Source organism: Girardinichthys multiradiatus, chromosome 8 (genome assembly GCF_021462225.1).
Source record: "Girardinichthys multiradiatus isolate DD_20200921_A chromosome 8, DD_fGirMul_XY1, whole genome shotgun sequence".
Classification (NCBI taxonomy): domain Eukaryota; kingdom Metazoa; phylum Chordata; class Actinopteri; order Cyprinodontiformes; family Goodeidae; genus Girardinichthys; species Girardinichthys multiradiatus.
The window spans coordinates 28043811-28281244 of NC_061801.1; the positions used below are offsets into that span (position 1 = coordinate 28043811).

At 39.3% G+C, this 237434-nt stretch overlaps 7 protein-coding genes across 13 annotated transcripts; 3 read left to right on the forward strand and 4 right to left on the reverse strand.

Moving 5' to 3' along the window:
* Positions 1-4227: 4227 nt before the first annotated feature.
* On the reverse strand, positions 4228-11057 carry LOC124872736 (alpha-(1,3)-fucosyltransferase 7-like). The gene is made up of 2 exons (XM_047373037.1): positions 10750-11057; positions 4228-5420 (listed from the first exon to the last, which is right to left on the reverse strand). The coding sequence occupies exon 2, from the start codon at positions 5397-5399 to the stop codon at positions 4359-4361; it is 1041 nt and encodes a 346-aa protein (XP_047228993.1). The 5' UTR covers positions 5400-5420; positions 10750-11057; the 3' UTR covers positions 4228-4358.
* An 8623-nt stretch (positions 11058-19680) lies between these two features.
* On the forward strand, positions 19681-24338 carry clic3 (chloride intracellular channel 3). Its single transcript, XM_047373078.1, has 7 exons — positions 19681-19744; positions 19931-20030; positions 20570-20679; positions 22814-22939; positions 23027-23133; positions 23235-23410; positions 23531-24338. Exons 2-7 carry the CDS (start codon positions 19995-19997, stop codon positions 23693-23695), a joined length of 720 nt encoding a protein of 239 aa, XP_047229034.1. The 5' UTR covers positions 19681-19744; positions 19931-19994; the 3' UTR covers positions 23696-24338.
* A 2916-nt stretch (positions 24339-27254) lies between these two features.
* Positions 27255-64376, forward strand: pnpla7a (patatin-like phospholipase domain containing 7a). Of its 3 annotated transcripts, none has more exons than XM_047373017.1 (36): positions 27255-27375; positions 27738-27818; positions 27949-28023; positions 28273-28360; positions 28484-28566; positions 30024-30124; positions 30222-30362; positions 30452-30611; positions 30925-31005; positions 32399-32527; positions 32641-32721; positions 33181-33310; positions 33405-33476; positions 33556-33632; positions 33793-33948; positions 35263-35340; positions 37234-37439; positions 37552-37683; positions 37843-37966; positions 45227-45340; positions 45467-45533; positions 45678-45827; positions 46787-46850; positions 47059-47227; positions 51160-51342; positions 51503-51621; positions 51704-51860; positions 55033-55149; positions 55284-55353; positions 56046-56162; positions 56314-56462; positions 56602-56754; positions 56844-56963; positions 59678-59762; positions 60296-60399; positions 61744-64376. In XM_047373017.1, the coding sequence occupies exons 2-36, from the start codon at positions 27771-27773 to the stop codon at positions 61843-61845; spliced, it is 4002 nt and encodes a 1333-aa protein (XP_047228973.1). In that variant the 5' UTR covers positions 27255-27375; positions 27738-27770; the 3' UTR covers positions 61846-64376. The 3 variants fall into 3 exon arrangements, with proteins under 3 accessions (XP_047228973.1, XP_047228975.1, XP_047228974.1); XM_047373018.1 differs by having other exon boundaries at positions 27272-27375; positions 27770-27818; XM_047373019.1 differs by lacking the exon at positions 60296-60399.
* A 38876-nt stretch (positions 64377-103252) lies between these two features.
* Positions 103253-181933, forward strand: nsmfa (NMDA receptor synaptonuclear signaling and neuronal migration factor a). Of its 4 annotated transcripts, none has more exons than XM_047373425.1 (15): positions 103253-103690; positions 135114-135175; positions 135476-136357; positions 137616-137682; positions 139185-139190; positions 150893-150945; positions 154636-154725; positions 159345-159475; positions 162295-162378; positions 162521-162554; positions 163415-163485; positions 163589-163668; positions 164117-164219; positions 173733-173808; positions 178032-181933. In XM_047373425.1, the coding sequence occupies exons 1-15, from the start codon at positions 103620-103622 to the stop codon at positions 178127-178129; spliced, it is 1908 nt and encodes a 635-aa protein (XP_047229381.1). In that variant the 5' UTR covers positions 103253-103619; the 3' UTR covers positions 178130-181933. The 4 variants fall into 4 exon arrangements, with proteins under 4 accessions (XP_047229381.1, XP_047229382.1, XP_047229384.1 ...); XM_047373426.1 differs by having other exon boundaries at positions 135476-136294; XM_047373428.1 differs by lacking the exon at positions 135114-135175.
* An 11088-nt stretch (positions 181934-193021) lies between these two features.
* Positions 193022-215022, reverse strand: LOC124872922 (calcium/calmodulin-dependent protein kinase kinase 2). Its single transcript, XM_047373357.1, has 17 exons — positions 214725-215022; positions 205739-206028; positions 205300-205641; positions 204065-204112; positions 203141-203194; positions 201901-201952; positions 201645-201778; positions 199440-199476; positions 199229-199250; positions 199031-199119; positions 198215-198414; positions 198019-198072; positions 197827-197900; positions 197649-197736; positions 195990-196121; positions 195701-195804; positions 193022-194181 (listed from the first exon to the last, which is right to left on the reverse strand). The coding sequence occupies exons 2-17, from the start codon at positions 205961-205963 to the stop codon at positions 194109-194111; spliced, it is 1728 nt and encodes a 575-aa protein (XP_047229313.1). The 5' UTR covers positions 205964-206028; positions 214725-215022; the 3' UTR covers positions 193022-194108.
* A 1010-nt stretch (positions 215023-216032) lies between these two features.
* snrpd3l (small nuclear ribonucleoprotein D3 polypeptide, like) lies at positions 216033-220172 on the reverse strand. 2 transcript variants are annotated; one of them, XM_047373086.1, is made up of 4 exons: positions 220017-220172; positions 218167-218307; positions 216569-216761; positions 216033-216236 (listed from the first exon to the last, which is right to left on the reverse strand). In XM_047373086.1, exons 2-4 carry the CDS (start codon positions 218290-218292, stop codon positions 216172-216174), a joined length of 384 nt encoding a protein of 127 aa, XP_047229042.1. In that variant the 5' UTR covers positions 218293-218307; positions 220017-220172; the 3' UTR covers positions 216033-216171. The 2 variants fall into 2 exon arrangements, with proteins under 2 accessions (XP_047229042.1, XP_047229043.1); XM_047373087.1 differs by having other exon boundaries at positions 218167-218303; positions 220017-220164.
* A 1774-nt stretch (positions 220173-221946) lies between these two features.
* On the reverse strand, positions 221947-236758 carry adora2ab (adenosine A2a receptor b). Its single transcript, XM_047373096.1, has 5 exons — positions 236286-236758; positions 231954-232443; positions 231663-231794; positions 229318-229421; positions 221947-224965 (listed from the first exon to the last, which is right to left on the reverse strand). The coding sequence occupies exons 2-5, from the start codon at positions 232151-232153 to the stop codon at positions 223992-223994; spliced, it is 1410 nt and encodes a 469-aa protein (XP_047229052.1). The 5' UTR covers positions 232154-232443; positions 236286-236758; the 3' UTR covers positions 221947-223991.
* Between the last annotated feature and the right edge of the window lie 676 nt (positions 236759-237434).

The window sequence follows — 237434 nt, forward strand, 5'->3', positions numbered from 1 at the left end:
GTACATTGAAACAGGAGTGAAATTCATTTACTTTGTTTGAAAAGTTTCCTATCTTTGAGCACTTTGGTGATGTGATGCTGACAGAATTGTCAAACTTTGCTGCACTTAGTTTAAGCAGCTTTTTTTGATATCAACTTAAATTACAAGTAGCTAGCTCCCTACTGAGCACCAACTGTGAACTTTGGTAATGAGTTGCACATCAGTCATTGGGGAATTATTTGGAATTTAAGGTTGTGACGGCTTTAGTGCTCGATATTCTAATGTGATTTGTAAAATTATAAAATATTAGTAAGTTTCGTGAATTTCTTTGCTGTTGATTGTAAATTGTTTTCAGTAAATTGTTGACAGTAAAGAGGGAGAGAAGGGTTTATACAGGTTGGCGAGGCAGAGAGACAGAGATGGGAAGGATGTTCAGCAGGTTAGGGTGATTAAGGATCGAGATGGAAATATACTGACAGGTGCATAGAAGATGGAGGATTTTAGGATAAACAGGAGCAATGGTGAGTGTGAAAAAGATGTGAAGAAGCAAGCTAGTTGGGACAGGTAGAGAAAAGTGGAAGGTGTGTCATGTGATAAAAGAGTATCAGTGAGAATGAAAGGAAAGGTGTACAAGATGGTGGTGAGACTAGCGATGAATGGTTTAGAGACAGTGGTTATGGGGAAGAGACAGGAGGCAGAGCTGAAGAAAGGATAAATGAATATGTTTAGGTTCTCTTTTGTAGTGACGAGGATGGATAGGATCAGGAGTGAGTACGTCAGAAGGACAGCTCATGTTAGATGCGTTAGAGATAAACCAAGAGAGGGCAGACTGAAATGGTTTGGACATGTAAAGGGGAGGGATTTTGAGTTCATCGGTAGAAGGTAAGGTAAGGTAAGTTTATTTACATAGTGCTTTTCAGCAACGAGACACTCAAAGCGCTGTACATACAATTATAATACAATCACAAAGCAAATAGACACAGATACAGACACAGAAAAACAAATCAAATGATAAAATCAAACAACAGAGGTAATTTAAAAAAGGAAAATAAAATAAAGAGAATAGAAGGATGGACAAGAAAATGAAAGGAAAATTGGACTGAAAACGCAACTAATCATGCCTAGATGGCACAGTCAAATGCCACTCTAAACAAATAAGTTTTTAATCTTGATTTAAAGCAACTTAGGGTTTTGGCTCTTTTACAGTTTTCTTGGAGTTTATTCCTGATTAGTGGAGCATAAGAACTAAAAGCTGCTTCTCCATGTTTGGTTCTGGTTCTGGGTATGCAGAGTAGATTTGAGCGAGATGACCTGAGAGGTCTGGCTGGTTGATACACTGACAACAAGTCTGTAATGTATTTTGGTGCTAAGCCATTCAGTGATTTATAGACTAACAGAAGTATTTTAAAGTCTATTCTCTCAGCTACAGGGAGCCAGTGTAGGGACTTTAGAACCGGGGTGATGTGCTCCACTTTCTTAGTTCTAGTGAGGACGCAGGCAGCAGCGTTCTGGATCAACTGCAGCTGTCTGAGCGACTTTTTAGGCAGACCTGTGAAGACACTGTTGCAGTAATCAATTCTACTAAAGATGAACGCATGAATTAGTTTTTTAAGGTCCTGCTGAGACGTTAGTCCTTTAATCCTGGAGATGTTCTTTAGTTGATAGAAGACCGACCTTGTTACTACCTTTATGTGCCTCTGGAGGTTCAGGTCTGAGTCCATCACTACACCCAGGTTTCGAGCCTGATTGGTGGTTTCTAGCTGTATTTACTGAAGCTGTGTGCTAAGTTTTAAATGCTCTTCCTTTGGTCCAAAGATTATTACTTCAGTTTTGTTTTGATTCAGCTGAAGAAAATTTAGGCCCATCCTTGCATTGATTTCTTCTAAGCCTTTACCCAGCGTTGAATGGGTTCATGGTCACCTGGTGACATCGTAACGTATAGCTGTGTGTCGTCTGCATAGTAATGATAACTTACGTTGTTATTTATTAAAATCTGAGTTAGGGGGAGCATGTAGATGTTGAATAGGAGGGGCCCTAAGATGGACCCTTGGGGAACGCCACATGTGATTTTTGTGGTCTCTGATTTAAAGTTACCTACTGACACAAAAAAGTCCCTGTCCTTCAAGTAGGATTTAAACCAGTTGAGTGCTGTACCAGAAAGGCTGACCCATTTTTCCAGGCGCTCTAATAAAATGAGTGATCAACAGTGTCTAATGCTGCACTAAGGTCCAATAATACCAGCACTGTGGTTCTTCCACAGTCTGCATTTATACGGATGTCATTGAACACCTTGACAAAAGGATGTTTAGGCTGGAACTGCTAGACAGGAGGTCTAGAAGAAGACCCAAGAGAAGATTTATGGATGAAGTGAAAGATGACATGAAGGTAGTGGGTTTGAGAGAAGAAGATGCAGTAGGGTTAGATGGAGATAGAATACTCGCTGTGGTGAGCCCTGAAAGGGAAAAGCCGTAAAAAAAGAAAGAAAAGAACAGGTGCTTCCCTTAGACCACAGGACATGCCTCAAAAATCTAATGTCTTTGTCCCTGAATGTATTGTTCAAACTGTAATCTGGCTTGAAAGTTGTTTTTCGAACTGTCTTCTTCCTTGCTGAGTGGGCTATTTCTCACTTTTTTGACTGTGGACAAAACACTCAGGCTCTTCAGCCAACAGACTATAACAAGCTCTATTGCTTTTGTTCTGGGTTTGATAATCACATTCTGAACCAAAACTTGTTAATCTTCGGGACAGAGATCCTGCCTATAAAAAGATGCATAACATTTTTTGTCTTAGTGTAGAACATTAAATCAGACTAAACGTTTTCTATATTAGATCAGTTAAGATTATCAAAATCATTCTATTTGTTAAATACCAAAATAATGAGAAAAATAATTAGATAAGATTGTTTTTTTTACCACATCCTCGCTGAAACTAAGTAAATAGAGCACATCATCCCAGTTTTAAAGTCCTTACACTGGCTCCCTGTACCCAACTAGCCTGCTGATGGTGGTCAGAGGGCTTGGGGGTGCCTGGGTATGGCAGCCTCACTTTTGTCAGTGTGCTTGTAGTGTAAAGCACTTTGGGGTCTCTGGGGACTTGATAAAGCGCTATACAGGTTCAGGCCATTTTCCATTTCCCATAAGGTTCATCAAACATCTTATTTTGAAGAAGTAAGAAACTCAAATATATACACAAATACATAAACTCAAAATATGTTCTTACTCATTATTCTGGCATTTGGAAATAATTAAAGTAACTTAACTCACTGAAAGCAGGATATTTTAGCCTGAGTTAATGTCAGACAGTTATAAAATGATGATCACTGAACCAAGAGGAAATATTTTACATTGTTGTATTTGTGTTGCTTATCTTTTACATCCATAAATAAAAAAGTGAGTGGCCATAGCAGCTTCTGCTTCAAGGATGAGGAAGTTACACAAGGAGGATATTGAGGGCATTAAAAAAAAGTCACTATTACTACTTAGGTTTTTAAATGTCTTTACTTAGGGTGCCACTAAATGTGTACACCATCGAAGATTCAGGTCATGGGTAACAGATCAAAACTTTTAGAATTGAGTTAGGAGATCTTTGCAAAGGAAAACTGAACAGATAAAATAAATAAATGAATGAATTACTTAATTTTATTTTAAAACAATCCTTTCATCACAATGCTGCTGTGTGAGTGTAAGTTTGTGTGAAGGGCTTGACATCTTTATTTAACAGAGGGCACGGCTGCTGGTGTTACTGCCAAGGAACAAACCCATCTCTGACGAACACCCTCAACCAGATAACCATCCTCCCTCAAACAGTAAGCAATTCTCTTCTCTCAGTGTTTCAGAAGAATCTTTATCATCCACCTCAAATCCGCCTCAGTCTAATTGTCTCTCTTCCTCCTGAAGCCGCTGACACCAGATTGCTGAAACCAGTATAATAACTGGATTCATTATTTTTGTAAATCCTTTTTCTTGTAAGACATTGAGTCTTGGTCTGATTCTCTATGTGGGTCAGGGAATTTCACGGCAACATGACACCTCTTTTATATAAGATCACTGAACAAAAAATCCACAGGTAACTCTCCATCTGTGTTGATTCAAAGATGAATTGGTTTTGTTCAATGATTCAGAGTTTATGTTAGTGCTTTTAATCCTAATCTTTAGACAATGAGCTGGTTTCCTGCTAATTTGTTTAATAAATATTTATCCTGAGAAAATACAGAAATATCTTTGCATTACTTGTAAACAATAATGGCAATCAAAGTTTTCAAATATACACTTTTTCAGTTTTTAGAGGTAAACGTTTCTCATATTTCAATTAACCTTACCGATGAAGTGTAAACTTGAGAGCAATAATTGCTGTAAACAAAAGACATAAAGCTGTAGTTTTTAAATGCTATGAGCTTTGTTCCAGGCTTCTAGATCTGAATAAACTTTGTGCGGAGATAAATTGTTGTACCGTAAACAAATCTTACACAGCCTTTCCCTCCAGTCTCCATTAACTTTCACTTTCCAGTATTTTTTCCAGTGAAAATACTCCTCGTATCGCTTCCTGTCCTCTGCAAGTCTTTGAAGGTGCTTTCCCAGTTCTTGTACAGATGCGAACTCATCCACATGTATAAAAGAATGATCTGGAGCCACAGCTTTGTAGTCACTTATCGGGGGGCCCAGTACAACGGGTACAGCCCCTCCTTGGTAAGCATTTTTCCACAGCTTCTCTGTGATATAATCCTTTGCCAGTGAGTTCTCAAAAGCCAAATAAAAGTAGCAGCGAGAGATTGTTGGTAAGAGGTCAGCAGAGGAGAGTGGCTTTTTATTCCATTGTCCATAAATCTTCACAGGAACTGTGGCAATGAGCTCTTTGTACACTTGGGTCCTTTTGTGGTGGTTCATGTAGTTGCTGACCACCCAACACACCAAAGAGGTCTTATTTATGTGGCTGTCCTCCATCAGGTTACCTTCAGGCTCCACAGGTAGTAGCTCACCATAAGGTAAGGTCACATCAGCATCCCTCCTGTAGGACATGGTCATGTTGAAGATATTTGCAAATTTCTGCAAGTTTCCATTGTGAGAAGGAGATTCCAGGGACATCCAGGCCCACCTTTGGCCCTGTGGCCGTGGGAGGTCGGTGGGCAGCTTCTGGCGTCCCTGTATCAGTTCTCTGTTGTGGAACACCACCACATGAGCCAAGGGGAACAAGGAGCGCTGGTCCACCAGTTTACAGTTTGGTATTTTGTACAGATCCCAGCACACATCACCCTTCAGACTGTAAGAGCGTCCAAAAGGCCAGTTCCACAGGAGGACAGTCATGTTTTTTGTGCTTCTCTGGGAATTGTAAATGCTTGCTTCCTGCCATCCATTGTGAAGACACAGCAGAAAAACACTCAGAATGCAGAAAAGAAGTCCTATCTTCATGGAATAGCAGTCCATCTTTTTAGTTAAAAATTACCCCTGTTGATAAAAAAGAAAAAAAGTTTACCACTGGTTTAACAATGTTCTCATTTACTTGAGATTTGTGCTTGCAGATTGAAATCTTGTGAACAACACATACTTCTATCAATCCTGGTTCCTTTGATGAAAAATAACTGTATAAAGACAAGATACTGTATGTAAATAGAATTAAATAAGGATTAAATATGTCCATAATTAGTGTCTAGGATAAACTAGAGACATGCATGGAGAGTTTGCCTCGTCCTGCAATTTTGACTGAAGACAGGCACCAGCTCCCTATGACCTTGACATGGAATAAGCTAGAGGCCTAAGTAACTAAGCAAGTAAAACTTTAAAAGGAAACATAAAAAAATCAGTAAAACATCAATACATCCAAACAGGTAATCAAAAACAACATAAAGAAGATACATTTTTAGTTGCTTTATAAAAGCTCAACAGACCTCAAAATAACTGGAGGTGAGTTCCAAAGTTTGCATGCTACTGCTGAGGAGGCTCTGTAACCTTTAGCTTTTTAGCCTCAAACGTCTAACAGAAATAAGTTTTAAGTCTGGCTCAAAACTTAAATAGCATCCATTGAACAAATGACGGACGCTTTTCAGAGCTACTTTTTATATATTACATAAGCGATATTATAGGGGACCTTGAATAAATACTCAACAGTTCATTCATGCTTGTAGAGATATGATATCCTTGCTATAGTGTAAAATTTCACTAAAGGTTTCCTTCCTTTAAACCATGAGATAACAATCTTTAGAAGCAGTGCAGTTCAGGTGTGTAGACATCAAAGCTTTCTGTCTAAATATATGGCAGAAAGTGTTGGGTCACCCTTTCAGATAATTGTATTCAGGTGTTACTATCACTTCCATGGTCACAGGTGCATAAAATCCAGCATCTAGGTATGCAGAATGCTTCTGCAAGCATTTGTAAATGAATGGTCAGCCTGTGGATCTCAGTGAATTTCAGAATAGTACCATGAAAGGATGCCACTTGTGTAAGAAGCCTTTTCTACTAAATATTCCATTGTCAGCTGTTATAGTGGTATAATAACAAAGTGGAAGCATTTGGGAACAACAGCAACTCAGCCCTGAATTGGTAGGCTCAAATCTCACGTGAAATCTTCCAATTAGCTTAAGAACAGTGCATAGAAAGTTTCATGGAATGGGTTTTCATAGCCAAGCAGCTGCATCCAAGCCTTTCTTAAGCAAGTCCAATGTAAAGCGTCAGATGGAGTGATGTCCCTGATGTACAGTGGGAAGACTAAATATTTGATACGCTGCCGATTTGGCAGGTTTTCCCATTTGCAAAGCATGTAGAAGTCTTTAATTTTTTTTATCATAGGTACTCTTCAACTCTGAGTGATGGAATCTAAAACAAATCCAGAAAATCACAGTATGTTATTTTTAAGTATTTACTTTGCACTTTATTGCATGACATAAGTATTTGATCACTTAACAACCGGCAAGAATCCCAGCTGTCACAGACCTGTTCTTTAAGAAGTCCTCCTGTTCTCCACTCATTACCTGTTTGAACTCGTTATCTGTAGAAAAGACACCTGTCCAAACGGTCAATCAAGCAAACTCCAACTTCTCCACAATGACCAAGACCAGAGAGCTGTGTAAGGACATCAGGGATAAAATAGTAGACCTGCGCAAGCCTGGGATGGGCTACAGGAAAATAGACAAGGAGCTTGGTGAAAAGGCAACAACTGTTGACGTAATTATAAGAAAATGGAAGAAGTTCAAGATGACGGTCTATCTCCCTTGGTCTGGGGCTCCATGCAAGATCTCACTTCGTGGGGCATCAACAATCATTGTGATGAATTAAAGACTGCGAGCCAGACCTTCTCGTACAGCATCAGTGTCTGACCTCACAAATGTGCTTCTGGAAGAATTGTCACAGATTCCCATAAAAACACTCCTAAACCTTGCGTGAATCCTTCCCAGACGAGTTAAAGCTATAGTTCCAAAGAAAGGCCCAACATCATAATAAACTCTATGGAATGGGAAAAGGATATCACTCAATTTTAAATGTGTGTAAAGGCAAGTGACCTAATACTTTTACTGATGAGATTCTTCTCAGATCCCTGTTCACAAAAGATAAACACCAAGGCCACTTTGGAATAGTAAAGGAGAAGCAACAAAACACATTAGAAGTTATAAGTAAAAAAAAAAAAAAAAAAGAAAAAAAAAAAAAATATATATATATATATATATATATATATTCGAAAGGTCTGATCAGGCTGTAAAAACCAGTAACGTGCAAACCCAGGAATCAGAGGTGTCAAACTCCTCCTTCATTATGGCTTCCTGCCATGTGTGGTGAAACAGGATGCTGAGGCTGAGGTGCCGGACCAGGCTGCATGTTCACAGCTCCACCTTTCACTTACTATGAGTTGTCTTAGTGATCCTAGGTCCAAGAAGGATCTTTTATCAATACCCAATTTAACTCTCACTCTAAAAGCTGACCTTATTTGGCATTTATGTTCAAAAGTGAAACTGTAAAGTTTTCTGAATCATCTTAAATGGTGATATATTTTCATGTTGTAATTAATCCTTGTATGGTATTCCCTTTTGGGACCCTCTGGTAACCCTCTGGTCAAATTGACCCAGGACATATTTGGGGTTTTAAAAACAATTCTAATATAAAAATTTACTCTATTTTACCTCTACTAGAGCACAATTAACAATGGAAGCGTAAATACTCTTTTTGTCATAATGTTATAATTGATGTTAAAAATCCACTATAGTCAAGCATTGGATGTAATAAATCACGCTTATCTTGGGAAAAAAAAGTGAGACAATGTTTTCATTAACATTTATTATTTTGAATGCAAACTCTCAATATATCAACTGGAACTTCAACAATCAATCACTTTTATCTTATGAAATGCAAATGAACAACTGGGGCATTGTTCTTGAAACAGGGAGTGGCGCTTGATAAGAAAGACACATGCATCACAAAATTTGGCAATATGTGTACCACAGATGTACTTTTTGCAGTTTCGGCATGTGGTTTGTGTCTTTGGGTCTTTGCTCCATCCCTGTGAAGAGTGCTTGTGAGTACCACATTTTTCCCTTTTTTTGGTATGTAAGATACCAGGGCAGTGTTGGCCGTGAATATAAAGTTGTAGGAATGGATTGGCCTTTTCTTCACAGTTAGAACCCCAGGTGGAAGCTCCATCCTATTTTTTCAGATTTTTTCCAACCATTGTCAGCTTTCTTTTGAGAAGCTCCTGTCTCAGGTTGTACAAGGTGAAGAAATTGTCACAGGTAATGTTGTCGCCACTGAGGTCTTGTGACCTAGCTCCTAGGTTTTGAGGGGATATACGACCTCTAAACCACACAAGCTGTTCGTCCACAGTTACATTGGGCCCAAGTTTACTTAACATTGAACCTATTTAAATGCATACATGTTCTTTTCTTGTCTTTCCTAATTTATCAGCTTGCATTTAAGCTTTAATTTTTTTGTTTCTTTACTAACAGCTAAATAATTAACTTGTTTCATTTGTACTCGTCGTCTTCCGCTTCATCCGGGACTGGGTCGCGGGGAGAGCAGACTCAGTAGAGACACCCAGACCTTTCCTCTCCCCAGACACCTCCTCCAGCTCCTCTGGGGGGAGCCCAAGGCGTTCCCAGGCCAGCCGAGAGACATAGTCTCTCCAGCGTGTCCTGGGCCTGTAACACCTCCCGAGGAAGGTGTTCAGGAGGCATCCGGTATAGTTGCCCGAGCCACCTCAAGTGGCTCCTCTCAATGTGGAGGAGCAGCAGAAGTTTGAAGGGTGTGTGAATGCTTTCTGAAGGCACTGTGTAAGGTTTCGGACACAGTGTGAAAGTTAAACATAGTTAGTACTAGCTAACGACTTAGCAGATAAAAGGCTAATGTAATGGAAGAAATATACGAATAAAAACTAAAAACTAAAGACCAGATCTGACTTCACTGAACCTATTTCACAGGATGACATAAGACATGGCTGTGGATGATAAAACCATGCTGTACAATGATATCAAGATGAATAAGTGGAGTGCTGACTTTTATTCACCCGTACAAGTTTGTTCGGTAAACTCGTGACTCATCATTCTGGTTTTACCATCAAATACCCTTTCTCATTTCATCCTGTGGAATGGGTTCATGGAAGTCTGATCTGGTCTTCCTATAGTTTTTATTTGAAAAAAAAGAATAATAAAAACCATGCTACATTTTCCTCCCACTTCACCAGTTTACAACAGTTTGTCTTGGTCTATCACGTAAATCCCCAAAAAATACACTACAACCTGTGGAAGTAACGTGACAAAATGTGAAAAGGTTTAAGAGGTAAATACTTTGAAGGCCATTGTAAATCAATATACAGGCTAAAAACCTATGTTTTTCTATTTAATAAAGTTTTTTGCCATCTTTTTAAAATGTTATTTTGGAGTTTCAACCAAAAAAGCATTGATAAGAGCAGAGATATGACTACACAGTGTTATGTACTAAATATGAATTCTGTCATCTTCATTCAATAGTTTGTCAAAAATGTCTTATAAGACATTTTGAGGTTGATCTCTTCACTTTAATACGATAAACGTTAATGCAGAATTAATTTAAAACCCAAAAAAATAAGGACTAGATTAGCATAATAATCCAAACTGTGGTGTGTGAGCAGTTTCTAAAGTGTATCCTCTTTGTCCACATTTGCCACATGTAGTAATAAGACATACTACACTGTGCTATTGTGATGCTATTTCTACAAAGACTTACAGTATAAAACAAAGCATGTAAAATAGACCAAGCAGAACCAGGCTACGCAAGGTTTCACTTGTTTTTAGATAAAAGAAATCGGTCTAAAAAGCAAATGGGACACATTTTCCTCCCCCCTTAGGATAATTAAAAAACCAGTAAAGAAAGAGAAGAGATCAAACTTTAGTCAGATCATCCAGCTGACCAATGACTAAACAAAACAAAACAGACAAAATACAAAGCAAAAACATAAATTCTAAGTGAATATTGTTAATGTCTTTTCTTTTTTTTCAGTAAATATCTAGTGTGTTTTTTCTGGCCTTAATATTTCCTCTGTGATGTAAACTGTAAAACCAACTCAGAACAGGATGTGGTGAAAGACTTGATTTCTGCAGGCTAATAGCTTCCATTTTGACACTTTGCATTTACATTAAAAAAAACATGTCACAAACACTTTTTGTCCTACGTTCAATCAGGCTCACTTGACTTATTCTACCAGTCCCATTCTCTTACAGAAAAATAGAAAGCATAAAAAATGACGAATATGTGCGAGCAACAAATTTCAGCAGTTATACCCCACTGACCAAAAACACACATAAAACAACATACTAACCTGAATATAAGCAGACTGGTGCAATCTCTATCATCACCAACACCAGTTTTTTCTTCCTGTTGGTAGTAAAATGCCACGGAGCTTCAGCTGCATTAATATCCCGACCCTTTTAGGTAAACTGAAGAGCTGTGGTGACTGAATAGGTTTTGGTCTCTTCTTCCCATCACATGTGCCATCCCAATAAGTCAGCATTCTTCTCGGCTCCTGCTTTCTAATAAAAGCTATTTCTATGTAAATGTTTTCTCCTCATTATTGCCGACAGCAGCAGCCTTCCTTGTGAGAACATACGTAAGCGTTGTCAGCATGTGAGGGTGGTGATGGAGAAAGAGGAAGTGTAAAAAGTGATCTACAGAAGACAATGGCTCACATAAGGGGCATGACATACTATGACTCACATGAATCACAGGCAAACATGTGAGGTTTTGCTCTACAAATGACTAACATGGTGCATGTTTGACTCCTTCATAATTTAGTAAACTGATAGGAAGAATAGCATGGTAAATGAGTGCATCTGTTAACATTAAATGCCTATTTCTCGAATAGAGTTGGTGTTTTTTCCAGTAAATTGTGATAAGAACTTTGCCACCATTTTATCGAAGTTGTCCTTGACTGTATTTTGTGATCCCCTTTCTACTGCAGCATCTTTTTGTTTAAGTAGACTTTGCAATTATTTAGTTCAGTTCAATTTTATTTATATAGCGCCAATTCACAACACATGTTGTCTCAAGGCACTTCACAACAGTCAGGTACATACATTCCAATTAATCCTAACCATTGGACAGTGCAGTCAAAGTTAGTTATTTATTCAAATTGGATAAAACGTTTTTCTGTCTAAGGAAACCCAGCAGATTGCATCTAGTCAGTGACTTGCAGCATTCCCTCCTCCCAGATGAGCATGTAGAGACAGTGGAGAGGAAAAACTCCTTTTTAACAGGAAGAAACCTCCAGCAGAACCAGGCTCAGTGTGAGCGGCCATCTGCCACGACCGACTGGGGGTTAGAGAGAACAGAGCAGAGACACAAAGAGAACAAAGAAGCACTGATCCAGGAGTACTTTCTATGGGAAGGAAAAGTAAATGTTAATGGATGTAGCTCCTTTAGTCGTTTCACCTGGAAAGAAAGAACAGATCAACTCTGAGCCAGTTTTCAAGGTTAGAGTCTGAAAGACAGCACATAGAGTTAGTTACAGTTAAGCTCAGTCAATCGCCATGTCTAGGAGAGAGAAAGGGTTAAACACTAAAAGACAGGGCCATGTGGATCATCGGTAGAGGGTGAGCATTAAGTGGTTGCCCGCAGAAGCTCGGACGATTCCCCTCTCCAGAAAGGTGTCACAGGTAGACACAGATCCAGGCCAGGTGTAGCTTCTAGGAAGAGAAAAGAGAGAACAAGGTTAAAAGCTTGAATAACAGCAAATAATGCAAAATTGGAGAGTAGCGTGAGAATGTAGCAGAGAGGGTGAAAGTGGTCATTATGTCCTCCAGCAGCCTAAGCCTATAGCAGCATAACTACACAGATAGTTTCAGTTCAGATTATTTAGTTAAACGGCGCTTATTTACAACAATGTTGTCTCAAGGAACCCCACAAAGGGTCCCTCTGATGGTCATTGTTATACTAAAAACCCCAAGGATTGGGATACCCCCCTCTGTCAGACTGATTATAACCATTGGAAAAGAGAAGGAATTTAGGGAATAAGATGTTAATTTCTGCAGCTTTGAAAGAGAGATTTTCTGCTAAAAATAGGTTTTTAGAAGCTCAGCAGTCAGTGGTCTTCAGTGAGAAGCGAATGTAAAACCTTGCAGAGAGATTTTGCCTGTCGGAAGTTCACATGGACCTGTCATAGACATGAATGTCATTGATTGAACACTTTTTCTATCTAAATGGTGGGGTTCATATAAATCGGCTTGTTTCATGGCATGGACCCCGATTTTGAAGATAGTCCATGTATTTTCAATAGGTTTGGGCAGGGCACCAGTGCCACTCGCTTTGAATGCTTGATAGTTGGTACAGTGTTCTTAGGTATGAAGGCCTTATCTTGACTCCGCAAAACATCTTGTCATTTTTCCCAAATAGCTCAGTCTTTGCGTCATTTGACTACAAAAGCTTTGTCCATTTGTAGCTGCAAATTTTAGTCACACCTGAAGGTGTAGACAGAAACACTGTTGTTCCAGAATCTTTAATTGAATGGAATTGAATTGTATGACTTAAATTAAATTGTTCTCCATGTGCATTTGAGTGATCTCTCTGGATACTCCGGCTTCCTCCCAAAGTCCAAAAACATTACTTTTAGGTTAATTACCCTTAAGTGTGAATGTTGTGTGCATGGTTGTTTGTCCTGTGCGTCTCTGTGTTGCCCTGTGATGGACTGGCGACCTGTTCAGGGTGTACCCCGCCTCTCGCCCATAGACTGCTGGAGATACACACCAGCTCCTCTGTGACCCTGTATGGAAGAAGCGTGTATAGAAATCAGATAGACTTGAATTGAATTATTCCTATGATAGGCATGAACCTTGGCAATTCTATGTATCAGTTCATCCATTTCTGGTCTTATTAAGATCAGGTTGTAGGGGTAATAGGCCCTGGAGGGAAATGAGGCTGACAGTTCAGGTAAAAAGGTTGAAACTTACAGAACTGGGTGTTCCAACTGGATAATGATCCCAAACCCAAATGAAACCTGGTTTTGGGAAGGATAACTCAGTGTTAAATTAGGCTTCTGTAATTGCCCTGACCACATTGAAAATGTATGTAATGTGCTTTAAAGTTGATTGAGTGATGATGGTGGAATGCTAAGGACTCTAGACATAGGAGGGGTGAGGTGATTTATGGAGGGGATGCAGTGGTCTTGCAAAATACTTTGTAAGACGCTGCATGTGGAAACATTATTTACCCCTCAATCACTTTTGGTTCAAGTTTCATAATTTCATATCCATCAAAACTCCATGTTCCAAAGGGTCATTTTAACCTACCTGACAGTCTGACCAAACAATACAACATTATTTAGAAAACAACAAAATGAACTTGGGCAAAATATGTACAGAGAGGTGTGAAAAATAGGTAAGCGGGTGTGAGAAAAGGAGCAGGAGTTAAACTTACTGAAGTGACAAAAAAAATAGGCTCTGCCAACTGAAACAGGATGTAAAATAACCACAAAAATGAACAAAGAAGCACGTCAAAAATAAACCTATACAGCTGAACAAGGGTGAGTCAAAGAAGCATGAACATAGTTATCCCTCCATACTTCCTCTCTGTTAGAGGCTTCGGTCATATAAAACTAAAACCTTTCCAATAAAAAACACAAAAGTAAAAGGGTTATTCTGCCATTGAGGCAATTACAGCAGTACGGATTCCAGCTGGTGATGCTGGTGCAGAGATAAGGCTGCATCTGGATTTAAAAACTGCAATATTGCCCTGTTATTGTTAAGGCAACTGTGCCATTATTCCTATTAATATTTGCCAACACATAATGTATACGAATGACTGTTGGTTAGATAAAACTCAAAGGTTTGTGCAATATGACACACTTAACAATGAGGGCAGATAATGGAGCCAACAAAGCTTTCCCTAAAGCTAACTTAATTTATTTATTTGTTATTATTTCTTTCTTTCTTTCTTTCTTTCTTTCTTTCTTTCTTTCTTTCTTTCTTTCTTTCTTTTAGTCTATAATGCTGACATTTTTTGAGCTGTAAATAAAACCATCTGCACTAAACTGCTGGTGTAAGAAGAAAAGACAACAATCGCTGGAAAATTTAAAAAGATTAAGTAACCTGCTTAATATTTTAAACCCATTTTTCCGTCTACCAGTACAAAGATGCTCCCCTGGTACCAGTGTATTGCTTTTTTAGTTGTCCTAATCAGAAGCAACCACCAGGGGAAGACATTTTCCTTCAGGGCTTTCTGCACACAAAAATACAGGAAATGAGCTGAAACACAACCTGGAGGAGGAAGTCATTGTTCATCTATGAGCCAAACTTAAAATTTTCTCTTAGGAGCTTCAGGGTTGTGTCCAATATAAAACAAAACTAAGTAGTCATTTTTAATTTCTATTTCTTTTTGTCTTTTTAATGAGCTCCAGTTTTCAGTTGTTACCAAATAACTTATAGGGGAAAATGCAGAAATGACTGCAGAACTGGCCACTTCCAGAAATGTGCACAAAGCTTGGAATTTTTTTTAAGAACTTGTCTAATATCAACTCTGACCTGTATGCCTGTTCCTGCTTCAGTTCCTGTGTCTTGTTTCTTGTCCCCCTATTGTCACTCACTGCTGATGTTTCCCACATTCCTCAGCATGGGTTACTTATTTACCTGTTTAAAATTATGACCTGTTTTACTCTTCCTTGTCTGAGTTAAGTTATCAAATCATATGGCTCTTGTTGCTTGGGGTGAATCATCCTGAAAATATTTTGAGTTGCGATATATGCAACGAATCCTTTTCTTTCCAGAAACACTGAAACATTTCCTGGACTGCTACAAAAGCCTAAATCTGTAAACTGATACTACAGCTCAAAAAACATTTTTCGTATTTTTTTAAACAAAATGTATATAACAACAAAATAAAATCTATATTTTAATATCAGTATTAAAAATAACACTAACAAATAACAGCATTTAGGAAGATTCTACAATCAGTCGATCCAAAAGTGACAAATGAGTTTGCTTACAGAAAGGAGTATCAGTTAAAGTGCTATAGTCTATATGACACTATGAACACTTACCAGTCAGTTTGGACTCAATGCATCCCTAGATGCTTATAATGCTGAAAGTACATCACAAGTTGCTTTAAAAAGTATTAGTGAAACAACATGCTCACCAGTGACACCAGATGTTTCCAATTATTAAATTTTTTCCCCCAACAAATTTGTTTGGTTTTCATTTGAACTGTACACAATATGTCTCAAAGCAAAGTTGGACAAAGGATTTAAAAAAAATTATTATGGTCATCTTTTTTTACATCACAAATTGCCATTTTATGTAGGGTGTGTACATGTTTGAGAGCCACTCAAACAATGTGTTCCTTTGTATAAATTAATATCACTTTTTAGTTTTTCAAATCCTAAAAACCTTTTCTGTCTGGTTTAAAATATTTAGTTTTAGTATGGATGTAGGGAGTCCTTTGGATCCTAACTTAGAGTCATGGTCAGAAATTATTCTTAGACCACATGAGGTCATCAGCAAGGCTTAGTGAGAAACAAATACCACAGAACTGAATATTTTATAGTTATTCTCTCTAGTAGAAATGATAATGTTGCAATGAAAAGTACTCAGCAAAAGAGATCATATTTCCCTATGTCACTATGAAGACATTGTGGTGTTGTGTCTGTAACATGTGATCATGATGTCAAATGTTGCATTAGTGGAAATGTGACTTCTCAAAGGTAGGCAACATTCACCAAAACAGTGAAAGAGCTCACTGCCTGGGGTGCAGGGACATTCTTTCTTAGTTAAATATCAAGGATTGCACCATCTGTTGTTGCAAGAACCACAACCCTTCCACTGTTACTTTTGCAACTCCAGCAGCCAGCGTTTGAGGTTTTTTCCTAAAGCCATATTTTGGTCCTAATCTCTGGTTTAATCTCGTCAGTTTTATGTGTCAGGGATCACATTTCTTTTATGAAATTCAAAGGAAAAAAGTACTTGAATGACTTCCTCCTCAGGGGCGTATCTATATTTTTTTTCTTGTCGGGGCCAGGTGAAGGCACAGATTGTGGAAGGGTGGCACCCTGAAACTGTAGTCTATGATCTAAAGTGTAAGCTATTATATTTTCATTCTGTTATGTTTCTGTTTTTTAATAAAGGTTAAAAAAATGACTGTCCTAAAGCTGATAAAGAAAGCTTCAACCCTACAGCACCAACTTAATTTTGACTCAGTAGTTGTTTTTGTTTATTGCATTAAAACATTTGTCTTTTCTGTGCAGCTTATTGGCAACTCTAAACAAACTGATTGACAGCTCTGGTTGGGATGCCCAGGTGGGGTGGCCAATCAGATTCCAGGGGTGCCACACCCAGCCACACCTGTGCCCATGCCCCTGTTTCTCCTTGCACTTCAGTTTGTCTATTTTTTTACACCCTTTTTATTTTATATTTTATATTTTACTGTATATTCTGTCCTACTAGACAGTGAACCTCTGTCCAAGTCTAATGTTTTTTGCAGTCTTTAACACGTTTTCTTCCTGTGTTGCGCTTTATTTAGTCCAATCCACCTTTCCATCAACTCTGACCAGCTTCCCCTTCCCTGCTGTAGAAAAGCATCCCACAGCATGATGCTCCCACTGCCATGGTATTGAATGTTCAGGGTGATCTACAATGTTAATTTTCCTTTCACACATAGCCTTTGGCAAGTAGGCTAAAATGTTCAACTTTGGTCCCATTTGACTAGAGCATCTTCTTCATTTGTAGTGTCTCATACATGGCCGGTTGTAAATTTAAACTAGATTTCTAATCATTTTCTTCTAATATAGCTTTCTTTTTGTCACTCTTAGATAAAAACCTAATTTGTGGAATGCATGACAAATAGTCTTGTAGACAGATTGGCTCATCTGAGCTGTGTATCTGTGCAGCTCGTCAAGACACACCATGAGCCTCTTGGCTGCGTCTCTTTTTAATCCTCTTCTTGCTCAGCTAATTTTGGTGGAGGGCTGTGCCTTGGTAGGTTTGCAGAGGATGGATTGATGTGCAAAGTTCCCAAAATTGTTTTATAATAATTATATTGTTTTATATTATTCTTGGTCTTCAAGATGGTGTTTCTCTAACACACCCCTAAGGTCTTTATAGAGCTGAGATAATATTATCAAGATGAAATTGCATATTTGGACTACAGTAATAAGGCAGGTGTATTTTGAGAGTAGTTGGTTGCACTGGATTTTATTCAGGGGCATCAAATTAAGGGTGGCTAAATAAAGACCCATACCAAACCTTCATATTTGCATTTTTTTTTTACTTTGAAAACCATGTATCCTCTTCTTTCCACCTCACAAATATGTACTACTTTGTGTAGGTTGATAACATTAAATCGAAGAATATACATTGAAGTTTGTGGTTACAAATACAAATACTTTAGCAAGGTGCTTTATTAAAACATACCAAGACTAGAAACAGCTTAAGTGCCTTAACTCTTTCGTTATTTGCCTGCTGGGCAAATAAACTGAAACATTTAAAATTTTTTGGTGAGTCAGAATATTTCTGTATCTTAATGTGCAGGATCTGCGTGTTATGCTTTATGTATATCACACAAAAAGCAAAATTGAAAGAAATGATAATGTTATTTGAACCCGTATCAGTAAAATTATCTTCAACATAATGAGACATACTAAAAATATAATCTCCCTTTAGACCATCATGCTTTCAAAAACACTCAAGTTGCGGTTGGTTTCTCCCCTTTGAGGTAATTTGGGCTTTCTCATTATGAAAAACAAAAGCGGGAACTTTTTTTTGCTGTGCTTCATTCGGGGGCAACACCTTTCAGGCAGATCTGAAACAAAAAAAAGGTTTTATCTAAGCCTGCAGAGACTGCTGCTCCAACATGCAGATGCCTAAGCACAGAGTCACTGATGAGTGACAACCTCACACACACACACACACACACACACACACACACACACACACTCTTTACTGATGACAATTGTCTGCATGGCCTCAGTTATATCTTCTGTGAAATGTCTGATTTTGGATTGCCCTAAACTCTATCGTCTTAGCTTGCATCCATGTGTCGCTCTTTGGCTTTTTCCTCTTCCTATCCCATCTCCATGAAACTCTGCCTCAAGTGAATGCCTACAACACAACACCACACTTTCAGACAGTTTTAAAAGGTGACTAAAGCTGAAAGATGACAAGTGGGCTAAAGACAATTTAAAGAAATCAAACGAAGAATAATGAGATGAAGCCACAGGACCACAACAAATAATAACAAGACACAGAGAGATGGAGAGAGTTGCCAAAACACAGTTTCAGTTTTAATTTCTTAATTGCTAAATTTGTTAAAATAAGTAGAGAAAAGGTTTTGTTTTGTTGTGGGGCAGAGCTGTTCTCAATGCCTTGCAAACGTTTTCATACATTTTGCCGCTTTCCCATTTTGTCACATCATGCCACAACCACAACTAACTTTCACTTTGTAACAATGCTGCTTGGCAATAAATCTTTAACTCGTTTTTTTTCCTTAAGTCGTGCCACAATTGTAAGACAAAGAGTTGACTGTGTGGGCTGCTCCCTTGAAAAACCTGCCAGACCAAATGCATATTTCTTGCACTTTTTCAAGAAATCCATTCACTTTGCTTTGCTCAGATTAGACCAAGATTCAACTTTTTGGACTACATCTGAAACAATATGTGTGGCTGTTGCCACACCCTGCAGCGTGGTGGCAACATCTAACTGTGAGAGTACTTCTCTTCAGCAGGAGCAGAAAAACCTGGTCAGAGTTGATGGGAAGATGGATAGATGGAGCTTAAAACAGGGCAATCTTACATGCCATCTTTTTAAAAAGAAATTAAAATTTTGAAAAATATGCATTCTTTTACTTCCACTTCACAATTATAATAATGCACAACATTATGTTGGTGTATCATAAGAAAACAAGTAAGCACAAGAAAAGGGTGCTGGCATCAATGAGTATAATTATGATCACATGGAAAAATAAGCATCACTATGAATGCAGCCATCAGGAGTTTCACCGAGAGACTCAGATTACCTGTTAGTGAATTTACCATTGCGGGGGACTGATTCACTTACGTTATACGTAAATAATGTACATACATCTGTACATACATCTGAAAAGAAAAAGACACAGGGTAGTGTTTCAAGACTAAAAAGGCCCGATTTCCTCCAGTGAATATGCTGGACGGCAAAGTCAATAGATCCAGATCTGCTGGTCCAACTTGTTAAGCCAGTGGGGGTGTAGACTGCCACTTCAAGTTTGAGAGGTGTGGAGAGAGAAGAACAAAAAATAATAATAACAGCTACAGGTGCAGTGAACACTGGAAGGACGAGGAGAAGAGGAATAAAATAATTCAGGTAGAGTGAGTTTAAAGTAATGTTTTTTTTTTCCCTTTACAGGCTCTAATTAGCTGTGTAGGAACAACTTGCAGCACCTTACTACCAGTTTGTCAAGAACCATGCAAGTATGCGAGAGCGCATGTGTCAGCTGAAGGATTACTACATCTTTACAATAGCAGTTTTGCCTTATCTTCGCATGAACAGAAACAAGCCATCGTGAGAAAGCAACAGGGATAGGTGGACAACTACCAGACAAAGAAAAACAAAAATGGCTGAGGCTCCAAAGATTGAGCTCTTCGTTAAGGTAAGATCAAAAATTATATATGAGCCTATTGTTAACTAACACATATAAAGTCATATAAAGTTTTTCGATTTTTTTCCTTGAAATAGTTGCAAACCTTTTATACACTTAACAAGCCTCCAGGTATTATCAATAAATAAATAAATAAATCAGTTTTAGTCATAGCAGTCAATGTTTTCTTTGAAGGCAGATCTCAGAGAGGTTTTCTGCTAAGAATTTACCAAGTTCCTGGTGATTAGTTAGTTGTCTGGATTCAGAATAATTGCGATATGATACAGCGCAGAAGTGTGACTTAAATAATTAACTGTTTGATGAAGGGAATCAGAAGCTCTAATCCTCCATTTCAAATTTGCATTCAGAGCTGTTTTAAACTGTCAAAGCAGATGAGGCTTGACGAGGATACCTGTGCTGGTATCTACAGTTCATTCAGCCACATTACCGATCTAGCTTCACTATCAATGTTGCAGCCTGTCAAAGAAAATCAGTCATCCTGTCTTCAAATCTTTAAGAGACCTGTTTATGATGTGTTATCTGTCCTTCAGGCCAGCGATGATGCTGAAAGTGTTGGAAACTGCCCTTTCTGTCAGAGGCTCTTCATGATACTTTGGCTGAAGGGGGTCAATTTCAAACTTACAACTGTTGACATGAGGAGGTAAGAGCAGATTTTTCACATGAGCTCATTCTTTGCTTGGGGTGTACCAAAGTCACCAATTGACAGACATTATGCAAAAGTACTTTACAGTGAAGTAAATAAAAACAGAGAAGGTGGCTAGAAATGTAGTTATTAGTACTAGAGAATGTGTTTCTCTGGTGCGTTTTCAAGAAATACTTCTGACTCTTATCAATCAAAAGTCAATCAAGATTTTAAAATAGATGTTTAATTAGATTAGAACTGTACTCCTGGAGTTTTATAACAACTGACAACATAATTTATGTCACATTAAAAGAAACACATGAGTCCTACCTTCTCCGATAAGAAATTTTAATGGGACAGTTTATTTGTCAAGGTGTGGTTGATTCCACAAGTCAATGTCACATATATCCAGATACATATAAATATGTATAAGGATATATAGTGGGTCTCCATATTGTTTGAACATGTATTCATTTCTAGCTCCTCATCTGTCTTGTTTTACTTGGGCTCTTTATTATGTTACCATTCAAACATGTCTTGAAGAAATAATGACTGAGATGAAATTGTAAAGTGGGTCTTAAAACCCCACAAACCCCACTGAAATTTTAGCCTAACGCTGCTTTGATTTTGGAAACAGAGGGAAATAACATATTGTAGATTAACCAATGGCAGCACAGCTAGCTGCTACAAAGGGCAGAAAAGTAGTAAAAACAGACAATTCTCACAAGCCATTTCTGAAAAACATCCATGTCAGATATATGTTGATTAAATTTTGCCACCTTGGAACCATTTAGGCCAAGAGTCTCAAATCTCAGTCCTCGAGGATGTTGCCCTGCAGCTTTTAGGCGTGTCTCTGCTTAAACACACCTGAATTAGGTCATTAGATGGATCCTGTAGAACTTGACTGCATTTTGAGTAGGCAATTTAGCCATTTGATTTAAGTGTGTTGGACCTGGAACACATCTAAACATTGTAGGAACCCTGGCCCTTGTTGACATCAGTTTGAGGCCTCTAATTTAAGCAGATAAATATTGTAGAATGTGTACTTTTATTGTATTCCATTGTATCTATGTTGCTAAGGATGTCATTTCAATATTGGCAATTGAAAACCACAAACATAATGATAAAACTTCATCAACCAATGAGTCATATGCTCAGAGTGTTAGTAGGATGGCAATGTTGTGAAAAGCTATACAAACAGCACTCTTTCAGAGATGTATACAAAGGAAGTCAGGGATGCTTAACGGGTAAGTTCAGATTTTTTGAAGTGAGGTTATTATTTGTAATAGTTGAAAAGAAAAGAAATCCCCAGACTGGTAAAAGCTAACAAACTCTAACAAAAAGACCACACCACGAGCCACTCCTGCGAGCCAAGAATAGGAAACTGAGACAACAATTCACACAACTCACCAAAATGGGCATTAGCAGACTGGCAAACTTTTAGGCCCTCATTTGCAACTGAGCATCATTTAAATGCCACACTCTACCTGAGTAAAATATGTTGACCAAATTGACCCCAATCCCTTAATTTAAACCCAATTAAGTTAAAATTTACAAAAAATTAAATCCTACATGTTGCAGACTTTGCATAATTGCCTATTTTCTGTCCAAAAACAAAGTTTTAGCTGTCAAAAAAATGTTTTAGCTCACCACCTAATGATTCACTCAGCCCCTGCAGAAAATTCTACTTCTTTAGTCTGAGCTCTTGAATAGGTTTGTATCATGTTATTCTTCATCCCCAGCATATATTGTAAAAACATATTTAATCAGATTTGCTACATTTAAATATTTCCGTTTCAGATGTTGTTTTCAAAAGTTGTTTTGATCAAATCTATACAGTATGACATTTCTGTTTTAGTTGTTCAACCTTCATTTGGACTTTATAGGCAATGTTGGTTGAGGATAGATTGGATGTTTTTTATATGCCTAGAGGTGTTTTGCAACTATAACTGTTTAGGCTTCCAGCAAAGGGCTCAGTTCTTGTTGATCATAATGTAACTGTACTTTGACTTTTGATTTAATCATCAAACATAAAATGTTTGATGATTAAATATAAAGGTTTTTTTTTCAGGTAACTATCTTAGTTAGATTTAAGTGCATTTCAGTTTCTAGCACTATAGCTAAATCCTTCCTTGTTCGTGTTGTATTGCAGGGCACCTGATGTGCTGAAAGATTTGGCTCCTGGATCTCAGCCTCCTTTCCTCCTCTACAATGATGAAGTCAAAACAGACACTAACAAGATTGAGGAGTTCCTGGAGGATAAACTAGCCCCACCAACGTAAGCTGAGTGATTTTTAAAGGATTTTAATTTTATCCTACTCAGTACCAATCTAAATTCGTAACATATTATTTCTAAAAATCACAGATATCCAAAACTCTGCTGCCGGTACAAAGAATCTATTACCACTGGACAAGACATCTTCCGAAGATTTTCAGCATACATTAAAAATCCCAATTCCGGGCTAAATACCAGTAAGAAAACGTTCTAAATGTTCTCACATGTGCTGAACAAATGGCATTATGATGGCAAAGCTTGTCGGAAACTTTACAAAAGTCTGTTGTTTGTCTTCCAGTGCTAGAGAAACAGTTTCTGTCAACTCTAGTCAAGCTGAGCATGTATCTTGACTCTCCACTCCCTCACGAACTGGATAAGAACCCAAATGTCACTGAGTCTACACGCCTCTACCTGGATGGTGACACCTTCACCTTGGCAGACTGCAACTTGCTTCCCAAACTCAACATCATAAAGGTAAAGAGAATCCACAATAGGTTTGTTTGTAAAAACTTTACCTTCATAACAAACCTGTCTTTTCTCATGGTAGCAAACATTTTTTTTTGCCTTAAAGTAAAATTATTTCTCTCCCATTAGGTGGTGTGTAAGGAGTACCGTAACTTTGACATGCCAAGGGAGCTGAAAGGTTTGACACGTTATCTGGATAACGCCTACAAACAAGATGAGTTTCGTTACACCTGCCCAAAGGACTCAGAGACCCTCATTGCCTACAAATCTGTGGCCAAGTACCTGACTAAATAGGTCAAGAGGAAATGACAAACTAATATGGCTGTTCTTTTTTTTTTTTTATATTTATCTGCTTTAATTGACCCTCTGATTTATCTTTTGTGCTGATAGGTTCATCTGAATTTAACTGCTTGAAATGTATCTCTCTTGCACTTGGGGCCAGCATGATTCTATAAAGTGACCTGCATTTTAAGTAAAGATGAAGTAAAAATATGTCACAACAGATATCCATATACACATAAAAACAGATGTTTTCTTCAAAAGGTTTTCACTCACATATTTAATAGGTTACTCAAATTGCCAACTGTTCTGTACATAGCAATGCTGCTGTGCCATTCGGTCTGCTGATGTAGAATAAATTTTCAGCCTTTATAAGATGCAGGACAGCTTTATATATATCTTTCAATATATATATATGTATGTATTATGCCACAGCGTGATGGTTTACAGTAACATCGTTGCTTTGTTTGCATAAATCAGTACTTTGCATTCAGTTAAACAGTCCTAAGCAAGACAAAAAAAATATGAGTCAATGGTGTATTTCAATGGTCTCTAAGCTATGTTTACCTTTGCCATAAACTATAATTGAATTAAGTGTGGTAAAAGAAAATAAATATCTTGTTATGTTTAATATTAAAGGCTGAGTTATGCAAAGAAATCATGTTGTTGATGAATTTCATTTGTTGAGTTTTGTGTGACACAAAAAAAATTTAAGAATACTATTTTGCAGTACACTGAGTGGGCATAAAGTTAATTTTTGATTGACAAACTCATAATCTTATCTCATGATAGCAGCTGCTATTAGCGTAGATGATAATGTTACCCACTACTGGCTAACATGTAACGTTTGCATTTTAGTTAATGGTAACATATGTGCCGTTGTTAACTAACAACGTGCCATTGTTAACTAAGTAATGTCTTAGCAAACATGCTTATATTTGCATATTACCATAGTATTTTGGGAAATGAAAGCATATAGACTGTTCTTAGCAAAGTAGACAGTATTGTTTATGGTAAGATACCACGCTTTAATTAGTCAACCTGCTAATGATAGCATATAGATGTGACGTGAGCGTAATAGATACTGTGAGCTACGGTTACTTAACATACTATTAGTAGTATTTTAGCTCAAACTAGCATATTATCTCACTTTGTCATAGAAGATAGCATTGCTATTGATAGCTAACATGCTCATGTTAGCCTATGTTAGCAAAGCAGATAGTGTTAGCTACTATTAGCTGACATCTTACAAGTAACTTGTTAGCTAGTATTAGCTAATGTGAATATAATATCACACTTTTTTTATTATTCATTTAGTGGTCAGAGCAAACATGTGGAAGAAGGTGCTCTAAGCAGATGAGACTAAAATAGAATTTTTTGGCCTAGATAAAAAAACTTTTTGTGTGGTGGAAAACATAAAATGCACATCACTCGAAACATATTATCAGTGTTAAACATGGTGGTGGCAGCATCAGGCTGTGAGAATGCAATTTTTCTGCAGGTCCATGAAAGCTGGTCAGAGTTGATGTGAAGATGAATGGAGATAAATACAATCCTTAAAAAAACTCTCTGAGAATGCACCTGGGATGGAGGTTCACCTTCCGGCAGAACAATAACTTTAAATATACAGGTCCTTCTCAAAAAATTAGCATATTGTGATAAAGTTCATTATTTTCCATAATGTCATGATAAAAATTTAACATTAATATATTTTAGATTCATTGCACACTAACTGAAATATTTCAGGTCTTTTATTGTCTTAATACAGATGATTTTGGCATACAGCTCATGAAAACCCAAAATTCCTATCTCACAAAATTAGCATATCATTAAAAGGGTCTCTAAACGAGCTATGAACCTAATCATCTGAATCAACGAGTTAACTCTAAACACCTGCAAAAGATTCCTGAGGCCTTTAAAACTCCCAGCCTGGTTCATCACTCAAAACCCCAATCATGGGTAAGACTGCCGACCTGACTGCTGTCCAGAAGGCCACTATTGATACCCTCAAGCAAGATGGTAAGACACAGAAAGAAATTTCTGAACGAATAGGCTGTTCCCAGAGTGCTGTATCAAGGCACCTCAGTGGGAAGTCTGTGGGAAGGAAAAAGTGTAGCAGAAAACGCTGTACAACGAGAAGAGGTGACCGGACCCTGAGGAAGATTGTGGAGAAGGGCCGATTCCAGACTTTGGGGGACCTGCGGAAGCAGTGGACTGAGTCTGGAGTAGAAACATCCAGAGCCACCGTGCACAGGCGTGTGCAGGAAATGGGCTACAGGTGCCGCATTCCCCAGACCTGTGCTACAGAGAAGCAGCACTGGACTGTTGCTCAGTGGTTCAAAGTACTTTTTTCAGATGAAAGCAAATTCTGCATGTCATTCGGAAATCAAGGTGCCAGAGTCTGGAGGAAGACTGGGGAGAAGGAAATGCCAAAATGCCAGAAGTCCAGTGTCAAGTACCCACAGTCAGTGATGGTCTGGGGTACCGTGTCAGCTGCTGGTGTTGGTCCACTGTGTTTTATCAAGGGCAGGGTCAATGCAGCTAGCTATCAGGAGATTTTGGAGCACTTCATGCTTCCATCTGCTGAAAAGCTTTATGGAGATGAAGATTTCATTTTTCAGCACGACCTGGCACCTGCTCACAGTGCCAAAACCACTGGTAAATGGTTTACTGACCATGGTATCACTGTGCTCAATTGGCCTGCCAACTCTCCTGACCTGAACCCCATAGAGAATCTGTGGGATATTGTGAAGAGAACGTTGAGAGACTCAAGACCCAACACTCTGGATGAGCTAAAGGCCGCTATCGAAGCATCCTGGGCCTCCATAAGACCTCAGCAGTGCCACAGGCTGATTGCCTCCATGCCACGCCGCATTGAAGCAATCATTTCTGCCAAAGGATTCCCGACCAAGTATTGAGTGCATAACTGTACATGATTATTTGAAGGTTGACGGTTTTTGTATTAAAAACACTTTTCTTTTATTGGTCGGATGAAATATGCTAATTTTGTGAGATAGGAAATTTGGGTTTTCATGAGCTGTATGCCAAAATCATCCGTATTAAGACAATAAAAGACCTGAAATATTTCGGTTAGTGTGCAATGAATCTAAAATATATGAATGTTAAATTTTCATCATGACATTATGGAAAATAATGAACTTTATCACAATATGCTAATATTTTGAGAAGGACCTGTACAGCCACAGCTAAAATAAATGGCTTAGATCAAAGCGTGTATTCGTGTTAGCACATCCGAATCAAAATCGAGACCCAAATCCAACTGAGAATCTGTAGAAAGACCGCAACTGTTTTTCACATTAGCTCTTTATGCTCTCCAATCTGACCGAGCTTGCGGCACATCGAATTTTTCAGATTTGTATTTGTAAAAAATGTTTGTGATTTTTATAAAAGCCTAAGAATGAAATACTATTATAAAATACAGACAGAGAAAATGTTTCAAACGCTATAAAACACATAGCACATGGTCAGAAGCCTAACTTCTACCCTAAAATAAGAATGACTAGCAATTTCAATTCTGATTGGAGACCTGCTTCAATCGAAACCAAGGCAACAGCAGATAGGGGCGGGGCAAAGCAGCTGACAGCATAAAGAAAACTTTGTTAGCGTGTTGCTAACACATTTGCTTGTTCAGCGATGTAAATAATGGGAAGTAGCACATCGGAAATTCGCTAATAGTAAGCATTATTACCCCTGTTTTGTTCTGAAAGTCGTAATGGTTTTATTAGATGTTTAATTTGGTTATTTTGTTTCACTAGCAAGACGGTTAGGCAGCTGCTAGCTAATAATAACCAGAGCTAATAGTGTTTTTTTCTTACTGCGTCAAATAACCTTCAGTTTTCAGTCGCTTTATTTGGCTAACTACTCGAGCATATCATTTACTTGTTTCATGAAGCTGGGAGGTACCGAAAGCAGCTAACATTCAGATCCAGGTTACTCTATGGTTTCTCTCTATTCCTCCAGCATACAGAGAAACCTCCACGACATGGGACTTCTTCTGTTAAAACAATGATATCTTTTCTTTGTGTGGATCACGTAGGTTAATCGTTAACAGGAATTGTCATTACACAGAATGGATTGTGCTGGAGAGGAGAAAGATCTGTGTCAATGGTCCAGTTCGGTATGCATGCAGCGCAACTTCTTCTGATACCTACATGACAAAAACAGTCATTTGAATTTGAATTCTGTGATCAGTTTTGTATTTCTATTAATTGGACGTGCAAACTAGTGCTAATATAAAATCTGTTTAGATGCTGATGACCAGCAGGAGTGCTTTGAAGGCACGAGTGCAACAGTTTGTGGAAGAGAGGATGCAAACCACGATGGTATGAATGAATAAATTCTAATTGAATGACTACACTGTTCATTGCAGTTTGCTTCCTATTGCTACTGTTTTGTGCATGAGAGAACCATTGTGCATTAACAAATCAGCTTATTGCTTAATTTTCTGCAGTTTTGATGCTTATACTGGTAAAAAGAAATTTGACTGTGTTTAATCTAAACTCACTGCAGCCTCTAAATCTTCTTAGAATGAACGTTTATTATTTATCACACCATTCCTCGTGTCTGTCCAGCTTACAGGTGTGCTGATCGGAGCAGCAGTCGCGGTCTCACTGATTGGGATTGTGGTGCTCTTCTTTTACAGAAAATTCAAACTTTCTCGTGAGTCTTCCAAGCTCATCCTGAATTTCATATTGTCCTAATGTATATTTAATTTTACATTCCCTACTAAAGCAACCTTTTAATAAATGTATCTGCATTTTATATTTTGATTCTCTGACAAAGGTGAGCAGCAGCCTGGTGTGCCCCAGTATCGTTTCCGAAAACGAGATAAAGTGCTTTTCTATGGACGAAAGATAATGCGAAAGGTTTTTCTATTTCCATTTTTTTATGCCACATCTGAAAACAAATATTTACATTCTGTTAGATTATTCTAGTTTTCCAATTTACTGTTGCTTTTTGCATTTGTAGATTTTGCTTTAAATTTTGTTTGTGTAAAAAGTGTTCAAACTTGTTAACCTTTTGAGAATTTTGTCATGGTACATCCATGAATTTTAATGTTTTTTTATTTGAATTCTATGTAATAGACCAACACAGGATACATTATTTTTAATTTTTTATATAAATGAAAAACTAGAAAACGAGTGCTTGCGTATTCAGCCCCTTTTAAACCGCTACCCCCAAATGATTTCCAGTGAAACCAAAAGCTTTCACTTGTCATCTAATTAATACGTGGAGGCCACCTGTGTGTCATTTAATCTCAATATAAATCAAGCTGCACTGTGAAGGCCTTAGAGGTTTGTAATAGAGACCTAGTGAAGAAATGGCTTCATGAAGACCAAGGTACACACCATACAGGCTAAAGTTGTAGAGAAATGTAAAGCAGGGTTGGGTAAAACTGTTGAATCTATCTTCTAAAAATGGAAAGGGGCATATCTGTAAACCTACCTAGACATGGTTGACCATCTCAACTGACAGGAAGGACAAGGAGGGCAATAATCAGCGAAGCAGCTGAGAAGCCCATCTCTTCGGGCGCTCCACAAATATAGCCTTTATGGGAGCGTGGCAAGAAGAAAGCTGTTGATGAAAGAAAGCAAGTTGCAAAATGTATTTTTATTTTTTTACATATCCCTGCTTTGACACGTAATGGTGGCTGCATCATGCTTTGGGATGCTCTTTTCAAAAGAGCCAGGAAAACTGGTCATAATTACTGGGGATTGTTGAGCTGGGCAGTCCTGGAAGGAAATCTGTTGAAGGCTGAGGCATTGGTTCTCCTTCCAGCAGGACAACAACCATAAACATACAGCCAGAGCTGCAATGAAATGGTTTAGGCCATATTTATGTGCCAGAATGGCCCTGTCACAGTCCAAACCCAAATCCACTAGAGAACCTGGAAATTAATCTTCACAGATGCTCTCCATCCAATCCGACTGATTGCAAAGAGTAATGGGCAAAGCTGCTGGAAACATATGCCAAGACTTTGCCTTGCGACATATTCAGATTTCTATATAAAAAAAAAAAAGCAAAAACATGTCTTATTTTCCTATTACTACACAATTATGCTCTTGTGTTAATCTCTCACATAAAATTCCAATACAAAACATTTGAAGTTTGTGGGTGTAACATGACAAAATATGTCTTTAACGGGTATGGATACTTTTGAAAGTCACTCTAAAAACTATTGCACTATTTTAATGTAAGACAAAAGGTTACTGAACCTTGATCTTTATATTTCAATTCATTTTTTAAGCTTCTCAGTAATTTGGTGTACGCCTTTTAAAGAATAACAAACTTGATTGTGCTCTCTTTTCCTTCTGTTTCCAAGGTTCAAACACTGTCCTCTACTCCTCTGCCCTCCTCTTCCTCGGTGTCAAAGCAACCGCAGCGCGTACGCAAAAGAACCAAAGTTCTGAGCATAGCTCGCAAGTTCGTAGCATTTATACATTTTATTCAATGTAGGGAAATTATGTTTAGATTTTGCTTTGTAATTATGGCTTTTAAATACATTTCTCTGTTCCAAAAGAATCTTGAGGATTCGTAAAGACCCCCCGACTCTGCAGCATAAGGAGCCTCCTCCATCTTTGCTTGAGGCAGATCTAACAGAATTTGATGTGCAGAGCTCAAACCTTCCCTCAGAGGTTCTCTATATGCTAAAAAATGTTAGGTAAAAAGTTTTACAGTATATTTGTGTTGTATACTGCAATGCCCCTCATAGATGGTATTATAATGCTTTTGTTCTCAACCTTTTTGTAGAGTCCTGGGTCATTTTGAGAAGCCTCTGTTCCTGGAGTTGTGTCGCCACATGGTGTTTGTTGAGCTGCAAGAGGGGGAAGTGCTTTTCAGACCAGGGGATGACGATGACAGTATATACGTGGTCCAGGATGGTCGAGTTGAGCTCTGTGTTCAAGAGAATGTATGTGACTGGATAAAGTGGTTTCAAGTTGGGTTTTATTACTACAGTCGCTTGTTTTGGAACTGGAATCATTTTACACAATCTTTGATGTGTTGTGTTTAAAATATGGCTTAAAAATAACCGAGAACTCTTTAAATTTGAGACATTTTGACACGAAAAATATGAACAGCAGAGGGCACTAAAGTAACATTTAACATATGGATTCTATGCAATTTTGAAATGCAGTTATATATATTTATGACTTTTGTTGGCATATTCAAGTAAACACTGAACAAATACTCTGTTGTATGTCTGCTTTCTTTTTTGTTTAAAGGATGGCACGGAGCCAGTGGTGAAGGATGTGCACCCAGGAGACAGCGTCCACAGCCTGCTCAGCATTCTGGACATCATCACCGTGAGCTCTTATTTATTCTCTCATTTTTCATCAGACTAGATTCTGTCCTCATTTGTACTCTGAAATAATGACCTATGTTCCTTTTGAGTGAACTAATAAGTGTAAGTATTTCGTTTTGTATGACACTGTTTTATTTCCATTCAGATATCAGAGGTGACATGTTTACTTAACACCTCGTAATGTGATGAATTTTTTTGAAAAGGATAATAGTGTTATAATAGTTTCATTGGGGAGATTTTGCAATCCTGATTATCTATTTGAAAACTGGAGATTTCAGAAGCATAAAACTCATCGCAGGGGGATTAATTAAAGTGGAAGATAAAGAGGCTTATGAAAAAAATAAGAGTACTCAGTTTGATAACGAAACAATATCTTCCCTGTTACGAATACAGACTATCCTGACTAGATATACTGTATGTACAGTGCCTGCCAACAGTATACCTCCATCTTGAACTTATCCACATTTTGTCACGGGACAACGAAAAAATTCAGCGTATTTCTTTTGGATTTTATGTGACAGGCAAACCTTACGTAGTGCATAATTGTGAAGTGGAAGGAAATTATACATGGCTGTCAAAAACATCTAGAGACAGATGATTTTTGCCTATTGTTCTTTGCAAAATTGTTCAAGCACTGTCAGTTTGGGCTGAGAACATCTGTGAACATCAACTTCCAAGTCTTGCCACAGAGTTTTAACTCAATCTTAGTCTAAATATTGACTGAGCTATTATATACAGTTTCACATGTTGGCCAAAAAGTTCAGTTTTAATTTTATCTGACTGGAGCAGCTTCCTTCTCATTTTTTATGTCCCCTCGATGTGCTTTCATCCAATGGCAAACAGAACTTCTTATTGAGATGTAGGTATTAATTACACATAGCTAGACTACCTTAGCTGATTTCAACCAGTTGCATTAGATGTTAATAAGTTTAAAGAGGGCTAAAAACAAATGCACAGCACAGTTTTCAGATTTTTATTTGTAAAAAGTTTTCAAAGTCATTTATCCTTCTTTCATTTGAAAAGTACGCTGTATTTTATGTCTGTCAGTAACCAATAAAATTCAGTAACCAATAAAATAGAGGGAAGTTTGAGGTTGTAAAATGACAAAATTTAGAGAGGTTGAAAGGGAATGAATATATTGCACAAACTGCATAAATTAATAGTTTTTATGCAGTTATCTACTCCATATGCAGTTCTTCTATAGTTATTAAAGTTAAACGTGTAGATTAATGGGCTACAATAGAATAATCATTTATTAGACCCTCTTAGGGAAATTCAAGTGTATCAGCAGAAAAGTTACTGGCAAATAAAAAATAATTTCTTTGGTAATTGTTATTTCTGCAATTTTTCGGAGGTTTTGTTGCAGTTGAATCTGTTTTCTCTCTTATTTTCAGGGTTATCCAGCTCCGTATAAGACCGTATCAGCACGAGCTGCAACTCGCTCTACCATCTTACGTTTATCTGCTTCAGCCTTTGAGTCAGTTTTTCAGAAATACCCCGAGACACTTGTGCGCGTCATTCAGGTATAGAATAAATATGGAAAGTAAATGAATTTCCATAAATTAGATGTAATTACGAACTTGTATAGAACTTTTCCTGCTCAGTGTATCGATTCTTGACTTTGTTGGATTTGCAGATAATTATGGTGCGACTCCAGAGGGTGACCTTTCTGGCATTGCATAACTATCTGGGCCTAACAACCGAGCTCTTCAATCCGGTAGGAGGGAAATTAATTGGTGCACGCATATTTGTGTGTTTACGCAGAGTCATGCTGAGAGGCTCACGCTGAATACCTAAGCTTGGCGTTTGATCAAATTACACATAACAAACATTTGAAAAGCATTTGCGCACATGATCACACACAGGCAAGATACTTTTACAGATCATTAAGCACAGCATCATAACTTGATCCTTCTTTCTAATCAGGAAAATGTAAATAGAAATGAATGTGATCACTAAACTTTACCCTGGCTGTCTACTGACTTTAATATTATACAATAAAAATAATCTTTGTCTCATGATGCCAAAACTCTTGCCAATCATGTTCTTTAAAATCAGTTTTGGGAAATATTTGGTGCACTCATTTGCAAATGCATACTACTGTTCTCGTTTGCAAAGATCTGTGCTGCAAAGATGGAAAACCTGACTTTATTTTTTTATGTCTCTTCTTTGGCAGGAGAGTCAGGCTGTGCCGTTGTCCAGTATAAACAGTGTGATGATTGAAGTAAATTCTGGAAAGCTGGCTCGTCGTCTCTACTTCCAGGATGAATTTCCAGCTGGGACCAGTGAGTCCACTTCAGAACCAGGTATAACAATCTTGCACATATACTTGCAAACATGCACAGGTTTAAAATAAAGCTTTTCATTTTTCACGCTTATGCGTTTTTCAATTTTTAAAAGATGCCATTAAGGATAGTCCCCTAAACAGCAACAGGAGGCTGCGGTCCGTCTCTGCACCCACCGATTGTGCAGGTGGGTCATTGTATTACTTTTTTTTTTCTTTTTAGGATAAATTATGCTTGTAAGCTGACTTTTATTTGTTGCATGACAGGAAATGACCTTAATATGGCTCGTGAACGGGCGCGTGTCACTATAGAGGAGCCTCCATCCAGTCCTCTCACTCAGAAAGTAAGACTTCCCCGTTTTACTTCTCATATGTAATTTTTCTGAGCTTCTCTGAGAAGCTCCGTTTGTAACTGTGTGATATTCACCAGAAAGCTGCTGCACCTCCCAATGCTACAGGACTTTTCATCTGATATAAACAATTTTCTTGTGTCTGTCTTTGTAGCCCACTCTGAGGAAGAATGTGACAATGCAGCAAACACCATCTGAAGTGTTTCACTATACAGACGGAGGAGGGCAGTCTGATGCTATCAACGTTGGTAAAGGCAGCACTGTCCTCCAGGCTGCTAAGAAGGACTTGTTGGGAGTCATCCAGCTGCAGGTTACTGTTTCAGTACAAAATGCAAATGCATCTCAATAAATTAAAATATCATCAGTAATTCACTTCAAAGAGTAAAATTCATGTAAGATCGAAAGCATTTTAAAGACAAAAATGTTATCTTATGGTCTAGACAATCATAGGAAAGACTGCTGACTAGGCAGCTGACCAGCTGTCCGTCAAGGACACTATCCTTTTATGCCACGAAAGATAATCTCTAAAAAAGCTGACTTATGAATGGAAAGTTAAGTGGAAGGAAAAAGTGTGGTAGAAAAACTGTACACAAGTAACAGAGATAACCACAGCTTTGAGATGGCTGTGAAGCAAAGCCCTTTCAGCAGTTTTGGGGGAAATTCACAATCTGTGAACTGCAGCTTGGGTCGGTGCTTCAAGAGCCACCACACTCATGCCATGGACCGCAAGTGCCACTATCTGTGTATTATGCCACTCCTAAACTCGAGACAACTTTGGAATCGTCTTACCTGGCCTAAGGAGAAAAAAAGACTTCATTGTTGCTTATTGTTCCAATGTCCTCTTTTCCGATGAAAGTACATTTTTCATTTCATTTGGAAATTAAGATCTCCCGAGTCCTAAGAAAGAGTGGACTTGCATAGGATCCATGCTGCTTGAGGTCCAGAGAAAGGTTGTCACCGTCAGTGATGATTTGGGGAGCCATGTCAATATATATAATTGTTTTATGCAGAAAAATAACAATAGTCATGGTGTGGAAACTAAAGGAGCACCACCCATCAAAATGACTAGACTTAGGATGTGTGTTTTCAATTCAATTCAGTTTTTTTTATATAGCGCCAATTCACTACACGTCGTCTCAAGACACATCACAAAGGCTTTGGAATTGTGCGGGGTTGTTGGGGAGGTTAGAATAAACGTCTGAGTGTTAGAGTTTGGCCATTTTATGGGTACTAAGTAAAATAATAAACTGATTTTATAGTCAAACAAAACAAAAATGGATCTATTTGGGGACAATAACAGGAAGAATGTGTGGAGGAGTCCAGGTGAGACTTTCAAATCTCAAACCACTCTACCAACTGTGAAGCACAGTGATGGTAGCATCATGCTGAGGGTCTGTTGTGTTGCCTTTGTGGGCATGTCTTTGTGTAATCAGAAATCAATTGTTGCTTTTCTGATTTTAAATATAAACAATTACATCATATTATGCATTTCTGCCAAAAAAACTTTGTTTGCCACCTGTGGCACTGTGAAATGTTTACCAGGTGGATCATATACCAGCCTATGCCAAGAAGAGCAATCTTTTTTATGCTGTTGAAGATTAATATATTATGTTTTTCTTTGTAGGACCCCAGTTTACTGGATGGCAGAGTGACCCTTCACCATGTGAAGGCTGGTTCTGTTGTGGCTCGCCAGGGAGACCAGGTTAGAGCAAGCCCTTTACAATACAGATGACGTATCCTTGTGTAAAGACTCATCGATTTCTGTTCTCATTTTAACTCTCACCATTGATATCCCAAGTCGTTCCCAGGCCAGCTGAGAGACATAGTCCCTCCAGTGTGTCCTGGGTCGTCCCCTGGGCCTCCTCCCGGTGGGACGTGCCTGGAACACCTCCCGAGGAAGGCGTCCAGGAGGCATCCGATATAGATGCCCGAGCCACCTCAACTGGAGGAGCAGCGGCTCTACTCCGAGCCCCTCCCGGATGGCCGAGCTCCTCACCCTATCTCTAAGGGAGTGCCCAGCCACCCTACGGAGGAAGCTCATTTCAGCCGCTTGTATCCGGGATCTCGTTCTTTCGGTCATGACCCAAAGTTCATGGCCATAGGTGAGGGTAGGAACGTAGACCCACCTGTAAATCGAGAGCTTCGCTTTTCGGCTCAGCTCTCTCTCACCACAACGGACCGGCACAGTGCCCCCATTACTGTAGCAGCTCCACCCATCCGTCTGTTGATCTCCCGCTCCATTCTTCCCTCACTCGTGAACAAGACCCCGAGATACTTGAACTCCTCCACTTGAGGCAGGAACTCCCCTCCAACCTGAAGAAGACAAGCCACCCATTTCCGGTCTAGAACCATGGCGTCGGACTTGGAGGAGCTGATCTTAATCCCAGCCGCTTCACACTCGGCTGCAAACCGCCCCAGTACAAGCTGTAGGTCTTGGCTAGCGGGGGCCAGCAGGACCACGTCATCTGCAAAAAGAAGAGACAAAATCCTCCGGTCCCCAAACCAGACCCCCTCCGGCCTTTGGATGCGCCTAGAAATCCTGTCCATAAAAGTTATGAACAGGACCGGTGACAAAGGGACGTCCTGCCGGAGTCCAACATCCACCGGGAACAGGTCCGACTTAGTGCCGGCAATGCGGACCAAACTCCTCCTTCGCTTGTACAGAGATCGGATGGCCCCTAATAAAGGGCCCTGATTCCATACTCCTGGAGCAAACCCCCACAGGGCATCATGAGGGACACAGTCCGAATGCTTTCTCCAGGTCCACAAAACACATGTGGACCGGTTGGGCAAACTCCCATGAAACCTCGAGTACCCTGTAGAGGGTAGAGAGCTGGTCCAGTGTTCCACGGCCGGAACGAAAACCACACTGCTCCTCCTGAAGCCGAGGTTCGACTATCGGCCGGACTCTCCTCTCCAATACCCTGGCGTAGGCCTTACCAGGGAGGCTGAGGAGTGTGATCGCCCTGTAGTTGGCCCCTGTTTGTTGAGTTATTAAATTGCTCATTTGTTTAAATTTCAATCAACAAACCCAACAAAACATCACCAATAAAAGTAAATAGCACAATAAGATGTTTGGCATTGCTGCTCAAACCACAAATGCATTTTTCTTACAAGTTTGGCACCATTTTAAGCAAATCAACAGGCTCTCCAATAGTATAAAATTTTGTTCCAAGGAGCATTGTTACAGCAAATAATCACCCAAACAAAACTTTTCTTACTTTTTCTGTCAAGTTTATGTAACATACCCATGTTTTTTGCAAGGATTATTGTGAGACAACTTAATTTGAACATTTGTAATTATTTTTGAACTTGTGCAGCCACTTGGCCTTGATGAAATTATTGGCTCTTCGGGTTAAAGTGCAGAAATCAACTGCTTAAATCAAACAAGCATCAGTTTTACCAGGATAAACCTTTCTTTAAAGAGTTTAATAAGAACATTTAAAAACAATTCAGATCCGTTTTAAGACGGTTGATTAATAAACAATTTTTTGGATTGTTTGGATTTTTTTTTTTTTCAATCAACTAAAAATCCATCATCAAACTGTCAAATTCGTACTTTTCCCTCGGGTGTCTTGTCTCTTGTGTTTTTCAGGAAGTGAGCATCCAGTTTGTGATCTCCGGCCTCCTCCATGTTTATCAGCGAATGATTGATCGTGAAGAAGATACACGTCTGTTTGTGACGCATCCTGGGGAGCTTGTTGGTCAGCTCGCTGTCTTAACCGGAGAGCCCCTCACTTTTACGGTCCGGGCCCAGCGAGACTGCAGCTTCCTCTCCATTTCCAAAACCCACTTCTACGAGTGAGTCACGTGTTTGTAATAATTCGTAGAACATGTTCTCAATTTGTTCTGAAATCTGCACTTTAATAAAATGCTTTAATTTGACCATTTCTTTCTTTCTTTAATTCTTTAGGATAATGCGTGTGGAGCCAAAAGTAGTCCTAAATGTTGCTCACACCGTGTCGAGGCGGATGTCCTCTTTTATCAGACAGATAGACTTTGCACTCGATTGGATGGCCGTGGAGGCTGGCAGGGCTGTTTACAGGTATTCAAATATTTGCCATTTACATTAACATTGTCTACATTAATGAGTAGACCAAGTTGAAATTCACAAATAGAAGTTAATGATTGAGCTAATTAAACAAAATTAGATTAGATTACTAAACTAAACTAAATTAAAGCTATCCTTTTTTTCTTTTTCTAGGCAGGGGGAAAAATCAGACAGCACCTTTATAGTGCTGAGTGGTCGACTGCGCTCTGTGATCATGAAGAAGGATGGCAAAAAGGAGCTGATAGGAGAGTATGGCCGTGGTGACCTGATTGGAGTGGTAAGAAATTATGCGGAAATAAACGTTCATATGGAAAATTAGGGTAAATGTTTTTCTTCATAAAGACGACAAACATTCAGATTTCCCACCATGCACAGGAGAATCGATGATGCAATGGGCCATACAACTGTCTGTACTTTATTTATTTAATTTTTAACCATGTCCTGTCTGGCATAGTACCGCTCAGAATTGTTGTCTGAGTGCCAAGAAGAAGTCCAACAGATTTACTTTCACAAGTGGAGCATTACAGCTAATGCTTTAAAGCTCTGCTTGATATTTATAAAAGAAACTGTATTAGAAACTGCTTTGGGATTATTTAAGTTGTTACGGACACAGAGACAGAAACGAAAAGGTTAAAATAAGAAGCACAAAAGAGAGAGAGGTGGAGCAAAAAGGAAAAAGGGAGAGAAGGAGAACAAAATGGAGGAAAGAAAAAAGGATGAAGAGATTACAAGATAACACCCTGCTTGCTTCTACACTTGCAGAAACATACATATTAACTGCTTTTTTACCGAAAAGTGCACGGTACTTATGAATGCAAGATGTACAGGTCCTTCTCAAAATATTAGCATATTGTGATAAAGTTCATTATTTTCCATAATGTCATGATGAAAATTTAACATTCATATATTTTAGATTCATTGCACACTAACTGAAATATTTCAGGTCTTTTATTGTCTTAATACAGATGATTTTGGCATACAGCTCATGAAAACCCAAAATTCCTATCTCACAAAATTAGCATATTTCATCCGACCAATAAAAGAAAAGTGTTTTTAATACAAAAAACGTCAACCTTCAAATAATCATGTACAGTTATGCACTCAATACTTGGTCGGGAATCCTTTGGCAGAAATGACTGCTTCAATGCGGCGTGGCATGGAGGCAATCAGCCTGTGGCACTGCTAAGGTCTTATGGAGGCCCAGGATGCTTCGATAGCGGCCTTTAGCTCATCCAGAGTGTTGGGTCTTGAGTCTCTCAACGTTCTCTTCACAATATCCCACAGATTCTCTATGGGGTTCAGGTCAGGAGAGTTGTCAGGCCAATTGAGCACAGTGATACCATGGTCAGTAAACCATTTACCAGTGGTTTTGGCACTGTGAGCAGGTGCCAGGTCGTGCTGAAAAATGAAATCTTCATCTCCATAAAGCTTTTCAGCAGATGGAAGCATGAAGTGCTCCAAAATCTCCTGATAGCTACCTGCATTGACCCTGCCCTTGATAAAACACAGTGGACCAACACCAGCAGCTGACACGGCACCCCAGACCATCACTGACTGTGGGTACTTGACACTGGACTTCTGGCATTTTGGCATTTCCTTCTCCCCAGTCTTCCTCCAGACTCTGGCACCTTGATTTCCGAATGACATGCAGAATTTGCTTTCATCCGAAAAAAGTACTTTGGACCACTGAGCAACAGTCCAGTGCTGCTTCTCTGTAGCCCAGGTCAGGCGCTTCTGCCGCTGTTTCTGGTTCAAAAGTGGCTTGACCTGGGGAATGCGGCACCTGTAGCCCATTTCCTGCACACGCCTGTGCACGGTGGCTCTGGATGTTTCTACTCCAGACTCAGTCCACTGCTTCCGCAGGTCCCCCAAGGTCTGGAATCGGCCCTTCTCCACAATCTTCCTCAGGGTCCGGTCACCTCTTCTCGTTGTGCAGCGTTTTCTGCCACACTTTTTCCTTCCCACAGACTTCCCACTGAGGTGCCTTGATACAGCAATCTGGGAACAGCCTATTTGTTCAGAAATTTCTTTCTGTGTCTTACCCTCTTGTTTGAGGGTGTCAATAGTGGCCTTCTGGACAGCAGTCAGGTCGGCAGTCTTACCATGATTGGGGTTTTGAGTGATGAACCAGGCTGGGAGTTTTAAAGGCCTCAGGAATCTTTTGCAGGTGTTTAGAGTTAACACGTTGATTCAGATGATTAGGTTCATAGCTCGTTTAGAGACCCTTTTAAGGACATGCTAATTTTGTGAGATAGGAATTTCGGGTTTTCATGAGCTGTATGCCAAAATAATCTGTATTAAGACAATAAAAGACCTGAAATATTTCAGTTAGTGTGCAATGAATCTAAAATATATGAATGTTAAATTTTCATCATTACATTATGGAAAATAATGAACTTTATCACAATATGCTAATATTTTGAGAAGGACCTGTATCTAGTGGTAAATGCGGCTCAATATATAACATTTGTGTATCTGTTAACACCTGAATCTAAACACCTGTGGGTCTGAGTGTGAGCGTGCTTGTATATACAAGGTTTCTCCATTAAAAATATGCAATAGCAAGTGTGAGGAGCCACAGACCTGCCCCCCTGGACCCGGGTACGGAGCAGATCTGAGCCATAGACATCCAAAGACCCCCAAAGCACAGGAACCTCAGGAGAACCATCGCTGGGATTACCATAGCACTCAAAGAGAAGAGCAGGGGAGAATCCCAGGGGAAACAACACCCAGCAGCCATGGTGCAGAAGCCCCAGGGAGTTGCAGCAACGAGCCCACAGGCCCCGCCGGCAGCCGTCCACGCCAGAGCAGATCCAGCCATGGAGTCAGAGACCCGAGACACCAGGACATATCACTCAAGCAGAGGCCCGACGGACCCCAGGGGTCCAGGCCCCGGCAAGCAGCCACCATGAGTAAGCCGACACACACCAAAGCTCCCAGCCCCGGACACCGAGAACCACAAGTACACCAGCGGGCAGAGATACCAACCACCGGCAGGTAGTGTGGCGGGGAGGAAATAGGCCCCACATTTGATGGGAGGCCTAAACTGATCCAGGAGAAGGAGCAGTCCAAGACCCAGCCTTACACAAAAAAAAAGTCACTTACAGTCATGATCACACATTCCCACCCCCATGCGTACACATAAAAACACTCACACCCTCGCACCCAATGTAAGGACAAACAACAAAGGACGTCCTACACTCACTCACAGTCCCCATTCATACTCTCTACTCCCAGGTCCAGGTGCTGATACCCCATAGGGGCAACCGGGCCCCAGACCTAGGAGGTGGTCCCCTTTCCTCTGGGGGTGGAGACAGGTAGACCGCCCCCACACCAGCCCAGACTAGTGCCAGCACTGCCTGAACCCGAGCTTAACCCCCCGCCCCAACCCCAGTCCCCAACGAACCCCATCCTCATCCGGAGAAGGGGCCATGAACAAAAGAGGGGTCTACCCGGTCCAAACGGGCCTGTCAATCAGAGCCGCCACATGATGAAATAGTCCCAACCCCCTAATGAATTCCAATCTCAACCCCATGAGCCCCCCACTCCCCATGAACCCCAAAATGAATTTCCCCAGAGGGTCACCCCCAGCCAGGACACAGATATTGAACACATGCCCCTGAACCCAAACACCATGAATCCCTTCCCCACAGAGGCACACCCCCATAAAATTTTTCCATAACACTGAAAATTGGGTCTTTCAGCCTGAAACTGATGTTTAATAAGTCTATACCCTCCAGCCTTGTGAAATGTTATTGGAAGTGTTGACCTGTTTGCAAAAGAGGAGTGAAGTATTAATAGTAGGTGTGCCTGTAAATGTGGCATCTGAGATTCTGTAGAATAACAATTATTTCTTAATGTGGGATTTTCTTCCACTAAATAAATATGCTAAAGTAAAAAGTTAGATTTTTTTTTGTTATGAGATTACTAGATCTTTTTACTTGACATATTTTAGCAGAGATGCCAATGGGCGCTGTGCAATTGATCAAAAAGAATGCCGCAAAGGCATGACCTTTTAGAAGAAAAAAAGATATATATGAATTTAAAAATACCTGTAAAACATTCAAGACTGCTAGATTTATTTAAAAAATAATTAAAATCAACTTATTTTACTCACTTTTCTAAAACTCAGGTTCTACACACTTTAAGTCAGTGTTGCTTGCCAAACTGTTAGATGAATGTGGGAAGTTATCCTTAAAACAAGGTTTACATTTATTTTTATAAAAAATTTGACAGGCATCTCTGAAAAGTAAAAAAAATATTTATACCCTTTTCAATAATCAATGGAAATGGTTTTATTTTCATTACAGCAATGAAACCTTTTTATAATGTCTGATCAGCTTATTAAAGCTTTACAATCCACAGATTCAAGTTGTGTTCTTTATGGCTAAATATCTAGATTGTATGTTAATACCAGTGCTGTATATAGTTTAACACCTGGACTACTTTTCTAAAGTTAAGCCCCTTAGTTACCATCACCTGCCCCCTTACTTGCTGCTGTGACGGGTCTCTGCCACAGTGCTTCTAATAATACATGGGTGGATGGATGCTATGGTTACTGCTACTTGGAGGTGGAAAGCTGTCATTGCAGCTGTTGTGGTAAGTCAAAATAAGGATGCCATGGAAGTGTCTAACGCTGGAAGACATATTTAGCCTCACTGTATTGACGTCAGCTCTTGATAAAATCATGACTACTCATTTATAGCTCCTTTTTTCACCTCTGATCTTTGAAATTTCACACTGCGCTATCACAATGCTCATTAACAGCCATAGGATGTTTAAAAGGTGGAACTGATTCATATCTTAAAGGAGATTAATAGTGTTTTATTCTTTCTGTGGTATCTATAAAACTTTGTTTAAAATACCATAGGCACCTCTCTAACTTTGTTATTGTGTAGGCCAGTTGTAGACCATTGCCCAAATAGGTGACCTGTCCAAGCGTCTTGTACATGATGAGATGGTATCAACACTGGATAACCAGGAAAACTTAAGCACATCTAGATATTCTATTAGCTGTGGCATTTCTGTAAATATGAAATAGTTGTTTAAAGGGGTTTCTTTGAGGTCATTGTTGCAGCAACAAACAAATAGTGAAGTTTATATTGATCACCGCAAGCAGTGCCGGGTTGACTGGGTTAGATACAGACTCATACAAGCAAGGTAGCCTATGATGTACAGAGCGTTCCACAGTTTTTGGTAAAGATGTTCACAAAGCCTTCAAATGCATTTATCTTTAATTGCTATGCAGTTTACTATTGTTCTCTAACAGTGAGTTTTACCATCCAGGTTTATTTTTCATGTGTCTTTAAAGTAATGTACTTTTTTGTTTTTGCATGAAATGAAGTGCACTGTACCATAGTAGCTCTTGTAGACTTTTTAGATATTAGGGTCTAATTTTATTGCTGTTTGGTTTCTACAAAATGACCTTAGGTGTTAGTTTTGGCTAGGCTAGTAGTTAGAAAGCTGCATGTACAGAGAAGTTCTTGCAGTGTGAGCTTAGAGGAAAAAACCCTTCCTTAAAGAGAAAACCTTCATAAAATTAACTCTTTATTTGCCAGACATGCCTGCTTTTATTCACTGTTGCTTATTAATATGGAGCTGGAAGAGATTAAACATTTATGTTGAGCTTAGTTGCTTTTTGAAAGGTTTATTTTTTTTGGCAGAGTTTAATGTTTAAAGACAGAGTGAATCCTTTTTTGTTTATTTTGAGCACTAACAAACTGGATTTAAAAAAAGATTTTTTTACAGTAATCAAGAGAACATGTCCTGTTTCTGGGTAGCTTCTAATTTCACAGTGCATTCAGATTGGCTGTAAAGCTTTACTCAACAAGACATCAGGATCGATCTTTTAAGTACAAGACTAAACTTTCATTAGGCCTCCATGCTGTTAAAAAGGGAACACAATACTGTTGCTGAAAATTAACCTACATTTTCCAGACTCTTCTCTTTGTTTACTATTACACAGTTTCCCTATCAGGGGATATTTTTAACACCTCAGCTGTTAGACATATACAGGGGTTGGACAATGAAACTGAAACACCTGGTTTTAGACCACAATAATTTATTAGTATGGTGTAGGACCTCCTTTTGCGGCCAATACAGCGTCAATTCGTCTTGGGAATGACATATACAAGTCCTGCACAGTGGTCAGAGCGATTTTAAGCCATTCTTCTTGCAGGATAGTGGCCAGGTCACTACGTGATACTGGTGGAGGAAAACGTTTCCTGACTCGCTCCTCCAAAACACCCCAAAGTGGCTCAATAATATTTAGATCTGGTGACTGTGCAGGCCATGGGAGATGTTCAACTTCACTTTTATGTTCATCAAACCAATCTTTCACCAGTGTTGCTGTGTGTATTGGTGCATTGTCATCCTGATACACGGCACCGCCTTCAGGATACAATGTTTGAACCATTGGATGCACATGGTCCTCAAGAATGGTTCGGTAGTCCTTGGCAGTGACGCGCCCATCTAGCACAAGTATTGGGCCAAGGGAATGCCATGATATGGCAGCCCAAACCATCACTGATCCACCCCCATGCTTCACTCTGGGCATGCAACAGTCTGGGTGGTACGCTTCTTTGGGGCTTCTCCACACCGTAACTCTCCCGAATGTGGGGAAAACAGTAAAGGTGGACTCATCAGAGAACAATACATGTTTCACATTGTCCATAGCCCAAGATTTGCGCTCCTTGCCCCATTGAAACTGATGTTTGGCATTGGCATGAGTGACCAAAGGTTTGGCTATAGCAGCCCGGCCGTGTAGCTGACCCTGTGGAGCTCCTGACGGACAGCTCTGGTGGAAACAGGAGAGTTGAGGTGCACATTTAATTCTGCCGTGATTTGGGCAGCCGTGGTTTTATGTTATTTGGATACAATCCGGGTTAGCACCCGAACATCCCTTTCAGACAGCTTCCTCTTGCGTCCACAGTTAATCCTGTTGGATGTGGTTCGTCCTTCTTGGTGGTATGCTGACATTACCCTGGATACCGTGGCTCTTGATACATCACAAAGACTTGCTGTCTTGGTCACACATGCGGCAGCAAGACGTGCACCAACAATTTGTCCTCTTTTGAGCTCTGGTATGTCACCCATAATGTTGTGTGCATTTCAATATTTTGAGCAAAACTGTGCTCTTACCCTGCTAATTGAACCTTCACTCTCTGCTCTTACTGGTGCAATGTGCAATCAATGAAGACTGGCTACCAGGCTGGTCCAATTTAGCCATGAAACCTCCCACACTAAAATGACAGGTGTTTCAGTTTCATTGTCCAACCCCTGTACATCAGGTTGGTTAGAGTGCCTCCTACTGGCCAACTGCATTATACTTATTTATGCATGAATGCATGACACTATAATATCTTACCAAATATTCAGTCCAAGCAAATTTTTGTGATTGCACTGTTGTACACACTGATACTAGGATGCCAGTTTTTGCTGATGAAAAATCTTGTAATGCATAATACACATATAACTCGAAGAATAATTTTTTTTCTAACTGAGTAGCTCATTTAATGAGCAACACATGTCTTTGCAGGTGGAGGCCTTGACCCGCCAGAACAGAGCCACAACTGTGCACGCTGTTCGAGATTCAGAACTGGCCAAGTTACCGGAGGGGGCGCTCAACTCCATCAAGAGGAGGTTCCCACAGGTACTCTTGATCTAAACTGTAGTTTAGGTCCAAATTCTGTTAGAAAATATAGATAGATAGACATAGAAGTATATTTCTGGACTTTCTTAAAAAAAAAACTGATTATAAAATGTTTGAATCTCATAGGTTGTCACTAGGCTGATCCATTTGCTCGGTCAGAAGATTCTTCAGCAGGTTAATGTTCCTCTTTCAGGTGTGTGCTTTGTCTGTAATGTTCCTTTCTTATTACAGTACATCAGTGGGCATGCTGGCTGTTTTTTGTGCTTGGATACTGTTGAGTTGTGTCCGTGCTTTTGCTTATATCAAATAACCTTTATCAATCCTGTGATGTGTTCAGGTCGTAGCTTGGCACTTCACACTCCAGGAAGCAAGTGGGATGCAGGGAATCAAGCCTCGAACCTCTCCACTGTGACCGTTCTGCCTGTATCAGAAGAAGTGCCTTTGACCACCTTCACCTTGGAGCTGCAGCATGCCCTCCTTGCTATAGGTAAACAAGAGGTCACATTAACATGATGTTTACATTTTACTCCTACGTCTTTCCATGTAAGGATCCTTCTGAAGTATTTCTTAAAAATGCCTATGCCGTCTATCACTTTTACAAACAGATTAGAATGAATACTGGTTGATAAATGAAAACAAAGCCTAAAAGAGGAAGACACAGAGTCAGTCAGCCTGGAAAGATCATCCATGTCAGCAGCTTTATGTTGATGATTCACTTGAAGCGGAAGACCGTGGTTGTTCTTGTGATCAGTAGTGCTAAAAGGTTGCTATGTGAAAAATTAGCACATAAATAACAAGGAACCACTTAGTTAAAGAGATTTCAAAAATACATAGCCAAGGCATTGAAACATGGTTAGGTAGGATTACAGTAAATATGCTGTTATAATGTAATGGTTCAACTTTTCTCTGTTAGTGACATTTACCTGCTTATACTGTTTTTCAGCTGCAACCGAGCATGTCAGGACAGGTCTGATCTGCTCAGTCCGATGCTCTGTATGTGACATAAGACTGGCTAATTTCCTTTAAAGGATTTTGTTTTACTACAATTAGCTTTTAAGCCTTTAAAGAATTGAAATCAAAAGGGCAACGCTCTGGGTGATGTGTAAGAGTGTACATAAATAGCCGAGGGTTTTATCTGCTGACCTGAATTTCCCCGCTGAGGGACAATTATGTCTAGTCTAGTCTAGTCTAGTGCATTATATTCTATTTTATTCTATTCTGTTCTGTTCTATTTAGTGTTTTGAATAAAAACAGTCTTTAAAAGTAATTGGCAAACCATTGATCTGAAGGGTTTTAAGAAAACGATCGTAGGTATTTGAGCAACACGAACAGATTTACAGTAGATCTCAAAATTGTTTTAGCAGGGGTCCGTAGACTTTTGGTCTCCACTGTAAAAGTTATTTTGAGAAGAGATCAATTGAGTAAATGTAATTTGATCTCATGCAGGACCAACTCTTCTTCTGACGAGTGACATTATCAAACAGAGGCTTGGAGCTGCAGCTCTGGATAGGTATGTTTTTTTTGTAAAAACTAAAGTTTATGTGAGAGGTTCAAGTTTACATTTATTATGTTTTATGCTGTCCCAGAGTATACCTTTAGATATAAAAACATAAAACATTTCCTTTCGTACCCCCGTTTCTCTTTCAGTTATGTTTAAGCTTGTTTTATCGGTACAAGAGAAAAATGGATCTGCTCTAATAGACTCTCTTTGTCTTTAGTGTTCACGAGTACCGCCTCTCCAGCTGGCTGGGCCAACAAGAAGACCTCCATCGCATCGTTCTTTATCAGACTGACTACACGTTAACCCCGTGGACTCAGCGGTGCATCCGTCAGGCTGACTGCATCATTATTGTGGGACTTGGGGAGCAGGACCCTGCTGTTGGGGAGGTGAGATGGAAAGAGTGGGCTGTTAATGGAGAGAAGATGGAGGTGAAGTTTTTAAATAGTTGTTTTTATCAGTAGTTATGTATCCAAACTAAATGATATGTTAGTTCTGTCATTTATAGGTAATTTATTTTACATTTTTGCAACAAGAACTACTTCAAAATAGCAGTTAGTAATCCGATATTAACTGAAAGCATAAGAGCTAATAGATATTTTTCAGGGTTTTGAGAGAACCACTTCAAAGGCAGTAATATTGTATAGTCTACATTGATAGCTAGGCAGACCTCCAGAATCAAATTCATCCCTCTCATAAAGTGGAAAGCGTCTGATCTACAATGATGCAGGACATCGTGCGGAAATTGTAACCAATTTTGTCAACTTGATCTGAACCTAGGCAGAATGATTACTATAATCTTACTTCATTTTTCTGCAAGCTGTGCACCACATAATCAAAGCTGTTTTAAGTGCAAAGGTTGGTTATGACAATTTTTTTATTTCTACAAAATTGCTCTTTTTGTAGAAGCTAGACTCAAGGATTATTAGTTTTTTTTTTTTTTTTAGCTGTGATTGAATGTTTTGAAGTAGCAGTGACACATTTTGTAAAAGTACATAGACTGCAGTTCAATGCATTGGACGCTTCTTGATCCTCCTCTGTTTGTTCGGCAACCTCATGGTGTCAGCTTTTTGAAATTGCTGCACATTACTTAAAAAAAATCTAAATAGAATTATCAGTTCTACCATGGATGACTGTCTAATGTGACACGAAGGCCACTTATAAATATTATTCAGTCGAATCAGATTGTGGCCCCCATGTTTAACCATTTAATGCCTGAATCGGCTCAGGGTGACTTGTGTTTGACCCTTTAGCATACTTGACAAATGAGCAAATGATAGATCGATGCTGTGAAAGAGAGTCTAGGTCTTGAGGTGCATGCATGGCTGATGAAATAGAGGTAGTCTCCTCTTCAGGGGAGCAGAAAAGGAATGTGCCCTTGTTAACCTGGAAGTGGAAGAAGAAACTAAAGGATGGATCAATATTTACCCAAACTCAGAATAGGTCACATCCTTGGCTTTATTTGGAAACACATTCTCTACAAAAAATCACATCCTGCTTCTAACTGTCTTCAACAGAGGCAGAAAGGGGTTATTTACTAATAATCTGACCTGACCCTTGTCTTATTTTCTTTAATCAGAATGCTCATTAAGGGGTTAATTACATAAAAAATCGTGCTCCAACGAAACCTTTCATTTTGTTCTTACTGCTCAGCCATCCAAGTTCTGGACTGCAATACTGCAGTCTTACAAAAGTATTCACACCCTTTGAACATTTTTGCATTTTACAATGAAAAGCTTCTCTGTATTGTGTTGTAATTGTATGTAAAAGACCAACACAAATTGGCCCATAGTCATGAAAGAGAAAAAAAAAAAGTTGCATGGTTTTTGTTAACATTTTGTAGAAATAAAAATCAGAAGATGTGGCATGCATGTGTGTTTTAGAGAGCTACCTTTTGCTGCAATTAAAGCTGCAAGTCTTTTGGGCAATGTCTCTACCAGCTCTTCATGAGTAATTTTTATAAAATAGCCTAAGCCAGTCAGACTGGATGGAGAAACCTCTATAAAGTCTTGCACACATTCTCAATTGGATTTAGGTCTGGACTTTGACTAAGCCCTTCTAACTGAATGAATATGCCTTGATCTAAACTGTCCCACTGTAGCTTTAGCCGTATGCTTAGGATCATCGTCCTGCTGTCAAGTCTCAGTTCTTCTGGAACCTCTAAAAGCTTTTTCTTCTATGATTACTTGCATTTAGTTCCATCCATTATCTCATCAACTCTGACCAGCTTCCCTTTTTCTGGTAAAGAAAAGCATCCCCACAGCAGGATGCTGCCACCTCCACTTTGAATGGTAAAGATGGCACGTTCAGGGTGACAAGAAATGTCAGTTTTCCGCCACACACCATGTTGTCTAGGTGGGCCACAAAGTAAAATTTTGGTCTCATCTGAAAGTGACCAGTGGCTGTTTTTATGATTAATACACTCCATTCCCCACTCCTCAATTCAGTTTGAAGTACATATATTGGTATGTTTGCACTTTCACCATACTTTGTTTTTGCAGATGAAAAGAGTATAGTGCAACCTTGATGAAGGATAAGCAGGTTGATTGATAACCAACCTCTGATGCTGTCACATAACAGATGTTCTTACACTCCTTAGATTAAGGTAGATCTATTTATTAATTGGTTGCACTGAAATTTATTGAGGAGTTTTTAAAGAAAAAGGACTTAAAATAAGTACAGAACCACACTTTTTCTTGTAAAAAACATGGGAGGCCATATGCAGTGCTGGTCTGTTAAATAAGATCCCAATAAAATACACTGGAGTTTTAGGTTTTAACATGGTAAAATGTGAAAACGTTTATATTTTTTGCAAGCTGCTATGTTCCTATTTGGCCTAAAAAGCTATTGGAAATTAGTTGTGCACTTCTTATGTTCATTCTGGGTCCATTTTACTTTGTGGAGGATTGCAAAGACCAGGGCCCGTATTCACAAAGAATCCTAAGGCTAAAAGTAGCTTCCAGTGACGTCAAAATTAGTCTAGAGGAAATGTTAAGAGAAGTGAGGAGGACTTTTAGTGAGCCTAAGAGTGTCTTAAGCAGAGATGGTGGAAAGACAGAGAGAACGAAGATATTCTCCAAACAATGAATAACAGCGAATTAATAAAACACTACCGGCTGGACCGCTCAGGGATCCACCCCCTTAACAGTCAAATAAATGAGCACATAAACTTCGATAACAATCATACAATTATTAATACAGAGATAAGATAAACTTTATCATCCCCCTAGGATGAAATTAAATAGTTTCAGTGGCAGGACAGATTAAATGTGCACCTTTTTGTAAGGTAATAAATAATAGAAACAATCATGAAAAACCATGAATAAAAAGTGAAAACAATTACAAACAATATCGTACAGAATTATTTTAATATTTACAGACTGTAAAATACTTTCAAAAAATTGGAAAAACTCAAAAAAAGATATATAAAGTCTAGACAAGATGCTGTACAATGATCTAAGCACTATATACATAGAAGGAAGATGTAAATGAGGTGAATAAGTATTTGCTGTATTGTACATGATGATGTCAGCAGCCTAAGCCTAAATGGACGCTCCCCGTCTGTGGAGAAGTTCTCTGGTGTGCCGCTATCTCCTCTGCACCTTCTTATCGCAGCAGGAACCAGAGCTGCTCACATTCCAAGCTGGTGCTGAAAGCAGAGGGAACGATGTATTCATCTGCTCAGGAATGCCTGTTTGTTCGCACCGTGATCCCAGGACCAAATCTGCCAATGGGGTCAACCACACCTCCGCACTAAGATAGGAAGTTCTGTCATCTCTATGCTTGGAGTCGCTCTCAGCAGCTAGGAGTCCTTGCCAAGACTTTTTAGGCTAAGGTAGGAGCTCTCTGAGAGGACTCTGAGAATCTTTGTGAATACGGGCCCTGGAGTTTATCACAGTATGAGAGGCAGGCCACACCCTGGACACCCCAGTCGAACTCTGAGGGTGAAAGCAGCAAAACATCAAGCCTAAGTCAGTTTAGAAGATCAGAAAAGTCTGTCAACTGAAACACGTGTGGCTTTGGCCTGAGGAGAGAAACTACAGCATCCAGGGATTATCTCTGCAGGCAAAGTGATCCTTTGAATTCATTCTTTATTAATTCCTTATTACCTTTTATTATTTCTAACAATTTACAAGTAGAAACGCTACTATTTGTGCCTATTTAAATCTGACGCCGCTCCCTATTCTGTACAGGTTTTCAGAACTTTTTTTCACCAAGTGCTCGAAGTATTCATAATTCCATCTGTGCCAGCATCAAGCAGGAACACGTGTCAAATGTAAAATGTTCTGAAACATCTGTGCTCGATGCCTCTCTTCCCCAGCTGGAGCGTATGTTAGAAGGAAGTGCAGTGCGGGCCCAGAAGCAGCTGGTGTTGTTGCACCGAGAAGATGGCCCTCCTCCCCAAGGGACCGTGAACTGGCTGAACATGCGAAGCTGGATCTCCAGGCACCTCCACCTCTCTTGTCCTAGAAGAGTCTTCTCTAAAAGGAGCCTTCCCAAGCTGGTTGGAATACTTCATCTATCAAAGCACATTACGTAGTCCAATATTGGCTCAACCGCATTTAGATTGAACTTTTCATGTTTTCTGCCGTATCATACGCTATCCATTCCCTTTTTCAACTTTCACTCATTCTCTTAACTTTCATTACTTTGCATTTGTTCAGTTGGAGCTGTACCAACGAGTGTTTGAGAAGCCTGCAGACCGCCACTCTGACTTCTCCCGTCTGGCTCGGATTCTCACGGGTAATGCCATCGCTCTTGTCCTCGGAGGAGGAGGGGCCAGGTAAACTTATTTCATAACGGGTCTTGTTACACAAACAAATAGCAATCTATGTCATGTTTTGTTTTCTCCCTCTCCAAATCAGGGGTTGCTCCCAGGTGGGGATTATGAGAGCGCTCTGTGAGGCCGGTATCCCGGTGGACCTGATTGGTGGGACTTCGATTGGATCCCTAATGGGGGCCCTGTATGCTGAGGACCGCAGCCTGAGCCGCATGAGGATTAGAGCTAGAGAATGGGCAATGGTGAGACTAATCTACATGCTGTCGATGAGCCAAGCTTCATCAGTCACGCAATACAATCTAAAGGATTTCAGACAGTTACAACTGTCTGAGTTGTCTGTCCTACAGACAAGTAAGACTGTCAGTGTGGAAAGTGAATGTATGTAAATATTTCTGTCGTTTGATAAAATAATCTCTTTCACTGTTACAGTACTGGCCACATTTTGTTTCACCTCCGGGCAAGATTTGTCGGAGTCCAACTTTTAACTTGAATACATTTATTTAGTGGAAAAAATAATCCTAAACTAATACAATTATTTTTAAAATAGACTCTATGATGGCCCAGTCATTGGCACACCTGCTCCTGATACTTTGAACAACCATTTTCTGCCATTAGGACAGAACATAGTCTCCTCCTATTACATGTCATCTGTTGGTAGCAAACAGAAAACAGAATCTTTGATTTTTCCTCTTTACACAGTCTCTCCACATGCAACCTTTAGATGTGTCCCTGGTCCAAGGCTTTTAAATCAAATGGTTGACTTATCTTCTTGGTGTGCAGACAGGTCCTTCAGAGTCCTGCTAATGACTCATTTATTTGATTTTGGTGGAATGAAGCAGATATAAATCTTAAAGTTGCCGAAATCCAACCCTTGAGGACTGGAGTTTGACACCTGTGCTCTAGATCACCCAGAGTCCTGGATCATCTCTGTTTTCTTTAGCTCTATAGGATTTAGGTCTTGGGACTAAGATAGCCATGGAAGAAGAGTGAACCATGTCTTTGTTGGTTTGCCACCAAATGCCCACAGTATCACAGATCCTCCTCCATACCTACCAGGGGGCATGAGGCTCTTTTGCACACATTCATCCTTTGTTTAAAACCTGTCCCACCTAAAGCTTAAAGCTGAATTTTAGTCTCATCTGACCAAAACATGCACATCTAGTCAAAGTCCCAGTAGAGTTTAGCAAAAGGCTTTTTTTCTGGCATCGCTTCCAAACAACCAGTTGGGAGTGCATGGTGTTTAATGGTTGTTATGGACACTTAGTGAATCTAAGATACAAACATTTTTACCTTCCTTTCCATCCTGCTTACTCTGCATGGTGGGAACAAAAACATGTCCTCATATAGCCATGAAGCTAAGGGCTAAAAACAAAAGGGTCTCTGTGTTTTGTAATATTTATCCACACATGAAACAGAAAATTAAGTGATTGCTTGGCATATTTTCACCAGCGATTTTGGTTATCAAAATACAGGGGTTGGACAGTGAAACTGAAACACTTGGTTTTAGATCACAATAATTTATTAGTATGGTGTAGGGCCTCCTTTTGTGGCCAATACAGCGTCAATTCGTCTTGGGAATGACATATATAAGTCCTGCACAGTGGTCAGAGGGATTTTAAGCCATTCTTCTTGCAGGATAGTGGCCAGGTCACTACGTGATACTGGTGGAGGAAAACGTTTCCTGACTCGCTCCTCCAAAACACCCCAAAGTGGCTCAATAATATTTAGATCTGGTGACTGTGCAGGCCATGGGAGATGTTCAACTTCACTTTCATGTTCATCAAACCAATCTTTCACCAGTCTTGCTGTGTGTATTGGTGCATTGTCATCCTGATACACGGCACCGCCTCCAGGATACAATGTTTGAACCATTGGATGCACATGGTCCTCAAGAATGGTTCGGTAGTCCTTGGCAGTGACGCGCCCATCTAGCACAAGTATTGGGCCAAGGGAATGCCATGATATGGCAGCCCAAACCATCACTGATCCACCCCCATGCTTCACTCTGGGCATGCAACAGTCTGGGTGGTACGCTTCTTTGGGTCTTCTCCACACCGTAACTCTCCCGGATGTGGGGAAAACAGTAAAGGTGGACTCATCAGAGAACAATACATGTTTCACATTGTCCACAGCCCAAGATTTGCGCTCCTTGCCCCATTGAAACCGACGTTTGGCATTGGCATGAGTGACCAAAGGTTTGGCTATAGACCCTGTGGAGCTCCCGACGGACAGTTCTGGTGGAAACAGGAGAGTTGAGGTGCACATTTAATTCTGCCTTGATTTGGGCAGCCGTGGTTTTATGTTTTTTGGATACAATCCGGGTTAGCACCCAAACATCCCTTTCAGACAGATTCCTCTTGCGTCCACAGTTAATCCTGTTGGATGTGGTTCGTCCTTCTTGGTGGTATGCTGACATTACCCTGGATACCGTGGCTCTTGATACATCACAAAGACTTGCTGTCTTGGTCACAGATGCGCCAGCAAGACGTGCACCAACAATTTGTCCTCTTTTGAACTCTGGTATGTCACCCATAATGTTGTGTGCATTTCAATATTTTGAGCAAAACTGTGCTCTTACCCTGCTAGTTGAACTTTCACACTATGCTCTTACTGGTGCAATGTGCAATCAATGAAGACTGGCTACCAGGCTGGTCCAATTTAGCCATGAAACCTCCCACACTAAAATGACAAGTGTTTCAGTTTCATTGTCCAACCCCTGTATATGCACTCAAATTAAAGTTTGGGTTTTTTGAAAATCATCAGTATGCTTTTTCAATAAGATGGATTTACACAATGTGTATTTTTTACACATCAGGGGTCCAACAAACCAGCATTAAATAGCATTTTTGACTTTATTACCTACGTCCTGCTCACTGTTTATGACATATTACAAATTTTAAGCAAGTCAGCTGAGGCACAGCAGTCGAGCGTTCTTTGTACTGCCTTAAAGAAACAGGCATATATTTAAGCTATTTTGAGTTTTTTCTTTTTTTTTAACCAGAATGACATCAAAAACCTAAATGGTTTGAATGTTTTAGGAACTTTTATCTGATTACCAGTTTAAGACCTTATTTAAGCCTCTTAAACATTTTAAATCATCTTTGCTGCAGGCCGCTGACTAATAATCTTCAAACCTCTTGTTCAGATAAGAACTGAAGTCTTTAAAGACCTGAGTTGTAGAAATCCTCCTCCACAGTTCTGTTTTGACGTCATAAACCTTGCTGTGCAGATTAATTGATGTAAAATCGGTTGTTTGTACATATAGCTGAATATAGTTCTCACTCCTTGCAACTATTCAATTGTTGCAAAGGTCCCATTTGTATCTTTTACCGCTTAACTGTTAATTATGCTTTAAATTTAGGAAAGCAGATACTGTCATTACTTAATGGAAAATATGTCTTTTACTGCCAAAAGGAAATGACCTCAACCTTGAAGAAGGCTTTGGATTTCACGTATCCTGTCTCCTCCATGTTCTCTGGTGCTGGGTTTAACTCGAGCATTAGCAATGTGTTTCAAAGCAAACAGATTGAGGTGAGCTAAATAAGAGCAACAGTCAATAAAAAGGGAAGCATTGGAGTGGCGGCTTCAGAAGATGAATATTCTCGCCTCTCATGTTGACTTTTACCTTTCTGATTATCTTTTTATCTAACATTTTACAAATACAGGACCTTTGGATCCCATACTTTAACATTACAACTGACATCAGTGCTTCAGCCATGAGAGTACACACTGATGGTAAGTGTTGAGTTTGTGTGCTCGAGTTTCTCTTTCTCCTATTTTCTTGTGTTTCATTTTTAGGAATTAGTTAGGTCTACTCTGCTTGAAGAGTTGGGTAAATCAAAAATCCAGAAAATGTTTTTTTGTATATGTCTTTTTTTGTATAAATTATTATTTCTTCATAAAACCATAAAGAAAATGACTGCTATCTTACCCAACATGCCATTTTAACCTAAGATTGGGATGTTCTTTACATCTCTTACTGTCCTCGCTGTGCACAGTGACAAGATAAACCTGGATCCTTGGCCAGTCTTGTATGTCACAGTTTTAGTTATTTTTTCTAAAACAATTTCAATTATTTCTCTAATTGTAGATGCGGGCAGGTGCAAGCAAGTAGCTGCTTACTTTAAGCACTCTAAATTTAAAAAAATGCTTGTTTTGTTTTTTTGCTAAAAGATTGTAGCACTGGTAATTTTGTGCAAAAATATTTTTCCTCTACTTTGAATAGTTTATTGCTTGAATAAATGTACTCAGAATAAAATATATGTGTGTTTACTAACTTTCCGATTTTTTTTCAGTGTAAAATTATGTTATTTGAATCAGTGATTATTTAATGTTGATGCTTGTTACACATGTCCACCAGGAGAGTCAATAAATGTAGAGGGCCCTGTATGTAGTTATTAATATAAATTTCCTGTTTGCTGTTTTAGGTTCTCTGTGGCGCTACGTTCGAGCCAGCATGTCTCTATCAGGATATCTGCCTCCTCTCTGTGACCCCAAAGATGGACATTTACTGATGGATGGAGGCTACATCAACAACCTGCCTGGTCTGTTAACCTCACTGTTTCAGTTATAATTGTATTACAGATGTTCTTTCTGTACCTCAATATGTGCAGCTGTGGGGATTTATAAATATTTTATAATCCTGTAATTGTTTTTTTTTTTTCTTTTGGGTTATTTTCATTTTTTTCTTTTCAGCCGATGTGGCGCGCTCCATGGGGGCCAAGGTGGTGATCGCTATTGACGTGGGCAGCCGGGATGAAACCAACCTCACTAATTATGGCGATTCGCTCTCCGGCTGGTGGGTGCTATGGAAACGCCTCAACCCCTTGGCAGAGAAAGTGAAGGTGATGAACTGATTAATGAATAAAAACCCAACAAACTGTTGGAGGAGGTTTAAAAAATTAATAATAAAGCAAGTCTCTGAATAACAATGAGGATTTTGCGGAGGTGTTTTCTGTTTGATCCTTAAGTTGATTTCAACAGGTGCTGAACATGGCGGAGATCCAGACCCGGCTGGCTTACGTATGCTGCGTGAGGCACCTGGAGTCTGTTAAAAACAGCGACTACTGCGAGTATATCAGGCCCCCAATCGACAGATATCGGACTCTGGAGTTTGGCAAGTTTGATGAGATAGCTGTAAGTTTGAGACACTTAATCTTAATCTTAAAATTGTCTGGCTTTCTATGATACATTCTTTCAGATCAGTGAATATTTGTGTGTTGTAGGAAGTGGGCTACCAGCATGGCAAGACCGTGTTTGATGTGTGGAGGCGGAGTGGCGTAGTGGAGAAAATGATGAAAGACAGGCACCAAGAAGAGACCCATAACACCCAATGCAAGAGCAATGTGAGCATGGAGAAGTGATAAATATAGGTGACACACATTAAATGTGTGAAAAATTAGTTCTTACTTGGAGCAGTGAAGGTTAAGGTTCTAGACCACAACAAGGCAGCAACATCTGTCACATTTTCACATATAGTTTCTGTAATTATGTTAACTCTGCTTAAGTGATAACAAAATAATGAAAGGCATTCAATAGATAACTTTTTTGCAGCAGCTTAGAAATGTGAAACCATAACCCCCATATCAAACTCTTTTAACATGGTAGAACTTGACATGTTTTTCCCTACAACACTTTAAAAATATTTCAAATCTACTGCCTTCAATTAATATATAATATTTTTAGTTCTAACATATTTATACATATAAATCTATTTGCAAAAACACTTTGGTCTAGACACTTCAGAGTCACGTCCATTTAGCATAATTGAGACCAAGCTAGCAAAGAGCTGAAGGAACTAGAAAGCATCTTAGTAAAGACTGTGTGAGTCCTCAGAATAACCTTATGATACATACTTTTATTTTGTTCATAGAAAAGCAGCCAGAAAAAACATTTGAAAAAAGAAACGGTCAAAAATTTTCATCTGGAAAACAAATTAATGTTCAAACAAGACGTAATATTTTGACTATTAACAAAAAACGGTGCGTGTAGTTCAAGCCAAAGGTCTTTGTTTTCCGATGAAACACTATACCCACAGTGAAGCATGGTGGCGGCAGCATGATCCTTTGTTATTTCTTTGTTTAGTCTGCTAAAAACAATCACAATTAAAGAAATAACTAAAATTGTTTAATTTAAGACAGAAATCATTCATAAAAGGGGGGCGCGGTGGTTGGGGCAGGGGTCAAGGGCGCGACCCATGCACAGACGCAGCCGTCACAGCTTCGACTTTCATCTTGTTGAATTTTGTTGCATGTCTTCCCCTCTCTCTATCCACCATATTTCCTGTCAGTCAACGTACAAAATAAAGGCCACCATTGCCACAAAATTAACAAAAAATAAATAGATAATACTGGAACATCAGTTTGCCTTACTGCGTTATATTCACCTATTTTTCACACTGTAGAGGCATTCATGGGTTTAAAAGGGGCCTTTTAAGTAGATTGGACTGACTACACTGAGTCTAGACATGATGAGGCCCTAGACCTTAGCATGTTCAGGTTTTTAGCTTAAATTAAGTAATTTCAGATGTTTCACTATTTAAAAATGTATTGCTAAAGCAGGAGGTTAACAACCCTCACCAGAAGTTCATTTTAAGACCTTCTCTTATTTAAGGTTTGAACTTTAATAAAGTTACTCTAATGCCTCAAAATTAAGGATTATCTTTACAAGTAGAGTAAATCCTTTTCTAGATTTGACTTTTAACAATATTTAGGAAAGGAGAATGATGAAGAAATGTGAAAAATTAACTTCAAATGTATTGGTAATGTGTAGAATGAAAGGAATGAAAGCAGAATTGATCATGTAAAAATCCATATGCATCTTATTTATAAATGGAGGCAAGAATGAAGCTATTGTTTGGGTTTCAGATTTGAACAGTGACGCTGTCTTTTGACCAACTCCCATTTTTGTTCTTTAAAACAACAGTCTTCCTACACAGACATTTAATGATATCTTGCTAATTTCAGATACCCTTGTAGGATGAATCTCAAGAGAAAAATGCATGTCTTCCCCTTAAAAAGCGCGTTGCTCAACAAAATTAAAGACAAACAAAAAAATTATTTGTCTGAGAAACAAAACATGGAGGTTTGAATGAAAAAAGAATAGAAAGGTCTGGCTTTACAAGATCAGATTTTAAATGCTAAGTGTGAAAAAGTATAACCACTATTATAACGTTTAGTTCTATGTTTTAGCAACTTTTAAACGAATACAGTTTAGGTCATGCATTCAGGAAATTTCTTATGTGTCATTGACATGCTTTCTTTTTGTTGTTGAGGAATAGCACCGCTCTAGTGGCACCAAGATCTTGTCATTTACTCTTATTCTCTCTGTTCTTTCTCACAAAAGGTTTGGTAAGAAATCAGTGGCACCCTAAATCCCAATGAGTTACCGATGAGCTACATGTAGCAAATCTAGCAAACATATTTAAGCTGCATTTGTTTTTCTCTCTCTTGTCACCACGACATGATTGCAGGAACGTATTGGCTCCATTGGCTTTATGCACCACTTTCAGGTTGCACAGACAGATGAAGCCTGCAGACAGAGGGATTACAGCTCTTGTTAACAACAGATGCAGTAATCCTATGCGTGTTATCTTAAATTAGCTTCTCTGCACTCAAGTCATTAAATTCATAGCTGTGAGTTTCTGTGCATTTTATCTACAGAGAGCTGACTAGTTTTATCTGCCAGTTCTGCATGTGAGATCCTTATTTCTGCTGTTTCCTTTTTAGATATTCGTGCCTTTTAAGCATTTCCCACTAGATCACCTCAGTATGGTGGAAAATGTATTTTAAAATGAACTCCTTTGGACTGAGTTAATACGTAAAGTCATGCATTATTGTAGTCAGGATGGCTTTGAGTGACAGGTGAGAGCCCTGAGCACAATACGAAACGGATATGCATTGTCTCATCGGGTTGTCGGTCCCATTTATCCCAGGCATGTCATATTAGACTGCCAAAAAAAATGTGCTGACATTAGGGCTTAAAAAGTCAGGTCCAATAAAAAAAAAAAAATAAAAATAAAAGATTCCTGCTGTTTATGAGCTGAATTTGTGTCTTTCAGGTGGTGACATGTCCCAATGCTTCCTTCACTGACCTTGCAGAAATCGTGTCACGCATCGAGCCCGTCAAGCCTGCGGTGGTGGACGGTAAAACTCCTGATATTTCAATGCTGCCACTTTTCAGCAACACATCATGGTTCTTCTAAAAATGTGTTGACATGCTGTCGGCAAGATGGATTTTGAACATCTCTGCACTGCACTTCACTTCTGTTTTTTTTATTGGTCAGCTGAGATGTTTTGCGTAAAAGAACAAATTAACTGCTACACCTTCATTACATGTGGACACAGCAAAGTTATATTTGTGGCATATTAATGAGAACTTATACACAGAGAAGAAATCAAGAATTTCTGTCAAAATAATACTGACAAACATCATCTACAGCAGCTTCAAAGTTCTCTTGAGTATGCCGTGCTTACTATGTTTATTTTCTTCTATTACCAGATTTATCCTCAATCTGTCTTTAGCCTTTCTATTGGTTCTCATGGTTTCATGAGTTCTCTTGGTTTCCAGCATTTTCATTCAGTTGCATTTATTATCTCTTCCTCACTTAACATATTCCATCTTTTTCTCCCAAAAGCTGCTTCATTTCACCCTGTCCTCCTCTGTTTCCCATCCTTAGAAGAGTCAGACTATCAGACTGACTATGAAGAGGAGGCATTGGAGAGTGCCCTTTCTGACAGTCACTACGGGGAGCACACTGAAGGGGAGGAGACAGCTGACACGGTGTGAATTTCTAGTAATATCACTGGAGGGTCTCTTTTTCTTATCACAGTATTATAACGATGTTTAAAACATTCTTCAGATGTTAAACTGTATTCTTTTAAATTAGAATGTCACTTTTTATGACCCCGCATACTCATTGTTTCTGTTGAAGGCAATTTTATTTTGTCATGTTCGTAAATCTGTTTCTTTTAAAACCTCCGGAAGGGATTGAGATATTTAATCTATTTTTTAAATCTATGTCTACATCAAAAGTAAAATTATCTATTGTTATAACTGAGATGTGTCAGCTTTGGTGGCCAAATATAAGAGATTAATGCTTTTTATATCAAGTGCACATTAAAATTAAATTAGATTCTTCAGAATTTCATTTAAAAATCATGTCTTGTAGGGCTGTAAGTGTTAATTTAGCTTTCAAAGAAATGTGGCGTCTTAGAAATTTCTGAGGAGCTAAAAGGGAGTGGTGGAGAGTGATTGACTGGTTCACTGGCCATGATCAGATCCATTTTTCTGTTTACAAAGAGTTAGCTTATTATGCCCAAGCAAATAGGATTTACTTTCGCTTGAAACACTCGCATGAATAACTGGAGGGATATGAGTTTAAACTGTAAGGAGGTAGTTTGAGTATTTGAACGGCCAATATAAAATATTTTACAATTTTTCTTTTCATTTGACAATTGTCCAAAATCAAGAAAAATGTAAAAGAAAAAACAAAACAAAAAATGTTATGTCTAATACGGCAAACTCAGGCCTCAACACATTGCCCCCACCCGCACCCCCCGAAGAAAGCTAGTTTAGGCAAAATCTTCAGAACAAAGGTGAGTGAAAAAGGGTGTGAAAAAAAGATAAATAATTAAACAGATAATAAGTTGTAACATTCTGGCAGAATGTACTTAGACATTATAATGCCTGCCCCTGTTCTGACCAGAATTGTTGGGTGTTTTACCAGGATACGTTATATTATGGAGCAGTTGTTGTGTGAAACTTGTAGTAGTGAATGGAAGCAGCTAAAAGTCACACTTTGCTCCACTCAATTACTCATAAAGGTTTACATATACTATAGTTATTCTCTTATGCCACTCAAAATCTGTTGTGTTTCTGGCTCCAAATATGATGGTGATACCTTTTCATCTTTTACAACTAGCAATTGTATAAAAATCTGAAGATTTTGATGTTTTAAAAATATTTTGGAAAACTCTTTAGGGGCACATAAAACAGAACAAAATGTCTTATTAAAAATGAACAGCATGGACTGAGAAAGTTGTCAGGTTATTTAAACAATCATTTTTATTCTGTACTATTTTAACCTGCTTTAACCCTGCTTTTTACCTCGCCTCTGATTTTTAGGATGAGGATCAGGAGGAGAGGAGAATTTTCACCAGCGGGCAGCCTCCAGTTGTCTCCTCGGGGCCACAGGAGCAGCTGATTAAAAACCAAACAAGCCATTAAGTAAGCAACAGTCTGATGAACAATACCCAAACAGGTCAGCACAATTAATCCTGCCCTTCCTTGCCACAGTTAACTCAATCTGTCCCTCATGACTCCAACATGTAAACCTGTTCTTGAGAGCACTCACTGCTCTGACCTCTCCAGCCGGGCCTCGTTAGCTGTGTGGCTGGGACTCATCATGTTTTTCTGGTGTACCGGGCAGCTGCAAACCTAATCTCTCATATTGAGATAGTTGATGTGAACTTCTTTAAAGCTTTTTGTGAATCACAGCTGTTCAGTGGAAGATGAACAGACTAGTGAAGAGACTATTTCCATGAAATACTCATCACTAAGACCAAGTTGAAAAAAAATGATTCTGTCATGATTGACTTTATGGGTTTAGCACATTTGAGAAGATTTAAGTAGTCAGAGATCATTTAGTTACGTTTTTTTCCTCTCCATTACTGATGTTTGCATGAATATTACAGAAAGTGTCCCTATCTGCTGTATTTCACAGAAACATAACAAGTAAGACATTTTAAATAAAAAACATAAGAAATAAAGGCATAACGGGAAAATTTTGACAAAGTACATTTTTGCCTGATTTCCCTAAAATCTTTGGAAGTATAACCGTTTTCAGGCCAGTAAGTGATTTAGAAATAAAACATGATGAGGCATCTGTTTTAAGGGGTCTAAAACATAAAAAAAACTGTGCTTGAAGGAACCAAAACATGGGAGCTCTACAAGTTTTTAGTGTATTTGATGCAAGTGATGTTACCATAGTTCCCTATATACGCTGTAGGTTTCATTGTATTCCCTCAGTTATATTTTGATCGGCACAGTTTATTGTAGCATATATATTCAAACTTAACCAAATTGCAACAAACTATTTACATGGATGGATCAAAGGTGAGGTGACCAAGAAATGTAATACATGTTGAGATAGTAAAACACAGCAATGGAGGAGAGTTATTTATATTTATTTTGTTCCTCTGTGTCTGTTAAGTTATTATCTATAATGTTCATTACTACGTTCACGCTTGACTCTGAAAATTGTATAAAAATGTTAAGGAATTGAAATACTCTTTTTAAAAATAATTTCTTTTTAAGACAGAGTTGCTGTTGTTCGAAAAAGAAAATAAGTGGCTTCTGTGAGTCGTGCTTTTATTTTCTTCTTCACATTTATATCCCTTCACCATGAAGGGAAACAGAGCAGAGACACATCATCTGGGTCTTGCCTGACTTATTACAGATAACATTGATTTATGCATGTAAGCGTTGATTGGGCCACATGCATAACTAACAGAGCACAAACTTTTGTTAATCTAAACTAATGCATTTACACAGATGTGTGCTAACTTTAGCAAATTACCAAAAAAAAAATCCACGAACAAATTATCTTCTATTTTTTTATTCAATTAAGTTGAATAAGAAAAAGCAGTTTATCATGAAATTATAAAAAATTTCAAAATTGTTGCCAATATGCATATTAAACAGATCTATGGACACAAGCTGATGGTGCAAAATGTTATCAAAATAAAAAAAAGAACCTCTGCCTTAATGTATTTTTTTTTTCCTGACATATGTGCAACGAAGGTGACACAAATTGCTTGGCAAGTAGCACCAAGTTAAAAATACAGCACAGAACAAGCAGCAGATTGTTTTTCGGTGACGGCTATCGGCACAGTTTTGTTGTAGCGGGCGTGCCCGGGAAATGCAGAGAATAAATGATTGTTGTCCACTTCAAAGCACGAGTTTCCGTGTTGGCTGCTGAGACGGCCTCCCCCCTGTTTGTTTTCTGGCTTGAATCCATCAGCCACAGACTGAGCAGCAGACAATGTGACTTTGAAGCTCATCTTGTCTCTTATAATGCTCTGTTCTTACACCAATTATTCGGCTTGTCACATTTGCTACGTTCCTTCTTTACAATACTTTGGATATGTTTAAATATTTATTTAAATACAAAGATAATCCAATATCGCGGCACTAAGCTAATATCGGACAACCAGTCAACCTATAAGACGTGTGCATTCCAAGTATTAGGATTTTATTTTACCCCCTGATAATGTACACACCACACTGTAACACCCCTAACGCTGGTGCTACAAGTGCCTGCAGCTTTACATGTGTGGTAAGCTGGAGAAAACCTGCTATAAACACTATGGATGTTTTGTGAATATGTGAACACAGTGGGAAGAGGGAGAAAACATTTTGCTGTTTACCAATGAGCTGATGGGGTTTGCAATTTTTCCTCTTTTTCTTTTGAAGCCTCGTACAATACCTGGATGTAGTTTGGCAGGATGGATGTTTCACTTCTTTATTAAATGGGTCATTGTGGTGAATCAAGAGCTGCTGTAAGGTTTGGAGCCCTGCCATGAAGTTGATATAAAATGTCTAAGATGACGTGAGAAATATTATGTATTGTGCACTTGCCTTACATTCATGGTAAAAATTATGTTATATGAAAATGTTTACTAATAGGCCTACAGCATAATGTCAAAATATTGTTTTTGTCTGATCAGTTGTTACTAATAAACCAGTTTCTCTCTCAAGTCTCAGTTTACTTCTTTTATTTCAGTATAACATGTTTTAACGGCTTTAGCTGACCATAATTATCTGTAGTATGCTGGCAGGACAACTTTTGGTCATTTAGTTATAACATTATATAAAATACAGATGTATAATTTTTCCAGGGTTCCAAGCTTATTTCTTCAGGGGTTCAAATTGGTCATCTTTCAGCTAAAACCGATTTGATGAGATGATTAGTTATTTTCTGCATAAGATTAATTGTTAGCCATTGAAATAAATGTGTTTAGCTCAGTGATTGTTATAATGCATGTCATATGGCAACAGTAACCTCTTTAGCTCACTAAAACCTGCCCAAATGCAGGGAAGGGTTCCTCCTTTTTTTGTCAAATTCTGCAGTTTAAATCCAAATGTATACTCATGATTTATATTTCACATTTGCCCTGCATAGACAAACAGTTGGCAGGATGAATGGATGGGCCAAATTATTGGGATGATGAATGGATTGAAGGATAGGTAGAAGAATAGATTAATAGATCAAAGGAAGGATGAATGGATAGATAAATGGTACTGACTAAGATAGACAGACTGAACAACAGAAGAACAAATAGACAAACAGAACAATAAATGGATTAATGGGTGAATTGTTTATGGGTGGATGTGTGGATTCATGTCTAAAGTAATTGCATGAAAGATGGCAGGATGAAAGGATGGATTGAAAAATGAATGGGTGGACGGACAGACAGATGGAATGGGTGGACTGGGATGGATGGACTTAAGAATGGATCACTGGATAGAAGGATGGATAGATGACGACTGAAAAATAAATGAATAGGTAGATGGACGTAGAACTGCATGAATAGATGGGATGCGTGGATGGACAGAGGGATGGGTGAGAAAATAATGGATAGATGAATGGACTGAAAAATACATGGATTGATGAATGGATGATGGAAGAACGGATAGGTGAGTGCACATACGCATGAATGGATCGATGAACTGAAGAAGGTTTAAACAATGGGACAGGAAAATAGGCCGGAAATCCCTAAAATTTTCTAAAATCCAAGTTTCTTTTTCCCTATTTTTCCAATCCTGGAAAACACTTGAACTCCTTTTTCCAATTGCTTAGGAAACCTGATAGTGGCTGAAGGGTTTGCTGGCGAATTATAATAATTATAACAATAATCAACCAAGTATTCAAGGAGAAAATGTCTGGGCCCAAATTAATAATAATAATAATAATACTATTATAAGAATAAACCAGTCTTTGCTGCTGATTTGTATTACTGTAAGCATATTTAAATTATGGAAGATGAGTTTTTTTGTGATTTGCATCTCTGAGTCTTAGTGAAACACCCTGAGGACATGTTGTAGGTGGAAACATAAGCTTTGTTACATGCTGGGCTGTTTACTGCACTTCTAGAAAGAAAAATGAATCCCACATTCCTTTGTTTGATTAATCCCCCCTTACTGATGGGTCCTTTAACGACCTATTTCATACTCCTACTCTCCCTCGGGAAGGCAGACTTGCAACAGCTAATTAATGACTGGAAAGGGAGGAATTTAGGTCACAATAGGGTCTGGAAGAGGAGAGTGGAGTAAGTGCCATTCATCTGGATCAATATATCACTGGGAAAGAAAATGGAGGGTATAAAATGGGGTGAATGAGTACAGGCTTCTTGGAAATTAGAGCCCTGACAGAAAAGTCAAGGTTGACCAGGAACAAGAGGAGCCGCAGAGCTGGCAGACAATGACCCCATCTGGACTAAATAAGTGTGACAAGCAACAAGACATGAGGAGCATTTATGGAAAAAAAACTATTTTTGACCTTCAGCAAATTGACTCTTTTATTTATAGATGGTCAGAGGTTCACATACAGTACTTTATATCATACATGAAACTCTTCTATTCTCCCCTCTTCCCTCTGGGTCCTTTTCATCTCTCCTTTGCTGTCTGTAGTTTATTGGGAAAATTGGGACAACAAGGAATTTACCAGGCAAGTGGGTCATAGTGTGTTACTGTGGTAAAAGTGTCTCTGTGATGTACAAATAAATTGTACTTGCAGGGTAGTTCTTCTCATAAAGCAAATCATTGAAGAGCTTCAGTACAGTCTAAATTAAATTAGTGATTTTACATAAAACACTAAAGTCCTACCATGAAGGACAGAGCCAAACTATATCCACTACATCCACTCAAACGAGTGTCTGCCCACCCTATGTGAGCAGTACTTATTTATCTGTAGGACAGACCTGCAGTTGCAGCTAAAACCATGTACCGGTATTTAAAACTTTTTATAGCATTTCTGAGTCATGCAGTATTAAAAACAGTCCCTAGAGTAAACACATACCTCTCAACAGTGTCCTTCACACTCATTGACACCCCTGGTGAGTATGTGTAGAAAGCCTAAAAATAATATCTTGTATTATCTTTTATGAAAAACTAGCCTTTAATTTTATTTTTCAGTGGTGTCACAATTAGTAATGTTCCTTAAAAGGCCTATAAAATAAATGTTTTATTTATGCCTTACTTCTTCAGCTTGATCAGAATTTCTAGGGACTCTTAAAAGGTAATCCATGACATTCTGTTTTCCTGGAGTATAAAAATAAGATGACATTGAGGCCAGTCATCACAATTTGAAAGACAAGTGAACATGCAGTGGCGGTTGCAGAACAGCTGAATAACAGGCGTCACACTGGGGATCAGGATCTGCACATTTTTCCTCCAGACGCTAGAACACAGTAGCACAGGGCACAGTTAAAGTACAGACAGTACTGACTCCCGGTGGCTGCATGCTGGGGCCTGGACCCCTGAGCTCTGTCGGGCCTAAGCTAACTAAAACTGATGTCTTTTGTACAACCTGCTCTCAGGTTAAAAGCGTTGCATAATAACATCAATGCAAAGGATGTCCTGACTGCAGCCTTTTCTCTTACATAGTCCCACAAATATTACATTGTATGTCGCATTTTGATATTGTCTGCAACTTCATAGGAGAGCAGACCCATATTAATTTTGTTTGCTTTACTGACTCACATTAGACTTCCAGTACACACATTTGAAACTGAACCATACACATGTACCAAATCTCACTTTATTAAAATGCTTATCCCTGCGGCAGACTGTTGGAAGACCCTATATAAAAAAAGAAACAAGTGAGAAAGTCGTTACAATAAAAAAAAACCTGTACTGCTATTGCTTTTGTGATTGATTTTCTGTCATACTGTATTCAACAAAATAGAAAGTTGCCAACGTTTATAGGCACCCGGCAAAAAGAGGATTCATATGTTGTGACTATGAATCTGAAAATATTATTTAATATTTAATATTAATAATTTAATATTTTATCAAATAATATTTTGGTCTGTTAAGGGTTGTCCTGTGAACTCCAGCCTAGTAAGGCGGTGGTATTGGGACAAAATCGAAAGAGTGAGCCAAGCTCTGAACAGCACAACTCTGCACACACATGGAATGGATTCACACAATTTATTAAAATACAAGAATTTATTAACAAAAATAAGTACACTCAAAGTCAAACATATTTCAATCAACAAACTCTTTACTATGCTAAAACAATCCAACTAAAGTACCAAGCAGAATTAAAGAATAACGAAGACTAATGGACTATGTACAATATAAACAAGTTGATCAAAGATGGTTGAAACCATGACCAAAAGAGTGATGCAACATTACCATGCAATGTTTATGTTTGAGAACCAAAGATTATCTTGAAGAATCTGGAAGTGAAGTTAAGTTAGTCTTGGAACCAACTTAGGCAATAATCAGGATACCTTTAGACAACCATTCACAATGCAAGATCAGATAAAATATTATTTTAATAAAATGTTTTAAAGAATGATCTGCTGAATAAAACCAACCTTCTGGATGACCACTTCTCAAAGGTGTCTCATTAGCTGCCTTTATTTATTAAAATAATATTTAAAGAAATATTATTAAGGAAATGGTAAAATATTTAAGGAAATATTTTGGAAAAGAGTCGAATCTTTCTGGAGAAATGGGGCTTAATGGTGTCCTTACCTGTTAGCAGTCAAAGCTAACAAAAGAAGCTGATAGCTTAGCACCAGAATCAAACATACACCTTTAAAAATACCGTCAATAAAAGGGTTAAAATGCATAAGCGCGGATGGCGCGTTATGATCAATCTTCTGTGTTTAAAATCACCCTTTAAATAAAGTTTGTATTAACTTTAAAAACACACAAATACAGAACACAAAACTGAGCACATGCTGAGCAGATAGCCTGCTAGCACCAAGATAGCTGAGTTCAACACAAATATAATTAAATTTCAATTCAGTTTATTTATATAGCGCCAATTCACAACACATGTTGTCTAAAGGCACTTCACAAAAGTCAGGTACATATATTCCAATTAATCCTAATCATTGAACAGTGCAGTCAGATTCAGTTATTTATTCAAATTGGATAAAAAGTTTTTCTGTCTAAGGAAACCCAGCAGATTGCATCCAGTCAGTGACTTGCAGCATTCCCCCCTACCGGATGAGCATGTAGAGACAGTGGACAGTCACTGGCGTTGACTTTGCAGCAATCCCTCATACTGAGCATGCATGTAGCGACAGTGGAGAGGAAAAACTCCCTTTTAACAGGAAGAAACCTCCAGCAGAACCAGGCTCAGTGTGAGCGGCCATCTGCCACGACCGACTGGGGGTTAGAAAGAGCAGAGACACAAAGAGAACAAAGAAACACTGATCCATGAGTCCTTTCTATGGGAAGGAAAAGTAAATGTTAATGGATGTAGCTCCTTTAGTTGTTTCACCTAGAAAGAAAGAACAGTTCAACTCTGAGCCAGTTTTCAAGGTTAGAGTCTGAAAGACAGCACAGAGTTTGTTACAGTAAAAGCTCAGTCAATTGTCATGTCTAGGAGAGAGAAAGCGTTAAACACTAAAAGACAAGGCCATGTGGGTCATCAGTAGAGGGTGAGCATTAAGTTGTTGCCAGCAGAAGCTTGGACGATGCCCCTCTCCAGAAAGGTGTCACAGGTAGTGTTGGAATTATGATTATTGATTAATTAATCTTTATCAATAATTACAATTAAAAATCATAATTTGACAAAATTAATTTCTTAACCAAAATCCTCATTGATGAATTGAGACCAGAGATGTCTTCTGGTGTTGTAATTGTGGCTCAACGCCTTTGATAATTACAACCGTTAAATACTCAGTAATAATTAATAACTATTACCAGAGATGTCACTGTTTAATCGACCGTTTCTGCCGAAACATGTGGAACTTCAACCTTATCTTGACTGACGAATCACTCTTGCACAAAATAAACACAAAACGCCATCTGTTTATCTATGTGAACATTTATTAAATCACAGCCCTGATACAATCCGATCTTCCGATTTAATAATCTTCACCTACTCAAACATGCAAAGTTCTACACAAAAGGGGTAAAATATCTAACTAAACTAAATATAGCAAAACAGCAGTGTGGGATCAAACCAGCAGTTATGGCAAAAATGTTAATATGACAAAGGGATCTGGTGGTGAGTGGAGGCAGGGAGTGTAGCTCAAACTGCAATTCAGTCACAGAACATCCCCCAACTCTGCGCGGGGTGAGCACACAAAGCATTATAAAACTTTTGGCGGCAAGCTAGTAAGCAGTAATGTTGAAGACAAAGAAAATGGTGAATTTCACCATGAGGTTATTATAACAGTCCAGTCTCACAGCGCACCTGCGCTTGCTCTCAGGTGGTAAATCACCCCGCAAAGCACACACAAAGCTGGGTAGCACAGTGGCTTCCAGACATCCAACACGGAACATCAAAGTTTCAATAAAAGGTTGCATGCACATATAATTCAGAACACATTAGATTAAATGGCAAATCTAATCGCACTAAAACCTCCTCTACCCTGCCCAGACTTTTCTAAGAAATAAATAAAAATAAAGGATAGGTTTTACTTGTCGTTGTCTTCCTTCCGAGCAGAGTTGAAGAGAGGAAAAAAAGTTGGAAGTTACTGTGCGTCCACAGTTAACTTCAGGAAAAGTGGTCAATCTTCGTCCTCTGGCCTCCTTGGCGAAAGGGGAAAATATGATCTGACCGTCAGAAGTCAACTGGACAAAACAAGGTGGCGATCCGTCTCCTTGAAACTCCGTGGTTTTTTATTTACGTGTTATACTCATGTCTTCGATCGGCAAAGTGAAATTTCTGATCTTCTCATTCCAGAAACCTCAGTTATGAATTTTTCGTTGGCCAATGAAGGAGAATAAATGAAATCCACTCGGGACTCTTCTCCAGATGATGCTTCAGTTGCCTTCCTATATAGTGTCTTGTGACGTCGGACTTGGGATGCCCCGTCATATCAGCCCTGGTGCCCGCCGGGATTTGTAGGAACAGGCTATCCTGCGATACAAAATGGCTGATGACGTTGAAAAGGGCATAGTGGCGTCCAGCAGCGTGCAAATGGTCCAATATTCAGCAAACAAATGGTCCAACAGTAGACACAGAGTCAGGCCAGGTGTAGCTTCTAGGAAGAGAAAAGAGAGAGAACAAAGTTAAAAGCTGAAATAACAGCAAATAATGCAAAATTGGAGAGTACTGTGAGAATGTAGCGAAAAGGATGAAAGTGGTCGGATGAAAGTGGTCATTATGTCCTCCAGCAGCCTAAGCCTATAGCAGCATAACTACAGAGATAGCTCAGGATAACCTAAGCCACTCTAACTATAAGCTTTATTAAAAAGGAAAGTTTTAAGCCTAACCTTAAAAGTAGACAGTTTGTACATCTAGAGCCCACTGATGGCCATTGTTATACTAAAAACCACAATGATTGGGATACCTCTCTCTGTCAAATTGACCATAACCATTGGAAAAGAGAGGGGGTCATACAGGTAGCAGAAATGGAGGGTGTGTTTGCACCTCAAGCATAACTGAGCCGGTTTAGGCTAAACCTGACTCCCCCTTACACCATCCAACAGGGAGGGAAGATGACGTTGGTAAAAAAATAAGGAAGATAGCTCAGGATAACCTAAGCCACTCTAACTATAAGCTTTATCAAAAAGGAAAGTTTTAAGCCTAGCCTGAAAAGTAGACAGGGTGTCTGCCTCACGGACTAAAACTGGGAGCTGGTTCCACAGGAGAGGAGCCTGATAACTAAAGGATCTGCCTCCCATTCTACTTCTAGAGAGTCTAGGAACCACCAGTAAATCTGCAGTCTGAGAACGAAGTGCTCTGTTAGGAACATATGGAACCATCAGATCGCTCATGTATGATGGAGCTAAATCATTAAGGGCTTTATATGTGAGGAGGAGAATTTTAAATTCTATTCTGGATTTACTAGGGAGCCAATGAAGGGAAGCTAATGTAGGGGAAATATGGTCTCTCTTTTTATTTTTCATCAGAACTCTTGCTGCAGCATTTTGAAACAACTGAAGGCTTTTAACTGCATTTTGTGGACATCCTGATAGTAAAAAATTACAATAGTCCAGACTTGATGTAACAAATGCATGGACTAGTTTTTCAGCATCACTCCTGGACAGGATATTTCTAATTTTGGCAATGTTCCGGAGGTGAAAGAAGGAAATCCTAGAAACCTGTTTAATATGGGATTAAATGACATGTCCTGTTCAAAAATAACACCAAGGTTTTTTACTTTATTATCGGAGGTCAATTTAATGCCATCCAGGTTAAGTGATTGACTAAGCAGTTTCTTTTTTTAAAGACTCCGATCCAAAGACAACAACTTCTGTCTTGTCTGAATTTAGAAGCAGAAAATTTAAAGTCATCCAAGTTTTTATGTCTTCAAGACATGCTTGTAGTCTATCTAACTGGTTGGGCTCATCAGGATTCATAGATAAGTAAAGCTGAGTGTCATCAGCGTAACAGTGAAAATGTATTCTATGCTGCCTGATAATGTTACCTATTGGAAGCATATATATAGTAAAGAGAATTGACCCAAGTACTGAACCCTGTGGTACTCCACAATCAACCCTGGAGTTTAAAGATGGTTTAACATTTACATGAACAAACTGGAATCTGTGAGACAAATAAGATTTAAACCAGCCTAGCACTGTTCCCCTGATCCCTACAGAATATCCCGGCCTTTCTAAGAGAATATTGTGATCGACTGTATCAAATGCACCACTGAGATCTAACAGGACAAGTACAGACACAAGTCCATTATCTGAGGCCATAAGAATATCATTAGTGACTTTCAGTAGAGCTGTTTCAGTGCTATGATGAGCTCTGAAACCTGACTGAAACTCTTTAAACAGGTCATTGCTGTGTAAATGCTCACACATTTGATTAGCAACTATTTTCTCAAGAATTTTAGATAAGAATGGAAGATTGGATATAGGTCTGTAATTTTTCAAGTCATCTCGATCAAGCGAAGGTTTCTTAACTAAAGGTTTAATTACAGCTACCTTAAAAGCTTGTGGTACATATCCATTTACTAAGGATAAATTAATCATATCTAAAATGGGCTGGTAATCAGAGGGAACACTTCCTTAAATAATTTGGTTGGGATTGGGTATAACATACAAGTTGAAGGTTTAGATGAAGCTAATATTTCTGATAACTCAGGAAGCTTCACAGGATCAAAACAGTCCAAACACAGATCAGGTTCTACAGTTACTTCCAATGTTGTCTCACTTGCTGAGGATGAAGTAATCATCTTCTGGAGTATGTCAAAGATTTTCTTTTTAATAGAATCAATTTTATTTTGAAAGAATCCCATAAAGTCATGACTGCTGAGAGCTAAGGGAATGGATGGCTCAACAGAGCTATGACTCTGTGTAAGTTTAGCAACTGTACTAAAGAGAAACCTAGGATTATTCTTGTTCTCTTCTATTAATGATGAGAAATAAGCTGTTCTAGCTTGGTGAAGTGTCTTTTTATACAACAGTAGGCTATTTTTCCAGATTAAGTAGGAATCCTCTAGGTATGTAGAGTGCCATTTTATCTCCAATTTTCTAACATTGTGCTTTAAAGTACGCAGCTCTGAATTAAACCAGGGAGCCTCCCTCCTATGAACAATTACCTTCTTTTTCAAGGGGGCTGCATTGTCTGATGCACCACGCAATGATGAAGTAACACTATGAACAAAAGAATCTATTTGTGAAGGGCCAGAAACAAAATTATTGCCTTCCACTGTGCTTTTCTGTGATAATGAGGAAATTAAAAGTAGAACAGATTCTTTAAAGGTTGTTACAGCATTGTCTGAAAATGATCTACTATAATGAAATTTTCTTTCAGGTGTGGAGTACTCGGTTAAATTAAACTCAAAGGTTATTAAAAAATGGTCAGGGTTATGAGAAAATATTTTTATGGCTTGACACTCAATGCCATGTGTCAGCACAAGGTCCAGAGAATGAAGACAAATGTGGGTAGGTTTGTTAATGTTTTGAGCAAGCCAATTGATTCTAAGATAGCATTAAACGCTATATTTAGGCTATCACTTTCAGTGTCAACATGAATGTTAAAATCCCCCACTATAATAACCTTATCTGTATTTAACACTAAATCAGATAAAAGGTCTGAAAACTGATCTAAAAATTGAGAGTAAGGGCCTGGTGGACGGTACAAAACAACAAACAGAAGTGGTTTTAGTGCTTTGTAATTTGGATGAGGATTAAATATTCAAAAGAGTTGTAGCTATTGATTGGTGTGGGACTAGTCAATAAATCGGACTGAAAGATGGTTGCTACTCCTCCTCCTAGCCCAGTATTTCGAGGAATGTGAACATTTTAATAATTAGTAGGAGTTGACTCATTTATAGTAACATAATTCTCTTGCTGCAGCCAGGTTTCTGTGAGGCAAAATAAATCAATCTGATTGTCACAAATCAGGTCACTAACTAGCAAAGTCTTTGAAGAGAGAGATCTCATATTCAGTAAGCCACATTTAATTGTTTTATTTTTATTTTTAGTCTGAGTTGTGTTTATTTTTATTAGATTTTTCTGATTTCCTCCTTTTAGATTATTTTTTAATCTATTCAATTTTGGCCGTGGGCGAGACACTGTCTTACTAGGGTAATGGGTGGGTAGCAGTACAGAAGCTGCAGAGAGAAGTGTTAAACTACGACCCTGCTTCCTGGTCTGAACCCTGGGTTGTCAGAGGTTTGGAGAACTAATAGATTTGGCCAGATTCCTAGAAAGAAGAGCTGCTCCATCCAAAGTGGGATGGATGCCGTCTCTCCGGATCAGACCAGGTTTTCTCCAAAATGTTCGCCAATTATCAATGTAGCCCACATTGTCCCTTTCACAAATAAAACCAAACTTCATAAAATGAAAATGTTCAGGTCATTTCACCCCAAATATCTCTATTACTCTGCCCAAACCCTAACCTCGTATGAACCATGCTGAGGAGTTGTCTGGGCGACGACGAAGTTTGAAGAAACATCCACTTTGAACGAAGGTTAGCTTCAGCTAACCTCTGAAGCTGTTGTGGGAGGGGGGGCACGGCTCGCTGTCGGGCCAACCAAGCTGCACGTTACCACGGTGATGCGGCTCCGGTTGTCCTCCTTTCAGACTGGGAAACTGCTCCACTCGGCTTCGTAGAGACAGCGTCTCTGCAGGGAACTCTATAGAACACAGTTTGCTTCTGCAGGTCTCAGAGAGAAAGTAAAACAATGCTTATACCTTAATTACCCCTTTTTATGAATGAATACCGGGCACATAAACAGTGATTCATTCGTACTTAACTTGTGCATATGATCGCGTGATCATATGACACTCTCGGATCCGGCTGAAGAGTTTATGTCTGTTTGCCAGCAAAGAGACATTAGCGTGCTGTCTCTCCGGCCAGCCTCGCAAGAGAAAGATTCCTTGGAAAGGGGGTGCTTTTATACAGCCAGGGGCATCATGGGAAGTCCGCTGCTACCGCTCAACCCCCCCTTCCCCCCCATTGTGTTGGAAGTAGGTTAAATGCAATTTTTGAAGGTTCCACAAAGGTTTGTACCGCATCTTTCATGTTGTTTCCATGGCTGTGGGTTCCAACACATAACTATGAGCAGCACCTATTAAACATCTGGAACACTTCATCATCTGAACTTCCCTTTCTCTTAATGTATGCAGCCTTGCCGCTTTTCTTTTGCTTTTATTAGTGTTCATCTTAATTTATAATGATTATATACATTGAAATATTCCAACTTCATTCACAAAGTTTCTTGACACTGGTTTATGTTGTTAGAGCCATAAATCTAATTCCGATTTTTCCTCATTCGTTACTTTACTTATTTTTGCCATGTGAACTATATTAATTGAGCTTAAAGGTGCCAGTTTTGGACCAGGGGCTTCAGGTTGGTCAGCCCACTATCGGTACAGGTTAATAATAAACTCACTTCACCGTGGAGAGAGACACTGGTGTTTCAGCATCATCCAGTTCAAGGGCTTGATTCTTGATTGTTACTGTTGTCAGAGGTCGACAGTTTGGGTCAGATGATTGTAACTTGGACAGAACTGGGCGTTCCAAATGAATAATGACCCCAAAACCACATCTCAAATGGATAAAACTTTCTAACGCTAAGATTTTGTGGGGGAATAGATATAGAATTTTTAACCTGTGTGGATTTAAGAAAATCAACTAATTCTTGTCTTTAAAGACTATTGAAGTTTATAGTAAAATCAATGCTCACAGAAAAATCCTTAAAGGATGATGGAATGTAAACTTCTGACTGGAACTGCATACTTATCATCACTTAGACAAACATTAAAAGGTTCAATATCAGATCAGTTTCAGCTTCAATTCTACGTTTTATAAAATACAAAAAGAATGGATGAAATACTGGTGTTTATAGAACATAACATGATGTCTACTGGTTGTTAGTTTTATGTGGGCTGGAGAGCTGCTGAGTTTGTAAAACTCAGTAAGGCTTGGAGATGTAGCTGCAGATTAGTGTGTGGGAGGCCCTCTGCATGTCCTGGTATGTACTGTGTGATACTTTAACAGGTCTGCAGAATCCAAAGTAAGCATGAAAACAAAGATGGAGCCACAGCTGCTGTCTGATCCAACATACGGTCTGTGCTGAGCTGTTGTTTCTCTCAGCTCTGCCAGGCTTATGATAATATCCCGCCGAAGCTGCTGATCTGAAGCACGAGGTGAGAACACCTCAGTGTCCAAGCACGTCACAGAGGTTCACAGCTTCTTAAAAGGAGAAAATCTTTTCCCCAGCTAGAAACATGTTTATTTTGAATTATCTCAGCACAAGAAAAGTACTCCTACGTTCTTGCTGGAGATCAGTGAAATGACGTAAATCATCCTTTTTAACACCAGGCACCACTTTAGGTAAAGAAAAGATCTAAAATAGAAATGATGACTGGTGCAGTTGCTCACAGGGAGAGAGGATCACCTGCAGAGGCTTTCAGGCATGCTCGTTGAACTCTTAGAAAGCTTGGATTGGTTTCCAAAACCATTTTAATGCATCTGATTCATTTGCCCCTTGTATTAAAAATAGGAAAAAACATGTGACTCTTCTGGAACAAAGAAGATCTCCAAACATTCATTCTAGGTGTTTTTGGCATTTCCAGGGTCTACTCAGTCTGATGTGTCATTGAGGTTGAGCTGATGGAAGCTATTATAAACACCACTTACACCAACCAGAACTCCTAAGATAACTTGAGGAAAGAACAATCCTTTGAGTGAGGTGTGCAGACTCTAGTTATGAGCGAGCACCTAAAGAGGATTTATTCTGATAGTCCTCTGTGTGCTAAAGAAGGTTCTCAACTGAGTGAAATGATCTAAATGGCAACCATGATAAGAGCTGGTGACATGAAAGGAGACTTAATCCTTAATTAGCTTCCTAAGGAAACACTGAATCATCGTTTATGAAAAACGGGGAGATTATTCTGTTCCATATTATAGACAGCACTTAAAAACCTTCATCAGGGCAGTTGTTCACTCTATTTAATTTTTTCCTTTTTAGTTAGAATATCACACGTTTGTTTAAGAAAAATAAAAGTTAATAAATTTTCTGACCTGTAAATATAGCAGTTAATCCATATACCCTGTCTTCAAGATGTATTTGATCCCTTACAGGTTGAATCTATTTTCTGCTTTTTGTCAAACTTGAACGTTTTTGATCATCAAAACTATTTTTAAACCCAGACAAATATAACCTAATTTAATGCAAAAAAACAACAGATTTCATAAAGGATTTTATTTGTTAAGGGAATAAAAGATATCCCCCCTCCTACACCCCGTACAAACAATCATATATTTCTCACCTGTCTACAAGCACCTTTACCCTGTCGCATTTCTCACCTGGTTAAACAATCAAGAGGAAAATGAAATAGGAGGAGGTTTTCCTGGCGAAAGCTGTCAAACTCCTTCAGGAAAAATCCAATGACTTTTGTCCCTCCATCAAACTTCCATTTCTGTGATTTGAAAGACACTGAGTCCTCTTTTTGTTTATGTTGCAGCTGTAAGTCCTCTGTGGAGCACACTTTGCCCCCTATAATACCAACTGAGCATCATTTAAACGCAACAATCTACTCAACTGTTCTTAACCATGTCCATCCCTTTATAACCACATTGTGCCCATCTTTTGATGGCTACTTCAAACAGAATCACAAATCATCTCAAACTGTTTCTTGAATATTACAACAGTACAACCAGATACTCGGTGTACAACCCAGTACACCAAATCACCAGATCTCAATCCAATGATGAACGTGAAACGAACGTGGACCAACATTTCTGAGGAATGGTCCTGACACCTTGTTGATTATTATATCCATTATTTTGTAACATGGGCCTTTTTTCCCACATTAAACAAACATACCCAATTTGTCCAAGTTTGCTAGTTTAAGAAGAAAGAATGAATTTATTTTAGTTTTTTAGACATCTTTATAGAGAGGTACCAATAACTGTGGAGTTGCTGTGTCTCTGACAGAAAAAAACTGCTGCAAATGACAACCCGACGCTGTCTGTCAGTTAGGCTTCATCTTGGGATTCCCTGTGTCAGAACTGCCACCTTTCAAAGGACACATGGTTTATAGCTCTGATGCCTCTTAACAGAGTTTACACAGAAAGGAGCTGAAGCTGACACCTGGACATGTCACAAAATTTTAACTTTACAATATAATGCTTTAAAAACCTCTGTGTCTCTCCTTTAAATATGCTATAAGCTAAAGGGCACATTTGTCTGGGTAAACAGAGACGAGTGCGCCTCCATAATTCATCATTCAGCCTCTGGGAGGACAACCAACACTGCCTGCGGCTTCTTATTCAGATGCATTTTAATACTCCTGCGCCAAGCTTTATTCATTCTAGGATAAGCTTAAATGACACCAGTGAACTCCAGTGGAATTGCTCAACCCAAAGAAACATCTGCTAAATCTGCAGCAATGACGGCCAGCAAATTATAAAAGGGGAAATATAAGCACCGCTTGTTAGTCTGATTTGAGTCATGAAACAAAATCTTCACAGAAACCGGCTTCTGCTGCACAGTGACCACAGGAAAAAACAGTCAAATTTAAAATCTTGAACTTGGGCTGAGGTTGCAGTGGAAAGTTTTCCAAACGACCAGTAGACCTCTGAAGGCGTGCTAAAGTGTCTGACACAAAGATGTTAGCAGCAGATCCTTTAATTCCCTTAAGTTGCAAGGTTGGGCCTCCATGCATGGATCCAGCACATCCCACAGATGTTCGATTGAATGGAGATCTGGAGAATGTGAAGGCCATGAGAGATCCTGCTTTTAACCTAACTGGTCAGCATCTAAGTGGCCCCAGAAGCAACAAACTTTGCATTTTAACACCTTTCTGTTTTCTTTTTGGCTCAAACAGGAGCATCATCTGCTTTACTGCAGAAGAGGCCCCAACCCCTCATCTATCTCCGTCACTGGTAAAGAAGAAAACAAGATAGTTAAACACTTAGGGCAGAGTCTTACCTCTAACCTAAAGGCAGCAGTCTATTGTTTTCTGATTGAGAACTGTGACCTCAGGCTTAGAGGAGCTGACTCCCATCCAGTGTGCCTCACATTTGGTTGGGAATTGCTCAAGTGTCTGCTGAAGGTCATAGTTGTGGAGACTGCTTTAATGTTGTGCAGACTGTACACACTAGGTATTAAATTTGATCTTGTCTCCAGGAACTGAAAACTCTACATATCGTCATGTCTTTTTACTCATAAATATTGACAAAATAGTAAAGCTGTTTATTGGGTGGGTCTTGGATGGTTTCCCAGATTTTATGATGCGAATAAACAGATTTTATACCAGTTTGACTCATAAATTTCCCTTTGTTTCAGACGTTTTTTTTATAAAATAAAGAACTTGTAACCCGAGGAAGCAGCCTGTCAGCTCAGAAAATTAATTGAAGTTTTCTGAGCAAACATCATGAAAAAAAAAAAAAAAAAAAAAAAAAAAAAAAAAAAATATATATATATATATATATATATATATATATTTTAATGATGGCTTTACTCTTAATATTGGTCATATATATTTTTGCTGATAAATGCTATAATCAAAGGGCCTAAAAGTGTTGTTTCTGAAATGAAAATAACCTAAATTCCATTTAAAAGTCATACAAGGATCACCACTGTATCCTGGTGCGTGAGTATAAATATTTGAACCTTTTAAATGCAAAAACATGTTGAGCTGCTCTGGTATTGAGTCGTCAAAACCAAATCCTCTTTTATAGAGGAAAGAAATGCTAAGCACACTTTTTTTGCAGTTTTGTTTGGGATTTTGGCAAAACAAATCATAATAAATTTAATTTCACATCTTTATATACAGCACCTCCCAAAATAAAGGTAGTTTACAACAATAAAAGTCTTAAATTAAAATGCCTGACAAAAAATGTTTAGTTCATTCCTTATATTGTACACTGACTCCCCATTATGACAATGTGAAATAATTTTATTTTTATGAAAATGTATTGCAAATGGAAAACTAAGAAATCACATTTATGTACATATTCACAGCCTTTGCTTAATACTTTGTTGATCAACCTTTGGCAGAAATTACAGCCACAAGTATTTTTGAATATAATGCCACAAGCTCATCTTGCCCATTCTTCTTTGCAATTCATCTCAAGCTCCATTGATTGGATGGGAACGTCAGATCTCTCCAGAGATGTTCTGTGGGATTCAAGTCTGGGCTCTGATTTGACCACTCCAGGACATTCACAGAGTGGTTCTGTAGCCACTCCTTTGAGATCTTGGCTGTGTGCTTTGGGTCGCTGTCCTGCTGCAAAATGAACTGTCGCCCCAGTCTGAGGTCAAGAGTATTCTGGTGCAGGTTTTCGTCCAAGATGTCTTTATAAGTTACTGCATTTATCTTTCCCTCTACCCTGACTGGTCTCACAGTTCCTGCTGCTAAAAATCATACCCATAACATTATGCTGTCACCACCATGCTTCACTGTAGGGATGGTATTGGCTTGGTGATGAGCAGTGCCTGGTTTCCTCTAAACACGATGCTTGGCATTCACATTAAAGGGTCCAATGTTTGTCTCATCAGACCCGAGAATTTTGTTTCTCATTGGTCTGAGAGTCCTTCAGGTGCCTTTAATTAAGGAGTGGCTTTCATCTGGCCACTCTAGCATACAGTCCTAATTGGTGGATTGCTGCAGAGATGGTTGTCCTTCTGGAAGGTTCTCCTCTCGCCACAGAGGAATGCTGGAGCTCTGACAGAGTGTCTATGGGATTCTTGGTCACCTTCCTGACTAAAATCCTTCTCCCTCGATCGCTCACTTTAGATGGCCAGCCAGCTCTAGGAAGAGTCCAGGTGATTTCAAACTTCTTCCATTTATGAATGATGGAGAGCACTGTGCTCACTGGGATTTTCAAAGCAGCAGAAGTTTTTCTGTATCCTTCTCCAGATTTGTGCCTCAGGACAATCCTGTCTTGGAGGTCTACAGACAATTCCTTAGACTTGATGCTTCATGTTTGCGCTCTGACTTGCACTGTCAACTGTGGGACCTTATATAGACAGGTGTTTGCCTTTCCTAATCATGTCCAATCAACTGAATTTATCACAGGTGGACTCCATGTAAGCTGTAGAAACATCTCAAGGATGATCAATGGAAACAATACGCACCTCAGCTCAATTTTGAGCTACACGGCAAAGCTTAAAATTGTGAATACTTAAAACATTTGAAACAATCTAAAAAACCTTTCACACTGTCATAATGGGGTATTGCATATAGAATTGTGAGGAAAGAGATTAATTTGATACCATTTTGAATAAGGCTATAATATAACTAAATGTGGAAAAAGTGCAGTGCTGTAAATAATTTTCAGATGCACAGTATGTATCAATCTTCATAAGTCAGAAATGGCTACAAGAAAATGCTAATTAACTAAATTAGCATTTCAGCAATATCTCCAAAGGCACTTTTCAATTTGGGAAAGATGAGAGAACATACCATTCACGAAAGACAGAAAATAGCCATGTGAAAATAACTATCCCCTAAACCTTCCCATATCTGCAGTCAGACCTGTGGTTGAATGGTTTTAAACAACTGGAACTGTAACAAACAAGGCTTAACGAGGGCCCATAATTATCATGCCACAACTCACATTGAGCAGGATGCTAAGGGAGGTAAAAACAAGCTCAGTGTTAGAGAACTGCAGCATATAGTGACAGCTTGGGTTCAACAAGTCCATTTAAAAAGCAATATTACATTTCTTTATCTTTTAACTTTGTATCTAACAGTAAAACACTTTAGCAGAAAAGTATATTCAAATTAAAGTCTATAACATTTTACAATCCATCCCATTAAAAGTGGATTTTTCTAAATTATCTTGCATTCAGCATCTGCTCAGCTGAATTGTACATTAGAATAAAGTTAGATACTTTAATGTAATACTGATGTGTCTACTATAATTGAATGATTATGTTGCTTGTCTGAGCTTCAGTCTGGTGCTGAAAGAGATGTAAAGCCTTGCTGACTGGACTACTGTTCACTGACAGCTAACTACCTTTCCTCTATTGATGTCAGCAGTTAACGATTTTAGGGCTCAACTGTCTTTGTATTCAATCAGGTTGAAATTAACTTAGCAACAGCACATGGCTCAAATCACTTTGCTTCTCTGTACATGAGAGAAGCATCTACAGTGCCACAGACACTACATTCTCCTGAGCTTTTTCCATTATACAGTTTATCCCCCTTTTATCTCAGTTTCCTTTCATCTCTATCATGTCTTCAAACCTCCTCCCCCCTGCCATCAGTTCTCCCTCTCTCCTCCTGGTGACTCTTAAAGAGTCAGACCACTGTTTCTCAGCCAACCAGAGAGCACAGTCAGCTATTAGACAAAGTAGATCTTAAAACTGATGCAGAAAGACAAGAAGGTTGGAAAAGAGGAGAAATGGGGGAGTGCTGCTGAATGAAGGTGAATCAAGGTGGGGATAGACATGATGGTCACGTACGGAGAAGGCTTTTCCACCTCATAAATACACACACATACACACACACATAAACTGTGGCTGAATCGTAAGAGAGGACACAAATACCATTAGTCTCAGCAGTGATTCTAGTGCAGTAATGAGATTGGAGGACTGCCCTGTTAGCTCACCCTTTATAACATCATAAATCCACCTGTTTACACGATAGAGGGCACGGTAACATGACAACTCATCTCCTGCCATGTCTGCTAAAGAGTGACTCATTTCTCTCTTTTATTTATTTTTTTGTCTGATGTAATCCTTTCTCCTTTTTTTGCCCTACAGAACGCAGTACCTCATGATAATATGCAAGTGTATTCAATTTTGACTGGCGTCAAATGTGAGAAATTTGAAAGAGTTTTCATGAGATACACCTAAATGTTTTTATTTTGCAGCTTTTTTGTGAGGCAATTTTTGCAAGTGTTTTACTTTAAATTTTAAAGTTCAGTCCTGGCTAGGCGCTAGTACAAAGCAAGGCAGATGTCACGAGAGGCACCAGAAAGAACTGCAGGGTTGCTCTTACCCCTGCAGGACCAAAAATCTATGGCAGTGGTCTGAAATGCGATGCGGAGGGCTCCCTGCAGCTCGGCGTGTGGGAAAACCACGAAAGAGGCAGGGGAAAACTCGAGTAGCGCACACGGGATCCATGTGACCCCTCTAGGACTGCAGGAGGGTCATTAAGGTTACCATGGCCTTTGGAAAACAAATAGGTCCAAAGCATCACATATCCTCCACCATACTTAACAGGGGGCATGAGCTGGGTTTTTTCCTCCTTTGTTTTACACCAGACCCACCTGGATTTTTTCTTTTTCTGAAAATCGCAACCCTAATATCATTTGACCTAAGCACATGGTTCCATTTAAAGTCCCAGTAGTGTTTAACAAAATCATGTTTCAGATGTGAGAACAACATAGGCCACCATTTGGCATGGAGATAACATCTAATGGTTGTTGAGGAGACTTGGAGAACAAGGAATTCCACTTTTTGCTGCAGCACCAATAGGAATAGAGGGACCTGTATAGCAGAACAAAGAGCAATGAAGTAATATCTTATGAAATCATATAAAACAAAAGTAAAAAATAAAAATAAAAGTGTGAACTTAATAGATGGTGCAAGCAACAAAGAAAATGTAGTAGAAATACAATAAAATACACTTCTTCTAAACTAAAAAGCATACACAGTAGCTAACAAGCTAGAAGATATCATTGATGCTGCTCCTTTTTTTTCAGAATTGTGTCCTCTGCTCTAATTACAATTTAGTCTACTTCCTGTTTGATATTAGGTCGGCTTTGTTGTGATTTACAACAAGACTTTGTAAACTGCTGTGAGAATTTTCTGAATGGCAATTTAAACCAGTGGGGAGCACTGATATAAGTGGAGATTATTTTTGCAAATAAATGTCTGCAGCATTTGAAAACTTAATTTTTACATTCTGCTAGCAGTGGGAACTTCATTAGAGATGCCAAATCTTTCACAAACTGTACATGCAAATCTGAGGCATCTGGCTGAAACAGCAAAAATAACTAAGAGGCATTTAGATCTGTTTGAAAGATCCTATTTATTTACCAGGAAAACAGTTCCTTGACAGTGATTTTAAATGAGCAGTGAGCACATCGACTCTCACTTAGTACACTCAATTGGGAAATATGGTGCAGTTTGAGAGTTAAATGCGTCTCTTGTCAGTGAGTTCTGCACAGAGGGATGTGATTGTTTGACCTTATAGCTGGAATAGCTTGTCTTTTTGGCTCTTCTCTGCGCTGCCGTCAGAAAGAGAGCAAGCTTTAGTTCAGGGCAGTTCAGATGACAGAGCTGACAGTAATAGCTTGCTTTGTAGAGCAAAAGGCTGTCCCCATCACTGTCGAGCCGCTCTAAGAAAGATTTGCTGAAGCAGCTCACTGTATGCCGGCAGGAGGGAATTGAAATCTGACACTATGAATGGAGCCGTGGAACATTTTGACATGACAAATTAGGCCAGAGATATACCTAAGTGTGAGTACTGTAAGGGCTGAGCAGCCCTGGGCGTTTTCTGAAATGTCCTGGATCTCAACACAAACATAATTTAAAACGAAGATCAAAAAGAAACATATCTAGGAAGAACAACCCTTGTCCCACAAGTTCTGCGGAAGGATGAGTTGGTAAAATGAAAAAAATATCCTAAAAGTTTACCAGGTTTAATTAAGTTGCCCTTCAAACATCTCTCTGAAGTTCCCCTGATAGCTGGGCTGAATTTGGACTGCTCACACTAAGCCCTGCAGGGTCAGCAGTTACAAAACATTATATGGCCACATATATTTATAATAGGTTAGGCATTTGACATAGGTTAACAATTTGCACCAGTACTTAGACTGCCCACTGTAGTCCCACTTGAACCTTACAATAAGAGGCTAATTTATGCCCTGTAATTCAGGCTCACAGAGACAGGCTGCCCATGCTGGTCCTGCCCGGTCACCACGTTATTACGCCTACACATGCAACACCTTTCATATTAGTTCTTGGTCCCACAGATGTGGACTTGCCATCATGGTAGCAATTAAACTCTACAATGAAAACACCATTTGTGCCACCCTACTTGAGCCGGCACTTTGACCCATGCATCAAAGTGTAACTTGTGTCCCTATTTGCCCTGCATTTAGAGATCAGTACATTGGATGGCAAATATGGATTGCCTATAGTGGGACCCGTGGGAGGGATGACATGTGCCTAAAATTATACCCTAATAACCTACAAGGACTCCTCAATGTAAGGCTGACATGTGTCATACCTTTTAAGCTTCTACATGGACATATAGATGTCGACAACACATAGTGATCTCACTTGGGACCCCCACATGGCATGCATTTCACACCAGTAAATGAGCCTGCAGGGGCGCCGCAGTTGAGCACGAGTAGAGCGCGTGACCCATGTAAGAAGGCCTTAGTCCTCGAGGTGGCTGTCACTGGTTTGAGTCCCGGCCTGTTGACGTTTGCTGCATGTCTTTCCCCTCTCTCTCTTCACCCCATTTCCTGTCGGCTCACTTTCAAACAGTGAGAAAATAAAGGTCACTAGTGTGTCAAAAAATATTTCCAAAAAACGAGCCTGCAGATGTATACTGGCCTGATATCACGGCCCTCCTTGGGGGGGACTGCATATGCCCAACATGATATCCTGGTCACCAACCTGGACCCATAATGGAAGTTCCACAAATGTCCCCTTAATTTTGCAAAGGTCAGCGCAACATGGTCCCACTTGGGGGAACTCCACATACACAATATTGCACCTACAGTACATATCTCACCTTAACCCAACAGTATATTGCCCCTTCACCCCCCACATTTTATGCCTGTACATGGACTTCTAGGTGTGGACTCCCCACTGTGGCTCCACTAAGAGGCTAGACGCAACATGGCACCCTCGTATCCGGATTCACAGAAATCCCTCCAAGGGATGGAAAAGTGCAAATTGTCATAACTCCGGGCACTTGTATGTAGTTTTTGGATAGGTTCAGCAACCTGTAATGGTGTTTCTAGAAATCTGATTCTTTACCTTTATCCCGTTTCTGTCTCCTTACGAAGCCTATGATGTTGGATAATAGTGTACTAGAAATTAGGATTTTGATCCTGTAATGCCAAATCCTAATTTTAAAGCAATATAATTTCTTGATTGCACCTGTTGAACAGATATTAGATGGTTCATAATGTCTGCTTTAGAGGTCAGAGAGAAATGATTTCACCATTATGGAAAAAAACTGGAAGTTACATAACAGCTTGGTTGAGCTAAGCTGCAGGGTGTTGCTTGAATTTTGTCACTCCTTTTCTTGCAGCCTCCCTCGTCATGCAAGTGAACTAAGCTTTAATCCTCCACATCATCTCCGGGATTTCGCAGCTCATTTGTTGCAGCCGGCTGAATGTCACAGGGGCGTGGGCAGTGGACGTGACCATGGGACTTCCTTTAAAAGAGGGAGAGTAACAATTACTATCCTGCTACCTTTGCCAAGAAGAGAATGGGTGTGAAACAGAGCACTGGCGGATGACTCACTTGAACCTAGTTTGGCTCTAATGAAGCTACCGTCCACTGGTGATAAATAACAAGGGCTGCCCTGAGGAAAGAGAGGAAGGTCCCATGTGTGACACAGATTTGCCTTTTAGACCGGGACTTGACTCCCTCTGTTATCCAGAATCTTTGTCTCCTTTTATTTCCTTAATGTCTTATTTCATTAGTCAGTTTCATTACCCCCACTCAGTTCTATCTATGAGAATCTTGTCCTGTATCTGCCCACTTTCTGTCCTGATTCTCAAACTCTGTGTTCTCTTTGTTTTTTGTTTTTCTCCTTGGACTCATTTAGGGTCAGCCATCTTTTTCTCAGACTGTGCCAAATGCTCTGTCTAGGTCATCCTTAACATTAGTATTCACAGCAGTCATTTTGCTCTGTAGTTCTCCAATCTCTTTGTGGAGAGTGTCTGGTTTCAGACCCATAAAAATCCCCCCCTTTGAAATCCATGAACAGAAATCATTCTCTGCATCAAGAAGCTCGATGTGACTTTATTTTCTCCACTTACTGGTGGCAAATTCTACTGGAACAGTTCAGTAACAGACCTATTTGATGGGATTGGATGAACCAAATGCAGAATCCTGGCAGCTCCACTGAGGTGACAAAGTTTCCTGCCTTAAAGGCATTTTGGAAATTATAATCATTTCTTAAAAGATTATTCTAACATTCAGCTTTATAGTTTGCTCCTCAGATGAAATAGGGTTGGGAGTAATCTGAGCTGCAGAAAGTAGAAGTAACTAAAATCACACATTCTTTATGTAAACTGCTTTCCTTGAGGTTTTTAACAAATACCTTTAAAGTTGAGCCAAAGAAACAATACCTCCAACTGAAGAATCTCAAATATTTAAAAGGTAAAATCTCATTTTAACATCCACCAGGTAAGCATTTCCGTCTGAAAGTAAAAGCCAACTCCCAATGTCCGCACTGTCTTCACCACACAGCAGTACGTATGAAAGATGAAGTAACTAGTTGAACAGGTTACAAAGCCATTTCTAAGGCTTCGGGACTTCAGCAAACCACATGGCCGGCACGGGAAAATGACTCCAAGCGTGCACCAAGAAGAACCAGAGAAGAACCCAGAAAAACATTTAAAGCACTGCAGGCCTCCCTTGCCTCGGCTAAGGTCAGTGTTCATTATTCAACTATAAGAAAAGGCCTGGGAACAAGCTGCGTCCATGGAAGAGCTCCAAGGTGATAGGTGCTGCTGACATAGTACACACTGGACCGGTTGCCAGTCCATCACAGGGCAACACACAGATACACATGACAAACAACCATGCATAAACACACTCAATCAATTTAGAGCAATCAGATAACCTACCACTCATATTGTTGGACTGTGGGAGGAAGCTGGAGCATCTAGTAAGAATCCAGGACCTTCTGGCTTCTAAGCAATAGTGCTTACCCCTGCTCCCCCATGCAGCCTCAATTGCTAACCCCTGTTTAGCAATAGAAACATCAATAAAAAAAAATCAAGATACTTGAGACTGGAAATTTAGTTTTGTTAATATTATGCGTAGTTATGCCTGAGGTCACTATTCCATACCATACCTAAATTGAAATCTATTGTGTGTGCTATATGCAAATTAACAATCTCTACTTTATTTAACCTCTGCTTGAGAGCAAAAACAATTAATTCGTTTTTCACATAATTGTAAATAAGCAATAAAGAGTTCAAAATCAACAGAACACTTTTACCTTAAATACAACTTTCAGTCTATAAAAACCCCTTAATGTCACTGAATTAAAACAATTCTGCAAAGAATAGTGGGCCAAAATTCTTTCATAGCAATGAAAAAAAACCTTATCAGTTATTGGGAACAGTTTATGGCAATTGTTTCCACTAAGGTTGACACAATCGGTTATTCGGTTAAAGGATGATTGCTTTTTGCAGATAGGGCCTGGACAGCATTTTGTCCATTAATGAGATTATTATTTGAAAAATGCAGTTATGTTTTTTCTGCTATTAAAATGTTTTCCATGATGTTAAACATTTACATGTGACAAAAAAAATAAAATTAGAAGAAATCTGTAAAGATGCAAACACAGGCAAAACATTTTTTATTGTGGAGGATGTGTGCTGTTGTTAGTAATAAAGTACAGTATACAATACACCCATTTTATTGCATTTTTCCACAAGCAATGTTTTCAAGGAATATAAATATTATTGATTGTTTTGAGTTTTTTTAACATGCATTTTTATTGCTTAGAATTCTTCTCCAATTATTTATATTTCTAGGCTGTTATGTAATCATTTATTGACAAATACAAATTCTGATTCACTTAAAGAAGGAACTTAAACCCGAATACAAAAGAAGGCAAAGGTTGCAAAGCCAGAATAGATGAGAAACCGATGCTCAGTAGCTCCACCTTTATTCATTATTTCATCTACTTCTGAGCCTTGATGTCAATGATAATCACCTGCGACAGCTACAAAATACCTCAACTTTCAAATGTCCAGCCCCTGTCATTTCAATATGAACAATTTGTCATATTAACATAATTATCTGTTATCAATTTGGACAGAGCATTTAACCTGCTGCTGGCAGCGTGTCTGTTCTTTTTAGCTCAGATCGTGGAGGCGTAGGCGTGAAGAACAAATCTGGGTGTTGACCACAGCTCTTTGATGAGGATCAGCTTGTTAGCCAGGTTATACGAATCTTGCCTCCCTTTAGAAGTGCTCATTGTTTATGTATGAGATGATTATATGTTCCTTTCTAATGTTCAAACACAGTGATGTTGTTGTGAGCCTGATTTACGGAGTGCATCCAATAAGAGGGGATAAATGTTTAGTGGCTGCGGCTGTTTGTTACTTGATTTGTCATTAGCACAAGCAGAGCTACAGAAAATTGGCTGGAAAATGAGTATTTCATTAGGAAATAGAAACTGTTGTCAAATTTGTTTCTGCTGAGTTGGTTAAGCTGCATTTATTTTGTGACCTGTGCTGCCTGTCAGTCCATGCAGAGATCAGACATTTATCAGCCTACATGATTACACCCTGGTTAAACTTGATGCACAAACATACAGACAAACTCACATGGGCTCTATTCCTGCCCTCTGACACACAATCCATCATGCACCTATGATAATTCCTCCTCTTCCAGAAGTGTGCTTCATTTCTGTGCCTTGCTGTCTGGCATTTTACCGCTGACATCCATCTCCTCTCACTCCCTGCTGTGTCAGGTTGGCAGTTTCCTCAGGTACATGTAGACATGCAGCTTCTGACTGTCCTGTTTTGAATTGACTGGGAAAATATTTCCAAAAATTTCCTAACACAGAGAAACTGTCTTCTACTTTAACATTTTTTCCCTCAAATTTATTTTAGCAGGGATTTAAATTTAATTTCCCCTTTATCTACTTAACGTTTTTGAATTAAAGCAATCAAGAGTTTTATCTTCAACTGCCAAACATATACCTGTGGATGTTTTAGGAATTCGGTTTTATAAACTTAGAAACCTCAAGCTTCAATAATCCTACAATTAAGCAGTGGTAAGAGTGGTACTAACATTTATACACACACCCTCTCCTCATGTTAATAATTTAGTAATAGGGAAAATCCTCTATAAAAATAGTGACACATTACAAGTTATTCTAAAGTGAGTATGTTGTAAGCATGTAAGCATTTATTAATTCATGCAAAAAGGTGTGTTTGTTTAAGCTTTGTCCCAATATTACAAACTTTGAACCTCTAACAGAGCAGTGTTCAATCCAGTGTCTGAAAATGCAAAACCTGCCAAAAATGCAAACCTGCATGTCATGGCCTTCCCTCTAAACCAACAGCCCTGACGAGAAGAGCATGATCCAAGAAACATTATTAAGGACCATTGCGGCAGCAGTCTGTTCACGTCACATATTCGGCACTGCTCGATGGCACCAGCTGATGAGCAGGTACCAAGAAAGCCAGTACTAGACTGAAAAAGCTAGTAATGGAAACGGTCACAAACGGGCTGAGGGAAGTGGAGCTGGCCAAAGTAGAGCCCATACAAAAGGGGCATAACACCCTGAACATAATCATCCCCAACAGGAAACTTCATGCTGGCAGCATCATGCTGTGGGAATAATTTTCTTCAACAAGTACAGGGAAGCTGGTTAGAGTTGATGGGAAAATGCAAGAAGTTAAATACAGGATCTGGAATCAGACTCGTTAGACTGGAGAGACGTCTAACCTTCAGGAAGAAAAATCAATGGTGGTTGTTGCATGAATAACCCCTGCAGTAGCAAGTTTATAGAGGACAGAAATGAAAACAAACATTGCTGAATCCAAGTCTTCACTTGTTTCTGTTTTTAAACAGGCTAGAGTTAGCACTGTAGCACAGCTAGCTTCTACAGGAAGTCAGAGAAGTAGCAGCTGTGGCATTATTTATGACCTTTAATGTTTAATTTTTCCCAAGTGGCAAAGCTTGTAGTAGTTTTCCATTGTTGTGTTGTAAAAGGTGTTTTAATATTGGGTGTAGCCACCATTGTAAAAGATTTTTCAGCAACTTTAGACACATGCTATTAGTTTTAAAGCCTTGAGATGGCAAAAGCTACTCAGTTGTGCTATATAAATATTTGCAATGTAAGATATTATAAGCTGGATTTACCTACCATCCTCTCTTGAGATGTCCTTTGTGCCTATCAACCTGTTTGTTTCTCAGACATGCTGATATTTTGGCCTAATGGCCTGAATGACTCATCCATCAGCAGTTTTGTATTTTGAAGCACTTCTGCACTGGCAGCACCTTTGACACTGGGTGAGTAAATCCATCTTTTAAATAAAATTTATGAAGTGAAGCCTGAGTACGGCTCAGGCTGATGGAAACTGCATTAGTTGGGCCTAGGGCAAATTATACTTTTAATTTAATGATGGGACTGACAATGTCGTTGGAGGTCTTTCTGAGGGAGAATATTTCCCTCAGGTTTTGTTCACTGTGTTTTTGCCACTGAGTTTCACTGCCTAGAAAAACTATATATAACCCTTGAACCTTTTTATATTTAACAATGTTCAAACATTGAGTAATTTTGTTGTGGTTTTATTTGAGAAGTGGAATTTAATGGATAAATGACTGCCATTTTTACAAATAAACATCTGAAAAGTGTGGTGTGCATGTATATTTAACCCCATCTAAGTACATCTCTTTATAAACTTTTGCTTCAGTTTCAGCTGCAAGTGTTTTGGACATCTGTGTCTACCATCCAGAAAGCCTAAAATATTTGGTTGTTTTTGTTTGCAAGAAAGCTCAGGCTCAGTTAAGAAAGGACAGTGTTGGTGAACATTGGTTTCAATAGCATTTATGTCTGAACTTTGACTTAATTATTTATGACCTGTGCTGTCACACATGGCTTTGATGTAAACCATTGAAGCCCTGGCTGCTTGTTGAGGGTTGTTGGCCAGCTGGAAGGTAAACCTTGGTCCAATCTCACGTGTTTTGTAGCTTCTACAATATTTTCTACCAGGATTGTATTGGTATTGAATTCTATTTATCCATCTTCCTAGTAAGTCATAGCAGCTTCCCTGTCCCTGCAGAAGAAATTTATCCCCACAGCAAGTTACTACCACCACAATCGTCTTTATGGTGTTGGTAGAGTGATGGTCTGGGGCAGAAATAGTTCCCTACGTGGAATAAAACTAACATGGCATTTATGAAATAGAACATTATACCAACAGTCAGACATGGTGGTGGCAGTATGATGGTCTGGGGCTGCTTTGCTTTTTCAGGAGCTGGACGACTTGCTGTAATTGATTGATCCATGAAATCTGCTTTCTACCAGAAACACCTGAAGGAGAATTTGTGGCCATCATTTTGTGGCCTTAAGCTCAAGAATAGTTAGGTTATATAGCAGTACAATGAACCAAGGCACATCAGCAAGACCTCTTCTGAATGGGTTTAAAAAAACAAAAAGAGGGTTTTGGAGTGGCCTGGTCAAAGTCCTGACTTAAATCCAATTGAGATGTAACACTACCACAAACAGTTCTTTCATGCTCAAAGCCTCCAAAATTGCAGAACATATTCTGCAAAGAAAAGTGGCAGCAGTTGCAACTAGGGGTGGCACTAGCAATTACTGAGTTTAGGGGGGAAATACCCTTTTGCATTGATTGGTTTGTAAAGTTTTGTTCTGTTAAAAAATTTTATTATTCAAAATCTCAGTGCCAGAAAAATGGCACTAACCTGGGAATAAAGTAACAGCTCTGTGACTAAGATTATGACTCATGGCTCACTTCATCTTTTCCGCTCTTAATGTTTCTTTCTACTCACTGGAAACTATGTGTCATGGGTTTTTCTGACTTTTTAAACATAGCAAGAAATCATAATGCATCAGGCAGCAGATGCCTATAATAAAAATCTTTTTTTTTTTAAAGAACTGAACTATTTCCCTTTAAAGTTTTATGAAACTATGCTTTCCACTGGTCATAAGTGTGTTACTTAATGAACATTCAAATACAGGAAATGAGCCTAAAATGCTCTTTCAAAGTTAATTAACACCAGGCAGCATAATCCGTTAACTGTCTACTTAATTCTTATTAAATTAAATCAGAATACTTAAAGGAACAAGCATTTTTAAGAGTAAAGTGTTATTAATATTGCCTTGGGTGGTTATCAGAATTCATAAATGTCTTAATTAAAGTCTTTCTAGCATTTAGTCTTAATCCACTTTTAAAATTACAGCTTCCCACTACATCCCATTTATACATGCATAAATCATCCCTATCCCCCAAACAGTTAAACATATCCCTATTCAGAAATTCTTCACTTAGTATCTCATGCACTCCACAATGGATGATAAAATATAGTTTCTGTGGACAAAATGTCAGCAGGTGGGGAAGGCTCAAATGAAACAAAATGTCCGCTTTAGTTTTTGTTACCTCAAATTCACAGAGAAATCTGAATATTTGATTGGAGGAAAAGAAAACTACTGCTTGGTTGGTCTGCACTGTTCACAAAGGAGAGATCTATCATCAGTCTAGAGAGAACATAAACAAACAAAGATGAAAATAGCAAATAAACTAAATTCTGAAAAGAATGGAGAATGAAAATGTCGTCAACTGATTAAAAGTCAGACATTATAGAAACTATGTCAGTATATTCCGCTTTAAAATATATATGAAAGGTTTCGCAGATAATTTGGAGTTCTAAACACCTGACCTAGAGTTTGGCCCAAGATTATTCACACCCTTGGGCAGATTTGTATTTAAAATGATATATATTCAACCATTTTGAAAGCTACACTACGTGACATTATTTCGAAGAAAAGAAAATCTATCTCTCTTTAATTACATTTTCTTAAACAAATGTATGTCAGAAATGATTCATATGCTTTTTAATAATCAATAGAAAATATTTGTTAGCATTACAGCAATCAAATCCTTTTTATAATTGCTCAACAGCGTTTTGCATGTTTCTTTATATTTGGTGGTGGCTTTCAGAGTAGGACCCAAATGCAGAGCAGTGTGGTAAGTGAACATATTTAATAAGAATGGAAGAGTAATTATAGGGCATGGCACAGGTAGAAACAGTGAGACTGATAGACATGGAGCAAGTGGACCGAATAGAGCTGATTATGGTCTGACAGCAGCAGGGAGTGGTAACTAAAACATGACTGGAACTAAACAGAAATCCCAGGACATAATCTAACCAAAGGAAAATCTTGCAAATGTAACAGAACATAAAATGCACCATATACAGAACAAGTAAGAAACAAAACCTAAAGGAATAAATCTAAAGCACCACCTGGAAAACATAATCATGATCAGAGAAAAAACCCATAACAAAACTCAAACACCTACAAATTATGACAATTTGATGATGAGCTCCAAGTCTCTGGGGTTGGAAGGCATCGTTGCCATCACCCTAATCTATAGCTCCCTCCACAGATCTATCACATTCAATTGGGGACTTTAGCTGGGCCACTCAGAGGTCAGGAGAAATATGTTGGTAAAATTAAAAGCTTACTGCAAATTATAATCTGACAGGGGTAGGAATAATATTGGCTTAATTGTAACTGTAAGCAAAACCTTTGCAGAGAAAAGAGAAGAATGAACCTCAAGTGAGTCTTTGGTCTTACAGCTTAGCCACCATTGAACTGCCACAACAAAACTAATAAAAGGATGCTGTACTTTGGTACCCTATCAGACTGTTGTGTTACCAAATCTGGACCTCAGCAGGTGCACTTCTCACAACCATCTGTTGACAGGAACTATCCCAACATGCAGCTATTCGGCTGGAAAAGTTACTGTCTGACTGGCCAACAGTCTCTCTCTCTCTTGCATATGGCCTCGAAACGTCTCAGTGGATTTCTCACTGGGGCTTCGGTATCAAATTGTTAACAGGACAAAAGCTAATCTTGCTGAGTAAACTGGATTTTATCTCTACCACAGGTTCAGGAAGACAAAACAAAATGAAGCTTGCTGAAACATTTGGTGGAAAAAAAAAACAATGTAATTGGATCTCAAGGTTGATCAAGCACAGATGATATTTGATGCGGCAGAAGTTCTTTAATGCTGCTGAGTGTTTCTCTGTCTCGGTAGTCCAGTACTTTCTGAATCTGTCTTACACAGGTGCTCGACAAATAGGTGCTCTGTCCAGTTTTTACGTAATCAGACCCTGATAAATCCACCAGAAGATATTAGGCAGCCATTAAGAAAAAAACAAGTCCTACTATTTATTTCAAACCCTGTGGCTTATGTTTCACAAGTGAGACATCAGGTGAGATATAGTGTGGAATAAAAAAAGATTTTAGCTCAGTTTGAAGCCATTCTGCAAAGGCCTTGACCAGTGCAGTGAAATTTGCAAAAAGTGCAATTTCTGAGAGCCTCATGTTTCTGCAGTTTTTAAACGGAATTCCTCTGATGACCACAAAACTCAGCCCTTTAGGCATGCAAGTAGGAATGGCCAATCTTAGCATGAGTCGTCCTCTGCAAACCTCAAATTTTTAACTGTGCTCTTGTTATGAAAACTCTTCATGGACTAGAGTGATGAGTACTACCAAACCTGCACTCACGGAAACTTTAACTTGGGATATTACAGTGCTCATGTAATGGATTGCAATCACTCTGTAATCACATCTAATGCACTGTGTGTTCATGTTAACAACAATGTTAAGCAGACTTTTTCTGCACAGATGTGAAAAATCATTTTTCAGACTGAAGTTTGAATGTAGCCCCTTCAAACCATTGGACCACTTGGCAGATTGCTGCTGTTACCAACTCAAATATTAATCTGTTTCGCAATCAATCAAATGGAGAGTTTGTTTCAGGGTCAGCAGAGACATGAATCTCTGGGGCAGTTGTGGATTTATGGCTACAAATGTTTTTTTCTTATCCTGCACGTTTTATTGCCTTTTTTTGTATTTTTTAGTACTTTTCCTTCCCTGTTTCTGCACAATTCAATTCCACTGGCTTTGTTGATATTAGAAAGCACAGTGCATGTGTTAGAAGAACCATGTTGCACATTTATGCTTGAAATCTCTTTCATCTGTTCATCGTGTTTGTTCCTATCATTGTTCTTGAAGCAGGAATTCTCTTCTGCAATGCATTTTCCAGACATTTATACCTCCTTCTGCTGTGCTCATCTACAGTCTTCTGGCACACTCTTCCTCAGTCTTGTCAGAGCTGCCTGGAATTATTTACTGCTTAATGGTCTACACCAGCTCACACCAGCACAGCAGTGCTTTGCTTTATTTATTGATTTTCATTCCATTTGTCTTATTGTGTGTAAGTGTGTGACAGTGACCGTCTGCGTGTGCATGCAGGACAAGGACGCACAAAGAAAAGACAAAAAAACAAAAAACCCAACACCAACAACAAGGACGCCCTACACATTTGAGTTGCTGGAGAAATTACCTGTGGCTTGTACAATTGATTGATCTGTTGTTTGAAGGCTAATGACTGATCCCTCTGCTGCATGTGCTTTCATCTGTTTACATAATGTATGCATGCATGTGCCATATATGTGAGGGTGTGGAAACACCACAATGACAAACACTCATCTGAAGGGAGACACTAAATGTACTTGGAATCTGTACTGCTGAAGGGATTTAAGCCAACCCACTTGTTTAAATTGGGGGAAAATCACTCTGTAGGCACTGCTGCACAGGTGTTTTTTAGAGTATAATAAACAGTGCAGAGCACAGCTTTATGTAAATACAGGTCCTTCTCAAAATATTAGCATATTGTGATAAAGTTCATTATTTTCCATAATGTCATGATGAAAATTTAACATTCATATATTTTAGATTCATTGCACACTAACTGAAATATTTCAGGTCTTTTATTGTCTTAATACGGATGATTTTGGCATACAGCTCATGAAAACCCAAAATTCCTATCTCACAAAATTAGCATATCATTAAAAGGGTCTCTAAACGAGCTATGAACCTAATCATCTGAATCAACGAGTTAACTCTAAACACCTGCAAAAGATTCCTGAGGCCTTTAAAACTCCCAGCCTGGTTCATCACTCAAAACCCCAATCATGGGTAAGACTGCCGACCTGACTGCTGTCCAGAAGGCCACTATTGACACCCTCAAGCAAGAGGGTAAGACACAGAAAGAAATTTCTGAACAAATAGGCTGTTCCCAGAGTGCTGTATCAAGGCACCTCAGTGGGAAGTCTGTGGGAAGGAAAAAGTGTGGCAGAAAACGCTGCACAACGAGAAGAGGTGACCGGACCCTGAGGAAGATTGTGGAGAAGGGCCGATTCTAGACCTTGGGGGACCTGCTGAAGCAGTGGACTGAGTCTGGAGTAGAAACATCCAGAGCCACCGTGCACAGGGGTGTGCAGGAAATGGGCTACAGGTGCCGCATTCCCCAGGTCAAGCCACTTTTGAACCAGAAACAGCGGCAGAAGCGCCTGACCTGGGCTACAGAGAAGCAGCACTGGACTGTTGCTCAGTGGTCCAAAGTACTTTTTTCGGATGAAAGCAAATTCTGCATGTCATTCGGAAATCAAGGTGCCAGAGTCTGGAGGAAGACTGGGGAGAAGGAAATGCCAAAATGCCAGAAGTCCAGTGTCAAGTACCCACAGTCAGTGATGGTGTGGGATGCCGTGTCAGCTGTTGGTGTTGGTCCACTGTGTTTTATCAAGGGCAGGGTCAATGCAGCTAGCTATCAGGAGATTTTGGAGCACTTCATGCTTCCATCTGCTGAAAAGCTTTATGGAGATGAATATTTCATTTTTCAGCACGATCTGGCACCTGCTCACAGTGCCAAAACCACTGGTAAATGGTTTACTGACCATGGTATCACTGTGCTCAATTGGCCTGCCAACTCTCCTGACCTGAACCCCATAGAGAATCTGTGGGATATTGTGAAGAGAACGTTGAGAGACTCAAGACCCAACACTCTGGGTGAGCTAAAGGCCGCTATCGAAGCATCATGGGCCTCCATAAGACCTCAGCAGTGCCACAGGCTGATTGCCTCCATGCCACGCCGCATTGAAGCAGTCATTTCTGCAAAAGGATTCCCGACCAAGTATTGAGTGCATAACTGTACATGATTATTTGATGGTTGACGTTTTTTGTATTAAAAACACTTTTCTTTTATTGGTCGGATGAAATATGCTAATTTTGTGAGATAGGAATTTTGGGTTTTCATGAGCCGTATGCCAAAATCATCCGTATTAAGACAATAAAAGACCTGAAATATTTCAGTTAGTGTGCAATGAATCTAAAATATATGAATGTTAAATTTTCATCATGACATTATGGAAAATAATGAACTTTATCACAATATGCTAATATTTTGAGAAGGACCTGTACAGTGGAAGTGTCGGTTTACAGTAGTATTGATCTGTGCAACTATTTTGTATTTCAATTCCTCGGAGGTTGTTTTTCTGACTTAAAACATTGAAAAATGTATTTTCCTAATGAAACTAAAAAAGGAAAATATCACATCTAGCAATATTTTTGTGGCAAAATTTCAGATTCTCTCCGCTCACCAAAAATCCATGGTTTTCAATTGGAAAAAGCAAAGGAGTTAAAGTATCTTGGTGGCATGAGTGATTAATGGAGTCAGAGATGGAGAGACTGCAGTAATGCAAGCTTTGTTCTGGTTTGTTGTGGTGAAGAAAGAGCAAAAGTCTTGATTTTCACATATCTTTCGATAGGTGACTGGGCTCTGTCTTAAAGATCATTTTCATTTTCTTCTTCAGTTGTCAGCCTCAACCATACTGTGAATCTTAGAATAGTGCCTGAAGTGACTATGCAAAAACAGGTGCCCACAATGACAGTATGAAAATGTGTTGTACAGTCAACACAACTATACATCAATTTGTTTCTCAGTTTGATTGGGTTTATTTCTGTTGTTGGTTTTTATAACAGTTTTAATTGAGTTGGGTGCAAAGAGGATTGGGTAGCGGACGAAGGTGGAGACCTCAGTGGCCCGATCCCCGGATGCTTAGGCTGGCTCTAGGGACGTGGAATGTAACCTTGCTGGGGAGGAAGGAGCCTGAGCTTGTGCGGGAGGTCGAGAGATATCGACTAGAAATAGTCGAGCTCGCCTCCACGCACAGCGTGAGCTCTGGAACCCATCTCCTTGAGAGGGGTTGGACTCTCTTCTACTCTGGAGTGGCCCACGGGGAGAGGCGGCAGGCTGGTGTGAGTTTGCTTGTTGCCCCCCAGCTCAGCCGTCTCGTGTTGGGGTTTACCCCAGTGGATGAGAGGGTCGTATCCCTGCGCCTTCGGGTTGGGGATAGGTCTCTGACTGTTGTCTCAGCCTACGGGCCGAGTGGTAGTGCGGAGTACCCGGCCTTCTTGGTGTCCCTGTCGGGGGTGCTGGATAGTGCCCCTCCCGGGGACTCCATTATTCTGCTGGGGGACTTCAACGCCCACGTGGGAAACGACAGTGACACCTGGAGAGGCATGATCGTTGAGGAATGGCCTCCTCGATCTGAATCCGAGTAGTGTTTTGTTATTGGACTTCTGTGCCAGTCACGGATTGTCCATAATGAACACCATGTCAAACATAAGGATGTCCATCGGTGCACTTGGCACCAGCACACCCTAGGTAGGAGGTCGATGATCAACTTTGTTGTCGTATCAGCAGACCTTCGGCCGCATGTTTTGGACACTCGGGTGAAGAGAGGGGCTGAGCTGTCCACTGATCACCACCTGGTGGGGAGTTGGATCCGCTGGAGGAGAAGAAAGCCGGACAGACTTGGCAGGTCCAAGCACATAGTGAGGGTATGCTGGGAACACCTGGCGGAGCCCTCGGCCAGGGACGTATTCAACTCCCACCTCCGGGAGAGCTTTGATCAGATCCCGGGGGATGTTGGAGACATAGAGTCCGAGTGGACCATGTTCTCCACATCTATTGTCGATGCTGCGGCCCGTAGCTGCGGCCGTAAGGTCTGCGGTGCCTGTCGCGGCGGCAATCCCAGAACCCGGTGGTGGACACCGTCAGTAAGGGATGCTGTCAAGCTGAAGAAGGAGTCCTATCAGCTGTGGTTGGCTTGTGGGACTCCTGAGGCGGCTGACGGGTACCGTGGGGCCAAGTGTGCTGCGGCCCGGGCTGTGGCAGAGGCAAAAACTCGGGCCTGGGAGGAGTTCGGTGAGGCCATGGAGAAGGACTACCGGTTGGCCTTGAAGCGATTCTGGCAAACCGATTGGCGCCTCAGGAGGGGGAAGCAGTGCTTCGCCAACACTGTTTATAGTGGGGGTGGGAGGCTGCTGACCTCGACTGAGGACATTATCGGGCGGTGGAAGGAGTACTTTGAGGATCTCCTCAATCCTGCCATCACACATTCCCTGGTGGAAACAGAGGCTGGGTACTCGGGGTTGGACTCTTTCATCACCCAGGCTGAAGTCACCGAGGTGGTTAAAAAGCCACCGCGGAGGTGGCAGGGCTTTGGGGGTGGATGAGATCTGCCCTGAGTACCTCAAATCTATGGAGGTTGTGGGGCTGTCATGGTTGACACGCCTCTTCAACATTGCGTGGCGGTTGGGGACAGTGCCTCTGGACTGGCAGACTGGGGTGGTGGTCCCTCTTCATAAGAAGGGTGACCGGAGGGTGTGTTCCAACTACAGGGGGATCACACTCCTCAGCCTCCCTGGTAAGGCCTACGCCAGGGTATTGGAGAGGAGAGTCCGGCCGATAGTCGAACCTCGGCTTCAGGAGGAGCAGTGTGGTTTTCGTCCTGGCCATGGAACACTGGACCAGCTCTATACCCTCTACAGGGTACTCGAGGGTTCATGGGAGTTTGCCCAACCGGTTCACATGTGTTTTGTGGACCTGGAGAAGGCATTCGACTGTGTCCCTCGTGATGTCCTTTGGGGGTTGCTCCAGGAGTATGGACTCGGGGGCCCTTTATTAGGGGCCATCCGGTCCCTGTATGAGCAGAGCAGGAGTTTTGGTACTAAGTCAGACCTGTTCCTGGTGCATGTTGGACTCCGGCAGGGCTGCCCTTTGTCACCGGTCCTGTTCATAACTTTTATGGACAGGATTTCTAGACGCAGCCAAGGGCCGGAGGGGGTCTGGTTTGGAGACCAGTGGATTTCGTCTCTTCTTTTTGCAGATGACGTGGTCCTGCTGGCCCCCTCTAGCCAAGACCTACAGCATGCGCTGTGGCGGTTCGCAGCCGAGTGTGAAGCGGCTGGGATGAAGATCAGCTCCTCCAAGTCCGAGGCCAGGGTACTCCACCGGAAAAGGGTGGCTTGTCCTCTTCAGGTTGGAGGGGAGTTCCTGTCTCAAGTGGAGGAGTTTAAGTATCTCGGGGTCTTGTTCACGGGTGGGGGAAAAATGGAGCGGGAGATCGACAGACGGATTGGTGCGGCTGCCGCGGTAACGGGGGCGATGTGCCGGTTCGTTGTGGTGAAGAGAGAGCTGAGCTGAAAAGCAAAGCTCTCAATTTACTGGTCGGTCTATGTTCCTACCCTCACCTATGGCCATGAACTTTGGGTCATGACCGAAAGAACGAGATCCCAGATACAAGCAGCTGAAATGAGCTTCCTCTGTAGGGTGGCCGGGCACTCCCTTAGAAATAGGGTGAGGAGCTCGGCCATCCGGGACGGGCTCAGAGTAGAGCCGCTACTCCTCCACATTGAGAGGAGCCAGTTGAGGTGGCTCGGGCATCTATACCGGATGCCTCCTGGACGGAGGTGTTCCAGACACATCCCACCGGGAGGAGGCCCAGGGGACGGCCCAGGACAAGCTGGAAGGACTATGTCTCTCGGCTTGCCTGGGAACGCCTTGGACTCCACCCGGAGGAGCTGGAGGAGGTGTCTGGGGAGAGGGACGTCTGGGCGTCTCTGCTGAGTCTGCTGCCCCCGCGACCCGGACCCGGATAAGCGGAAGACGACGAGTACGAGAATTGAGTTGGGCTGTAATAATTTACAAGTTGCACTAAAAACACAAAATGTGTCGAGACAAAAACATCAAATAAGTGATTACCCATTAAACTTTCTCCAGCCAGTAGTATTTTGTATTTTTGCTGTTTACAACTTGTTTAAATGTTTTGTGGATTTATGTTTCATACTCATTCACATTTTTTGAAAAATACCCAACTCCATTCCAAATGTATTTATTGTTAGTTTACTTTGTTATTATTATTATTTCCACATACTCCTATGACCACTGGTATTGTTTTGGTCCTCGTGTTCCACATTCTACTAACTGCAGTTTCCAGATCTTTATACTTAGAGAGCTTTTCTATCACTTTCATAGAGGTGTATTTTTCTGATGGTATTGCCACATCAATTAGCATGCAAACCTTGTCTTTCTTCTTCTAGATGATGGTGTCTGGTTTGTTGGCTTGGGTCATTTGTAGTTATTAAATACATAGCCAGTCCAATTTTGAAGGTCAGTTCCAGTTGGACCTCTTCCTCCTGTTGTACTTGGAAAATACAGCCTGTCAACATCTGCTTTGGGGTTGTGTATATTTACCATTGTTAGCATCTTTCTTATTTTAGTATCTATTCTCTTGATGTCATTTAAGTTACAGTTAAAGATGTTGAAATTGTATGTCACTAGTGGTATGGCTACGATGTTAACTGCATTAAATTTGTTGGTAGCATTTAGTTCACTGTGCAATATCATTCTTACTCTTCAGTAGTATTCCTTCTTGAATATTTCTTTCATTGCTGAGTGTTTGACTCCATCACCTACAGTGATTCCTAGTTATTTATATGTGGCTTCTTGGTCTAGTTCCTTGAAGGTGGTGTTGACGTCTAGGTGTATGTCATTGGTCTTGGTTAGCCTTTTATTAGTATTGTAATTATTATTAGTCGCCATACTGTAATGATAAATGTGTTTTATTGTCATTTTCATCATTACAAAATGATGGACTGTAGATAAAATCTAGTCTAAACAGTTTTTGATGCTCAAAAAGCACTGCGTTGCTCCCTCTGTTCTCTGTTTCTGTTCATTACAGCACATTTCAGCGTGTGTGTGTGTGTGTGAGACGGGGAGGAATGGGAGGGGTGGTGGGCTTTAACCTATCTGACCGATTACATAACATCCTAAATAAATTCACTATGTACAAATAGATATAATACCTCAAGCAGTGACTAATGAATGCCACCAGTGTCCCCCATGCTTCTCTTCTCCTGTTTGTGGGAATAATGCTGATATCGCCAAAACCTACAATCCTCTCACTGGATTCTGGATCAATGAAAGAGAGAGAGGGCAGAGAGGGGTGTCTGCGTGTGTATTTTCAGCCACAGCTGTTGAGCTACCCCACGTACGTGCTCAAACCCGGAGAGACACGCAGAAAGCAGAGAGAAGGAGGAGACCATCCGTCTCTTCGCTCTGCAGAGGCGTGTGTAAAACCCATCAGCTCCCGGATTTGCCTCCAACTTTTCTTTTTTTTTAGTTTAGTTTTTTTTTCCCCGCACGTTTATTTCTTCCTTGTCGCATTCCTTCGAGCGTTTGGGATGACCACTTTTCCCGCCTGCGTCGTTTCCATGTCAGCATGGGAACTGCCGTGTCCAAAAGGAAGAATCTGAGAAACGATGCGATTTCTTCCGTGGCAGCAAAAGTTAGGTAAGTGACCCTCGGAGGTGTCCATCTGTAATTGATTTTGATTGCACCTCTCGGGGAGCTTTTGTTCTTGGCGTGTGAGGCCAAGCTTGCAGGTATGACAGTTTGGAAATTTGATGAATGACCACTGCGCTTACCGGGGGTACAGTCAGCCCGCCTTGCAATGCGCTGAGTGGCGCTTTGTCCCGTCTGTAGCCCTGGGGCGTGCGGCTGGTCTGACAAGTGCTTTAAATCCCTCCTCAGTGTAATAAGAACACGTAGATGCCTGCCTATACTATGCTGAAGCTGCGCATTAACCAGTCTGAATGGGAAGGCAGAGGATGCTTGCCTTTCCACGTTGTTCTGAATGAGGCATCATTGTATAATCAAAGTCACACAGAGGCAAAGGGGGGACGCGCAGTAACCCTTATGCATTTTCGCTTAGAAAATACCTAAATACTAATGGAGGCTGCCGTTCACATCATCCAATACAATCAACTGTCAATTAATCAACCCACCTCCCCCAATCGATGCTGTATTCGCTGATCACCTTTCTCTGTCAGTTACCTGAGTCAGGCACAGAGAGGGGCTGCAGAGGTTGTAAATTTACAAAAACAGAGTGGATGGATGAGTCCAATCCTTTTAAAGGCGTCAATGCCTCTTTTTTTTTTTTTTAAATAGGAGACGCAAATATTTTTTCATTATGCAGAAAGTACCTCCAACACCAGACAGAGGAAGGGTCTACATCTCTACTGGCTACATCCATCCCGCGCTGTGCTCCATTCAGTGCTGCTGTGAGTTGGAGCTGCAAAGCACGTGTGGCTGTGTGTTCATGTATGACAGACGGGATAGCCTCGATCCTGTCTATAAAATCAAGCATGCGTGCACCAGACGGGGGAGTTTATAACAGGATCGATGTGTTTATAATTCCGTCGATGAATGACCTTCAGTTGTGCAGAGCCCAACATCCACAGATGTGGGCTGCTGTGATATTACGTCATTCCCTCTGTGTCTGTGTCACGTAGCAAAACCCCAGATTTGGTTCTATCTATGCGCCCTCAGTGCACCGTGTTGTGTCTGTGCGCCACTTTCACGTATTCAGCTAACAAGTTGCTCTTATTGAGCAGATTTTGAGCTGGAAAGCAGACGAGACTTTTGCACAAATTTCAGTGTATTTTATTCAGATTTTATGTGATAGTGCAGCATAACTAAGTAATGCATAACTGTGAAGTGGACATGAAAGGACAGATGGTTTTCCGAATGTGTAGAAATTCTAATTTGAAAAGTTTGATGTGCATTTGTATTCAACCCCACCCCCTTTCCTCTGTTACCCCTAAATCAAACCCAGGAAGACAAATTGCCTTCAAAAGTCACTTAATTACTAAGTAGAGTCCACATGTCTTTAAAAACAGCTGTTCTTTGAAGGCCACAGAGGTTTGCTGAGGAACAAGAGTGATCAAACAGCATCATAAAGACACCCCAGACAGTTTAGGGATGAAGTTCTAGAGAATTGTAAACCAAGGTTAGGTTATAAAACAATATCCCAAACTAAAATCTTTTTGGCCTACACAGAAAACACCATGTGTGTTAGAAAATTAACACTGCACATCAACTTGAACATGTCATCCCCACTTTGTAACATGGTGGTGGTTGCATAGTGCATTGTGCTGGTCAGAGTTCTTAGGAAAATGGTTGAAGTTAAATACAGGGTAAAAATTGTTGCAGAGAAAGAGATTCACCTTCCTGCAGGACAGTGGCTCTAAACATAAAGCCAGAGCCAGCATGAAATGGTTTAGATTCATGTGTTGCAATGACCTATTCAAAGTTAAGACCAGATCACATTAACCAAGGCTTAAAAAATGATGCTCAGATGCTTTCAATCAAATCTGACTGAGTTTGAGCTATTTTACAACAAAGAACGTGCAAATATTTCAGTCTCTAGCTGTGCAATGCTTGTAGAGCCATGCCCAAAAGACCTGCATTTGTATCAGAAAGTGGTTGTATGTAATGTAAGACTAACATGTACAGCACAATGTATTTGCTTTTGTTTATAAAACATACAAAACAACTATTAATCCTACTGCTGCTAAAACAATATAATGTATTGATTACTATAGTTGCTTTTATCTATATTATTTACTTATTACCTATTATTGTTATTTTGATTTTTGATATGTAGAGTTAAAAAATTTCTGAATAAATGCACATTTTCCATTCTCAGTATTTTAAAGGTTGATTTTATAAAACTTGCCCTTGATTTGTTTTTTTCTGTTGTTTTTTAAAATAATCAATTCTCTCTATTGCAAGATATATTGAATATGAAATTTGTACATGCAGTATGAATACTTTCTACTTTACTTATTGACTCCAATAATTGCCACATCGTTTTGACTGTTATCCTCAAATATTTTTATGTTTTTTTTAGGAACCCCTGATAATTCTAAGCATGTACTTCAAAAATGAAGGGACACTTTTAATAAAGGCCATTTTTCTCTTACCAAGCAAAATGCATGGTATTAAAACAGCTGAGCACCACAAAAATTGAAATAAAAATGGGATGAATGTGGTTCAAAATATATTTTGGCCCTTTCTTTGTGTGTAAATTCTAGTTATTAAAGGTCTAAGGGTAAAAAGTGTAACTGAATTTTGTTTTTGAAAGATAATAAATTATATTTTTTGTGTTTTTCCTTTAAAAAAATCAGGTGTTCACATCACAAAAATATGTAAAAACATAAAGCAGGAAAAAACAATAGAAACTTTGTATCTATCTGTTTAGAGCTGAAGTAGTTGAAAACATCTGATTTAAAAAAAATTTTTAAATGTAAAGTTTTTACCACATGGAGGAAGCGTTATGGGCCTAAGGGTAAAATGTTTGGTTTTGTAATAAATAATCATAGATCCAAAACTAATTATGCATCAAAATCAGAGTTGCTATTAATTACTAGGCTGGTCAAAGCACTTTGTGTTTTTACCATAGCCAAATAGGGGTTCTCTTGACAAAAAGTGCATAAAAATATAATTAAGTTATAACATGTTAAGGTCTAAAATAGATGAAAAGATCTCATGTGTTCAAAGCGAAAAAATATATCTATTTAACATTTTTATTACTGGGGCCGTTTTTGGCCCTAAGGGTAAAAATGTGACTTAATTTTAAAGGTGTCTCAATGATTTTTTTTTTTCATAAAGACGAAAAAGAGAGATAAGAGTAATAATTGTATCTATTGGCACTTTATATTTAGTTGAAGGATGCGGTTTAATTGTTCATTCTATTTTTTACTCACAAGTTAAAATTTCCAGGTTTCAAGTTGAAAAAGCTAACAGAAAAAATCCAAGAAGACAGAAAGTGGTATTTTCTAAGTGGGAATGGTGGCTATTTTTCACCAACTACAAAATCCAATATGGCTACCATGTACTGTATTTAAAATGTAGCAATGGCTTCAAAAATACACTTTTTATTTATACCTCTGATGGTTTGTATATCAATAAATGGGACACAGGTTTTCACACACACATCATACTACACAGCCTCTGTTAGCAAACATGTTCTTTTAGTGTTTGAATAAATAACCTGCAATTGCTAACCATAGTTAGTTTTAGTCTGACCACAGCAATTGGCAAGCCTAAATGATTTTCCAGCTGACCACCAGAACATGGTTAAGTTGGGTTTGATACCAGTCCCACATTCCCTATGTAGACATGGTAAGTAGAAATAAGTAGTCACCAACATGTTCTTGGTTCATTGTTGTTCTGTTCAGTTCAAAGTGGCATGTTCTCAAAATATTCCCCACTGCACTTCTGATTTAAGTAGTTTTTGCTTAAATCAAAGATTGATGTGCTTTAACAGCTGCTTGTTCTTAGCATCACAGTTAATTAGCTTTATACTAACCTTGCAAATGGTTAACAACCAAATTTCTTCTGAGCACCGCAAAAGGCCACCAATGGTACTATTGTGATGGTCTGAGAACTATGGGTGTAGATAAATATTTTATATCAAAGTTTTTTTTATATCATGTGAAAGTCAACAACTGATAGAATCTGGCTTATCTTCTAAGCAAATATGACTATCTGTCAATTCTTGATACTGTGGTTCAAAGAGTTTTTTAATTGGTCTTAAAATAGTGCTTCCAGGCTTTCTGAACATCCATCCATCCATTTTCTGTACCCGCTTCTTCTATACTGGATCACAGGGGAGCTGGTGCCTACCAGTTACCCTATCAGTCACGTTTTTGGACTGTGGGAGGAAGTACCCGGAGAGAACTCATGCATGCACAGGGAGAACATGCATACACCATTCAGAAAGATCCCCAGCTGGGATTCAAATCCAGGACCTTCTTGCTGCAAGGCAACAGTACTACCAACTGCTCCACCATGCAATTAGGTTTTGAAAAGCTGGTTTTATTTATTGGCTTATTAACCATGCCAGCATACTGTTCAGTGTGTGCCTAAAAATGAGGAAAGTGGAGAAGTGGAGCTGAAAAGAAGACATTCCAGACTTAGAAAGCTGTTTGTAGTTGAATGGTGTCTATAAATCATGTGGGTGGGTGAAATAAGCTTCCTCAGTGAAGCTGCTGCAGAGCTCAGCCTTAAAGATAAGCAGAGGAGGTTATCTCCTGATGGTAGAGATGTTTGATAATGACAAAAAAAATTGTATAAAAATATTTTTTCCAAGTTTTGTGATAAAGACAATTTGACGATAAACCACTCTGCGGTTTTCTTATGTCGACTGTCATCTCAGTGGTTCATTCAGGCATAGCTCAGTAATTTCAACAGTTAGTCCAGAAAGTAGCAAGCCTACAATCATTAAACCTGTAGTTAGGTAGTCCGTAGGTTAGCTTGGTGGAAGGTGAAACTGGTTAGTTACAAGCGAACAGACTACAAAGTTGTCAGGAAGTTTGTCTGGCTCTCTTCCTTTGGACATACATAAACAATAGCTTAAAGAATACTGACTGAATAGCATGCTATACCTATACCATGGAATAAACATGTGCATTAGTGAATCTTCTGCATTTGAGGGAATAACTGAATAATGCCAGCTGCCACATCCTTCAAATAAGCTTTCAATATTACTGAAAACCATATAAGAGATAATACTACACCTTTTAATCAAAGTTTTTGACAGGTGACCTTTTCACCTTGAGGGAGGTCATGGGGTCATGGGGGGTGGGATGGGGGAACAGGTGTGTGTAACAGGTGGGTGTAACCAAGGGCGTAACAGTGCATGTTGATCGGATGTTGTCATTAGGGGTGATACCTTATTTGAGCCAATTAAAATACAGGGGTGTATTTAAGGGTGTTATGGGTAAGGCCTTAAATGAACCAATTAAAACACAGGGGTGTGTATGATATAAATTGAAGAAGACAAATATGGTATTATCAGAAACTGTATGGCATCAGCACTAATTAAAATAAAGGGGTGTGTTTGTAATCCTCGTTAAACCTTGAATAACCCAATGAAAACAATGGGGGGTGCTTTAGTGTTTGTTTCAAATACTGGCATAAAACTCCACACTGTACATGCAGCATTCGTTGGAAAAGAACATCCGTTCAGCAATGGTTAGAGTTAAGAGAGTTAATCGTCAAGCGGAGGAGAAATGCAACGCGTGCCAAGATGATGAACAAGCAACTGCATCATCTATATCATCTACTACCTCATCAGAGATACCTATCAGAATTCCCGTCATAACATACTCTACCGATAATGATGATCAAACTTCAGCAACCACGGCTGAAATTCAGACCTTGGGTCAGCAAAGAGGTACGTCAGTTCTGTGGGAAACCCCAGTGACAGTCTACCAGCATTCATCCCGTGAATTGGATTCTCCTAAGAAATCAACATACTACCTTTGCAAGGTAAAAAGGCCCCCGTTGGACACTCTGCAGGAAGAATGGTCTTTGGAGCCATATGGCCTGAGTGGTAACTGGGGGTATATTTTCCTGTATGAAATAGGAGAGCTCTGTATCAATTGGATGAAGACGAGGTATTTAATGGATCATTGGCTGTGTGTACTCTCACCCACAATGACTGGGCTGTGTTAAGGCTTGCAATCCCGCACCTTAGTGATAGCCCTGAAACAGTATCAATGCAGGAGAGGGGGGATGAAGATGAAAGCTCTCCTTGACCTGCAAAACAGCTGAGAATGTTTCATATTCCATCCGATGTTGAAATAGCTGAGAGAGAACCTCTTTTTAGTGCAGTGTGGGGGTCAAAAACCACAGCAAAGGGTCGCTGGTCTTTTCGGGCAAGCAGACGCAAGAACAACCGGACGAACCCCTCAGATCTGTTTGTGCTGGAGGCGTTCAATCAGGACTGTGGCATATTCAAGACAATGCTGGATCTTCCGTTTGAAGCTTGGGCAGAGAAGATGATTGAAATTGGACAGCGTCTTTCCAACCTTTTCCACAACTCACGCTGTTGGATTAATGTCATGTCAGTGAAAATACGTTGATGTTCCCTGTTTTACATCTAAACCACAACCTCTTCTGAGGACCCGCCCCCCTTCCTATGATATATATTTGGGGGGATAACATTAAGCCCACAGACACTGAGAACCGAATCCTGAGAATGAGTGAGGCGTACGATAAAACACCATACAGGGGTCTCTACACCCACCAAGCAGAGATCCACTTCTCTCCTGAGCACGATGAAACCTTCAACATTGGACCATATCATCTGCCTTCTCAGGACCTCTTCTCACCATCCACCTCAACGTCCTCGTTCTCTAAAACCCACTTCAGTCCTGCATCACTTATAGGATACAACATGAAACTGTATCAGCCGCCTTCTCCAGACCTCTACTCACCATCGCCGCTATTCATGGCTGAGTCTGTATATGCAGATATCCAGCCTGAAGACAAGAAGGTGGTCGTAGAGGACGAGGTAACTACTCACCCTGTCCCAAAACCCCTCCACAAACCCTGGACCCAATGCCGGCCCCTTAGCCTTCAGCGGAGGATGAGAGTAACCAGGGGGACAAAATTGACGGCTGGATCCCAGCAACCCTCATCAATGCGGTGAAAACAGCAATACTTCATTTATTCAACATAACCTGTTTGAACTATCTCAGAGAAACCTGTTACGGGTGCATAACGAACCACCCCAGCCAGCGTCAGCACCAATGCCTGGAGGTATTGGGGGAGGATTATTACCAAGTCAACTTTCAACGCATTGTGCGACGACTCGTAACCTCCAAACGCGTTCCTGCTATTCAGAATCTGAATAGAAAACGATTGCAGAGACGGTTTTATATGAACTGGAATCGGTACAAGGCATCCACAGTGCAATAGCTGACATGTATGATCGCATGGCCAAAGATAAATACCTCAACTACAATTTAACTCTATTTCAGAGTGCTACGGACTGACAAACTGATCTCACATGTTTGATGACTTGTTGTATCATTTTAGTTTTCCAGTACTTGAATGAAGCTGCATTATCTGATTTTTCTTCTTTTTTTACTATTAAATACAATTAAAGTGGGAAAAGAATAACTTTTCCAGAAAGTGTTGTTTAAAAGATTGCAGTGTTTGAATTAATCTGTATTTGATTGTGTTTTTCTTTTTTTACAATTAAATACAAAAAATAAAAAAAGGGATAAATCTACTCTCCGGTGTGTTTTTTCTTATTGTTTAACAAGTAATCATCAGAGTGAGCATAAGGCAGAGATGGCAGGAAGACGCTTGATGAAGAAAGTATATTACAACCCTTCAAATCCGGGAAGTTTAGGGGGTATAAAAAGGTTGAGGAGGGCTATGCAAGATGAAACGGTAAACAAGGTTGCGGTTGAAAAAGTTAAAGATTTTTTTTATCAGGAGACGATACCTATAATCTACATAAACCTGCAGGAATAAAGTTCCCGAGAAACAGAGTTTTTGTCACCAGACCATTGAAGCAGTTCCAGGCTGATCTCTGTGACATGCAAGCTCTGGCCAAGGAAAATGATGGTTATAATTATTTATAAACCGTCATTGACATCTTTTCAAAAAGAGCCGCTGAGGTGGTAAAGGCATTTGAATCAGTTTTTAAAGAAAGTCAGATCCCCAGATGCCCTATGGAAGTGACCTCAGAAAATGCCTTTCAAGTGTTTCAGAATCTGTATGATGTCAAGTCCAACAGATATTGCAAGGACTCAGTGACAACGTTTAAACAAGGGGATCTTGTCAGAATATCCAAGGTACGTGGAGTGTTTGACAAAAAATACAAACAGAGTTTTACGGATGAAGTGTTTATAGTGTATGATTGGATACCCCGATCTCCTCCTGTATACAAACTCAAAGATTTGGACAGGGAACCCATCCAGGGTTCCTTTTACGCAGAGGAACTTCAAAAAGTAAAAATATTTAACGACAAAATGTATCAAGTGGAAAAAATATTAAAACGACGCAGTCAAGGGTGTCAAACAGGTTTTTGTAAGCTGGAAAAAGTGGCCTGAGAAATTCAACAGTTGGATCAGGTTTGATGAACTTCGAGACGTATAAAAAGGTTTGCACTAAACCTCACAGTTGACACAGCATCATGAACTGTCAGGTAGAGGATGATGGCTTTTACATTACCCTTCCCTCTAATGCTAGCAAGGAAGTGTTTAAAAATAATACCAGTTCAAATTTCCGTGTAAATTTAGCTCAACATATTGATTTAAAAGGCCAATGGCTGGTTGCATTAGCAGAGATTTCATACATGGCATAATTTACCGGATATTGAAGCCTACTTTGAATGGAGGAAGGTTGGTGATGTGGAGATCCATACGCAAAGGATTAGAGGAGGCTACTCTAACAACGTTATTCAACTCGAGACAGATATGGACATGTTTTTCAAAAAAATAAACTCAGATATCTGCATGAAATTCAGCAGAGTTCAAAAGAGATTTGCATTTCAAGCAAGCGGTCAGTAGGAAATACGCTTCTTCATCACTCTAGCTTATATGCTGGGTGTGAAACCAGGGGAATGGATTCATGTATCTGAACCAAAACTGGCTCCTTTTCTGGCAGATATGAAGGCTGGTTTCTATCACCTATAATGTTACAGCGACATGGTCAGCCCGCAAATAGTAGGCGACGCTTTTGTGTCTTTACTGTCAAAGTACAAGGCAAATTCAGTGATATGGTTACTCTGATGTTTAACCACGCCCACTACCTTCCAGTTTCCAGAAGACATATTGAAAATATCCATATAGAAATTAAATCGGACCAAAACGTTCCTGTAAATTTCGTCTATGGAAAGACCGTCATAAGACTACACTTCAGACCGGTGATATCACAACGTAGCCTGAGATAAATTTTATTTGTATAAACTATTCCAGAGATGTATATAACATCTAAGACCGATTGGTTATCATTCATTTTCACCATGATCCTTCAACACTGTGCACAAAGCAGGCAAGAGAGAACATGGCACAGCTAAGTCTGAGACGTGATCCTAATCGCTTTGTACATTACTATGTAAGTCAATCAGGCGGTAATCTGCCAGGATTTTATGGGGCCCCGGTCATGTACGGACGAGGAATTGGGTCATTATTTTCAAAATTATTTCGCTTCGTATCCCCTCTGGTTAAAAAAGGATTTGCTATTGCAAATCCCCATCTGAAAACAGCGGCATCAAATATAGCTTCTGATGTCATAGGTAGGGCCGTGAGTAAAATGAGTGGTTCTACACACACCGTAGGTCAAGAAGGTTAAGGAATTATGGTTTTATCCAAAAGACCCAGAACAAGACCCCCTGGTGATCGTTTAAGGACGGTTAAAAAACAAGGACAAGCACGAAAAAGGAGATCAGTTGGAGCTGACAAACGAAGAGGACGGAAGTCTTCCGCAAGTTTTGATATATTTAAATAATGGCTCTTTTACATAACAAATCTTGAGAGAGTGCACGCTGGCAGAGCTGGACTTATTTTCTGCCCCGATGACACAGTTATCGATCGAAGATAAAATTTACACCGAGATCCAGCCTTCATCAGCAATCACCAATGGAGGCCCGATCGAGTTTTTCATTCCAGGAGACGGAGAAAAGTATCTGGATCTCAACGATACTCTGTTGCATCTCAGAGTAAAAATTACTAACGAGGATGGAACCAACCTGCCGGATGATGCACCTGTCGGGCTCATCAACTACCCGTTAAACACCATATTTAGTCAGTGTGATGTCACTCTCGGAGATCAATTGATTTCACAATCCAGTGGTACCCATCCGTATAGAGCCATGATTGAGACATTGTTAAACCTTTTTGAGAATTTCTTTAAAAAGCCAGTTTAGCTCGGGTCTTTTTTATAAAGATACAGCCGGGGCTCGTTACAACCAACGGCCCTAACCAAGGTCTTAACAGCAGAGCAGGCTTTATGAAATTCCAGGGAGGTGCATCTCCTAGGCCCCCTGCATGCAGACATATTTTTCTGCGAGAGACTTCTTTTAAAATCCGTTGACCTCAAAATTAAACTTACAAGAGCCAATGACGCCTTTTGGCTCATGGCAGCAAGAGACTCCACTTTCAAACTTAGGATATTACGAGCCTCTCTTTTCATCAAAAAAATGTCTGTCTCTACAGCCGTTCGATTGGGGCACGCTTCAGCTTTAATGAAAGCAAATGCTCTCTATCCACTTTCACATGTGAATGTAAAAACATATTCCATCCCTGAAAATTCAAAGGTGTGCACCCAAGAGAATCTTTTCTTAGGCGTCTTTCCCACGTATGTCGTGATTGCATTACTGGATCATGACGCTTTTACAGGAACACGCGATCTCAATCCGTTTGACTTTAATCATTTCGATATGGAATATTTAGCCTTGTGTAAGGATGGTAGACAAATTCCTGCTAAGGTCTTCCAAACCAATTTTAACCAAGGTAATTCAGTGAGAGAGTATTACAACTTGTTTATGGCTGCAGGACAACATCTAAAAGATCTTCCGCTGAGTAAAATACGTCAAGAATTTAATCAAGGATACTCTCTATTCGCATTTAACCTTAACCCAGGAGAGGACGCAGATGCTCTATCTCCAGTTGCCAGCGGAAATTTAAGATTGGAAATGCGATTCAGACAACCGCTTCTTATCACTCTATTTTAGAGATTGATTCAAAGAGGCGTGTGCTGGTGGATTATTAGTAATCTAATCAGACATGAATAATCATGAAATTGAGAACCTGCTGCATTATCTGCTGGGAGATTTGTTTTGCGGCGTGTGGGCGTGCGATCAGCTACCGCAGCTCACACATACATTCCCAGGACTGGCCTACTTTATCGTGAACACACATCCATCGCACATGCCTGGAGAGCATTAGCTAGCTCTGACTTTGGATGAGAATGGTCAAGCCAGCTGTTGTGACTCTTAAGGATTTCCTCCAGATTTCTATTTCTACCCGTCAAGTATCATAACATTTTTAGAAGACAGATCCTCAAAAATATGGTATCATAATAATCAGCTTCAAAACACTCTGTCCACTGTGTGCGGTCACCATTGTATTTTTTATCTATGTCATAGAGCGTGCGGATTATCACTGCAGCAAGTGTTGTCAAAATACACCGGAGATGTGATTAAGAATGATTTAATGGTATCTAACTTTGTGAAAAAATATCAGAAATGTGTCAGGAATCAAATTGTATATTTTTCACTCACTGAACATGCTCTTTGGAGATGTTTCTGGATTGTTATGGAATTTAATTTGTCATATTTTTTCATTTGTTTTTCTTCTGAAGTTGTCTAATGACATCATATGTCAGTGTGTGAAGTAGAGAACGATGCTAGACTTGAAAATATAATCAATAAAGATTTTATTGGATAAAAGAAATAGGCTACATGTTTCATTTTCTTATAATGGTTTATGGTGAAAATGTAATCCATTGGGGAGGTAGTGTCGTCCTACGAAGAGACTTTTTTGGCTTCCCATCTGCATTTTTTGGCTCTTCCAGCTTGGATCTCGACCAATGGGGAGAAAGAGTTATCTTCCTTTTTCTTCTCTGCTTAACGCTGGGAGGTGCTTCAGCAGTTTCAATAGATGATCCCACTTCCTCTGTTTTGTTTTATATACAAATTCACCTTGCAAAGTCCAACTCCCTCTTCTTTTGGATAATTTCTTCAAAATATACTCAGCATTTTTACGGTTATGCTTAGGCAGGCTTTTCAGTACATCCATTACAACCTGATCCGAAGGAGCCTGGTCCTGCCCAGGGCCTTGTTTTTCTTGAGACTGCTCATGCTCAGGAGCCTCGTTCGATGTGTCACGCTGCAGCATCAAACTCACCCTCTGTTCTTCTTTCACACCTTGCTTGAGTAGAGTCAGATACCTCTGCAAAAGTGCTTCATATTTCTTGATTTTTTCATAAGAAGTCAAACCGGGCTCATTTAATATCACTCTCATGTCTGCATCCAAATTCTCCTCCGCCGTCTGTCTGATGGACGTCTCGGACTGGGTCAGACGCTTGAATTGATGAGGGGAAATGAGAAACATCTTCTGCGATGTTCTGAGAGATGTTAAGTCATGATGATTCCCCCCACTAGATCCCCAATCAAGGGGGCAAGAGCTGTTAGGATGGGGAGAATAAAACCACCTCCTTGACTTTTGAGAGCCAGCTGTCTACGTTTTACACTGGTTCTTTTATCAGCCAACAGTCTGATCATTTTTCTCTGCTTCTTCAATTGTCGGTGTTGAGAGGGCGATAGTTCAATGTTACCTTTTAAAATATTCAGAGCAATCTCACACAGAGCCTGAAGAAAGTCGGGTGAGCTGTACTCGAGAATATCTTTACGTTTCTGAGGAGTGGCTTAGTACAGAGCCCTGAATAATGGGACATTCCTTTTTATATGCGCAGACATGATGACTTACTTTGTTCTGGGCACGTACACAGCAGGCCACTGGTGAGGAAGTATGCCCGTTCTCATTCTGAAATGTTCTGGGCAGGTGGGTGTAAAGTCGATGATTAAATATCCATGACCGTCTCTCGTCACATCTTCAAAACTCTCCAGGAAGAGACCCTTTTAAGAAGGGAACATTTGTCAGGCTAGTATATTCAGCTGCAGTTTATCTCTCGCGTTCTTAAACAGCACCATATAATTACTGTTGAGGCTAATGGTGCGACTGTACTTTCCCTGATGAAATACATGCTGAGTCCACATCATGACGCTCATATTACAATGGTGACGAAACTGGATAAAGACCTTCATCACGTTTTCCTCATCTGAGGCTTGGGCAATAACGTCATCTAATATAATCAGATGATTATATTAGATGATCAGGAGGAAACAGGTTTTCATCTTCAAAAGAATGAGGCAATCCTTCCACAAATGTAATATTTTTATTCATCTTCTGCAATTCAGCATACATGGGCTGAAAAGATGTGTAAATCCATACAATATTTTCAGGAGCAACATCCATGATATGATTACAGTTTGCAAAACACTTTACAAAAAAAGTTTTCCCGCAGCCGCTGGGTCCTACAATCAAACATGAGAATGGTGCTCTAAATCTAGGATCAAAATCAGTCTCCTGTAAATCCATGAAATGTGACATTTTTTTTTCTCTTCTTCGTCTTCTTAAGCTCTAATAACCAAAAGACAGGGTTGTCCCGTCAGAAAAAAGACGTCTCTTATCATAGACCAACCGAAACTTTTAAAAAAATGTTTGCGTTTCTTAGGCGGAATCTCTTTTTATCCCTCCTGATGAAGTGCTGAGGAATTTCAATGACACCCTCACTAGATCCTGCTAAGTAGCCCTCAACCAGCCCTTTGATGCTGTCAAAATTGTCCCTCTCGCTGCATCCATGCGTCTGGGCAATTCCCTTGAGACGCATCACTACCTTTTTATGGTTTTTGGTTTGGTATGCATAACTCTTGGGTCCTGTCGATGCAAACCCCAAAATGCTGTCTCCCCCTAGCTCATCTGTAAGATCCCCCAGATAATTCCCCAGGTCCAAAGGAGTTTCACTACTTTTTGTCACATAAATCAAACTGTCTGTGTCAATATAAATCAATCTGTCCTGCAATTGCTCCATGCTGTTGAGAGGTTTTAAATGTGCATAAGCGGTGGTGAATGCTGCAACAAACACATTGTTTACCTTGTTTGGAGGAGAGATGACTCGCTTGCTGTAGTTCCATTGAACTACACACATTTCAGGGTTAAAGAAATGAAAGTAGTTAACCCTATATTTACTCGAGAACATGAAGCTGAAAAACCCATCAGGGTTAGTGATGACTGTGGTCTGAGACAGATCACTTCTTTGTGCAAATGTCCCCCAAAAACTGTTTAAACACAGTTTTGCCACCTGCCTTTTGGCAGGGTTCACCTCGATTTTCTCAGGGTCTATTTGGATACCCTGATGGAGTTTATAGTCTCTTACATACTTTGACTTGCTCTCCTGATCCACTGCTTCAGTCAGGTAGCCTGAAGCCTCCTGCTTACCCTTCAGGAAGGTGTTGATATACCCTTTGAAAAATGTGCTACTTCTCTCAAAATTCCACACCTCTGGGATTGTGGCAAGGCGATAACTACACTGCCATGCTTTACAAAACTCTACACTCACCCACACACCTGTCATAGATCTGTCCGCATCACTATGCATGCAGGGACCGGTTTGATTATTTATTTCAGCGCATGTGCGGCAGAGAGTGAACACTAGTTTACCCCTGGAAGTTCTGTAAGGCAAAACAGGGAAAAAGAGGCTTCGTGGGCGGTAGACCACGGCTCTGATGATATCAATGTAGCTGCTGGGATCATCAAAATCTTTGTAAATGATGGTGGGGTGGCCGAGGGGAAAAACGCAGTTGGCATTTACATAGGGGTATAAAGATGTGTAGTCCACATAATGCACAGTTTCACCCGGCCCCGCTGTGTACCTCAACCTCATAGGGCAGGTGCGTCCACCATACAGGGCGTCTCAGGGTGATAACGGTTCGGGTGCGTTAACTTTCTCAAGAAAGCTGATGACCCCCGGGTCTGATTTTTTCATTTCAGTCCACTCATGCTCCCAGATTACTTCGAGACGACGGCCGTACACAGTTTGGAGTACCTTGCTTCTCTCAACGAATGCGACCCCTCTCAAAGGGCACTTGTCATGAGGCATGTAACACTTTTTACAGCCGTGGAAAAAACAGCCGTAAAATTCTAACGCAACTTTGATTTATCTCTGCAAACCCATCCACAGAATATGGACCAATTTTCTTTTCCCCCTTGTTTAATGCATGTTCAATGTCTATCTTTCTGCTGTCTGAAATCCAGCCGAGCCATTGAATGGACACGCTGGAAAATGTCTCACTACTATGCCTGTAATCCAAACGTGAGGGGATAGCCAAGGATTTAGGAGGAAGGAAATTGGTTACAAAAACCTTCATGGACGCTGAGGCTATCGTGATGCATTTAAGCGGATCCACACTTGTCTCCTTAAAGAACTCATTCCTGAATTTTAAACAACCTTGAAAAAGAATGTCAACATTATTTTTACAATAACAAATAGCTTCTTTCTTAAAGTCAAAGATCCCTTCGCTCGCTTCTCTGTACTAGCTGTTAAACACCTGCTGGTCTTGAAGGCTCATGCGTTCCACTGCGTAGCAGGATGGAGGAGGAAAAGACCCCACATACTGGAGGCGCTGTTCGGAGGAGAATAGGTGAGGGAAAAAACCCTTGCTTTGATTGGTAAAACCTAATGCTTTTGGCATCGCACTCAGCTTCATATACATGAAGGACAGGCTATCAATGTATTTTAACCTGTAATCAGAGTTGGTTAAACAGAGAACGTTACTACCTAGCATGATGAGATGGGGGTAAAATTCCTAACTGCAGCATAACTGTGAGAATCAGGTAGCTGTCATACCCACGCGCGTTATGAGCTATTAAGGTGAAGCCCCTATACATCGGTCTCCTGAAATGGAGAAGAAATTTTTGGGTGCAGTCTAATCCATGAGCATTCCTCACCTTTCAACGTTTTAGCACAGACCAGAAAGGGCGTGTGCACACCGTTCTCATTGTTGAAGCATTCAAAATCATAAAAAATCAGTTTATCATCAAGCTGATTTCAGGCTTTGCAGGGTTGAACGTAGCACTGATGATCATCTCATGTCACATCTAAGCCGGGAAGTAAATTCTCACTGCAAATGCAGCATTTTACATGACATACATGTGGTTTCTTTGGTGTGCTGATTGGGATAACGTATATCCTTTTGCACAACTGGCACATTTTTACCAACTCATAGTCACTCATAGGCCTGTCAGCATTAGGTCTGTTGCGGGGTTCATTATGTCTGATGAAACATGAAGAGTTACGACAGATTCTGTGACTGCCTGCACAGGTTACAGGATTGCTAATTTCTTGCATACACTGGTATGTGTGGCAAACTGGACAATAGCACACAGTGGTGTGTGTCTGGATTTTCATAGCTGTTGTAACAGTATCCACAGATATATCTGGACCCTATAAAACCTTTGAGATTTTTTATCCCATAGTCAGTCAGTCAGTCAGTTAGTCATTTTCTACCGCTTATTCCATAGTGGGACGCGGGGAGCTGGTGCCTATCTCCAGCAGTCTATGGGCGAGAGGCAGGGTACACCCTGGACAGGTCGCCAGTCCATCGCAGGGCAACACACAAACAACCATGCACACACTCATTCATACACCCCATAGTAGTGACCTTGAAATAACAGCAAAAACAGAGGGTTTGAACGATCAGGGAAACCGGTTTCAAATTTACACAGGACTGTAGAGCCTGTGGTTATGTGAAACGCTACAATTGTTCTCTTTAGAATGTTTTCAAATTTACCAATATCGCTAAAAGTAACTGCTGTTTGCTCATTGAGGCCTGCCTGGTGCTGCCACTCCCTCACCAGCTCTAAAACCTGATTATCAGTAAGGTTAGGGTCAGAGATGTGTGCAAGGCTGATGGCAAAGCATAACTTATTACCAGTATTATCTACAATATAGAGGCGATCCATTTTCTTATTAATCAGTTCACAGGTCCCTGTAGCCTTACGTTTTGACCCTCCTGCAGGGTCATTAACTACCTGTAGAACAAATTCCAGGTTATTGTCTACAGGCACATCAGCATTTGACTGTACTAACTTATCCAAAAAGTCCTCGAAAGCAGGCAGGATCATATTTCCATCATCAGTAACAGTAAATGTGACGTGACGATTGAGATTTTCACCCAATAATTCTAGCTGTACAACATTGTTACATCTGGTTAAAGATCTTACGGCGTCGGCTAATTCAATGAGAATACGCATGATGTTTGTATAGAATGCTGCTAGATCTGGGACGTTATCTGGACAAGGGGGTGGAATGGTAAAAGGTCTCCTTATTTCAATGTTATTAAAACGTTCACGTTCAACAACCGCAGGAGGATCTCCCTCAATCTGATCAGGGTTGACCGCAACCTCCTGACTGAAATTACCATCATGCTGATCAGCAGTGTGTGATGTTGGTGTTGTTAACAGGAGATGCATCCACATCTGAACTGTAATCTGATACATGTGCAGCTATTGGGATTTCATTGAGCTCAGCTACTGCGTTTCTCATCTCATTCAGGGCAAATCTAATTTGGTTATTCATACTTATATGAGCATAAGAAAAAGAAAATCAAACGAACCAAAAAAAACCAAAAAAAAAAACCACAGGGATCAGTTGAGAATCACTTTGATATCACCGGACAGTTTGAGCATGAGTCTGGCATGCACCCAAAAGCGTTAATGATGACACTTTATTACGACGGTCCCATGCGGGCGGAGAAGCTTTATTTCTGCGCTGTTGTTGTTGTTGTCCGGTTCTGGATCGGATCTGCCCTACCATGAACGTTACCTCTGTAAAGAGAATGAACAACAAAAAAATACATATTGAAATAAACAAATTAAAGTAAAAAAAAAAGGGAATTCAAATTAATTCAGTAGGTAAAATAAGAATTAAACGTGACGCTCATTAAACCTCTAACAAGTGTTGCTCTGGTATGCAGAGCAGAGAGCCGCTGCCTTTTGGCTGGGGTTAAAGATTCTGTAAAACAAAATAAAGTAAAGTTACCTTACGCTGCGCAGCACAGCGCTCATACATAAACGATAATAATAATAGTTTTTAAAATAAGCGAGTTTTAATGGGGAAGTGAACCCAAAAGTCAGGTACATACATTCCAATTAATCGTAACCATTGAACAGTGCAGTCAGATTCAGTTATTTATTCAAATTGGATAAAAAGTTTTTCTATCTAAGGAAACCCAGCAGATTGCATCGAGTCAGAGACTTGTAGCATTCACTCCTCCTGGATGAGCATGTAGAGACAGTGGACAGTCACTGGCGTTGACTTTGGAGCAATCCCTCATACTGAGCATGCATGCAGCGACAGTGGAGAGGAAAAACTCCCTTTTAACAGGAAGAAACCTCCAGCAGAACCAGGCTCAGTGTGAACGGCCATCTGCCACAACCGACTGGGGGTTTGAGAGAACAGAGCATATACACAAAAAGAACACAGAAGCACTGATCCAGGAGTACTTTCTATGGAAAAGAAAAGTAAATGTTAATGGATGTAGCTCCTTTTGTCGTTTCACCTAGAAAGAAAGAACAGATAAACTCTGAGCCAGTTTTCAAGGTTAGAGTCTGAAAGAGAGCACATAGAGTTAGTCACAGTAAAAGCTCAGTCAATTGTCATGTCTAGGAGAGAGAAATGGTTAAACACTGAAAGACAGGGCCGTGTGGGTCATCGGTAGAGGGTGAGCATTAAGTTATTGACGTACATATCAGCTAGGGAGAAAACAAGACGAGTCTTTATAGGGAATTATGCATGCTTAAAAAAAAATATATATATATAATTATATATATATATAATTATTATTATTGTTATTTTTATTTTATTTATTTTACTTACCTTGCTGTTTCACAGCTGATGACTGTCCATTGTTTATTGCATGTTCATTATCTTCTTCTTTCAGAGATACATCCTCCGTCGAAACACATCATCGCTAAAGTCAATTTATAACTTGGAAACAGTATACTGACGGTTCGTAAAGTTTCTGTTAATTTCATATTTGTCTTACCTCTTTCTCCTGCTTTTCCCCCAGCTCTTTACAAGTGGTTGGTGCAGATTCTCTCTTACTCAAACATTTTAGCAGAGGAGGGCCTTGGCGTTGAGTTCTTTCTGATGTTGATGCGGAAGTGGAAGGTTCTGCTTACTCTACCGATGTAGGGAAGCACAATCTTTATTTACTTTATTTACTTTTAGGTCTTTCTATTTTGAACTGATTTAAACTGGCTCATATATTCAGCGAATAGGTCCTGCTTTAAAGCAAAATGAACTTACAATTCTGTGAGGTTACACAGTTCATTTTATTAGGATTTCATGTGACAGGCCAGCATTAAGTTGAGTATACCTTTTATTGTATAAAGGCGGCATGTATTTTTTAGATGTATTGATGTCTGAAAAAACATAAAATTCATTAATAACACCCTTAAACACACCCCTGTATTTTAATTGTCTCAAATAAGGTATCGCCCCTAATGACGACATCCGATCAACATGCACAGTTACGCCCTTGGTTACACCCACCTGTTACACCCACCTGTTGGGATTGGCTCACTTTATTTGTTAAATATTTTGGCACATGTCTGTTGGCTTTACTTCTCAGCCCTGGAGTTTGTGGTTTGGTCTGCAGCATTTTATCACCAGTCCACTAAATAGTTTTTAATAGGTTTAATGCTGCAGCATAGTGGTGGAAAAACTGATGCTGCCATCCCCACTGTTATGTCAGCATGGTGTACCAGATTAAAAGCACTCATCAGGATTATTATAGCAAGCAATTACAAAATGCTTGTCTTCATATGGAGGCTCATTTGAGGAAACAAACTAATGTGAATTATAAAATTTTCAGCCATACAATGAAACCACTCAAGAGGACCTGGCCTAATGTGTGTAATTTTATGCACATTTATGAATCTGCAATTATGAAATAGATCAGCCCAGACAAGAGAGAGGTTACATCTTATTTACACACCTGAATTCAGCTCTGCCAAGTGAAAAAAGAAGTGCTTTGATGTGCCTCAGAGGAGAGCTGTGTCGTGGTTTGGATGAATGGTGGAGGACAAGGGGATGTGTGGAGCTTTGAGGGTGTGGAAAATGAAAATGGCATGAGAGATGAAAGGGCTGGCTTTAACAGATGCAAATGAAACACTGTGTCTTAGTTTATGCAGGTCAGCCACCTGGCTGACTTGGTTGTTGGTCTGCAGTCACAAATCCGAGAGCATTACATAACTTTTTTTGTTCTGCTTTCCACTTATCAGCTGTGCTAAAAAATGCATGTTCTTCAACCGTCTTCTTTCTTTTTATTTAAAGAAACATTTATATAAACACTTTTTATGAATGCGTGTTCTGTGCATCTTACTCACTGTTTCTTTAACTCCTCCCTGCTTCCATTAAGCTGTAATTATGCTTTCAATCTGCTGAATGAGGTTGAATTTGGTTGATTGCAGTGTGAGAAAATGAGAGCTCCAGCTGTACTTTGGTTTCTTGTTTTTCTGATTCTCTGACATTGAGCCTATTTATTTTAAAATTACTGTCATTCTAAGAATAAATGGAAAATTTAACTTGCTAATTATAAAGACCACCTAATGCAGCACATAAACAAAAGTCTGTATAATAAGTGATTCATGGGGAGCAACAGGGTGCAGTTCACGATGTTTTAAGACATATCAATTCTTTATTTTTATCTTTTGCTAACATCTGACAATGTACAACAGGTATAATGTATAAGTACTTTATTGCTGTTGTGCCAATTAGGGCTCTAATAGACAATTACAAAAACAAAACATTATTACATCTTTTTATCCATTACTTATTCAGGAAGTCCCATTGAGATCAGAAATATCTTTATCACGTTGTGTGGAAGTGTTTTATATGACAAATGATTTAAATGTAAACTGTATTTCTTTATTGTTTATAATGTAGCAGTGCTACTGCCTTCTGGGTCAGGTCTCTCTTCTCAAAGAGACATTTTATCTCAGTGGGATGAACCTGGTTAAATAAAGGCTAAATAAAAAAAAGCATTGTGAACATTCAAAAGCAACCATTTGGAACCATGCAATTTGTAATATAAATAAGCCTTGAAATGAAATCATGGCCATGTAGGAAAAAACATAGTAAATCTGTAAACTATGTGTTAATGTGTTGGTTTGAGGGTTTTTGTTTTATTTTATTATTTATTTATGTAGTATCCATTCCCAGCAAATGTTTAAGGCACTTTACAAAACAAACAAGTACAGTTCATATCAAATTAAATAGAATCCAGTTTAATCCAAATTCTATTTTAATCAATCCAATTGATTCCAGTGCAATCAAATCCTTTAGTCTGGTTCAGATCCTATTTCATACACTTCAATTCATTCCACATTTAACACAGTACAGTTGAAATTAGTTCGTTATTTGCCAACTGCTGAAAAGTTGTCTATGGAAACCCTGGTTGCTTTGAGTGTTTGGCTCTTCAGCAATCCCTCATCCTCAGCATGTGTGTGGTGACAATGGAGAGGAACCAGTCTCTAAAGCACTGAGCCAGCAGTTGTTTCCATATGGAAGAAAAACAAACATTACACGTAGTTACTTGCAGTAATTGTTCCATCAATGATGTCTGCCAGGAAAGAGACTCACCTAAACACAGAAACACTGAGCCAGATATACTTTTAATGATTACAAAAAAATCAAAGACAGAATTAAGACAGAATCTGCTGGTATTCTGGTCCAACCAGAGTTTGCCTAATTTAAAGGCTTAATAAAAGGCCATTATTATGTAATTGAGCTCATATATTGTGTGTTTTATCCAGCAACCCTTCCATATCAGTGCAGCAAACAGATCTGCAGGGTCTGATCTTGCTATTGCAATATATAGAAAATATCCAAGTACTTAACATTTATCACTATCACATTATTATATGTATAAAATCACAGTTCTTTGTGTGATATGTTGGTTGCTTTTGACCACAAGTGTGCTGACATTTCCACCAGCTCCCTGATTAGATATCCCATGATGCACTGCACTTTCAGGAGACCCATTAAGTTCCATCGACCCTTTCAGTTATGTGACGAGCCTCTCAACAGGTCATCAACACCCTTGCTGTGCACATCAGTGCACAGAAGCTCCTCTGTATGTGTGTGTTTGTAGAAGATCTGATTCAATTAGAGTTTCTGAGAGGAAGATTTGATTAAGTAGCATTAAGAATGAGAAACTTTGTTTTAAGCAGCCTGTTGTTTATGGTGGAGAAACACCCAAGGGAAGTATCACTTCTGATGATATTTAGACTAAGAAGAGTCTTTCCTTTTTCTCCTTGCATGGAGTTGTTGCTCAAAGTGTATTGAACTGGATAAGTAATTTCACGGAATAAGACACTTGAGCAAATACAAGAATATCATTAGGTAATTGTGAGAGGAACATTTTGCATTATTTGTGAATTTCTCTAATACTTAGCTACATTAAATTGGCTTTTGGTTGTTAGATGGAAAATTAGTAGGTTATTAATGTTGTATCCAATATACTGTTAAATGTGTAAAAACCATGGGCTGCATGGTGGTGCAGCACTGTTGCCTTGGAGCAAGAAGGTCCTCAGTTCAACTTCCGGCCATGGGTCTTTCTGCATGGAGTTTGCATGTTCTCCCAGTGCATGTGTGTGTTCTCTCAGGGTATTCCAGCTTCTTCCAACAGCCCAACAACATGACTGTTCGGTTAATTGGTCTCTCTAAATTGCATTTAAGTGTGAATGGGTGTGTGCATGGTTGTGTCCTGTGTGGTGCCTTGCGATCGACTGGTGATCTGGTATGGAAGGTATGGAAGAAGCGGGTATAGAAAATGGATTTATGTGTAAAAACCTTTGGGTTTGTCACATTTCCAATCTCACATTCCAAATATAGAGCTCAAACCAGATATTTGACATACATTGTGTAACTTTTTCTTATTATCCGATATTAAATCTGACTAAAGGCCTCCTGTTTTGGATTAGTTAGGATTACCAAAATTACTTTTATTTGCTGACTGCCAAAATAACAAAAGAGAGAATTCGGGGGAGCATAGATGACAATGCCATGGGTTCTAGACCTCGTATAGGTTAGTATTCACAACATTTGAGTTAAACTGAGGCACGAAAGACCTTGTTAAGATGCTGGCTGAAGCTAATAAGAGAGTGTCATTATCCACAATGAAAGGGGGGGGAAAGGGAGAGTGTCAGGGTGGTTTCCGGGCTTTGTTAACCAGGCTGGTGGCAGATGGGAAAAAACTGTTCTTGTGGCGTGAGGTTTTGGTCCGGATGGACCGCAGCCTCCTGCCAGAGGGGAGAGTCTCAAAGAGTCTGTGACCGGGGTGGGAGGGATCAGCCAGAATCTTCCCTGCCCGCTTCAGGGTCCTGGAGGTGTACAGTTCCTGGAGCGACAGTAGACTGCAGCCAATCACCTTCTCAGCAGACCGAATGACACGCTGCAGCCTGCCCTTATCCTTGGCTGTAGCAGCGGCGTACCAGATGGTGATGGAGGAGGTGAGGATGGACTCAATGATGGCTGTGTAGAAGTGAACCATCATAGTCTTTGGCAGGTTGAATTTCTTCAGCTGCCGCAGGAAGAACATCCTCTGCTGGGCTTTCTTGATGAGGGAGCTGATGTTTGGCTCCCACTTGAGATCCTGGGAGATGATGGTTCCCAGGAAGCAGAAAGATTCCACAGTGTCAATTGTGGAGTCACAGAGGGTGATGGGGGCAGGTGGGGCTGGGTTCTGCCTGAAGTCCACAACCATCTCCACTGTCTTTAGAGCGTTGAGCTCAAGGTTGTTCTGGCTGCACCAGTCCAACAGATGGTCCACCTCCCATCTGTACGCAGACTCGTCACCATCAGAGATGAGTCCAATCAGGATGGTGTCGTCCGCAAACTTCAGAAGCTTGACAGACTGGTGACTGGAGGTGCAGCTGTTGGTGTACAGGGAGTAGAGCAGAGGAGAGAGAACACAGCCTTGGGGGGAACCGGTGCTGATGGTCAGGGAGTCAGAGACGTGCTTCCCCAGCCTCACGCGCTGCTTCCTGTCAGACAGGAAGTCAGTTATCCACCTGCAGGTGGAGTCGGGCACACTCAGCTGGGAGAGCTTCTCCTGGAGCAGAACTGGGACGATGGTGTTGAAGGCAGAGCTGAAATCCACAAACAGGATCCTGGCGTAGGTTCCTGTGGAGTCCAGGTGCCGGAGGATGAAGTGAATGGCTAGGTTGACTGCATCATCTACAGACCTGTTGGCTCTGTAGGCAAACTGCAGGGGGTCTAGGAGGGGGTCGGTGATGTCTTTTAGGTGTGAGAGCACAAGGCGCTCAAAGGACTTCATCACCACAGAGGTCAGGGCGACGGGTCTGAAGTCATTAAGCCCTGTGGTCCTTGGCTTCTTGGGAACAGGGACGATGGTGGAGGACTTGAAGCAGGCTGGCAAATGACATGTCTCCAGTGAGGTGTTAAAAATGTCTTTGAAGACTGGAGACAGCTGATCAGCGCAGTGCTTCAGGCTGGCTGGTGAGACAGAATCCGGACCAACAGCTTTCCGGGGGTTCTGTCTCCTGAAGAGTTTGTTGACGTCCCTCTCCTGGATGGAAAGAGGCGTCCTCGGCGTGGGTAGGGGGCTGGTGGGGGGGAACTTCAGGGTGGGGGTTGGAGGTGCCAAGGCCCCTCTTGAGGTTGGGGAGGTGGGGGTGGTGGATTGTGGCTGCAGCTGTTGGGGGGCGTCGTGGGGGATGGTTGCAGGACTGTCCCTTTGTCTTTCAAAGCGGCAGTATAACTCGTTCAGGTCGTTGGCGAGGCGTCGGTCGTTGATGGAGTGGGGGGCTTTTGGCTTGTAGTTGGTGATTTGCTTGAGCCCTTTCCAGACAGACGCAGAGTCGTTGGCTGAGAACTGGTTTTGGAGCTTCCCAGAGTACAGTCGTTTGGCCTCTTTCACTGCCTTGCCAAACTTGTACTTCGCCTCTCTGTATATGTATTTGTCCCCACTCCTGAAGGCCTCTTCCTTATCCAGTCTTAACCTTCTGAGTTTAGTTGTGAACCAGAGTTTGTCGTTGTTGTAACTCGCCCTGGTGCATGATGGTACACAGCTGTCCTCACAGAAGCTGATGTAGGAAGTCACAGCCTCTGTGTACTCGTCCAGACTGTTGGTAGTAGTCCTGAACACATCCCAGTCTGTACAGCCTAAACACGCCACTTCCTTGTTGTCCTCACCACAGGTTTGCTGAGCTTTAGATTCTGCCTGTATGCAGGAATCAGGTGGACCATGATGTGGTTGGATTGGCCCAGTGCAGCACGTGGGACGGCGTGATAAGCGTCTCTGATGGTGGTGTAACAGTGATCCAGAATGTTGTCCTCTGGTCGGACATTTTATAAACTGTCTATATTTGGGGAGTTCGTGGGTGAGATTACCTTTGTTAAAGTCACCAACGACGATTACTAAGGAGTCCGGGTTGGTCCGCTCCACACTCAGTATCTGGTCGGCGAGCATGCGCTGTGCGACCTGCACGTTAGCTTGCGGCGGGATGTAAACACCAACCAGGATGAACGAAGCGAACTCACGGGGGGAATAGAAAGGCTTACAGTTTATGATGAAGGATTCCAGGTCTGGAGAACAGTGCTGCTGAATCAGCAAGTAGAAATAAGTAGAAATAATTGTGGTAATCCTAACTGGCCTAAATTTTCATTTTGATTTAATTAATGTCAGAGAATGAGAGAAATAGGTTATGTATCTTTTAAGACGCTGTATGTGCAAACCCAATCCAATAAAGTTGGGACGTTGTGTAAAACGTAAATAAAAACAGAATACAATGATTTCCAAATCTTGTGCAACCTATATTTAATTGGATATGCCACAATGACAAGATGTTTAATGTTAAAACTAATAAACCTTATTGTTTTTATGCAAATATTCACTCATTTTGAATTTGATGCTTGCAACACGTTACAAAAAAAGCTAAGACAGAGGCAACAACAAACTGGGAAAGTTGAGGATTGCTCAAAAATACATCTTTGAAGCATTCTACAGGTGAGAACAGGTTAATTGGAAACAGCTGAATGTCATGAATGGGTAAAAAATGAGCTTCCCTGAAAGGCTCAGTTATTCACAAGCAAGGATGAGATGAGGTTCACCACTTTGTGAACAACTGCGTGAGCAAAAAGCCCAACAGTTTAAGAACAATATTTCTCAACACACAATTGCAAGAAATGTAGGGATTTTATCATCTACAATCCATAATATCAAAAGATTTAGAGAATCTGGAGAAATCTCTGCACATAAGTAGTAAGGCCGAAAACCACTATTGAGTGCCCATGACCTTTGATCCCTTAGGAGGCACTGCATTAAAAGCTGACATAATTCTGTAATGGATATTACCATGTGTGTTCAGGAAAACTACAGAAAACCATTTTCAGTTAACACAGTTTGTCAGTACATCTACAAGTGCAAGTTAAACCTCTACCATGCAAAGTGAAAGCTATTGATCAACAACAACCAGAAACGCTGCCAGCTTCTCTGGAGCTGAGCTCATCTGAGATGGACTGATGTAAAGTGGGAAAGTGTGCTGTGGTCTTACGAGTCCACATTTCAAACTGTTTTTGAAAATCATGGACGTCGTGTCCTCCGGGCCAAAGAGCAAAAGGACTGTCCAATATGTTATCAGTGCAAAGTTTGGAAGCCAGCATCTGTGATGCTATAGGGGTGTGTTAGTGCCCATGGCATGGGTAACTTACACATCTGTGAAGGCACCATTAACGCTGAAAAGTACATACAGGTTTTGGAGCAACATCTGATGCCATCCAAGCAGCGTCTTTTTCAGGGATGTCCTGCTTATTTAAGTAAGACAATGCCAAGCCACATTCTGCATGTGTTACCACCACGTGGCTTCATGGTAAAAGAATGCTGGGACTAGATTGGCCTGCCTGCAGTCCAGACCTGCCCCCCACTGAAAACTAGTGGCACATTATGAAGCACAAAATACAACAATGGAGACCCCGGACTGTTGAGCAACTGAAGTTGTACATCAAGCAAAAATGGGAACAAATTCCACAAAGCTTCAACAGTTATTATCCTCAGTTCTCAAACACCTTTGAGTGTTGTTAAAAGGAAATGTGATGTAATACAGTGGTAAACATGTCCCTTTCCCAGCTTTGTTGTAATGTGTTGCAAGCATCAAAGTCAAAATGAGAGAATATTTAAAAAAAAAAAAAAATAAAGTTGATAAGTTTGTACATCTTTAATATCTTGTCTTTGTAGTGTCTTCAATTGCTTATATGGTGGAACAGCATTTGCAAATAATTGTATTCTGTTTTATTTACGTTTTACACAATGTCCCAACCTTATTGGAATTGGGGTTGTAGAAATCTGATTTCCACTGCACAGTTAAATATCACAGTTAAATGTTTCTTTTTAACATTTCTGGGTATTTCATCATATTCCTGGATATTCAAAAATCTAATCTGATCTAAAACCAGGACATCTAATTTCCCCTTCTTACTCTCTTGGGGTTATAGGATTCTAATCTTTTCTAAGCATTTGTAAATCATAAATTGCTTGTTAGATTGCACAGAAACATATATGCTTATGTTAATTTAAATGAAGAATATTAATTGTAGAACTAAATTGGCTCTTTTTTCCCAGTAGGAGGTAAGACTGTTTTCTTAGGTTATCTTTTACATCTCCGTTGTGCTGACTGAGCTCTCCATCTGCTTCAGTTTTCCCAAGTGTACTCAAGATTTCATTGTTAATATGTCCCCAATTTATCTACGAGCACTCCTCCTCCTGCTCAGAAATCCCCCCTCCTTGACACGTTTCTCTCCCTAAAACCCCTATCACATGTCTGAGAGCATACAGGGCGAATTTTATATCCGCTTGCCCAGCTTTTTCCTTTCTATTTTTCTCTTCTTTCTGTGTTTGTGTGTGTGTGTGTGTGTGTGTGTGTGTGTGTGTGTGTGTGTGTGTGTGTGTGTGTGTGTCCTGCTGCCTTTTCACACACCTGTGTCCCTGGCATACTGTGCTCCCAAACCATATATGAAGCATAATGAAAACCTCACACAATACGACACAGAGAGAGGTTTCCTTTAACGATTAGATTGACAGGTTTCCAATTCCTCCTGTGTGCAATGGATGATGTGAGTCTCTTGCACTATTGTTTGAAAATATAAATCAGAGTCCAGTGGGCTGAATGAAGAAATGGGAGGGCAAAATGAATCTGAGACCTAATGATTCAATCCAACACCACATTTATTGCAACCCTGTGCAGTAATCATTGTTGAGTCAGTTCCTAGATATAATCAGAAATTTGTGTGCATACACCCAACCTGTGAAAACACTCATTCACTCACACAGAACACCATTATGCAACACTGGAGGTTGTATATTTCAGAGAAGAAGATGCAGCAGAGCAGCCTTGCAGCTGCATGGCTGTCTATTTTTAGAATGGTAGTGAAGGAATCTGAAGGGTGTCGCAGCACGTGCAAAGCCTCTCAGTCCACATTTTATCGCCACTAAACTCTGTCGGAGTCTTATTTGCTTCTGTCATCCCCATTAGCGGAGGAGGAGACAGAAGAATGCTGTAAGCATAGAAAAGCTTTTCAATTCATGCCTGCAGTGCAAGAGAACAAACATTAGATGGATGGAAAAAGTCCAAGAAAATAATTTAATCATGCAACTTTTCAGTTTTACTAGTTTTAGTGGATTTTAGTGAAATATTGTTTTTTAGGTGATTGACAGCCTCGATGATATGGTGCCTTGCAAAAATATTCACACTGTTCAAGCTGTTGTTTAGGCTGATTGTCCTGGTGCAAGGTGAACCTACCTGGTATATAGCTCCATCCAACTTCTCATCAATTCTGGCCAACTTCCCTCTTCCTGCTGAATTTCTCAGAGCATGATGCTACCACCATCACGTTTCACCATTGGGAATATCTATTCAGGCTGATGCACAGTGTTAGTTTTCTACCTGACATTATGTTTTGTATGGTGGCCATTTTTGGTTTTATCTGACCAGAGCACCTTCGTCTACATGTTTGCTGTGTCTCCTACATGACTTGTGGCAAACTGCACAGGGCTTCTTATGGTGCTCCTTTAACAAGGGCTTTCCTGTTGCCACTCTGCATGACTAATACTTATTTTATCAACAGATTCTCCCACCCGAGCTGTGGCTCTCTCCAGCCTCCCCAGTGTTACCGTAAGCCTCTTGGCTTTTTCACTTATTAATGCTCTCCTTGTCCAGCTTGCCCAGTTTTGATTGATGGATGAGCCTTGGTAGGTTTGCAGAAAGCTAAAGTACATTTGATCTTTTCATTTTTGGATGATGGATTTGATAGTGCTTTGTGATATGTTGAAAGCTCTGGATATTTCATTATAATCCAACCCAGCTTTGCTTTAGCCTTCTCCACAGCTTTCTGCCTGGCCTGCCTGATTTGTCCCTTTGGTCTTCAGGATGCTGTTTGTTCACATTCTCTAACAAACCTCTGAGGCCTTCACAGAACAGCTTGATTTATATGTAGATTAAATCACTCTCCAATGCCTATATGTGTGACTATGGAAAGCAACTGGAATTGTTTTTTGTTGGTGTATCAGAGTAAAGGGGGCTAAATATAAATTCACATCATATATTTCTATTTTTAAAACAAGTATTCTTTTACCATTTCACAATTAGGTTCTGCTTTGTGTTGGTCTATTGCATAAAATTAAATTAAATTAATTCTCGATATTAATCAGTATTAAAAGGCCTTTACACATGCATATGGCTGTTGGTCAACCTGCCCAAAGCTGTGTAATTTTAATAATGAAACTTCTTGCTATTGTTGTGTTCCAGTTGTGTCTCTTCTTCCTTGAGACAAGTGTGACCTTGGAACTAAGTTTGACTGAGTTTACATAAGAAGCTCTAAAACCCTTGGAAACTGCACTTTAATTGTAGGTTTGTTGGTCTATTCACTGATTCAGTGTGTATGTGTGACCTGTGTGCTTACTGCGCTGGACAAGCTTCAATAATTGATACAGCTGGCACAAGGAGAACACTTAGAGATTATCCTTCTGGGGAAATCTTCAGTACAAGACTGAGCCTCTGTGTTGTTCCGTCTTTATTTACTGATTGCCATCATATTAAACTGGTGACTGGGAAGGCAAAGACTGGTGGAAAAGCGTATTTCAAGCAAAAAATAGCATTCAAACAGTAAAACTGTATTTTGCCTTAAAAAGTGCAATTGATACTCAGGCAAATTCTCATTCCCCCTCATGATCAGGTTGAATTGTGCATTCTGTTTATTATTTGAAGTTAGAACTTTTCAGTTTAAAGCTAGCAAAATGAATACAGCATCCCCTAAAGTTAGAATGCTGACTTAGAAACTTTGACATCTGTTTACAACCCAGAGTTCAACTTCAACATAGCTGGCATGCTTCTAAAGTTAGTGAACGTTTCAGTAAATAACTGTTCGTTTGCTCTTCAGTAAACCAGTGGCAATCAGTATACGGTAAAGCTTACATGTTGCTTTTAGTGTTTGATTTAAAAAATAGACAGAAACGTTTGGAATGGGTTTTCATGGCTGAGCAACTGCATGCAAGCCTTACATTACCGAGCACCATGAATGGTGTAAATCACGCTGCCACCCCAGGGGAATGGCTGTTGCCTGACTGCACTTTGTCAAGTGTAAAGTTTGCTGCAGAGGAGATTTTGGTGTGGGGCTGCTTTTAAGAGTAGGGCTCTGTCCCTTAGTTCTAGTGAAAGGGACTCTTAATGCTTCAGCATGTCGAGACATTTTTTGATAATTTCACGCTCCTAACTTTCTGGGAACAGTTTGAGGATGGCCGCTTCCTGTTCCAGCATGAAGGGGCACTAGTGTACAAAGCAAGGTCCATAAAGACATGAATGAGTTTTATGTGTAATATATTTTATGTATATGTGCAGCTTGGTGCCATCTAGGTGCCAGACTGAACTCGCTCAATCAAAAGATGAAATATATTTTGCTATACAGATTTCAGAATGATTTATTTCTAACAAGAAGTAAAATAAATATGAATAGAGTATGGCATCAGAGTGGTTTTGGAGTTCTCCTCATCTACAATATTTCTAGCACATCTCTGAGTAAATTTCTTTACTTTGCTGTCAAGTTTCAGCATTTTTCTTGACACTTGGACACAGCGGGCAGTCAGACATGCAAACACATTTACCTATTTGCAGTTGATCCACAATGCAAACTGGGGTCATACTGAGAAATTATGTCTGAAAGACTGTCCTCCAGTCTTTGTCCTCCTGCTGTCTCATTGTCTCTGTCTCAGACTAAGATTGGCTGAAGAGGAAAGATAAAACCACCATATCTTAATCTGTGGGTGGCACAAGCCTACAAAGAAGGCAATTAGGATTATAATTTATAGGTCCCTTGCCCTTTTTCTCTGTTTTCCCCTTCCCTTTTGTCTTGTCTCCTGCTCATCCTTCCCCTCCAACCCATGAATTAATTCCTCTGTGTGTGTGTCATTGTTTGTGTATCCCCACAGAGCAGCGCGAGCATTTGGAGAGTACCTGTCACACACGCACCCTGAAAACCGAAACGGATCAGGTTAGCGTCTCTGTCGTCCTGCCATTTGTCCATCCCTCTATCCTATGCTGTGTCTTCCTTTGAGGTTTTAATCCTTCCTCCACCTGCTTCACGTCATCCTATTGAGAAGCCAATCTGTGCTCACTGGTGTGTCAGTACAACTGCTGACAACCACAGGGAGATGATGATGTTGCTGTATCTGCTGTGCCATCCTAAGTTTTTCTTTCTCTACTTCTTCCTCTTCAGCTTGAGCGGTTTTCCAATTAATGTATACTGATATATTTCTATGTTCATCTCCTTTTTTTTTTTTTTACGTTATAGCTCACCTTCTGTGTGAAAACTTGGTGGGTCCTGATCCAGAGTTGCCAAGTGACACGACTGGACTCCACAATAACATTCACCTCCCTCCCTGCTCCTCTGCTAAAGGCTGTACAAACAAACCAGATCCTATCCTGGCAAAGGAAAAGCTGGGCTTAAATCAGCCTCCTCTCTCATCCATCACCATTTCTACCAAGCCGACTTGTCACTTGCTTGAACATAGCTTTGCAGCAGAGGAAGACCAGAAGACACCTGCTGAGTTCACTCGTGTGTACACCATCACCTCACACCACGGTATGCTGATGAGCAGTGGTCAGGGCAGTAAAGAGAGCCTAGAACTGGACATCCTGAAGGAGAAGTCGAGGAGCGGTGGGGTAGGGTCTAAAGGTGGCCCGATCCAGCCCTCCACCTCACCATCCTCCGCCTCCTCATCTCCAACTCAGTTCATCCGCTCGAGCAGCAGTCGTGGCATCAGCAGCTATAGCCACAGTCACCACCACCACCACACCAACGTCTCTGGAACAATTACCTCCAGCAGCAGTGGTGGAATCAGTGGGGCAAGTGGATGCAGTAGTAGTCACCAACAACAGCAAGCAGTTGCAGGGTCTCACTCCCATCACACATCTCATCACCACAGCCATCATCACCATCACATATCCCAACCACCACTGCAGACCTCTGTCAGCGCCCACAACATTCGTAGCCTTGGTGACAGTGGGAAAGGAGAAGCAGAGTGCAGTGGGCTGGCTTGCGACTCGTGCAGCGGTGCCCCTTCGCGTAGCCAGGGGTCATTGGACCTGGAAAGTACATCACGAGAGGCAGGCAAGCAGCACCGACGCCTAGAGCGGATGTGGAGTGTGGACCGGGTGACTGGGCTGGAGAGAGGTGAGAGGGTGGAGGACACAGAGGAAGCAAGAGGCACTGAAATTCAAAAAGGGAAGGGGTTGGGGGGTGGCCCTGTTTCTGGGCTCACTGGTAATTGACCCGAGAGGAAATAACATTTGAACATTTCACTTTCCTGAAAAAACTGCAGTGAGATGTGTTTGATCTTTGTTGTTTCAAGGGGTGTAGCAAACTCTTGTGGTATTTTTCGCCAAAGTGAGGACAGCCTTACACTGCATAATCCAGCTGCTGTCCGCATATGATTTCACCTGATAAAGTAAGCAAAAGCTATTTTTATGAGTCCCAATTATGAAGGTGGGTGCTTTAAGCTCGACACCCTTATTCTATTATTGAGGCTCTTATTTTGAAATAAAAAAAGGAGATAGCATGGACCAAGTGTCTATCACTTTTAAATTTTAGGTATCATTAGAAAAAAAATGCCAACAACCAAGATATAAACAATTTATAAACACTAAAAATGAGCTTTGTGCATTTGGGTTAAGTAGTATGCATAAACAGAAACTGACTGAACTTCCCTTGATTCTTAAAGACTTTTCACCTCTTATCCAAGAGGCATCGTCATTTCAAATCATAGGTTAGGAAGATCAGGTTTGTCAATGACCACAATAAATGCCCTTAGCTGTTGAGTAAAAGAAGGCAATAGGTGGGTATGTTCTGACCTGTCTTACCCCAACGTACTTTAGACTAATCACATCTGAACTGGACAACTCTCTTTTGAGTAAATATTGTTTAAAATTAAATTTAAGGTTTTTTTTAAATCAAACACAAAATGGCAAGATTTATTTGTCTCCAAAACTTTGTTAAACTCCGATCTGATATCATTCTGAAAAACCCAACATCGTGTATTGTTTTGTCTCATATGCAAGATGCATCGTTACACCCCTAGTTGTTTTACTGTCACATGCTGGATCACTCTTACTAAATGAGACAAACACACACACACACTAACTCACACGTCAAATGTAGTTTTTCTCTGGTCTGTTGGGGATTGAAGGGTTGGTGTTAGATGTGAAGTGGTACTCTGTATTTCGTGACTCTTCGTTTAACCGTCTCTCCTCTGCTGTCTCTTCCCCTTGTTTCTCCCTCTCTCCATTTGTGGAGTGGTGCACTGTGAGGTGCTGTTGCTGGTTTTTTGTGCTTTTTATTCTACATTCTTTGCAATACTTGGCCATTGTAGTACACAAACTGTTTTGTTTTGTCCCCTTAACTTTGGAATTCCCATTTTTCTCTCAAATTGCAGAGGACACCAACTGGTTCCCCAAGGAAAACATGTTCTCCTTCCAAACAGCCACAACAACAATGCAGGCGTAAGTTTCCCACACTTTAGGCATGCAAATATAAACTTTGTCAAATCTAATGTCTAGGTGCTTAAAGTAAACAGATAAAAATCAGGTTATAGATCATTAGAATTGTTAAAATTAGATAGGTTTGAAATTCCGCAGGCTAATAAATTATTTCTATATCAGTGACTTGCAAAAAGCGGAAAATTAGTGTTTTGTCATGTTTTGTAATGGTCTATTTTTAAAAGCAGAATTGGTGCAAATGGAAACATTTGATACTTAAGTAAAAAAGAAATTAATGCAACTGCTCAAAATATATTTTTCAGATTACATTTTTAAGCATAGCTGTTGATGAACAGCTTTAGCGTTATTATTGCCCACTTATGTGCCTCCATAATAAACCTGAACTAATGTGAATATAAATAGCACTAAGAAGTTCTGAAGCTTGATATTCACGAGCTGCAGCACACATAACCAGAGTTTATGTATATAAAATAAATTAAACATTAAAATAAGGGGCGTTTCAATCAAGATTTCTGTAGGTCACCCTTAATGTAATGCTCTAACCACTGTTGCCAACTTGGCAACATTATCGCTATTTCTAACAATTTTTTAGACTGGTCTAACGAAAAAAATAGGCGACAAATCGAGAGATTTCTTGTGTTATTGGAGTCTCATGTGAAAGCATGTATCTTTTTACTTGTCCCAACGAGCAGTGGGTGCTGCCATGGGCCTCTACCCTTTTTACTCACTTTTTACTCACTTACTGTCACTCCACAAACTTAGTTAAGAAAGATACTGATCTCACATCGTCTAAAATGCTCTGCATCATATGTTTCTAGAGATTTATCTGACTCTGGATGCAACTACAGCCTTTAATCTTATATTGTATTTTATAATCATTCAGTTGTTTGGGAAAACTCTAATTAATCAGATTAGATAAGATAATGTGCATGGCATACAATGCAGTTTTGCAAGCTGTGCACACAAAAATATGGGTACAGCTGACATAAAGTTAGTGCACCAACAGTAGGTACTGGGATTCAGGAACGGACACTGGCCAGTTAAATGTTCCCCAGTGTTAATTGTATATTTGAGCCCGAGAATTCTGCTTTAAAATATTTTTTTTTTCCTACAAAAGCAAAAAGAAAATCCTTATTAAGATCACATCTAGATATAAAACATATGTCAACTGTAATGAGCAATTCACATTAAAAAAATGATCTTTTCCTGTTTTCTGTGATCTGTTTATGTCAGTACTACGTTTAAATTGTTTTTCAGCCGTTTCTTTTTCAGGACTTTCCCCTTTAAGTTTTTGATTATTGGCTTATTTGTCCATGATTCAAGTTTAAAATCATACCCTTCTCATATACAGTTTTAATAGTAGCTATTGAAGTGCTCACAAAAGAGCTGTTATCATATGAAGTTATTACCTATTGAATTATTTATGGTTTCCAAACACTGACACGTTCCTCTCTCTCGCTTTCCTCTGTTTTTGCTTTCGGATGTATTTTGGGATCGTCAAACAGGATATCGTGAGTATTCTTCCATCTCTCACTGACGTTTTGACCTTAACTCCTGCTCCTTAACGCTGATGTGTGCAATTAACCTTCATCCATATGTTAAATCACAGAAAACAAATGAGTGTCCAGGAAAAAAAAAAGAATATACAGTATGGCAGTATGCTACTGTTGCAGTCAGTTTCTTCTCGTTTACCAGACTTGAATAAAACCATTTTTAAAACTCTGATTGCCAAATGCCAGCTATGAGCAGCATCAGCCCCAATGAGAACTATTGCAAAAAAGCAGAAGGTTACAGGACTTCATGCAACATAATAAAGTCCACCGTAATCCACTGCAGCTGAGTTGATGTGCCAGGCTGAAGTCTAGAAAATGACTTTGTTGTATGACCGAAGCTCTGCAAACTGTGCACAAGCAGCCACAGGCAGATAGTTCCACTTCAGCCATTTATTATCTCTGTAGCAGTCATGGCAGAGTGCAGTAATCCCACTTTGCAGCCGTCCTAATTATCACTGAATCTGAACCGCCTGACTTCAACTGAACTTGAAAATAAGCTGCAATATTGGCTTTGAAAGATTTGTTAAGGAGAAATTGTACAAATCCTCATTTGTTTATGTAAACCATTCAGTTGTATTTTAACAGAAAGTTATCTGCGAGTTTTAATAATATAAGAGCTAAATAGTTCAAATAAACCGACAAATAAATGGGATCAAGGCATAGCGAAGCACCTAAATGCAACAGTACCTTCATGCAAGCTGCAGCCAAGGCCAGCATTACTTCTGCATCACAGCTAAGTGCACATGAAGTTAGGAAAGCAGTTTAAAACAATCACAAAAGACTACTTTAAAAGTAGTTTTTTTTTCCTGTGGCAACCACTTAGGCAGATTATTACTAGGGGTGCACCGGTAGATCAGTCGGTCCCGATTTCCTTAATTTTGGGTGATAGGTGATCGGCCGATACATACATGTGAAACCGATCTTATCCACCGATCTTATCTACTTGTCTAACCTATTGTGTAAGTTTTGTTTCTTTTTAAAATGAGAAAAATGAAAGCCTAAAGAACTGCAATGCTGTAAACGTTTCATTTATATTTGAGAGCACTGCCACGTGTGCAGTTAAAACAGGTTTGTATTGTTTCACTGGTATTGTTCAGTGTTTTTCAATAAAATATAGATTGGAACTTTGAAAGTGTATTGTGACCTCATTGCATCTTACTGTCAGTTACAAAAATAAAACCAGTATTTGCCAAAATAGGAATTGGCAGGTCAGGCTTTTTAAAGATCGTAATCAGCGATCGGCAAGAAAACTGCAATCGGTGTACCCCTAATTATTACTGTAATAATCTATTAGTTTTCAGAATTGGAAAACCTTAATATTACACAAAAATGGCTAAAAAAAGGTTCCTGCAAAAACAAGTCATTGCTGCATGCACTGTGCATCACTAACATGGATCAACTGGTACCTGTGGTAACTGCTGAAATTATTAACACTGATAGAGTTCAACCAAGATGAAAAATGTTAACCTCCCATTCTTCAGGTTCTCTGCTACAGCACAAATTATCTCACTTACCCAACAGTAATAGCTATCAAACATAAAAATGTGTAATTGTCCACAGTGCAAAACCCATTAGTTTTACACTGAAGGTTGGGCCATCGTGAGATGGATACAATTTATTTTACTGAGCAAATTGTTAGGGTGGGAATCATCAAATGTGCCTTAAAGTAAAGTCTGTCTTTAACTTGTTCTGTCATACCGCTCAGTCTTTGTTAACTGTGAAACATTTAAGAAATTCAGTTCTACAGAAGTGATTAGTTGGCCTTTGTTCAACTTTCAGTCCAGCTTTATCACTTCAGTAATTTATTTTGAATTTTTGAGTTTTTACTTCTTTTTTTAGACGTAAATATTTACGTTTCCTAAAATGAAACAACTAGTAATTTAAAGAAGAAGTTCACACGAATGTTCAACAACACTTTTAAGCCTCTTGATACAGATATTTCCAACTGCTACGGTGAAACTAAAAAAGATTTGTTTTTTTTTTGTGATAGTTTCACAGATAGAATACATTTTATATCCACACAAAAAAGGCAGTAGGCTTCTAGGACATGGACTGTGCCATCATTGAGTTGGATTCCAACTTTTTTCCAACTACAAAGAAGAAAAAGAAACTTGGGATTCATGTGAATGGGACTGATGGTGCTGGTGGCCAGAAATAAGCTATCAGGAGAACAATGTACAGGTATCTGAGAGCTGTTGTGGTGAAAGAAATATGCTTTGAACTGTAGACAATGTGGCTGCGCATTTTACTGTGAGACAGAGTTGTTTAATGGCACAACACTAGTTAAAGTAGAAAGTTTGGGCTAAATCTGTCAATAATTGTCAAGCATGTTACAAGATCTAAAGCACTGCATTGAATAATGTTTACCAGATTTAGGCATCTCTTACTTAGCCACAGACATCAGTGGTCATCCAGAAGACAAATGAGCCTCTCTGTTTCTTTGTTATGTGTTAGTTTATTACAATAAATTGATTAGATTTACTTTATCTGGAAAAAAGTATCCATTCCCATGTTGTAATGTTGAAAAGCACAAACTTTACAGTATACATAATGACTCATGCATTTGTATTCAGCCTTCTTGAGTCAACACTTTGTAGAACTTCCTGTGTTGAGGACTGAAGCCTCTGTATATGGGTCGCACACTCTGCCACTATGCCAAGTGCTGGACACTGAGCATTCACTTTTTGAGTCTTGACATAGTTTCACAGTGGAATTTAGGTCTGGACTTTGACATGGTCATTCTAACACTGCTTTTATCTAAACTATTTCATTGTAGCTCTGGCTGCATGTTTAGGATCATTGTCCTACTAGGAGGTGAACCTCCAATCCTGTCTCAAGTTTTCCGCAGCCTCTAACAGGTTTTTTTCTCCTCATTGACTTTGACCTCTTTCTCTGGCCCTGCTGAAGAAAAGCATCCCCACATCCTGATGCTGCCACTACCATGTTTCAAGGGATGTTTGGTGCAGGGTGATGTGAGGTTTTAGTTTATGGCCTCACAAAGCATTTTCTTTGTAGGCTGAAAAAAAAATTTTTTGTCTTATGAGTAGATTAACCTCTTACACATGTATGTTATGACCTCTACATGGCTTGTAGCAAACTTCAAACAAGACTTATGTGTTTGTTCTTGCACCCTACCATAAAGGCCAAAATTGAGGTGTGGACAAGTAGTAATTGTGTCAACAGATTCTCCTACTTGAGCATCTGGATATCTGCAGCTCCTCCAAAGTTACTATGTGCCTATCAGCTGCTTGTAAAACAGGTGGACTCTATTTACTAATTAGGCAATGAGTTTAAAAGGCGACTGGTTGTAACTGATTCTATTTTCGGGTATCAGAGTAATGGAGGCTGGATGCAAATGCATGTCACACTTTTCCTAATTTTATTTGTACACATTTTTTATCCGCTTCAAAATTACCTTGAGTTAGTCTATCACATAAAGTTCCACTAAAGTGCATTTAAGTTTGAGGTATATAAATGGATATAGTGCAATGAGCATGAATACCTTTGCAAGGCATTGTAATTAGTTTAGAAAAAATGCTAGATCTGAAGATAAATTGAGTCTGAAGTGACTTTTCAGTGGCATGTATTAAACTCTGCTAAAATCTGAGAGTTCTTTTCAGTTTGTGTCCTCAGAAATTTGAATAATTTATCAAAGAATGCAAACACCCACTGTTAGCTATTAGTAAACACATACACCATTATCTTTAGCAGGGCTGGAATAGTTTAGATTCCAGTTTGGTCTCTTGTTTGAGCAAATGTTGAACAACTTCACAGGATCGCTGACAACTATCAACACTGATCAAGACACTTTGAAAGCGACAATTTTCACACCAAGTTTGTTCTCGACGTCCAGCATTAGCACAGACGAAACACAGTTGGAGTGTCACAACATGGGGCTTCAAGAAAAACTTTTCTTCCTTTGGTTTAGATCAATTGCAGTGGTTTAAATCTTCAACGAGAAGGATTTGCTCTGTAATAAATTTGATAAATGCATAAATATTAAACAAGAAGCAGAAAGTGATCTGCTTATTGAAGAGATTTAAAGTGAGAGAGTACGCTCTAAATGAAAGCATGCAGGATTCTGGTAAAGTAGGAAAAGTAGAACATTACCCCAAAGCAAATTGTTCTTCTTTTCATTGTAAACACATCAAACTAACATGTTGCAATAGGTCATGAAATCAGTTTTTCTAATTAATATTAGCTCATATCCCCCTCCTGGCTTGAATATGTGTTACAAAGATAGACTGAAATGTTTTTTGAGCTGGTTTAAGTGATCCCGTCTGTTTTCATTGTCAAAGCTATCTGCTGCCATACCTACAACAGAGTCTCATTCATAGCCAAATAAACCCTGCAGCTAGAAGCCATGGCATCAGCCTCCCTGCACGGCCCTACCCCTCCCTATGCCAGCAGTCTCCCCCTCTTATCCCTTTAATACTGTGCCACGTCCTGGCAGGGCTTTCCGGGGATTTGTGCAAAGAAAAAGAAGAGAGAGGGAGCAGGAGACGGCAGACGTCATCCTGAGGTACGAAGCGTCCCCTGACAGGCTATGCTAAGTGAAGTTTTTTTTCACACTGGTTATAGTTGGAATCTCACCTCTGGCTAAGCTTTGAGGTCAAAAGCCCATGTGAGGATGTCAGCGGGCTCACATAACCTGCATCAATCCACAACCTTTGGATTTTCTCCTTGCAGATATTTTCTGTAAAGTTCTGTCAAAAATTCATAAGACAAAAAATGTTTAATTTAAAGCCTTTGGAAAATTTGAGTGAGATTCTGTAGCACTTGGAAGGGTAGTTACTCCACTAGCAAGTTCAGAAACCATCCCACGCAGACCCAGAGGCTCTGTCACAAAGCGCCAGATGGTGAATGTAGCACCAGGCAGTACATCTTGGTTCCTTTGACATCGCGGTGTCATCCATCTGCAGTGTCAGAGTCATTAAAGCTGCAAGTTACTTTATAAAATCACCAATCACAGCATGAAAAATGTCTGAGCAAATTGCAAATATTAGTGTGCAACTTTTCTTTGAACTGAAGTCCAGTTGTTTTGTTTTATACCTTTTTTGGATTCAGTTGTATGAAGGAGCCATGCTGATCCGTTCCAACAGTTATATATAGGTATGAACAGAATGGGAATGTCCATCTGGCAGTTCATAAAGGAGACGGGTTCTGTGTCTCTGATGTAAACATTTTTTCAAGAATAAAAGCAAAAGACCTTGTGAAGATGCTGGTTTAAGCTGGTAAGAGAGAGTCATCATCAACAGTAAAATAGGTCTTGTACCTAAATGGGCTAAAAGACCACTCAGTCAGGAAGAAGCTAGCACTACTTTATTTGCTAATTTTCTTGCTAATCCAAGATTCTGCTTGTTGCTAAAAATACATAATCCACCTCATGTTAAAAGGGATGAAAGACAAAATTAGCAGTATTCTTACTGTTCAAGCAAGACCTATTATGGAGTGTTCTTTACCAAATAATTAAGTTAAACAAGCTCTACACTGCTATCAAACAGAAAAAACAAAAATGTAACTTTTCAGGAAGTAAAAGAAAGATTTTGCTTCTAAATGTAAATCCATACTTTTTATTAGATATGTGTCAATAAAACTATCGATAGATGAGAAGGGTGATCAGTTGAGTTGATTAACACAGGAAAACAACAATGACTAAAAATGGAGGTACAAGGTTTTTGCCAGACAGCAACGAAGCCAAAGCTAACTGCCTTTTTGGGACAAGATAGTCACACTTAATCTACGCAGCAGCCAGACATGCTGTTGTTAACCCAACCCCGCAGGCATGACCTCACCTCTTCCTTTTAAACTAAGGATGAAAATGTCATGCCTCATATCGTTTAATGTGATTTAGTTATATAGTTGATGTATTTTTGTGTAACAAAGTCAAGAAAAAGATCTCAGAAGAATCTCATTAGCTAGAATTCAATACAAGATTTTATTCTCATTGTATTAGAAATTTGATCTTTCTTAACACTTGTATTTTATGGATGCATTAAGTAAATTAAGAATGTTTTAACAAGTGCACAACGCAGGTCATTTAAATGTATCTATATCCTTTCAGTCGAGTCATGATGAACCTTTGCTGCAGGTTAAATTTTCAGACCACTGGAGGTAAACTGAGGACAAAGAACCTGAATAAAAATGTCCGCTCTCCTTTGATGGCCCCCTCTACGTTTATGTGCTTTCCTACCATCAGATAAACACACTTCCCACTCCCACACAGCCACATGCGGAGGCCATTAATAATGAGTGTTGGCTGGTTGCTTGGTGCATGGATACTGTGTGTAGAGGCGACATGGGAGGAGCTCGGTAAGATGAAAGGATGTTTTTCTGGTGCTTTTGCATAGAGTATTATGTCAAAATCTGGCAGCAAGTGATAGGGCAAAAAAACAAAAGCCTTTGTTGATTTTAAACATACTAATGGCCACGATAAACAGCAAATAATAGTGCAAAACCCTGTAAATATAATAATTTTTTTATTTTTGCAATCATTTGACTAACTCGAATGCCCTTAATGATTTAGCTCCATCATACATCAGAGATCTGATGGTTCCATATGTTCCTAACAGAGCACTTCGTTCTCAGACTGCAGGTTTACTGGTGGTTCCTAGAGTCTCTAGAAGTAGAATGGGAGGCAGATCCTTTAGTTATCAGGCTCCTCTCCTGTGGAAACAGCTCCCGGTTTTGGTCCGTGAGGCAGACACCCTGTCTACTTTTCAGGCTAGGCTTAAAACTTTCCTTTTTGATAAAGCTTATAGTTAGAGTGGCTTAGTTTATCAGGGAGGGAGCCTTCCTCCCTCCCTGTTGGACAGAGTAAGGGGGAGTCAGGTTTAGCCTAAACTGGCTCAGTTATGGTTGAGGTGCAAACACACCCTCCATTTCTGCTACCTGTATGACCCCTTCTCTTTTCCAATGGTTATGGTCAATCTGACAGAGAGAGGTATCCCAATCCTTGTGGTTTTTAGTATAACAATGGCCATCAGTGGGCTCTAGATGGACAAAGTTTATCAGTTTATTATTTTACTTAGTGCCCCTACACGTGGCCCGTTCGGGGGTGGCCGGGCTCTGACACTCGGTGGTTTGGTCTGGCCTCCCCGGGGGCCCCGCGCCGTGGGGTGCCTTGAGACGACATTGTTGTAAATAAGGACTATATAAATAAATAAACTGAAACTGAAACTATCTCTGTAGTTATGCTGCTATAGGCTTAGGCTGCTGGAGGACATAATGACCACTTTCACCCTCTTCGCTACATTCTTACTCTACTCTCCAATTTTGCATTGTTTGCTGTTTTTTCAGTTTTTAACTTTATGTTTTCTCTCTTTTCTCTTCCTAGAAGCTACACCTGGCCTGACTGTGTCTACCTGTGACACCTTTCTGGAGAGGGGCATCGTCCAAGCTTCTGCTGGCAACAACTTAATTCTCAACTTCTACAGATGATCCACATGGCCCTGTCTTTCAGTATTTAACCCTTTCCCTCTCCTAGACATGGAAATTGACTGAGCTTTAACTGTGACTAACTGTATGTGCTCTCTTTTAGACTCTAACCTTGAAAACTGGCTCTGTTCTTTCTTTCTAGATGAAATGACTAAAGGAGCTACATCCACTAACATTAACTTTTCCTTCCCATAGAAAGGACTCCTGGATCAGTGCTTCTTTGTTCTCTTTATGTCTCTGCTCTGTTCTTTCAAACCCCCAGTCGGTCGTGGCAGATGGCCGCTCACACTGAGCCTGGTTCTGCTGGAGGTTTCTTCTTGTTAAAAGGGAGTTTTTCCTCTCCACTGTCGCTACATGCATGCTCAGTATGAGGGATTGCTGCAAAGTCAACGCCAGTGACTGTCCACTGTCTCTACATGCTCATCTAGGAGTGACTGCTACAAATCTCTGACTCGATGCATTTGAGGATGCCACTTGTTTCCACCAATGATGGTAAAACCAGTTATCGGGTTTAGGGGCCAATTACAAATTTAAATAAGGTCAGGCTGATTTGGATAGCAACAATTAAACATGCTCATCCAGGAGGAGTGAATGCTGCAAGTCACTGACTGGATGCAATCTGCTGGGTTTCCTTAGATAGAAAAACGTTTTATCCAATTTGAATAAATAACTGAATCTGACTGCACTGTTCAATGGTTAGGATTAATTGGAATGTATGTACCTGACTGTTGTGAAGTGCCTTGAGACAACATGTGTTGTGAATGGGCACTATATAAATAAACTGAATTGAATTGAATTGATAAGAGATATACATGTGTATAACTGTGTAGATTTGTAACATAGTTACAGAGACAATGTTGTAATTGATTTTAACTAACAATGCAAGGGATTTGCTTTTCTGGTCAACATTTCTCTTTCCTCATACAAACAGCCATGACAGCCTTTTATTCATCAAGCTGAAAACATATTCATCTCCAAGACTCTAGTGTAATTTGTTGCTATCTACTACAGTTAACAAAGAACTAGAATAAAATGAAGTTAGCAAATAATGTATTTTACAATCAAAGAACTTCAGCTTAATCGAACTTCTCCATATTCCCCGACCTTTGTTTACTACATTTGTTTCTTGCCGTAGTTACTGTTTTGTGAGGAAATATTAAAAAAGCAAGTCCTGCAATTTTTGTTTTCAATTGCAAAATGTAAAAACCATAATCTTATCATAAAAGTTAAAAAGAAATGTGGTTTTATGAACCTAACCAGGAACCTTTGTTACCTAAACATAATTAAATAGTATTACTAAATAAGATAGTGTAGCAACCAGTAATGCCATACACTGTATTATAAAATAACAGTGAGCCACTGAAAACAATTCTCAGTAATTAACAATAATTTTTGGGCCACAGTTAAACAGAATAATATTGTCATGCCAGTCCCTTCAACATTTAAACTTAGGGTAGAAATGATCTCTGATTATTAGTATTTTTATTTTCTTCCGAACTTTAAAAGGACATGTCCATAGGTGTGTGATTAGCATAACAGACAAAAAAAAGAAATTAAGCTAAACTGCAAACCAGTTATTTCAAAAATACAGCTCACCTGAACAAACCGCTTTGCTGCAGCTGCCATTATCACGCAGGAACATTGCTAACATAATCAATCCAACACCTGCACCACCAGGATTTAGATGGATACTTTGATGTTTATTTAATCTGAAACAACATGCCTTCGTATACCAAACACTGGCTTGAAGGTGTAGTGCACATATAACAAACACCGAGCACATAAACATCATACGAGTGAGGAAAGTAGAACTCACAACTGAAAACGTACATCGCAAGTTAGCATTGCATAACCTAGACCAAACAAAACTGTATTTGTGTTTTTGCACAAATTATTGTGTTTTTCTAATAGTTACCGGTCGGTTGCTTAAAAATTATTCCATACTGAGAATCAGAATCAGCTTTATTCACCAAGTTGTGCACACAAACCATGAGGTTGAGTTTAGTTCGATCTTGCTCTCAGTGAAGACATTTTAAATGTAGGTATATAAGAAGAGAAATATAAACAAATTGTTTTTATCCATATGTACTGTACAGGGGTTGGACAATGAAACTGAAACACCTGTCATTTTAGTGTGGAAGGTTTCATGGCTAAATTGGATCAGCCTGGTAGCCAGTGTTCATTGATTGCACATTGCACCAGTAAGAGCAGAGTGTGAAGGTTCAATTAGCAGGGTAAGAGCACAGTTTTGCTCAAAATATTGAAATGCACACAACATTATGGGTGACATACCGGAGTTCAAAAGAGGACAAATTGTTGGTGCACGTCTTGCTGGCGCATCTGTGACCAAGACAGCAAGTCTTTGTGATGTATTAAGAGCCACGGTATCCAGGGTAATGTCAGCATACCACCAAGAAGGACGAACCACATCCAACAGGATTAACTGTGGACGCGAGAGGAAGCTGTCTGAAAGAGATGTTCGGGTGCTAACCCGGATTGTATCCAAAAAACATAAAACCACAGCTGCCCAAATCACAGCAGAATTATATATGCACCTCAACTCTCCTGTTTCCACCAGAACTGTCCGTCGGGAGCTCCACAGGGTCAATATACACGGCCGGGCTGCTATAGCCAAACCTTTGGTCACTCATGCCAATGCCAAACGTCGGTTTCAATGGTGCAAGGAGCACAAATCTTGGGCTGTGGACATTGTGAAACATGTATTGTTCTCTGATGAGTCCACCTTTACTGTTTTCCCCACATCCGGGAGAGTTACGGTGTGGAGAAGCCCCAAAGAAGCGTACCACCCAGACTGTTGCATGCTCAGAGTGAAGCATGGGGGTGGATCAGTGATGGTGTGGGCTGCCATATCATGGCATTCCCTTGGCCCAATACTTGTGCTAGATGGGCGCGTAACTGCCAAGGACTACCGAACCATTCTTGAGGACCATGTGCATCCAATGGTTCAAACATTGTATTCTGAAGGCGGTGCACCAATACACGAAGCAAGACTGGTGAAAGATTGGTTTAATAAACATGAAAGTGAAGTTGAACATCTCCCATGGCCTGCACAGTCACCAGATCTAAATATTATTGAGCCACTTTGGGGTGTGAGGAGCGAGTCAGGAAACGTTTTCCTCCACCAGTATCACGTAGTGACCTGGCCACTATCCTGCAAGAAGAATGGCTTAAAATCCCTCTGACCACTGTTTTACATTGCAGCACTAACCAAGAATTATTAGTGGAAGCTTAGAATCTAGTTACTATTTCTACTGAACCTCCATCAAACCAACGCATCATCTCTGTTTCACAAGTCACGTCATTTTGTCCAACTACAGTATTAATCCACTCAGTCTACTAAGGCACAGAATCAGTAAATTATCAGAGGTTATTGCACATCATTGGTTGTCAATTCATGTTCAAAGAGAATTAAAGATGGGAGGATTATTTTCCGATTTTAAATGTGAAGAAATTATTGATGTACGTATTTAGAGACCTAACTTAAGGTCTAATATAAAAAATAGAGAACATAGATATTCGCACAGTAAAAGGTTCTTTTTAGGATTTATTTACTCCTGTGATGTCTCCAGCAACAAGCCATTGTGCAGATTTATCTAAAGAAGCAGTAGTAAAAAATTAAAACACTCGTTGCTTGAACGTTCATGGCAGGAAATAAATGCCTCACCTTGTTGTTTCTTAGTTAAGGCAAATAGAACCTAATTCATTGTGTTTTTTATATTATTCCTTTATTTGATTTTTTATGTGTCTGAGAAGAAAAAATATCTGGTGTTGGATTATGTTTTTTTCTTTAGAGAAACATCCTACACCAACACAAAGCAACATCAGACAAACAAACTGGGTTTCCCATTTAGTTGCTGCATGAATAACCTCCTGACTTTCAGATGTTTACACAAGAATAGATGTTACTGTCAAAAATACTTATACAGCCCATTTTAACTGCCACAGTAATAAGAGAGAATGTTACACCCATGTTCTGCCTGTAAAACCTATTTTCTGCTCACGCTGACAACAAAATGCGCACGCTTTATTTACCTAATAGTCCCTTTTCAACCTTTGAGAAAGTCTCGACAGTAAACTCCTTTCTTTTTGTTTTGCCCGGCTCTCCCACCCACCTACCCCTTCCTGTTTCTCCTCTTCATGTTGTGGTCCTCCATCCTCTGTCTTCCGATGCCCTTCCTCCACTATGATTTGGCTTCCCACAGGAACTTCCGCAAGCATCTTCGGATGGTGGGCAGCAGAAGGATTAAAGCTCAGAGTGAGTCAGATATGTGTGTATGTAAGCGGTTGATATCTTTGTTCAAATTGACTGTGATGTTATTCACCCCACCATCATCATTTTTTTCTTAACTGTTCTTTTGCATGTGTATGGCACCAAATGTTGCTCGTTTGCCCTACTTGTCCAAAGTTATTTATCATACAGTGTATCTTAGTAAAGGCAAGTATTTGCATGATTGGACCTATGTGCATCTAATGTGTGTATTTTGAATGTCTTTTTCTTGGTTGGTTGCAAACTGCAAAGTAAATGTGTTGAGCAAACTTAAAGAATTTTCAAAAATAGAAGGTTGACATCCGTTTGTTTCCTAAGAAATACACAGATGTAAAAATAAAAAAACCACAGAAAAACACAAAAAAATTAAATGCAACTATAAAATCTGTTGCGATGTTTTTTTTTGTGTGATTAATTTCATTTTTTTTAAATCAAATGTTTGAATGAGACAAAAAAATTGAATTTTGATGATGTGAAGCAGTTTAGGTGATCGGAAACTGGAATGTTGTTGCTTTGCTTTCATGCAGTGGTTCATCCAGCCATACAGATCCAGATGTAGTTATTTAATTTTATATTCAGAAGTGTGCCACGCCTTCTCTGTCACTCTTTACAATCACTGCATTTAAGTGGAAATGGGCTTTTTAAATCTTCATGTAGAATATTTTTCTAGCAATAAAGTAAAAACAGAAAGACATTCTGGATTTAAAGTATGGTGGCATAGCAGTACTAACACATGTTCATGCAGTTATTTTCCTCTCACTTCATTGGGATGTCCCATCCCACCACAGACACTCTCTAGGTGTAGATTTTAAATGTTGGGCCTCAATCGTCTGTGAAGTTTACTCTCAGATGCTGTTCAACATCCTGTTATCCGTTTGTTCTGCCTGCTCCGCTGAACAGAGGGAGCACTACATAGCCGGCAGGTTATTATGTGCTGCATTCACTTACACTGGGACATCTTACAGCTACAGATGTGAACACTATTTCAGATGGCATATGGGTTTACATTTCACAGTGCAATTAAATGTGTTTATTCTTTTAACGTATATTTTTTTCTGTGGTTAATCAAAATTAATGCGTTATAGTCCCAGCCCTGTTTATAATCAGTCTGCAGAAGGTCAGGAATAAAGAATATTAGGCGGTTAATAAATAGTGTCAGCATTTTTTTTTCTCTCAAACCTTTGCTGCATAAACTGAACAATACTTGAAGATTTAGCTTTCCTGTTAATTACTGACTAATATTTAATTGTAAAGTCACTATTTCTGAAAACTGTCACATCTGTGTTGCATGGAGCAGACCAACTAGCACCTGCTGAACACATATTCCAGCCCAGGACCACTGGACTACATTTCACAGCTCTCTTCATTGTTTTACCTCTGAAACAGCATGTTTGATGTCACAATAGATTTTGTTGTAGGGATAGAGATGGCCAATGTGATGTGTTTGGAGACTTTTTGTTGTTGTTGAAACACCCATTTCGAGGGAATGTCCTTTTTGACACAAGGCCACAGTATTTTGATACATTCAGACTGATTCGGCCTGAAATTGGCCATAGCTCGAAAAACATCCCCACAGGTGACTGTGGCTCAGTAGGAAGAGTTGTCATCTTGCAATCGGAAGGTTGTGGGTTCGATTCCAGCTTCCTCCTGCTGTATGTCAATGTGCCCCTGGGCAAGTTGCCTACCAATCTGCATATCGGTGTATGAACGTGTGAATGTTAGTGAGTGCGATTGGGTGAATGTGGCTCTAGTGTAAAGTGCTTTGAGTGGGTCTGTATGACTGGAAAGGTGCTATATAAGTTCATTCCATTTACCATCATTATGTCTGAGGCACCATGTTTCACGGTGGTTTTGAATTCAGTTTTTGGGGTCCGTTTGACCAACTCTCTCTGGCTCCTATACACAGGAAAAACAATCTTGTTCATCAGTTCATAAAATATTGATCCATTGCTCTTTATACCAGTCAGTATAATCTTTGGAAAATTGTAACTGCTTAATCACATGTATTCTTTTTTTTAAATGGGACTTTTTATTATTTTCTTTTCGATAGCTTGGTTATACATAGCCATTTTCTAATGGTTACCGCATTCAGAGGTAACTGTAGACCACCACTGATCATACCGAAGGTGATTATTGGCTGAGTCTTTGCCATTTTGGCTGTTCTTTGAACTATTCGAATGGTAGTTTTCTTCAATTTAGTTTCTGATTTTAATTGCTATGTTAATGGTTTTATCTGAGCAGCTTCTTCAATCATCTTTTAAATCAAACGAGTGTCTCGTTGCTGAAAAGCGCTATATTAATAAACTTACCTTACCTTACCTTACCTTACCTTATGCTTAGATGTAAATTTTTCTCATATCGCTGCTGAGCCTCAGTTGAAATGACAATGACTTGAAAGCCACATTATCTGATGGCACATCACATAGGGGACATTTTTAATAAGAAATCCAAATTAACCGAAAGCCAGCCAAGGAAAATTACACTTTTTGTTTATGTTATGCATACAACAAAGTCAAAGTTCTAAAAGCTTAAAAAAGAGCCCTGTCAGCGTGATGGTATCACAGAATAACATTTTCTAAAATTGTTTATTGACAAAACATCATTAAAGATTTAATGATTATATATAAAATAAATGTGTCTTTAAAAGAAAAATATTTAAATCCTAAAAGCTGTTAAATAAAAATACTATATTGCCTCTTGGGACCTTAATGATCCAGTAAGTGAAACTCTTTTGAGTAGTCTAAAATTGCTCTAAATCCGTATCAGAAAAGTAGTGTTTCACACGTACGAGGAATTTGCTTTGGTGGTAAGGTGCTACACATAGACAAACATACAGTTGACATAAATAAAAATAACAACAATATAAAATTTTAATTCACTATTATTTACATGTGCTGAGATATCCGTATTAAGTAAGGCTTTATGAGTAACGTGCAAACCAATACTGATTGTGTTTTAGTCACTGGAAATCAAGTTCCTGCATTTTTGCACACATTTGACATCCTGACTGCTAAATGTCTGGACAAAATTTGCAAAGCAAGTAACACTGAATACACACAAAAGTAAACACACCCATAAACTCCAGCAGATGCGTCACAAACACAGGTGGTGTGAAAATGATCAGAGACTGAAAAAACATTTTGTCACAGGAAGCTCCAGGTCCGGATCTAATGAACTGCTCCTCAAGAGTGACATGAAACTGTATCAATGAGGAATACCATTTTAAAATAGTGTGTCAATAATAGGAAATGATGTTAACACATCTGTGCAGATGGTAAAAGACAGCAGAGACAATTAAGAAGATGAAGATCAAACCCTGGTGTGCACACAAATAGAATGTGCAAATAGCTTTGTGAAATTTCCCCTGTCTCTTCAAACACATATTGATGAACATGTATGCAATAATATGCAAAAGGATGACTGTGTGCTGTTTGCGTTCTCAGTTGTTTGTTGGTTTTGTATGTAAGCAATTTTTGCATTTGTGGAGAAGAGTTATTGGTCTTTGTGCTTTCTATATCTGTGCTCTGGTAGCTGCAGCAGTCTTTGCACTCTTTCGCTTTGGTTTTTGGTGGTGTGTGTATTGAGATAAAAGCCATTCTTCAGGCTTCCTGGTGTGTGTTTGCGACACAGTGTGAGAGCGAGTGTTCGTGTGTGATTCTCTCTCCCCGCCTGCACTAGCATTCGCTGAACGTAGATCGAAGAGTTTCAGCAGGTCCTGGAGTGACCCCACCCCAGTCAAGACTGACTCTCCTCATGAGGCGAAAGACAGTGAGTTAACAAGGACTGACACACACACGCTTATGTGCGCACCTAATGACACACCAAAACAGAGCTTCAGATGCTGACACAGTTTCTAAAAGCAACAGGTACTTGCAAATGGTGCAAAAATGAAAACTAACTGAAATAATTAAATACTATTCACAAATAGATGTTGTAAGGTAAATATTTGTGCTCTTCTAAATACCACCATAACATGGAAAGGAGTAGAGAGTACAGTCTGCTCTGTAGACTAAGAACAACTAACAAACTGCAAAAAAAAAAAAAAAAGAAATATAGAGTCACACTTTAATGACAGTCACACCTACAAACTGAATGTCTCCGCTGTTGATTCTGACCCTGTCCATCTGTCTCCCTCTGATTGTGGGTCTTCAAGTTTGTGATGCTCTCTCGTTCTGTGAGTATGTCCTCCACAATGGAGTATGAGTCCAAGTCCAGATGTTTCAGCTAGTACAAATGTTGCTGTAAGAACTTGTGTGTCTTTTGTGCCTTTGCAGGGCTCTTGATATGTGAGTCAGCTCAACCTGTTTGCATGCTGTTTGTGTGCACTAATGTTCTAGTTTGTGGTTTAAGTTTTTTTTCCACCTCCCATCAGTGTTTCAGTATGAACTTTAATAAAATAAATGAACTGATGACAGTCTAATCTGGTCATTGACGTTGCTGTTGAACCTCTGATGTATCTTTGTTGGCATTAAATCTGATCCCATTTTGTCATTTTATCTCCTTACATGCTCTTTTTCCTCATCGCTACAATTTTTTTCATCATAAAATGTAATTTTACAAAATTACCAAAGAGATATCATAGACTTCTGCAGTTGGGAGATCCAACATGAAATATCTAAAAACTGAAACTCAAGTGGACAAAAAAGATAAATATACCAGAGCGCAACTGATGACAACGAGGATCTGAGAAAAACAACTGAAAACCAAGGATTATGAAAACCTTGAGGAAGTAAATGAAAGGATAGAAAACCGGTGCGATGATTACAAACCAGGGGTAAGGTCAAGATTAGACTGCAATATGAGTGCAAACAGCATGAAACTGAAACAAACAAATGCACAGATGAACTGAATAAAACGTGAAAGACAGACGCCGAAGTACTCCTGGATCAGTGCTTAAGTGTGTTCTCTTTATGTCTCTGCTCTGTTCTTTCAAACCCCCAGTCGGTTGTGGCAGATGGCCGCTCACACTGATCCTGGTTCTGCTGGAGGTTTCTTCCTGTTAAAAGGGAGTTTTTCCTCTCCACTGTCGCTACATGCATGCTCAGTATGAGGGATTGCTGCAAAGTCAATGACAGTGACTGTCCATTGTCTCTACATGCTCATCCGGGAGGAGTGAATGCTGCAAGACACTGACTGGATGCAATCTTCTGGGTTACCTTAGATAGAAAAACTTTTTATCCAATTTGAATAAACAACTAACTCTGACTGCACTGTTCAATGATTAGGATTAATTGGAATGTATGTACATGACTGTTGTGAAGTGCCTTGAGACAACATGTGTTGTGAATTGGCGCTATATAAATAAACTGAATTGAATTGAATTGAAATTGAAATTGAAGTAAAAGCCAAAACCAAAAAACAACAAATACTGAAACCATAAAATTTACACAAACAGGCCTTTAGTGGAGCTACACCGATTAGGATTTTCCTGAGTGATTTAGATATGCGATGTTCTTTTGGATCTGATCTGCCGATTTAAATTTTGGGTCTAAAGCCGACAACTAATAGGAGCAAAAAATGTCTTGCAGGTTGTTTGAACCCAACAGAAAATGAAGGAAATAGTGGGAGTTATGTGTTTTGATGTATTTAATGAATATGCGCTAAAGAAATCCTTGACATCACAAAGTAGATGGCTCATGATATTTCTGCATCTGAAAACATTTTAAAGAATAGGAATAATGAAAGATTTTTTCAAATATTTCTACAAAATCTGATGTTCCCATACATTTCATTTGTATTTGGAGAACCTGCCTGTTAAACTAAATAAATTGGGTCAAAAGTTTCGGGTATTGTTGCACAAGCATCTCATAAATGGTGTAACTGAGTCAGGATTGTATGTTGTAGGCCGCCTTGCTCACACACTTTTTTTGCTCAGGACTGAGAACAAGGATTTGTGATCGCCACTTAAAACCATTGACCCTGTAACTAATTTGTTGTTATGTTTAAGGTTATTATGAAAATGGACTTCCCACGTCATCAACTTTGGGAGGCACTTGTACCACCAATGTAATGATGGCCAAACAATTTGATTTTAGTTTAGTTTAGTCAGGACATGTCTGTAAGTACTAATGCATGAATGGCATGATGGCTGGACCTTGCTATTCTGTTTATACCCGTGTATAACGGTTTGAACAGATGTATGTGGTACTGCCAGGCTTCTGGAAATTGTACTCAAGGATGAACCAGACTTGTGGCGGTTCAGAAAAATCATCAGAAAAATAAAGCCTGCAGCACAGAATGCTGCCAAACATTAAGAAACATTGAGATGTCAGTGCATGCAAGCTGTTAAACAAAAGATACATTTGAGATGGAGGGTTTGATTTTCCAAGAGTCATGCCATATTTTGTAGATTTCAAAGACATTTCTTTAAATTACCAACTAAAGGTGACAAATGCTATGCCGAGTAGGCCCAAGATTGTATGAGGATTTAAGCATAATTTGATTTGATGGTCCACTTCTATAAAAGACTATTACGGACCCACCACAAAAGCGCCACTAAAATAGTTTTGTTAGGCATTTAACACCCCTCATTTTTAACAACAAAGCAACTTATTGACCATATCACACAATGTGTTTGTTTTCACCCTCACATTACTCACAGTTAAATAAATAAACAGCAGCAAATTAGTGGAGATGAAATTATTTCTCTGACTCATTTAGACTAGCGGTCATGTCTGGGGTACAGCGTTGTAAAACAGACAACAAACAAGTGTCAAGTATAATTGGCAGTGCTTACAAAACCACAGAAGACTGTCGGTTATTTATTGTTATTTATTTACACATACAGTGTGCATTAAATGTGATCCCAGCAGAGATACCAGCAGCAGAGATAATTAAACTATTTGCATTAAAATATGACTCTTAAAACTATCAATGTGATAAAGATTTGTGCAAAGCTACACCTGGTGTATTAGAGAAATATTATAATAAATCGAAAAAGAAATGTAACATTTAATAAACCTTCTAAACTATCCCAAACATTCTTTGGTAGGGGGGGTTGCTGGCCTGGGGGCTCAAAGGCCTGGTTGGGTTTTGCCCTGGGCTGGCTCTGGTGCCACAGGATAGGTGGCTATAGCTGTGCTGTGCTCGCACTACAAATCACAGAATAACATCAAAGCAGTTTTCTATATGAGGTTTTCAAACCCAAAATATGTGCTCCACTCTGAAATCCATCTGTAATTTGTGTTTCATGCTGGACTGCAACAGAGATTTTTGCTGTTAAACTTTCAAACTACTCTTCAGTGAGTGAAAAGTAGCCAATCAATGTGGAAACAGCTACAAATCCAAGAAGGGTCTCTGTGTCATCAACATTTTCTCTGCTTCTTCTCATTGGCAAGACCAATGAACATACTGGTTTAGTATAAAACAGATGCACTATTGTAACTATCAACACTGGAACTTTCCATTTGTGAAATATAGGCCTATTATCTGTCTATTTTATGCAGCAATCCACAGTTTGAAAAGGCCCTAACAGAGCAATCTGTTTAAGGAGGCTTTCATCCCACCACTCCTCCACTTACCTTTGAAGAACATGTCTTTTAAGATCGGAAATTACTCTCAGAAGCCCTTGAATGAAATCTGCAGCTCTGATCACATCATAAGTCGTGCAGTGAAACAGCCTTTTATTAAAAATACACCAGTCCAGAAAAATACACTAATGAATCTAACAAATTGCTGCATCTAATGTAGGATTACCTTGTTTAGAAATATCATGTTTCACAGAATCATGGTAGTTACTCAAATATTGCATATATAATATAATATTTCTTTGCATCAACACCATATGTTCTTGGTTATTTGAATTATCATGCGTCATCTTGAGATTAAATACAATATAAACACCACTTGAATTTAATTGTATTTTCCTAGAATATCATGCCTTTTGCAGTTCTCCTTTTTAAGGAATAGCACAAGTACAACATGGTATTATTATAGCTGGGTAATTAGTCAGGCTGTTAGGCTAGATGTCACTTCTTTAATTCCCACACCTTGACTGTTTTTAGCAGCTGGAAATATTTTCAAAAAGACACATTTTTCTCTCTTGTAAGCATAAGATGTGTTGGATCCTTCTTTCAGCCAGGTGACTGGCAGTGTGCAGCAACAGGTGTACACTGTCAGGAAATATTTAACAAAAGATCTCATGTGATTAAGTTATATACTCTCCTTATGCTTTATGTCCTATATATAATATAAATAAGATCCTAATGTCACTTTCTCACAGTTTTGTCATCATTAAAAACTCCATCCTCTCCCCTCTCATATATTCGCTCTTATCTAGTCTCTGCTCCCTAATTACCTCTCACCATCTTGCCACTCTGCCAGCATCTCCACACACATCCTGTTACCTCAGCTCTTGATGCACAGCACTGTGTCCTACTGTCTTCCAGGTGGAGAACTGCAGACCTCCGGTAACGCCCTGGAAGATGGAGCCCTGGATGATGCCCTAGACTGGGAGGAGGAGAAAGAGATGGAGAGGCTAGCCTGTGAAGGAGATGACTTTGTTCCTCCCAAAATCATGGTAAGATAAGTTTTGCACATGGGTAATAATTATTAGTAGTTCATTAGTAGCTTTCCTATTCTGTAATTCATGTTTTTGTACTTTGTAGAGCAAAATAAAAATGCACACCTACAGGGACTGAATGAGGCAATTTAAATATACAAACTTCAGCTCAATTTTATTGCTTTAAGGCAAAACGAACAGTGATAACTAAATAAATAAAATGTGCTGGTCAATAATAAAAATAAAAGAATATCAGCTCATTATAAAATATATTGTTTTAGTACAATACTTTAGGATTGTTGCAACATATCAGACTTTCTTCAGTTTCCTGGAATTTCTACTAGAGGTGCATAACTTCAGTAGGACAGCAGAAAAATGAAATCTGAAAGCTACAGAGGTCAATATGAACTTGCTCTTTTAGTGAATACGCATCAGTTTAGGTTTAAAAGAGGTTTTCAATGTGTTTTAAAAGTATCTAATGTACGAGAAGTACTTATGTGGAAGGGTAGTTTATTCCACAGTTTTGAGCAGCCTAATCTCCCTTATACAGGTCCTTCTCAAAATATTAGCATATTGTGATAAAGTTCATTATTTTCCATAATGTCATGATGAAAATTTAACATTCATATATTTTAGATTCATTGCACACTAACTGAAATATTTCAGGTCTTTTATTGTCTTAATACGGATGATTGTGGCATACAGCTCATGAAAACCCAAAATTCCTATCTCACAAAATTAGCATATTTCATCCGACCAATAAAAGAAAAGTGTTTTTAATACAAAAAACATCAACCTTCAAATAATCATGTACAGTTATGCACTCAATACTTGGTCGGGAATCCTTTTGCAGAAATGACTGCTTCAATGCGGCGTGGCATGGAGGCAATCAGCCTGTGGCACTGCTGAGGTCTTATGGAGGCCCAGGATGCTTCGATAGCGGCCTTTAGCTCATCCAGAGTGTTGGGTCTTGAGTCTCTCAACGTTCTCTTCACAATATCCCACAGATTCTCTATGGGGTTCAGGTCAGGAGAGTTGGCAGGCCAATTGAGCACAGTGATACCATGGTCAGTAAACCATTTACCAGTGGTTTTGGCACTGTGAGCAGGTGCCAGGTCGTGCTGAAAAATGAAATCTTCATCTCCATAAAGCTTTTCAGCAGATGGAAGCATGAAGTGCTCCAAAATCTCCTGATAGCTAGCTGCATTGACCCTGCCCTTGATAAAACACAGTGGACCAACACCCGCAGCTGACACGGCACCCCAGACCATCACTGACTGTGGGTACTTGACACTGGACTTCTGGCATTTTGGCATTTCCTTCTCCCCAGTCTTCCTCCAGACTCTGGCACCTTGATTTCTGAATGACATGCAGAATTTGCTTTCATCCGAAAAAAGTACTTTGGACCACTGAGCAACAGTCCAGCGCTGCTTCTCTGTAGCCCAGGTCTGGGGAATGCGGCACCTGTAGCCCATTTCCTGCACACACCTGTGCACGGTGGCTCTGGATGTTTCTACTCCAGACTCAGTCCACTGCTTCCGCAGGTCCCCCAAGGTCTGGAATTGGCCCTTCTCCACAATCTTCCTCAGGGTCCGGTCACCTCTTTTCGTTGTGCAGCGTTTTCTGCCACACTTTTTCCTTCCCACAGACTTCCCACTGAGGTGCCTTGATACAGCACTCTGGGAACAGCCTATTCGTTCAGAAATTTCTTTCTGTGTCTTACCCTCTTGCTTGAGGGTGTCAATAGTGGCCTTCTGGACAGCAGTCAGGTCGGCAGTCTTACCCATGATTGGCGTTTTGAGTGATGAACCAGGCTGGGAGTTTTAAAGGCCTCAGGAATCTTTTGCAGGTGTTTAGAGTTAACTCGTTGATTCAGATTATTAGGTTCATAGCTCGTTTAGAGACTCTTTTAATGATATGCTAATTTTGTGAGATAGGAATTTTGGGTTTTCATGAGCTGTATGCCAAAATCATCTGTATTAAGACAATAAAAGACCTGAAATATTTCAGTTAGTGTGCAATGAATCTAAAATATATGAATGTTAAATTTTCATCATGACATTATGGAAAATAATGAACTTTATCACAATATGCTAATATTTTGAGAAGGACCTGTATTTTTACCTGAACATGGGAAAAACTTTTTCAGCTGACCTCAATGATCTAGCTGGAGTATGAAGAGTTAAAGGCTCACTGAAGTAACGAGTTACTGGCCTATTTAAAGATTTAAAAACAAATAATAAACTCTTCAAATCAATTGTAAAAGGCAGAGGTAGCCAGTGCAAAGAAGCAAATAGGGGAGTAATGTGGTCTCGCTTGGGTTTGCCTGTTAGAAGTTGAGCTGCAGCATTTGGACCAACTGCATTTGACTGATCTGTGACTCTCCAGTCTCATCATAAAGGCTATTGCAAAAATCCAGTTGGGATCAAATAAAACCATGGATGACTTTTCTAAGAGCAATAAAATAAAGAATTAACCTGTACAATCATTCTAAACTGCAAAAACTAGCACCAAAAACAGCATTAATCTGTAGCGATGTCAAGAGTAACTCATGTCTCAGAGAGGCTTGGAGAAATAAATTGATTTAATTCATGTAGGCTGACAGGAACCTGACAGAAAAGGGAAAATTGTTTACCTCAGGAGTAGTTTATGTGTTCATGATCTAAGTTTAAGATGTTTATTCTTAATTGGGTTCATTCTTTGTGTTTTGCTGCTCTATGTGCTCCTATCGATCCCTCTTGTCTTGTTAAAACTGTCTTTTTTAATGAGCAAAAGTTACTTCACAAATACCTTCACAGATCTATCCTCTCCATCCTTTCTTTCTACTCCACCTTCAGCTGATCTCCTCTAAGGTTCCCAAAGCAGAGTACATTCCTACCATAATCCGCAGGGATGATCCATCCATCATCCCCATCCTCTATGTGAGTCCAGCACTGAAGCACTGATATGTTGTGTGAAAACATGGACGTCTACAGCTTGCAATCATCATTTAAAATAATTTTTTTTATTTATTTTAAGGGTTTTTGTTTGGTATTCTGTGCTAAAATTTGTTTTTTCTCACAGGACCATGAACATGCAACTTTTGATGACATTTTGGGTGAGTTATTTTGCTGAATTATGTTTATGGGCTCTTTTAAACATGGTGGATTTTTTCTAAAATAAAAGTGCTGTTTGCTTAACATAAGGCTGACATGCCTTTCCTTGTGTGGAGATGGGTGATTTTCAAATAACTGTAAAAGAATCAAGTGGAGTTCATATTAAACTACCAGCAGCCTCATTTCACAGTAAAAAACATCATTGTGTTGATTCTGTAATGGATTAACATCAAGTCCACTCCCCCAGTTATAGCTGGGATAGACATGAAATCATCTCAGTGCAAGAGAATAAAAACTAAAGAAACAAATCATTTCCCCCATCTGAAAATAGGATGAACCACCTTTAGTGTTGCATCTTAGCTGTGCAGCAGTTTGCTGGAGAAGTAAAGTCTGAACTCTGACTCCTCTCCAGAGCGAGAATTAAAAGCCAATGAAATGGTTCGGGAATAAACCTGGCATTCAATTAAATCTCCAAATAATAGCTTAGATTTAACTCATAATGTGTGTTTAAATCCTGTTTAATCCTTCCAATAGACTTACCTACTATTATTTAAAATTATCGTCTGCATTCGTAAAGTGTTGCTCATAATAGAAGTATTTAAACTGGAGTTTTACAGCATCTCTACGTGAAATAAAGCTCACACAGAGCAGTTTAACTGATCATTTTGAATCTGTATTTAATCGTACAGATTACAGAATTACACCTGACTCTTCCAAGGAATGCCTCCTTTGTTATTACACATGAACTTATTGTCCACCATTTTTATGCCTGCTCCTGTCTCTGAGAGTGGTCTCTTAATTCTTACATTTGTTCATGGTCTTTGGTCACTGACATTCATCCCACTTTATTTCTGGCTCACAGAGGAAATAGACAAGAAGCTCACAGCATACAGGAGAGGAAGCAAATTCTGGAGGATGCTTATCTTCTGTCAAGTGAGGAAAATAACGATTCATATTATATTTTTATTGTGAACCTTTTGGACGCCTGTGATTTTTCACTCCGTTTTAAAAGTTTGGGGTTGCATTTGTTCAATAGGGAGGCCCTGGACATCTGTATCTGCTGAAGAACAAAGTGGCAACCTTTGCTAAAGTGGAAAAAGAAGAAGACATGAGCCAGTAAGCTGCTTTTTCTTACTTCTAGTCCATTTTTTTGTCTTGTTGTCACATGTGACACTTTGCATTTATGTTTAATGTTCTTTAAGGCACAGACATGTGAAGGAAGAAAAAACCCTGAGAGCACTGGCAGTTTTCATAAAAAAAATAAAACTCATGTAAATGTTCTTATTTCTCGGCTGATCGACACATGAGAGGGGCCGTTGTGGCACTCTCTTTACATTTCTCAATTATGTGAAATATCTTTAACAATTCACAGATCATTCATTTAATGTTTAATTACCAACCACTGATCAGAGATTTCTTAGCATGTCTTAACTGTGCTGTTTTTGTTATTTAATGGGAGAACTGTTTCAATTTTTCTTTTTTTATTTATTGTCCTGGAGGATTTTTCATTCTGATGGCGGACAAAAAAAAACTCATGAAGCTTTTATTCTCTGTGTTTGTTCAGATTCTGGAGGAGATTAAGTCGCTTCATGAGTAAACTCAACCCAGAGCCCAATGTGATCCACATAATGGGATGTTATGTTCTGGGAAATCCCAATGGTGAAAAGGTATATACACATTCTCAAAAAAAAAAAAAAAAAGTTTAATTCAATGTTTTCCTTTTTTGCAAGCAGGCTTTACTAAAGGATTTTCAGGCATATTACACAAGAATCAAACTGTTGAAATGAATAAATCCATAAACATCAAAATAGTTGTTTCAGTTACGGATAAAACAAATGTGTAAGAAAAAAACATGACAGTCACCAGCATTTTAAGTTTCTTGAATTTGCATCCATCCATTGGGTGACTGGGTCATAGGGTAACAGGTCCAGGAGGCAAACTCATCTGTCTCTCCAGCTCATTCTGGAGAATCCTAAGGCGTTTCCAGGCCAAACAAATTTTATAGTCCTTCCAGCAAGTTGTGGGTCTGCCCCAGAGTCTCCACTTAGTGATACGTACCCTGAACACCTCCAAAAGGAGACACCTGAACCACCTCAACTGGCCTCCTTTAACAGAGAGGAGCAGCAGCTCTACTCTGAGCCTCCCCCATGAAGATGGACCTCCTCGCAATTTCTAAGGGTGAGCCCTGGCGCCGTATGGAGGAACTCCTTTCAGCCGCATGTATATGATATGTCATTCTTATTGTCATGATCTGTATTTTCTGACCACAGGTGAGGGTTGGAGCATAGACAGACCAGAACATTAAGAGCATTGCTTTTTTGCTCAGCTCTTTCCTCACCATGCAGAACAAATCATCAACTTTACTACTGCAGATGAAGCCCCAATCCATCTCCCACTGCATCATACCATCGCTAATTTCTGGTGTGCATTGAACTCTGTCACGGCTGCTCCTTGTCTCAGATCCTGCTCATGTAGTTCAGAATCTCAAGATATAGTGAAGAGGATTGTGTTTAAGAACCTCCGGGTCTCTGTTTTGCTTTTTGCTGATGATGTGGCTCTGTTGGCATCCCGAGGCTATGCCCTATATCAGACACTGGAGCGGTTTACGGCAGAGTGCAAAGCGACCGGAATAAGAGTCGGTTCCGGCCATGGTTTGAAGGCGGTAAAAGGAAAACATCTTCCCCTGGGTGGGGGTCAGTCTTCACCTGAAACTGCAAATACCTTTGTTTCTTGTTTCTAGATACAGAAATAAAAATTAAATTTCTGCTGTATTCAATATCAAATTATAGCACAGAAATTATATTGAACCTAACATTTAATCTGATCTAATTATGGTCAGCATTGGTAGCGAAGAGGTTCAGGTGTGAAAAAAAGATAATGCAAAAGATATTTCTGTTATTTAAATAGTTTTAACTGAGCACAGAAAATGTTCAACAGATTATTATTATTATTTAGGATTACCTACACAGATTTAGGGTCAGAGTTGTTTCTGTTTTGGTTTATATTTGAAACGCAAATTAGAATGTTCTCACTTTAAAGAATAGAGACATCATGGTGCCTTTTTGTCTATAAAAGTATTAAACTCCACAATTTTTGAATGTATTTATCACTTTATAAAAAAAGTAAGTAATTCTGTTTTTGCCTTCCAGCAGATGCAAAATGTATATTTTTTGCATCACTAGTGGCCTTTATTTTTGTTATTTTTCTATAGTGGGTAGACAGGAAGTGGGTCATAGGTCTCCAGGATCAGGACTTTACCCCTGGATGGCTGTGTGGGGGACCCTGTTTATGGGTCACGTGCTCGACTGCCATGCCACACGCTATGCGCCGTGCCCCACTAAATTTGAAACTGAATTACAACAAAAGTTTCTGTATAATCCATTCTGGTCCATTATTACAGTATATCAAATATAGCTCAATAATTTAAAATCACTACTGAATATTTTTCACAGTCTGACTGCTATCCCAACAATTAATTTTAATAAAAGAAGATTTTAGTGATTGAAAAATGTATACTTCACATATTATCTCTATTAAATACTACTCAAGTGTTTATTGGTTCATAAAATGCCTACATGAGGAGTTAACCACGTTAATGCTCCTTAATGAAGCCTAAAAGGTGACTAATATAGGTTAACTCTATCCCATGAGGCAGTTTTAATCAAGCATAATTTCTTTTGTCACAAAAAAATATTGCTGACCTAATAATTTCTTCTTGTCTTGGCTTGACAAGTCTTCCTGTTTTGGTGTCTTGTTTTATTTCTTTCTGCCCTTTCGTTTCGTATTTGGACATGTGTTTGTTGGTCGCCTTATATGTCTGATGACCAGCATGCCCTCCGAGCTGCTTCTTTCTCCACCTGTATAGCTGTCTTCTCATATTTCGGAGTGATTGTACTGAGTGGAGTCGAGAAGCACACATACCGAATAAAGCTACACCTCTCTGTACCTGATCTGAACAAATAGTAAGACACACAGCAACACATAAACATGTCACAAAAAGGACAAACATAGCACATGCACACACTAGCTGGCAAACACATAAGCAGCCACAGACCATCGCCAGCGGTGTTTGTCTGACCCATCTGTCTGTTCCCATCATGTCAGCCAAACAATGCTTTGTTATATAAAGTGCTTCTCTGTAGGGTTGATGGACAGTCTGCAGAACTGACTGCATATCAGGGATTTCTGCACCTAGACAGACAAACAGATGCAAGCTTTTGTTTTAGGAATAAAAAAAACAGGTGTCAGGTTTTTTTAAGAGACTTGATTGTTATTCAGTTCAGGAATTTGGGTGAAATACTTGTACAGGTCCTTCTCAAAATATTAGCATATTGTGATAAAGTTCATTATTTTCCATAATGTCATGATGAAAATTTAACATTCATATATTTTAGATTCATTGCACACTAACTGAAATATTTCAGGTCTTTTATTGTCTTAATACGGATGATTTTGGCATACAGCTCATGAAAACCCAAAATTCCTATCTCACAAAATTAGCATATCATTAAAAGGGGCTCTAAACGAGCTATGAACCTAATCATCTGAATCAACGAGTTAACTCTAAACACCTGCAAAAGATTCCTGAGGCCTTTAAAACTCCAGCCTGGTTCATCACTCAAAACGCCAATCATGGGTAAGACTGCCGACCTGACTGCTGTCCAGAAGGCCACTATTGACACCCTCAAGCAAGAGGGTAAGACACAGAAAGAAATTTCTGAACGAATAGGCTGTTCCCAGAGTGCTGTATCAAGGCACCTCAGTGGGAAGTCTGTGGGGAGGAAAAAGTGTGGCAGAAAACGCTGCACAACAAGAAGAGGTGACCGGACCCTGAGGAAGATTGTGGAGAAGGGCCGATTCCAGACCTTGGAGGACCTGCGGAAGCAGTGGACTGAGTCTGGAGTAGAAACATCCAGAGCCACCGTTACAGGCGTGTGCAAGAAATGGGCTACAGGTGCCGCATTCCCCAGGTCAAGCCACTTTTGAACCAGAAACAGCGGCAGAAGCGCCTGACCTGGGCTACAGAGAAGCAGCACTGGACTGTTGCTCAGTGGTCCAAAGTACTTTTTTCGGATGAAAGCAAATTCTGCATGTCATTCGGAAATCAAGGTGCCAGAGTCTGGAGGAAGACTGGGGAGAAGGAAATGCCAAAATGCCAGAAGTCCAGTGTCAAGTACCCACAGTCAGTGATGGTCTGGGGTGCCGTGTCAGCTGCTGGTGTTGGTCCACTGTGTTTTATCAAGGGCAGGGTCAATGCAGCTAGCTATCAAGAGATTTTGGAGCACTTCATGCTTCCATCTGCTGGAAAGCTTTATGGAGATGAAGATTTCATTTTTCAGCACGACCTGGCACCTGCTCACAGTGCCAAAACCACTGGTAAATGGTTTACTGACCATGGTATCACTGTGCTCAATTGGCCTACCAACTCTCCTGACCTGAATCCCATAGAGAATCTGTGGGATATTGTGAAGAACGTTGAGAGACTCAAGACCCAACACTCTGGATGCGCTAAAGGCCGCTATCGAAGCATCCTGGGCCTCCATAAGACCTCAGCAGTGCCACAGGCTGATTGCCTCCATGCCACGCCGCATTGAAGCAGTCATTTTTGCAAAAGGATTCCCGACCAACTATTGAGTGCATAACTGTACATGATTATTTGAAGGTTGACGTGTTTTGTATTAAAAACACTTTTCTTTTATTGGTCGGATGAAATATGCTAATTTTGTGAGATAGGAATTTTGGGTTTTCATGAGCTGTATGCCAAAATCATCCATATTAAGACAATAAAAGACCTGAAATATTTCAGTTAGTGTGCAATGAATCTAAAATATATGAATGTAAAATTTTCATCATGACATTATGGAAAATAATGAACTTTATCACAATATGCTAATATTTTGAGAAGGACCTGTATATGTGGACTGTATTTTCCTTAAAAGCCAATGGTTGAGCCTCAAAAAAGACTTTTATTTTATGTTTACAAGCGATCCACTGAGATCCAGGATTTTGAGAGATTAGAGACTAACAGCAGATTCACATGATAGAAGATAAAACACGTGTCCAAAATGTGCTGCTTGAGACATAACAAGCAAAGACCACTCCGAGCAGTTGAATAGATACTGTGTGATAAAATTTTGTCATTCCACATTTTTAAAATTGGTCATTCTGCGACTATTGCTACAGTGACCAGCACAGTCATCCTTGAAAATATTGATATTTTCATAATGCTGTTTTAGCTTAACTAGACCAGTGACCATCATTTCAGTTTTATATATCTTAATAGAAATAAATTAAGAGATAACTGCCTCTTAACATCAATAATAAGCTTTAAGTATACTTGTATCAGACCCTTGTTGGAAAACTACAGGCGTATCATCTGTAGGTCATCTGCCAAGAAGTAGAAAGGAACCCCAAATGAACAAAGAATCTGTCCTAGAGGTGCCATGTATAAGGAAAATAATTGTGACTTTAATACAGACCTCTGTGGGACCCCATGGCTAATGGAAACAGATTCTAAGAATGTGTTATAGCTGTATTGTATTCTTTAATATTAAGAAGAAGCAATAAAATGTAATAAATACACCAAACCAAGGTATTCCACCTTAGTTTAGTGTAACCAGGTCAGAGAATTTAGATGTTAAAGGAAAAAAAAATCCAAAATGTACCTTAAAAATATGCAGATAAAATAGAAGAGACATTAAGCTAAAAAAAATAGGCATGTGCTATTTTTTCAGAGCAATTAAACAAATTATTATATTGAAATTGCTAGTGAGTTTATGTGAAAGACCACCAAAAAGTAGTTCAGAATTTTGAAGTAAAGCAAAAATGTTACATGATTTTTATTTTTTACCAAATAAAACCTATGTGTGGCAAACCTTTGTATCTCCCTTCACTCTGATGCCCATAAATTAAATCCTGTGCAACCAATAGCCTTCAGAGGTCATCTAATTTGTAGAATCCAGCTGTGTGTAATTTAATCTTGGTTTAAATACAGCTGTTAGGTGAAGGCCTCAGAGGTTGCTTAGAGAACATTAGACAACAGCCAGGATCAAGCAGACCAAAGAACACAGCAGACAGGTCAGAAGTAAGGTTTGAACATCTCACAGTGCATGGTTTAATCCATCATTAAAACTAAAAAAGTGAATGGCACAACTATGAACCTTCCAAGACATGACTACCATTGTAAACTAATGAGTCAGTCAAGGAGAACATGAATCAAAGAAGCTGCTGTGAGACCCAAAATAACTCTGGAGGAGCTGCAGAGATCCACATCTCACGTTGTGGAATCTGTTGACAGGACACGCATTTGTTGTTACACTCCTCAAATCTTGTATGCAAAACAAGATTCATTGTTTAAAGGCAGTATATGTTTTATTTGCAGTTTCCCACAAGCTATTAAAGAACACATCAAACAAGTTGGAAAGGCAATCTGGTCAGATGAGACCAAAATTTGGCTTTCTGTGCAACATGCAGGGAAGCTGTACAGATTGGACAGGAAGACTAATGCAGCTGAATCCAGGAAAATCCCAAGAGAACCATTTTAGAGCCCAGTGAAGATTAGTGCAGTGGTTTACCTTTCTGTGGGACAAAAACCCTAAACACACAACTACAATAGAATGGTTTAGATCAAAGCTTATTCATCTGTTAGAATTGCCCAATCCAAGGCCAGACTAAATCAAATTGGGAATCTGTAGCAAGACTTAAAAACTGCTCTTGGTAGATACTCCCCATCCAATATAAGTGAGCTTAAACTGTTTTGCAATGGAGAGTGGGCAAAAACGAAAAATCTCTAGATGTGTGAGGCTGGTAGAGACATAACCCAAAACACTTGCAGCTGTAATTACAGCAAAGGGAGATTATATAAAGTGTTTCCTTTTACATAACAATTATATAGTATTTTGTGTTGATCTATTTTATAAAATGGCAGTAAAAGATATCGGAGTTTGTGGCTATAATGTGACAAAATCCAAAAAGAAGTAAAGAAGTTCAAGGGGTGTGAATACTTTTGCAAGGCACTGTGTACATATGAGAATTGTTTCATTTTAGGTAAAATGTACACATCCAATGTGGAAAACAAAGTACAAGGAATATTAATTTACTGCTAATTATTTAAATCACCAGTAAATATCAAAGGGAACTTGAGTGCAAATGCATCACATCAAAAGACATTTTTTATGTTAATTATGTTCCTAATTTTATCTTATTGTAATTCATTGACCATGCTGTGATCTCTGTTGAGAGGAAGCATTGGCTTTTAAAGACGCTGAGCTGTTTTAATGAGAAATACAATTCAAAGCAGTGGATTATGAACCTGTGGATGAGGAGAAGGTCAGACAGCCAATGTGACCCAGTTTTTAAAACTGTCACACAGAGATTCTTCTGTGTCTTCCTTTTTTAAAGCATTAAATCTGTATCTTCTAATGTCAAAAGTCATTTAGAGATTAAGACAAACAAGAAACTACCGAAGGCCAACGACTGCTTTTGGATTTACTCTTAGCCTCTAGATCCTTCACACTATGGATAGGCTGCTTTGACTCAATTAACCCTTTCCACAATCTCTTCTATTCATCTAGCATCAAGGATCTTCTTTATCAAGTATCGTTTTTGTAAGACGTCAAACAGAACAACAAACACAAAGCAATGCTTTTCTCCACCACGTCTAATTTAGCATCTTAAAGAGGAAAAGAAAAACAAAGGCAGATAAACTGTTTGACTTTGCCCCACATAGAAAACTAAATCACAGTAAAAATATCACCCACAATTTCATCAAGCCGAAAAGCACAGATTTATTGTTTAAATAGAAAGTGTGTAAATTTTCTTACTTTTTAAAATGCCTTCGATTTTCTATATCTTCTTCTGTACAGGGACATGTGGGGGTTGGTGCCTATGTCCAGCAATCTAGGGGTGAGAGGCGGGTTACACCCTAGACAGGTCATCAGTCCATCTCAGGGCAACACAGAGGACAAACAACCATGCACACATAAGGGCAATTTAGAGGGGCCAATTAACCTAACAGTCATGTTTTGGGACTCTGGGAGGAAGCCGGAGTACCATGTATGCACAGGGAGAACATGCAAACTCTATGCAGAAAGAACCCAGGACCTTCTTGCTACAAGGCAACAGTGCTACCAACTGCGCTACTGTGCAGCTCTCTTTTTAAAATGTCAGTCATTTTCTACCGCTCATTCCATAGTAGGTCGCGGGGGAGCTGGTGCCTATCTCCAGCAGTCTATGGGCGAGAGGCAAGGTACACCCTGGACAGGCCACCAGTCCATCGAAGGGCAACACACAAACAACCATGCACACACTCATTCATACACCTAAGGGCAATTTAGAGAGACCAATTAACCTAACAGGCATGTCTTTGGACTTTGGGAGGAAGCCAGAGTACCCGGTGAGAACCCACGCATGCACAGGGAGAACATGCAAACTCCATGCAGAAAGACCCCCGGCCGGGAATCGAACCCAGGACCTTCTTGCTGCAAGGCAACAGTGCTACCAAACATAGCCGTTCATCATTATAACAGTTCTAATATTCTTAAGGCATTTTTAATAAAATAACTATATATTTTGGTGTCACGGCTGGCCTAAAAAGGTAGCTTGCTAAATCAGCATAGAATGGGGGTACCCAAAGTTGGTGGCATGACAAGGGTCATCAAAAACCAAATGTGGTCCTTAGATGGTCTCAAGGAATCAAATTATGTTTAGAAACTATAAACTTGCCATAATTGCTAAAGTGGATTACAATCAGTAATCCTCTGTAGCTAAATTGGGAGTAGGTAATCTCTGTGATATCTGTTCAGCAAAGTTCAATAAACACAATAAAACTTCAACAAAGTTTTTTGACATATATAAGCTCATCTGGAAAGCAAGAACAGCCAAAAATGGAAGCTTGCTATCAATTCCAAGTGCACATCATTTTAGTTTTATTCTCTACTTTCTTTTATTTAGATTAGGGTTAGAAACGGTTTCTCTTATCTTTCTTATCTTTATGTTTCAAATGAATTTAATTTAAAAAAAACTCTTAAACGTAATGTGAAAATAAAAGAGGAAAGTGGAAAGCAGCTGTTTAGGGGAGCTAAAAACTTGTATAAGTAGCGTGATGCTTGCTTGCTTGTTGTCCGCAAGCCCCAAGCAGCTTAGATTTTTGGACAGGGAGAGGTATGTCAAGCCCTTTACTGAGGGTTAGAAATGTAAAATATACTGTCTAAAATAAATAGCTGTGTTAAGATAAATCACTATTTCTGCTGTCTCTTTTTGGTTAATTCAGATTATTATGTTATTTTGTAAGCAAAGATTAAAATAAAATTAAAATAATTATACTTTACTTGTAAAGGGCTGTAAAAACATGAAATGACAAAAAAAAAGTATATATCGTTCTGAACCTATTTAAAGTTTTTTTATTTACTTATTGTCATTGCCACAACATAATTAATCTCTTCCCCAACATCTATTGCAATTACATGAAGATAATAAATAATGTCCATAATAACCAGTTGCTATTTTCCTTACTGATGAGAAGCATAGTGGTGAGATGTTGGAGTCTAGTTTCTGTAGAGGAGAACATATACAAAAATACACTTAAAAACAAATATCGTTTTGGTGATTAGTGCTGCAGCACAGCTGGCTTTTTACAGGACATTTGAAAAGTGTTACTTAAACTCTTATGAGCCATTGCTTTAAAATGTTTATCACCCATTCGTTGTTTTTTTTTTTTTTACCTTATTGCATCTTCAGTTTCTTAGTTTTCTAAATTTGGGTTTCTAAGGACATTATGCTCTCACACTTAAATAGTTTGGCAAGACTGAGATTAAGTAGCAATTTGTTTTTATTGGAAATAGAAGCATAATAATTATTAAATTGTACCATTTTTTTATGCTGAACGTTGGTCTCAATGTCGCTCACCGTTTCCCCACAGATTATCTTTCCTTGTATTCGGATAGAGTAAAACCTTTGTCAAGATATAATAGTCCTTTAAAGTGCCGGTGGTATGAAAGTCAGGGGTACAGACCAACACCCTTCCATTTTCTGTCTTGTGATCTGCACAGAACCAATTTTATCTGTTAGACAGTAACAAGCTGAATTTATGTTTATGTTTGGTGTGTTCCACTGTATGCTAGCTCCCTCGTTACAAGAGAAGAGGATTAATTGCCGCTTGCTTTCTTATCTCTTCCCAACAGCTGTTCCAGAAACTGAAGAATCTGATGAGGCCATATTCTGTTGAGTTTGAGTCACCGCTGGAGCTGTCTGCACAGGGTAGGCCCAGGAACACACCCTAAAACTCTTAGACACGCGTCTCAAACACATGATTTTTTACACACACATTCATATGCTGCATCCAATACCAGTATGATGTACACACACACATGCCGTCTGTCCAGCACTGACAGCTAAGGAGGAGGAACTTACAGGTCCTTCTCAAAATATTAGCATATTGTGATAAAGTTCATTATTTTCCATAATGTCATGATGAAAATTTAACATTCGTATATTTTAGATTCATTGCACACTAACTGAAATATTTCAGGTCTTTTATTGTCTTAATACAGATGATTTTGGCATACAGCTCATGAAAACCCAAAATTCCTATCTCACAAAATTAGTATATTTCATCCGACCAATAAAAGAAAAGTGTTTTTAATACAAAAAACGTCAACCTTCAAATAATCATGTACAGTTATGCACTCAATACTTGGTCGGGAATCCTTTTGCAGAAATGACTGCTTCAATGCGGCGTGGCATGGAGGCAATCAGCCTGTGGCACTGCTGAGGTCTTATGGAGGCCCAGGATGCTTCGATAGCGGCCTTTAGCTCATCCAGAGTGTTGGGTCTTGAGTCTCTCAACGTTCTCTTCACAATATCCCACAGATTCTCTATGGGGTTCAGGTCAGGAGAGTTGGCAGGCCAATTGAGCACAGTGATACCATGGTCAGTAAACCATTTACCAGTGGTTTTGGCACTGTGAGCAGGTGCCAGGTCGTGCTGAAAAATGAAATCTTCATCTCCATAAAGCTTTTCAGCAGATGGAAGCATGAAGTGCTCCAAAATCTCCTGATAGCTAGCTGCATTGACCCTGCCCTTGATAAAACACAGTGGACCAACACCAGCAGCTGACACGGCACCCCAGACCATCACTGACTGTGGGTACTTGACACTGGACTTCTGGCATTTCCTTCTCCCCAGTCTTCCTCCAGACTCTGGCACCTTGATTTCCGAATGACATGCAGAATTTGCTTTCATCCGAAAAAAGTACTTTGGACCACTGAGCAACAGTCCAGTGCTGCTTCTCTGTAGCCCAGGTCTGGGGAATGCGGCACCTGTAGCCCATTTCCTGCACACGCCTGTGCACGGTGGCTCTGGATGTTTCTACTCCAGACTCAGTCCACTGCTTCCGCAGGTCCCCCAAGGTCTAGAATCGGCCCTTCTCCACAATCTTCCTCAGGGTCCGGTCACCTCTTCTCGTTGTGCAGCGTTTTCTGCCACACTTTTTCCTTCCCACAGACTTCCCACTGAGGTGCCTTGATACAGCACTCTGGGAACAGCCTATTCGTTCAGAAATTTCTTTCTGTGTCTTACCCTCTTGCTTGAGGGTGTCAATAGTGGCCTTCTGGACAGCAGTCAGGTCGGCAGTCTTACCCATGATTGGGGTTTTGAGTGATGAACCAGGCTGGGAGTTTTAAAGGCCTCAGGAATCTTTTGCAGGTGTTTAGAGTTAACTCATTGATTCAGATGATTAGGTTCATAGCTCGTTTAGAGACTCTTTTAATGATATGCTAATTTTGTGAGATAGGAATTTCGGGTTTTCATGAGCTGTATGCTAAAATCATCCGTATTAAGACAATAAAAGACCTGAAATATTTCAGTTAGTGTGCAATGAATCTAAAATATATGAATGTTAAATTTTCATCATGACATTATGGAAAATAAAGAACTTTATCACAATATGCTAATATTTTGAGAAGGACCTGTACAAAACAGATGCTCTCTTTTTATTTATAGTGTTACATTTCATTTCAAATCTCATCATTTTGTCAATAATATATATTTATTCTTCACTCTCCATCCTTCCATATTGGTTGTGCTTAATGTTTTTCTTTTGGTATAATTTGTGGAACATTTCTATTTCCTTTAGATATATAATATATAAGACAAATTTCTTTCATTTTTTACTGAAAACGTTACATATATGTATCTGTTGCTCCAGTTTCAGCAGTTTTTGAGCTGCAACCATTAATCAATCAATATTAATTAAATGACATCTATGAAAGATTTCAGTCGGGCTTTAGATACATAATGAGATAGGTATGTCTGTTGGCATTAAGTGTCCTGTTGGTTCTGTTGGACCTTACAACAACCTTTGCATTCTACATATATAAATATATATATATATATATACAGATAGATAGATAGATAGATAGATAGATAGATAGATAGATAGATAGATAGATAGATAGATAGATAGATAGATAGATAGATAGATAGATAGATAGATAGATAGATAGATAGATAGATAGATAGATAGATAGATAGATAGATAGATAGATAGATAGATAGATAGATAGATAGATAGATAGATAGATAGATAGATAGATAGATAGATAGATAGATAGATAGATAGATAGATAGATAGATAGATAGATAGATAGATAGATAGATAGATAGATAGATAGATAGATAGATAGATAGATAGATAGATAGATAGATAGATAGATATTGTATATGGGATGGTGTATATATATGTACAGGGGTTGGACAATGAAACTGAAACACCTGGTTTTAGACCACAACAAAGTGGCTCAATAATATTTAGATCTGGTGACTGTGCAGGCCATGGGAGATGTTCAACTTCACTTTCATGTTCATCAAACCAATCTTTCACCAGTTTTTCTGTGTGTATTGGTGCATTGTCATCCTGATACACGGCACCACCTTCAGGATACAATGTTTGAACCATTGGATGCACATGGTCCTCAAGAATGGTTCGGTAGTCCTTGGCAGTGACGCGCCCATCTAGCACAAGTATTGGGCCAAGGTAATACCATGATATGGCAGCCTAAACCATCACTGATCCACCCCCATGCTTCACTCTGGGCATGCAACAGTCTGGGTGGTACGCTTCTTTGGGGCTTCTCCACACTGTAACTCTCCCGGATGTGGGGAAAACAGTAAAGGTGGACTCATCAGAGAACAATACATGTTTCACATTGTCCACAGCCCAAGATTTGCGCTCCTTGCACCATTGAAACCGACGTTTGGCATTGGCATGAGTGACCAAAGGTTTGGTTATAGCAGCCCGGCCGTGTATATTGATCCTGTGGAGCTCCTGACGGACAGTTCTGGTGGAAACAGGAGAGTTGAGGTGCACATTTAATTCTGCTGTGATTTGGGCAGCCGTGGTTTTATGTTTTTTGGATACAATCCGGGTTAGCACCTGAACATCCCTTTCAGACAGCTTCCTCTTGCGTCCACCGTTAATCCTGTTGGATGTGGTTCGTCCTTCTTGGTGGTTTGCTCACATTACCCTGGATACCGTGGCTCTTGATACATCACAAAGACTTGCTGTCTTGGTCACAGATGCACCAGCAAGACGTGCACCAACAATTTGTCCTCTTTTGAACTCTGGTATGTCACCCATAATGTTGTGTGCATTTCAATATTTTGAGCAAAACTCTTACCCTGTTAATTGAACCTTCACACTCTGCTCTTACTGGTGCAATGTGCAATCAATGGAGACTGGCTACCAGGCTGGTCCAATTTAGCCATGAAACCTCCCACACTAAAATGACAGGTGTTTCAGTTTCATTGTCCAACCCCTGTATATATATACATTTTTGGCATATATAGGGAATGGTGTAAATGTATCATCACATTTAAGAAGTAAAAGCTGATGTTCCCACGTGTTTTTACTTGTATTTACTTTGCGGGACATTGCTTTTTCACATATTAAAATGCTGGACCAGATTCCTGGGGTGCATGATGCAATTAAGAAATAAGGTGGACTGTGGAAACAAATCTGTCCTTTACTGTTCCCAATCTAAATGACCTTTAGACAAAGTAACTTCAGTAAATGTTCATTCAGGTTATTAGTTTGCCTCTACCCTCTAATGAACATAGATAACAATAATGTTTTAAGTACCAAATTCATCAAATCAAACCATGTTTGGCGTAAGTTTCCAAGAACTACTTTCTATAATCCGAGCACCATTTTTATCATCTTCTGACTACTGTACTTTACTGACTCATAGTCTACAACAGTTGTTCTGTGGAAGTGCAGTCATATTGATCATTTTAATTGATCTTTTGTGTAACAATTATCAGTATATTAGGCTTTTAAAACGCACATATGCACCAAACCCCAGTTTTGCTGTTTCAATCTAATCCAGATCATAAACCAAAACCTTATGTAAGCTTTGTTTTTCTAATATTTTGGCCTACAACTATAATTGACTTTATGCAAACTTTTTCTCTTTCTGATTCAGGCAAAGAGATGATCGAGATGTACTTCGATTTTCGCCTTTACCGCCTTTGGAAGACACGCCAACACTCTAAACTCTTGGACTACGAGGATCTTTTGTGACAAAGACACCGGTCAAAGAGTGCAGAGGTAGCCCAACAGTGCCAAGAGGACACTGTTAAAACTGATGATCCAGGAGGAAAAGCAGCAGCAGGACAATGACGATGATGGGCTGTAGAACAACAGAGCTGTGAAAAAAGTTTCTTTACAGGAAAAAAGTGAGGTTAACACCCAAAAAGCTGAAAAATCCATACAAAACTTGTCAAATCATGTTTTCTTTACCCGTTGAGTTTCAAAAATATAAACTGATTATTAAAAATATATACATATACAGTTTTTGCCAAACTGTTGTTGCAATGATATGCTTTCTGGGGGCGATGTGCTTCAGATAAATTGCTGTAACTCATCCTGTCCCAATGTGGTTCTGTGTTTTGACCTCTCAGACTGGCCCCTGAGACATACATATACATAGATAATGTTAAAGTGTGTATAGTTCACATGAATATATTAGTATAGCCTTAGTCATGCAAATAATACTCTATATTGGATCATCATTTATTTTTGATGTGCATTGTTGTGCAGAGTTTCATATGGAAATATTTTGAAATAACTCAGGTTTTTGCCATGAATTTAATGAGTCAGTTTATTCAACGACAATATTACAATATTCCGCGCCATTGCTTTGAATGAATGTATTATCTCTCTAGAGATCTGTATGAATATGAATGTTTTGAGAGGGAAAAAAAATGTTGAGTGTTTTCGTTTAAAAAAGCGTGCGTTTTCTCCTAAATCTCCTTTAAGCAAAAAGAATAATTGCCAGCATTGCCATAAATATCCTTTTGTCATGTCAATCCCAAAAGGATGACAGTCTAGTGAGATTCATGATGTCAAAGGATGTAACAGCCATCCAAGGGCTCCTACAACTGAGGAGAAAGAGTTTCCCTAAAGATCAAACCCTGTTCTTTTGCAGATGGATCAGTCCTAACAATGGGACCAGCGACTTTTTTTTTGCTTAAATTACTCACTGTTTCTCTTAGTAGGAGCCAAACAAGCCTGCAGCACCTCTAACTTTACTGGGTGTCATTCTGTATTGAGGACCAGAGTTTTCTGAAATGAAGATGTCTACCAGAGTACCAAGCTGTGAGGAGATAAATGGCTGATGGGTGTCAATTTATTTAAAAAGAGCATAAAGATGCACTCGTAAAGAAGTCGAGCAATTCCAGCTGTTTCAGACAGATTAAGGATGGTCTAGTGCCCGCAAAGGCATACATACATATTGGGGTTAGGACCAAAATACATTTAGAGACAAAGTTAGAAGGGCACACTTACCACAGCCTATACATAATTCAGATGTTGTGCTTGTTATGAGCACAGTTGCTAGTGGAAACATGGTTCTGATGTCCGCTGTGGCTCAGGGGGAGGATTTCTGAGGGAAATAAAACAGAGCTCATCTCAGCACCGGCTTTGGACTTCAAATTCATCCAGATTCATTTGTGACAACACTGATTGTGTGGACATGTGTGGGAGTCTATCTACAGTAGGGATAGATGGAAAAGCTGCCATGTTCAATAGCAGAAAGTGAAGGACAGAGGTTGATTCAGTGATTGGTTAATGAGGCTAGAGTTAAAACCTATTAAAAGGCAGGTACATCTGACGAGAGAAAAGTAGTTTTACCCTTTATAAAAGTGTAGATGTTGGAACTTTTACAGCCCTTGTGCTTTTTTTCAATATATCATCCAAAAGACTTCAAAGAAAACTGATGAGAAATTATAACAGTTAGTTTATCTAAATTATAAGAATTTAACCTTTTCTTATCTCTGAGTCTTATTTGTTTACAGTACTCTGGAGTTTATTGGCACCTTTGGCAAAAATAAATTCAGCTTTTATTGCAGTTAAATAATCTTTCGAAACCAACCTTTAAATTTGAGAACTTTTGGATCCTCTGTTAAGAAATAGTTGTTTTTAACAAAATTACTGGTGCTACTCTGATGCCGTTAATCTCCCATAACATTTCATAATACTGAAGTATATAGAGAGAGGCATCACTCTGCGCTTCTTGGGATTAAGTTCGCCATGGAAGATGTTAAATCATTTCTGTGTAGACTTGGCCATATGTTTCGGCTCATTATTGCACTAAAAGTACCAATGATGAACCATTGTCCATTTTTTGGAAGAGGCAACTAGATGCTCCTGGTATTTTAAAGAGTTTCATACACTCTAAGAAGATTCCCAGGAACTTTATAGGAGAAATAGGACCCTTATTATGCCAGACCCAACTGCAGTCTTTGGCCCTGACAAGCTCAATCTTCTCATTTAACCAAACCATTCAGTTACGGTTAAAGTCTCAGTAGAGTTTCACAAACCCCATGGTTATGGAGAGGCTTTTTTATTTTGATTTTTTTGTTTTTCCTATTTTGAAGAATGGCCAGTGAATTTGTAGGCAATAATTATTTTTTTATGCGTTTTTGTTTTCCCTGCACTGATTAAATGTAGTTAATTAAATGTAGTTAATAAAAGTTTGAGATTATGCTACTGCAATAAAATATGGATTGAATATACTGTAAGTCTTTTTAGACATCATCATGGGAGCAAATAATTGTGGCATGCTATGTAATTGATTTCAAAGGAAATGTTAGTTTTCAATGGAAAATATGGATAACTCCCTATGAGCTTTAAATAAACGGTTGCACATGTAGGAAAGCTAGCCTATCAACATTCGGGCCCAGGGAAAAATCCATATATCCCCTTTCATCTTTCTTTTATCTTCAAACTCTAGTAGATTGCAATGTACAAATAATAAATTTATATATTTGATGGACAAAAACAAAAAAATCAAATCCCTAAAATCACTGTCGGCTGCCTTGATTTTTAGAAGTGGGCGTTTTGACATTAACGAAGCCAAATCTGGATTCTGTCTTTTTTGTCAGAGCCAACATTTACTGTCAAAATGTTTGAAACAATATTTAATTCAAGATTTTTTAATAGGCCACAGTGCAGAGGTCAGCCAATCAGAGTAATTGCACATTGTCCCTCCTAAAGATAAGTTACTCTTAGTTCTAAAAATCTGTAATGCTGCAAAGAGTAAAACAGTGAAATTAGACCAGTCAGGTGTTTGCAGAGAAGTTGGTGGAGAAAGTGAACTGTTAGTGTAGGGGTTAAGTGGTCATAGCTTTGAGTAACACACAAGACAATGCTGTCTATATTTCAGAAGTAGAATTTCTTCATACTTTTTCTTTTGTCAATATACTGTATGTGGATTTGTTCGAATGTAATAATGTGTTGAACCGTTTTTTTGTTTTTTTTGGGTTAAAAACTCTCTAGATAATTTTTTTCATTTTCATTTCTGATGTGTTTGCTGTTTCTGACATTGCAGTCCTGGCCTGTTTCTCTGGAACAGCCAAGTGCTCTCCTCTCTTCTCTCTCTCTCAGCCTGAGTCACGCAATATGTTTTCACTACAGATTTAAAATTCAGCAGTTACACAACCTGTCATCTCACAGAGCCATTTTAATTCCAGCGAAAGCACTGAGCTGCCAAATTCTCCAAGAAGTCGCCCTAAACAGCTGCTGGGTTTTAATGGGATTATTTTTCAGAGCTTTCACCCCAGCATAATTTTCCACATCAGAAACACGGCAGCCACAGGTTATTTCAGTCAAAAAAGTGCCACAGGATAAAAATAATCTATTACAGTATCTGCTTTGTGGAAAATCTCTTACTCGTTTGGGATTCTGTTGAATTCATTTGGGAGGATAAGGTGAGGGGCATCGTGACTCAGGAGTTTCAGAGAGATTTCTTTTTGTTTCTATCATTAGCAAGAGAAAAATGAAGGCGATTCACTGGAAATCTAATTAAAGATTCTAATGAGTTCATTTTCCTGTTGTTTGCTTTTTCATTTGTCACACAGAGCCCTCAAGATAAACTTTTATTGCATTAGCATAATCTCACACTGGAAATGTTAGACAAACCCAAACTTTAGTTTGAGCAAATTTATTAGAGGTGGAAAAAATAACATCTAAAGAAATAATGGTTTTCTTTATAAATACCCAGTTCCACAATTAGTGATCGAGAAAAGGAAAGCTTTTGTGTATTTTATGCTTTTCTAAATGGCCAGAGTGTCTAGGAACTTCTTAATCCATTGCTCACCTACAGCATAAATATGAGATTACACAGATGCTCATTTCCCTGCCCTTCTTCAAATGAACTAAATGAACTATTTGAAATACCAGATTTCAAATAACAATTTGATGGACACCAATTGAAAACTACAAATAGGTTCTGTTTGGGCCTTTCAGTAGAATAACATAACATCCAAAACATATGGAGAACTCAACACAGAAAAAAGAAGAGAGGAACCAGGATGATGGATGGTCACGTAGAATTTTAATGAGTTTTTACATGTCCATTAAGATGGACATCATTTGTTTAAGGCTTTGAAATATTTGACAAACGTATAAAATATGTTGTGTGAAAATAATAAAATGACATTACCATTGTTTTTTTGGTCTTCAGCCAACATTTGCACAATTTCTAATACTGTTCAATTTAATGGAAAAACAAATTGAGCCGTAGTCCTGGTTTCTCTGTCTGAGCTCTCTACCTGCTCCTGCCTCATCCTACCTTCTGTTAGAACTTCATTTTGACCCTCCCTACATCCTGTTGTTAAAATATATATTTTCTAAAAAAATATTGGGCATGGCAATAATTCAATAAGGGAATGAGAGACATCACTAAAGTAATTAACTCACCTAATTACAAAAAAGTAAGGAACACAAAAACTAGGCTCCCACTCTAAAACAAGTTCTTTTTGACCTTTTGCTTTTATTTATTCTGGAACTGTCAGGTGGCAAACCCTTAACATCCTCGGCATCGTTTTGGTTATTTAGGATCTTCAGCTTAACGATTACTCTATCCAGGAGAGGTGGATAATTCCTGTCCCCCAGGACCAGTATCCTGTGTGTGTTAGATGTGTTTCGCCTCCATCTTACCTCAGTCAAAAGACGAGTTATCTTCTCATCTCGTCACCAATTCTGCAGGAACCTGTTAATCTCCCATTCATTTCGTTCAGGTGCCTTCAAGCAGGGCCCCATTTTAAACATGCAGGACACCAGACCGCGAAGGACCAGAACCCCCCACATGCTTTTCTTTACTGAATGTCATTCATCGGCCCCTGTCAATAACACAATCTGCATTTCACTTGGAGATTAACTCCAATGTACTTCAGGCTTCTAAAAACACCAACATGTAAGTCACACAACTGAACTAATCTACAAAATGTTTTTTGCATGCTAAAACTGTAAATTGTTGTATAAATACCCCAAAAACATTTTTACTGCAGAAAATGTTAGAGCTGCTGAGGTATTTTCAAGAATATTATACAGGTCCTTCTCAAAATATTAGCATATTGTGATAAAGTTCATTATTTTCCATAATGTCGTGATGAAAATTTAACATTCATATATTTTAGATTCATTGCACACTAACTGAAATATTTCAGGTCTTTTATTGTCTTAATACGGATGATTTTGGCATACAGCTCATGAAAACCCAAAATTCCTATCTCACAAAATTAGCATATTTCATCCGACCAATAAAAGAAAAGTGTTTTTAATACAAAAAACGTCAACCTTCAAATAATCATGTACAGTTATGCACTCAATACTTGGTCGGGAATCCTTTTGCAGAAATGACTGCTTCAATGCGGCGTGGCATGGAGGCAATCAGCCTGTGGCACTGCTGAGGTCTTATGGAGGCCCAGGATGCTTCGATAGCGGCCTTTAGTTCATCCAGAGTGTTGGGTCTTGAGTCTCTCAACGTTCTCTTCACAATATCCCACAGATTCTCTATGGGGTTCAGGTCAGGAGAGTTGGCAGGCCAATTGAGCACAGTGATACCATGGTCAGTAAACCATTTACCAGTGGTTTTGGCACTGTGAGCAGGTGCCAGGTCGTGCTGAAAAATGAAATCTTTATCTCCATAAAGCTTTTCAGCAGATGGAAGCATGAAGTGCTCCAAAATCTCCTGATAGCTAGCTGCATTGACCCTGCCCTTGATAAAACACAGTGGACCAACACCAGCAGCTGACACGGCACCCCAGACCATCACTGACTGTGGGTACTTGACACTGGACTTCTGGCATTTTGGCATTTCCTTCTCCCCAGTCTTCCTCCAGACTCTGGCACCTTGATTTCCGAATGACATGCAGAATTTGCTTTCATCCGAAAAAAGTACTTTGGACCACTGAGCAACAGTCCAGTGCTGCTTCTCTGTAGCCCAGGTCAGGCGCTTCTGCTGCTGTTTCTGGTTCAAAAGTGGCTTGACCTGGGGAATGCGGCACCTGTAGCCCATTTCCTGCACACGCCTGTGCACGGTGGCTCTGGATGTTTCTACTCCAGACTCAGTCCACTGCTTCCGCAGGTCCCCCAAGGTCTGGAATCGGCCCTTCTCCACAATCTTCCTCAGGGTCCGGTCACCTCTTCTCGTTGTGCAGCGTTTTCTGCCACACTTTTTCCTTCCCACAGACTTCCCACTGAGGTGCCTTGATACAGCACTCTGGGAACAGCCTATTCGTTCAGAAATTTCTTTCTGTGTCTTACCCTCTTGCTTGAGGGTGTCAATAGTGGCCTTCTGGACAGCAGTCAGGTCGGCAGTCTTACCCATGATTGGGGTTTTGAGTGATAAACCAGGCTGGGAGTTTTAAAGGCCTCAGGAATCTTTTGCAGGTGTTTAGAGTTAACTCGTTGATTCAGATGATTAGGTTCATAGCTCGTTTAGAGACCCTTTTAATGATATGCTAATTTTGTGAGATAGGAATTTTGGGTTTTCATGAGCTGTATGCCAAAATCATCCGTATTAAGACAATAAAAGACCTGAAATATTTCAGTTAGTGTGCAATGAATCTAAAATATATGAATGTTAAATTTTCATCATGACTTTATGGAAAATAATGAACTTTATCACAATATGCTAATATTTTGAGAAGGACCTGTAGTCATAAAAATGGTAAAAATGTTCGATAAAATATAGTCAGTGATGCATGATGTCCAGTTCAGTGGACAGCTGATTATTAGCTATTTTCAACCAACATAAAATCAATACTTGCAACAACTACATTGGTTCTTAATTGATTTGAATAATTTTTTACCTGCAAAGGTGTCATATTGCAGATAGAGAGGCAGGATGGTCTCAAGCTGCTTGCCATTGTCGGTCAACTTACAGCGTTATAGGTTTAGATAAATTATTTCGGGTTTATATGTGTTGGTCAGTAAATGGCGTATTAAGGAGTGACACTTTAAAGTCTAAAGAAGTGGCTTATACTGTATGTACTGTAAGTGTAACACTCAACATATAAAAGAAACTGCTTTTGATAGCTAGAGTGATTGTGCAAATGCAAGTGGTTTAAGATCCCTCTCTGTAATTCAATTCAATTCAGATTTATTTATATAGCGCCAATTCACAACGCATTCAACTCTTTTCAAGGCACTTTACAAAGTCAATCGAATTATACAGATTTCAAGTCAGGTACATACATTCCTATTACCGGTAATCCTAATTATCAAACAGTACAGTCATTCAGTTTATTATTGAAATTAGTTAAAAAGCTTTTATATGTAAGGAAACCCAGCAGATTGCATCCAGTCAGTGACTTGCAGCATTCACTCCTCCTGGATGAGCATGTAGAGACAGTAGACAGTCACTGTCGTTGACTTTGCAGCAATCCCTCATACTGAGCATGCATGTAGCGACAGTGGAGAGGAAAAACTCCCTTTTAAAAGGAAGAAACCTCCAGCAGAATCAGGCTCAGTGTGAGCGGCCATCTGCCACGACCGACTGGGGGTTAGAGAGAACAGAGCAGAGACACAAAGAGAACAAAGAAGCACTGATCCAGGAGTACTTTCTATGGGAAGGAAAAGTGAAACATTAATGGTTGTAGCTCCTTTAGTGGCTTCATCTGGGAGAGAAAGAAATCTAAGCAGATGAACTCTGAGCCAGTTTCAAGTCTAGTGTAGGAAGCAGAGCACAGAGAATAATTAAACTATTAAAGATGGGGCCACGTGTATAATCTGTTAAAGGTGAACATTAAGTTGTTGGCAGCAGCAGCTTGGCCGATGTCCCCCTCCAGGAAGGTGACACAGCTAAACTAAGAGCCAGGCCAGATGTAACTTCTAGAAAGAGAAAAAAAACAGAGAGAGAACATTAAGTTAAAAGCTGAAATAACAGCAAATAACACCAAATTGGACAGTAGTATTCTCCAATCTTGTCAAATGTTATACAAGAGCTCTCATAACAAGACAACATGACAAAAGGCAGTTGTGTAAATGTTTGGTTTTTTAATTGCTACTGCAATAAAAAGAGTAACTTATGTTGGACTTTTTACTCATCTTTACCAGGGGTGCCTATAAGTGTGCTGGGCAGTGTATTGAGCATTGAGGGGGAAGGTGAAATGAAAGGGAAATCAACTGTTTTTGCAGCTCCTCAACTTTAGCAACAACCATAAATTAATCTGCAAGATTTACGAAGACTGACCTCTGGAGAAACCATGCCTTAAATTGAGTTTTAAAGAAGCTGTAGGAAACTCGGCTATCCTTCTATTTCCTTACTATCCTGCTGTTTCCTTCCTGTTTCCTTAGCGCTTTGAGTGTCTCGTTGCTGAAAAGGGCTATATAAATAAACTTACCTTACCTTACTAGGTAAGTTAAAGGGAAACAATGGTGCCCCTTAGTGCTCTTCCTCATTTTAGACATGAAACAAGGCAACAGTATAAGATGCATCAAGTCCAGGATTTTTGCATTACAGTATAATCTCTTTTAACTGCTCCAAATATCTTGAAGGAGGTTTATTGGATGTAAACCTCAAAAGAGATGCACCTGCATCAATAGTAGGACAGCATGGGAAAATCATTTTATGAAAAAGAATTATCCCAACTTCAGCAATGTGTATATACACACAATAAAGTGCTTAGAAATACTTTATAATAGGTTTATAAAAGAGAGCGCTCAGATTAACTAGATGTGCTGTTTGATTCATGGAAACTCTAGGAGAGGAGAAACGATGGAGAAAAACAGTGTTCATTTTAGTGTTAGATTCTGATTGGCAGAATCTGAAACAGTAGTCTCACTGCAACTTCAACTAAAAGAACACCTAAACAGGATTTGTTCTACCTGCATTTTTACAGGTTGATGATTAAGGCTTATGCTTTATTTTTTTCTTCCCTTTCCAACTGGAAAACAATCAACCGAGTAAGGAGAGTAAAGGGTCTGTCTGATTCCGTTACGATCAGCGTTTCTCAGTTGCTGATGTGCAGTTTCCTGCCTCCTCATGTGCCCCAGCAGGGGAGAACTACACACGGTGCAGTTCAGGACCTGAAGCTGCCTCTATACTGATTTTAAGCAGTGCCTTATAAGAGCTGGGCTGCAGTCAGTGACATACAACAGGTGTAAGCCACACAGTTTTTCTTTTTTACTATCTTTCAGCTCAATCTTGTAATAAGTTCACAGTTGTATATGTCAAACTGTTAAATTTATACATTTATTATACTCTAGTCAGGCATAACATTAGGACCATCTGCCTAATAGTGTGTTGGTTTCTCTTTTGCAGCCAAAATAGCCCTGACCCTGCAAGGCCCCTGAAGCTTTGTTGTGATTTCCAGCCCCAAGACGTTAGCAGATTCTTTAAGTCCTTTAAATTGTGGAGTGGGACCTCCATGGATTGGACCTGTTTGTCCAGCACATACCACTGATGCTTCATTGAGCTGAGGCCTAGCTCCCACCTCAAACTTGTTGGTGTGCTCCCCAACATCTTCCTGAACCCTTTTCGCTTTGTGGCAAGGACCATTATCCAGCTGAAAGCCAGCTTAGCCCTGTAACACCAAACACATTTTTGATGCCCATTTTTCAGGGACCACTATCTGATCAACAAAGTTCGCACTTTCCTAAAAAATCCGATCTGCTGACCATCTTAAGGAAATGCTATTTAAGTGTGCTGTGTGTTTTTTATAGTATGGAAAGCCTATTTTGGTTGGGAAAAAAATCCCTTAAATACATCCTTATAATACCAAATGTGTCAATTATTATACATTAGGAGTAAAGAACTGAGAAATCCATGATATGCTATAATTTGTTTGGCCTGTTAAAACCATCTAAAAAATTGTTAGCATTAAAAAAATAGAACCTTCCCCTTTTTCTTGTAGCTTGCTTAAAAAGGTTAAAATCATGCTGACCCTGATTCTGTGACCTCACCACCTCCTGTCTCCGAACACTGGAGAGCCCTGCCGGAGCTGAGAGTTCATGATCTCCTGGAGTGAGGGGGGTCTATTTCTGCCAAATGTTCCCAGGATCGTTTTTTTTTTTTTTTTTTGCCACTTTTGGCCACTTAATACCAGCCTCCACTGAGAGCAACTAGTTATGTCTTTTTTTTTTTTTTTTTAGATATTTTTTCAGCACTAGTGGCCTTTATTTTATTTATTTTTTGACAGTAGGCAGACAGGAAAGAGGGGGAGACATTCGGCAAATGTCGCCAGGTCTGGGACTCGAGCCCGGGACGGCCGCTTCGAGGAGTGTAGCCTCTGTATATGGTCACGTGCTTAACCTCTACACCATCAGCGCCACGCCCAACTAGTTATGTCTCTTTAATATTCAAATGTAAATGTTTCCTTAAAACAAACAAAGATTTAATATAAGCTGAGCAAAGCAGTTATTGCCTAATACACCATATTGCCAAAAGTATTTGTCTGTCTACTTTTACATGTACATGAACTTTAATTACACCCTATTCTTAATCTATAAAGGTCCCATTTGTTGATGTACCTACAACTTTAACTATTCTGTAAACACGCAAGGTGTGTTCATAGTTAGATGAGAAAATCAGAACTGCAGCCTTCACTCTGATTCATCCCAAAGGAGTTCAATAAGGTTGAGGTCAGGACTCTGTGCAGATCAGTCAAGTTTTTCCACACCAAACTTTATAAACCTGCTGCCATGGAAGTGATTGGAACACCAGAAATCAGAGATTTGGTGGTGTGACCCAATACTTTTAGCAATATAATGCATGTCAGATGTCAACAAAACTCTAGAAGAATAAATTACATAATTTTAAAAGTAGGAGACCGTTTTGTGCATCGAATTTGAAAACAGTGGAGGAATTGTGAAGATATAATTTCACTTTTCTTTCTTTGCATGAAAGAAATTTGACACTTTAGAGCTAGTCTTCCAGGCTCAGAAACATCACAGTAAACAGCACACACTTGTGGCCAGCTGCAGGAACTGTAACCCTACTGTGGGATTATTGAAACAAATTAAAAAAAAAAGACCACAAATATTACAGAAAGGCAATATTTGTGCATTTTAAATAATGAATAAGATATTACTTCTGTGTTGTGCTCTCCAGTTTGAGAGCAGAAGTTAAACCATCACTGACAAATTGGCATAAACAAATCACATGTAGCCCTATGAACATGCAGTTCTGGTGAGAGGCTTACATACACATTAAATGACTGCCTTTAATAATGTATGAACGTTTTTATTCTAGGATTTAAAAATGATACAACTGGTACTTAAATGAATCACGACAACAAGAACTGGGTGCACAAGTCGGAATTTATTGTGGATTTTTTAAAATTAGAACTAAATTAAATTTAAACATAAATGCTCAATGTATACATACAAACCTGCATGTTTTTTGTAGTCATTACAAAAAGCTTATAAAAATATTCCAGATGAATATTTAACCACTTTACCAGGTCAAAATTGTGGAGTTAGTTTAAATTTCTTAGTATCCTGCCATGGACCTTGAATATCACATACATTTTCCAGAAAGGTTATTCCAGATGCTTTATTTTAAAACAGGTTTAGGATAAGAGTCCTGTTGGAACACCAAATTTTGTCTAAATTTCAACCATCAGCCCAAAGCTATCACTCTAAGACAGAAGGAAATTCATTACGATGTTCAGGAACCATCAAGGCTTGAACTTCTGGGCACATTGGTGTCACAGTCCACAGTGAAGAGCATTTAAGATCACCATGGACTGAGAGATCACGAGCCAGGAAAGTCAACACCTTTAAGCTAGACTGAAATCTGCAGCGGCCCTGTGAACAAGCCAAATCCTTCTGGATTCTGGAGAAACAATTTATGGCCAGAGAAGACAAGATTGAGATGTCTGGGGACACTGACTAGAACCCGTTAAGAAAAATGTCAGGATGAAGCTTTCACAGCAAACTACCCTAACTGATCAGCATGGTGCTGGCGGTGTGATCCTGTGGGGTTTGTTTTGCAGCCAGTGATGCTGGTGATTGGTGCAAACTAAATAAGAAGCAACTCCAAATTAATCTCAAATAAACATCTAGATAGTTGAAACTTTGCTTTAGCAAACAGGTTAATCTCCTGGAATAGCCTCGACCTCAAGCCTATCGAACATTTGTTGATTAAGTGTAAAGCTGAATCTGTGCCAGGAAACCAACTGACTGCAATGAACCTTTTCTGTCAGGAAAAGTAATCGAGTATTGAGCGAGATTACTCCAGAAGCTTGTGGATGGCTACAGATAAAGCATGTGGTCGAGGTTCCGACCCCTACGGACATATATACAAAAAAACCTGTTTGTATAGTTCAGTGTTATTAAACTTGTTTGTATGATGATTTCACCCTAAAAAATGAACATTTCAGATGCATCCTTAAAAGACCAAATTCATATGACATTCATTTTCATCATGAGCTTTTCTAAACTTCTCATCCGATTTATAGCTATTGAGTGTGCTCAATAAGGTGTACCGCTGCACCAAAGAAACATTTCATGTGCATAGTATGAGTCTTAAAAACAGACAGTTCAGAGAAAACATGCAGGTACGAGTACAAAAAAAGTCCTTTCCCTTTTTTTATACATTCAACACGCAAGTGCTGAACTAAAACCCGTGGAAGCATTAAATGTTAGCATCAACACTGTGCCAATAATCTATGTTAACTAGACACGCATTCAGTCATTTTATCTACAACACTAAATGTCTGAAAAAACGGACAGAAAAGTTGATAGGGTAAAAAACGGAAAAAAGTAGGCCAAAATTTTGGATCCATTTCTTTAGAATCTGAAATAAAACAGATAAATAAAAACTGCTTTGCAGAGTGACTGATGCTTCTGACCAAACATGTCAATAGATATGACATGCATAGATTTGTAGAAAGTCTGCATTGGCACTGTGCTTCCACCCCAACCTTACGTCAGCAGCCAGCATTTACAGGTCCTTCTCAAAATATTAGCATATTGTGATAAAGTTCATTATTTTCCATAATGTCATGATGAAAATTTAACATTCATATATTTTAGATTCATTGCACACTAACTGAAATATTTCAGGTCTTTTATTGTCTTAATACGGATGATTGTGGCATACAGCTCATGAAAACCCAAAATTCCTATCTCACAAAATTAGCATATCATTAAAAGGGTCTCTAAACGAGCTATGAACCTAATCATCTGAATCAACGAGTTAACTCTAAACACCTGCAAAAGATTCCTGAGGCCTTTAAAACTCCCAGCCTGGTTCATCACTCAAAACCCCAATCATGGGTAAGACTGCCGACCTGACTGCTGTCCAGAAGGCCACTATTGACACCCTCAAGCAAGAGGGTAAGACACAGAAAGAAATTTCTGAACGAATAGGCTGTTCCCAGAGTGCTGTATCAAGGCACCTCAGTGGGAAGTCTGTGGGAAGGAAAACGTGTGGCAGAAAACGCTGCACAACGAGAAGAGGTGACCGGACCCTGAGGAAGATTGTGGAGAAGGGCCGATTCCAGACCTTGGGGGACCTGCGGAAGCAGTGGACTGAGTCTGGAGTAGAAACATCCAGAACCACCGTTACAGGCGTGTGCAGGAAATGGGCTACAGGTGCCGCATTCCCCAGGTCAAGCCACTTTTGAACCAGAAACAGCGGTAGAAGCGCCTGACCTGGGCTACAGAGAAGCAGCACTGGACTGTTGCTCAGTGGTCCAAAGTACTTTTTTCGGATGAAAGCAAATTCTGCATGTCATTCGGAAATCAAGGTGCCAGAGTCTGGAGGAAGACTGGGGAGAAGGAAATGCCAAAATGCCAGAAGTCCAGTGTCAAGTACCCACAGTCAGTGATGGTCTGGGGTGCCGTGTCAGCTGCTGGTGTTGGTCCACTGTGTTTTATCAAGGGCAGGGTCAATGCAGCTAGCTATCAGGAGATTTTGGAGCACTTCATGCTTCCATCTGCTGAAAAGCTTTATGGAGATGAAGATTTCATTTTTCAGCACGACCTGGCACCTGCTCACAGTGCCAAAACCACTGGTAAATGGTTTACTGACCATGGTATCACTGTGCTCAATTGGCCTGCCAACTCTCCTGACCTGAACCCCATAGAGAATCTGTGGGATATTGTGAAGAGAACGTTGAGAGACTCAAGACCCAACACTCTGGATGAGCTAAAGGCCGCTATCAAAGCATCCTGGGCCTCCATAAGACCTCAGCAGTGCCACAGGCTGATTGCCTCCATGCCACGCCGCATTGAAGCAGTCATTTCTGCAAAAGGATTCCCGACCAAGTATTGAGTGCATAACTGTACATGATTATTTGAAGGTTGACGTTTTTTGTATTAAAAACACTTTTCTTTTATTGGTCGGATGAAATATGCTAATTTTGTGAGATAGGAATTTTGGGTTTTCATGAGCTGTATGCCAAAATCATCTGTATTAAGACAATAAAAGACTTGAAATATTTCAGTTAGAGTGCAATGAATCTAAAATATATGATTGTTAAATTTTCATCATGACATTATGGAAAATAATGAACTTTATCACAATATGCTAATATTTTGAGAAGGACCTGTATAGCTCCATAACAAGTCTTGAAGTTGTTTGTTAATTACTTTGCAAACCTATGCATTTATTAATATGGTCCTTGTCTTTAAATAACACAAATCTAGCTAGATGAAACAAAAAACATAACAAAAAGATTTGATTTTTGATTTGAGGTTCTGTTGTCATCAAGTAAATCATAAAACAATGCAGCAGGAATGTGTAAAACTGCCTCTGTAGCACAATAAAACACTATGCTTGTTTAAAATATTTAAGGAAACAACAACTTTGCACCAACACATTCTTCTGTTCTCACGTGCATTACAGGCGGACTTTAATATTCAGCTTGCTGCGGCTCTCTGAGCTGTAAATTCGAGTGTAAACATCTAAAAACAAACTTCACTGAAAGTATGAGTTTTACCCGATATAAAGGCTCTTTTTTTTTCCTCCTATGCTGTCCATATGCAGTAAAGACAAATGTGATTGTTCACACAGCACTATATTAACCATTTTAAATAGTTTAAAACTTTCTATTAATTGCAGTACATGTCAAACGTAAAGTGTGGGAATTAAGATAAATATCTTGTAAAATAAATGCATGCATTCGATGAAGTAAACATGTTTTCACTTCCCTTTGTCCTTTTTTGGTAAATTGTACAGTCAATACATAACAAAACTGGGCACCGCTACTCTAACACAGTCTGAACTTAGACAATCTTTGTCAGGAGGTGTTCTCTGTCAAAGAGAAGGTCAGTTGCGATGGTGAACATAACCATACCCTTTCTTATCAGCCTAGCACACCTGAAGGTCTTGTCAAGCAAAAACAAGGAGGGAAACTAGAAGTTAAACTATGTTGAAAACCTGAAACTGGACCGTTGAAGCCTGAGACGAGGCATGCTGTGACTATAACTGCATGCAGGACAGGAGGACGGGATGTGTAGGTTTAGGAAAAGGGAGTGACATTTCAAGGTTTATGGGGGTTAACCCACTGGAAGGTTCACACATGACAGTCACAAACCCAATAATCCCAAAGTATGCTGTACAAGAAGAAAAAAGATAGTCATAGTCACAAAATCGTCACCAAAGTGCTTTAGATCATGAGTTTTTCCCTTTTTTTTTATTCTTCCCATCCAACCTAAAAGTTATTGTCCACAAGTGTTGACAACCAGTTTAAAAGAGTAAAGGGGTGTCGTGTTGTGCAGTTACAGGCAGGAAGATATCAGTATGCATATGAAGCCGTTTGTATCAGGAAAGAGCCTCGTCTTCTCCTACGAAGGGCAGGTCCATGCTTCTCACACCATCAGCGCTCTCTTGCTTCCTGAGTGACAACAGAGAGCAGTTATAGCAACGCCATGAGCCAATGCTAATCTCACGCAACCGAATAACAAATGCAAGGATTTTAAAGCCCTGTTCAGGAAATCGAAGCCACTACCCAATGGTTATTTAATGCAAGACAGACTTATTTTCTAAAGCACACAGAGCAACTGAAGTACAAATGTTTCTAGAAAAGAAATTAAAAACTTGATCCGTAATTAGTTTTAACCCTCTTTCAATATAGAATATTTATTGCATTTGTTCAGGTTGACTTTTGTAACCAGGATTACCTTCAGTGTTTAGATGCTGCCATTAACTTTGTGTGCTCTCCTTGGTTTTTTCTATAGAAAGTACTGCTGCCCTGGTTGTCTCAGTTGGATGAAGTCATTGACAGAGCTATTTTTGCCATAATCAGTGTTTGCTCTCCTTGTTTTTCTTTCCAAAACTACTCTGGGCCTGTTGGTTCTGTGTGTAGTTGGGGGCTGGAGCCAGTCCTTAACTAGCTTTATAAATGAACAGCTCTGGTTTTCCACAACCTGAGAAGCAACTCATAGGCACAGCATTACGCACTATAAAAGTCTAATCAGATAAATGTTTTTGTGGAGGATTGTTCTGCATGGAGACAGTTTAAATGCAAAATTCATACCCTCCCATTATCTCAGTATTCCTGCTAACCGATGCCACCATCTTCATTAATTATTGATGCTTTAAATGAGCATTTCACAAACCTAATCAGCTGATTGCTGATCTGATCAGTGCCAGCAGCACCGGAACGCAGGGGGATTTATTATCACTACCTGACAACATTAAAAGACCAACAGTGCTTAAGAGCTGAGTCAGAAAGGATGCTTCATGGAGAAAAATGTCGGCCGCTCCAGGCGCCACTTTGACCTACTTCAGCTCTCTGACGGGTCGAATTAAACAGCGGGAAGACAAGAGACAGTGAGCTTGTGCCTTTTTAAAGCTAAACTGACTTTTCTTTTATGAAATCTGAAGCCAAAAATTGAAAATACAAAAACAGGAGAAGAGAAAAAATAAGAATCATAAAAAGATTTTATTTTTATTTTTTTTAAAAGTATGTTTGAAGAAAATTGCTTCCTTCAAAAAATCACAAAGCAGTTCATGAATTTACAACATCTAGTATTACAGCAAAATAGACTTAAATTAATGATGTTTAGAGTATCCTCTGTATAACATAAAGTGTGTAACACCAAGAACTAGTTTAATTTATGTTTTTTTGACAAGCAGAATAACCTATATATATTACTTAATAATTCCTTCTTCAATTTTAGTACAAAGTTTAATGTATCAAAAACTTGAAACCCTTCTTACCCCCAATGAAAAATAGCATTATCTCGACTTCTCCGAGGATAATGACGGTCTACTAACAATCCCTGACATAAACTTCCTGAGAGGAAAATGACACAGCAGCATAATGAAAGGATGCTGTGGTGAAACCACATTGCACAAGGACTCCAACTGCTGTCATGGTGTCTCGAGATCGACCTCCAATTAATACTCACGTAAATGTATGTCCTGGAGCAACCAAACTGCTGCGATCCTCCTTCCGGGTCAGGTCAAAGGGATTCCCAAAGGAGCGATTCCTTAACATGGTTCTGACCAGTATCTGTAAAAAGTAGTAAAAAGCAATACAGGTCCAAAGATGATCGCTTTAAGAGTGTTTTAATTTTTTCTTTTTTACACAGATCTAGATACTTCTAACCTGATTCTTTAACAACTTTAGAAAAAATGCCAGTTATACTCGCTAGTGACTATTGTATTTTGTTAATATTCATGAACTGAGAAGCTCACCACTGTAGCCAGGCTTGGGATGTGCTTAACAGAGTTCTCCACTTCCTCCTCTGTGACCTCAATCAGTGAACAACAGTTGTCATCCTCAGGAGGAAGAGGCTCAGCGCCGTGTTGTGTCACCCACGGATGTGCCTGGACACAATAAAGAGACTAATGTTAGACCTGAGTTAACATATCAAACAACAAAAAAAGAAATAAGTAAACTATTTGAACATGTTTACACATTTCTACAGGAAACCATTTTTATTCCCAAGGAAACCTACACATTCTGACAATATAAATATAAATACTGCCCAATTTATTTTGCGTCTCAAAGCCGCTAAGTATTTTTAGTACACACTTTTCTGACACAATGAGAGCCTATAGAGGCATGCAGGCCTTCATAAAACAGAAACCGCACTTCCATATATGGTGTCTGGAACGGGAAAGCACGGCATCCCATTGCTTTCAACAGAAACCAGATCATTTTGTCAAATTAAACACCTATCTGCAGAGGTGTACAGTGGTTTTTTAGCAACACAAAAACACACGTTCTACATGTAACACCAGGATTATTAAACAATTTTTTCTGCATTAGATGTCAGTCTGGTGTAGGGTTAAGGTTAGACTATTAATTAGCTGCAGGTGTGGATTCCGAGGAACGATAATGGTTTTCAGGTAAGATGTGTTGTTTTAACAAGGTTTTTAGTTTTAAGATGTCCTCTGCTGATGTCTGTGGATCAATATATTAAACCAGCAACTAACTTTCCAACATCATGGTTTCACCCCAGATAATTAGCTACAGCACCGACAACATTTTTCACAGTGTTCTAAACGAACTAACATCAGATTGTACATCAGTATTTTAACTTCTTCTAACCACATGTTGAGCATTGGTTTATAAAGACTTTAGGTTAGAAAACTGTGGACAGACTTGCTGAGTTTGAGGCTGGGGGCAGACGGTGACCTCTGGAATAATGTACTGCAGTTAAACCTTCACGAATAAAACATCAAAGGTGCTGGTTCACTGCTGCTGTGTTTAAGACAATTGACGTTTAGCTCACTAATATAAACTAAGTCGATGGGGATGCTAATGCACACTGAGTGCATTTTTATTTTATTTTCACAAGTTGTTATTTGCCAATGTGGTGAATTAGAGGCAGACTGGGCTCCTCCTGAGTGGGATGCCGGTCCGTTAGGTCTCCTAGCTGCTGGATTATATACACCTGTGGATGTAAAACTGATTAGAACACCTGAAGTCAATTATTCAAATGAATAACTTTTGGCGATACAGTAACTCTTTCTACTTCCGACATTCGGTGATGCGGTAACATGGAGAGGAGTTACTGAGAGGATCCTCTATATTAAAGGAAAAGTATTATACAACATACAAGAAAATACTGTATCATGATCTGCTTCATGCTAAATAGAAAAACACATTTTTTAAAAGGTACATTTGTGTTTCTCAAGTTTTGGACATGAGCAGAGAGGAGAGATATGACTGAACACAAATGTTGTACTGTCTTTTATAACTGGTCATGTTGTAGGGTCAGAAGTTGAAAACTAAAACTTTATTAAAAACCCAGCTATAAAACTGTAGAGTCCTTATATCGTATCAAATTAAAATCCCTTCCATCAACAAATTTGATTTAATTCAGAAATTGCATAGAAAATGGTCACCTTTATCTTTGTCACTGATATCCTGGTCTCTGGATTCTTGTCCAGCATTTTCAACAACAAATCTTTGAGGTCGTCTGATATGTCTGCACTGTTGGCACAGTAAAAACCAGCAATACAGAGCTTTAGAGTAAACAGCAACAAACTGTTTTGAGTTACATAAACCAGCAGTAAAACATACCGTTCTGGTATCACCACAGGTTGGGTCTTGATTTTTTGATGTAGACTAAGAATGCGCTCATCCATGAAAGGACACTGTGGAGATAATAATTTGCATTTGTGTTAGTTTTTAATGGAAGACCACCAGGGTGACATTTGGGACTAACTCTTTAAAGGACAAGCAGTATCTATTTCTTCCAGTGCACACACTCACCACGCCAAAGACGAAGCAGTAAAGCGTCACTCCCATCGCCCAGACATCCAACGCCTTTGAAAATAAACAGTAAATACTTTAAAGCCATATAATCTAGTAAACAAAAAGAAATAATCTCTGAAAAACCAACAGTGTTGTTTTGCAGTACTGAAAACTGCCTCCAGGTGGTAGTAGCTACCCACAGACACTGCCTCACCTTCCCAGAGAAATTTTTTCTGGTCTCAGAAAGTGTTTCAGGCGCAAGGAAAGCAGGTGTTCCCACCGTGCTGGTTAGCAGGGCATCAGCACCTTCAAACTGGTTACTAACTCCAAAGTCAGCAATCTTGATGTGTCCATCTTCTCCCACCAATAGGTTAGAGGGTTTGACATCTCTGTGGATGATCCTCTGGTAATGCACTGTTAAAGCAACGAGGTGGTAAGACTATTAGAGGCTCAGAATACTACTTGAGAAAAAGAGGTCTGGAGATCATAAAAAATCTCTGAATAAACGTCTGAACTAACAGCCAAAATTCCTGCTTATCACGTGAAGAAATAATATATTACGTTTGTGGTGATCTCCTGCTTGAATTTCAGCAATATAACACCATTGGTTTCTTTTGATATGATTGCTATGATAAGTTCAGAGGTTTTTTGAGTCCGAGGCATAAAATCCTCCCTCTCCTTCCTTCCCGGTAATAGTCTCCTAGACAACACTTGTTTAAAAGCTCTTCTCTCGAGCTGAAATGCATTAGCAGTCACAGAAATCATGGGAAATGAGCCTCGTGGGTGGCTAGAGTGAAGAAAATCTTACACGAAGAACTTTGTGAAGCCATCGTGAAAATAAACCTTAATGATACAATGAGAGCATTTTAAAGTCTATACCAAGACAGGGATGATTTTTCACAGCACATTTTGTTTTACCTAAAGATAAAATGCATATAAGTATAGTAGCTATAATATATCACTGAGACAGATTCAATTTACATTCTACATTAAATGAAAAAAGAATTTACAAGTGGTCTGAGGGACTCACAGTACTCGATTCCTCTCAGCAGATCCCTGAAGTAAAAACGGGCCTGGTCCTCACTGAAGGGTTTATCAGTTGGCACCTCCATCACAGCCCTGAACTCACATAAACAGGTACACACACATACACTCGCTATGAGCAGGACTAATGAGATTGAGTCCATTCCAGTCCTATAATCATTACCATAAAAGAGGCTTATCTTACCCTTGCTTCACCAGCTCAAACACTGTGACAAATAAAAAAAAAAAAAAGATGAAGATTGTGAAGAAATCCAACAACCTCAGAAAAATGCTGTTTTACTGCAAATGTTAATTAAATAATAATAACTAATAATTCCATATGTTTTATTTTAGTAAAAACTGACTGTGTTATGTCTGTTTGCAGTCTGAACGCTGACAGTTTGGCTGGAACATACCCATGTACAGATGGTCCTCACTGGGGTCATCCAAAACCTGGCACCACAGCATGGGGGAACAGGAAATGAGCGTTAATGCAAACACAAAATCTCATTTTTATCATTCGCATGCACTGGAATATCTAACAGTAGGGCACAAATTGCTGTCTGGGATGTTTAAATGGAACGGCAGTGTTGATGAGACACTTGTGCTTTAAGGTGCAACATAATAAATAACCTCAACAGTTATTGGCATAATGGTGAAGGTGTGTAAAAATCCTTAAAAATATTTTGTTTTTCAATTGCAGTAGCTTTATTATGTCAAACTCTAAAAATTAATCATTTAATTTATGTACATTTATTTAGTGAACAAAACAAAAGTCTGTTGTTATTAAATCAGTTTGTTTTATAAATCAGTTTTATAAAACACCTATTGTCATTCCTGCAGTCAATACTTTATACAACACTTGGTCTTCTTCTATTATATTTCGCAAAATTAGAGCACACACCTTTTAAAAGACCCAATGATAAGTTTCAGGCAGTGACCGGACGTTTGTTCAAAATCTCCGGGTATTTTGAGGTGTTCTCTAGCATAGTTCCCTGGGACTTGGGAGGAGAATCAGGCCCATGGCATCACAGATCGTCCACCGTACTTAACAATGAGCATGAGATGCTCTCCCACATATTCATCCTTTGGCTCATGTCAAACCCACCTGCAGGGTTTTTTCTTTTTGCTGAAAAGCGAAGTTTTAGTCTAACTTGACTAAACCACAAAGCTACAAATAAAGTTGTAGCAGATTTTTTAGCTCCACATACTTATGTTTGTGCTTTGAGGACAAAAACAGTTTTTTTTTGGTTTTACTCCTAAATAATCAACGATTTGTTGAACCCAAGACGCCACTCTTTGATGCAGTTCTCCAACAGTGACCTTTGGAGACTTACCATCTTTACTTACCATCCTTCTAACTGTGCGTTAAACATGGGCTGGTATGAGATTCTCGCGTTATGCTAACCGTAACGTAAAAACATAAGGGTTTCATGGTATCACTGTACTAACACAACATAACATTTGGTGTGATCTAATTGCTTTTATTTAACGCAGCTTGCCAACCAGCTGCAGCCTGTGAACTGTAGTTTTAAAACAGCGTCACCTTCATAAGGACTGATAGGAGTACCAATAAATGTACCATCAATGGTACAAAAGGATTTCTTTATCGGGATTTTTTATCTAACCATAAATGTACCGAAATAAAGACATGGATTTTTTGTGTGATTATTCTATGACAATTTATTTAAAGGCTATTGACAGGTCCTTATCAACAAATTTCTCCATGTTTGTATTTTAGCTTCCTCAAAATAGCTCCATCAAACTTTGTTTGTTGTCTGTCTCAAACTAGATTTTGTTCCATTAGATCTTGATCTTGATCTAGTTTTAGTAATTATTTACTCCCCCTTCCTGCCAGATTTAGCTGCAAATAAGAAAGGCCCAGTTTACAATGCAACCAGCACTTTACTACTTAACCAACACTTGGGGCAACGTTCAACAAACTAGAAGAGAATAAACTACAATAAAAGAATAATGGATTTGTAGGAAAATAAGACAATTTGCAACCTGGGGAGCCCAAATATAAAGGTAACAAATGTGTACATAATACAAATGACATTTATAAAACAAATAGGCATAGAAACAAATTGCCAGAATCACCAGTAAACATCCTGTAACTGTGAAAAATGTCATTATGATATCACTGCTTGCTGGACTCCCAAAGCTGAGATTGCTGGGTAGCCTTTTCCAGACCTACAGATCAGTGACTTTATTTCTGTTTCGTGCTTCAGTTTCTTTACTTTGGGCCATAATGTGAAGTCTTGTAGCCTGCTTCGTGTTGTCAGACAAGCTTTATATAAGCGGTTTCCTGAATCCATAGGTCTGGTAGTATTCAGGCCTGGGTCTTGCTGTCCAAAAAATGTGATTAATCACAGTTAATTAATGATTAAACAAGGGGTGTAGTTGTAGTTTCACACCGGGCCATGTTGGTTTGGATTGCTTAATTCCTTAATAAATAAAATCATCTTTTGAAAATGACTTTTAGTATTTACTCATATTATTAACATTTGTTTGATGATCTATAAGACTTAGTTTTGACAAAAACCAAGAACACTTTCTTACATCACTGTTAAACTAAATTAAACCAGCTGAATTAAACTACATGATTTAGCATTACTCACCTCTACTAGTTTAACTACATTAGGATGGTCCAGTTTTTTTAGAATGGCTATCTCTTGATAAACTCGTTCCAGTGGCCCTTTATGCTGAGCGGGACCCTCAGGGACTGCTCTAGTTCCACGAGGCGGCGGTCTCCCTGATGTAGAAGACGACAATAAATGGTGAACAGTGAGGGATTAGAAACAAGTCAAAAACTAGACAAGTGAGCTTTATTGTTTATCTACCACTGCAGCATTAGAGACCCTGCTCCTGACTTACGCGGAAAACCTGCCTGCCTCAACAGCCTCTTCTTGGACAACAGCTTCATCGCCTACACCAGCGAGGAAAACAGGTTTAGATTTGGTTGAGGATTAGAAGGAAGACAGGGGGTGGGAGAGCCCAGTGGGCAGGAGATCCAGGGAAAAGATGAACAAAGAGGCAGAAGGGAAAAAAACACGAGTTAGATACCACACAGTCAGATGCTGCTATACTGACAACGCACCCACTCATACACCTACTGTACAGATGCCAGTCGCATACTCCATAGAAAATGCTTTGGCTGGTTGTGATATTTAATGTTTTTCAGCAGCTATCAGAACAAATGATTATACAAGGTAGACTCAAAAGTGGTTCTTAACAAACACAGTGTGCAAAAAGATAAATAATAAAGTAAGAAAAGATAAATAATAAAGTAAGAAAAGTATTAAATCTTTTCACGTTTTTTTTTTACATTACAAGCATAAAAACTTTGTATTTTCTTTAGACATTGTGTGATGGACATGCAATAATATGGAAGACAGTGGTTTTGTCAGATGAGAAACCTTGAGGCCCTTTCCAAAACCCTTGGGCTGCACAGTGGTCTTGTGGCACACTGTTGCCTTGCAGCAAGAAGGTCGTGGGTTAGAATCCCAGTCTGGGGTCTTTCTGCATGGAGTTTGCATGCGTGGGTTCTCTCCGGGTACTCCAGCTTCCTCCCACAGTCCAAAAACATGACTGTTAGGTTCAGTGGTCTCTCTAAACGGCCTCTATGTGTGAGTGGGTGGGTGAGTGCATTACAGTGTGTTACAATGGCTCAGTCAGAGTCTATACCTATATCCACGGTATCTGTGGCAAACTAGAAAAAAACAATATTCTCAGATACTATCCATCCACTGACAAAGAGAGCATAACTGCAGTGAAAGTGTTGACTAAGGGGGGCTTCATACAAATCTACGCCACACTTGTCAGATTGATTATCATGTATCCTTTAGTTTGCACTTCCCAATTATACCACATGTGTTGATCACATGAAATCCTCATATAAAAATACTAAATGGTTGCTGTTGTAACATGTTAACAGCCTGAGAAATCTCAAGGTGTATGATTACTTTTGCAAGGTGCTGTTTTTTTCCAAATACAGATAAATTCTGAAATGTAAACGACATTATGAACTTTCCCACAGAAGTAGCCTGAACATACAAATCGCAGGCGGATTATTATTGTAAGGTTAGGCTGTGCGAGTGGGCTTCGCAATACTCACATAGTATGTGTTGTCATCCTCGTTGTAAGCTAGCTTGACAACACCATAAGAGCCCTGTGTAAGAGAAAATAAAAAAGCAAATAACATAAAGTAAAAAGGGCACAAAAAAAAAAACCCACATTACACACAAAATAAACATTATTAAAATGTAGAAAACCGAGAAGCTGAAGTGCGTGGGCCCATACTGAAAGAGAACGAGCTGCTTCAAAGTGAGAAGACAGAAATTCAAATCATCCCTCTATCACTCTTTCACTTTAGATTTCAGGCTAATTAAGGAAACTGGATCTGGTTTGTGCCATCACACAGCCCCCTCCCCCGCAGCCCTCCAACCCCACCGCCCTCACACGGGAATCTCTGTGTAGAGAGTGGGCCCAATTAGAGGCCTGTGCAGACAAATTCATACACAACAAAACAAACAGAGAGAGAGAGAGAGCAGACCAGGTCCCTGCTGGGGGAGCAGATTGTAGCATGGAGAGACAGCAGATAGCTCACCCCACAGTCCAAAGTGATGATTCCATAACAGGAGTCTCTCCAATGATCTTAAAAGGCTTGAATCTACAAACATTACATCTTTCTAATGAAATTCACAGATACCATCATCCTGCTCCACAATACTAACAATCTAAACCATGCATACATACACATATCTACTCCCTCGCACAAACCCCCATCCATTAAGCCTTGCACAATCCTTAGAGAGCACTATTTATACCAGCCTCTCATCCATCTTCCAACTCTCTCATGGATGGGTGGTTTACACAGAGTTTGGAAAACGAGGACAGACGGGAGAGAGCATATCAGAGGCTGTTACTGCACTTCCTTGGTGATGTGCGTTTACTTGACAGAAATGCAGCAGCCAGAGAGGAGAAGGGAAATGGAAGAGTCAGTGAAAGGGAGCAATCAGTAAGTGGTCAAAGATGGTACCTTTCCAATCTCATCCTTCAGTTTGTACTGGTTGAGCTGAACACAGTCCTACAGGAGACACAGACAGAAAAGAAGAAAAAGGAAGATTTTTTTTTCCACTTTTCAGCAGAAATTATCAGTGGTAAAATACTCTAGATAGGCAGTTTCTTGGATATTTCCACAAAATCTGATCCTCTTCTGATCAAACAAAGCCAATTGCATTCAATTGCTACAAAGTAGGTAATATTTTCATTGTTTTTTTAAATCAAGACAACTTAAGCCATTTGAGCTTATGGAAACCATACCCACCTTTAATTATTTTATTAAAAATAAATATATTTAGATGGTAATCGGCAATGTTGTTTTTATGTATTTTTCTTCAATAACTGATTTCTGTTAGCACCCATCAAATACCCCAAAACATTGCAGTGAAATGTGGGAAATAATAAAAAAACTGAGAGTGGAGCTGACATGAGAGGAATAACAGCATTAAATATGGGGCATGGTACAACTCCAGTTCTTCAGGGCTGTTTTACCATCACAGACCAGAGTAGGTATTCAACAAATAAACAGACTTTCAGATGAGTGTTAAAAATGATCCCAAATGCAGTCAATTTGAGTATTTATTTAACAAAGAAACTTACAGTCAAGTACTTAACAAAGATAACTTGTTACTACAAAATATGTCACTTTAAAACTAAATCTGATCCCAGTATAAAAGAACCTTTGCAGGATGGAGCACTAAATACCCACATCTAGGTCTAACACAGCTAGCAGCTACGTTCACTCAGTCTATAAAACCTTACCTGCAGCAGCCAAAGCTTCATCGTAACCAGTGGTGCTGCTTTTAAGAAGAAATGTACATGTAATTCTAAATAGTCAAGTTTAATACTGTGGTACACTAACAAAAGTTAAGGAGGAGCACTTCAGAGAGTTACTCTGTGTCAGTATTAGTTTGTCCATTCATGTGTGATGCTTGACTCAAGCCTCCAGAGAATACAGTATGTCTGGGTGCAAGAAAACCAAAGATTATATATTCAAATGTACTTCCGTGGTGCTTATGACTTCAAATTTACAGATTCTCTATGAATTCTTCAACACATGATTTGACTAAAGTTTAGGAACCCTGTAGTCTATGCTCAGAAGTACTGGTACAGAATTTAAATGAAATCTGAATTTATAAATCAATAATACCAAACTAATAATAAAGATGTCTTCAAAATCAAATTGATTCCAGTCTAAAGGCAGTATCATACCTGGAGATCTGTGATGGAGACACTGTGGGACTCCACAGTGGGTCGGCGGGGCAGGCGTGGAGAGGAGTGGGGCGATGTGATGGGAGAGTAAGGTAATGACGGGTAAATATAGCGCCCGTTCAGTCCAGGTGAGCTGCAGGGTGAGGTGGCAGTGTGCGAGCGCTCCTGCAGAGAGAGTTTCCGGTCAGACAAACTTAATCTGCCCCTTTGCTCTTGGCTTTCAGGCAGCAGAACCTCGGGCCGACCAACTGTATGGGACAGCAGGTCACAGGATGGAGTCCGGAAAGGTGGTCCTGCTGAGGACGCTGGCTCCGGTGTCTCAGAGCTGTCCATCTCTTCAACCTGACATGACAAATTGATTTTCATTTCACATGTTTGAAAGAATATTTACACATTTCACTTTTTTTAAACAATATAAAATCATCATGTTTCACCTCACCTCTTCCTCGCCGGCCTCTTCAGGTGGTTGACTTGGTTCGTACTCCGTGACCACAATGAGGGACTCCATGGGGTCTGGGGACGGTGTCTCAGAGTGGGTGTTTAAAGGTGGAGCAGGACAGCTGCACAGCAGATCAGGGAGAGGTTGTTGCACTGAGGGTGCATGACTGCCGCAGGACGCCGAAGACTCAGCAGAGTGCCAAGCAGTTACATGACACGGAAACATGGTGCCTCTTCCCAAAACTAGACAACCGCTCTTCCATCAGACTGCAACCTCAAGGCGAATTGTGCCTTAGAAAAAGAATTTGCACAATATAACATGATGTCCTGAAAATATGGTAGCCATTTAGATACTCTTATTACATATTTTATAGAGACCTTCCTCCCTAAAATATTTCTACTATTATTGATTTTGCTTCAGATTAAACAACTTCTAATAGCAGACAAAGATGACTTGAGTAAACACAAACATCTGTTATTGAAGAATGATTCCATATAGTAAGAGAAGACACTATCCTAACCAACCTACAGTACAGACCAAAAGTTTGGACACACCTTCTCATTCAAAGAGTTGTCTTTATTTTCATGACTATGAATATTGTAGCTTCACACTGAAGGCATCAAAACTATGAATTAACATGTGGAATTATATACTGAACAAAAAAGTGTGAAACAACTGAAAATATGTCTTATATTCTAGGTTCTTCAAAGTAGCCACCTTTTGATTTGATTACTGCTCCGCACGCTCTTGGTATTCTGTTGATGAGCTTCAAGAGGTAGTCACCTGAAATGGTTTTCCAACAGTCTTGAAGGAGTTCCCAGAGATGCTTAACACTTGTTGGCCCTTTTGCCTTCACTCTGCAGTCCAGCTCACCTCAAACCATCTCGATTGGGTTCAGGTCCGGTGACTGTGGAGGCCAGGTCATCTGGCGCAGAACCCCATCACTCTCCTTCTTGGTCAAATAGCCCTTACACAGCCTGGAGGTGTGTTTGGGGTCATTGTCCTGTTGAAAAATATATAATGATCCAACTAAACGCAAACCGAATGGAATAGCATGCCGCTGCAAGATGCTGTTGTAGCCATGCTGGTTCAGTATGTCTTCAATTTTGAATAAATCTCCAACAGTGTCACCAGCAAAGCAACCCCACACCATCACACCTCCTCCTCCATGCTTCACGGTGGGAACCAGGCATGTAGAGTCCATCCGTTCAACCAAAGATCTCAAACTTGGACTCATCAGACCAAAGCACAGATTTCCACTGGTCTAATGTCCATTCCTTGTGTTTTTTAGCCCGAACAAGTCTCTTCTGCTTGTTGCCTGTCCTCAGCAGTGGTTTCCTAGCAGCTATTTTACCATGAAGGCCTGATTCACACAGTCTCCTCTTAACAGTTGTTCTAGAGATGTGTCTGCTGCTAGAACTCTGTGTGGCATTGACCTGTTCTCTAATCTGAGCTGCTGTTAACCTGCGATTTCTGAGGTTGGTGACTCGGATGAACTTATTGTCTGCAGCAGAGGTGACTCTTGGTCTTCCTTTCCTGGGGCGGTCCTCATGTGAGCCAGTTTCTTTGTAGCACTTGATGGTTTTTGCGACTGCACTTGGGGACACTTTCAAAGTTTTCCCAGTGTTTTTTCTTGCCACAATACAAATTCTAACAGTCTATTCAGTAGGACTATCAGCTGTGTACTGTATCCACCTCCTGCACAACACAACTGATGGTCCCAACCCCATTTATAAGGCTTGAAATCCCACTTATTAAACCTGACAGGGCACACCTGTGAAGTGAAAACCATTTCAGGTGACTACCTCTTGAAGCTCATCAACAGAATACCAAGAGTGTGCGGAGCAGTAATCAAAGCAAAAGGTGGCTACTTTGAAGAACCTAGAATATAAGACATATTTTCAGTTGTTTCACACTTTTTTGTTCAGTATATAATTCCACATGTGTTAATTCATAGTTTTGATGCCTTCAGTGTGAAGCTACAATATTCATAGTCATGAAAATAAAGAAAACTCTTTGAATGAGAAGGTGTGTCCAAACGTTTGGTCTGTACTGTAGTCCTACCCAAACCTGGTTACTGAGAAACAAACTAATTCATACATTTACAAAAAACAGCATGAAAATGGCTACAAAGACATTTGTAAGGCTTTTTGACACCAGCGAACCACCATGAGAAACGTTATCCACGCATAGAGAAAATCTGGAAGAGTAGAAAACCTTCCCACGAATAGCGGTTCGGCCAAATTTCTCCAAAAGCGCATCGACAACACATCAAGGCGGTCTCACCAAGAACTCAGTACGACATCTAGTGCAGATCCCACTTGTGTTAGTTAAGGTCGGTGTTCACGATTCAACAATTAGAAAGAGACTGAACAAAAATTGTATCTGCGGGAGAGTTTGAAGGTCCGGACCACCGCTGATAAAAAAACAAACACGAAAGACCCATCTTACATTTGTCAAAATAAAAAAAAAAATATTTAGATGATCCTTAAGACTTTGGGAAAAATTTTATGTGCCCAACGAGACAGAAGCAGGGCTTTGTGGGAAGTTTTCAGCAAACTACATCTGGCATAAAACTAGCCCCAATGTTTCAGGGAGAACATCATACCAACAGTCAATGTGACGGTCTGAGGCAGCCAGGCTGTTTGTTCATTCTTGGAAATCCGCCAGTGCAGCTGAAATAAAACGATTCTGTGAAAAAGAGTGGGCCAAACATCACTAGATGGCTCTTGTTGCTGCTAAGAGTGGTACAACCACTTATTACCTTTAGAGTGCAAATACTTTTCAGATAGGACCAGGTAGAGTTAACAAACTTTTCTCCCTTAATAACCATTTTTTTAAAACGCATTTATCTGATATTAAAATTTGTTTGATGATCTGAAACGCCTGTAAGGGGGCAAACACTTTTTATGAAACTGTAAGGGAACTATTCACTTTCAGGTATGATTGTAAAAAAGGTCCAACAAAAATCAGAAATTAAAGCAGAATGACCTCCAGCTTTAAGGGTTAGTCTGTATAGGATTTTATACAGTTTATGTCTAGAAGCTGCAACAGCATCCTTTACTCTAAAAGGCAAATTTATGCTCTCTGATTTACAATTACATTTACACTCATGCTAATAACCCATGCTTGAGTGACTTCCTGCCTGTTGCCTTGTGATTTGCATTTTTTTGACCAATGCTGACAAGAGACTCTGTTTTGAAGCAAATGTCAAGTTTGCTCTTTTATCAAAATTTTAGCTTTCCTTCAATAATGCCTTTTAACCACAAACAGCAGCTTGCCGAAAAGAAGCTGGTAAAATGTGCTTCCACCAACCAATGTGACTGGCATAAAGAAAAACTTCATGTTCAACCACGTATAACTTAACTTAACTTAACTTAACTTAACTTAACTTAACTTAACTTAACCTAACTTAACTTAACTTAACTTAACTTAACTTAACTTAACTTAACTTAACTTAACTTAACTTAACTTAACCTAACCTAACATTTGTTTTAATATTTATTTGTTTTTTATTTTGTTTTTTATTATTACTGCAATAAAATCTTAATTTATTCTAAGGCATTTACACTTTTTTCACAGGGGTGTCAACAAGGATGGAGGTGTTAAAATAAAAATCAAAGAAATGTTGCCAAAAATTTTAAATGGTCCTTTTTTCCTGTTAACACAGCTAAAGTTGATAATTACATATTTAGTCTTGCATTTTGCCACGATCTGCATCCTGGGCTCCTGATTCAACATTTTGCTTTTATTTTGATGCATACTAGCGTAATGTTTTTGGTTAGGTTTAATAAAACATCGCCAGCAATTCATGTGGGGAGTAGGGCTGCAAAATCAATTGCAAATTTATGTTATAGCAGTAAGCATGTCACGAAGAAACGCCTAGACCAGTCTGGCGTCTCTGGGCCCACAGTCCATATTTTAGATGCATCCCTGCCCCATCAAACCAGATTCAAATGATTGCATTATCTCCTCAGGATGCCATCAAGTGCTCCGGAAGCCTGTTAATCACCCTTTTCTTTGTTATTATTATTATTATCATATAAAGTCAGGGTTAGAGGAACAGACTGGACAACCACAGGTCTAGACTGCATTAATTGTTTGTTAATTATTTAAGTAAATACCATGCATTTAGGCTATTTAAACCTGTAAATTATTTGGTGACACTTGTTAAATTCAGCATAAACATTTTAGAAGGTAAGCTGGTTTTATGTTGGTCAAGATATTAAGAAACTACAACCAAGTTGATTCAATACCAAAACAGCAGGTGCCAGCCAGAAACAACCGTTTATATGTTACATTTTAGTTTAGTTTTTCTCCAGTAGCTGGATATCTTAAGTCATTTTGCTATCATAAAATTCACCAATATTATCACAAGTTGCATGTTTTCCTGATACTGTAAAGCCCTAGCAGGAAGTAACAATTTCCCAGTCTGATGCATGATTTCTTCCCTCTCATAGTCTTTAGTGAACTTCTCTCTCTTGAAGTGCACCCATCCAGACAAAGCAACTTTAAAGTGAAAGATAAACTCACTAGTAAGAGGTAACAAGTACATTGGATGGTTTAAACATTCTACCACATATCCTCTGATAATAATGCACGTCTCTAAAAATATGTATAGCAAGCCCTAACTACCTACAGAGCTGGTGTATCACAAACCAAAGCTTTTAAAAATACCATAAAAATGCTTTTCCCCGATGTGAAAACATAAGCAGACAATATAGTTTTCATTTGAACCCTCAATGAAGTCTTGATTTTTTTCCCACACGCTCTAATGCGCTAATTAATTCACCCGAACACATCTAGCTGCACCAATTTCAGCTCTGGTGAGCAGATACAGAGTGATGCATCTGAAGGAGCAACGTTTGAGTAAGCTTTTGATGTCAGTTATACAACACGATTAATTATTATCTCTACAGCGTTTAATGAGGACCTTGTTTTTTTGCATAATTTAAGACCACAATTTCCATCTCTTAAGTCCACTCAGCTTCTTATGCTCTCATTATCTGAGGAATGAGGAGAAGAGGAAATCGGAGAAGGAAGAAAGATCTACATAAGTTTTGTCAGACTTTAAGAGGATTGTGGTAATGTTAATATATGGAAACGTGATAAACAGATACAGACGAAGAAAAGCTAGGCAAGTGTTAAATGAGGATTTAATGTGGGAGAGACGCCCACTTCAGGTGGCATTAGACTTAGGTTAGATTCACGTCCTGGAAAACAATAACAGAGGCTGTCAAGATCCAGATGCTGTCCTGTGCCTCTTATACCCAAAGTCACATGCGTTGGCCTGGACCATCTGGACATGAGGGGAGAGGAAAGGAGGACTTATCGGAGCCTGTGGGGGGGTCCGAGTTATGTACCGCATTAATGGAGACACAGACGTGGTCCTGCAGACATAGCAGTACAACCCACGGCCATCTGGAGCAGAGGAGCATCCCAAGCTTCATTAAGCGATTCACAGGGCAACAGTTTCAGCGGTGCGTGGAGCCAAGCAGGAGATAAGCTGCTGTAAATGCAAGAAAGGATCTTCTAGATTAACTTAAGAGCAGTGTTATCACACGGCTGAGAACCGAGCCAGTCATTTGTCTTCAAATCCGCCATAGGAACACGGATGGAACCGAGGAAATTCAAAAAGAGCTTTGTTTTTAAACAGAAATAATGCAGAACAGCAACATCTCACCTTAACTTAATGTAGAATGTTTTAGGTATTATGATATAAATAAGTCGATTTTAAAAACTATCTACAAGTGAGTTTCTATATTAATGTTTTTCAACTATCTGAACATTATTGTTTTAACTGCCACCCGATATGCGTGTAAGTGTAAGGCGGTTTACAAGAGGATATCCAGAATGAGACCACAGGTTAACTTTTACATACATTCGTGTTTTAATGTAAAACTAAGGATGATATAAACGTCTTTGAATGTAACATTGGATAATGAAATGAACAGCAGTTTTAATATTTAGCTACAAAGTAGTAAATGTCCTATTTTTTACAAACAAATTAATTAAATAATTTAATATGGGGAATAATTAACATTTAAGCTGAATGATGTATATCTCACCCATTATTTCTACATCCTATGACTTAACATTTTCTGTCATATTTCCATTGGTGCTGCTCAACTGTGGTCAATATTGAAATCATTCAACAGCACAATAAAAATCCTCATCTTGTGGAATATGGAAACATGTTGCTTTTATTTCCCTTAAAAAGAAAAAAGAAAAGTATACTTCGAAGCAAACAGGCCAAAATAATTCTAATAATTGTTTTTGGTCAATTTCCTTGTTTTTTAAATCATTTAAAGCATGAATTCAAATACGATCTGAATTAAATGTGACAAATCTGAGTCTAATTTGTTCTTTTCCAAATGTCCTTCTGTTCCATTTTATAAAAATAAAACAAAACGCTTCTAACTAAATCTTTCTCTGGATGTTTCAATATATAGTGAAAGGGTATGAAAATAATCCTGTTAAGGAGCGGGAGAGAAATGTCCTACTTAAAACTGGGTGTGAAAATCAAACTGGTTCCTCAGCTTCATGTAGCACCTGCAGATCAATGTTTCCAAATGTGTTGAAAGAAACACCTCCCATCATTTCAGTAGGTCTTTCTAACATTAATTTTGAAATCACTTCCCATCATCACGTTTCAGAATTAGGTTTTCCATATACTGTAAATTATCAACAAAAATCAACTTTCTATTGAGAACTTCAGAGGAAATCTTGAGAGCTTCCTTGAATATTCAGCTTTTTATTTATACTTTCAGCTATTTGGAATCACAGAACCAAACATGTTAAATGGAAGCATTTACTGCGCTACTCAGGTTTTATTATCAACTTGCTTTAGAAAGATTGCAAAAACATGAAATATAATTTACAAAAGAGAGCATAAAGAAAACAGTTACCTGTTTTTCTAATAGTTATGGTCTAAATCACAGGCCGCAAATCTTACATACAGTATTTAAACTATATTTATATTTAACGTAAATTGTTAAAAGCTCTGTGTTTCACAGCAAGGTTTACTTTTTACTGACAACTTCTGTACATGAATTACAAGCGATACAATAACTGCTCAATTTAAACAAGGTTCAATGTGTGTTTTAAATGGTTTCTAATCTAAACATACATCTCGGTGCAAACAGCATCCCTTATTTCTTAATACATTTCCTTTTAAGCAGCCAGTCTGTTACAGTTTTCTTGTCCAATAGTTCTCTAGGCTTACTGAAGGTTTCCTGAAGACTTGGGCCACATTTCAGAATCAACAAAGTCGACAGCCAAAGAGCTTATAACTGAAAACTCGGCACACAAGAGGAAATCATCTGAAGAATCTTGCATCTCTCAGTTTTACTTCATGTCTTTGCAAGATTTTTTTCCTGTTTATAGAAGACATGATATTCAGCTGGAGGCTGGAGTGTTTTTAAGAGCGTTTTCATTTTTTTATGTTTTCATTTTTAAAGATTTGACACATCTTTTTTTGTCCTTTTGTCCAGTTTTAGTTTACATTTGAAGTTATGAAGGGTTTGCCGTCTTGTTTATTTTGGGTTCTAACTGTAAAGGGAATGTGAGTAATCTGCATTATGAGTTTTACCCAATAACTGTGAAGTAATTGCTGTTGTAGCTTCCCAACTGTGGTTTTAACACAGTGTTACTTCAATAATAGTGATGGTTGGCAACCCCAACCCATGATGCTGATACCACCAGCATTTAGTTTCCAAGTGACTATGTGATTTATGCAAACAAATAGGAACAAAAAGCCAAATTTGCCATTCTTAAAAGCAAGGGGAAAATGTAGTAGCATTGTTTCAGCCAGCTGAGTGGCAGTACGGGCAAAAGGTGGGTGGAAGGAAGAGGGCCAAATGCTGCAAACAGCAGGAAAGAAATTCTGGTCCCACCCTGACTTTCCTGACATCTGATTAAGAATAAAGCCTAGGATTCTTGCAGGAGGACCACAGATTTGAAAAAAAAGCATTTCATGTTCATTATCAGGGTTTCTACAAAGTTTGGACAATATTTAATTTTTTCCAGGTCTGAAAAGGTATAAAGAAAATGAGCATAGATGGCTTTATTTGCCAAATCTATTCAATATCCTGTTTTCTAATTAAATTCATTCTTGGCATCCTAAGATTATGGAAGAATTAGTTTTTCAAATTATGGTTGACGCTGACACACAATGACCATCTTCCTCATCGGACAATGAGACTAGCATTTTAGGGTTACGGGGTTCGGTAGCTTGGTTTTGTTATGGAGACTCCACAGATCCATGCATGCATGCTCATACAGATTCAGGTATGCATTTTGTTAGAGGATACTACTAGGCATGGACCAGCTACTGGTATCAAGGTGGACAAAAGGTCTTAAAAAGTTGCCATTTCAAAACAAATACAAAAAAAGTTATATCCTACCAATCTACAGCAGCCAAATAATAACAAACATAGGTGGTGACTGTAAGTTGATGACAGTATCTGGGAAGGAACGTTATGCAACTTAAGATTCTCAATGTAACTAATGTTACATAATAACAAGAACAACATAGTAGACGTATTCCGGTGTAGATTGGAGCAGTTGTAATAGACTCGGACATTATTAGATCAAAAACGTGCGATTGTAAAATCCCCAACTGTAAACACGAACGACATAATTATGAGCCGCTGTCAGTACAACGTATCGCTTTCCTGGTGATATAAGAGCTAAGTTGCGTTAATAATCGACTTGTTAAATTGATTTTAACAATCAAAATGCCAAAGGGCGTCTCTGCTGGCCACACCGAAGCGAATGTTACCGTTGTTTGTAGTCCCAGCGAGTCAACTCCTCTCCGAGCCTCAAAGTCAAGCTGCTCGGCTAACGTTAGCAGCTGTCAACATACAGATGTTGCAGTAACTGGCGTCGATAATTATAGTAACGTTAAAAGATAACGCTAAAAGAATCCTCCAGTCGAAGACCCGAACCTTTGTATAGACACATTCTGATATTAGTTGAGCCTTACCTCGGTGTGTTACTAGGGGCGTAAAAATCAGAAACGCGAGGTTCCTTCTTCCAACTGATGTGTTACAGTACTGCTGCCACCTAGCTAGCGTTGAGCGAGACGGAGAATGTAGCAGAGTGACAGTCGATGTTTTGATGGAGCAGTCGACAGCGCAGGTCCAGTGCTTCAGACGGAGAAAATATTGACAGCATGTATTTATTTACATAATGTGAAGAGAAATTCACTCACAGAACCCCCTTGAATCAGATGAAGCGCTGTACGCCGCTCCTCGTTCTTTTCATTTTCTCACGACTTCATAAAAATACTTCATAGTTCTCAATTTGTGGTCTACACTACAGTCAAGAGCGCCTCCTGTTGATGAGCTGGGGTATTGCACGGCTGCCCTGGTGTGTTGACGCACGCTTCAACACACCAGATGTTTTCATTTTTTGTTGACTTGCATTGAAAAATTTTGGTAACCTAAATAACGTTTTGGACCATTTCTTTCCCCCAAATTAAAGTTCTTTAATTCACGTTTGAGTTAAAATTTTTAAAGTGTCCTCAAGAGGAAATAGTCAAGCTTGTTTGGGAGTTTCTGGCAAAACTACTAGACGTTTTTCCTTGTTATGTTACAGCCAGAAACATTTTATGTAATTAACCAACACAAAGTGGCAAATAATTTTGAAGCACAGGGTTTTCTTTAGTTTAAAAAAAAACTGACTTGGATTTGTATTCTGCCCCCTTTACTGTGATAACTTTCAATAAAATACAGTACAGCCTTGAGAAGTCACCTAATAAGAAAATAGTTTGCCTCTGTGTAATCTTATTTGGCGAAAACAGCAGTTCTGTAAAGGCCTCAAGAGGTTTGCTAGAGGACATTAACGAGAAAACTGTATCCTTAGGACCAAAAAACAGACATGTCCAGGATAAAGTTGCAGAGAAGCGTAAAGCAGTTCGGTTAGAAAATCATACCCCAAACAGCAAAAAGCAGTTCTAATCAATTCAGCAGGGAGGGGAGCTGAATAGAAACTGTTAAAAAAAAAAAAAGATTAAAACTATCATTTTCCTTTCACTTTTTGTGGGTGTAATGTTACAAAATGTATAAAACATTGAAGGGCTGTAAATGCTAGATATTATATATAGTGTTGCTTCAGTAATCTCTTCAGTACCCGAATCATAGCTTTGGCAAGAAGTCCGTAATCTACAGTCTGACCTGGACAGCTAAACACCACAATGAATAGCCATTGTTTGTAAATGCTAATTTTAGCATATCAATGGTGAATAGAAATGAAAGCAGCTCACCCAAAAAAAGTCACAAAACAGACCATGAATTGTCAACTGAAAGATGTTTATTTCCATACAAAATAAAATCAAAGAGATGAATGGCAAAAGCACAAAATACTAAAGAATACCAAACCATTTCAAACCCAAAGAAGACCAAATGAAACAACAAAAATTAGAAGGAAAGTTATCGCCTCTTTTGAAAGATGTTGCCTCTTCCAATTCCACCACGACCTCGCCCTCTTGCCGCCACTTTAAAAAGTTAAAAAACAAACAGATTAAAACAAAAAAATGCTCCGTGACATGTGAGGTTAGAAAATAATCCCAAAAGAAATTGTTAGATTTCCCAAACAAGTGAACAGGAAATAAAATATATAGTAGGTAAACGGTACAAAACACAATTTTGCTTAACCATTTTCTTTTGGATTTTGTTACACAAACAAAATCAAATAAATAACATTAACATGTGTCAATCAATATTAATAAATTTATTGTCAGCCTTGACTATCCCCCAGAGGCATTATGTTGACCAGTTTTAAACCTGTAAAAAGTATCGGTGTCTGGAAAAACAATTTCCTGCTCACCTTGCGCTTTTAGAATAGCCGCCTTTCCTCTTCCTGCACCAGATCCCTGGTTCTTGTTCTTCATACTCTTTAACATTGGAGCATTCTTTAACATGTCAGGTAAGATCAGAAAGCGGATCTTGCTTCCTCGGATGTAGACCTGTTCCAACTGCGCAACCCGACCATCGCGATAGGTCACGGTAATGTTGGACATCTGTTGGGAAAACAAATTAAAAACATCAGCATCAAATGTTTAAGGTATATAATTGGTAAAAAATTATCAAAATTATCCAATGTAACTATACTACAGTACATTTTAAATGATGATGGCCACTGACTAATCTGAGAAGTAAACTATGCGTCCACCCTAATGGTTTGCCAACAATTGTACACATATAAATGCTTTTAAGCCAATGGTGCCGGTCCAAAGTTTGACCCTTCATTGATGAAAAACCCAACGGAGCCATGATAAGAATTGAATCAATTAGCTTCAAAATTCCAGCTTACTACCAACCGGTATCTACCCAAAAAAAGATAAGAAGCTAATTTCCTGCCAACAATGGAGATTTAGTTTAGCATTTACCTGTAGTTTGTCTTAAAAAGGTTTTACTTTCTTGTTGTTTCTGCAGTAGTAACTCTGCAACATGCGCTTGTCGCCATCACAGCGCTTTTTGAGCCTTTTTCCTGCTACCCACACAGCAATGTTGGGTCAACGGGAGTGTTCAAAGCAAAATAAAATGGGACAATGTACCTCTTAGATGTCACGGCTAGTGACCATTTACCATGACCAGACATAACCAAAAACAAGTTAGATATCACAACAAAGATGTAAAATGCAATCCAAAAGTAGTACTCCTCAATTCCTTAAAATACTATAGCTATAAAAAATGAAAACCCGCGACCAGGAAAATTATACATTTCAACAGGACTATCGTCCATGATAATTTCTTGTATAACCATTTTGCATATATTTATGTTTATCTTAAATAAGTATATAATTTACATAAATATATTTCAGTCAGAGTGCTGATCAACATGCGTGACCCATGTACCCTTAGTCCCGACACAGCTGTCCTGGGTTAGCGATATCAGTTGCGGTATAAGCCAGTTTTCTTTTTTTTATAATATCATATGTGCTTCCATCACTCTGTGACCTTTACTATTTTGTGTCTGGTGTGACAATCTGCTGCCATGAGACTGTCCAACTGGCTAATTAACACATTAGCATGTAAAATGCAAGTTTATAACACTTGGAATATATTAGCCAACAATTATTAAACAGTCCTTGGTTATATTAATATTACATGGTAAGTTGTGCAGCCCTAATGAGAACCAAAATAAATGGACATAGGGTGTGATAGAAAGTTTTCAAATAGCATAAAATAGAGTTGTTGGATTTAAGCTCTTTAATTTCCCACCGTCATGAAAACAACCACAGAGAAAAATGAGTTAATATGGCATGGTATACATACTTTGACACAAAAAGGCAGTAGGGTAAAACAGCACTGTCCAGGTATAAAATGGGAGTATAAATAGGCGAAGAGGCAAAAATCACTCCGCCTGACATTTGTTGTTGCTCTAACACACCAAAGCCACCTATAAAGAATAGGCAAACCAACCTGGCAGTTCATGTTGTCCTCAGCTTCAATCAGCTTGCCTCTGTACACCTCTCCAGTGTTGGTCTCACAGGTCACAATGTGTCCCTCTGCCTCATGCAGGACCTTGATTGGCACGCCGATGGACATTTTTTAACCGTCTTCCTGGAACAAAACACAAAGCAGAAAGTTTACTATACCTGCAGCTAGATATTAAAAACGGGATCCTTTATTTGTTTCTCTCTGGGGACATTCAGGGAATCAGCGACAGGCACATGGAAAGCAAACATACACCTAAAAATTGGTTATAATAAATAAAAAGTAAATAGACTAAAGAAATGTCAAATATACAAAGTAAGAAAGCCATACAGTTATGAAAAATAGCAGATGCAGATTCTACAAAATGTACAAGTGCATAAAGAAAATAATGGAGAAACTGTATAAGGCTTGATTTTGTACACAATAAGAAAATGTGATACAGCAATTCTCAGTCCACTGGCATTTTAAATGGTTGATATACTAAACAGAGCTTGCTTGTCAAATCTGTCCCAAAATATCAACTTAAAGTGAAACACCACCAATGAACATCTACCCAGTCTTAAGAAATGTAAATGATAGTGTTAAATGATATCATCCACTTACGTTTATTACAGCCCCACATTTCTGAGATGTAAAAAATAGACTGATTTATAGAATATGGTAAAATATAACTAATGTCAATGTGGGTAGTTCATCAAATCAGTCTCAGCTTTTTTAAAATCGAAATAACACTAGTAACCGTAGTCAAACCCACTAAACTCCATGTGGGAACAAACTTGACCTGGAGAGGTACACAAAATTAAAAAGTTCCCAAAATCACAGTACTGCAATACTAAAGTAGACCATACAACACTTGTGAATTTTAGCATATGTTTCTGATTCATATGTGAGGCTTTTATTTTAACCCAAGTAACACTCCGGAGTTGCAACAAAAACCCCTAAATAAATGACACCATACGTCTAACAAGGATATTTAAAAAGGCTTTAGGATTCATAAAATAAACATATACATAACTTAAGAAGATGCTTATAAAAACACAACCAAGTTGGTTCAAGATAACTTACAAGTGTTTCAAGACCTCTCAATCTAAACTTAATATCATCACAAACTTTCTATCAGCTTGAAAGCTTGCAGGTGTATAAATGAAAATCTGGTAGTTTAAAAAACCTTAACTGCTTTTTGAAAGAGTAAGAAAACAAAAATGTGGCAATAACCCAAGTATAACTTGCGGTTTTTTTTTTTATTATTCTTTCAAGTGTTTTTATATTTCAATTGACACACTATAAGACTAGATACTTAAAGTGCATCCTAAATCACAGAATTTATTGAAAGAAATGCATAAAGAGCTCAATTTGGGGTAAAATTTAAATTAAGCGTGGAATACATGAGAACTTATTTCACAAACCCCCGGATAAACGTTAATACTATCAGATATTTAAAAAATTATCGCAGCTCTGTACCCACTGTCCTCCAGCATGGAACAATTACAACTTCCGTATATTTTTCAGTTATCTTGCAAGGAGAGTCGACCGCTAACGATGTTAGCTACAACAGCTAACGAAACTACGGTATAATAAATTTACTTACCAAAAGAATCTTTCGAGATAATATAAATTTAAAGTTGATGAGAAGTGAAATACCATTGACAATTAAACAGTTTTACATGGTCTACATTAAATGTTTGACCCTTTATTGATGAAAAGCCCAACGGAGCCATGATAACAATTGAATCAATTAGCTTCAAAATTCTAGCTAACTGCCAACTGATATCCACACGAAAAACAAATAAGAAGCTAATATCCGACCAACAATGGAGATTTAGCTTAGCATTTACCTGGAGTTTGTCTGAAAAAGATTTTAATTTCTTGTTGTTTCTGCAGTAGTAACTCTGCAACGTGCGCCTGTCGCTATCACAGCGCTTTTTGAGCCTTTTTCCTGCTACCCACAAAGCAACGTTGGGTCAACGGGAGTGTTTCCTGTTGGGCTTAACGCAAAGCATTGTGGGATATAGATTTTTTTACTAATGTGACGGTATCTCAAGGTATGTAGGTGCGAAACAGTATGGTTAGTGAGACTGTATTGCAGAACATTGTGATTTCCTTGTTTTCGATTCTCAGTAAAAATAAACTTGTATAAATACCGAAATATATAATCAGTTACAGCTATAGGAGCAAGTTAGTTCATAGTGCCGTCATGGAAGAACTGAGTACACCCTAGTTGCCTCAATAGGTTTTAAAAGGGAACAACAGCTGTTGCTGCATGTATACCTGAACATTTGTACAACAATTTCCAAACAACTTGTAGTGCATCATTCCACAGTTAGAATAATTATTCACAAAAGGAAAGTATTTCAGATAGCTACCACATCTTCCCAGGAGTGGACTTGCCCAGTAAATTATTTCTTAAAGACAATAATCAATTAAATCACAAACATTACAACAGCTACATCTCAGATGCTTCAGTTTGCATATGAAAGGTCTTGATAGTACAATTAACAACAAGTGTGGCTTGCTTTAAAGGGTTGCTAGATGTCTCTTGCAAAAAAAAAAATAAAACAAATATGCATCGCAACTTAGATGTTCATTTTATACGAATACATATTCAATCTAATCAATTCAAACTGAGTTGATGATGGCACAAGTTTCTGTCAATAGGTTGCATCTGAATGAACAACAACACTTTAAGAACAGCGTCCAGATGAGACCAGAGCGGAGATTTCAGCTATAAGACACAGCTTGTTGGTGAAGACCAATACAGCATATCAGCACAAACACCTCATACAAATCTTTTTTCTCTAAATTTATTCCTACCATTTCTGAAGTTCGTACTGAACTAGGAAAACCAGTATTTAGGTATGCTGCTCCCTCTGCATTGAGTGAATGCCAAAACTCAGTAAATCTTTGCAAGCTCATCACTTTAGACAAGTTTAAAGATATTCCTCCAACTTCAGAAGCAGTCATATCTAATTGCAGGTGCTTTTGCCAAATTTCCTTACCTATTTTAGCCCAAATATTGATTTTAGTCCTGTTGTATTTCCTTTCATGTTTTTGTGTTTCTGTACTGCTTTCAGTCTTGACAAGGACACTCTTGCAAAAGAGGCATTTGATCTCAATGAGTTCTATCCTGGTTAAATAAAACTAAAACTAAAACAAGGAATTGCATATTGTACTGGTAATAATGTGATCACCAATAAGATAGAGATTACAGAGAAATATAAAGCAATGCTAAGCTCATTCACCACAAGTTGGAGGTCTACTTACCTGCAACTGATAATATGTCATGTCTGAATAGTAAACATGGGTCATTTTGCCCGCTCAGGAACCAAACAAGATACACTGAAAATAGCCAATATAAATTTTTTTTTATACCAAATGAGGGAGTCATTGACTTAATTTTTTTAACACCAAAGTGAGGCCTGTCAGAGTCAGTCATTTATTTAAGATGGGTTTTAAAAAATGTTAGCCTACATGCAAATGTAAACAAAAAACATCCAAAACAAACATCCGCAGAAAGAAACATCCAATACAGTAGTACTGATTTACATTTTTTTTCTGAAAGAACACAAACCATTTTTTATACTGATGCCATTATGGCTCCAGTTTGACATTTACAACTTTATGAGATTCCATAAAGAGGCTGAATGGGATCCCATCAGGGTGCCTCATAAATCTTTTTGTCCCTTGGAGAAATTACTCACATTTGAATCGGACAAGACCACCTAATTTTCATAAACCCTTAACTCATACCTACATGAACAAATTATAAAAATGGATTGGTTGATCCATTTTTATACCGCATGTACATGACCGCAAGATTTGCCAAACAACTGATATGCATAAGATTTGAATGCACACATGGAGCACGTAATATATACACCCCAGTAATGTTTATTTTGGGAGACATGTGTCTGGGATTGCTATGAGGCACATAAAATTTGCCTAATGTGGACTTTTGCCACAGAGGAAAGGGTTTTAATGGGGAAAGAGAAAGCATAATGGGATAATAAAAGACATAATCAAATGAACCTTCATTTGATTTTCATTGCATTTGGCTCACTGACTGGCGTCAGCAGCCTGGATACTCTGTAAACACCTCTTGCATTGTAGTCTGCGGTCATGTGCGTGTACTTTACTTGTGTGTTTACGAGTGTGTTTTTATTGCTCTCTATGTGTGCAAACCTGATTCAGAATGTATTGGCCTTACACGTCTACGTAGAGTTTGCAAAGTTCAAACAAATGTGCTGTTTCTTTGGGTGAAAGGTAGCTGGCTTGTGTATCTCAGAGCCTGTGTCACATAGATGCTGAGCAGGCAACATTCGCATGTATGAGCTGCATATGATTGACATAAATCATTACATTCAGAGTTGTAATCAAAGATCTTACTCAAACTACAGGGACTAAGACCTTTGATCACAACTCTGAATATAATGATTTATGTCAATCATATGCAGCCTATAAACACTTTATCCAAGGCTGTATTTGTGTGTTTGACAGCAAAACACCAAATAATTGTTTCAGTCATGTTTTCAGCAGAAAGGAACCACAAAAATATAAAGAGACTGACAATACATGACCTGATGCAGTCTTGTAAGAAATGTTATATCTGCGTGTTTGAAGGATGAAATACAATGCATGATACAGTACAGTACAGGGCAGACTGAGGATTTGTACAAGCACCCCTTATTATTATTGTTACTAGCAACAGTGATAAAAATAAGTAAAAAAACAAATATATACATCTCTTACTGATGTAACATAATCTTGCACTAAAACAAATTCAACCTTTAATTTGATTAAATGTGTTCAATAGGGGGAAAAAAATGGCGAGAAAAGCTTTTGTCAAAATCATCCATACAAAAACTTGCTGGCACCCATACTGTTATTTGATTAGACATCCTGTTTTTGCTAGTACAAAATAATTTAGTCTTCTTCTGTAACATCTGGCTTCCCGGCCAACATTTACATATGGGGCCTATACAAGTAGGAAATGGGCTATGGGATTGTCCACAGGTCCCATTGTAATTGTCTGTATGGGTTTGATGCTGGACAACTCCGGATAAATGGCAGGACCCATATAGGTCCTAGATGTGCTGCATAATTTAACTGTTTCTTAGTACCCATTTGAGACCCAACTAAGGCCCACAGAGGGTTTCCAAATGATTCTGCTGATACAGGTTGTATTTACTAAACCACTGTGGGTCCTATTGAGAAAGAGCTTTTTGAGCCCAGGCCCACTTATGTAGCCTGAGCAAAATTCATATCCATATTTCCATTTTTTATGTAAATTTGACTTGTTTTTCTTCATAAATCTTCTGGCTGTTTTCTAGCCAAAACTAAATCTGTTTAGCATTTCATAATAAAACCATTTAGAAAATAAGTAATTCTCAACAGGAGCTAAAAAAACTAACTGTATGTGTAGAAGTTATTATTTTGTTCACATGAAGGTTTAATGTTTTTCCTTACTATATGTAACCTATACATAAAAGTACATTTATTTTTGAAAATATATTCACATATCCATAGAGGTCACTACACAACAAGCAGAGACAATATAAGCATCAGCTCATGGAGAACATCATCCTGCTATAAACATTTTTATGTTCATGTTGCCGGATCTTCAACTTGAATTTAGTTTAAATAGGGAATAAAAGTGTAAAGCAAATACAAACATTGCCTTTAATAACAGGTGCTATGCTTCAAGGGAAATAAATGTTTTGCTCAGTGTTTTTTTGTAGAAATTGTCTTTATGCTGTTATGTTTGCATAGGATTTAGTGTGTCGTGGTCAAAAAAATTTATATGTGAACATATGTCATGACACCTCTGGTATATCTGTGGAGCAGCAACTGTCTGTCTTTTTTATGGAGAGAGCTTGAACATCGACAAGAGCAGTGCAGCCTTCTCTTTCCTGGAGCTCAAAAACTTCTGTCGCTCCCTCTCCATATATGGCTGATTCTACTCCATCCTGTGCACAAAATGCCATGCATGGCTCCTCCTGCATCACTGAGAAGGTACCACTTTGCAAACTGTGTGCATTGGGTATGCAGCTGCTTGGTAGTGTATCTAAATTTGAATTCCAGGGACTAGACGTTTCATGCTTAGCTTTGTGTCCCGACTGATGAGCTTCAGGATGCAGGATGTAGTTATTCCCCACTGTGCCACACGTTGAATCCTCTTTGCTCGCTTGGGATGTCCGTCTGATATTGTTGCAGGCAATATCTCTGCTGTCAGCACTCCCAGCCCCAATCCCGTCCCCATCCGTGTGCCTCAGGATGTGCTTGTGTAAAATCCTCCGAAAAGTCTGTCTGAACTCCCTGATACGGTAAGCATAGATCAAGGGATTCACCACAGAGTTTGCATGGGAGAGGATGATGGCCATGTTCATCACCCAAATTGTTGAATGCTCGCAGTCTTTACACAGATAATTGAAACAATTGATGATATGCAGAGGAAGCCAACAGAGAGCAAACAAGCCCACGATAATGGCCAGCGATTTGGCAGCGTGTACTTCCTTCTGCAGACAAGAACGGGAAGAGCTTGAAGATGGAGCTGTTTGTCCAGGAATAGGTGTGTGTGCAATCTTGATGCTCATCCGACGGAGTTGCCGCCTAGCCACCATGAAGATCTTGATGTAGATGACCAGCATGACCAACAGAGGGGTCAGCACGAAGCCGAAGAAATTGAAATAGATCATGTAGTCCAGGGGAACTACTCTCTCAAACAAGCATTGGGTCATGCCTTCAGGACAGCTGTTTTTTTCTGTGATGTGAACAGTGGAGTTCCACCCTGTGCAACAGAGGCAAAACAAATTTAATGTCAGTATTTTCAGATCAACCAATACATTTTATTATAACAGAAAAAAAAATAGATGTCAAGTAACAACACTATGGACTGAAAATATATTGTTTGGATTTCAGTATTAATCAGATTTCCTCTGAAATTGTCTGAACCACTGGTCAACAAAGCTGAGAGAGATAGAATAAACTGACAAAATAGAAAAAAATAAGGGAAGATTATTTAAAAATTTTCCCTTTTTTCACCATTTAATCTAGTTTGTCCGTCATACTCCAAGAAACTATATGAATGTAAGTAAAATTAACATGTTCGTAAAAGTTATTATAAATGACTCTCTCAATTAAGATCCTTGCTGAAAGGTATATTCACTTGAAATATACAAGTTCCCCTATTAACCAACTGTACTATTCAGCATTTATTCTGTTCGCTCAAAAAACACAAAACTAGCAAACCACTGCGTCAAAGATGAAAGAATATATAAAAAATCTAGATGAAAAGTTGTAATTGTCACATGTTTTTAATTGTTGATTGTTGGAACTGGTTTTGTTATTTTTTGTAGAATCAAAAAACTGGGTTTGTTTGATTCTAGTCAGTCATTAAAAAAAAAAAAATCTCCTTACAATGAATTTAAAAAATGCTTTATTCAAAATCAAACTAATGTTTGAATGTCTAATGGTACCTGAGTAAATCCACAACTGAATTGCATGAATTACTGCATCAGTGCAGCATGGCATGGAGGAGATCAGTCTAATGCTCTGCTGAGGTGTAATAGTTGCCCTGGTTGCTTTAATAGCACCCTTCAGCTTGTCTGCATTGTTGGGTCTGGGGTCTCTTATTTTCCTCTTGACAATAATTTCTGTATGGGGTTTAGGTCATTTAAGTCTGTTGGCTAATTCAGTGCAGTCATACGATGCTCATTAAAGCAGGTATTATTATGGCATTGTGGGCAGGTGCTAAGACCTATTGGAAAATGAAATCAGCATCTTCATAAAGCTTGTCAAGCTTTTTGGATTTGATAAAACACAGTGAACCAACACCAGCAGACGGCATCCTAAATCATCACTGACTGTGGAAACTTCACACTGGACACTTCCCACCTCTTCCTTAGACTCTGGGACCTTGATTTAAAATAAAATGCAAACTTTACTTTAATCTGAAAAGATGACCTTGGACCACTGAGCAACAGTCCTGTTATGAAGGCTTCAACAGAAATTTGTTATCTGCAACCCCTAAGTTTATAAGCATTTAGTTTGAAATAATGTACCATTGTATTAGTTCTCAGTAGTCTTACACATGGTTCGGAGGCGCCATCTATTGGTAAAAAGGAATAGAGCGGTAACATGGCAAATGGTAAAGTGGTTAATGGTGTGGCTTCTTCAAACCAGCTTTAAGATGTGTTCTTGACTAATGACCACACAGACACACACAAAGGAACTATACCCACTGACCCGAACGGAATGATGATTGTTCTCTTCATTACTCTTCAGTAAAGAACACAAATCATTTATAAGCTTTAGTCTTGTGTCATGACCAACACTCAGTGGAGGGTGTCAAATAGCCCACCAGCTTACTTTTATGCTGGTTCCTCCGTTAAAAGTGCAGTCCTTTTTCTCCTCATTTCAGGTGAAAAAAAGTCTGATGTTAACACAAGGAAGGCAACAGTTTTAGCCCATGTCCTGAATGCATCTGTGTGTGGTGACCTTTGAAGCACTGGCCCCAGCTGCAGTCCACACCTTGTAAATCTCCCCTAAACTACTGAATGGCCTTTTGCTTTATAATCCTGTCAAGGCTGCAGTCATACCTGTTGGACGCACATCATATTTACCACACTTTTTCCTTCCACTGAACTTTCCATTAATATGCTTACATACAGCACTGTGAACAGCCAGCATACTTTCCAACGACCTTTTGTGGCTTATCCTCCTTTAGAAGGGTGTCAATGACTGTGTGCTGAACACTAAAACAACTGGTCTTTTCCATTATGGCGCAGGCTATAACATAACACCTCTGTTTAAAATGATTTTTATTGGTCTTATCTAACATTGTAATTTTCTGAGGAACAAAGTTTTGTGCTTTTATTAGCTATAGTCATCAAAATTTTTAACGCTTGAAACACTTGAAATACACTGCTCAAAAAAATAAAGGGAACACTCAAATAACACATCCTAGATCTGAATGAATGAAATATTCTCATTGAATACTTTGTTCTGTACAAAGTTGAATGTGCTGACAACAAAATCACACAAAAATCATCAATGGAAATCAAATTTATTAACTAATGGAGGCCTGGATTTGGAGTCACACACAAAATGAAAGTGGAAAAACCCACTACAGGCTGATCCAACTTTGATGTAATGTCCTTAAAACAAGTCAAAATGAGGCTCAGTATTGTGTGTGGCCTCCACGTGCCTCTATGACCTCCCTACAACGCCTGGGCATCCTGATGAGACAGTGGATGGTCTCCTGAGGGATCTCCTCCCAGACCTGGGCTTAAACATCCGCCAACTCCTGGTCAGTCTGTGGTGCAACGTGACGTTGGTGGATGGAGCGAGACATGATGTCCCAGATGTGCTCAATCGGATTCAGGTCTGGGGAACGGGCGGTCCAGTCCATAGCTTCAATGTCTTCATCTTGCAGGAACTGCTGACACACTGCAGCCACATGAGGTCTAGCATTGTCCTGCTTTAGGAGGAACCCAGAGCCGACCGCACCAGCATATGGTCTCACAAGGGGTCTGAGGATCTCATCTCGGTACCTAATGGCAGTCAGGCTACCTCTGGCGAGCACATGGAGGGCCGTGTGGGCCTCCAAAGAAATGCCACCCCACACCATTACTGACCCACTGCCAAACCGGTCATGCTGAAGGATGTTGCAGGCAGCAGATCGCTCTCCACGGTGTCTCCAGACTCGTCTGTCACATGTGCTCAGTGTGAACCTGCTTTCATCTGTGAAGAGCACAGGGCACAGTGGTAGGTTTGCCAATCCTGGTGTTCTCTGGCAAATGCCAAGCATCCTGCACGGTGTTGGGCTGTGACCACAACCCCCATTTGTGGACGTCGGGCCCTCATACCATCCTCGTGGAGTCGATTTCTAACCGTTTGTGCAGACACATGCACATTTGTGGCCTGCTGGAGGTCATTTTGCAGGGCTCTGGCAGTGCTCCTCCTGTTCCTCCTTGCACAAAGGCGGAGGTAGCGGTCCTGCTGCTGGGTTGTTGTCCTCCTACGGCCTCCTCCACGTCTCCTGGTGTACTGGCTTGTCTCCTGGTAGCGCCTCCAGGCTCTGGACACTACGCTGACAGACACAGCAAACCTTCTTGCCACAGCTCTCATTGATGTGCCATCCTGGATGAGCTGCACTACCTGAGCCACTTGTGTGGGTTGTAAAGTCCGTCTCATGCTACCACGAGTGTTAAAGCACCACCAACATTCAAAAGTGACCAAAACATCAGCCAGAAAGCATAGGTAATGAGAAGTGGTCTGTGGTCCCCACCTGCAGAACCACTCCTTTATTGAGGGTGTTTTGCTAATCACCAAAGATTTCCCCCTGTTGTCTATTCCATTTGCACAACATCATGTGAATTAATTGTCAATCAGTGTTGTTTCCCAAGTGGACAGTTTGATTTCACAGATGTTTGATTTACATGGAGTTATATTGTGTTGTTTAAGTGTTCCCTTTATTTTTTTGAGCAGTGTATATCACTATGTATAATGAATTTATATATTTTATGAAATTCACCTTTTGAACCGAATCACTGAAATTCATTAACTTTTTGCTGATGTTGTAACTTATTTAGATGCATCAGTTGCGACAAGAACTTAGAAATAACAACACAATTTAGCACAATTGCCACTGTTTGTTTTGAGTGCGTGGTATAGCTGTTGAGGGCAAAGGAAATAGACTCGCGAATATTAGAGGCCATGTCTCATTCACCTTTCACAATAACATTCCAATTATGGGGATTCTTAAGAAAGTCCCTGAGAATGATCATTGCCTGATTGGCTTAAAAACCTGTAAAAAATAACTTCTAATGGCCTGTGAATTTATACTCTGGTACTGTTTTTATTTATATTTTTATATTTTAAGACACATTGTCCGAATACTCTTTGGTAAATTGCAAGGATTCTTGTCAAGGCCTATGACCAAAGTTAATTTAAGATTAAACTTAGTTTTTAGACTTCAAACCTAGTTGGTATTGGTGGGAGTCATGCTGCCATGCTGAACATTTTGCCAGTGGATTCAGTTTTCAGTATCACATACAATTCAAAAATGTATTTTATTGACAGAAGAGACAAGATATATACGAGTGACATCAGGAAAATTGGCTAAATATGGTCTTTTACCTGTATTCCAGCCAATCATTGGGGTCAGACCGATCCCAGCTGACAGAGTCCAGCATAGTGCTATAATGCACTTTGCTCTCTGCCCTGTTACCAGACTGTTGTACCTGAAAGGTTGAACAGAGCACAAAGACACATTATAAGGCAGAAAGCTTTGTTTAATCTCTTTGTGATTACATCACTCAGAGGAAAGGTCCATATTTGCCAATTTTAACTGAATGAGCACTTAAATCTAACTATTTATTAAGACACATTGATGATTTCTTAAAATAGCCTCACATTAATCAGCACACATTTACTATTATGTCCTATTTATGGGTTTGCTGATTAAACACACCACAATCATGAGCTGCGAACATTTTTAAAACCCAGTCTGTTTTTTATTTTCTATAAAACAAATTAATACCAAATTCTTTTCATACTTCCCTGCCTTTTTCATGCCCTTCCTTTTATAAGATTATTAAAATACATCCCAAACATTAAAATGTTTTGTAGATGTCTTTTATTAATATCTTATTCAGTGGGTCTGACCTGATCTAAAAATGACAAGTTTGTTTTCAAGAACCTGTAATTAATGTCGAATTATTCACTGAAGGTTTTAGAAGTGTATTATTGTGGTTTCCGTGCCTAACAAGGTTGTTTTGATGCCAAAAAGTATTAGACACAAACTTTATTGTATTTCTGTAAATGTAAAAAAGGTTTAATAAGCCTCACACGGTACTTTAAAGAATCTCTGTTCATTATAGAATTATCTAGTTCAGGTTGGACCAGGAAGTATTTTATGATTTAAACCAAGGATAAAATAAATCTATATAAAGACATTGAAATCACACACAGAATACAAATCTTAACTAAGTACCAACTTTAGAGGCACTGGCCGGACAAAGTATGGCCGGATTTTCTTGCCTGGAAATGTAGAAAATACAAATCAAAAAATAGAAAACTTACTTGAGGTGAACCTGAATTTTTTGTCTTTGTTCCCCCCTGGATGATCCTACTGCCCCCTGAGAGATTGCAACCCTGGATGTGCCATATCATACCCATATCAAAAAAGGCCACTATCGACATTTGATTTTTTGGGCTCTGAATAGGAAGATTTTGACCCTTTTTCTTTTTTTCCCGTCTGCATGCTTGTTTCCTTGGGTGTTTGGGTTTTGGTTATCATTTGTTTGTGTTTTTAACCATATCCTTGTTGTTTATTTATGTTCTACGTGGCCTTCATGTCCTCGTGTTCATTAGTGTTAGAAAGGTCTTGCCATATCAGTTCATTCATTTGTGTTTATTTTCTTTGTGTATTTCTCGTATCCTGTTCTTTGTGTATTTTAGTTAATCCTCAAGGTAAATTAGTATATTTTTCCCCTTAGTTTATAGTTTACTTTGTGTCTAGTTCAGTTCCCTATAAGTTAATTATTCACCTTCCCTCAGTCTGTTACACTGTCCATTGCTCCGTAACTCTGCCTGTTACTTTCTCTGTTTCGCTGCCTGGGTTCGATGACCTGCTCTCCCTTTGAGTTTCCCTTCATGTTCTCATTATTTGCATCATAAAAGTACTGCGTTTACCCACCGCCTGCCTCTGCACTTGGGTCCTTTCTCAACCTACAAATATGACAGTGCCGCCCTTAACAGAATACCACCCTGGAGGTTGGCCACATTGCCCATGTCAAAAACTGCAGACACTTGATTTCAGGAAATTGTGTTTTGTTTTGTTTTTTGACTACATAAATGTAGGGGTTAGTTTATTCCTCTGGTAATTATTGCTAATTATTTTTGCTAAAAGTTTAAAATGTTTCTTGGAACTAAATATACATGAAAAAGTTACCAAACATGAACAAACACAGCTGGATAGATAAAATAAACATGAATAATAAGTAGTCTTTAAGGCATTAGTTCAAATATTAATGACTGAGATCCTGTGTGGGCAGGTTGGCAGGCTAGTGGCATGGCAGGCTAGTGGCACCAGTATTAGCACTCAGTACACACTGAAGCCATTATGCAACTGCTTATGCAAATGCATCACCTGTTGTGGCTTACAAGATGAAACTTCCTTAATAGAGCAGCTGTTACTAATCAACCACCAACTCACTCTTCCATAAAAATACCCATATTAGAAAAAAGGGAAATTCACAGTAGCATTTAATTAACATTGCTTTGCATGAGTGCTAAATGTCAAATTTTCCTGCAACTTTACTTCACCTCAAGGCAAAAAAAAATTACTTATGCATAAATGAGTCAGCACAAACTGTCCAGATGAGGCTTCATTCTTTACGTCTTCTCGGTAATTAGATGTTTGTTTGCATACTTCTTTTCCCCTCTAAATGCGATGTGTTGGTAGTGGGGGAAAGTCTCACCTGAGAGGGTTCTTGATTGCGACGTAGCGGTCCAAAGCGATGGCCAGCAGACTAAAGATGGAGCTCTGCGTGAGTACGAGGACAAAGCAGGCGATGAACAGGCAGCCGTAAAAGTTGGCACAGAAACCCACACTGGATATGGATGAAAAGGCACCATTACCAAACAAAAAGGCAACCATCATAAGAATTACAAGAAATTATTATTGGGTTGTATCTAATCCTGTAATGTAATATTTCTGTGGTACAACATTAACCCTAGCCGAAAATTAGATAACAGCAAGGAAATGATACCTAATTGTGATAGCAAAGGGAATTGCCAGCAGCCCCACAGCGATATCAGCAACCGCTAGTGAGACTACAAAGAAGTTGGTGATGCTCTGCAGGTTTGAGTTCAGGCAGACGGACCAGCAGACCAGGATGTTCCCAGCCACAGCCAGGAAAGCAATCAGCAGCTCTAGGCCAATATAAACCAACTGGTAGAGTTTCAGCATTGTTGTTTTTTCCTCTTTTTTTGCTTTCTTTGTACTTTCATCCCATCCAGTCTAGTCTTGTTTTCAGACACAATATTTGCTTGCCAACCCGCATGGTATGATATGGTATGAGACAAGGGATTGTGTCACATTGTGAGGCAAAGTTTGAAGTTCCCACCATAAGCCTCGCAAATGCTATGCTGGATTTCACACTTCCTCTGTGTCAAGTTATCTTCAATTAAATCAACACAGAGAGAAGCAGAACGTTAAGGATGACACATCTGAGAGGGCTGCGAAAGTAGAGCGGTGGTCTGGAGAGGAAATAAAAGAAAGAACATAGTGTCAGTGTTTTTTAGCTTGTATAAATAGATTGCACTGTGCTAAATGGACATTTAGTGTACATGCACACACACATCAAAAAAGCCATCTATCACTGCATGACAAGGGAACAGGGTCAAAACAGACAGGACAACAAGGGGCTTTTTATTTAGGAACTGTTTCCCAAAATCCCTTCCCCTTCTTATTTGAGATACTGACATACTTTCCACCAAAATCACAGATAATTACACAAATAACTCAAACACTAATTGTTTGATGTTACTATATTATCAAAGGAAAACTCTGTGGAGCTATTTTCATAGAAACCCCTGCATATTTTAAGAAGATTAGGAGTTCTTTCAGAAACCTCTAACAATGTCAGTAAACTTTAGTAATAATAACCTTGTGGGCCAGCTGGAAATGTTAAAAAGCAGAAGTGAAGAAAATAAAAATAAGCTCAAAGATAAGATCAGATGAGCTGTAATGCTGTTGAAAATTACAGGGCATCTTTTTAGACAAACTTTGTTGTATTATATTGAGGTATGATGTGAAATATCCACACTAAGCAGCCCATAATTGCAAAGAGAAGACAATACATGGTTTTACATTTCTTAATTTTTTTAATGAAAATCTGAAAGATATGGCTTGTATTTGCATTTAGTCCCCTTTTCTTTGATACCCCTAAATCAAATCCAATTGTATTCAAAGGTCACCTTTGTAGTAAACAGAGTCCACCTGTATATAAGCTTTGAACATCTCAGAAAGCTCCGTTCAATCCATCATCTGAAAATGGCACAATGGCAAACCTATTAAGACACGGATAACCACCTAAACTGAAATGCACGAAGAGCATTATTCAGAGAAGCAGCAAGAGATCTGTGCTTCTCTGAGAGAGCTGCAGAGATCCACAGCTCAGGTGAGAGAATCTGCTGACAGGACAACTGCTAGTTGTGGACTCTACATCTGGAAGAGTGGCAAGAAGAAAGCCATTGTTGCAGGAAAACTATAACTAGCCCAATTTAAAACTTGCGAAAAGCTATGTGGGAGCAAACATGTGGAAGAAGGTCAGAAAGAGGTTTTGGCCTACAAGTAAAATGTGTGCTATGTGTGCAGAAAAACTAACACTGCATGTCAGCCTAAACACACCATGCCCAGAGTGAAACATGGTGGTGGCAAAATCTGTTTTATGCAACACAAGTCCGGAGACTAGGGTGGTTGTTGCTATGAATAGTTAAGTGTAACTTGTTTTGCTAAATTTTCTGTTGTTGTTCCAAAGTGTAACAATAAATTTTTCTCATTTCAACAAAGAGCTGGTAAGAAGCTTGACAGCGTTTAACTGGTGTTCAGTTTGCTCCAAAAATGTATTGTGAGAGCTTTACAAAATAACTACATAAGTTCTTAAGTGAGTCAGTTATTACTGCATAATCTTACGAAAAGCTCAAAGTCAGAGTTTGAGGTTTGAGCAGTTTCACGTCACATTTCTTGGGCAATTGTGTGTATGTTTCTTTAAACACTGACCGAAGCATACGTGAATGTGCCATTGATTGGGAGTCGCAGGGTAGACTGAGGAGTTTTGTTATTCTGATAAGCAAAGGTCTGAACTGGCGAGTGGAGAAATAGGAATACAACAAAGGTTAAAATCTGAAATCTGAAAAAACTACTTCTACAGGCCCCTGCTTGCTCAGAGGGTCATAGGTACATTTAGTTAGCCTCATAGCATAATTTCCTAAGTCACGTTTTGGCAAATATGATGCTAAACATTTGTGGGTGCTTTGTTCAATTTCAACATTGACTCTGTTGCTTTTTTCTGTTTCACGCCTATGTCTATTGAGAAGAAACTTTGTATTAAAGATCCGGGAAGAAACATGTACAAAAACATATTGAGAAACTAATTCTTAACCAGAATCTTCCCCAACAAAAGATAAAAAAACTCCTAATATTGCAGAAAGAAGGTATTGCATGTTCACATTTGAAACATTTAAAATACAAAAAGAAACAGCAGCTCTAGGGAACAAAGCCAACAAACAGAACATAGGAAACTTGAGAAATTAAACTGGAACCCTGTTGACACGGTGTCAGGTGTTACAGTGTTACGGTGTGAATGAACCAAAGACAGTTATGTATATTTATAGTTTCTGTGTAGCTAAAGCAACAGGGTTAATATGCGGAGATGTAAAACTACAACTTGTGCATGCCCATACCTCAACAACAATGCTTGCCTTACAGTGAAAGACCTTTCCGCTGTTAACAGATCAAAACTTGCTGAGTTGTTCCTCTGTTCTCAGCAGAACTGAGCTGCAGGAAAACCCAGGAAAAACAAGCAAGGGCCAAACCAGCATAAACAGGAGAGAATAATCCTTCAGTAACATCTGACAGTTGAATATTTAGGGGAGTCTTCAAAATATTACATTTTTCTTATGCTTATTTTCCTGTATTTTACAGTTAATAATGAGCACTAAATATATAGAACGCGAGAGTATCTTGTGTTTCGAACTCCTTTCTTTCAGTTGTGATGTTAATCTATTCTGATAAAAGTCTAGCTACTGAAACATTCTACCTATTTATTAGAGCCGGAAGAGCAAACAACTAAATGTAAATCTGTACTGCACAGGTTTTCTCTTATGTGGATAAAAGGACAGAGCACAGTGTATGATAAGGCAGAAATGTAACAGAGAAAATTAAGAAAAGAACTATTGTGACTCAAAGTATGAATGATTTTAAACAGTAGATTTAAAACTCCAGACACTAATCATTTAGTCATATAACATCAGGTGAGTGGTCCTAATGTTGCTCACTGGTGTATAATCTGCTACCAGGAATGCACTAAGAAATCCTAAAAGTATGCAAAAAAAGAAAAAAAGATGAGAGCAACTTGCAGTGCAGACAATCAGAATATAAAGTGAACAGAAGCAGAACTTGCTTCCCTTTTAACCACTACTCAGTTAGGTATTTGTAGACACTACGCTTCATAAACATACTAATCTGAGCCACATGTAACTGTGCAGCTCCACCAACAGTAATCTCGGCATACACTAGGTTCTGTTCAATCAAATTCCAACTTTTTCTCTATTGCTTTGCTTTTAGTAATTCAGAAACTAGGATTTAGCCAGTGGCAGTAAAAGACCTCATGGGGTTGCAACAGATTAGCATTACGCAAATCCTCCAAAGCATAAAGAAAAGCAAAAACATTTGATTTACAATGTTTTCTCCAATGCAAAAGTTTGTAAGATATTAAAAAAGAATTTTCAAGATGTTTTGACTGACAAAAAAAAAGAGAACAGTTTGATCATCCCAATAAGCCGCAGAGGAAGAGGTGATAAGAAAATGCACATCCTGGGTGGAATGGATCTGTCACTGCCCTGTCAATCAATGTATCAGATCAGCTCCATCAAAACCCAAAGAAAACAAAAACAAGTTAGAAAACAACTAACGAGAAAAGCTGGTGTTGTTTTATTTATATAACGGGTGTTTTAAGATGAAACATAAATCACACAAGTTTCATTTTATTTTTTAGCTTCCTAGATCCCAGCAGCTTCACACACTGTTGCACGTTAGTTTTCGCCCACATTTTAATGTCATTATTCTAAACACAGATGATCACAGCGTTATTTGAAATCAAGTATCTATTTGACCCGGTTATCTCCAGAAAACCGCCTGCTTCTATAGTAGAACAAGATTGGTTAAAGAATAACCAGTTCACTGATAGTCTATGGTTTTAAAGTCCTTCGGGTTGAAAAGTGCCATATCTGTATCATACACTGTATACAAGTAGTAAGGATCTCAAACGGCCTTTACTGGCGCATGTTGAACACAGGAGATGTTAACCCTTCCTTACCTGATAGATGGGTTGATCTCTGGTGGTTGGCGTTACAATAACCTAAATCGGCCAACAATGAGCTGAAGACAGAAGTTAACCTGGAGGAGTGGAAATGTGATCAAAAAAGCTGCCCAGATCAGACCGCAAGCGCTGCTTGTGATGTTGCGCACCGACGCCACGCAACAGGAAAACGAAGCGCGTCGGCAGCCTCGCCGCCGTTTGCTGCTACTGTGAGGACACAAAGTTGTAAGCTGCTGCGTGAAGACTCGCCCCTTTCCCGGAGTTCCCATTAGACAAATACCTCGTTAAATAAACAGTGCATGGTTTTAGTTTGCTAATGTTTAAGTCAGACAAGGCGATGCGATAGGATGTTACTTTGACACAGCCCTGTGAAGTAGTGGAAACACTGAGAGCAAGAAGGCGTTCAGGTAAACCGCAGCGGAAGGTGATAAAAGTGAAACCGTCCTGCAAGAGGATGAAAATCTGATTTTCTCACAAGAAAAACGAACATACAGACAAGTAAAAAAGAAAAAAAAAATCACTATTAAATATAAAGTTCTTAATACAGTTTCACGTGTCTTATCTCACATTAATCTGATTTAATTACAGTTAAACACCAACCTTGTTTTACAAATTAAGAAAGATATGATTAATGTGTTTCCTAGTTGAGGAAAAATGTATCCCCATTAGCTGGAGTTTCCCCAGCTAATGGGGGAAACTCATCTCACTTACAAGTTTAGTGAGATGCTTCTGCAGCCCACGTTTTCTCTGCCTTAGTCTGGCCTCTGTGTCTATCTTAGAGAGCAAAGGTTGCCTCCTTGCTGTGCTTATTGGTTTTTGTAAAATCTCCCGAATCAGAAACAATGCTTTTATCTTAGCTTTTATTTGGTTACTTTTGGACTATATTCATAAATAAGTGAAAAAATCAGGTTTTATCAATGCCCATCTTACTAGTATTTAGTTGTTTCTGTGTTCTGTACTTCTCATGTCAAAATGTTAAAATTTGGACCTTCAATGACAGGCAAAGACTGATCCAATGATTCTTTATCCCCAAATGATAGACAAAAAAAAAAAAATCTGTAATCACCTGTAAACTGGCTGAGCTTGGTATTTAAGACATGAGTGAACAGAACTTGAGACCTTAAGATAGTTGAGGTAGTTTGATTC

Coding starts and splice junctions, on each gene's coding strand:
- adora2ab (XM_047373096.1), bottom strand. CDS start 232,153: ATGCTGAAACTCTACCAGTTGGTTTATATTGGCCTAGAGCTGCTGATT. Junction 231,795..231,953: donor CCCTTTGCTATCACAATTAG/GTATCATTTCCT, acceptor ATCCATATCCAG/TGTGGGTTTCTGTGCCAACT. Junction 224,966..229,317: donor AATGATTGGCTGGAATACAG/GTAAAAGACCAT, acceptor TCTGTTGCACAG/GGTGGAACTCCACTGTTCAC.
- LOC124872922 (XM_047373357.1), bottom strand. CDS start 205,963: ATGTTTCCGTGTCATGTAACTGCTTGGCACTCTGCTGAGTCTTCGGCG. Junction 197,737..197,826: donor CCTGTGGTGATACCAGAACG/GTATGTTTTACT, acceptor CTGTGCCAACAG/TGCAGACATATCAGACGACC. Junction 195,805..195,989: donor TCCCAAGCCTGGCTACAGTG/GTGAGCTTCTCA, acceptor TACTTTTTACAG/ATACTGGTCAGAACCATGTT.
- nsmfa (XM_047373425.1), top strand. CDS start 103,620: ATGGGAACTGCCGTGTCCAAAAGGAAGAATCTGAGAAACGATGCGATT. Junction 162,379..162,520: donor CCATCATCCCCATCCTCTAT/GTGAGTCCAGCA, acceptor TTTTTCTCACAG/GACCATGAACATGCAACTTT. Junction 163,486..163,588: donor GGATGCTTATCTTCTGTCAA/GTGAGGAAAATA, acceptor TTTGTTCAATAG/GGAGGCCCTGGACATCTGTA.
- snrpd3l (XM_047373086.1), bottom strand. CDS start 218,292: ATGTCCATCGGCGTGCCAATCAAGGTCCTGCATGAGGCAGAGGGACAC. Junction 216,762..218,166: donor AGGACAACATGAACTGCCAG/GTTGGTTTGCCT, acceptor TTTTCCCAACAG/ATGTCCAACATTACCGTGAC. Junction 216,237..216,568: donor GGCTATTCTAAAAGCGCAAG/GTGAGCAGGAAA, acceptor AACTTTTTAAAG/TGGCGGCAAGAGGGCGAGGT.
- pnpla7a (XM_047373017.1), top strand. CDS start 27,771: ATGGATTGTGCTGGAGAGGAGAAAGATCTGTGTCAATGGTCCAGTTCG. Junction 37,440..37,551: donor TCCAAAACCCACTTCTACGA/GTGAGTCACGTG, acceptor TTAATTCTTTAG/GATAATGCGTGTGGAGCCAA. Junction 45,828..46,786: donor GCATGCCCTCCTTGCTATAG/GTAAACAAGAGG, acceptor GATCTCATGCAG/GACCAACTCTTCTTCTGACG.
- LOC124872736 (XM_047373037.1), bottom strand. CDS start 5,399: ATGGACTGCTATTCCATGAAGATAGGACTTCTTTTCTGCATTCTGAGT.
- clic3 (XM_047373078.1), top strand. CDS start 19,995: ATGGCTGAGGCTCCAAAGATTGAGCTCTTCGTTAAG. Junction 23,134..23,234: donor CAATTCCGGGCTAAATACCA/GTAAGAAAACGT, acceptor TTTGTCTTCCAG/TGCTAGAGAAACAGTTTCTG. Junction 23,411..23,530: donor CCAAACTCAACATCATAAAG/GTAAAGAGAATC, acceptor CTCTCCCATTAG/GTGGTGTGTAAGGAGTACCG.